The sequence below is a fragment of the Cyprinodon tularosa genome, unplaced genomic scaffold (genome assembly GCF_016077235.1).
Source record: "Cyprinodon tularosa strain WSP-4 unplaced genomic scaffold, ASM1607723v1 ctg260, whole genome shotgun sequence".
NCBI lineage: Eukaryota > Metazoa > Chordata > Actinopteri > Cyprinodontiformes > Cyprinodontidae > Cyprinodon > Cyprinodon tularosa.
The window spans coordinates 158,110-401,902 of record NW_024038962.1 but is presented as its reverse complement, the minus strand read 5'-3'; the positions used below and the strand labels follow the sequence as shown (position 1 = coordinate 401,902).

The following is a 243,793-nucleotide window of genomic DNA, read 5'->3' as shown; positions in this document are numbered from 1 at the left end:
GTCATATTGAACCCTATGGATTAGGAACGGGATGTCACTTAAGCTCATATGTGAGTCAAGGCAGGTGAGCAAATACTTTTGGCAATATAGTGTATCTATCTATCTATCTATCTATCTATCTATCTATCTATCTATCTATCTATCTATCTATCTATCTATCTATCTATCTATCTATCTATCTATCTATCTATCTATCTATCTATCTATCTATCTATCTATCTATCTATCTATCTATCTATCTATCTATCTATCTATCTATCTATCTATCTATCTATCTATCTATCTATCTATCTATCTATCTATCTATCTATCTATCTATCTATCTATCTATCTATCTATCTATCTATCTATCTATCTATCTATCTATCTATCTATCTATCTATCTATCTATCTATCTATCTATCTATCTATCTATCTATCTATCTATCTATCTATCTATCTATCTATCTATCTATCTATCTATCTATCTATCTATCTATCTATCTATCTATCTATCTATCTATCTATCTATCTATCTATCTATCTATCTATCTATCTATCTATCTATCTATCTATCTATCTATCTATCTATCTATCTATCTATCTATCTATCTATCTATCTGGCCTGAAACAGAACAGCTACTTGAAGTAAAATATGAATTTAAAGGAGAAGCATTGAGGTGAGCAACATTGCCTGAAAGAAAAACAAACACTGAAGGGCTTCATAACGCTTTAACTTGGTATGTTCTATCATTTTAGGAGGAAGGGAAGGGTGGAGACCACTATGGCTAATTATAAAAGTTTTCACCGCTGACCATTTCTGCCTAACATAGATGTAGTAGTTGTAGAAGAGTAGGCACTCAGATTCTACATTAATGTGGTGCCATATAGTGTTATTTAAGCCAAGCTGGTGGGATCTGTTGTAACGGTGTAAAAAGTACAAAAAGAAATGGAAATAATGATAGAATAAGGATTCAAACTGTTCAGCTACAACAGATGTAATTGGTTCCTTAAAAGCAAAGCCTTTGTTATTATCTAAGAGTTTTAATATACAGCTAGTTACAGTATAAGAGATTTTTTTAGTAGAATTTCTATCACTATATTTATCCTGTCCCAAACTATGTCAAAATACTAGAAACTGTATTGCTGCTAAGAAGTATAAGTATACAATTAGTTATATTACTTTTTAATTGTCATTTGTAATATACTTTGAAATCATAGTTTGTAGTTATAAGTAATTAAAAATTAGGCTACTTATAACATTAATTCTATTTATTATGAAATTAATTCCAATGCTTTTATTTTGATTTTCTTATTATCTCCACCAAAACTGCTCATATACGATTTGTAAAAAGCTACTATCCTTTTGTTGTTTCAAGTTATCATTTCGTCTAACCATTACTTGTACCAGTAGTACAAATACTACCAAAACTACCACTTATAATGTTAATATTAATAATAATACTGAAAATACTACCACAAATAAAGATAAAAAAGTAAGGATTAAATGACTTTTTGTAAACCAATTATTCTTTGGTCTCAACCAAAACTAGGAAATTTATTGGTTTTGTATAATAAGGTAATGTTAATTTATAATTTAAATGCATTATGTTCTGAAACGGTTGCTCTTCATTTTGATATAGTAATAATATAGCTATAATTGATAAAAAAATGTTTTAATTTGTGTCATAAAAATCAGTAGGACATTTTTGTCCAATACAGTGCATTTTCTCGGCCAAGTTGTCACTCACAATATGGCGACGGAGCTGACGTATAGCCAGCAAGGGACCAATGTGTTGTCTACCTCTCTATCTCTATGATGATAGCCCTTGATGACGGACGGGTAAAAACAACCAATGAAAACGCTTACACGGATATTGCGTCACTAGTTCGTCCAATAGGGCGCTTCGGGGGGGCGGGCCTCTGCTCCTGCATTCTGATTGAATCCGTTCAGTGGTAGTTAGACTGAAACAGTGGAGGAGAGAAATTTTGCACAGCCGTGACTGTGGATGCAGGCGTTTTTATTGCCTCCTGGTGATTTAAGCCCTCCGCATTGAACCCAGTTTATATTGTTGCAGCGTGTGTCGGAACCCCACGGAGATGCCTTAGTCAATATCTGCGCAGATATGAAGACAGCCGAACAGGGCGTCTATTACAATGAAGACGACGGCAGCGGCTCCTTCCTTTCTCGTTGCGGATCGTTGCAGCGCTCGGTATGAACAATCTAGACGTCTCCATCCTCATCATCACCATTACTGTACACCGCCGCTTCTATGAGGAACATTGCGCAGTGCAGTGAACGCCGTGAGTCTGTTTTTTTGGAATTTATATTACCTAATCATCTGGGAGATAGATTCCCAGCGCACACACTACAGAGCGCGCCTTGGTGCATTGTTGTCAATGTAAAGAGCTGGGTCCAGTGGTTGGAGCCACTCTTTCCAGGGGTTACCGATGAGAGGCAAACAATACCATCAACCACTCAAGTTGACTGCGCCTTGGGAGAAGGATGCTGGCTTTGGGAGAAAGCTCAAAACCTACAGGAATCATACCAAGATAATAGCACAGCCTGGAATCGTGATGAAAGTGCTGCGCAGGAAGAGGATTGTGTTGTTCATGGCCTATTTCCTGCTGCTGGTGCTCACTATGCTCAATTTGGCCAATTATAAATGGACCAAGGAGCCCCAGCAGTGCAACCATCAGATGAGGAGCACCACATATCAGAGCAGATCAGACATCCGCTTTCTCTACAGGCCCTCCCTGGCTAAGAAGAGGCAGCTTATCTACGTCCTGACCACCTGGAGGTCGGGGTCTTCTTTCTTTGGGGAGCTTTTCAACCAAAACCCGGAAGTGTTCTTCTTGTACGAGCCTATGTGGCACATCTGGCAGAAGCTGTACCCCGGGGATGCGGTGTCCCTGCAGGGGGCGGCTAGAGACATGTTGAGTTCCTTGTATCGCTGCGACCTGTCTGTTTTCCAACTTTACAACAGCCCTGGAGGCAAGAACTTTACCTCCTTAGGGCTGTTTGGAGCCACCCTGAACAAGGTGGTGTGCTCCTATCCCCTGTGCTCAGCGTACAGGAAGGAGGTGGTGGGGATGGTGGATGATAAGGTCTGCAAAAAGTGCCCCCCTCAGAGCCTTAGACTGTTAGAGGAGGAGTGCCTGAAGTACAGCACTATAGTTATTAAAGGGGTGCGCATTTTGGACGTCAACGTTCTAGCTCCTCTAATGGAAGACCCATCGTTGGATCTGAAAGTGATCCACCTGGTTAGAGACCCTCGGGCAGTGGCAAACTCTAGAATCAAATCCAGACATGGACTGATCAGGGAGAACTTACAGGTTGTCCGCAGCAGGGATCCCAAACTTCGTCGGATACCTTTCGTGGATCCGGGCCACAAGGCCAACAAGAAGGACGGCTCTGATTACCACTCCATCGGAGCCATGGAGGTGATCTGCGACCGCACCTCCAGGACTCTGAGGACAGCCTTAAATCCTCCAGGCTGGCTGAAAGGAAAGTACATGGCGGTGCGGTACGAGGACCTGGTGGAGAACCCCGTCAAAACCCTGAGGAGTATCTACCGCTTCGCCAACCTCACCACCAACCACGACATCGAGTCGTTCGCTCTGAACATGACGAGTGGCTCCAGCTCCTCCTCCAAGCCGTTCATCGTCTCCTCGCGGAACGCCACGCAGGCGGCCAGCGCCTGGAGAACGGTGCTCAGCATCCAGCAGATCAAACAGGTGGAAGACTACTGCCATCACTCCATGTCAGTTCTGGGATACGAGAGGGTGAGAACAGCCGGGGAGGCCAAGGATTTAAGCAAATCGTTGCTGACGCGGTCCATACTGTGAAGGGAAAGAACTGTAAGAGCATCCTCCTCGCCACCAAAGACCTTTTAATTTAACGTTCATTTTTTCCATGCAGTGCCGTTTCCTCTTATTGTGGAAATAAAGCTTTACATGCAAAGGTTTAAGGAGAGCCAGCTGGCCCACATTTGGAATGTATATCTTGTTTTGGGAGCTGCAGTTTGTATCTAAATAAGGTCACTTCTTTTATTCCGGAAAACCCACAGCTGGACAATGACTTATGATACAGGGGGAAGGATCATTTGTGTATCTTGGTATTATAACACTTCAAAGTTGATGTTTTCGAGGTTATTTTTGAATGTTCAAAATTTTCAAAAATATTATTTTTCATGCTCCATACTGTCTGTAAAAGTGAAACGAAATGCTAGATTAAAAAAAAAAATGAAGTAACTGATTTTTGTTATTATTTTTTTAGGCCTGGTGAGACAATCAATAATTTGGTTAACGATGTGCCATAGCTCTAAGTCTCATCAGAACAGCAGTAGTACTCAACCCTTTTTCTATATATATTTTTTGAACTGTTAATTTATTTTGTCACAGAGTCCTTTTAGGATGATGTCATGCACTGTGGACTTGTATTACCATAACTCTGGAGCAGAAGGACATCTTTTTGTGTCAATGTGAGCAGTCTGTTGTTCTGCCATATAAACAAATGTTTACAATTGCTTGCTCTTATGGAACCACTTCATCTAAGATTACTGCATTGAGTAAAGTTCACAGTAAACGAGTTCATGCATCATTTTTGAGCGCAACATGTTCAAACTATGGTTAAAAAATTGACATGGGTTCCCTTTGCTTGCTTCCAGAGACTAGTATGAATTAGCGCTTTAAAATGAGTTTTATTGACCTCGCAAAGTCTCTGTCAATTATGTCTTTGTGACACTTTTGTTTCAGATTGTAAAGATAACCTGTGCAAATACAAACTTCGTTTTTACAAAGTCTACTTTGACTACAAAATTGGGAGAACTAAAGCTATTCAAAGCAACCTAGCCCTGTTCTTTGTTGGCAACAATAACATAAGTCAAATGTAAGTGAGAACTTGCATTTATGTCAAGGCTTTAAACTACGCCGCTTAAAACCTTAATTTTATTGTTTTGAACAACTCAGAGGTTGAATTGGGTGAAGGCTACATCCACCCTTAGGATGTTCTGGCTGAGATAACTCCATCTTATTATTAATCAGCTGTTCATGTCTTGAAGCCCCATACCATCACAACACTACCATCCTGCTTGGATGTTGATATACTAACAGGCTGAAACAATCGGATTAATCACGATTAATCGATTATTTAAATAATCATCACCTTATTTAGTAATCGATCAACCCTTAACTGGAATATAGAGACTTTAAAATACGCCTTTAGCTTTCAGAGCAACCCAATAAGAGCAGCGATTATATGAACATTGTAAAAAAAAAATATCTAAATATTTTTGCATTTAAGATAAAAAAGAAACAAATGAAAAACTTTTTGGTCTGTCAATATGCAAGTAAAAACGTTTTAGTTTCACTGGTTTCATTTAGTAAAAAATCTTTAACTGACCTTTTGCTACAGCATCTGATTATTAATCGATTTGCCAAATTAGCCAAAGTAGCCCAATCCTACGAGATCATCAAGGTGTTTTTTTCCGAAATCTAACATTTTTTTTTAGTTATTGTTGCATTCAGCAGCGGTTTTCTCCTTATAACTCTAATAAAGGGCACTTGTGCCAGTTTGCTTCCTAGCAGAATCCTGCTGAAGCAAGTTAGAGCGACACTGGATGAGACTTTGTTCTAGGCTCTTCTGTGAACTTATGGATGAGTTAAAAATTTGGGTCATTTAGTAGCGACATCTCTGCTAGGTACATTTACTGCTGTTTTATGTTCTTATGTTGGCTCTAATTAGACAATAGAAAACGTTTTTTTAACATTACCAGACTAATAGTTGGCAAGTCTCATGTTTTTCCATCTGTTCATGAATTTCTTTAGAACAAGTTGTGAAATTTTTTCTTTTGAAAAATCTTGTATTCCTGTATATTGTCAGACAGCAATAAAAAAATAGTACACAGTAACAGTAATAAAAGAAAAAAATAGGACTGGATGGGGCTAGTTAAACGTAGGTTTCAAAAGATTAAATCAAAGGTCGTTCCTTTCATAAGATGCAAAATTATGTTTTACCGTAAATAAGGCTGGGTTGGTTTGGATAGCATGTATCTCTAAATAAATAAATTCGTCAGGTTTTAAAATTTTATTTATGCAGATTATATTTCATAATAAAAATTACTTATATTATCTAAAATAAAAGCGTGACAAGAAAGCAAAAGAAACAATCTTTTTACAGTATTATATATTTGTTAGAGGCTTTAATTCTGAGGTCATACATTAGTTGCTGAACATCTTAAAGGTGCCCTGTGCAGTTTGTCTGCTCAACGACACAGTATGTGTTTATAAATTTAGGACTTCATTTCTTAAAAATACCTTTTCGCTTTACAAAACCTCATAACATGTATTTATAAATCCACATTTCTATTTTGGAGAGTTAAGCAGTGCAGGTGCTTTAATATTTAACAAACCCCTATCTTTTTTCTGCATTTTATATTTTGCCAAATCCCACCTATGTTTTACCTAGAAGCTCAGATCTGCTTCATTATGACAAAACGACTCAATACTAACTGTTTTTAACCCAGTTTTGAGTCAAATACACAGTGGCTATTCAAGCACCCTGTTAAAATGCTATATTTTGATGATGTTGAAAATTTGCATAAATTTATTTTTTCTACATGTAGTTCTGACGTTTACCAAGTAATATTAAATTGCAAAACAAATCTGTTGAGGGAATACAGAAGGACCTAACAACCTGGTTGCATATAGGTAAACAAACCGTAGACTAATACTGTATTGAACTAAGTTTTAATTCATTTTAATTAGGGCTGAAACAATTAATCAGATTAATCGATTATTGAAATAAGCGTAAACTAATTTAGTAATCGATAAATCATTAACTGGACTATAGAGACTGTAAAACAATCCTTTAGCTGACAGAGCAACCCATATAGAGCAGTAATTATACCACAGTTGTAAAAAATTTTTTTTTTTTACATTTTGCATTTAAGATAATCTTTTTCGTCTGTCGATATGCTCTATCCAGAACTAATAAAGCGGAAAAGCTTTATTTTTACCTGTTTTAATTTAGCAAAAAGTCTACTTTAAAGGACCTTTTGCTATTCAAGAATTAATATAAAAAGTAATTGACAGATGAATTGATTTGCAAAATAATCATTAGTTGCAGCTCTAATTGTAATCAGTCTCATCTTTAGATAAGTCTGTAATAATCCTGCATTGTTTAATCCCATTATTGTTGTTAAGGGGCTCTAAAGGTGATATGCTATAATGTTTTGCACCAAACTTGCCTTCTCAAATTGTGTAAGATGTTCGGGTCTGGGTTTATTACACTATAAAACATTCCTCTACAAGATTATGAGAGATTTAAACCAATTCTGGATGGCTTTTGGACTTCCAAGGCTTCTGTTATATAATCCTACTATTAGTCCAAACAAATGAAGAAAGGAGATCATCATGTAGAACAAAAGCATTACTAACTAAAAGTGTCTGTGGCTCTTTCTAGTGTGGCTATGGGTTCCCTGGCAACCTCCCATCTTGTATTTAATCTCTTATAGAGAAACATTCAGTTTTGATCATGTCATAGTTTTTTCCATATATTATCCAATTATTAATAACTGTTTTCACTTTGCCATAGAGACACAACACAGCGCCTTTTCTTTCAACCTATGGCTTTAGTTGAGGAATGCAGTTAAGCAAATGTAGAGGAATTAGATGTAGGCAGATCTCTAGTAGGTGTATAACTTGGAGGATTGAAGAAGTTTGAGTTTAAAATGTTAAAAGTTTACATTTTCTGACATATTGGGTTGTTTTTTTAGTTTAATAACAGGATATATATATATATATATATATATATATATATATATATATATATATATATATGTATATGTGTAAAACATTAAAAGTAGAGAAAGGGTTCTGGGGTTATGCCTAAGAATGAGACGTATAATTGGTTTTGGCTTTTCTCCATCTCTCTAAACAAACCCATATGGTCTGATGAGATAAATGACTCGCAAAATATGAAAAGCAGAAAGGGAGTTGATAAAATGTCTTTTATATGATGCGTGCAAAGTTACAAGCCTGCTGCACACATGTAAAAACTGCATCAAGGGGGGGGGGGATTAACTGTCACAAGTGGAGGATTTCGGGCAAGTTTAAGAAGAGTGTTGTTAAGATGTTGAAATGGTACCTCCTATGAGGTGCTTATGAAAAGTGTAAACATCTAAATAACAGGCTTGAAGGCTTATCTTGTTTACTTGTGAATCATGTTCTTTTCCTTCTGTCTGGTGAAACTTGAAACAATTTGAAGGAACACGAGTGATTTAACGTCCATGTCTTGGTGTGAAGATAAAAACAACAACAAAGGGCATTGACGCATAAAACACTCCTTTTCTTGTATTGCATGCAGTTAAAAGGACTGGGAGGGCACAGCTTTAAAAACAAGACTATATAAACGTACTGTAGGTGTATAAAAATCAGATTATTGTAATAATGTTTGTTTGCAGAAATAAAATTTAGGTGAAATTTGGGTATGATCATTTTCAACTCGTAGGGTGCTAAATCACAGGGAAACTGCACTCTTAACAGGATTATGACTCAAGCTATTAAAAAGTTAGCAAGAATTTATAAGACATGATCTGTGCCACAGCTTTTTTTTTTTCTTTTTGCAATGTACCAAGTCTTGCTGGGATATTAAAACTTTTATTAAAGCTTGTCAGCGAAGGCACTTAGACTCTGAAGCTAAAATCACATTGGGCCATGCCCACTGGATATGCTGTTCCACACAGCATCACTCATTGTGGAAACCTTTACAGTGTAGCTTGAGCAAATAAATTCGGCACCTCTCCACTCTTCCTGAAGATGAACCAACTGACTTCAAACCCTAACCTTAACTTTAAAAGGAAATCTTAAAGGGTGACTTTAGACAAGTAAGTAGACATAGCCTCTCTCCTTATCCTGGATAAGACACTTACATGGGATCTTCTAGAGGCATTCAGTGTCGTAACTGTTAAAAACAGACTAATCTTTTATGAACTTAGATTGAAATCTCGTAGTCTGTGTTGGCTATGCATGTTTTTCTACTACAGTTCTTCCTTCCACTTAACTTTCTATTAATGTATTTGCATAGAGTTCCAATTAAACAACTAGCTGATTTAGCAATGACCTGTTGCTATTGGCCCTTCTTGTGGAGGCTGTCCAGCACTATAAAACCAGCAGTCTTTCCAATAATTCTGTGCCACATTATAGCTTGTGCATAAAAACAAAATCATTTATTTTATGGACTCATGTAAAAATACAGTAAAAAAATACAGAAGCAGAATATATTTTTTCTCAACAGCTGTAAGCCATAAACATCTAATGTAGCAGAAATACACACAAGAAAAACAGCACTATGGGTTTAATAAATCAAGATTCTCCTTTTGAACTACATTAAAGTTACTTTTCGGTGATCTTTCAATTTACAAACGAACACCTGATGATAAAAAATAACTTAAATTTCTTCAGTTTCAGGTTAAAAACTTTAGAAAGCTGAAACAAGCCAAGAAATCTGCTGCAGTGAAACAGGAAGTCGTCACTAATTGTGTCTTCCTCCCAGTGTGAGTGGATCTGCAAACACAAATTCGCATGGGGGTTGTGTGACCTTATGCGAGTGGCAGTAACTTCCTCGGTGGCTTTGAAATACTCAGAGTAGAGCGACTGCACTCTGTGGGAGGTGGGGGGGAGCTAGCATTAGGGAAGGAGGGGCAAAAAGGCGGAGTTAGTGGGGAAAATTCACCCCTCTATAACATTAGCTGCTCCTGTACCAAGGCCCAAATCTCCCTCCAGCAGGTCCTCCTCCCGCTCTGAACCAGAGTCGCTGCTTTGCTTGGATGAAACCTCAGATTTCTCCAAATTCATGTTGGAGTCCTCTGGCTCAGTCTCAAAGGGCGTTTCCTCATCCTGAAAAGCAAATTAAATCATAATAAAAAAAATGGGTTGGATTAAAAATGACTCTATAGGTTCCATCTATTCTAACAAAAAAGTATTTCCAATTAAATGGCAAAAGAGGAGTCTTACCTTCTGTTTACGGTGGCAACAGAAGACTCCAGTAAATCTACCACACCACTGCGGCAGCGTGTCCGTCAGCGGGGGGCCACAGTGTGTTAGCAGGGGCTTTAGATATCTGTATCCTCATTAAGGCATTAAGCAAGGCCATTATTACAGATACAAATGCTTATATATATAGTGAGACGTATTATAAAAGAGTAACAGCTCAAAAAGCTTTTAGGAATCAGCAAAATGATGTCAGCTGATTTACACAGATTAATGTCAGTGATCTGACAGATCATTTGTAAACAATGTTAAGCTGGAGGAGGGTTTCCATTTTAGCTGTGGATTTCAATGAAGAACATCAGATCTCAGTTCACTATCTTCAAATAAGAAGGAAAGATTCAATTATTTATGAGCAACAATTTAGGAATGCAGACCCCAAATAAAAAAGTACAGTAGCTTTTATTCTGAACATGTGACACAACCTCATTACAACCCAAATCTTCACTGTATCATACTGAGATTTTAGGAGGTACCTCCATTAGTGTCATGAAAAAAGGATCTGAAAAATATGTTATGTGGTTAAGATTTGCCACAAACCATATCAGGAACACAGAACATGTGAAGAAGAGGATGCTTTGGTGAAGTGAGACCAAAACTTAATGGACCCAAAATCTGGAACGAGCCATCCCCTATGTGAAACACAGAGGTGGCTGCATCATGCCGAAGGGATGTTTTTCCTGGAACAGGGCAGCTTGTCAGAATTTAAGAGAAGATTGTTGGAATTATGTACAGGGCAGTACGAGAGGAAACCTGTAAGAAACTCCAAATGCTCACCTTCCATGAGGCCAAGGTCCCTAAACTTATGGATTTACGCACATATATTACCTGCTGTAAAATAGGCCAACTTGTTGTTTTTCCAATAAATTCAACTGGCAATGCGATTTTTTCTCCATCAGTCTAGGAATCAACTGTCAGCATATGACAGCTGTTATAAGCTTCTAGGCTTTTAATAAGTCAGGTTATATATAAGGGCACCCTACAAAATCCTTTTAATATATTTAGAGACAGTTATATCTAATATCAAAGAAATGTATCAAATATGAATAAGCAATGGCTTTCGATGTTTTTTCTGCAAAATAAACCCATATTTATTGTCTGTAAACCAGTTTAAATCTAAAAGAAGAGAAACATTAGGTGCAAATAAGTAACAATTGTTAGTATTCAAAATGAAAGGTTTTTCTACCTCTGATAAATACAGTACTTGGTGTTTTTCTGGTGGGTAAGGTGAGAGTGAACTGCATGGTTTTAATCACTGGTGGTTCTGCAAAGGGGATTAAAATAGTGTTAAAAGTTACAAATCATACATTCAGTTATCCTCAACATAATGATGAAACTCAGAACAGTCAACAATGAGCTCACGTTTGTTTGTCCAACAAACAAACACGTTTTATGCAAAAGTGAGAGCAGAAAAAGATCAAGGATAATGTTCTCTGGACAGATGAGAGTAAAACTTTGCAGAGGAGGGGCGGGTAACTAAAAATGTAAAATCCAAATATAAAATAATAATAAAATTAATAATAAAAATAAACAATTGCTCAGCTGGATTGAAAGGCACAAGCTCTTTCTGCATCTTCTCCCATTAATGATGGGTTTCCTCCAGCTAGTCCTGCTTCCTTCCATAGTTCAAAAATAGGATCATTTATTAATTCAAGACATCTTTAGGTATGAATGCATGCATGGTTGTATTCTATATGCGTCTTTGACATGTTATGGACCGACCTATCGCTCAAAGACCAATAAACAAGCTAATGCAAAGAAAGGAGACCCTTCCTTCCACTTCAGAACTGTGGGCTAAAACTTGCTGGTATAGCAGCTAATAAAATACTCTGAACTTCATTTAGAACACACTGTGCGCTCTGTCTACTTTGGCTTTAAACCACTATCTTGTCATAACCTCTTGGTTTAAAATAGAAACAGCACATTTTACTGTTATGCTAAAAAGATGAACATCTTTGCAGCTACACGGAGGAGGCCATTTCTTTTATGAAGTCATTAAGAGCCGGTGGCCCTTCTGACAAGGAATAGAGCTTAAAATTAGTCATTCCAGCACCAGGTTCTTTTGTTATGTTTCATTTAGAACTCCAAGGGTTTGAAATATTTAATTTCACACAGATGCAATAACTTCTATAAATTCAGATGTAGAAAAAACATAAATTTAATTTTGTTGCAGGAAATCAAGTTATTATATACTTTGAGTGAAGCAAAAAAAACGAAAAGAAAAACAGGTCACAATTACCGTTGAAGAATGGCTATGAAGCAGTGCAGAGAGTCACCTCACAGACCAGCGAAGAGAATGACTGCAGACAGAAATGATCTATTATGTTGAGGAAGGAAATCAACATGCTTCAGGCAAATGCATAATAAAAATTACACCCTGCGATAAGCCTCTAAAACCTCTCTAATCAGGGCAGTTAGTGACAGCATATTCCATTAAACACTTGATCCAGGATCCCCTTTATTACAGCTCCTTAAATATGACAGCACACTCATTAGCCTTTAGCTGTAAAAGGACTAACAGTTCTAATTAGTAGCTACTTTCCAATAAGAGTTAAGGCTTTGTTCGGGCTGTTTCTTTTGAAAGAGAGACAAAAATCACGCAACAGAATAAACACAGCAGATCTACCTTTGCGTGTGTGATGGATAATGGGGGAAGTAAAAGTGCACAGTGCCCTGACTTAGAACAAAAGCAAATACAAATGTATGAAGGAAATGATCTAATCTGGCTTTGACCTCTGATAAACCTCTGTTAAGGTTATCAGTGATGAGAAAAGGGCTGGGATTATGAGCTTCTTTGTGTTTGCTAACAGGATTCTTTATAAGTGTTTGAAAATAAAGAACAGAAAGAAAACAAAGAGGGTACAGGGAGGAGAAAAGCCTACATGGTGTACTCCTGTATCACACTACAATAATACCGCCCAGCGGATGGTTGTTTTATTGCGGGAGCTGCTCTCCGTTTCATGGCGGTGTCATATTATGTTTACGTATAATGGTGCTGAGAGGTTCTCTGCTGGTAGACGGCTAGCTGCTGTTACAGCCATGTCTCTCCCCCTCCTCCCATCCCATATGTCACCTCTCACCATTTTCAAAACTATTATCTTTTAGTTTTCTTAAACTGTTTCATAAAACCAATTCATGTTAATGTTGATATAAGCTGTTCCACAAATAATCTACGATAAACTAAATGTATTAACTGGGTTATTTCTAAATAAAGACAAAAATTCTGACTCAAAGTGGTGACTAACTGTTGAGCAGAAAGGAGAAAAAATATAATTTTTTTCCCTCATAAAAATGATTTTTCTGTTAGAACTAACTCAGTTTCAGTTAGAATGGGATTGCCAAAGATCCTGCATTTAATGAGATTGTGGACTTTGGGCCATTTTAACAATATGCTTTCTAAACTGGCTGGACAAGAGCTTCAGTTGTTTTACTGCCTATAAACATGTTCTCTGATAGTTTGGCTAATGCCCTTTTAGAACACTTTCTATTTTTTATTTATTACATATGTTACAAACGTTTTGATCATGGTTTCATACTAGAAGCACTATAAAATGTTTAGAAGTTTATGGCTAAAGCATTTTGGGTTTTTTTCTGACTGAGCTCTCTGTGGTAACTGGAGTATAAAGCAGCTGCATTTGGTGACAGCCTTAGAGGGACCAAGTCTGTAAAGGGTTTAAAAATATTTGGGTTGGGTCTGAGTAATATATTCCAGATCTTATCTATAAAAAATGAAAAACAATCCTCCTTCTTTGTTTATAACCTGAATTCCGGACACTGAATAAGAATCATGTCTGGGAAGCAAACAAAATCCAGACAGGCAAACTATCAGTGGTGTCAAAAGTACACACATTTGTTACTTAAGTAAAAGTATAGATACTGCAGTTTATAAACACTCTGGTAAAAGTCGAAGTATCAACTTGTCCTCTTTACTCAAGTAAATGTGTCAAAGTATTAAAAAAGTTTTTAAAATCAGAAGCAGTGTGAGCAATTTGTATCCAACCAGACCTTTGTATGCTGTTCACTAGCTTGGTCACACACTGCGGTGGGTAGCATCCCATGTTCAACCAGTATGTATTGCTAGTCAGCCAAAGAGACCACTTCCATGCTCATTGAATATGACTGTACTCTGATTACAGGGGTTTTCTGAATTCCCAAAAATGCATTACCATTGCTTGATCTCACTTCAGCAATGTGACTACCCCGTACATGTTAACACAGTTATCTGATTTCTTTCACTGTCCAACATTTAAATATGTCCAAAGGAAAACAATGCAGCAAGCAAATGAGCAGCTTTATCTACATATTGCTGGGAATCAATCTATGGGGGCTCTCCTAATCTTTGCCTGATGGGAGGTGCTGTCTTTTCTTATTGGACAAAGAAATTAGAAGCAAATCCAGAGGTACTGGCAGACGGATTGCTGTCTCGTTGGGACTCATTACATTTTTCATTAGCCTAAAAAGTTTTATGGAGTTGTCACTCCACTGTGAGTCCATAAATTAGTACCACTCTATTCCTTACTCCAAACACCCAACCAACAAGTATGAAATGTACGAAGTCAGAATTCTGCCAAAAGAGCACATAGTAAAAACTAATACAAGCAGTTTTATTTAAAACACATGGAAGTGCACTGAATATTTGTCTCGGCAGCATTTCACTTTCCTGGGTTGGTTCCACCCTCAAAATGACAAAAGGTCAAACACAGAAACAGGTTAACACATGAGTAAGAGAGAATCTGCAGCCACATAAATCCCAAGCCATGAGCACAGAGAACAAGTATGCAGCCCTGCCTGTGATATACTTGGGTACCTCATGGAGCCAGTCTGGTAAACCACCATTGACTCTGGCCAATTGCATGACTTTCTGATGTGTCACTGCTAGCAGATAAGCCTTTCTGCTTATCTGCTAGCATAACAGAAAGATGGCGACCACAATGGGGCAATGTTTTAATGATGCTCTTTCTGGTATCAAAAGAGATTTATTTAACGTTAAAACTTCAACAACGGACAGATTTTGGACAATTTCTTCTTAAAGAGGATGTATTTGCTATTTTTCACTTGACATGTTTCACGGACTGTAAAATTACAAAAACAGAGAGCAACGCTTGGAGTTCTAGCGTTACATTTATAGTCATCCAATTGATTCTAACCTGGTTCCGCCAACCCTGTTAATCCCACATTTTAAATCGAGCTGCACCGGGTCTGGCCAGCCTATCATGAAACTAAACCTGCACGTATAAAATGTTCAAAATACGCATGGTGAGTAATTTACATGCAATGTTTTAAATAGAACTTGTATTAGTTTTTATAAGGGCATGACAAGAAAAATAAAGCTGTTCATTTTGGGAGAAAAAAAACATTCAAGCAGATCCCAGAATTTTTCAGTAAGACTGAAGTCAGGACTGAACAAATGTCATCCCATCTAAGGGGAAGTCTCTGAAAACACCCTCCAAGGGGTCGAGCATTGGCTCCGGCCCAGTGGGTGGAGGTAAGTTGCCTTAGCTTCCAGAATATTGTCTTTATATCTCTCTGCATTAAGATTGCCTCCAATCATGTCAAGTCCTGTATTCCCATTCAGACCCAAGCATCACACTACATCTGCCAAAAGATGTTTTGCATTAGAAAAGACGCTTTAGTTTCACCACTACACAGCTCTACCTAGAATTGCATTTTCCTGACAGATGACAAAGAATTGTTTCTCCTCCTTCATTCTAACATGCTTAATTTCAGCTGTCTGGCTAAATCTTTACTAAATGACTGCAATCTATCCATGTCTCATTACTGCTTGGAGTAAAACACAACTTTTGGGCTTGCATTTATCAAACAGCTTTTGGAGAAATTTCAACAGAATTTCAATGAGGTCAAGATGTAGAGATTTTTTATTTTCATATTAAACTCTCAGTCGTTCAGAGACTTTATCTCCTCTGTCTTCTGACACAGTGCATGTATTTTTTTTTAACAAGGTGCTCCTAGAGTTGCTTGATTAGATCTCTTTTCCAAAGTAGAAGAGTCCCATGCTCAAAGGACTGCCTTTTTAAGCATTATTGTGAAAGTGATAATCAATGATTTTGCTTCATCATCTGCAAAGGCGTAAAGTTCGTAAAATATGCCTCAGTTTCCACTGAATTGTTGATGAAAGTTTTTTTTTCCCTTTTCCAACAAGTTATACCAAGGTTTTCAAAAGTCACCGTTGCTAAACTGTTACATTTTTCTGTGTTTCTTTGGACCTCATGCAAGAACCGATCGTACGAACAGATTTGTTCTTAAATCATTTGTGCGAGTAATTTAGGAAAAAATGTCACATTCACCATTTTCTCCTTTTCTAAACTTGTCTCAGGTTTTTTTTTTTTATTTATTTATTTAACATCTAATTGTCCAAGCTGTAATTAAATTCATCATTAGCTTTTCTTGGGAAAATCTGCTTTATCAACAAAAAGTTCTTTATGTCATCTGATATACAGAGTTTGGACTGATTGGATGCTACTATTAGCCTTTAGCTGATTTGTCTAAATTTTCTGAGATTCAGCTTGACTTTCAAGCTAAATGTCTTATTGCTAATACAAATTAATGACATAAAGTGTTGGTTCTATCTACCTTTCCTTCTTTACAGTAGCTGCATGAAAAATACTAAGATTCCCAAAAGGAGATTAGAGATGGCTCAGAGTCATCTATAATACTTTTTGGTGTTAAATTTGAAAGTTATGCCGCTAACCGGTCTGAATGACATAAGGGCTGGAAATCACAATGTTTTTTTGTTGTTGTTATTTTTACAAAAGTACATCTTTTAGATCAGATGAAAATGAAAAAATTAAATCATTGAGAGTTTTTTCATGATATCATTCAAGAAAAAGTTGTGAAAAGATTTATGAGAAACAAAAGATTTATGACATAATCATATGTTTTTCCAGTTTCAATGTACAGCTCTCTAAATGTAGGCAGACATTTGACTCTGACGATAGTAAAGTTCTCTTCCTCATTATGTTAAAAAGAAAAATATCCTTTATACTCATAACAGACCTGAAATAGGAAAGGATTAGTTCTACAGATCTGCAACATGGTGCTGTTTGGACCTTCCACAACAGCTTTTAATAACGCAGGGTAAAAATTATAGAAAAAAAAAAGACTACTCTGTCTAAATAAAGATATAATACAATATGTAATGTAAATCCCTTTATCGTCCCACAATGGGGAAATTCACTCTCAGCATTTGACCCACCCTGCTGGAGAATTTAGCAGTTTTTTTTTCATGGAATAACTGTAATGAATTTTCAAAGCATATTTATACTGAGATTACACTATTCTGATATTTTCAAGAAATTCTAAGTTGCTCTAAATGAGTTTTAACTAGGCAGACCTAAGGAATAACGACTTTTTTAATTGCAAAGGTTGCAGACCTCTAGTTTCAACTTATTTAAAGTCAGTGGAAAACACGATTGTTTGACTATGTATACAGTTTAAATGTTTGGTTCCAATTGTGCTACTGTAAATAAAGGTAATGCCGTCTTCATTCATGGGACTCACGACGTTAACATTTTTTAACCATGGGTGGCCACTGAGTTGCCCAATTCTAAAGGAAACCATCTGTTTTCAGTCTCTAATGATACAGCGTACAAACCAGTTCAGCAGCAGACATCAAAGGGGCTTTGATCTCCAACAAAATGAACGCCTAAGAGTGAAATGTTTGTCCTAATGACTGCTACACCCAGGCCTACACAGTGGATAATACAAGGAGCGACAGGAAGCCTGGAGGTTGGGACACCTCAGAGCCAAGCCCTCAGACTGCAGGGCAGAGGGATTTACTGCTGCACCTGAAAACACCTTCACTGTGTTTTCCCACAGTCATTCTGAAGCACTTCTCTTTCATCCAATTCACAGTTTCTCTAATCTTCTCGCCTAGCTTCTAATTTACATAAATATAATGCGTCAAAAAAGTGCTCACCCACATGTGCAAATTAACCCATTATGTCTGCTTTTAAAACCATAGCCACTGGGTACCGTTTGTGTAGACAAATGTTAGGGATCTGTTTCCAATGAATATGTCTAATATCAGCCTAGATGTCTACAGTCTCAAAGTCCCTTGCCTCTATGAAACTTGGCAGGCAAAGTGCATCTCTTTTTCACACCAATCAGTGTTAAGTGTGGGTGAGACAATATGAAACTGTGAGGGAACATTTTAGTGGCAGGAACATGGAGTTGTTTGAATGCTAAAGGGAACAATGTGGCGTTGAATTTTTATGGAAAATCTGATTCATTTGTTAGGCCGTAAACTCTGTGGACAAAAAAAAAATGTACCACATCGTTTAGTTAGTTTCCCCAGATAAACTGTGCACCAAAACACCATCCATCCTTTAACATCCATCCATCCATCCATCCATCCATCCATCCATCCATCCATCCATCCATCCATCCATCCATCCATCCATCCATCCATCCATCCATCCATCCATCCATTTGACTTTTGCGGTTAAAAGAAAAACAAACACTAGTTTTAGAAAAAATGCAGAATGAACTGCATTGAAAGCTGCAATTGTGATAAGACTAGAATTAGATTTGGGTATGCTTAAAAAGAACACACTGATCACAAGCAGACAATAGATAAAGAAACAAAAGTGGGAAAGACCGAAATTGGCAGAATGTAAGGGCATAATCACAAATAAAAAGATGAACCTAAAGAGGATAACTCAGTGTGAAAACAACTGAGAGATACAAAAAAAAAAAAAAAAAAACAGTCAAGATAGGAATTAGAAAAAGTAAACTTATATCGTCATGCATATCAAGAAAATCTGTCCAACAGTCTGATGCTGCATCCGTTTTGGTTATCTCCATTCATTTCCCGTTTAAATGTACTCTGCTGCATATTCACTTATTTCACAGAAATGACTGCTATACAGTAAAATCATCTCCTCCTCATTAAGCAAGTTAGGGGCTATAAAAGAGGTAAACAAATTAAATTAACTTCAATCTAATGTAGTTTCATGAAATTCAATTGAAAGGTCAAAACTAGTTTATTGGAACTAACTGTTCGTACTGTCTAATTGTCTGCCAGGAATCAGAATTACACTGGAATATTTTCTGATTTTTCCGATTTGAAGATATTTCAGAAACATTGTGAAAATTGTGTAATACCTTCTGCAAATGCTTTGCAAAGAAAAAAAAAGAAAGAAATCTACATGAATTTGACATAATGTTCACTTAATGTTTAGGAAAGAAAAAAAAAGTCTTGTTGAATTAATTATGTCTACTGCTTTTCACTTATGTAAGATTCTATCTTATTGTTCCTGAAGGACAAACTCTATTTTCTTTGCATCTCAGTTTGCATGAAAGCTTTGTAGAAACATTAACACCAGCATGAAAGTCCTGAAGGTATATTGATAAATGAGCTCTACATCTTATAAATGTGATGGCCTTGAGAATGCTGGCTCTTACTGTGTTTTAAAACTGTTCATTTTTACCATGCCATCTTTGAACTCTACTCAAACTTAGGAGAGATTTTAAAAAAAAAAACTTCTAGTGCTTTAGTTAATCGCAATATCTAAGCAAAATCATGATGTACCAATTTTAAAATAGGGTATTTTCTGGATGTAAGGAAAAAAAGACAGCTTTTACTTTAAAACAATTGACTCTAAAAATTTGCAAAATCTAAATGGATTTCATATTTCCTACTGGAAGAGTACACTAGATCCTAAAACATTAGAGAATGTCTTACACATATAAAAAAAATTGGTGACTTTCCCATGTTTTTGCCTCCCAACTAAAGATTAGTAGAAAATATTCGATATCAATGTATTTATTTGGAACATATTTTCATTTGCCTGACCCTCTCCTCTGCATTTGTTTCACTAGCATCAGTTCCATCCATTTTGGGTAATAATTTAGTTAATAATCCTGCTTCAGATTAATTTCCCTTTTATGGCTTCTACACACATTATGCACAACTTATAAGAAATGTAAAAGGTTTAGTAAAGGTAAAGCAGCACTAGCTTGGGTTCAAGGAGATATTAAAACATTGCGGTTATGAACTTCAAAGCTGCTGGTTAACAGATATTTTCAATCAAATCATTTGCATTGGAACTTAAAGCTATGTGGTTGAAAGTCTTAAGTGTGAAGCATTTAAGCTTTGAGATGTGATTTCATCAGACCTCTTATGAATTCTCTTTATATATATGTATAAATATCTACTAGCTAGTTACAGAGCCTAACTAAATCTTTAGTCAAACACATTAGTGTTGAATATATGGTGTCAAATTTTGATGCAAAATTAGAGAACGCATTAAATCATGTAAACATACAAATGTACGAGTTGTTCAGAGGGAAAAAAAGCAAGGAAAGGATACTGGTGATCCAGACGTTGCCATAGGCTCTGTGGTGTCTCTACTCTCTCAGTATCAACCTGTAGACCAAAAAAGAAATAATATTACTCTTGGACGCCTCTTAAAAGTTTTGTATGGCTGATGGAAAATGATGAAACCTGCACTACCTAAATGGCCTGTGGGGCCATATTTAGTGACCCCTATTTGTAAAAGCGAGACCTCTGGGCAATCAGATAAACTCATAAACTGTGCAATCCTTAAAGGTCTGTAGCAGCTACAGTGAGACCAAAGCCTGAACAATTCCGGTGTGGACTCCCACCCTGGGCAAGGTTACACTCATCCATATAAACAGAATATAACTTGGTCTCATCCCTCCAGCAGGATTCATGCAGTCATCTAGCTGCATGCTCACTTTGGTCGCACAGTGCTACAAAGATTCAAAAACCTTCTCTGATTCATAGCATGCAGATAAAAGCATTGTTGCAGAAAAAAAAGAAAAATATGAAAGAGACATGTTCAAGAGCTGCTCCAGTGATGAGGTGAGAGGGGCATGCATGCATGGATGTGTACAAACCACAAAACTAGACTTTAGATGTGCTAGGTAGGATGTGGTAACTTTAGTTGCTTTAAAAGAGGCAAAAGGGCATTTCATCTTGACTCTGCTTTTCTTTCAAGTAAAATGGAGTACAAGAACATGCAATAACAAGAGCCTCTAAAATTTTATTAAATTAAACATTTTATGCACAGATAAATTGTGCATAAATTAAATGCCTCCATAAAAAAGGAGAATTTTTCATCTTTTACCTCAGAGCAGACATCCTGCAAACTGACATCTGTGTCCTCTTCCACTCTGAATCAAGACAGAAAAAGGTAAAATCAAACGGTGAATCAATCACATATTCAGTAGGAGGCAATCTTGGGTCAGTGCTTCTGTCTTTATTTGTGTCTTTTCTTTATTTTTATTTTCATTTATTGCTTACTTAAACACTGTGTACTCTCTTTTTGTGTCATATAGAAAGTAGTCCTTCCCTAGTTCTTAGGAGTTGAGAAATGTCTTTTTCCGATGAAAGAGCTATTGTTGCCATTCACTTTGTGTTCTTATTTTTCTCACTTAGATGTTACCAGAAAGTGTGTCAGGCTAAGAGGGTGTGCATTTTTATGTGTTCTCGGTCTTAGCCAAAACTACTGAAGGAATATGGCTACGATCAATCTTAGAGTTTTTTTTTTCTCCTATAGAACTTATTAGTGGTTTAGCGTCCCACTAATCCATGTGCTGAGGCCTGAACTTGTCAGACTGCAGGAGTAAAATGTCTTTCGAAGCATAAATGGCTGCTGATGCTTGCTCCTACAGGTCAGTAGTTTACTCTAAGAGCCCATCAGTGCTACTGAGAACACTTTGAGATATCCTACTGCTATTTATCACATGTCTGTGAGCCTTTTGAATGTGCTGACACATGAGGCTTTTACCAGCAGTACCCTGCAATAACTGCACTGGAGCTTCTCATCAGAGCAACAACTTGGAGTGACTACTTATAGGTGTACATATTCACTAAGCAATTTTATAGCGTCACTTCTTTCAGATCCCAGACTATTTGGTGCTTTCCATGTTCTCTTGTTTTTTAATATCTGTCCTTTTAAAATATTTACATGTCAAACTTTTTTTTAAGGATTTTGCTGCTTCAAAGTTTTCACCCTATTTCATTGGTATTGGTAAAAGAAAGCATGGGTTTCAAATACCTAATTAAATAAAAAAAAAAATCTAAAACCTGTGGATTGCATTTGTGACCTTCCACTTTTAATCTAATAGATCTTGATTAGATCAAATAAGGCAAAACCCCTTTACCCAACCCTAAAGGGTAAATAGAGTTCACGTTTTGTAATTTAATTATGATTTTTCAGTATAAAATCAGCTATTCTTGAAGGCCTAAGGGATCAAAAAGTAACTTAAAGGCCAATGAACACAACAGACTGGCCAGAGATACAGCACCAGTAAAGTTTCAATTTCTTTGATAAAAAAACATCAGAAGCTTTTGTAGCACTATCTAATCCATCATATTATAATAGAAAAGAGTATTGAACAACTATAGAGCATTAATTAAAGAGGCAGCCAAGAGGCCCACTGGATGAGCTGCAGAGACCCAAAGCTAAGGAGAGAGAATCTGTTGACAGCAAATTTAATTTAATTGTAATTTCTATAGGTGGAGTCTTAGTTGAAAATAAGCACAAAAAAGCCTTTTAACTGCCTCTAGCTGTTTAAATTTTCAAATGCCCCAAAAGTTCTATGCAACGAGGAGTTGGAGCAAACTTTGAGTGATTTATTGATTAGCCCAAAGCTATGAGGTGCCCCCAGGGACATAAATCAGAATTAACTTGCATATACACATATTAAATTACACTCTTCCATATAATATACTGAAAACCTCACACAAACACTAGTAAAAAGCTCTCATAAACTAATGAAAACATTTACCTCTTATATAATCTACTCAAATGCTCTCATACAAAGTAGTGAGAACTGTTCATATAAACTGGTGAAAAGCTTTACCTTTCATACACACTACTAGAAAGCTTTCATATACATTATTAAAAAGCTCTCATATACACTACTAGAACGCTCTCATATACACTACTAGAACGCTCTCATATACACTATTAGAAAGCTCTCATATATACTATTAGAAAGCTCTCATATACACTACTAGAAAGCTCTCATATACACTATTAGAACGCTCTCATATACACTATTAGAAAGCTCTCATATACACTATTAGAACGCTCTCATATACACTATTAGAACGCTCTCATATACACTATTAGAAAGCTCTCATATACACTATTAGAACGCTCTCATATACACTATTAGAAAGCTCTCATATACACTACTAGAATGCTCTCATATACACTATTAGAACGCTCTCATATACACTATTAGAAAGCTCTCATATACACTACTAGAATGCTCTCATATACACTATTAGAACGCTCTCATATACACTACTAGAAAGCTCTCATATACACTACTAGAATGCTCTCATATACACTATTAGAAAGCTCTCATATACACTACTAGAAAGCTCTCATATACACTATTAGAACGCTCTCATATACACTACTAGAAGGCTCTCATATACACTACTAGAACGCTCTCATACACGCTACTAGAAAGCTCTCAAACACACTACTGGAAAGCTTTCATACACACTATTAGAAAGCTAAAATATATGGTCCCCCTCCTTTAATTTAGGCAAACATTGCTCAAATATCACCGAATCCAGATGGTTTGTTGTTGATGAAGAGAGGAATAAACACAGTTTAAGATTTGCAGCTAAATTAATTTGTTTCCATATTATGGAACTGCTATCAGGCACTTCCCATCATCTTATATCAGTAATAAAAACTTGGTGACTTGACTTTTATTTCTGTCAGGCTGAAGTGAAAAAACTTGGAAAGAGACTGATTCTCTTGGCGTTTAAAATAACAACACAAAACAGCATAAGAAAACCGCATTTATTTTTTTTATTTTACAATTTTGTAAACAACAGCGGCTGATTAAACTAAATGTCTCAACCTTGTATAATTTTATGACATTTATTTAACCAAGAAATGATCCGAAAGGCCTGGGAAATGATCAGATCCGCTTATGTGGTTGCAATGCGCGGCGCGCTCCCGACACAGGTGGAACAGATTTTCACATGGGAACAGAATTTCGCACAACACCGGAAAAGGATCTCTGTTGAAGCAAAAACATAAAAAATAAAGTCGAGTAATGCCCATGCTTCTTTGAGTTGTTTAGCGGATAGCTGAGCATGAATCAATAATTTTATTTGATACAATTTCGGCCGGAGATAGCACAAAATGTACGGAGCTAGCCAGAATGACCTCCGTTTAAAACAACTTCCGGTGTAATGACGGTCCTTCCTGTTTCACTGAAACACCTTCCGTTTCAACTGAAATCCGCTAATAGCTTTTCAGTAGTGTGTATGAGAGCTTTCTAGTAGCGTGTATGAGAGCCTTCTAGTAGTGTATATGAGAGCTTTCTAGTAGCGTGTATGAGAGCCTTCTAGTAGTGTATATGAGAGCTTTCTAGTAGCATGTATGAGAGCCTTCTAGTAGCGTGTATGAGAGCCTTCTAGTAGTGTATATGAGAGCTTTCTAGTAGCGTGTATGAGAGCGTTCTAATAGTGTGTATGAGAGCGTTCTAATAGTGTATATGAGAGCTTTCTAGTAGTGTATATGAGAGCTTTCTAATAGTGTATATGAGAGCGTTCTAATAGTGTATATGAGAGCGTTCTAATAGTGTATATGAGAGCGTTCTAATAGTGTATATGAGAGCTTTCTAATAGTGTATATGAGAGCTTTCTAGTAGTGTATATGAGAGCTTTCTAATAGTGTATATGAGAGCTTTCTAATAGTGTATATGAGAGCGTTCTAGTAGTGTATATGAGAGCTTTTTAATAGTGTATATGAAAGCTTTCTAGTAGTGTGTATGAAAGGTAAAGCTTTTCACCAGTTTATATGAACAGTTCTCACTACTTTGTATGAGAGCTTTTGAGTAGATTATATAAAAGGTAAATGTTTTCACTAGTTTATGTGAGAGCTTTTTACTAGTGTTTGTGTGAGGTTTTCAGTATATTATATGGAAGAGTGTAATTTAATATGTGTATATGCAAGTTAATTCTGATTTATGTCCCTGGGGGCACCTCATACAAAGCCATTTCATAGTTACAATTCTTTCTAACATTCAATTCTTAGTTCCCCCATTCAATTTAAAAAGAAGAAAAAAAACACCCTTCTGTTTGTCGATTTGTATCATTCAACAGGCACTTCTATCAAATTCTAGATTTGTTGTCAGCAGGCTTTTAGCTAGGAATATTTCATAGGGTGTACACCTTGGTATCTCACATCTTTAGACTTTGCGCTGCGAAATTTTGAAATTTAGACTGAAATGCTATTTCCTGCATCTTGAGGTTTAATGCAGCTAACTTCTTGTCTTTGTTGTAACACTACTTTTGTCCTCATTATAGGAAGTATGTGTGATTGACTAGAGGTGGAAATTTCATAATGAAGACATGCAATCATTTTTAGTTACAATGTTATGTTTCACAGGTTAATTTAAACAATCAGAAAGTATAATGTTATGTTCCCACTACGATATGAGTAGCAAAAAGCGCCTGCTGCTTCATTTTTGATGCTTGTATACATTAAGGTGATGCTCCTGAGGCACGTCCAGTAAAGTGTTTACAGCTGCGTCTACTGCTTCTGCTCCTCCTGTGTTCAGTGGCAAAGAGTGGCTTTGCTATATTTTCTATGATAAGGGGGTAAAAAGTAGTTTTACTATGTTTAAGTGAGAAAGTCCACTTTAAAAAACATCTGTACAGTCAGTTCACCAAGATTACGATCCTGCCTTTAAATATTATTATCGCTGTCGGAGGTGCTCAGACCCCCACATGGCAGCAGTGCGCTATCACCGGAGTAGATGTTAGCGCTTTTCAGGTATATGGTACAAACTACAAGCACCAGAATAATAAAAGCAAACATATTTTGCCAACATTTTAGGCATCAATAAACAGTTTCAGTGGACTGGTCATATTGCTCTGCATAAGCAGCGCTATCTGTCCCCCTGCCAGCTCCCAGATCAGCTTCTCTGACTGGTTGATATTGCACATGGAGCATCTGCTGCTTGTGAAATATTGAACATTTGAGTTTCCTGGGGAAAAAAGGCAGACAATTTATCATTTTGTTAGTAAAGGCCATACAATGTACGGCCATACACATGGCTAGCTAAAAGCTAGGTTAATAGAATTCCAATCTGATTTAGTGGTAAATACTTTAACATTCATGCAGACATTGAAGGTGATAGCATAAATGCAGCCTTTAATGCTATTTTTAAATTGATTGTCCTTGTATAAAATGTGCAAATCCCACACAATCTCATCGTCATACATTGGACCAGACAGTGGCAGTTGCAAACACACACATTTGGTTGTGAGGCAAGGCAGGAGTTCAATGTCCAGAGTTTAGAAGCCAAAAGGAGTATCCAATGGTCAAGACTGGCCTTAGAAAACAAGAAAGATACCAGGAGATCAAAGAAAGGAATGCTGGGGTCTACACCAATGGCTTTCAAGAATCTAACAATTACCCTCTAGATGATGCAAGTATATATAGTGCTTTGCCCGGGTGCAGCAATTTCCTGTGGAGCTAATACAGGTTTAATCCCTCAGCCCTAAATGCCAGTGCAGCAGTGGGAGCAGGGAGTGACAGCTTCTTAGGAAGAAACAGATAGGAATCCTTACACCAATTTGGTTTAAGTCTTATTTGTCTACATTTTCCTCCTTCCTCCTCCATTTCTTCCTCCGGGGTTTTCAGACAGCATATGATAAATTTTTACTCTTATACTAATGATACTTTGCTATATTTGTCAAAAAACCCTGATGAAACTGACCTGTCACATACACTACAGAAATGTTTTGAAACATAGAGGACTCTAAACCTTCTGCTTTTGAATGTAGACAAAACAGAAGACATTGCCTTTGGACCAGAATCTTTGAAAGAAGCGAATTAGTCACTACTTTATCTGGATGGGCCCAAGCATTTGCTACTTTAAGACTTTTTGCTATTAGGATGTCCACAAACTGTAGTTAAAAGCCATCATCTGATCCAAAAAGCTGCAGCCAGATAACAATTAAAGATAGAGTTCGCATTTATATTATTTTATCTTTCTTTAAATTACTTCCAGTTAAATCCAGAATGTTAAATCCTCCTTCTCATATATAAAGCCCCAAATAACAAAGCTCCATCTTGTATCAGAGATCTGATTATTCCTCATGTTTCTAACAGAGCCCTTTGCTTTGTTTGAAAACTATACTTAAAACTTTCCTGTTTGATAAATCTCATAGTTAAGGTGGCTCAGTTTATCCTGAGCTATCTATGGAAATATGCTGCTAAAGACTTAGGCTGCTGAAGAACATGGGGACTTCTACTTTACTTCTATCATTTTGCCTCATTCTCTATTTTCCGATTCTGCAGTATTTGTAGGTTCAATCCCTATCTTTATGCTCTCTCTGCATTTTCTGGTCATAGTACTTTCATCTGGTTTGTTCCTATTTGGCTTTGAGACCATCCTAGAGCGAAATATCAGCTGGGCTGTTGCCATCACATTAGATCATAGATGATAGAGCAGGAACTGTTTTTCAGAGCTTAGTCATGTTTCTCTGTTAGACAAAGCTATTGGCTGAGCTTTTACTGTGACTATCTGCATGTCTTCCTATTTATCCCTTTTGACTTCAAAACTGACTTGTAGCTCATCTGCTTAATAGTTTTTGTAATAGACAGAGCAACCTATGGAGCTAGTTTACTGTAACTTTATCTAACATAGAAGGTATTTATGGATCAGTGCTTCTATGTTCCTCTTGAATGTCTGCTTCGGTCTCTTTCAACCTCCAGTCTTGGCAAATGGCTGCTTACACTGAGTCTGAGTAGTTTTTTCCTCTTCACTGCTGCTGAATGCATGCTCGGTGTGAGGGACTGCTGTAGAGTCAAAAACATGACAAGCGCATATCTACTATCAATACATGCTCATCCAGCAGGAGCAAATCTTGCACAGTCGATAAAATCAATAACTCAATGCAATCAGTGTTTCCTTAGATAGAAAACGTAAACAATCTGGCTGCATGATTCGATTAAAATATCTCAATTGTAAGTGCCTTGAGAAGAAGTGCTGTGAAATGTAGCTATATAAATAAACTAAATTGACCTGAATGGAGGGGATGCTTTTATTAAGCAGAGACAGAGAAGCTGATGAGTCTTTTTTTTAATTCAGCAAACATTATAAAAACAATAACAGTTTTCCCTTTCACTGCACATCCATCATGCACAAATTCATGTACAGGCTCTATTACTGTACATAAAATCCCAATTAAAATGCACAGATGTCGGGAATTGTGAAGTGATAACATGGAAAAAGTTTGTCCTTTAACGATCAGCACAGTAGCTTTTCTGTCTACAATTTTTTTCTCCTTCCTTAGTTTATTTATATATTTTTTAAAAGCTTTTCTCAGATTTTTTTCTTTCTTTGAGAACTTGTTGTGTGGGATAATTTATCACATTTTTTGTTGTCTTTATGTCTACATCTTCCAGATCACTCTTTCGCTTTTGTTACACCTCCTTTAAATTATCTTTTTTATCTCATCCATTCACCTTAAGTGTATCTCCTGGTTAATCATCAAACACATGATTCCATTCTTCTTTTTAGCTAAAAAGTAAGGAGACTTTAAGTTGCACAAGAATTTTGGCCACACAGGATTTGTGAATTATAAGCAGATTTATTTTGGCTAAATTGTGAGGTTGTTTTTTTCTTCGTACAGTGAAAATTTCTGTGGAATGTGGCAGGCTGTGACATGTCCAAGCAGCCTGTGATGCACATGACTCATCACCTTCGTCTGGTGGGATATTTTCCACGTCGATAGGCTGTGTCATCTGGCAAATGGTTAAAGGAAGAGGAAGGTGAGGTGGTAAGAAGAGAGGAAAAAGGGATCAAAAGTCTCTAGCATGATTGAGGATGATTTGTGATGACTTGACAGTGACAAGATGGGTGGATGTAATGCTTGTTAAGAATGTGTGAGCAAAAGATTAAACAGGAGACATGCTGGGGAACTTTAAGAAAATGACAGAAACAAAAAAAGAATGCTGTGTTCTTTTTCTAATACCAAAATAGGAGCAACAAAGACAAAACAAGGCAGGATGTTTTCTTAGCTGGAGAACGACATACTGCTTTGTGACTTAAAGAAAGCATTTTGCTATATGTCGCTCTCCGACAACCTTTCTTTCCAGAGATGTGCCCATGGAGCTCTGTATTCATTCTCTTGTACTAATTCAGTCCAAGCCATGTGATACTGCTCCAGTTTACAAGGAAAAAAAAATCTCCAAGTGATTCACACAGGGCCGGATTTATCAAGATCCAATTTTGCGTGCAGTAATTTGCGCTCGCAAACTGGAATTTTGCGCGAGGGGCTGAACCATGGTTTGCGGGTGATTTAACAAGAGTGATTGCGTAACTGGTGGAAGGTGCAAAACTGTTGGAGACGCCCTATTTAAATGATGGTTTTGCGCGTTTTGTGGTTTGCGGCAAAGTAGTTTGTAGTCTGTACACTAGTGCATTAAGAAATTTAAATCTTACAGTGACCCCCAACAAAAAAATAAATAAGTAAATGAATATATATATATATATATATATATATATATATATATATATATATATATATATATATATATATATATATATATATATATATATATATATATATATATATATATATAAATAAATTGGCAACCTTTATTCCCTAAGGTGGTATGTGCTGCAGTAAAAAAAACAAAAAAAAAACCAGGTGTTTTGTATAGGCCTGTGACTGTGGATGAGATCCCCGCAGCATTTGGCACGTTGCTCCACAGGCGCAGGGGGAGAACCCCGACCCCGTCGGACAGCACTTCTGAAAAAACGAGATTGGGAGATCCCAGCTCTCGCTGCAACCGTACGCTGGAATGACCCAGATGCAAAAAAGTGCAATGTTGCAAGGAGGTTTGTGATATCTGGTATTGCGTGGGTCCTCCTTGTGGCTGGCTCCAAATCCATTCGGAGTTCCTCCAACAGCTCCAAAATGGCAATGCTGGATAAACGATATGTTTTAAAGATCGTTTCCTCCTTCATTGCAAAAATATTCACACGGAGTGAAAAAATGCGTTCTCTGCGTCTCCTTGCTTTATTTCCATGTCTCCTTCTTGCGACAATAACCGCTGCCATGTGTGCGCAATTACGCATACAGACCATTTGCACCTTCTTTTGAAACGTGTTAAATATAGAGTCAGATACCGTTAGCAAAATTGCGTTCAGGTTTGATAAATCACTTTGCGAGTGCTAAATTAATATATTTACATGTTCTCCTCCCACAAGACGCACTTTAGCGTGTAAACGCCCCATATTGCATATTCATTGCAGAAAAAGTACTAAATGGATAAGAGGCGCTATTTAGCACGTTTTAAAGACCAAATCCTTTTAGCACGCTGTTGATAGATCAGTTTGTACATTTTTTAGCGTGCGCAGTGAAATAGCTCACGTTTTAATACACGCAAACCTTTGATAGATCCGGCCCACAGTGTAGTCTGCAATATCCAAACCACTTTAAAACCGTCTCCTGGTTTTTCACCCTAAAACCACAAATATAGATGCATATTTTTTGGTATGTGATTGAACAAAAATTGCATAAACGAGAACTAAAAATTAAATCTACATTTTACCCAGTTGTAATCAAACTCCCTTAAAAGTCCCCCAACATGAATTCAGCAGCATCATGCTTTTTCATAGTAGAATAAAAAGCTGTAGAAAGAAAAAGAAATGAAGCAAAAGCAGGAAAACAGTATTTAAAAAAACTTCCAGAGCCTGTGACAGCCTCGGGTCTCATCTTCAAGAAGGATGGTTATCCTAAACATACAGTCAGAATAACAAAAGAATGAAGCATAGTAATGTTTTGAAATGGCAGAAACTCTGCAAAAATATGTGGCAAGAACTGTAAATACATTTTCAAAGACCTCCAGAAAAATGTACTACAGCTAAACAGTATCTTAGCTTTTCACACACCAGCCTTCTGAAGACAATTGATTGAATTTAACTCAAAGCTATAGAAGTAAAAAAAGCTGAATACATGCCACATTTTTTGGATTTCTATCTTTTGAAAATGATGTCTGCCTTTCCCTCCACTTTAGGTCTATTATGTACTATTTCAATGGAAGGGAATTTGTAGATGTAACACAATTAAAAAGTTTTACATGCTCAAGGCGTGTGAACATATTTACAAGCCCTGAAATTGATCCGCGATAGAAAAACCCTAAGGTGAATAAAGAAGGTGGAAACACAAAAGATTTTGAATATATTTATGTCTATTTCAGGAAATAGGGAACGATAAAAAAAAAAAAAACAGCAGAGCCACAACATAATGGGATGAAACTCTGAATGTCCCAGTTGGCCCCTAAATTAAGGTCAAGCTCTCAATGTTGGGAAATCACAGCGATTTCAAATAACACCCACTCAAAGAAAACAGCACAAAGGCAGTAACTCTATCTCTAGCAATCTGGCTGGCACTGTGGGATTAAAATATTCCCTCCTGTGGTGATATAACCTCAGAATTCTGCCTCAGAGGTCAGCTATGACTCAAACTCTTCTTGAATCTCTGCGGCACAGTACTTTGCACATAGAATTCACTTCTGTTTCATTGACTTTATTTTTAGAGGAATTTCCAGGAAAACCATAACTGTTAACATATTTTCTCAATAATCCTGCCTCCAAAAAAAAAAAAAAAAAAAAGAAAGAAAAAGAAATCAGGCATAAAGAAACAGCATGCTTCACTTCTACGATGCAGGATTAACCAAAGAGGTAGATGATGAGATTTGCAACCATGTGTGAACATATGAATGTCTGTATCTCTGTGGCGATATCAGTCCACCTTAGTGTGGTTGTACTAAAAGCACCAGTTTGTTTGGATAAGGATGATCGAAGTAAGATTATAGAACACCAAATTGTCCCCTTTAACATTTAAACATGACAATCATGTCCTCCTCCTAAAAACTGTTCTTCCATAAGCTTGTAGCTTCAGTTTTAGCTCCTCTTTATTTTCCTCTGTGTGGGACGACAGATCATAAGGAGGTATGTAACTAGGAGGAGGAGATGTTGAAGTAAAAAAAAAGGGAGGAAGAGTCTCACAGGGAATGTGTGGGGGCTTATTTTTTCCAAGACATAGTCTGGATGAAACGGAAGCTGTAAGTCATTAGAGTTTCTGTTCATGACACCCAGTAGGGTGTTTTCAAAATGGAAGTAAGTAAGTAAGCTACTCTGTAAAAGTAAAAAAAAATTAACTTAGATACCTAAGTTACTTATATGACATTTTAGATAGATAGATAGAGATAGTTAGTAGATAAACAGATACATAGATATTTAGACAGACAGACAGACAGATAAATAGATAGATTTGAGAAGATTTTAACTAATTGAATGTGCAAAGGCTTAGATATATTTAAATAAAATAAATTTGTTTTTGTTTTGAAAAAAAAAACCAACTAAATGTTGTTGGCAAAAGCTGCTTGGCTGAAAGTTTTAAAACTCCACACATTTTCTTTAAACTAGGAAGTACAACCTTGGACTTTAACGTCTTAGTGTAAGAAATGTATTTGAGTGTCTTTTCCATCAGCGAAAGATTCTGGTGAACTCCATTTTTAACCCAAAGAGCCGAAATTTCAACTGAAATTTAAAATGTGTTTTGAAAATTTGATTTTTTTTTTTTTTGGGGGGGGGGGGGTTGATATGGTATATCAATCAAGTTTATGGTAATCGATGTTGCTTGTGCTAAACTTTCCAATATATGTTTGGATAGGTAACCCGGTAAAAATCAACCTTAATCTGTAGGGATTTATCCTTATTGTAGGTGGTGACTTTGCTTGTCTACTGGACAACAGTTAAATCGTTACTGTAGTTACTTTATTAAGCATCTTCATTTTCGGAGAAACTGATATTCGTGTTCTTGTCAGCTACAGTAATCAATCATTTGAAACAATCAGAAATAACTGCTTAATTAAAACACATTATACATCAAAGTAACTTTTTAAGTACCCAAATAAATAACCTTTGAATAATGTTCTACTGTGTTAGGATCCACCAGCAAAGTTCGTAATAATGCACATACTTATTTTACTTATGCTTTTATTGAACCTATTGAACTATGAGATAAATATTCTAATATTATATTGTTGGAAGCTGGAGAAGTACCTCTCTTCTCCAGCAGAGTCCGCTGTGGATCCTCCTGAGCAGAGCCCTCTGCACAGCTGCTGCTCGTTACCATCATCAGGAGGACCCTCTACTTAAGCTGTCTTCAGACCTTGCCTCAACGCCGCAGTGTTGAGCCAGTTGGTTAGCACCTAAGCCCTGAACCTCTGAGAACTTTGCTTGCTCTGAGATCCTGACAGGATCCTAATCTTGTCTCTGTTTTTCCAGGAAAATCTGATCCTCCTTCGTGAAGCTCTGGAAGAACTTAACCCACCGAGCCTGCCCTCAGAGCCAAACCTGAAGACTTCCCCTGGATTCTCTTGCAGCTCTGGACCAAGAGCTGGAGATCCTAAGTCAAGGTCAGCTACCTTTCAGAAGCAAGACGCTGAAGCAGCTAACGGACTCAGCTAATCAGACTCTCTCCAGTTCCAACAACCTTCCTCTCCAAGATCCATTCAAGGACCCACAAGGTACAAACCAGAGACTATCAAAGGACAAACCGCTAAGAGCCCAGCTAACTAACTGTCTTCCTCACAGACTCCGGTGAACCCGTTTGCCCAGGACCATAACCAGAACATACTATCGTTGGATTGTCTTCAATAAACTCTGTTAACTTTTCATCTGTTTCCTGTGTCGTGGTGTTCTGCATAATTGGGTCACATTAGTGTACCGATCATGACAGAACACTGCGGCCAAACACAAGGCCCAGCAGATCACTTCACCCGCCACTTGGAAGAGCAGGCGGCCCAACTAAATGGACATGCCTTGGCCTTACGTGAGCTAAACACCCGCATTGAAATGCAGAACCAGGTAATTCAAGGCTATGCTAATTACTTTAATAGTGCTAACGCCATACCGGCAGCGCAACCATTTCCGGGTCCAGTTCCACCTCCGCGGTCACCAGCAGTGACGTCATCAGAGTTCCGCCCAAGCCTCCCTGAAAAATTCTCCGGAAATATGAAGGATTGCAGAGGATTTTTATTTCAGTGCAGATTATTGTTCCAGAACTCTCCCAACAGTTTTTCGACGGACTTTAAGAAAATAACCTTTATTCTCTCTCAACTAACAGGAAGAGCTTTGGAGTGGGCCCAGGCCAGATTCCCCTCAGATGAAAGTCTCAACTGCCGATACTCTGATTTCATTTCTGAGTTCTCCCAGATTTTTAATCAAGAAACTGATCAAACAATTGACTCTCGTGCTCTTTTCAGTATTAAGCAGGGAAACTCATCTGTGGCTGATTTTTCGATCAACTTCCGGGTTAAGGCAGCGGCTTCCGGATGGAATCAAAGTGCTCTGAAGGGAGCTTATTTCATGGCCTTAAATGAGAATATTAAAGACGAACTGGCAACTCTCGACGAGCCAGCCTCCCTTGAGGATCTAATCAAACTGACAATTAGATTGGACAACAGAATTAGAGCCAGAAGCAGCTCCAAGTTAAGAAATTCTGGGTCTCATGCCTCTACATCTGCTTCAAATATTATGACTGTTTCTTCTCCTCCCACAGGGTGACCTAAAGCCCAGTCCCTCCCTCTGCCTGTTCAGGCTTCACATTCTGATGGTATGGAGGTCGAACCTATGCAGGTGGGACACACTCGGCTTACTCCTGAGGAGAGGCAAAGACGTTTTTTGAGCAGACTTTGCATCTATTGTGGTGAAAGTGGACATTTCATTGCTTCCTGCCCGGCTAAATCAAAAGGCAGGGCCCGCCAGAGGATCTGAGGAGTCTGGCGGGCCAAACCAACTTTAAGAAATCTCCTCGATTGATGCTTCCTGCCACTTTGTTTTGTGATAATCAGAACCTCTCCTTTTCTGCCTTTATTGACTCAGGCTGTGAACGGAACCTCATAGACTCTAACCTTGTTCAACAGTTGATGATTGAAACTGTTCCCCTTTCTCAACCTCTCCGTGTCTCTGCCATTGATGGGAAAAATCTCCACCAAGTTACTCATCAAACTCAACCCCTCGAGCTCCTCCTCTCAGGTAACCATCGTGAAACTATCACATTTTTTGTCATTCCCTCCGCATGTTCCCCGTTGGTGCTCGGATTCGAATGGCTGGAGAAACACAATCCACGCATTAATTGGACCGAACGTCACGTGGAAGCATGGTCTACGTCATGCCATGAGACTTGTCTTCGGTCGGCAGCCCCCGTGGTGGGGCCTCCTAGAGGGGGGGAGGAGATGGACTCCCCTGACCTATCTTCAGTCCCCTTTGAGTACCATGACTTGGCCCCGGTCTTCAGTAAGGTCAGTGCTACGTCCCTTCCACCACATAGACCATATGACTGTGCAATTGAGTTGTTACCTGGAGCACCGTTACCCAGCAGCCGTTTATACAACATCTCCAAACCAGAACGAGAGACAATGGAGAAGTATATTAACGAGTCTTTAGCTGCTGGAATTATTCGTCCGTCCTCTTCTCCTTTGGGTGCTGGTTTCTTTTTTGTTGGCAAGAAGGATGGTTCATTAAGACCATGCATTGACTACAGAGGGTTGAACCAAATCACTATAAAGAATAAGTACCCTCTACCTCTCCTAGCCTCAGCTTTTGAACCAGTTCAGGGGGCAACAGTCTTCACCAAACTGGATCTGAGAAACGCATATCATCTCCTCAGAATCAGAGAAGGTGATGAATGGAAGACTGCTTTCAAGACACCATTAGGTCAGTTCGAGTACCTGGTGATGCCTTTTGGTTTAACTAACGCCCCCGCCTGCTTTCAAGCACTAGTGAATGATGTTCTCAGAGATTTTTTAAATTTGTTTGTCTTTGTCTATATAGACGACATACTCATTTATTCACGGAACTTAACTGATCACAAGAAACATGTCCGCCTGGTGTTACAGAGGCTACTGGAGAACAAGTTATCGTCAAGGCAGAAAAATGTGAATTCCACCAACCATCAGTGACCTTTTTGGGGTTTGTGCTCGAGGGCGGGCAGGTTAAGCCTGCTGAGGACAAGATAAAGGCGGTATTGGACTGGCCGATTCCTGAAACTCGAAAACAGCTTCAAAGGTTTTTGGGGTTCGCCAATTTTTACCGTCGTTTCATTAGAAATTATAGCCAGACGGCTCAACCTCTGACCTCTTTAACTTCGGTTAAGAGGAATTTTCAATGGACTTCCGAAGCTCAGTCTGCTTTTGACAAACTGAAATCTTTGTTTTCCAGAGCACCGGTGTTAATTCAGCCTGACCCTTCTAAACAGTTCATCCTCGAGGTTGATGCTTCGGATTCTGGCGTCGGAGCCGTCCTTTCCCAGAGACTCGACTCAGATCAAAAGATTCATCCATGTGCTTTTTTCTCCCGCAGACTCTCATCAGCAGAACAGAACTACGGTGTTGGAGATCGAGAACTATTAGCCATTAAGTTGGCGTTGGAGGAGTGGAGACACTGGTTAGAGGGAGCTGAGCACCCGGTTCTAGTCTGGACTGACCACAAGAACCTTGCTAGCATCCAGTCTGCCAAACAGGCCAATCCTCGTCAATCCAGGTGGTCCATTTTCTTCTCCAGATTTAATCTCGTTATCTCCTACAGACCCGGATCAAAGAATGTGAAACCAGACTCCCTCTCGCGCCTATACTCCGTCGATCAACCCGAGACTCCAGAGCCAGTCCTCCCGGCCTCTTGTACTGTGGGAGTCGTGAACTGGGAGATCTCCGATCTCATTAACTCCGCCCTGGCCACGGAACCCGACCCAGGTAACGGTCCGGCTAACAGAACTTATGTCCCGTCTTCCGTCAGGTCCAGGCTCATTCAATGGATGCACACTGCCAAATTCTCGGCTCACCCTGGAGTCAGTAGAACCATCGCTCTCATCACCAGACGCTTCTGGTGGCCCACTCTCCACAGGGACGTAAAGGAATATGTGCTGGCCTGCCCCATTTGTGCTAGAAACAAGGCCTCGCATCAGCCACCCTCTGGTCTGCTTCAACCTCTTCCGATCCCTTCACGTCCATGGTCCCACATTGCCATAGATTTCGTCACTGGTCTCCCCGTCTCTCGAGGTATGTCCACAATACTCACCATCGTTGACCGTTTTTCCAAGTCCTGTCATTTAGTCCCTCTCAGGAAGCTCCCCTCGGCGTTCCAGACTGCTCAGCTTCTCGTGAAACACGTCTTCAGATTACATGGCATTCCCCAGGAAATCCTATCAGACCGTGGTCCTCAATTTATCTCACAAGTTTGGAAAGCCTTCTGTTCAGCTCTGGGTTGTAAGTCTGCTTTGACTTCAGGTTATCATCCACAATCCAACGGTCAGACCGAGCGCATGAACCAGCACCTTGAATCCACCCTCCGCTGCCTAACTTCCAACAACCCCACCGACTGGAGCCAGTATCTCCCTTGGATTGAGTACGCCCATAACTCCCAGAGATCCGCTTCCACCGGCCAGTCACCATTTCAGGTCAGTCATGGATACCAACCACCACTTTTTCCCGCAGATGAAAAGGAGATATCAGTCAGGACGATCAACCAACACATCCGCCGCTGTCAAAGGGTTTGGAAGGAAACCATCACCACTCTCAACAGATCATCAGAAACCTCCAAACGTTTTGCCGACTCTAAGAGACGTCCCGCTCCTGAGTACACCATCGGACAGGAGGTATGGCTGTCTACCCGGGACATTCCCCTCAAGGGAATGTCTCGGAAACTGTCTCCCAGATTCATCGGTCCGTTTAAGGTTTCCCAGGTCATCAGTCCCTCCGCAGTCCGTCTCCAGCTACCTCCGAGTCTACGCATCCATCCCACCTTTCATGTGTCTCAGGTCAAGCCCGTAGTCTCTAGCCCTCTGTGCCCGCCATCCGACTCCCCACCACCCGCCCTGGAAGTCGATGGTCACCCTGCATTCACCGTCCGTCGCATCGTGGACTCCCGTCGGCGAGGTCGCGGCTGGCAGTACCTCGTCGACTGGGAGGGCTACGGACCTGAAGACCGTCAGTGGGTTCCCGGCTCTTACATCCTCGATCCTTCCCTGATCGAGGAGTATGAGCGTTCCTGCCCATCTACTTCCTCCGGACCGCCAAGGGGCGGTCGTTGAGGGGGGGTACTGTTGGAAGCTGGAGAAGTACCTCTCTTCTCCAGCAGAGTCCGCTGTGGATCCTCCTGAGCAGAGCCCTCTGCACAGCTGCTGCTCGTTACCATCATCAGGAGGACCCTCTACTTAAGCTGTCTTCAGACCTTGCCTCAACGCCGCAGTGTTGAGCCAGTTGGTTAGCACCTAAGCCCTGAACCTCTGAGAACTTTGCTTGCTCTGAGATCCTGACAGGATCCTAATCTTGTCTCTGTTTTTCCAGGAAAATCTGATCCTCCTTCGTGAAGCTCTGGAAGAACTTAACCCACCGAGCCTGCCCTCAGAGCCAAACCTGAAGACTTCCCCTGGATTCTCTTGCAGCTCTGGACCAAGAGCTGGAGATCCTAAGTCAAGGTCAGCTACCTTTCAGAAGCAAGACGCTGAAGCAGCTAACGGACTCAGCTAATCAGACTCTCTCCAGTTCCAACAACCTTCCTCTCCAAGATCCATTCAAGGACCCACAAGGTACAAACCAGAGACTATCAAAGGACAAACCGCTAAGAGCCCAGCTAACTAACTGTCTTCCTCACAGACTCCGGTGAACCCGTTTGCCCAGGACCATAACCAGAACATACTATCGTTGGATTGTCTTCAATAAACTCTGTTAACTTTTCATCTGTTTCCTGTGTCGTGGTGTTCTGCATAATTGGGTCACATTAGTGTACCGATCATGACATATATTAGTATCCCAGGTCTGAAACTGGTGCATACAGAGAGAAACAACAGCACATATGAAGTAGGGAACTATATTAGATTTTAGGTTTCAATCTATATTTGAAGAAAAAAAGAAAAGAAAAGGAAAATAAGAGTTAATATGTGACCGGAGCGAAGCCAGCTAGATTTGGGTCAGTCAACAGAAACAGCAGATGAGAATCCCACTGCTTCTGAAGCTTTAACCTCAATTCCACATGACTTGAGTTGGTATAAAAATAAAATTGGCAGAGTATGACAGTGTTTCTGTGTGTCTGCAGGTTATCAGATGCATGAATGTGAATGATTTAAGCAAGCTGGAGAACTGATGTAGCTCACAGCATGGATTTTCAATCGTATATCTTTATTTTAATATATAGTGTAAGGCATATTGAGGAAAAAAAAAAACAGCTAATCAACAGAAGTCCAAATATTTGGACAAATTTTTTTGTTAGGACCAAGGTGCAAGGTAATTACAAAGAAAATTTCACTTGTTACACATTCTTGAATACCAAGGGAGTTGATGTTAAGTTACTGGATTTAAACTGGAACTGTTTATCATTTAAGGTGCCTTAAGATGTCTTTGGTGTAAATTGCTGTTATACCTTAAATAAAGTTAAACAAAAACTTTTTATCAGATACCAATTTCATTTGCTGTGCACAATTTTTGTGTCGAATTAAAGTAATTCTTAATCTAATAATGTTGGGCTTAACTGTTTGATTGGATAATTCTATGCTCTGTGCTTCCAAAGCTGCCAAACATTTACCCACCTGACACAAATTGTTACCACAAATCAAAAATTATTGGTTAGAATTCCAAAAAAGTTAAGAAACAATCCACTGGACTTTGAAAATGCTTCCTGGATGTGAAGTGAGATGTCTTCAAACTTGGAAACAAAGTCCAGTGGATTGTTTTTTGTTTTTTTTTTGGAATGACTATGACCTGGATGGCTGAGAATCTTCACCAGCCTATTGGTTGGAATGTTCAAAGGCAACCTGAAAACCACCAATGCTCATCATAAGTTAAAAGATGCATGCACACCAATGTCCCTCTCCACATTTACACAAAGAAGGAGTCTTTCATCTCAGCTGAGTTTGCACCTTCTTCTGTGAACAAGCAAAATATCTTCATGAGAAGAGTTTTATGGTATGATAAGACAAACATTGACTAAACACAAATATTTCAAGAATCTAGGTGAGGCTTCATTACCAAGCAATCTGTCAAGCATGGTGGGGGGGTTGTTTCAAGGGCATTGGTTTGATTTCAACTTTGGAAGGTACACGATTGGTCTGATGTCATTGGTCCTAGGCAAAAATATGCATGCTCATTTTTTGATGCTTGACTTGAAAATCAGTGTGTAATTCATTTAAAGATAAAAGCAGCATTTCTTGCTACATTTATTCAAATTGTATAAACACTACAGACACTAGATGCTGTTTGTCATCACTGGCTCTAATGAATGTGGAATTAGGACTATTTTCCACTTTGAAAAGGTTTGCATTTGAAATTACCAGCAACTAAGACATTAGGTAAATCTGTGCCTCTTTCACCAAATATAGTCTAAATATGTCTGTTATATGTTGATTTATCCTGTTTTTTCTTTTGAAGATATAGAATTGTGCAGAGGTAAAACCCTCTCTTAAATGTTCTCTTTGTATCATTAAACAAAGCAAAATAATAGATTCAATGGATGCCAAATAAATTCTGTTTATTTACATGAGCACTGGAACTGACACTGAGCATTTAGAACATTAACTTCACTATACAAGTTGTACATCCAGGCTGTAGTTACTCTGTTTAACCCATTTCATGTATATTATCTAGGGCTGAAACAATTCATCTGATTATTCTATTATTGAAATAATGTCCACAAATTTAGTAATCGAATAATCGTTAAATGGAGTATAGAGACTCTAAAACATGCCTTTAGCTCACAGGGTGACAAACTTAGAGCAGGAATTATACCAAAATTGCAAAAAAATATGTAAACATTTTGCATTTTAGATAAAAAATGTTTTCGTCTGTCAATATTCTTCATCCAGAACTCCTTTACTGCTGCAACAATGCTGTATTTTAAATTATAAACATAATATTCATATCTAATCGTTGGTAGGGACAAGTAGGTCGGTCCAAAAATTTGGTAGGGACATCTCCCTATGGTCCCTCTGGAAACCTACGCCCATGGGTTGTTTTGCCTGGCCTGGCCAGCCAGACTGATATGATGCATACAAGGATGGATCAGTCTGATAAAGAGCTGGTAGAGCTCGATTTCAAATGCTGTACTAACTGGGTCAGCAACATAAGTTTAGAACTATTCGGATAACTATCCAAGTGACGGAAAAACTCCAAGCGGCTCTCTTTTCTTGTAATTTTGTAATCTGTGAAACATGTCAACTCTCGAGTGACCGATTTCTGTCGATTTTGCCTAAAAACATGAGGGTAAAGGATGTGCTCACTTTTATATTCTTAATTTTTACTGCAACATTGCACCATTGACCAGCTTGTTCTTCTGCTAGCAGAAAAATGCTGCTGCATTATGGATAATTCTGGCGCTGAGAGTCACACATCGTAAAGTCCCTCTTCTCGCGCTGTGATTGGTCAGGCCACATCTGGCTGGAGTCAACAGTGGTTTACAAGACTGATTTACACTGTGTGTAAATTTACACTGTGTGTAAATCAGTCTGTACGGCCAGGCTATGTTTTGCAAGCAGTGGTTCTGAGGATTTACTGTACTAAAACTTACTAAGCTTCAGTTCAGTTCAACAGCTAGACAGCTAAAACCAAGGATCATGTTACCAAGTGCATCTTGAAATATACTTTTGGAATAGCAAAATATTCAGCTTCCAGCCCTGACCTAAATCCGGAAATTCAAAACATATAATCCACATGTAAAAGCTAAGACAATATGACATTCATGGCAATGGTGAGTGCATGAGAACTTCTCAGGTGCTCTGCAGATTGACAACATTTAGAAACTGAAAATGTACCCACCAGTAAAAACAAGGTATAATTTCTATCTAACAATGTGAAATACCCTGGAAATGTTTTTTCTTTTTTTCTGCAGCAGATCAATACTTTTAGTAAATTAAATTTAACAAAAACATTTAACAAAGCCACCAGCAGCAGTCAGGATGCCTTTGTAAAAAGTTTGAACAAATGGAAACATATAGCAATGTTCTGCTCGACAAGCTCATTTTAAGCTAACAAATTACTGTAAATTCATACATTAATAAAAAAAAAAACAAATGAGCGGAGGTTCTCTTGTACTACAATAGTCTTACAATTTTTTTTAGAAATGTAAAAAAATAGATTAAATTAACAGCAATGTGTTTTTTTTTTATAGATTTGTCGCAAGTTTACTTTTTTATGTAAAACATTTTCAAGTAGGATAAAGATAAACAAAAATACAACAAAAGTAATGTAGTATCTGGATTGCTGATTAGTGAAACATTCTATATTTATTTTCAAGAGGATAACCGATGTTTCAGTTTGTACTGTACCTCTGATATGAATACAGAGCCAGTACCTCTGACAAAGGAGCTGACATGCAGCTAGGTTTTGAATATTTTAACTTCAGTAAGAAGGAATTGTTCAGATTTCAGCCAAGGACAGTAAGGGAGGTCATTATTGCCAAATCTGTTACTCTGCCATAGGGTTTATGTACCAGCATGCTGTTTCAGAATGACGAAGGGAAACTTCCTAAATTTAGTACAGCGTTATTATTATGTGAGGCATTATTGATGGGCAAGAGAACAGATGACGCATAGGAGACAAAATCTGTCACTTTAATCATTTTTAGAATGATCTGACTTGTTCTTTAATGATTATTATGCTTTACTATAAATTTGGATGTTTTTAACTGTCATTTGTGTGACCGACCAAACAGCCGGTGGATAAAAGACATAATGGAGACCAATTGAAATTGATGTGGATCTAGATTAAGAGGTTTTAAGCAGGGTTAGATTTGAAAACCTGAGATCTTATGCACCATTGCTTGATGCATCATCCAAAAATAGGAAGTAAGTAAAGTTTATTTATAAAGCACATTATCAAGAAGTCATATGAGCTCTACAACACATGCAGAACTAAAAAATCAGCGTATATATTATATAATATTTATAATAATGTAGTAAATACACAATTGATGGAAAATAGAATGATCTAAACAAATGGAAATGATGGAAGAAAACCTGTTATAGACTCTCAAAGATGAGACTAGGGTAGAGGTTTGCCTTGCTTAATATACAGCATAGATACCAGAGAGCATAAATCATATTTCTTTGTTTGAATAGTCCATTCAAAGCCCAGATGTAAATATAACTGAGAAAGAAATTGACAAAGCTTGAAAGTTGCTATTTGAAAACCTTAATCTATCTGACTGAGCTAAGGCTATTCTGCAAAAATAGGCAGGTCAATATTTCAGTCTAGAGATGTGCTAAGCTGATCAAGACAAACAGAAAGGTGTAACTGAAGTATAAAATAATTAATAAATATTTTTCCAAATAAAATCTAATAAATGTATTATAGGTAGTGTCTGAATATGAAAAAGCACCGTAATGTCATTAGCTTAGCCAAATATTACTTAATCTTAGCAAAACACTGTTAATTAGAATGGAGATTAAACTCCACCGAAAGCATAATGTGGGCTGATTATTTGAACATTCTAGAAAGGTCTGATTACTTCCTTAACATTCACCTATGACTGTGTGCTGTCACCGCTTAGTAAAAGAGTGGAAAAGCAAATATGTCTCTCACTTTGTCTGGCAGACATTTTAAGGACATGCCCTTGATGAAACCACAACATGTTTAGTGATCATTAAAGAGAGCGAGTTTATCCAGAAAACACAAATAACAATTTTCTATTGTATTAATGATTATTATGTGTGTGTTGGCTGTGAGACCTTTGCAAGCTTGGGACACTTTAATGCAGCGTGTTCCATGTCAGTAACAAGCCTCCCCTTAAGCGTTGCACAAAAAGGCCTCTTAGCTGTTGAGTTAATTTCGTGGTATGCTTTTAAACTTTACTGTGGGCCAAAATAAAAGATTTTACATTGTTTTAACTAATCTCTTCATGGAATATACCTTCCATCATCTATTTGCTGCCAACAATGCCACTCTAGGTAAAGTTACACCTATCTAACACAACATTTGAGACAGTTGTACATAAGAGTTCCACTCAGAGATATCAGGTCTTATTTACAGCCTTACAAAGGTGATAATGCACTGGTTTTGATTTATTTATATACATAGGAAGGTAAAGGTAATGCCAAATTCTATTCTTCATTTATTGTCTAACATTGAATGCCCAGCTAAATCCTGATAGTGCTGAGGGATCACAACCAAAAACTGGAAACATCCACTTACAGTGGAACCAGGACCTGTGAGTGACTTTTCCTGGTGGGAAAAGGTATTTTGTTCTAAATACAGTTGCTTTTTCTTATTTCTCACACTCTTCTCTGTTACTGGCATGGGAGACAAACAGCTGGAAGTTTGATTATCAGACAATACGTGGTGAGAGGTTTAAAGCTGCTATTACGGTTCTTCCACAGAATTACAGTTAAGCTGAGGTCTTAACATTGACCGAGCAATTGCAACACCTCATATCTTTTTTTTTAAGCAGTCATGTAATAGCTTTGTTAGGGGGTTTGGGTAAAGATGAATAAAGGGGACAAAATTAAATAAATACATCATGGTACAAATAAATGTACCATAAAATACCCCACCTGTCACAAATAGTCTGCTGTATATAGGCCGCACCATGACCCGTATGGAATAAGCGGGAAAAGATGTATGGATGTACCATAAACTAAATAAAAGTAACATTAAATAACATCCCATTTAATGTACCATCAAATAATTAACTGTACAAATCATTTATTATTAATTACATCATTAAATAACAAAATCTACCATGAAATTATGACATTATAGTTTAGTAATTAAATATGCTATTTAATAATTTAATATCTCCTTTCAATGATAATAAATGGCACATATATTTACATAAACATATGTCAGTCTTCATGTATCTAGTTCAGTGTTCTGTGAAACTGGCTCATCATGAAATTATTTCCACTGTCAACTTCATCCATCGAACTTTACACAGAACAAAAGAAAGACAACTTCTTCCTACTTTCCTTTGACCCTGATATAATTTTTTTCCCCGGAAAGTGAAGAAATACAATTACAATTTCTTAAGCACAATCTCTGAGCTTGCATGCCCCAGCCTCTATATCCCTGATTTGATCTGGATTATCTCTAATAAATTCATCAGAGATTGTCTGTTGATAATAGACAGTGGGCGGGGCCAATGCTGATCCTGTCTGAAGTCTGTGACAGTTTTTTTCAAGCTGAACCCCAGGGTGCTCTTGGTAAAGGGATATAGAGGCTGCAGAATCTCCTCTGGTGTGTAGAAATCAAATGTACACACATTTTTAGCAATAAATAATCCCATTAGTCACACCAAACTAGGAAGACATTGCCTAATCATGCTCCACGTAAAGCAGCCAATCAGATGTCAGGGACTCAGTAGGAGCAAACATACTGTAATCTGCAGCCTGCCGAGTTTGATGGGACAAGTTAAGAGTTTAAATAATTTCCACATGTAGGCTGCATTAAAAAAAGACCTCTAATTGTTTAATGTAATTTGAAATGCATATTCATTTATTTTGCATCCCCATTCAATCATTCATTTGTACATTTCATAGTTGAATGGTACATTTCTTTATTTAATGAGACATTTATTTATCTAAAGTGACAATGTTGAACTTTTAGAAACTAGGGGTGCTACACCTTTAACCTTTAGTTTTAGTGCCCATAAAAGCAATTTGCAACACTGCAGTGTCTCAAAAATTAAACAGTCCTCGTTGTATTTCGGAATCTGTTTACAGACCAGTTTAGACCAGCAGACAGAGAAGTCTCCTCTAAATTAAACCCTACATACTGTAAGAGAACCATGAATATATCTGATCAGGTAAGGAACATATCTGTGCTGTTACCTAACAACAACTTTTAGCCTAGTCAGCTCTCTTGTTTCAGGGGAGCTCAGAAGGCTGTGAAGCTGCGCTGTGGGTTACATGACTCAATCAGTGATGGATTCAACCTTATAGTTACATTAGTTTTTAATAGAATGACATGAAAGGAGCATTGATGCTCCAAAAGTGCTGTATGTAATGATCTGAACCATTATTTTAGTCAACTGAAATGAAGCTAACACTTGAGCAAAATGTAAAAATGTGTTGCTTTAATGTTATAATCATTAATTTATTCATACATTTACTTTAATTTATTTCATAATATGTTTTTGTATTTTGTCCTCTTTGTCTAAGTTCACAGAAAAATTGAATTTCCTGGTTAAATGAATCAAATTCACACATTAGGAAACTGGTATACAAAGGAGTTCAGCGTCGACTCAATGAAAGCAACACTTTCTGGTCCTTAGGGCATGAAATAAGTATAAAAGTTCACCTCTCTGTGTCAGTATTTGAAAATAGGTATGAGGTACTTTTGCTGAGGGTGTATTTAGTTTTTGCTAAACATAAGGTTTAACATATCTGCTTTTGTCACATCTATCTAAACAAAACTGTAACTGTAACTGATTTGTAGTATGTTTAAAAGTCAGTTTTGGAGATCTTAGTTATCCTGGCCTAAGTCTGTTCAACAGAAGAGTATTTTTTATTTATTTTTTTTGGTCTTGCTCTTCAATATTTCTGTCAGGCTTTAATATTTGACTTAATAAAATTGTTTATTTGGCTCCAATCAAATAAAAGCAGTTGGGATAGAAAAGCCTGTGTTGCTCCTTGATTGCTGATTTTGAGTTCTGATAGCAGTATTAAAAATGAATAATCTTCTCTAGCTCACTCCTCTGCTGCCTCATCACCTCCTCCCTTTCCTTTTTTTCCTACCCTGCTGCAGCTGCTGTGGGGGAGATTGTTCTCTATATGTAGGTGCTGATGAAATTTTGAGGGAGAGTGTTGAATTATTTAAGGGGGAGATTATGAAAGCTCTTTTTCTAGTTTGTTGCTAGCGGGTATGAATCGATATAAGCCCTCCCCAAAGCCCTACAGCCAGCATCAGCATCAACTGCCCCCCCCCCCCAAAAGCAAAGACTCTCTGAACAGAAGTCCAGACAAATGGCCACGGGACATGACAGTCAGGGTAGCCGAGGCATGATGAAACACAGGACATGGGAAAACGGACAGAAAGGCGAGGGGATTGTTTATCGGTGTGTACCAGGCTTACGGAGGGGTCTAGGTTCAGGCTGACCACAAAAAGCAGATGGCATAAAAATAAAGAAAAAAAGGAAACTCTGCAAAGTCTCTTCTCCATTTCTGCCAGGGAGGGTCTTACAGTCCAGTGCAGACAGTGAGAAAACAGAATAGAGACCATAGACTAGGATGGAAAGCAAGTATGTGCTGAAAGTTAGATTTCTGTGGGTCTCTGTATCAACCTCAGCAATGTACCAGTTACATAACAGCTGCCTACCATGAAGATTTGATTGCACAGGCTTGAGTTTTGCAGTGCAAAGCTCTGAGGCTTTCGAAGGCTGAATTAATAACCGTGCTGCAGCACTCGCTCTACTGTTTTACTTGATTGTCTCAGTGAATGAGTCTGCATGTATTTTAGAATCTGCTCAAACACTTCCTTATGCACGCTGGGACAGACTTTGCAAAGCAGTGTCGTTTTTTGGTCATTCGGAAACAATATTTTCTTGGTGTTTGTTTAATTGTGGAAACACCAATAAAAAACAGACAGTACATTTTTTTATTCCAAATTCCCGTTGATCAAATAAGGATGAACACTGGACATAAGATAAAACACTAGATTTGGCTAGAACACGGCTACATTCTCCACTTTTTACAAATGTGCTGACTACAGCAGGAGTTTAATCACTAAGCAATATATTGTGCATTGTTAGAAAAAGCTTTCCAAATGCTCAGTTTGATTCTGATTGAAGATTAAAACGTATTACTATTTTATGTAATTTTACCATTAACCCTTAAGTCCTGGAGGTTCCTTCTCCACTCCTCTTCTCCTTGTGAACAGGTGACTGTACCACATCCATCTATAAAATTCCTACAGTTTGCTGATTAGATCAAGAAAGTCTGGCTGCAGACCTGCACTGTCAGGACTGAGACCTGCACTGTCAGGACCCATCATCGCAGACCTGCAAAATGGGGTTTCCTGCAATGTCAGGACTGGACATTTATTCCGGAAGTTGTATTCTAAACCTTTGGGAATAGCGCGCAGCATGGGTTTGCTGCTAGAGATTAGAGTTTATGACAGTGTTAAATAGAGCATAGGAGATATTTAAGTCATACGGTAAGCAAAAATCCTCATAGCACAGCCAACCTCCATTACCATTTAGAAAATGTCTTATAGACCAAATGCTTTTCTACCCAGCGATGCAAATACAGAATTCTTTTATGTATCACATATCTTTTGTTCCAGATAGGAGTTTGGTGGGGAGTAAAATTGTGCGTGTACTTAAGTTTCCAGCGCAACAATACATGTTTGTGAAAGGAAGCTAGCTTCAAAGGGACTTTATCAGCCCTAGCTTTTACTCTAGAAAGTCTTCGAATAAACTTCTCAATCTAACAGCACAAGAGAACTAACAGTGCAGCTCTGCAGCCAGGGTCCTGGCAGTGCAGGTCTAGGTCCTGGCAGTGCAGGTCTGGGTCCTGATAGTGCAGGTCTGGGTCCTTACAGTGCAGCTTTGGGTCTTGACAGTGCATCTCTGGGTCCTGGCAGTGGAGGTCTGGGTCCTGGCAGTGCAGGTCTGGGTCCTGGCAGTGCAGGTCTGGGTCCTGATAGTGCAGGTCTGGGTCCTTACAGTGCAGCTTTGGGTCTTGACAGTGCATCTCTGGGTCCTGGCAGTGCAGGTCTGGGTCCTGGCAGTGCAGGTCTGGGTCCTGATAGTGCAGGTCTGGGTCCTTAAAGTGCAGCTTTGGGTCTTGACAGTGCATCTCTGGGTCCTGGCAGTGGAGGTCTGGGTCCTTACAGTGCAGCTTTGGGTCCTTACAGTGCAGCTTTGGGTCCTGACAGTGCAGCTTTGGGTCCTGGAAGTGCAGGTCTGCATCCAGACCTCTCTTGATTAGACAACTGTCACTGGTTGATCTGGGACAACAATGAATCTGAAGCACTTTGGACCACCTGCAGATGAGATATTTCATAGAACAAAGTCTATCACACTCTTTCACTTCACTGTCCTCATCTACTAGGAGAGGATGGCAGACCCTTCCGATTCCTAGGATCCACTGTTACTAATAACGTGAGGTGGTCTCATACTTTTTGGACGAAGGACGAGAAGAAACCAGACTTCCTGCTCTAACTTAGCAAGTACAACCTTCCAAAGGAGCTGCTGGTCATCTTCTACACTGCTATATTTCACTCAATTTTGTAAACATTCATCGCTTTGCTTTTTGGCTTATCTAAAAAACAGTACAGATCCAAAATCAAACAAGCTATAAAGTCTGTAGAGGATGATCGAGGCTGACCTTCCCTCAGTCCATGACCTGTACAAGTCTAAAGTTAAAAAAGAGCAACTAACCGCTCGCATCCTGGTCACTGGCTGATTAGATTTTTGCTTTCAGCATTTCAGAGCTCTAATGTCAGAAACAAGCAGGCAGGGAGTTAGGGTCTTTACTCGGGCTGTGTCTCTGATGAACGTCATGAACACCTCTCAGCCAGGTTGTATATGGTTGGAAAAAGTAAGCCTTTTGCACAACTACAACCTCCATTTCCTCGTTTATTTATAAAAAGATGGGCTGCAAACACAATTTCACTTGCAGCTATTTTCTTATCTTGTCCTTTTTATTCCTTATAGTGTTTTTTTCTACATGCAATGCCTGCTTTTGACTGTTAATTATTATGTGAAACCAAAGTCTCATTCCTTGTTTGTACAGCTGAACTCTAAATAAAGTTGATTGTGAGACGAGGATCTTATTAATGTAATGGTCATATACATTTTGCTCTTCCTCCAGTCTTAATGTCGGAGTCAAAAAAAAATCTAAAGTTTGATTTTTCTCTAAAAGTGGGATTACGCTACCATAATTTTAAGGTGTTAAAAAATTTAATAATTTCACCATGGGTGGCAGTGTATGTGAATTGTGCTGTATACTGATAGAAAATAATTTTTTTTACCTATGATGTGTTTTTTTTTTTTTATATGTACAGCACATTTGGAAACATTTGTTGTTGTTAAATGGGCTACATACATAAAGACAATTGGATATTATGTCCCAATAAAAAGAATTAAAAATACAAACAAACAGAAATGTATATTGCAAAGAAGCTAAATGACTTTGTAAATCGCTGGCTAATTAGTTTGGGGCCTGTTTTAATTCAGAATCAATCCACAAAATCCCCAAGAGGTTGACAGCTTAAATGAGAGGGCAAAAAATAATAGTGCTATAAATGGGCGACTCCCATTTAGAATGACTGAACAGTGAGGTCGCTTGGTAGCTGGGGAGCCTAGGTAAGCTGAACTCATTACTGGTTTTACCTTTTTTAACCAAAGCCTCAACATAAACAAAAGCTGTACAGTTTGTTTATGCAAAACACACTAATGCAACCCTATCTCTAACTTCTGCATAGATTAAGCACAGTGCTCAATACCTCTGCTCCCATCCCTTTGGAGCATTATGCAGAAGCTGAATTCCTAAAGCACTTCATCTTCCAGCAAAGTAGACAATTGTGCATGCTTGTTAGGTTTGAGTCTGTTTTTGCTCTGGAGTCTGTGTAAAAGAACATGCAGTGGAGACACTACAAGGCTGTTTTATTATTCATACTTGTGTGGATCCTCTTTCAGTCCAGGGACACCTGACTCACAAGCTCTTTGGAGATCTCTCCCTTTCTGTTACCTAAATGCAATATCTTTCAACAATAAACAGAAAGCACTTCTCATCAAATCCATACCGGGGAAAGCATTGCGTTTTCACGCAGGAATAGTTATTTTTTTATGTTTAAATCATCCACATGACCTCCCTCTTCATCCACGCAAATAAATTGACAGAGACACACAAGTGGTCACTTTTATTGCCCTAATGTGCTTTTTAATGGCCTTCCTCCCTCTTCATATTGACGTCATTTCCATTAGGCTGTACCTCTGGGCCTTTTTAGTGGAGGCTGGAGCACCGAACTCCAGGCTAAGAGTCCTTCGCCTACAGTTCATTTTCGGCTGATAAACTCACTGGTTTCTCAAGTCTGTCAGATGCGGTTACCGGGGCAATCAGCTCAGCCTCTCCAAATACAGCCATGACTATCAATCCCTGAGTGAGCGAGTGAACCCTGTGAACTGTGTGTCAGAAGGTAAAAGCTTTCTCTCTCCATAAACCTTACCTGGGTCTTACTTCCAGTCACAGAGATCAACTATCAACACTGGTTATTTGTGTTAATAGCTTAGCTGACCCAGGACTATATCTGGATCTGGTGCCACAGATAATAAGCCTTGCAGGCTAATATGAGGAGATAAGACTTCACATCTGATCAGCATCAGAGTCATAACTCACCAGGTTTCCTCCAGCCTCAGTGTATCTTGTAATGGTGACATCATCAAGTACCCCAGGAGCTGACCTCGTTCTGACCCAGTATTCAACAGTGAAGTATTATCAACACCCTGGAATCTCCACTGACTTTGCCTTTTCGTTTTTGTAAATACAGAATCAGGGTCAAGAATAGCCCAAGAAAAACATAGGGTATCCCAACTTTTCAGGTGAAAACAACTTGCAGTGAATGAGTAGAAATATGGCAAATGAAGATGGAGCTCCTTTTTCCTGCAGGCAAAAGTTCAGACTAAAATTATGACGAAAATATTTCATCAGTTGCCTTAGTAATATATGAAAAATAGATGAAACCTAATTGAGAATGATAAGAAGAAGGACAAAAATAACAGCTTCTTTTGCTTTGTACTCTAAATTTGAATTCTCTGAGTTACTTGTTCGAGGTGCAAAAGGAATACAAGTCAGATTTCCATCTGGGAAAACAGGAGGGTTCGGTATATATCGCTGCCTGCATATATATTAGCTTCAGCTGGAGTCTAACCTTACTGTGGTTATTTCCCCGTCACCCATTTTAACACTTAGGATACACTGAAATATTGTAATATTTGTGAAAATACATTTTTTGTACAGATCAAAGAGAACTGTTGGACTTTGAAAATATGTCAATTTCATTATTTTCAATTACATTTTGAACTAGATTGACATCTTAAATAAGATCTAAATGTAAATTTAGGTAAAAGAAGCAGAGGGGAACACTAACTAAATGTAGGGAAATGGAAAAGGGAGGGGGGAAAGGTAGAGTAACAGAGGAAAAGAGGACAGAAGGTTGTTCTGATAAATACATGAGACGAAGTGTTTCCAGGAATTCTGCAACAGCTCCAATCCATCAGCAGATCATTCACATGCATGAATAATGAATGTGCTTGAAGGTTCATATTTGACAGATGAATTTGGTCAAACAGGTCAAACCAGCAGCGCATGACTGCATTTAATTGATGCTAGAATGAATCCACCAAATATGGGTTACAAACTGAATTTTAAACCGGGCACTGCTGTGTAAGACTGAAAATTATTTTAAGCAATCATGACTAAAAGAATAAGCCAAAATTTAAGACTCATTGTCTACTTGTATTATCAGAATCTTTGCACGCACCATATATCTCTCAAGCATCACCCACACAATCTGGCTGACATATTTTTAGCTTGGCCACTGCATGCCATTGGGTGTGTGAGTGACTTTCCATTCTCCTTCAGCCTGCTTTGCTACATAGATTAAAAAAGCAATGGATGTGTGCCTTTTGCTCATTGGTAGAGTGAATTAAAAAGCCTGTCCACTTAAATCTAAATTGCTGTTTGACACGAAACGTTGCTACAAGCAGATGGATGTCAAAAGATACAGGGAGTGAGAGTGTGAGTGACGCGAGGTCAGCGGGGCATGAAGGAAAGTACTAGACATCAGAGGAATGGGTTTTCAACCAGTCCATCTGTCCATCCAGAACACACAAGCCAGTCATTAGCAAGACTCCAGCTGTTACGTATAAGCCTCCAGGTTATAGAAATGCTCATTTAGAACTTCTCACATAACACATAGAGGCAAGGAAAAACATGCTGCTGCAAGCAGTGGTGCTTTTTTTTTAAGGATGCTTCCCTGGGTGAGCCCCACCTTCTCTACTCGGAGTATAATTTAAAACATTAACTTGAAAACAATTCTTTAAGATGGAAAAACAAAGAGACTTTAACTGTTTTTAGAAAAAAATTAGCATCTACTTGAAGAAGCACTTAGTCATTTGTATTTAGCAATTAGTAATTAGATAATTCAATTATCAAGGCTGCACTTTAAAAAATGAAATAGTCCAGAGAGCTGTACTTAACGAAATTTCCTTCTGTTTACACTTGTGTGTACAAAATAAAATCTATCCAAAGTTTAAGTCTAATTTCTGGGTTGTGCCGTTCGCCCTACAGGACCTTTTGAAAAAAGCACTGTCATAAATATTGCCTGAGGTCTACAGCTACAGCACTGTTGCTCTCAAAGCAGCTACAAGACTTATATGAAGAAGAAACGGCTGGATAGAAGTGGGTCATAGAGTATCTATCAATCCATCCATTCGTCTATAAAAAAAAAAGGAATATGTGGGTTGGCCGACATTTTTGGCATGTATTGTGTTTTTTTTTTCTTGTATTGCGATATGCCTACAAAGCCATGTGTTTGCTAATTCATCGGTGCATTCAGAAGCCATACCTTGGGATGAAGCACGCGCTTAGCTGCTCCCTGCACCTGCTATCCATTGCTATTGTTTTATTTCTATTATTGTTATTTTTTTACTATCAATGAATGTTTTTGTTATCTTTATATCATTTTTTTCATATAAATGGGGGTAGAGAAATGCAAGAATTTGCTTTGAAAATTAGCCCTAAAAATATCAGCATACACTGTAAAGACTTCAAACATACATTATATATATATATGTATATACCATAAAACATCATTGGGACCAAGTGCTCTAGTGGGGACCAATATCTGGTCCCCACTGTATACAAATGGTGATTTAGTTTAGGTGTTTGCCTCGGTTGAGTGGAGGTTTTTGAGGAAACAAATGCAGAGAGCAGGAGGCAGAGGCTTGTCTTTCAGATTTTTAAATTAGTCAACTGAGGCAAAATCCAAAATCCAAAGAACCAAAAGACTGTGAAAACATCAGGGAAAAACTCAGGTTTAGGATTTGGGTTAGGTAAGAAACCGTAATGGTTAGTTTAGATGAGCTTTATTGATCTCACAGAGGAGAAATTCACTGGTCACATATTGGCATAGTAATTTAAGAAGGTGCAAACAAGGAGGAAAAGGTGCACTAGGAAAAAAAAAAATAAAATAAAAAGAAAAAAAATAAAGAAAAAAAAAAAATAGAAGGGACTAACAGGTTTAGGGTAAGGGCCATGGTTAGGCTGTAGAACTGCCCGATGGAAAAGTGAAAACAGACGTGCATGTGTGTCTTTCTTAAAAGCTTTTTTTTTTGGTTATCATGAATTTGCAGTCTAAAATTCAGATATTAGGTTTTCAGCTTCGCTTGAAAATATTCACCTGGGCAACGCTTCATCCCAGCCTGATACAGTATATTAGTTTAAATAAGCCTGTAGTAGCACACATTTAACCAAGCACATCTACGTCTGAGAGCACAAAGCGCTGCTCAGAGAAAGATTACATCCTTTACACAAAGCCAGAAGCATGTGACTTTATTAATAAAATCTAGGACTTATTTCTTCCCAAGTACTGGTTTTTCATCTGCAAGACTAAATCTGAAACATAATTTGTTTAAACATGGGGAAAGCAACCATTCTATGTGTATGGCCATGCATGTAGTGTTTTGAGTAATTATTCATCACTTGTTTAAATGTTCTTACATTTCCACATAAGAATTGCAGAGTATTTAAATTGGATCTCTGCAATTGGTCTTGCATTTCTTTGAGGTGAAAATACACAATTCAATTCCTTAAGAGAAGTGAAAACTGTGGCTTGTAATTGTATTTAGACCCTCTTAGTCAAAATGGCTTAGTCAAAATGGTACACTCTTTTAGTGTATAATATCTAGAGATAATTTTTTACACACTCATCTTTGTAAAAATAACTCCCCATTAGATACTGAGGCAGATATCCAGTGTTGTGAAAGACTCTCAATTGGATTTAGGTCTAGACCTTTAAAAAAAAAAAAAAAAAAAAAAAAGAAAATCAATGCTTTTATCTAAAGCATCACATTATAGCTCTTGCTAAATGTGTAGGATCATAGACATGCTGGTAGGTGAATTTTTGCTCCAGTGTCCAGTGCTCTCATCCTGCTATTCATTGCATATTTCTCCCATGGCTAGGTTTCAAAGCGGGCTTCATGTTTACATTGTTTTAGCTTGCGCCAGAAATAGAATTTGCACCTAGCACCAAACAATTAACTGTATTTATGGTTTCATCTGATCAGAGGACATTTTTCAAAATGCTTGCTGTGGGGGGAAGCTCTTTTTTTTTTAGATGCCCCTTCCAACCAGTTTGGGTGTTGGAAGACAGAGGAACTAAGGGATGGTGCACAAAGGAGCATTTCCAACAATCCTTTCTCCCACAAACTGGTAGTTTCATGATTCTGCCTTTTCTGGTATGTTTGGTTCTGTTTAAGTTTTCTTATTGGGTTTTCAGTTACACTTTGGTTCATGTCATTCTGTGTTTTCTAGGACATTGGTTTAATGTCCATTTTGTTTCATTCCTTTTATTTTCTGGTTTTATTCGAACACTGTTGTGTTTCTTGTTTACTCTCTGTTGCCCCCTTGTGCCAGTCTACTTTCCCCTTGCTCCCTTCTAGATCCTTGAGTCCACACCTTCTTCCAATCAATTGCTTACTCAATCCATTGTTCTGTTTTGCATTTACATTCCTCCTCTGCAGTTATTGTAGGATTATCTCCATTCCATCATTCCTTAGGTTTATTCCTCCCTAGTGTCTCCTAGTTTTTGGTTCTGTTTGGTTTGTCAATTGGTTTCTGATTAAAGCTTGTGTATTTTTACTTTTTGATTAAATTTGGCAAGAAAGTATATTCAGTTCTGCATTTGGGTCCTCAACAAGTTTCCACTAACTGTGACAGGTAGTCACAGGTAGTCGCTGGTCAAAAGAAACTCATCAAGTGTTTTCATCCCTATTAATTGTTGTTTCTACATTACTTGTCAATAGACAGTTTCTTTTATTTTATCAACCATCAGTACGAGTTATACTGTTTCCCACAATTCTTTATCAAGTCATACAGGCAACATCCACCTAACAGATTATAACATGATTATTTTTTTTCTCTAAATATACTCTTTCTAAAACATGCTAATGTAAACTTCTTTATATAAACTTTAGCTGCCTCCGTCTATGCATTTGGCTCCCAAACAAAGGTACAGTCCTGGCAGTACTATCCAGTCAGAATGTACCTTTCAGAGTTTAGCCTGAAAAGTAAGAATTTCTTTGGGCCAGATCTCCACTTTCAACCCGCCTTGGAGACGGATAGTTGCTGCAGACCATTTGAAGGACCTTTATAGAGGGAAAATTGCATTCCTTGCTGCCCTGGGAATTACTGGCCCTTTTGAGGACATTGAGTGGAATCAACAATCTACCCAGGCTCAGCTCCTCAATCAACCTCCTCCACCCCAACTGATTTTCATACCTGCTCCTCCCTATGTAGTTTTGGTCTACACTGTAAAAGCTCCAAACATCTCCAGCTATCCATCTATAAACAAAGTTGTTGATGGTAGCAGCACAGGTGATATTTTGATATTTCTCTACAGGATGGAGTCACAGCAAAACAGGAACAAACCAGATGAAGCTAATATGAAAAAAGCAGAGAGATGATGTTAGAGAATTGAACTAACAAATACTGCTGAATAGGACAATAGAAATAGAATGAAGCAGAATGATGAAAAGGGTCCCTACCATACGTCCTTCAGCAGTCTAAGCATAAAACAGTATAACAATAACAGACAGCTCAGAACAACCTGAGCTTTGTCCAACTCTGCCTCCCATTCTACTTTTAGAAATTGTAAGAACCACTTGTAAACCGGCTGGTTGAGAACAAAGTGCTCTGTTAGGAACATAAGGAACAATCCTATCTCTGATGTAAAATGGTGTTTAGCCATTTATGGCTTTATATGTGAGAAGGAGGATTTAAAATTCTATTCTCGATTTAACAGGAACCCAATAAAGGGAAGCTAGGATAGGAGGATTTACAATGTTGGTATTGTTAGGAAAGTGGATTTCTATACTCCTCCAGATAGCAGGGAAAATAATTCAATCCTCAGACAGGATAGGGAGGAAAAAAGATGACTTCTTTTTGATAATGTCTACAGCTAACTGAGCAAAGAAAAACTGAAACATACACAGAAACATTTGAGGTCTGGTGATATTTCTCTTTACAAATTCTGAAAAGGGGGATCTCACTCACTCAGAATGTCATTAAATTGTTAATTTGTGTCCATAAAAGAATTAAAAAAGGAAGACACTAATATGGACTATGTACAAATACATAGGTTTGTTTTATCAAGAGGGACATATTCCAATAATTCTGTTGAAGAATTATTGAGCATGGCTTACAGCTGATTAAAGTCTAAACTTCCATATCTCAGAATTGTTCTTATAAATAAGATAAAGAAGAAGTATTTCTCAAACATAAATAATTGTGCACTGAAAAGTGTACCCAAAGACTAAATAGTATTTAACCAAATTACTTTTTTAATAAACTCCTTTTCCACAAATGACTGAATAAGTGTAACATGGAGAAAATCAGCTTGTGGTTCTTCTAGTCTTAAGAAAACCCAGGTTGGTATAACAACAACCTTGTGCTTTGCTGTTTTTCATTTTCCTTTAAAAAAACCTCAAAGAATTTTTGTAGCCCATATCCTGGATATGGCTGTATTTGGTGAAACTCTGGACTTTAGCAGCACTTCTTAGACAAAACTCTTGAATTGCATTTGCTTGACCACAGCTCAGCATAATGACAGTCAGTTGTTAAAAACTACACTGTATTGAGCCCATTTCTCTGTCTGTCAAGCAGCAGCATTGCGGCTGAAATTGTGTTTTTTAACATTTTACCTCCTTTTTTGCACAACCTGTCTGCTTGAGCTCTAAGAGTCAGCGGTATAAAAACATCAAATTTTTACAGTTACAGACCTGAGCCCTGGTTTAGGCATGTGTATCTGTGTTTCACGTTTTCCCTACTATTATTCAAGGGGTGCACCCTAGCAATGAGAACCCCCACCTCCACAACAATATGGCATGTAATAATTGCAATGTCATTGAATTTATTAGTCTTCCAAAATAATGGCAGATCACCATTTGAGCTAATTCTGTCCCTCCGATCATCAACTTTCTGCTCACTCTCATGAAACAGCACACTTGAGCAGTGCTGGAATAAAATACTCTTCATACTCTGGCACCAATGCAGACTCACAATGAATGATGTGCACTTGCAAGCAGGTAAACACATACCCTCCCACCAGCAGTAACCTTTGAAGGGATGGCTGCAGTTGCCATAAGGGCTTTCAGAATATATGGCTACGCTGTCAAAGTATTTTTTTTTCTACCTTGTAAAACTCAGGACCGCCTAGTATAGCTGCAGGTGGTTCAGTTCAATGTTAGACTGAATCAGGGATATTTTGCATATCAAGGAGGGGTAAGAACATCCTCTCCCAATATAAAAAAGAAAAAAAAGTAACAAAGGAACAGCTGCAGAACATATTAGCAAAGATGCTAAAATGAAAAAAAAAAAAACAAAGGAATGGTGTAGAGAAGAATAATTTTGAATTGTTTATCTTTAGCCAGCATTCTGTCCTTAGCGGCATCCCCTCCCACTCCAGTTAGGCTATCCAAAAGCCCTGCTTCTCAATAATATGATTTGATTTATTACATTTGAATGCAGCACTGTGTTAACAGCCATCTTCTTTAGCAATTACCGTTTGCTGCTCACCCTGCTGAGTAAATGTTGGTGTGTGTCCATTGGAAGTCAGCTTGATTAAGTTAGAGCCTATCATAACATACTTTTTTATTTAAAAAGAATATATTTTCTCTCTTAAGTCATCTAATATTAAAAGTTTCAGAGACACAGAATTTTGAATTACCTTAGGAATAACTAACATGAAAATACATATATTTTTTCATGTATTATGATTTACTAAGATCTTGCAGTATAAGGGATCTTTAACCTGAAATCTACACAATACAAATACTTTTTCATTATTTTCCCTCAAGCATTGCAGACAGACCCTCCAAATAGAGTCAATTATATCTCTATGATGTGGGCCATGTATTACACTTTAATAATAGGGGTGACTAATTACCTACTTGAATCCCTCCCACCTCTTCTGCAAGCCTCAATCATTATCGCTCACTGACCTCAAATCACAGATTGTGCTCAGAATAAGAGTTTGAAGCGGTTAGGAAAATTAGCAGCCACCCTGTGAATTCTCATTATGTAGCAACAAATGTTATTCTATTATTGCAAGCATGTATATATAAGCAAGCAAAAGCTTTGGACTCCTTATGTTTATGTTTGAGTTTTTTCTCTTAATTATGCTAAAATGCTATTGTAGTATTAATATGATGATCTTATTTATCAATTGGGCCAATATATCCAACCCAACCTGGCTCCTAATGAAAAAAGTAAATGCTCCTAAACGTATCCACTGGTTTTCCCATCTGCCATCAAAGTTTAGTGCCAACAGACAATGGTCTCACCTAGGAGCAGGTTTACATTTCTTTGCGAAACCATTTTAACCTCTAACTTGGTACTTTTATGTCATAGCAGCTCAATCTGGCCTGGCACTTTGTTTAGCTGTAATACCATCCTGGAGGGAGTATAAGCCGGGCTACTGCTGTCCACAACAAATTTGGATAAATTTGGGTCTGTTTTTGAGTGTTTTAACCTGTTTTTCTTCTCAACATAGCTCATGGCCTAAATTTTTACTTTGCATCTCATAATTTCTGACATGAAACTGGCTTAGTGATCATCTGCTTAATTGTTTATATCCTAGACAGAGCCACCTGTGGACCATTTCATTCTCTAACACACAAAGTATTTATGGATCAGTGCTTTTCTGTTTCTTTTCTGCTGCTGTATCCTTGAATTCCCAATTGGCCTTGGAGGCCTCAGAGGGCCACTCACAGTGACCCTGGTTCGCCTGAAAGTTTCTTCCTGCTTAAAGGAAGTTCTTTTTCCATTCCTTTGTAGCTGCAATCTCACTCCATGTGAGGGATTGCTGTGGAGTCTACGTATCACACAATGCAAGTGATTATCCAATGTCCATCTAGGGAGTGGAAAACCCTGCAAAGTGAATGACTTGATGCAATAGCTGTGTTTTCTTGCATAAAAAATTACTTAATCTGACTGTACAATATGATTTAACTTTTCTGTAAAGTGCCTAAAATATTATATCTAGATTTTGTTTTTTGTCATTTAGAGTTTAACCAGAGCACTTTGGATAATTGTTGTGCTATGTAACAACAGGTGCCCTACTACTATACCAGTAGATGTTGCAATTACCACCTACTGCAAAGATAACTTTTTTCTCAGTTTGTGAAAATTGCACTACAAAGAATCTGAGCCAACTAGTTGATAATACAGAATATTATCCATAGTGCACTTCTAAAAGGGCTATGAACCAAAGTCAAAAATAAAATGTAAAAATAATAAAGTTGAGTATGAAAGAAAAAAATATTGATGTCAAAGTTGTCTTTGTTTGCTAAATGATCGCCCAGTCCCACAAAGAATAAACACTGAGAGCATATTGGGGAAAAATAAACTCCTTTGTCCCAATTAAGGGCTAAAAAAAATCAGTAAAATTGCTTTTCACATGTTTACATTTACACATCCTAGACCTATTATGACATGCATATTGATAAAAGCACATATACAAAAAAGTGCACATGCTGTTTCTTTGCACCATTGTGGAAGATCTGCATCATACAAACACATTTACATGCATTTTAAGACATGCATACTGCAGCATTTGAAGATCAAGCCCTAATATTGCAAAAGTACAACTGCTGCTTAAAATTGTGTAAAAAGCAGAAGTTATGAAACTGACCGGATAAGACAAATAACAGATAAATCAATGTTCTGTTTTTAAGCCAAGCCTTTACTACTGCTTTTAAAAACAGCCTGACAAAACATGATCAACGGTAGAAAGTAATAAAGTGCATTTATTTAATTTCTGTACGTACTGTAAGTACTTTTTTGATTATATTTAGATTACTTGAGTATTTCTTTTTTATGGTCGGTACTTATAACTTTGACTCCACTACATTTCAAACTCAAAAAAAAAAAAAAAAAAGATAATCATAATAATGATTGAGCAAATTATATTTCAGATTTTGTTTAAATCTAAATTATTTTCTGATCCTAATACCGTATTTTCACGACCATAAGGCGCACCGGACTAAAAGGCGCACTCTCAGTTATGTGTCCCATTTCTGTATTTAACACACACATAAGGCGCACCGGACTATAGGGCGCGTTTTTTATATACAGGTACATGTCCTCTACTACCTTTAGATACCTCTACTGCGTATTTAAAAATACAGCGGGGGCAAAACTGAGTATGACTGTGCTTTATTAATTTATTTATTACAAAGTATTAATCAAACCTGGCAGCTGGCCGTGAGACAGACACATCGCAGATGACACAGCGCTGTGATCACTCCTAAATTAACTTAAAATCCTGAAACCTGCCGACGGAATATGTTCGCTTTTATTACCGGTATCCTGGTGCCTGCAGCTAAAATTATTTAGATGAAAAACACCTGCCAGCAGCCGCGGTGAACGAAAGGATTTCTCGTGTCGGTGCACCGCTGGTATGTGGGGGTCTGAGCGCCTCCGACAGAAATAGAAAATCTGGATGAACTGACTGCAATTATTAAGTTTTCAGGTGGCCTTTCTCACTTAAAAACATATTAAAACTACTTTATTACAACTGATCACAGCAAATATAGCTGCAAGATTTAGATTATTTAGATGAAAAAACACCTGCCAGCCACCGCGGTGAAGAGGAGGAGACGCGCTCAGAGGCAGCTGTTGAATTAAGTTTTCAGGGAGAAAAATAGAGCGGGAGCAAACCTGAGTATGATTGTGCTTTATTCATGTATTTATTACAAAGTATTAATCAAACCCATCAAAGTCATCATCCTCTGTTTCTGAATTAAACAGCTGCGCTAAATCAGACATGCCAGTTTCCCCTTCTTCGCTGTCAGAGTCACTTTCCGTGCAGCGCAGCTCCTCAGAAATAATGCCTGCTTTTGCAAAAGCTTGAACAACAGAGCCAGCAGACACAGTCCATCTACAATCCATCCGCAAACGGTGGCGTAACTTGCACGGCGCTGCCTTCCATTTATCATGAAACTGTGGTCTCAGTCTGTCATCCATCGCTCCCACGCCGCTCGCAGCCTTACTATGAACGGCCGCTTCACACCGATGTCAAGCGGTGGAAGTTCCTTTGTCAGACCCCCCGGGATAACGGCGAGCACAGCGTTCATTTGATTCATCTTTTTTTCACATCGGCTGTGAGATGGGCACGCAGCGATGGTGATGCGTGGAAAAAAGCACCTGGTCTCCTCACATACACCTGCCTTTCATTATCTCCTCATTCATCCAGCCTTTTTCATTTGCGTTAATATCATGTCATCAGAGCGCTGTCTGTCTCCCAGCCAGCTCCCAGATCAGCTTCTCTGATTGGTTGATGCGGCGCGTCCAGCAGCAAAACTTCAATTTTTCCATCTGAGCAGCAGCAGCGCGTTGGCGGTGCGTCAGATGCTTAAACGCTCCCGACGTGCTGCACCAAAACGCGCTGCAGGACCTATTGCTGCATCTATACGCGCGTCAACCATTGACTTTGCATGTAAACTCGCTGCTTCTGCTGCACCTGCTGGGTACGGTTCACACCGATGTCGAGTGGTTGAACAGCGAGCACAGGGTTAATTTGTTTCCCCATGTTTTTCACATCAGCTGTGAGATGGGCACGCATGGAGTTACATATTAACAGCGATGGTGAGGGGTGGAAAAAAAACACCTGGTCTCCTTACATTCAGCCACTCTTTCATCATCTCCTCAATGAGGTGGTCTCAAAAGTCGCAGTTACAACACACATAAGGCGCACCGCACCATAGGGCGCACCGCACATTTTGAGGAAAAAAAAAGACGTTTAAGTGCGCCTTATAGTCGTGAAAATACGGTAAGTTATACTGATCAAGAAAGGATTTGTATAGACCAGGGGTCTTCAACATTTTCCAGGCCAAGGACCCCCAAACCGATGGCGAGATGGAGCGGGGACCCCCTAATTATATATATTGTATGAAACTGGTCCTATAGTCACTCTATTACAGATGGAGTAATGTTTACGAAAGTAATTTGGCCCTGGGATTATTAAAGTATTTCTGATTCTGATTCCTGGTTGATGGGACAGGTGTTGTGAATGAAACGGTGCCCAGCTTGAAAGAGCTCCTGTGTGTCGCTGAATGTGTTCATTGATGACTGAAAGACATCTTCTGCCTTCATTTATTTGTTTACTACAGTGTGTTGAATTCATGTTAATGTGGATTTAAAGACATTTAGATCAGTGAAAAAAATTGCAGGGGGGAATATAAAAAGAAGTCTAATCAACCAAAACTTTCGCGACCCCCCTGCAGTACCTCCGTGGACCCCCTTGGGGGTCACGGACCCCCTGTTGAAGACCTCTGGTATAGACTAATAAAGATGTAATAGTGAAATCCTAAAGAAATAGTAGTATACTTCAAAATTCTTCTTGATTAATTTATTATTAGTTAACTATTTAAAAGGAGATATAATGTGTTTAACTAAGAATACCCAGGAGTTTTTTTTATTCTAAGGAGTACAAAATAATATTTTGAAGCAAACCACTGCCTCCAAAAAGATTTAGATTATTGATTACTGCTTTGCTGAAGGCCCACACTTTCCAATGTCTTCTAAATGGGTTGATTATAGAATGGTAATGTCGCTGTGAGATATATTTGGTAAGCTGAAGACAAAATCAAAGCAGCAAGTTGAGAATAACCCATCAATCTACTCATCCTGTCATATTTCTTGGTTATTTTTATTCTTTATTGAGTTTTAACCAAGTCTTTATCTGTTATTCCTCCTCTCTTCATCTCTGATTATTTCTTCTCTTGAGAATGGGTTTCCGGAATTAAAGATAAACCAAGGGACTGAGGAATATTCAGTAGTTGAGTCAGATTTTAAATAGGCAGTGCAACCTCAGAAAAAACAGAGGCTGTTGGGCCTCAGATTTCCACATCAACAGAGTTAGAGGATGGAATCAAAACTGCAGTTGTATTATCTATATCTATATTGTCTATAAGTGTATTGGTCTGCACTTTTTCCAAAAACATATATATAATTGTGAACAGGTCTTCAGCTTAGTTCATTGACATTTACATTAGATTTTTTTGATAGACACATCGTCTGCTGTTAGAGCCTGCTGGAACAATTTATGTCTTGAAGACAGGTAAAATATTTCCAAATGAAAGAATTTCTGCTTTAACCTAAACTTTATTCAAAGTAGACAGTTAGATGTACTCCCAATGGAGTTGAACGTTAATACTTTCATTTTACACATTTCTTATTAAATAGGTGCCAATATTATGTTCATGATGTTGTTTCTTTATTTCGAATCAATCTATGAAAACATAAAATAATAAATAATAAATTGTAATAATAGCAATAACATCATGACTCTTTTACGAATGAGCACCAATAAGCATTTTATCTTGAAGGAAGCTTAAATTTTTGCTGTAGGATTTGACTCTGATAAGATATAAGATGAGCTTGATAGTGTTTTTTATATGTAGAAATAATCTTAATTTATTCCTTAACATTGATACCTTAGGGCCCTGTCACACCTTGCCGATTTAGCCAGCGTATGCCTGACATCCTAGAATCTCCTAAAACTCTGGCAGATGATGAACGTTCTATGATTTTTTTTAAATTTTGGGCGTATACATAGCATATTCATAACAAGCCCAGAACTCATGTCCAACGACAGCCTAACTTATGCATAATGCACAGCAGCGTAAAGCCCATAAAATGATGCACAAACATCACTTCATGCGCCCGGTCTGCATAAAAAGATTTATTTGATTGCGGTATTAACCTGGCTGTTGTTTGCCATCCATCAAGAAAAACAATGAATAAAAAAAGAAAGAAAGAAGGTTTGCAGTCGCAGCAGATTCAGCATCATGTCTGCTAGGAAGTTTCTAAGTCATGGCCATGGGCTTGATTGCAGGGAAGATCCATCACACTCACCTTCTCGCTCACACTATGATGTGGATGAAGTCCGGAGGAGAACTGATGGTTTTCCTCCTGTGAACCCCTTTTTATACCAAAATGCTGCCAATATGCTATTAACAACAGCTGTAAGTTAGAAACACGTTCAGCAGTCATCTGTAACACGTCAGATACCTTGATATACGTTGGAAATAAGTTTTTGAAAAGTTAACTATAAGTTATGCACAAGTTAATCATAGGTTTTGGATAAGCTAGACACCACAACCTAATAATAACTTACACTTGATGTGTGTAAACAATCAGATAAGTTACCTGTAACTTATGGCCCGCATACTACAATACGCTGGCATACGTTTGGAAATTTTGAGCATGCTCAAAACTTCCCGACGTACTTGTCGTATGTCGACGTGCTTTAGGATTTTTCGTACGTCAGGCATACACTGGTCTAAATCGTCAAGGTGTGAAAAGAGCTTTGGGGACACATTTGAAAAAAATACCCTTAGAAACCCACCTTGGAAACAACAGCTTTACAAATTAGTTGATTATGCTTTAAAGTCTTGTTCAAGTCTCGCTCCTACATAAGCCTTTTATATGTTTTTCATTAGCAATATTCAAAGAGATTAAAATTTTACAAAAACGGTAGGACAGTTTGTTCAACCTTCATCCTACTTTCCTTTTCTCTCAGCAAACACTGACCTGAGGTCCATATGTTCCAGCAGGGGCCCAGCAGCTGCACCTAGCACCCAGACAGTGAAGCCTATCAGAAGTAGAGTGGTGGTGAGGATTGTGCGCTGTGCTTCTGTCGATGTGTTTCTCACAGCCAGGCTAAAAGAAATAGCGCCTCTTAAACCTGAGAACAGATTGGAAACAAAGCTAATTTCAGAGCAAACAAATTGATTCATGGCATCTGTTAAACAATCATTCTAGGAACAAATTACTTATAAAAGGCTGCAAAAAGACATCTAGATAATAGTGCTATAGAAGGGAGACATTTTAGACCCGGGCCATGAATTACTTTACACTTGTTGGCCAACATATTGTTTATATTGTGTAATAAAATACCTAAAAGCAAAACATTTTCCATTGCATTTCCCTTGGGAAAAAAGAAGGGTAGGTGTTAGTTGCTTTTGTAGGTAAATAATTCCCCAAAAAACTGTATGATAAGGGCTTTAAAGAGAAGCGTTCTTACTTAAGTAGTAAAGTAGGTCAGGCATGCAGACGTACAGGATGGTGCATCACTTAACATCAAACATTTCTTCCCTTTCAGTCTCAAGATTACATGAAGCACTGAAATAGTACTCTCTATGATGCTTATATTAAGCTGTCTATTTATATACATTTATTTTGATCAGACTTAACATGCTATGAGTGAAAAAATAGAAACATTTACAGGTGCTGGTCATAAAATTAGAATATCATGAAAAAGTAGATTGATTTCAGTAATTCCATTTAAAAAGTGAAACTTGTATATTATATTCATACATTACATACAAACTCATATATTTCAGATGTTTATTTTGTTTAATTTTGATGATTACAAATGACAACAAATGAAAATCTCAAATTCATCATATCAGAAAATTAGAATATTGTGAAAAGGTTCAAAATTGATGGCCCCTGGTGCCACACTCTAATCAGCTAATTAACTCAAACCACCTGCAAAAGCCTTTAAATGGTCTTTCAGTCTAGTTCTATAGGCTACACAATCATGGGGAAGACTGCTGACTTGACAGTTGTCCAAAAGACGACCATCGACACCTTGCACAAGGAGGGCAAGACACAAAAGGTCATCGCTAAAGAGGCTGGCTGTTCACAGAGCTCAGTGTCCAAGCACATTAATAGAGAGGCGAAGGGAAGGAAAAGATGTGGTCGAAAAAAGTGTACAAGCAAGAGAGATAACCGCACCCTGGAGAGGATTGTGAAACAAAACCCCTTCAAAAATGTGGGGGAGATTCACAAAGAGTGGACTGCAGCTGGAGTGAGTGCTTCAAGAACCACCACACACAGACGTATGAAAGACATGGGTTTCTGCTGTCGCATTCCTTGTGTCAAGCCACTCTTGAACCACAGACAGCGTCAGAAGCGTCTTGCCTGGGCTAAAGAGAAACAGGACTGGACTGCTGGTGAGTGGTCCAAAGTCATGTTCTCTGATGAAAGTAAATTTTGCATTTCCTTTGGAAATCAAGGTCCCAGAGTCTGGAGGAAAAGAAGAGAGGCACTTCATCCACGTTGCTTGAAGTCCAGTGTAAAGTTTCCACAGTCAGTGATGGTTTGGGGTGCCATGTCATCTGCTGGTGTTGGTCCATTGTGTTTTCTGAGGTCCAGGGTCAACGCAGCCACATACCAGGAAGTTTTAGAGCACTTCATGCTTCCTGCAGCTGACCAACTTTTTGGAGATGCAGATTTCATTTTCCAACAGGACTTGGCACCTGCACACAGTGCCAAAGCTACCAGTACCTGGTTGAAGGACCATGGTATCCCTGTTCTTAATTGGCCAGCAAACTCTCCTGACCTTAACCCAATAGAAAATCTATGGGGTATTGTGAAGAAGAAGATGCAATACACCAGACCCAACAATTCGGAAGAGCTAAAAGCCACTATTAGAGCAACCTGGGCTATCATAACACCTGAGCAGTGCCACAGACTGATCGACTCCATGCCACGCCGCATTGCTGCAGTAATACAGGCCAAAGGAGGCCCAACTAAATACTGAGTGCTGTACATGCTCATACTTTTCATGTTCATACTTTTCAGTTGGCCAACATTTCTATAAATCCTTTGTTTTTATTGGTCTTCAGTAATATTCTAATTTTCTGATATGATGAATTTGAGATTTTCATTTGTTGTCATTTGTAATCATCAAAATTAAACAAAATAAACATCTGAAATATATGAGTTTGTATGTAATGTATGAATATAATATACAAGTTTCACTTTTTAAATGGAATTACTGAAATCAATCTACTTTTTCATGATATTCTAATTTTATGACCAGCACCTGTATGACTCTGAATCTATCCGTTCAACCAGAACCGCACTCAGGAGCAACGGTAATAAAATATTAAAAGCTTAAAGTAGGTGCTGGCGTTTGTGCCTGTCAAACTAACTCTATAAAGACATTGTTTTACACTTATTCCACATGGGACATCTTCCCTCATCCTCATTGCTTAGACTGTTAGCTGCAGGCCCTGAACGATGGGATAAATCAGAGAGGAAGTTTCCTTTTTTTCAAACGTTGTGCAGAAATAAGATCACAAATCCAACCTTTATGCCTCCAGCACTCCCACTTGTAGCTATGCTAGATGCCAAAAACCAGTTAGAAGTCGGAGAAAACAGTACCTGCAAATACCATGAAGTGTTGGATGTTGCGAGATATCTTGTTCGTACGCCCCAAGTTTATAAGGAAAGACAAAGGATAGATGTTGCAGGCTCTTGAAATAAAGATAGATAGCTGTAGGAATTGAATATGGTTAAGGAAAATGTAACAAAATTCACCTGTGAAAAAAAGAACAAATGAGTTACTACATGGTTTAATGCTTCACAAATTTGCAAGGCTTTATAGTGAGTTAGCACTTAGTGGTAAAAAAAAAATTAAAAATTAAAAAAACATTTCAGAATACCTCTACATTAAACATGTATTCTGTTAATATTGTCAAAACGTACCGATATAAGTACAAGTTTCACAATGTTGTGTATTTTGTGTGAAACTGGTCATTTTGGTTCATAACTATTAAACATAGCTCAACTTAAATAGCTTTTAAAATGTAAAAAAAAGTCTACTTTTTGAAGAATAGGTCATTTTTATAAACATCAATATAATCTTACTGTTCATTGTCAGATTTTCCCCCCAGAATTTATTTATTGTTTTTGACATGCTGTACTTGATCTTGACCATAAATTAATATTGAAATCTGATTTTCACAAATGTAAGACGAAAAGCCAGCATAATAAGTAAGGTCGCTCTATGAATCCTTTTTATTTATCTTCTTATTAAACCAAAGGCTTTCTATTCTTCTAATGGTAAATGGCCTATAATTATATAGCGCTTTTTTCAAGTCGGGACACTTGAAAAAAGCGCTTTACACTACATTCAGTCATTCACCCATTCATACACACTCACACACTGATGGTGGCAAGCTACATCGTAGCCACAGCTGCCATGGGGCTCACTGACAGAAGCAGGGCTGCTCTACACTGGCGCCATCGGGCCCTCTGACCACCATCAGTAGACAATGCAGGTAAAGTGTCTTGCCCAAGGACACAACGACACTAAAAGCCGGAGCTGGATCTTCAACCGTCAACCTATCAATTTCAGGGCAAAATTGTACATCCGACGCCACTGTCTTCCCAATAATAGGTACATTTAAAGCAATTTAAGTACATTTTTACAATTTAATCTAAAAAGAATATCCTTTTTTTTACCCTATCAAAAACAGTAATAATAGCCTTTTGGGTAGCTAATATTATCTGTTCATTTAATATGTATAAAATTACAAATTTTAGGGATTTCAGGCCAGTCTGAATCAAAAGACCATGGGAAATTTTTGGCTGACAGTGGAAAGCCAGCGTCATATTACACATGTCTATGAGTCTAATAAGGGCGGAAAGGCTGGTCTATAAAGAGAAAAAAATACTTGGCAACAATGTCCAAGGCAAAAAAGGTGGGAGGTAAAAAATCTGAGAGCACCATCCCAACTGAAACATATAGTAGTGGCAACATCATGTTGTGTTGGTATGCATAAAAAAAAAAGAATACATGTTTCAACGCAAAACAAATAATTTAAAATCATTTCAAAGGTCTAGTCTGATTTAATGAGAGACACTTTTTACACAACGTATGAAAACACTATACAATATAAATATCATATAAAAATACAATATCTAAACATTGTGTGTTTATAATATAAACAACACAGTGTGGCCTCTTACTGAATCATGAAACCAATCAGGTGCTGCCAGCTGTCCCTGCTCTAGACATCCACTTTGATGTTGCACACAGGATGGGAGAGAATGCTAAGTGTCCAGAGTAGTAATACGGAAAATGATAGGTGGGCATTTATTAGTGCTACAGCTGCCATTTTTTGACACATATAATGTGTTCTATCACATTTTTGGTAAAAACTGCAATTGCCATCTCCTGACAGTGATTGAAATTCTGGTTTATACCATCACATCTGCAGTTTTGCCATTAAGAGGACACAGCTAAATGTGTTTTTCAAACAGTTTAATCTTTGATGTATGAGCACCATTTATGCAGACAGGTAACCTTGTTTTAGATTCAGGGGGAATAGAATTTAATCTTTCTCAAGGGAAAGTCAAATGTGATGCAAGAAATAAAAACAGCACCAATATCTACAGCAGGGAAGGCTAATATGACAGAGCTATTACTAAAACAGAGTTCCCTCGCATCCTGCAGTCAATATTAAATCTTATGAACCCTATGGAATTTAAAAAGCAATATCCTGCTCCCAAAAGCAGCCATCTCTTTTCTTCAAAGGCCTTTGAGCTATTTGAATGGAGGTAATTAAGCACTCTTCTCAGCTCCATTTCCAATAAAGTCAATCTCCATTCTCACCGGCTAAGGCTGGAAGCTGCAGCGATTAAAATCTACTAAATAGCCAAAGAGCGATTAACATGGGGTGAATTACTCTGGTTATTTCGATTTTATAGATACGTTTACGGCCCTTCAAGATGACTCTGACTTCCATTTCTTTCTGTTTGTACAACTGGGCCAGTTTTGCGGGGGAAGCGGATTGGGAGATCTTGTGTGGATGTTAATATGCTGGACGGTTAAACTCACTTTGCACGTTTTCCTCCCCACAAGCTGCTGAGGAAAAAAACAGTGCACTGAGAAAGGAATCTGCTCAGTCCATGTTTCTGTGGCCCCTTTGACCCTGACCTGGACGATGAACTATAACAATAATTACTGACAGTCTGAGCAGTGGACTGTGAAAGAACAACTCCTTGGAGAGCAGCCACTTAAGCCTGTTTTCTGGCATAAACTACTCTAATGTCAGCTCCAAAGAAAGGATGGCTTTGCAATGGACAGCCATCCAGGAAAAAAAAAAACTGACAAACTACAACAGCAGTGTGAAGTATGAAACTTATTTTATGATATTTAAAATTTGCCAAACTGGCTTTTGTCATTGTAAACATTCGGTTTTTAAACAGGTGTAAACACTTTAGCAGTTGACCAAATAAAATAGTTAACTGGGTAAGCAAACAGCCTCCCAGGGTTCCCAGTGTTTCCCAGCATCCCAAATGCATGGACTTATTTCAAATTTATTCTAGCTATATCATCTACTGTAGACCAGGGGTGCCCAACCAGTCAATCGCGGTCTACCAGTCGATCGTGGGCGGAGTTTTAGTCGATCGCGAAAGTTTTACAATGTAGACCTATTTATGGCGATGACAAAAAAAAGTTTTAAAAAACACTAATCAAAACATTGATCACGAGAGACCAATGTGTATTTTCATAATAATAAAATGAAAAATAAAAAGTATGCAGGGAACCTTTTTTTATGCATGCTGATTGCTGGGCATGGTTTGCCACAGTTGCTAGGTTGTTACCAGGGACTCTAAAGTGCGAAGAGGAATCTGAAGAGATAATGAGATAATGACATCTATCACAACTGATGGGGCTCCATCTATGGTTGGGCGCACTGCTGGATTCGTTGCTCTGTTCAAGCTGTCTGAAACTTTCCCGGATTTTTGGAGCTACCGCTGCATCATTCATTAACAACAGCTGTGCGGCAATATTTTAAATATGAAGCATGTCATGTACGTTGCGATGAAGATCGCTTGCTCTGTTCGAGCCAGGAGTTTTCAGAGGCGTTTATTCCGTGCCCAGCTCCAGAAGGCAGGTGCAGACCACACTGATCTGCTGCTGCACACCGACGTCAGGTGGCTGAGTCGTGGCAGATTCCTCAAAAGATTGTTGGAACTTTTGCACGAAATTAAAAGAGTTTCTGAAACAGTCAACAACCCATTCTGCTGTATGTTGCATCTTCACATCCACATAGTTTGTACATAGTATATTCCTATTTTTATTTGTTTTCCATCAGCCAGTTTCTCTGCCAATGCCCAGAGAAGTTTATCATTCTGAAATAGTGGACTTCCCTTCTCCTTCTTCCTGCTTTGAAGTGATCTTAGTCTTAGACAGATTTTATTTGGTTTATTTGGTATTTTGTTTACACAAGTGTAAAATAAAAAGACATTTATTTTGGAACAGCTCACTGAACAATTTCATCTTTTTTTCAAGTGCAGCCTTGAAAAGTAGTAAAAAAATTATATATATATATATATATATATATATATATATATAAACAGTGATATAAACATATGAACATAAACATAAATTTACAGTTGTAACGTTTTTTTCTTTTTCCATCTCTACTGAACTGTGTGTGTGTGTATCAATTGGTTTATTTAGATTTTCTGACTGCACAGCCTTTGTCTGGATATCTTGACTGCTCTTTTCTGTAGTTTTGGTGTGTCTGATGAGTGAGTGAGAGTGAGAGAGAGATATGGTGTGAAGTTCTTATGAGATTGTTAAGTTCTGTTTTTGCAACCTATTTTTTTGACACAATTGATAATTTACTGTTTATTCTCCACCTGTGCAAATAAAAAAAACAAATACTGCCCATCCCTTGTGTTTGGCTTGGTAGATCTCGGCATGCCATCAACTTCAAAAGTAGATCTTGGTTTAAAAAGTTGGGCACCCCTGATCTAGACCTATTATTGTAGACCTGTTTTCAAGAGAAGCAAATGGCAGTGACGACTGTAAACACATGCGATATATCCATATTTTAGCCACAGCTCTAGAGTATACTTCAGCTGCTTACGGTCTTCTTCTTTGTCGTCTTTTTTCGTCGAGGCAGTACATTTTCTTTTTCAATTGGAGTGTTTCCATTTAGAGACTTTACTTTCACAATTATAATTTCTGCAGTGTGATGGTAAATGGAAACGCAGCAACTGCCTTCACAGGTCTGCCTAGAAAAATCGATGATACCACCGCAGCTGATCCAGAACGCTGCTGGCCGTGTTCTCACTAAAACTAAGAAAGTGGAGCACATCACCCGAGTTCTTCCACATATGTTCAAGAATAGACTAACAGAATAAATACTTCTGTTAGTCTATAAATTGCTGAATGATTTAGCACCAAAATACATTATAGACAACAATCCAGACCTCTCGGTTCTTCTGCCTCAAATCAACCCTGCATACCCACAACCAAACATGGAGAAGCAACATTTAGTTGCTAACTATGCTCCACTAATTTGGAATAAAATCCCAGAAAACTGTAAAAGTGCTGATATCCTAAACTGCTTTAAATCAAGATTTAAAAACCTTTCTGTTTAGAGAGTTTTGACGGTGTTATCTAAACATTATAAGTTTTCATTTTATTCATGTCATTTTATTATTATTTTTTATAATCATTTTTTCACTTATTTGTATCTATTAATTATTTCATCACCTTAATGCCACTGTAATATTTTCTCTATTGTTTCGTTTTTCATGTACAGGACTTCTTGCTACTGAAATGTGCTTTATAAATGTCTCTTCCCGTCTTGCCAAAAGCATCTCTTTTCTCTAATAAGACGTATTACTTCAAAGAATATTAGAAGTATGGACTTTTTTCCTAACAAATTAATTTCAAAGTACATTTTTTAATTCACTGAGCTATCAAAGGAAAACTAGCAGAAATAATTAAACATGCATAGTTATCTGTGCTTTCTAGTTAAGATGTAATGCAGGGAATACATTTGCAGAATTTAGTGCACACCAACAGCTGAATGCCATCTGTGCTATTAACCAATTCAGTGCCTTGCAATTCGAGATTATGTTTTTTATGGGCTGTTAGGATGCTGAGGATGTCAAACTGATAACAAGAAAGATGACGCAGCCACTGTGTACAAAAAGGGATCGGACTTTAAGTATTGCAGACGGAGTGAGATCAAACAGAGCGAGTTCTGACTGAAATCCAGAGGCTGCACAGCAGGAGGTGAAGAAACTTCATGGCATAGCAGAAAAGGATACAAATGCCCCAGAGATGAAGAGAGCTCTGAAGGCATGGTGACGAAATGTAAACCATATATATCCCATGTAGCCGAAGATGAAAATCTCCCCAAGGAAGTTGAGGACTTCAAAGAGCTGCAAATTATAAAAAAGGATTAAAAGAATCTTTAGAGAGAGGGTCAGAAAAGAGGAGAGGGCATAATTCTGACAGTGAGTGTCGCTGTTTGCTGGAAAAGAATATATATATATATAAATATATCATTGTTTTAAAATTTCCTGGATGCAGAGTTTATTGTCGCTATAATGCACAGTGCATCATTCAGCGGTCTTCTGCAGCTACTGTAAATGTATTAAAGTCAGCCAACATCTTTGTATCAAACAAAGTTGCTGTATAAAGCCCTCCTAAAGTAGTTTCTTTGAACAGTCTTTGCTTCAGTGTTCATTAAGATCAAATATTCAGACACCAAAAGATTTTAGTCAGAATTTTGGTATCAGTGGTTTTCAAGTTGCAGCTTTCCTCCACAGTATGCAAGTCAGTGTGCATCATGCAGTATTCGGGCAAACGGTTGTGAAAAGGAGTGAAGAACTCCTTACAGAATTAGTTTAAATTTGAACAAACAGCACAAATCCACATTTGACGTTATTCCCTTTGAGGAAGCAGCTGCAGAAATCTGCTGCCTGAGGGCACAATGCTTTTTGCATTTTACAGCTGAGTTGTTTAGTCTTTCTTTGTTCTTGGTCAATACCCACACAGTTTGACTTGTAATATGTGGGTCATCCGAAGAAGCAAAAAAATAAAATAAAAAATGGAGCAGATTAGACTAAAGAAACAAGACACATTTCTGGTTGTGCTTCTACACTTCATCTTGTCTTTCATTTACTTCTGTTAAAAACAAATCCAATTTTGAAACTTTCCCTTATGAAACTATTTGTTTCATTAGAGCTGATATCTGGAGTTTCTTACCTAAGAAAACCTTTTTTTTCTTTTTAAATAAAGCCAGTTTTAGTTTAAATCTTTCAGAAATATCTTTCCATCTATATCTACATTATATGCTGCAGGGAAAAGATATGTCTGACTAGCTATTCAAATAGTCTCTTTGTACCATTTTGTTTCAGTTGGAGCCGCATATGTAAAACATGAAATAACAGATACTGGCATTCTGCCAAGTAAACACACTGTTCTGTACAAATGCGAAGCCAATCTACTATGTAGTGAGGTCTTCAAGTGTGTTACCTTTTAGAAAGCTCTTATATAACAAACAGTCCGACCTTGGTACTGATAATGTATAATAAATGCATGGATGAGACAATGAGTACACTTTTGATTTATTTGTTCCACTGTGCAGCTAAGTATATCAGGAGCACAGGCCCTCCATCTGTGCTGAGCTTTTTGAGCAGATAAGGTGGAGGGGTTGTCTCCCACACAGACATCCACGGGTTGACCAGAACACTAATGGCAACAGATAAATGGTTTAATGTCCATAGAGAATAAAGAGAGGACATAAAAGGGCATCTGAATAAGGAACTAAAAAAAAAAGTTGCTTAAAACTATAATTAAGATTTGCTGGAGTTATCAAATCCAAATCTACCTGTTTAGTTCTCGTCCTTCCCTCGTGTGACAAATTTAGAGTTGTGTACTTTGCTTGACTCAGGCCACAAAATAAAACTGCAACAATGCCTGTAACACACAAAAAAAGAAAATGGTACACATTAAGTTTGAAAGCTGAATCGAACTCCTGAGATTTTTTGAGAAAACAGGTGTCAGAGAGCCTCAAGACAGTTTATTTTGTGTTTTATTTTGCACTAGGTTACACATTTGCACAGCATTCTGTGGTTTGACGAAAGTTGCAATAAGAATCAGATGGTTTTCTTGCTAAATTTATAGAATAGGAAAAGTTTTCATTTTAAGCCATTAAATAGAGCCAGTTACAGCTCTGGCATCTCTTATCGGCACAAAAGAAATGAGCAGAAGGCTGCATGACAAATAAAAGACAAAAGACAGACATGATTAATATCCTCACAAGATGTCAGGTTGTAAAAACACGGCGACTTCTATTAATGTCATGCTGTATTAATGTACTAAAGATTAGCTGAGAGTCCTAACTTCACCTAAAATATATACATATATATATATATATATATATATATATATATATATATATATATATATATATATATATATATATATATATATATTAGGGATGCACAATATAATCGGCCCCCTATCGGTATCGGCCTGTATCGGCCTAAAACTGAATATTGGACATCGGCCACCCCACCGATATTTAACCAGATATTTGATCAGATTCTGAGTTTCTGAAGTCTAAAAAAAAAAAAAAAAAAAAAAAAAATACCACTTCTTCTTCCTCAAAAACTTCTTTACAGACTAAAAAACTTCTAAAGACGAGGGAAAAAATATTGATGCATTAAAATATCACAATATCTTCATATGCTGATATATTGCCATTTAAAAACACAATATCAATCTCTTTTACTAGTGAAATATTGCTATATGTCATCGTTATGCTACGAAATCCCCCGAAAATTCACGACATTTTGCCATATTTTTATATGTTGATATATTGACGCGGTATCAATCTATTTTACTAACAAAATCTCACAGGAATTAGCAAAATATCACGAGAGTTTGTAACAGAACGATGAAATTTCATGAGATTCTGAAAGTAAAATAGATCGATACTGCGTTTTTAAAAATCTATTTGAAATCAGCATATGAAAATATATTTGAGTATATTATTTTTGAAAGGTTCAGAAATGGATAACAAAACTGCTATTTTCAATGACTACTTATTTTTGTCCAGCTTTAACATCAGTATCGATATCGGTTATCGGCCACATGAGTTTTAAAATATAGGCATATCGGATGTCAGCCAAAATTAACGGTCTATACTCCTTTGTTTTTGCCAATAAAAACTGGAAAGGTATGCAAATCTTATATATATATATTAGTTTCAACCATCTTTGCATCAACTTTTAAAATCCTCCTGTCTCTGCTGAAGAGCATTCATTCCCCCAGCATAATGCTATCAGCCACATTTTTTTTACTGTAGGGATCTTTGGTGTTATGGAGTCATACATTTTGTAAAAAAAAAAACAAACAAAACAAAAAAACAAACAAAGTTGGTTTGTCAGGTGGGCAGTAGACTGTTTAAGTTCCTCCCTGGTTCATATAAGGCTATTTAATTGGTCTCTAACTAAAACACTCCCGAAATGTCAATTTATTTATAAGGTAGCTTTTTGGAAAGTTTGCAGTTCTACCATAGTCTCTCAACTTAAAAAAATGGACTGAACATTGCTCTCTGTGTTACTCTTTGATGATCTCCTTACATAAACTTGGTTTGAAAGAACAGGACAGGTCTGAACTGTAACAAAATCAGGTGAAACCTTTCCTCCATCTGGGACTTACTCAGCTCAATGGCCTGGAAAAGTTGCTCCTAATACAGTAATTTTCAACCAGTGTGCCGTAAGAGATCGTCAGATGTGCCGTGGGAAATAATCTAATATCACCTAATTAACCATTGTCGTGTGTCTGTGCTGAATACTATTAATTTTTAAATCAGTACAATCAGAGTGAAATCTGGAGTTCATTTGTGCAGACCAATGTTAATAGTCTTTCTCCTCTGGTCTTGTATCTCTTTAAATCTCAGCCGAAGTGGAGTATTTTGACATCTTTCAGCCCACTTTAAAGGAATAGTACACCCAAAACATGATTAGCCTTCATTTTCTACTCACCCCCATGCTGAACAAAACTCTGGAGTACTTTTTTGATATCTCAAATGCATCTGGAGATCTGGGAGGCTTCTTGCTGTCTGCTGACATTCAAATAATGGAGGTCTATGGCGCCCGAGACAGAAAGGTCCATAAAAGTCCACAAAAACGTGTCAATATTCCTCCATACTGCTCGTCCAATGTAATCCAAGTGTCCTGAGTGGGTAGCATCCAGAATTTACTCGAAACGAAGTCATTTAGAACGTTTTAGAGCCTAAACAGTAGTGTATAGGATTTCCTAATAGCGCCCCCATGCGCGCTCACGATTCTACGGAAGCCGGCAGACCAAACCGGAAGGAAGTGCGCATTCAGCGTCTGCTCTGCCGATAATGCAAGCGTAGAAGAAGAAATGTGCTGTTTACCTGTGCAAAGAAAGAAACAACGAAAGAAAAATGTCTGAGGACTTCAGTGTTGAGGAAGAGCATGAGTTCTTTGCCGAGCTGAATGCGCTGGTTTGGTCTGCCGGCTTCCGTAGCGTCGTGATCGCGCATGTGCGCGCTTTCAGGAAATCCTATACACTACTGTTTATGCCCTAAAAACATTCTAAATGACTTCGTTTCGAGTAAATTATGGACGCTACCCACTCAGGACACTTGGAATACATTGGACGAGCAGTATGGTGGAATATTGACACGTTTTTATGGACTTTTATGGACCTTTCTGTCTCGGGCGCCATAGACCTCCATTATTTGAATGTCAGCAGACAGCAAGAAGCCTCCCAGATCTCCAGATGCATTTGAGATATCAAAAAAGTACTCCAGAGTTTTGTTCAGCATGGGGGTGAGTAGAAAATGAAGGCTAATCATGTTTTGGGTGTACTATTCCTTTAAGGTGTTAAACAGGTTCTATTTAGGTCCTTCCTTCTTTCTACAAGTTGGGTTTGAAAAGTAAAATATCTCTTTCCATTTCCACAGTGGGGAATACTTTCCTTTGCATTTAACCCTTCCCTTAGGGAGCAGTGGGCTGCCTCATTGTGACCATTACGTGGTTTAGGGTCTTGCTTGGTGACCTAGAGTGACATACTAATTTTTTGAGCGAGTAGTCAGTCAAGCTATTCAGGATGCAGACATCCTTAACTAATCATTGCCTAGCTAAAGTAGTATCTACAAATGGGTGTAAATTATAAAATTAAGTCCCAGGTAAGATATGGTATAAAGTGAAATAGTATCTGGAGTATTTTCAGAGCTTTTTTATGTTTTGAACTCTGAATTCTTTACTTAATCAGCGTGGCATGGTTAATTTACAGTACTTACTCTGTACTGAATGGTTAATAAAGTATTATTAACCATACAGTATGTAATATCAGTTTTTTTTCAATGCTCAGTTTTATTCTAAATATAAAACATAAAATCATTATGAGAGCCACGGGCTTGGCCTTCATGTTCCTGTGGTGAGTGTAAACACAGTGAGCAGCATGAAGGATGGTCCACTTTTTTAAACAAGACCAAGTAGATAAAGGTCAAGCTTATTCATTAAAAAAACATATTCTCTCCCTCTACAGACCACAGGGACTAATGCCAAGCAAGAGTGAGCTTGTCAGGTGATTGAGTGGAATTCCTGTTATAAAGCCAAAGCAGGAGGAACAACAACACCACAGCTGAACGTGAACAGGGATCACAGTGAGCAGCGCAGAGGAAGATGACATCAAGGAGCAAGGGTGAGACCTATTCTTCCACATTCAACCTACAAAATATTTCAAAGCACCATTTTAAATGAAAGAATTAATGAGTGTTGAAACACGATACCTTAAAAGAAGAATATGATACATTTTACACCTATTTTGTTAGCAAAATGCTCTATTCAAAATTCTTAAAATTACATTTTAAGTTCATCTGGTTCAAATTCTGTAAAATATCCTCTATAAAGCACATTTCTTTGGTTTTTGGTAAATTAAAAACTATTGAAAGATTAATCTGATAATAAAATGTTTTGTTTAAGTAATATAATCTCTTGTTTTTTTTTAGGAGTGCACTAGTGAACAATCAGTGTCCTGAGGAACACAGAAAACAGTAGATTGCTCCGGAGAAAAGGTTAAATGATGAATGAGGTTATAAAGCAACACATTAACTTTAAACAGTGCACAGAGTAATGTTCAGTCAACTATCTTAAAACATAAATCGTATGGGACATCCAAGATATGCATCAAACCAACGAAAATCTGTTTTATGTAAGTATTAGGGATTCATTCAGCATAACCCTATGAGTGTGGTAAGATAAAAAAAAAAAAAACTTTGGCGAAAGAAAGACATAAGCAACCATTCAGCAGAAGATGCTCTGGACACAATAAACCCAAATTAAACAGCATGTAAAATGCTGTTTAATATGGTGGTAGCATTGTGTTGGAGGCATGTTTTCATAAAAAAAAAAAAAAAAAAAAAAAAAAACAATAAAAAAAAAACAAGCTGAATTCAGCTAAATCTGATGAGAAAATCTGTTGGAGGCTCTATTATCATTATAAATCTGGTGGAGAGATACCTTCCAGCCAGGCAACAGTCCTGATCATACAACCAGAGCATCAATGTTTGGATCAACACATCTCTATAACTTAGATTGATCCAGAAACTTAACCGAAAATCACACATATGATGACATTTGAATTTACTAATTACAGATGATGTAGTCTCAAATAATGAAAACTGGCCATAAATTCAGGTTTTATCGATATGCAAAACTGGTAGAGACACATCCCCAGAAGACATGAAGCTGCTGCTATAGAATGACCGGGCTCTGCTGAGCTTCAACTTAGAAAGCCTGGATGCTTAGCAGAAAGCTAAGTATTTGAAAAAAAATGGGTAATTTTTTAATGGGTTCAAACACTTTTCTTCTGGCCTTTGTATTTAAAAGGAGGACTGAATCTGTTTGCAATGTCTAAATCTTGGTCTAGTATCAGCTGTCAGATTTCCCCTGATGCAGCAGCAGAACATGCCAACCAAACAGCTGCCTGTGTGGCTGATACAGAGGGGTGGTATGCAAGTCACTGAGTGCAGCTTAGAAGTGATGCCAGTAGGGAGCTGAGTTAGGGGGGTGAAGACAAATACTCACCAAGAGCAATCATATTCAGGTCCAGCAGTCACACAGTTCTGATATTAATACACAGACACACAATTTAAAGAAGTGTTCGATGTGTTCACCTGAAAGTCCGCAGGCTTCTGCAGAGAGGAAACTGCTCCAGGACAGCAGGAACAAGACTGATGTTTCCAGCAGAGGATTTTCATGCAGTCGTGTAAATTTGGTGAGGTGGACAGAGAGTTAAAGATTTACAATAATATAAATTTACTTTTTTATTTTACATCTTTTCCAATAAACTAAGGTTGGTGGTGAATTTGTTGTAAAAAAAAAAAAACATATTTGATTCCAGTGCAGCAGACTGGAGGCTGAGAAACACTGCAGTGCTGTACCTACAAATAACAAGCTGATGCAGTAGGTGCTCAGTAAGTCTGGAAACCTGCCATATACAATAACCACTGTGCCTGAGTGTTAGTTCTGTTTTTACCTCTCTACATCATTTTCCCACATATCCTCCAGCTAAGCTTCCTGGATTACTCTACTTGTTTGTTGCTGTTTTTTACAAAAAAGGGAAAAGATTAGTAAGTTTGGGTCTTACATAGTTCTCTATTTATATTTGTGCAGTGAGGGGCATAACAAAATCCAGACTGACTCTTTATAAGGCAGCCTGAAAAAGACTAAAAATACTTGCTGATAGCTAGCACAGTCTTTTAAGCCAATAAGTGGCTTGTGTTCTTTCATTATCTTAAAGTTATTACAAGATATGTTTTGTGTTAAGTAGAGTAAAACACTTTTTAAGCATCTATAGCCTTAAATGAAACATAATAGAGCGCTTTGGATGCTGATATCAGATCACTTTTAATACTTAAAAAAAGAAAAATTTGGTTCGATGAGGTAAGATTAATTGGTGCCTGCCATAGCAATGCAAGAAGCATATAATGGTATTCTATGCCCTATGCATTGCATGGACTAACCCATTATTTGATATACCATATCCCTCTTACAAAATAATGAAATTCAGAATTTTCCCTGCAAACAGATCCCCCATCTCCTCATTTACAGAACGTCAATCTGTCCTACAATGCCAAAAAACACTAAATCGTGATTTCAACTGCCTAGACTAGTCTTCATATTGTCTTGTTACTATAAACATTATTAATCCTTCCTAATGAGTTGTGCCTTTCCATCCTCCAGCTCCTCCTCTTTCTAAATCCTTTTTCAACATCAGATTTAAATGTGATATAAGAAATAAAACAGCTTTCTAAGTCCAAAGCAGAGAAAGATCGGTGCTTTCTAAGAACAGCCATAGAGAAGGTAGTGAGCTAAAAATAATGAGGTCTTTGAGTGTATGTGCAGCAATTAATACGCTAATGAGAAAAAAAGGATTGCTATAAAAATGTAATCCAATCTTGCAAAGATAATCTTATGTTTGTTTTTTAAATGCAACCCAGGCTGTTTAGATCTCTGTTATTAAGGCTGTATACACTAAGATGCTGACCACTTATTTCCCTCATGATGCATCCTAGCAATAAAAACAAAACATGGGCATGCTAATGACTTGATGTTTGCCATAAGCAGTCTTTAAGGACTCTCTCTTTGAACACAAAGATAACAGTGTGCTGCTGTGGATGTCAGCGAAATTTAAATAAAAAGCTCAATTTGTGGATTGCCTTTCCACAAAGATCTGTCCCTGTGCATAAGAGCTGAACACCCCACTCCACACCTCCCCAGTTTTCACTTTAAAGTCTAATTAGCTAAAGATCAGAGAAAGACAAGCTGAGCACAATTGCACCAGGCGAAATGCGCACACAGGCATCTGATGTGATTGACAACATCTCCGAGCACATCAAACCTGCTGCAGCACTTTAGACCCCATCCCTCTGCTTGTGATGAAGGGGTGCAGCATGGGTTTGTTGGGGGGGGGCAGTTACAGAACATACGGAAGTAGATTTACTGCAGCGGATGCTGAGGTGATAATTGAGACCGGGGTGGAGGGATGAGAAGGGGATGAAAAGGATATGAGGGCTGTTATTACTGTGAATATGAATCCAAGGAGGAAGGAGCCAATGAGCACTCCAAGGAAAAAACCCACAGAGCGGAGGAAAGCAGGTGGGTCAAAGATGTTTCCTCTTCCCAGCTGGTCATAGGAGGAGATGGCGCTAGAAGAGAGAGACACAAGAAAGCTATTAAGGATCGAAAATAAGCTAAAAGAAGTACTATATGACAAATAAAGTGAAATAAACCTCAAACTCCAGTGCATTTTACTGGGATTTGATGTGTTAGGACAAGACAAATTCGTACATAATTGTTAAATAAAAGGAAAGGGCTAAAAGATTTCTACCAATGAAACTATTTGAAAATATGCAGTGAATTCATATTCATCCTCTTTACTGTGACATCCCTAAATAAAAGAGTCCTACAACCTGCCTTGAGAAGTCACTAAGCAGTGACGGCTGGCAAGTAGAGGGCGCTAGGCCACCACCCCACACACCCATGACCTTGATGAAGACATAAAAAAACAAATTAAAATTAAATTATAAAATTTAAATATTGGAAAATATATTGATATATATTTTTTAGATGTGCAAGATGAATGTTTTATCTTTCATGAAGAGTACAGCTGTTTTGTTTTTATCGCCTTGGTAACGTAATTTGCACTAGCACACAAAAATATTTGCATATTGACTTAAAAGTTGTACATAAGCAGTAGCGCCTCATAAGCAGTAGCGCCTCTATAATAAAGATGTATAGGACAGTGACAGGAACTGTCGTCACAGTTGTAGTGCGGAAAGGAAGCAAAATTACAAAGAGAAGCTGGAGGTGAAATCGTTTGGACCTGATCAGCCGGACATTAAAATGAATCAGCGGTCCAAAGACAGATGGAGACTGTACACTCTGTCTTTTTCATGGACCTGGTTTAGCTACAAGGCTAGGCTAACTGCATGCAGCGAGGCTAATGCTTTATTCTGCTGCCTTGACTGCCTGCATCCTTTTTCAAAGGTCAGGCTCTAACCCAGCATGGATAAAGACAGATGGCACTTTTAGAAAAGGCAAAGAAGAATAAACAATCCGGGATTATAATATATTGCACTTTTTTTAGGTGTTTGTTAATTTGCTTAGTTGCTCTTAAATAAACACATTCTCTGAAAAGAAATTGTTTTTATATATCAATAAAATATAAAGCTGACTAATAGCTTCTCAATTATTAACCCTGGTGCATTATTTTCTTTGCTTTATGACACAATATTGGAGCATGCATTTATTATTATGTTATTTTTTTTTTTTATAAAGTGTTTTTATGTATTTTGTTGTTGGCATTCATATAACTACACTAGTGTGATAACTTAGTATACGTTTGATTGGTTTTTGGTTTGCGTCTATTTCGAATATAGAGTCCCCCCTGGAGAAAAATTCACCAGCCGCCACTGCTAATCAGTAAATCAAGTCCATCTAGATGTAGCCCCTTTTTCCGACTGCATTTGTTGGAAAGGTTCTCTTTTTAGGAGAAATGGGAGTGGCGGTCTTGTGTTTAGGGCATAGGGCTATGAATCCTGAGGTTGTGAGTTCGATCCCCAACTCCCACAGACTGTCACTCTGGCTCCCTGAGCAAGATAATTTTGCAAAGGTTGTGGGCATGCGGGCTATTGGTAAAACTTGTATAAATGAAGATGTGTGTACCAACGTATAAATGTGCATATGCATGTTTATATATGCATAATTTATTTACTTACTTAATGTAGTAGAATGGACTGATTAGCAAAAAAAGGATATTCGGAAGATTATTGGTCTTAATGACTATCGTAAGGAAAAGGAGCATGATTAAATACGTTTCCCTTTTTCATACCCCTATTTATACATTAACACTAAATCATACATATAATGTAATAATACATGTACCATTAATTATACATGCTCACATGAGTTACATTTGTAATTTTACTGGTTTGTCTAAAATAGATGTATTTATTAATTCATTCATTGATTATGCAAGACGTTGGTTTGGCAAATGATGGACGATAAATGGGATTGCATGGAAAGATGTGAGATTTCTAATGGGTGTGTGTTGCATTCCGTCATGTTCACACTGCACACACTATACAGTTCCTGATGCAAGACAACAGATTATTGCAGCTCAAGACTGGAGTACACAAGCTCCCATATTTGAAAAAGAAATAAAACGGCATTTCTGCATTGCCAAGTAATTACAAACTAAGTCCACATTCGAAAGTCTTCCTAAAAATATGAGCATGATGCAAATAGAGCTAAAGGAGAATAACAATGGCCGTGGAAAGACCACCTGTGAATACCCAGATGAAGCCTAAAGAATTACAGTAAATTGCACACTGAAAGCATATCCAAACACTGTGGGTCCCCAAAGCTTTCCCCCTTTATCCCTAAGGCAGCGCACCGACCACCCTCACAGAGAAGCCATCTAGTTCATTCCAGATATTTTCAATACCTCACCGTTGCACCTTAGAGAAGAAGAATATAGACCAGAGAAAAAAATGTGCAAGTGTTTAAAAACTGTGTTGTTCATGGAAAACTGACCAATAGTTTATTGGTACAAAGCACTCTGCAGCAGAGAGCATACATTCCCAGTGTAAATATGCTGAGCTAATTCTAATTTCCTGGAGTCACTCCTAAGAACACATGGGCTTTCCAAGAAAGTATAAACTGCTCCAGAAATATAATGCATTCCAAAATATTTGCCTCACAAACATTTCCGAGCAGAGCAGAGAAAAAGGAGGAAGACACAAGTGCTGTTCATAAAAACAACAGCATAATGTTATGTGAGCTGCTATCATGTTTGCTCTGTGGTGGGGAAGAGGGACTTCGACCTGCCACGTACTGAGAGTAAAATAACCCCTTATTAGGAGGATGAAGAAAACAGAAATTTTCTGATTGACTGTTTATGCATGTGATGGACTGGCGACCGGTGTACCCCGCCTCTTGCCTGTAGACAGCTGGAGATAGGCACCAGCTCCCCTCGCGACCCCGCTTGGGATAAGCGTGACAGAAAATGAATGGATGGATGGATTTTTATGTGTGAGAAAAGAAGGTACTAATAAAAAAAGGCAATATATTTCATTTTCAGCAAAGGTTATGGGTGTACTGCTTTTCTGCAGTAAAAAACTAAATTGGGACCATAAAATGCTTCCAATGCCCAGATTATATTTGAATAATCTGATACAAAATGTGAAAAGATACCAAAAGGAAAGATGAAATGGAATAAATCTGCACATTCAACATCTACCCTGGTTTTTTCATAAACAGCTTCCAAATTATTTAAGAGATCTACAGTAATTTATAGAGAGAAAAGTTTACAAGCATATTTTCCAAATGACTTTCTAAGCCACTGAAAGCCAAGTCCAAATGTGAAACAAATATTTCCCCATTAAATCAAGACAAATGTCACATATGACCCTGTGTCGTTTTAGGTTAGGAATCAAAACCTGTCCTATCTGGACATGGGCATAAGGCTAATCCTTCTGAAATGTATACATTTTCAAAACCAGTTTTTTTTTTTTCTCTTAACATTTAAATCCACAGTTGAGAAAGGGCTGTTTTGTATTTACCACTTTATAAAGACAAAAGCACTGCAATGGAAAGAAATCAAGAGCTGCTATTTAATTTCTGACCAAATCAAACAAAGTTTTCATTGTCTATGTAATGACTTGGTTAGGACCTGTTTGTCCCCCTCTTCATACTCCCCTATGCTATACAGTACATTAAATATGGTTTGGAGGGTTTTCCGAGCCTGTGAATTTTTAACAAAAGTAAGAATTAATTTTCTAAATCAATATTTATAACTTACTAAGTATTTTAAGTAGTAAAAAAATTTTAAAAGAAGAATAAAAATGACAATGTAAATAATGAGGCAAAACATAGTGATAAAAGGATTGTTGAACATTGGAGGTAGTTTGGTTTTGCATTGACACAGCTGGCTTAACAGTAAGGGAATATTTGAGGAAAGTTACATTTAATTTAATCATAAATTATTCAGTCATCTAACAGAGCATTCAGATGGAGAGATATGCTCCTTAATGTGAAGCTACATCTAATATTCGATGCAATGGTTATCAGCCAGTGAAAGTCTATAATCCATCAACAGCAGTTGCAGTCTGAAGCTCATGAGTTGTTTTTTTTTTTTTTTTTTAAGTAGAAACTGCTACTACCTGAGTTTTAGACCAGGAGTCCGAGACCAGTCAATAGGACACCAGTCTCAAGTCAAGCCTTAAGTCTTGAGTTGCAGTTTATTTAGAACCAGCGAATGTAACTGAATTTAAATTTCTCTCTATAAACCAGTGATTTCATCATATATTTCTCTTCAAATCTCACTGCCAACAGCCTTATTTTGTGAAAGAAACCCACTTATAAACATTTTACTTTTGATTTTTGATTTTTTTTTTAACAGTGTCCTGTCTGGCTATGTGGCAATAAGAATAATTGTCTCAATGCTAAAAAGAGCCCAACAGATTTTACTTTCACAAGAGGAGCAGTAGGGCTATCGCCATACTGTTCCGCTTGTTAAATGCATATAAATTGCTCTATTATAATTATGCAGGGAGTTTTACAGATTATATGGACACTGCAATGTAGGTAGAACAGGAAAGGAAAAACAGAAAAAAGGAGAAAAGATTAAAGAAGAGGAGATAAAAGGGAGACAATGATAAAACATTTTCAGTCTGCTTCATCACCTACAAAGAGACGTAAAAAGAACAGCACAACCAACGGACATGGTACGAGACATACAATAAAGTAACGCCTAGATACTATCGCTGAAATATAAGTAGTATTATATAATCTGACATGTATTCTGTGTTACCTACATTTTACTATTGATAAGATGTATGAAACTAAGTCAGGGTGTTTATTATGTTGTGTCGTGATATTTCCGTCACTAAGGTTACAAGAAGGCGAGAGTGAGCAAAGACTTTTAGCTGATGAACTAGACTATACAGAAGTAGAACAATGCTACCCTGTTAACCTCTATCACCTGATATACATGAGTTTTTTGAATGGAGGTAGGACCCTACATTTTCAAAGAACACACACAGAGAAGATAGTTTTAGTAATATTTATGTACTCCATTGTCATTTTCCAGTTGTTTTAATAGTAAAATCCTATTTTAAAGTGACTGTACCCCATCAACTCAGTTTAGGTAGAGTTATTTACTCTGTGACTGTTTAAAATAGAGCAGCATCACCTCTTCTGAGGTCTTCGGGATTGATCATGAGTTCTTGCTCTAAAGGTAACTAGAAATATGACCAAGCTGTTCTTACTCATTCTTGTATTCTACTTTTAAAAGAAAAATCTGAATAATTTCCCCCCAATATTTCCTTAAAACCAATGCACTGTTCTCATATACTTTTACGTAAGTGCAGACACAATGTAATTCAAATTTTTTTTTAGATAAATTGAATCAAAAGATGAAAATCAAAACAAAACAACACAAATCACGTTTTTGTTGCTTTTTGCAACAAAAAATCATCAAAGGCCTTCAAATGTTGCAGCTTGGTTTTTGGAGGATCAAAAATGTACCGTGCAATGTTGGCTTTATATTGAGATGAACCAGTGGATCATATCTCCATGGAAGGAGGGGAAGAATCAATCAAGCTGTTACTAATGAGCTCGGCAAATGAAAAGAGAAAATCTATTACCTCCTCTTTGGAAATAAAGACTCAGATTCTGTTAGCACTCTCAATTTCACTGCAAGTCAATCTCAATAGTGTGTCTTACTAAATTGTTTCTTAATAAGTTTGGTGCTGCTCACTTTCAAATGCAACTTTTAGATTTTAAAGCCCTGTTTGAGAGACAGAATGAGTCTGGGGGTTTTCACGCCTGAGAGAGGGAAAATCAGTTTGTTAGCATTCAAGTACCAGGAATCAACGCGACCTCGTAATAAGACCCAGCTTTGTGCATGGTGGCCTCTGTGAACCAGTCAAATGACGGACGGCGGCATGAGGGCCTGTCACGCCATTTTAGCAATAAGCAGGGCACTATGTGGCTATTTGTCTGGTAAAACGCTCGGGCTCCCTGCTTTACTACCACTGCATAACTTATAAGCTGTATGAATGCATCAGGCTAAATTGATTGCTTTAAGCTTTCACTTTTCCATGTGTGAATTATGAACTCTCTGTCTCAAATTCGCCATCTGTTTGCTAGTCTTCTTGACTGGCCTTATTCAAATAGAGCAGACAATCGGTGCCAAGTATGTGACTGCATATTTGAGAGCAGTGCAAGGGAAAGATGGGACAGCAAACAGAAAGAATGAAGGGATTGTACAGCTTGGACAAGAGACAAGTTTATAATGGCTAATCCATTGAGCTTCCACTGATTTCTTGCCTGAATTTGACAGCACATACAGTTTATAAGCCTGGTTTGTTATCCTGGGGGTGCATAGGAAAAGGAACTCCAGCAGTCGACTTCCTTAATGAGAGTCTGAAACGGCTACACACTACTTGCTTATGCAGTCCAGTATAACATCATGGCAGTCATGCAGCTTTGCCCAATCACACCTTTTCTTTACAGCTTGCAGCTTCCATTCAGTCTTCCTCCACCCCCACGCATCCTCCTCCACGCTGCCAGCTGGAGAATTGCTGGCGCCCACACAATTAAACCAGAAAATCTACTGATTCTGAGGGCACATACAAGCAAGATGAGATACCCACTGTGTCAAAACGATGGCTACGGCGTCATTAAGGACACTCTCTCCAAACAGCAGGGCATGCAGATCAGAATCCACGCCCAGGTCCGACAGCAGGCCAAGAACTGAGACTTAAAAACAAAAAACAAAACTGTTTTAAAGGAGTGCAGGATATTAAAACAATACAGACATAATATTATACTTTATTGACTTTTTAATGCACTTTGATCACCTTAACGGTTCATGTGGACCTACAAAAAAATTATTTGGTGAATGAAAAACTATTGTTAAAGATTAAAAGAGGCTAAAACAATACAGAAATGAACAGATAAAGTAATTAACTGAATTATTTGGCCAAGAAGCAGAGTAATTTGGAAACTGTTACAATAAACAGAGAGCACCAGAGTGTGACAATACAAATATTCATGTTTAAGTATAAAGAAGTTACATTTTTGGATTGATTATTCCCTGTTAATGGATTCTGTATTTTTGTTTGGTAAACAAATATATTTTTGATCTGGTTGACATTTTCTAAAAGTGGCATATCAAAAACTATTCATGATTATGATATAGTGCAGAGGTTCCCAAAATGTTCCTCTTGCCATCAACAAAATAGTACCAGAATGCTGTCATGAACCAAAATACTGATTGTAATATTTCTTAATAATCTTTAAAATTCTTGTAAAATTGTAATAAAAACTGCATCAACAACCTCCGTGTAATGTTGTTTGTATATCCAAGCTGTAAACAGTTTAAAAGGAGCTTATACTTCCTGAGGAGGATGAGGAGAGTCCACCTCCCCCCACCAATCCTCACCACCGTCTACAGAAGCACCATAGAGAGTGTTTGACCAGCTGTTGATGTGGAGGCTGCAGCGCCTCAGACTTGAAGAAGGTGAGGAGAGTAGTGAGAACTGCACAGAGGATCATTTTGGCTCCTCTTCCCTCCATTTAAAACATTTCATCCCAACGCTGCATGTCCACAGCCCGCAACATTATAAATGACCCCTCACACCCCCACCATGGACTGTTGTCCCTGCTGCCCTCTGGGAAGAGACTTCGATGCATCCGATGCAGGTCCAGTAAATTCGAGCTTCTTCCCCACTGCCATTAGACTGCTGAATGTTGTATAAAATGGGGTTTAAAAAAAAAAGCCTGAATGTTGGAAGTGTAAATCACATCTCAGTTTTATGTTACATTTTATCACTGCTGCAATTTGAAATTTCTTAAGAGCTGTACTGAACAAAATTTCTTTTTGTATACACTCTGTGTGTACAAAATGACAAAAAAGTCTATCTAAGTCTAATACATATAAATATGCTTTACCATAATCATTTTTAGTGTTTCATTGCTGTGGAGTTATTTAGATACAATAAATTAATCCTAATTTGTAACAGCATTTATAAAAGCAACTAAATCCTGAAGTAGAGATTTGAAACTCATGAACTATATTTGCCATTATTTCATAGTCTCATTGACTTGAAACTTCTGATATGTTATTACAATCTTATTTTCATAAAATTTCTTAATGAATAAAATACAAATTTTTCATTGCAGCAGTTGGTTTTATATGAAATAGAGTTTTAGATGTAGGAAGAACCCACTTTTAAGAAGAAGATCAAAAGTTTAATGTTGTTGCATTTAGAAAAAGATTTTCTGGGTTTATTTTTTTAGAATGTGAAGCCAATAACTTTTTTTTTTTTTTTTTTTAAAGACCTTTAAACAGATTGTAGGACTGTTTGTAATAAAGTAGTAAGGTTAATCTGTAGATAACTTAAAAACAATAGTAGAGAAAAAATGTTTTTTTCTTAGGCTGTGTTTTCTTACTTCTAGTGTAAAGGATGTCCAAATGAATAGGAATTTAATTTCAGACAATTTGACAAATAACAACAAATCAACTGTAAAGGCTATTTTTCCACTAACTGGATATAATCAACAATTAGCATGGCAGATGGTGAAATATCATTAGTTTTTATTAGACATTATATGCAGCAAAACTACAAAATCAAATTATGTTCAGTCAATAAACACACCAACCTTCAATGTGATTTTCAATAAATATAAGAGATGAATGACACCTTGCTTGATGCATAAATGCAGATCATTTTTTTATTCTTTCTTTCTTAGTAAAATTTTTTGACTAATACTGTTTTCTAATAACCTTCAGCATATTTTCTGTTTTCTATTAATAATAGTCTTTTAAAAAAGGGAAAAATCTCAGATACAGTCATAATCAGAAATGGGACATAAGGTATCAAAGAAAAAGGAAAAAACAGTACTAGTGGATCGGCTGATCTATTTTTTGGCTTTTTGCTATTAATTTATTGTTCTGCTTAATTTTTTTTTAAATTTAGTCCTGTTATTTAAGGATTTATATGTTTAATATTAATATTAATAGATCATTAATAGTCTTTTTTTTTATTTAACCACTGCTTCTTCTTCTGTTTATACTTTATTTTCTGCTCTGGTTTTAATTTTAGTTCCAGAATCTGGACTCCTCCTGTCAGTAATGAAGTTTCTTGATTTTGTTTATTGATAAAAAAAAATAACTCATATTGTTTTGTACAATTAAATGCAGCTTCTCACTCTGTGGGATTTTTAAAGTAACCCTATAAATAAACATGCTTTTAACATCATAGCTTCTTTCTTGAGTTTCAAATGTGTTCAAATGTCAGAATACATTTATTTAAGTATGCAGGGATTAAATATACTGGTGTCCGAACTCCAACAGCAATATAACTTTTTTTTCTATATCATCTTGTTTATTTTCATTTTACAGTGTTTGTCATTTTTCTCCTTATGTGGGCTGCACGTGTTCTTGTCCTATATTGTTCTGCTTCTAGCTCATTAGGAATATATGTGTCCTTTAGCTTGAAGCATTTCATCAGTTAATTTGGAAGCCATATAACAACTGAGACTCTGGAACAGGAGCTGATTAATACATGCAAAATAAGCCAGTTATAGACAAATGTAAATGTACTTCTGGCAAAGAGCTCCCTGCTTTGATGAGATTATTTGATATTCATAGCTACATGTTTTTCAAATCCACAAAGAGGAGTGTCTTCAATAATGATGCTAGCTACCTGTAATGTTCTAGATGTGAATTGAAATAAAATTTTAACTTAATAGTTACACATTACAGCTGTTTTTAAGTTTGCAGAATCTGTAAAGAAGAAGAGATGAAACAGCAATTATTAAAATATACCTTCAGCCTCCCTGAGTCAAAGCTTTGTAAAACCGACTTACTGCAGCTGCACAGCTTCAGAATTTACACAACTGATACTCAAATGTTGCAGCAATAACCCAATCATTTTTTAATCGATGTCACGCAATATTGTCCCCTTTTTGTTGTGAAAATTAAATCACAGCACTGGCCAGTCAGACTGGCTTACATCATGTGCAGTATCAGCTTATCTGAGAGACACATTTTGCAACAATAAAACATAATTGAACTGCGGCCCCAATCTTGACTCTTATGGTCAGAGATAAGCGCAGTGGCATTAAAGATAATTGTATGTCCACCCCCGTAAGGGCAATTTTGGCCCTATTTGCACTAATTTTTTTTCAATTGTTTGAGAATCTTTTGTTTTGAGCCAAGTTTCAGCTTCACTGTGTGTCCTGTTTCATGTAGTATACAGGGAGTAATAAGGGGCAAATAGCCTCTCACGACTAGGATCGTACAGTCTGATGAACATGCTTGAAAGTCAGTCGGCCCTTGTGAGGTGACTGTGCCCATATCCTACTGTTCAAGCAGAGTTATGAGCTGATTTATCTCAATCTCATTCACTGCGCATGTGCGAAACGGGAATTCTTCTTCTCTGACTTTACTTCTGAACAGATGAGCCTGACCAGGGCAATTTTTCTACAAGGCTGGGTCCAATGTGGGCATTTCCGACATACAGTGTTAGCAATCAGATTGCATTAGAGATTGGGTTGTATGATGAAAGGACATATCGGGAGCAGTGAGCTAATAAAGTGTCTGCTGTTTGACTTACAGTTCGAGCTGTAGCTTAGAAAAACAATTGAAAACATTGTACAATATATGCCTGCCTTAAATCAGTCTGACTGCTCAGGTTACACTCATACATATCACATTTATTAGCCAGATGGCCAGTTGATACTGGTGACTGTAAAATCAGAGACAGTGGATGATCTGAGATAATTACATTTATTTTAAGACTTTTTGGAAATTTTTCCCTAGGAGGCTTGCAGATGCTGCACGTTTCTGAGCACCGGAAGATAAAGAAGTGTTGACACTGGGTTGTGCACTGAAAAAAAAAAGCAACCTTTTTTTTGCATTTTCTTCATCATATTTAGTTACTTTAACAGAATTGTTTCATGTTAGCAGGGTAGGACATAAAACAATTGTTTTAAAGTAACTAAATATGATTAAGTCAAATGCCTAAAGCGGTTGTATTTTTTTTTCAGTGTGGGATGAATCCCGATCCTAACAAGATTTACCTATGATCTCCACATAGGCATTTGATTCATCTTCTGATACTTATGGTCTGTAAAATACAGCCTTTACTGGAAGTTTAGGGATAAAAATAATATCATTTTACATTTCAGACAACCATTACATTAGATATGTATGCATGTGATCCAGTATAGCAATATTCTTGTAATCTAAAACATGATATTCAAGAAGAAAAACGCTCTAAGAGGATTTAAATCTCATCTGATGGGGCTGTAATGCAGCAAGTTATCCTTAGAATGAGCTTTAGTGAAGTTTGTGATCTGAATAAAGAGTCACTTGTAGTGGTAATGTTTGGGCTCGTGGGAAGAAACAGGTCAGCGAGGGAGAAGACAGACAGGAAATGAGCAGATTAACAATGGCAAGACAACTGCCTCCAGACATATTTTGACAGATCTGGCTGTTTAGTCTTTAGAGCTCCTCTGAGTTCAGGGCCTGGAGTCAGGATTGTTCCATCTAGCTCCCATAAGGCCTAGCTGGTGCAAGCATGTCATGCACCACTTACGCTTCTGGACGAAAAGAAGAAGAAGATGACGAGAAAAAACAAAAAAAACTATCCTTTCCCCCTGCACAAGAAGGGTGTCAGTGTCGTCATGGTAACTAGGTCTACAGCTGTCAAGTGTTTGTCAGTTTCCACAGCAACATCATGAGGTAGAGAGTAGACAATTATTTTCAACATAACACAGTTGAGGGGGTCGGATAAAAGTCTTATTAGGTCTAATTATCCCCGCTGCCGACATTTACCAGAGATGACTGTGACCATTTGAGGCAGAACGCAGGGGATCGCTTACTTATCTGAGGAAATTAGGCAGACATCATTTTGAGAGTGATCCAAAATAAAAACTGAGGGGGGATACCGATAACATTTTAAGCTCTGACTGGTGAATGGCAGCTTTTAAGGTTGTACAACTCCAGAAAGGTTTACAGAAAATAGCTTTTAAATTCATACTAAATGATAATATACTTTTAAGAAGTCAGTATTATAACTGCATGACAGCTGTCAGTCAAAAACAGATATGATTTGCTAACCGATCATCTCAAAAATGAATCATTTAATTCTGTCCACCAATTCACAACAAGTGCTATAGTGAATTTTACTGTACTGTAAGTCAATTTTTTGTTTTACATCAAAAATAGTCAATTATTCAAAATCTGCATGTTCTGATCATGCATAGTCTGCTTTTTGTGACCAAAGTGAGGTTTTGAAGAACAGTAGAATTCTTCTTTCAGTCTCTTATTAAAAGTTAGTCCAATATTTTCTTATTCAGCTTCAGATTTTTTTTCTGTGAAGGGGGGAGAGTGGGTCAGGCTGGCGTAACTATGCAACAATTGATTGATGCATTTCAAAAAAAGGAAATTGATTTTTGAATTGAAATTGTATACAGCTATTATCCAAACTATGCAGAGTTATGAATGTAAATCATAATAATATACATATATTCCATATTATCTGTCTGTTGCTCACAGTTTTTTTTTTTCTTTATCATGCTGCATAGAAACCAGCTTTGATATGGGTTTCAGATTTTTGTCCTGTTGTAATCCCTGCTGTAGTTTAGCATAATGTCTGAAACCTGGATAGAATTAGGTGCCAATGTAAAAGGCTGATCTCAAGCACAAATGTGACTAAGGTCCTGTTGTTTTGCTTAAATTTTCCGATTGGATTTATGATGACATCTGGAATTCTGGGTAAAGTGATCACACAATAATATATATTTCTAAGAGTAACATTTTTTTCTAGTAACTTACACTACAGTTTTTTTCTCTATAGTAAAAATTTACTTTTCAAACTGTGGTTTGCGGAGTCGCAATAGTCGAACAGGAATTAGAAGTTTGTAATGGCCAGGCAAAAGTGTATGTTTGTACTGTTTATGTGAATAAAATAAAGAAAAAATAAAAACAGATAACAGGAATAATTGTGAAACAGCAAAACACTCAGTTTAAGTGAGACCTTCACTGACCTTTGCTAACCACCCCTGAGGCTATAAATGCAGCACAGCAGGACTCCCACTTTTTGATCTAAATCATTGGTCTTGCATTTAAATCTGGGAAGAACACTTTGACTAAGCACAAAACTGGGGATTTTGTAAGATCAACTGGAGCATCTCAGCACATTCTTCATGATGTCCAAATGAGATTTAAAAATGTGTTTATCCCTACTGCCAACTTAAAGATTACAGGTCTTCTCTCAAGACTAAGAGCCTCTTTTAATATAATTTATATTTTGAATAAAAAAAAAAGGTTTTATCCTGGATGTAGAACACAAGATAATCGATAAGAAAAAAAGGGAAACATTAATTAATTTTTTTATGTAAGAGCTTTGACAAGCTCAGGAAAGCAGTGAGATAGGAACAGTTCAGCTCATCAAAACCTAGAACACATAGGCTTGATGTTTCTGTGCCTTTAATAACATCAAATTTTATATATATAAACTAATTCTGAATGAACCTGAAGCAGTCATATCTTACTTTCTTTTACTTATAGTTTGGTAAAGTCATCTCCCATGAAATCTAACTTCCCCATGCTCACAAAAAAAGCCTTACAGCAGCAAGATGCTGCAACCACATGCCTCTGTGAGGACGATGTATTCAGAATGATGTGATGTTTTAGGCTGCTTTTGAATACTGCAAATTGGTATGGACACTTACCACTCCGCTGAAGAGGAAGTGTGTCAGCAGTCACCATGATATGTTCTATCTGAATAGCGTTGGCAGTGAGGAAGGAGGTAGGAAGAGGATGCAGAATGTTTCCTATCGGTAGTTAATGACAGGACCTATAGGCACATTCCACCTTATGCAATTAGACAAAATTACATTTTTATATGTATTCTGTGTGAAAAAAATGCTTACGTATGCATCTCCATATTCCATGAATTACCTTTTAAAATGCAGAGCTTCAATGATTTGTTACAGTTGTGTAACTTAAAGTCATGTTGTTCTTTTCTAAATGGCAGTATTCCTGATTTGTCCTGCATCATCCATACGTGTGTCTATCAACTAATGATGTCTGTAACAATGAAGCCTGTTCGGATTCAGCACAGCAGTCCAAAATTATTCTCCTGTGCTGGATCGTGTTCTTATTAATGATCCTACGAAAGGTGAAAAAAGGAACTAAGACCAGGATGTAGGAGTTACAAATAGATGTATCTGGAACAGTAGCGGCACCACAGAATTATGTGTGGAGATCTATTAGGGGTTCCTGAGCTTTTAAAGGGGGGGGTCGGATAAAAATGGACACCGAAAATATTAGTAATAAAGATGTGAAGTATTTAATGATCACGGTCTGTAATGCTTAAATGTTGTTAAAGGCATTTAACTAAATTCTTATAATACAAATACACAACATATTAATTTAATGATTTTAATGATTCAACAACTATGAAACAAGAAGCCAAATCTAAACTGAAACAAACCAAAGAAAACCTCTTTTTAAGAGTGGACACTGTAACATAGAGCATCATCCTTGACCTTTCCTGGATCTTCACCTTTTTTCTGTTAGTATTAATAATTCACTTATTAATACTGTGTAGATATAATAGTATATCTGTGCTTTATTGTGAGTAAAACTGTATATGCATGTATCCTTGTTTGCATTATATAAAATGTAACACATGTTCAGTAATTATTGATTGCAATGGTTCCTTTCTTTTTAGAACTCTAAACAACGCACAATTTCATGTTTTGAATCAGCGCATAAAATATTGAAGATAAGATTTACTGGCACCAGTAAATGTGCTATATATTCCCATTTTTGTATGCCAAGCTTTTTTTATTTCAGTCAGCATGTAGAATTGGATGGGCTACAGAAACGAGAAACAATGCAGTGATTTGAAGGACCTTCCAATATGTTCAAACTTATTTTTTTTTTCATATAACAGTCTCTAGTGGAATCTCTTTATTTCATGGTAAATATAAGTGAATAGTTGTATCTTTACCCGAGATACATTCAGGGTCAGCAATCATGTTTTACTGCAAACAGCAGCAGAGGTCATGTTGTTTCCACCAGCTCCTGTGGAAACACCCCCACCAGGCTCTCCTTTCTATTTGGGTCCATGGCTGCAGAAATGGGCTGTATATCCTTTGGTCGCATATAGAGTTGCACGGACACGGTGCTGAGTGTTCCCAAATATTCTTTTCAGTCTCCTTTAATCTTATTGACAGGTGATAGTGGAGCGAGTAAATAAAGTGGTTCATTTTGTCACACTTTGTTGTAGATATTGCTTCTTCAGAAGTCTGAGTATCATATAGCTTGTAATCTCACCAACCAAACTACACATGAAGTATCTGCAGATTAATAGGTATGTACGTATATTCTATAAAACATGTGGCACAGATCCTGTTTGATTGACCAATCTACTCTTAGAGTGCACAGTACTATAAGGAATCCTAAAATCCAATTACATCCCTTATAAAATGCATAGAAATTTTAAGAGGTAAGATATTTCTAAAATGGGCAAAATCTGATTATGTGTAATTTGCCTTAGCTTTATTGAGACTGTGAGTTTTGTTTTTCTCTTCTTTCCTAGGTTGGGGTCTGAACTGCTCCCTCTTCCAAGCACATCTCAAGTCTTCGCTAAGTGCGGAGCCCATTCCCCCTGTCCTGCTCTCCCTCCGCTGGCTGGCGTCGGGGCACTGGTGGAGCTTGGGGTTTGGGGGTGGATGCCCGGGTGGCTGCTGGCTCATCCCGGCCTTGCTGGGGCTCCTGCCGGAGGGTGGGGAGCCCCTTGCGCCTTGGATCCCTGGGGCCCAGGGCAGGATTCACTTTGGGGTGGCTGGCTGCCGGCGGAGCCCGTGGATTCGTCCCCGCTGCTCCAGGGGGCTCCCGCCTTGCGGTGGCTGGGGGACTTCCTCAGAGCTGTCTCTCCTCCTCCCTTGGTGGGGGTCTGATTTCCAGGGCTGGCCCCTCCTTGGTGCCTTCGCTCTTGGGATCCCTTTGGGTGTCTGGGGCTTAGGGTCTCCCGGCACTGGACTCAGTGCTCTGGGGGGGGGCGCCTCTTCGGCTCTCCACAACCACTATTGGGCATTTTTCCTTTGGATAAACTTTACATGCACAAGTGCACTCTCACAAAGAACTACAGGTGCTGGGCTTCAGGTACTTAGAGATTCACTTCCATGCAGAAAGGCCACATTGTTATCTTCAGTACATGTCAGACTAAATAATACTACTTCAGCAATAGTTTCAAGGTGTTACTTTGTTGTATGTCTTGTACTGTACCATGTCTGTTGGTTATGCTGTTCATTTTACATCTCTTTGCAGGTGATGAAGCAGACTGAAAAAGTTTTATCCTCTTTCTTTCATCTTTTCTCCTTTTTTTCTGTTTTTCCTCTTCTGTTCTACTTACAGTGTCCATATGATCTGTAGAACTCCCTGCATTATTATAATAAAGCAATTTATATGCATGAAACAAGTGGAACACTATGGCAATTGCCATACTGCTCCACTTGTGAAAGTAAAATCTGTCGGGCACTTTTTGGCATCAAGACAATTATTCTTATTGCCACATTGCCAGACAGGACACTGTTAAAAAATAAAGAAAGAAATTGCCTTATATGGTAAAATGTAAAACCTTCTTGAATGCAAGAATATAAAATGTATGCAGGATTTTATTAGAGTGCCGATAGGGAGGTGAAATGTTATGCAAAAAGGTCCATGAGTTCGTTTCGTATTTTGAAAGCATGATACAAAGCCTATGGATCTTGCATTTTTAAGGATTCTTTGTAGGTATTTAGTTTGAGTCTCATCACATTGACGAGTGCACTGGGGTCAAATCGAATGTGCACAGCGTGGCATTGCAAAGTACTGGCCCTCATGTGCTACAACTGAACCACAATCTAAATCTTTCCTCTGATGCTCATTGAGATCACATATTGGTATAAATAACCGTTTGTTGTCAAAGTACAGTAATTTCATGATGAACCCTGAGAGAAAAATTCACAAAGCAGTGAATGTAGCAACACTTTCCAGTTTTTACAAAGACAAAAGTGTGGCAGAAAACTCTTACCTCTTACCAGGACACACTGATACAGAGGTTTTGCAGACGTTTACTTCTTCGGTCAGCAAGTTAAAGTGACACCAGTAAAGTCTGTTGCTGCAACGCACAGGCCTTTTATCTAGCAGGGTAATGTCTTCTCAGGTAAGGCAGTAATAAATACTGAATATATTTAAAACAGAGATTCTCAGCTTCTTAGCAAAACATTTACTCTTGTCTCATTTTCCACCACTGATCACTCCAATTTTGCCTCTTTTGCCAAACCAGACAAAAGCTTCATTTTCCTACTCTTGTTTGTAGTCTTAAAGTCTGTTTATCACTAATAGATGTATCTATTTTATTTACTCAGTGTTTGTTTTTTTAGGCTCCAAGAAAAGCTTTTAAAATTATCTGAAAGATAAAAATGTTTGAAATTCAAAATAGTTATTAAAAAAACAAAAACAAAACAAAACAAAAAAACACCCAAACATCCACTTCTTATTTAGTAAACTGAAGCTATATTTAGCAATCTGGATTAAAAATAAAATTCAGGTCCAGAGGTTTGTATTTTAATAAAAACAAAACAGAAATTCTGAAATTAAAACATTTTTTCTGACTAAATGTTTATTTTTATAAAGATTCGGAAAAGATGACTAAATCAATTCATCATTAATCATTTTGGTAATCAAATAATCTGTTGATAATTTCTTCAATTATTAATCTAATTATCATAGCAACAGGTGCCTTAAAGAAGATTTTATACAGAATTTACACTAAGCGAAGCTAAAACTACGCCACTTGAGTAGTTCTTGATAGAGCATACTCACATAAAAAAAAGCTTTATATATTTTTTTCACTTTTAGCATAATTACTGCTCTGAGTAGGTTTCTGTTTCAGCTAGTGGCATGTGTTAGACTCTGTAAGGTCCAGTTATCCGTTATTTAATTACTAAATCAGTTGACAATTATTTCAGTAAGTTAACCACAATAAATCCGATTGTTTCAGCCTGAAATACAACATTTAAATCTGCTGGCACTTCCTGCTACAGATTTACTGTTAATTATTTACTGTTAATTATTTACTAAATTATTTATTAAATTAATAATGTTTTTTTGTTGTTGCTGTTTTATAAAGCCATATCATGGTGTTACGTAGAAAAGAGAAACTTTTTTGTGAAGGTTTTTGGAGGAGGATACCTACCGGGGTCAGTGGCTGACATGATTGCACCAAACAGGAGGCAGTCAGTGAGGGAGAACTCTCCATCTGCTGCTCGTCCCAGAAGCACCATGAGTCTGGTGAAGCCGTAGACGCAGGCCCTGGTATTGGGATCAAACAGACGGCAGAAAAACACACTGTGGTCATCTTTCTGGAAGGGCAGGCAGGTGCAAACCTATCAGTCATCCTGCTAGACGCAGCAGGGCTCCCCCCTCCCCCTCAAGTGGTCAGGCTAATGGGGCCCGACACAAGCAGCAGGTGAGCTGATACCTTTCCAGATAGTAATGCCTAATATGAACAGGGCAGTTTTTTTTTTATTCTGCAGACATAATTTCCAGGTGAATATGAATTAAATCATAACTGAATGCAGACTGAAATCTCTATATGAGAAATGTGCGTTTGCAAAGACTTTGTGAAGGGCAACATGACAGAATAATACAGAGGAAGCATTTTCTTATCATCTCTGCAGCCAGGCTGTAGAATAAATCTCAAACTCCAACTGTCCCCAGCTTTATCTCGTCTATAAAAGCGGTGCACTTTGAAGGCAAAGACAAAACTTTTCTATTCAGTATTCATAACAGCAGGACAGCTCCTGAATCCTAACCAAGGTGTGTTAAGTGCTGATCTAGTTAGCAAAGACACATCCTGTAATAATCAATATGCTACTGACCTCTCTAGGGAGCACTGAGCCACTTCATTACCATGGAGATGGCACACAACCATGTCCCTATGGCCAGGATTTAAAGCACTGTCCTCAGGTTGAACATGATAAGCTGCCTTATTCATGTATCTTAAGGGGAGATTTGAGGTTAGGGTGATCGTGCTTCCTCTAGAGGGTGGTTCGTGTGCATGCACATGCTTAAAGTACATGTGCATGTGCATCCTTCCAAACAGAGAAGGATAGAGTCAGGCCCACAGGCACTGACACGGTGAGGCAGGCAAGCGCATCGAGCAAATCCGCCTGCTAGGTTTGTCTACATGATAAATCACATGCAAACAAGCAATAAGGTTGAACTGCGGTCTGCATTATATAGTCTCAACTTAAGGTTAAAGGAAGCTCAAAAGATGGAGCTGCAACATCATACAGCTGATTCATGGGTGCACATCATGTTGGTTGCATCAACTCTGCAGCAGAGCGACCATCCAAAGCAGAGTGGGCTTGAGTTAAGTTGCTAACCCCCTAATGGTATCTCAGTTTGAAAAGGAAATAACATAACAACAGTGCTATATGATGAGTATGATTTTCATTCTAATTTAATTAATTATTAATACGTCATATTTGACATTACATTAAATTACTATTTTATCAGAGCAAATGTAATATAAAATAAACTCTACATAAAAAAAATATATTTTTTAACCCAAATGTGAATAATTTGGTAATTCAAGTTATCCATTATGATTTCCAAACTAATCCCTGGTAAAAGATTTGATCCACTTTCAGGGCTGTTTTTTGGAAAACTAACCCAGTTTAATGGGCAAAGCCATTAAGCTCGCCCTGTTGTCCTCAATCAAGGACTGGATGGGTCTATATTCGACACAGGACTGGATCAGAAAAAAAATATTCATATATATATATTTTATTTTTAGTCCTATACTGTAACCTTAATTGTTCACTCAATGAGAGCATTTATGTGTGCTGAAATCTGCATTAAGTATTTGTTGTTAACCACAGTAATAATGTACAATGCATACTCATTCGGACAATTACGATAACTACAGAAAATCACATTAAATAAGCTGTGGTGAATGATGGTCCTGCAATATAAAGCTGAGATAAAAATGGCTGCAACGTGCGCAACAGTTACTATGGTCGAGCACAGTGGTACCCAATTTGGGCGTCAGAATGAATGAATGAATGAATGAAGACAATCGAGCAAACAGTAACTGCAGAGGAGGAGTATACATGCCAGAAAGAACAAAGAATGGAGTAATCAACTGATTGGGAGCAGGTGTGGACAGAAGGAAATAGAAGGGAAACTTGCGCTGTGGATGTAATCAATGATCGAATTGAAGCGATAAAACTTGAGTGATAAAATGAAACAAAAGAATCAAAACAGGCAACTTTAAATGTGATTACCTAAATAGTTAAAACATTAATATTATTTTTTATCATTACAGTGACTTCCAAATACAAATTCAAATTTTCCCTGAGGCTATATTAATCACATTAGAATTTTTACAGGACTCAGTTTTACTATGCTTGGTGCTTGGTGTTCAATTCATTTCTTAAACAGCTAGAAAAAAAAAAACTGTTAGAATCATGAAAAGATAACTTTTCTGAGAATAGGTAGAATCAACACTAAAAGTACCAGCGGATTTAATATTAATATTTAATATTTAGGATCAAATGCTTTTACAAAAGGTTCAATATTCTTTTCTTATCAAATTTAATCCAAAATGTAAGCAGAAAAAAATAAGTTAATTAATATCACATGTTCTGTCATAGTAAACACCTTGCTAACAGAGATCTAAATAGCCTAACCAAGACCAGGACTGCCATCTAGTGGTGCTAAACCATAATTGCAGCTCTTAGCACAAGAGCATTAGCTGACTGTAAAACCGGCTCCAAAAGCAAAGTCACATCCTTCCGAGACCTTTTAAAATCATTAGCTCTGCTCAGCACTCTTACGAGTTTATTTATATGTTTTAATTTATAATTGAATGAGCTGCATAGGTGGGATTAATGTAAGTATAGTGCATCTTAAACAAAAAAAAAAAAAAAAAAAAAAAAAAAAAAAAAAAAACAACTGAGAGAGTAAATTTGCCATAACATTGCTCTTATTTAGTTGCCACAAAATATTTGCTTGGGAAATTGTGTAAAAAAGTGTGGCGCCTACTGATATAAGTTTCTGTAAAGGTGCCGTACTGCAAAAATCAAAAGGATATTTTATTATTATTATTATTACTTTCCACCACTAAATGATTTACACATAATAATATAACACAATTAATGTAACTTTTTTGCAATGTCAAGTAAATTCAATTATTAAATAAAATTTAGTACAGTTTGGTCCCTTCCTACTTTCATTTTTTTTTTTTATCCCGACAAAACTATTTTGTATTTTAAATGCCGTAAATTTGTTAATTACAATTTAATTAACACTAAATGACAAGAAAAATGCTAAAATCTCCCAGATTAACTAAAGTTTTTTTTTGTTTTTTTGTAGTGGAAACTATTTTAACAAATTGTTATTCTTAAGGTGGTCCAGGAATATCAGCTGACTCATATAAAAAATAACCTGAAGAAATTATTCTTATAGAATAGCAAACTGAATAGTTAAAGGTGTCCTCCTTGATAAACTATTTTATTAGAATCAAACAGTTGCTCTGTGACCACAACTTAAGCAACAGGGGAATTCAGCAGAATCCTACTTTAAGAACCGAATAGCTAAATTTAAGGCCATGGCCATTGTTGTGAATTCATTTAAGAGCTAATTTTTTTTTGAAAGCTAAAAATATTTCTAAGCGTCCAACTCTAATGTCAAAAGCTAAATTTAGAAATAAATCATCATGCTTTTTAATTTAATTTTGTCTTGATTATTGTAGCACACTTTTTTTTATGTCTTCTAATAAAAAATGATATTGACCACCTCTAGTCAGTTCATAAAGCTGCATAAAGCAAGTATTTTAACCAATGGAAGTTGACTTTAATTTAGTCATTTCTATTAAAGCCTTCTGCGGTCAAACTACAGCTTTTATCTCTAAACATCCATAACCCTGCACCTATTCTGGCCGCTTGACAATCTTCCAATTAAAGTCTATTAATGGTTCCACAAACACATTTAAAATAGATTAAATAAAGAGAGATATATCTCATATAGCTGTATCCACAAGATTGTTGAAAGGATTGCTCAATTCTCTGGGAGTTTATTATTTGTACAATTATGTATATTGCGCAGTTTTTTTTCTACATCATTCTGTCAATAGGCTGCTGCCCTTCTATTAAACTTTGCATTGCATTTTCACCTAAAAATGCCTTATCATCTATTAACTATTGAACAGTTTTTTGGTTCTCTTTTCCTCTAAGTTCCTTCTCTTCTGTTTTGCAGCTTACCTTTAGCTTGTTATTCATATTTATTGCACAGGGTAAGTCGGGTGTCATCTGTCAACGTGTTTTTGCTCCTGTCACATTCTACATTACCTCACTGGAAGGCAATAAAGGCATTTTCTCTATCTTTGTGCTACACTGAATCCGTTAATTCTTTAAAAAGCAGCTGAAGACTATTTTATCTAAACTGCCTTTTACAACACTTTGTGCTGTCGGATGTTAACCATGTACTGATTGAACCTATTATTTTATGTCTGTTTTCTATTCTTATTTGTATTATAAACCACTTTTTGTCTTTCTTTTACTTTGAAGGGGGGGAATATAAAATAATCTGCAATGTCATCTTCACGGTTACAGACAAACCAACGGCAAAAGATATAATTTTTTGAAGCATTAATCTTTCCTTTTATTATTTTAAAGCTAATCTGGTCTTGGACCAGCAGTTAAACAATCCGGTCAGGGACCAACTGCTAATCTTAATGTATTACACAGGGAACACGCCCTAAGGTGTGTGATTGTCTTAAATAGATTTTAAAAACTAGCTAACCTACAAACCAGTTGCTTTAAAAAGCAGCTACCTGACCACAGGTTCCTAATCAATGCAGTGACAACTGAATTCCTGCAGAAACCACATATTTTCACACTTATAAAGACAGACAGAATCTAAGGTACTTTTTGAATCAGTTTTAGAACTGAGATACAGATTTTAGAGTTCTTGTTTTGTGGTGTGTATTAGTCTGAATGAAAAAAAGAAAGAAAAAACTTACCCTATGCAAAAGGAGCTGATCACCGTTCCCAGAAAGGCATAGGTTAAAACAGAGCCCAGATTATCAATGAATCGTCTCTAGAACATGAACAAAAAGCAGCTGTTGTTAGAAAAGCAGCATGTTTTCAAAGTTTAAAAAAAAAAAGTTTTCTAGAGTTGTCACACCTGATTCAGGGTGTAAGCCCCAAAGAAGATGATTGGTGGCAGGAAAAGATTGAAAAGGACCTCTGGATCAAGCATAGCCTGAAAAAAGAGTAACTTTATTTACTGGACAATTGATTCAGTTAGATGTTTTATATATATTTAGACATATATGTATATAGCATAGGTATATATTACAGGGATATCTGCTGCTAACAGAAGCATAAAGAGTGACATGGCAGTACACAGATATATATATTTAAATATATATATATACCAATTATGCATTGAATTGGCATCTGGACTCGTGACGCCATTTAAGATTTGTCCTATTTTTTTCCCCTAAAGGCTTTTATCGGTACATTTTGGGCTGTTGCTCCGCTGGCATGTTTCTCTCCTGGATGCCTTTCTAACCAAACATTCACACTTTAGATGTTAACTACAACATATAGAGAAACTTCCATCCTCTCCGTTTTCCCGCCAGTATTTAAGAATTGTACAATTTTGTGAGTCTTCAAGCTTTATTTGATTTATCTGCCCATATGACTGAAGTGTTTTCACAAAAGTGTTTTTTCATCATATTTTTGTTGACTTAGAAACCAACATTTTGAAATTATTTATAGTTAACCATAAATTCATACACTAATTATTGAGTGGATGAAGAGTGTGAAGGCTTTACTTTTTTGTTTTTCAATAAACTGAATGCATGCGTGGGTTGACAGGTTAATTTTAGATAAATTTATTTTAGGATGAAGCTACTAGAGCTAAAAAATTTGGGACATGACAGAAAGAAAAGAAATCCAAGAAGGTGAAGTGCGCTTTTCCATAGGATTTCCAGGAATTCTTTTAGAGAAGGAGTTTGGTCCTCTGCTGAGGGCATTTAGTAGAGCTGCTGGTCCTTCACAGTGAGAAGAGTCAGCTCAGTCAGGAGATGTTTTAGGTACCAGAGGGAGACCCAGGGGGACAGCCAAGAACACACACTGGACAGACTATTTCTGGCCCCTGGAAAACATGGGTTTTGGAGAGGAATGTATGGGTGTTTCTGCTAATACTGCTACCCTAATAAGATTTTTCTACTTGTCCACATTTGACATTCTGCGTATACTGTGTAAAATTTATTCAAAGTTTCCATAAGATTGCTTTATTGTTTTAAATGTATTCGTAGCTTAACCAACAAATTAGTTTTAAGTTGTTTTTCAATTCATATAAGTGACCAACAGTTTTTTCTAATCCAGAATTGGAACTATTAAGTTTACAAAACCTTTCCAATTAGTAACAACTCTGCCATAAATCCTGGAAACGACTCTTTGGCTGACCAAACATGTTTGTGCAGAGACTCTCCCATCAGTCACGCTAATGACTGGATGGTGCTGCAGATGCATTCTGCCCACAGATCTACACATATATAATTTAGCTTGGACACAGAAGTGGTAAATTTTTGTTGTTTTCAAAAGCCAATGTTGCACTTTGCAATAAGAATTTCTGGTTTATTTGCTTTTAAAAAAAAACCTTTGTGTTTTAAAATGAGAACATTTCAGCGTTGTCGCCATTTCTATATGGAAAGCACTACTTCTTTGCGATTACAGAGGTCAGACATTTCCTGTAGTTTTTCCACCAGGTTTGCACACACTGCAGGAGGGATTTTGTCCCACTCCTCCACACAGATCTTCTCTAGAACAGTTAGATTTCTGGGCTGAGAAACAAGGAGTTTGAGCCACTGATCTCTATTTATTCACTGGATTGCTAATTGCCTGTTGGCAGTACAGGATTAAAGTTAAACCACCGGCCACCATATTGGTACTCCCTAGTTAGACCAGTTGCAATGTAAACAATATGTGCTCTACAGGACATATTGACTTAAGACTTTTAAAATAAAGATAAACTTTGACAAACACTTGCTGTTTCACAGCATAAGTAGATTACTTAAACTTATAATAAAAAAATAGGCACATCACATTGCATAGTCATTATGAAGTCAATTAAGTCTCTAAATCATGTAATATAACATATTATACAAATCCATCACAATAAAATGGATGTGTTAATGGAGTATAATAATACAGATGTGCCAAATGTGCTAAACTGATGATTATTAGATTTTCTTTAGCTTTAGACAGTAGGTAAATATAAGTTGGCTGTTTAATCATTCAATTCATTCTTGATTTGATTCTATTTTTACATTGATTTTAAATAAATCCTGAATCCTAAAAAAATATACAGAGACCGTGTGCTTTTTCAGATGGTAGGGATTTAAAAAAAAGTGAAAGCTGAGTGCTCAGGCTTCAGATTGATTCTTCGTAATAATGGCAAATCATTCTTTTACACTAACAGTAAGGCTTTAGTAAAACTGGGCTGTCTGTATTATTCAATGTGCTGAAGAATTTAAGAAAGGTTGTTATAGGGTTTACTCTATTCTAATAAATAAAAACATATGTGAAATTGATTAAGAGTAAAAAAAAAAAGACTACATACGAAAGATACTTAGAGTAGAGTGCTAGAATGAAACGACTAGTTGCCAAAGCCTGGAATTGATGGTGTAAGCTGCCTCAGAGCTCTCCTGCACTTAGTGATTTTATAACATTGTACTGATTCAGCATGCTGTCAATGAATACTGGGGTTAATTAAAAGCACAATGTGAAATGAAAATTATAGCTGTCCGTATCCATGAAGCTTCTAGAACATAGAGGTATGAGGAAGTACCACCATTATGGCTGAGCTGCGCCATAAATAACAACAAAATCCATGCTGCAAATTACCTGCAACACAAACAGCACAAACAGTGTGAGGCATTTCTGTATTTATATCCCCTTTCTTTGAATGTTTCTCATCCCCGCCAATGAGATGCAATACAAGCCAATCTGTAAGGCAGCATTCCATGTGCAATTTCACCCCTGAATGCCTTTAATTTGTGTTGTGGTTAGCCTTGTATAAAAAAAGGAAAAACAGTGGCAACCTTACGGTTTTATCTATAAAAAGATAAATGATCAAAGAATGCATTTGTGCACTGTCAAACTTTCTGTCCAAATAATGAGATCTGTTAAAAAAAACAACCGAAAGCTGCCTTTAGAAAAACACCAATAGCAGCCTGAAGACCATGAAAAAAATATGGATAAATGAAAGCCTCTGCTAATGTTCTATTTCTAGGACATGCAGGCACTCTAATGAATATTTACCAGAGGTGAATTACTTGCATGTTTATCTGAATTACAGAATAAATCCAAATGTTGGAGACTCCACTACAGAACCCAGTCTTCACTATGAGTAATTCGGCATTTGAGGAGGTAGCTAAATCTACAGATTGCTCTGCGACAATAACCCACCACTGTATAAATGACTTTTTTAATGCAGCTGCAATCAACAACAAAGCACAGCATCTATGCATTTTTAAAAAACAAACAAAAACAAATGAGCATGACGAAAGAAAAAAAAATGAAAACAACAAGGGCTACTGCAACGAGCAAATTATGCATATCCTGGCAGTTTTATTCTAAGGGCCACCTGCACCACAAAGTTGTGGATGGAGGTGCGCTGTATACACTAATTGCCTCTTCAGCTGAGCAGTGCTAAATTTAATCAGACCACAAACTTTAATGCTTTTCTCCCTAGTGGCACATAATGGACTCAGTAATGCAATGAAATCCTTATCTCTCTCTGCTAGCTCCCCCATATGTATCAAGCCTAATGGCTCGAAGGCTACACACGGTCTGACCGATGTAATGGCCTCTGTGGTAGCCTCTGCTGGTTTGCTAATGAGACCTCGGCATTCATAACGGGCAAAGGAGTCGAAGCCATTAGAGAAGAGTTTCACTTGGTCTGGATGATTTGTAAGGTCCGCAACAAGCCCCTTCTGGGTTTAAAATATCCCTCTTAGATTAATCAACGAATGTCCAAATGCACTCCACATGCAGGTCTGGAGTGAATGAGTGAGGTAAGAAAAATATGCACATCTAAGTGGTTTCCATTTAACCTATATTTAAATATATATATATATATATATATATATATATATATATATATATATATATATATATATATATATATATATATATATATATATATAGAGAGAGAGAGAGAGAGAGAGAGAGAGAGAGAGAGAGAGAGAGAGAGAGAATGAGTGATGGAGGGGATGAAAAGGATCTTCTCTGATCATGGTGGATTTCTTGACCATAGAAAATTGCAGTTGTACAATTCGCAAAAAAGAAGTTTGAGGTTAAAGGGTCATTTTGCTGGTCTGGTACGATCATGGACTATCTGGTTCAGTTTCACAGAGATAAAGCTGTTGTGGCAGACTGTAATATTGGAAGAATCTATACATCCCAATTTATCCCAGCTGGGGTCGCAACGAGTGCTGGTGCATATCTCAAGCTGTCAATGGGCAAAAGGTGGGGTACACCCTGGACAGGTAGCCAGTCTATGGCAGGGCATCACAGAGACAAAGAGGACAAATAACCATTTACGCACACACTCACACCTAAGGAGAATTTAGAGAAACCAATTAACCTAACAGTCATGTTTTTGGACTGTGGGAGGAAGCTGGAGTACCCGGAGAGAACCCACGCATGCTCAGGGAGAACATGCAAACTCCATACAGAAAGACCCCAGGCTGGGAAACGAACCAAGAACCTTCTTGCTGCAGGGCAGCAGTGCCACCCACTGCACCATTGTGTGGCATATTGAGAACAGTGACAGATTAATAAAGGCATTCATAAAACAGCATCAAGAATGTCCTTGATTTTTAAAAGGTTGTTGTTTTTCCGACATGTACAGTTATTAATCTTTTTTTAAAGAAATGCATTCTTTTTAGATCCTTTTTTAAAAATTTGATATTTTTGCTGATCTAATAAAATGTTTGTGTTTTTCTCCCTAAGAAAAGACTGAGTATTCCATATTTCAACACAAACAGCAGACTGAAAGGTAAGTATTTCTGAGCCGGCGATTAAACTCTAAGAGCAAATTCGCTAGACTGAAATTTTGCAGCTGCACATTAAACACCACCTCAAAACAATTTTTCCTTCTTGGCAGGCAGTGTCACGATCTCCCCTCACCAAAATAGCTGGAAGGTATAACTAAAGGCAGAAGACGTATGAACGTTAATCACAAGGTTTTAAAAGGAGATGTGAGTGAAACCCACTCCAGAGAAGTAGAATGCTTCTGATGTTTTCTGTGGTTCGGGAGTGGCTGAAAACAAGGTATCTGGATGCGTGCATGTGTGCGTGTGTGGATGGGTGCTGCTGAAGCACTAGTCCAACCACAGTTCAAGCCTTTGAATCTCCCCCACACTCTAAGATGTACATGGCTTCACAATTTTCTTATGCTGCATTTATCCTTGCTGCTTTCATCAATTTTTCTACCACAATTTCCCCCCCCCCATCCATTCAGCTTTCCGTGAATATCCTTTGAAATAGTTTTCGGTGAATTTCTAGCTCATCTGGCAAGGAACTTGTGCAGCTTTCCCTCATCATGTAGGCTGTCAGTTACAGTTTGGTAGACATCTGTAAAACTAGCAGCTCTCCCCATGGTTGAGCAGGCCGTAACATAACATTTCTGCAACAAAAATACATTCCTTAAACTAAATTTAAGGCATTTCATTAGCTGTAAGCCAGAATCTTCTAAATCCCATAAACAGTAACACATTTTGCAAGGATTAGGTTATACAGTGTGGGCCTCCAAGTTTTGGCTTCAGCATAAGCTTTGAGCAAAAACACAGGCTTAAGATATAGCTTACAAAAATGTTTCTGTAAAAGCAAACACGTTATACTCAGCATTTTCAAAGGCCATCTTCTTAATGGAGCCCATAGGAAAACAATGACAGCGCATATTCTTACACAAAATCTTCCATCTCTCTGTAGTCTTTGTAATTTGAAATAATAACCTCCATTTCCACCTCTCTAAATCATCATCAGCTATAAATCTCTTCAAGGCTACAATTACCATAAACTGTACACATCGCTGTAAGCTTTAGTGTCTGCGTTATAATAAAGGCTGTCAGTCTAAAAAAGATGGCAGCAATTCACATTCATTACTGCGCTCTGTGCCACAGGTTGAAGTGCAAGGTAGCTATCCAAGAGGAAAAAGCCTGCAGTGTCTGCTGAGACAACTTCCTCTCTATTTTTCTGCAGTGCAGTGCAATCTGCCACAAACATCCCCTTGCAAAACTATCTCATTATAGGAATAAAGACAACAAATCATCCTTAGTAGGATTTTCAAGGAGGCTAATTGATGCATCTAAAGAGCCTGATGTTTTCGTTCCTGCATGTCTCAATCTAAAAACCTTTTAAAGGAACTGGATTTGTGTAAAATAAGCGGCTTCGCTTGAGTGTCCTTATTAAACATGTGAAAAATGCAATCTTCTATGTTTGTCACCTTCTAATTCTTTATATGGGTTGAATAGCTCTTTCTTCCTTTCTTCAGATGTGCTGCCGTGCCTATTCTAACAAACAGACCATGAAAATGACCCGGAAGACTAATAACGTGGAGCTATTAGAGAATCCTGTTGATGAAAATACTCAGGGTTCATCCAGAATGCTTCAAACATTCTAGCTGCATTTGCTAATTAAAGTCTTTTCAAAGCCATTGAGTTTATAGGACACACTACTTCTAGTTGTACTAATCCCACAACAAACAAAAGCTGGTGTAAAAGCTTTGCTTTGCCTTGCATCTGCGCTGAAGGTCAAAATAAATTGCCATAGTTACCGTGTGAGTACTTGAGAGCTGCGAGCATCTCTGGCCCATCTTTCTGATACGTGCGTAGCAGTGCCCTTGGGATGAGGTGTTGACCATTATGACACGGGGAGTGCTGTTCAGACCATAGCAAGAGCACACGTCGGCCATGTTCTCCAAATGCTCCTCTCCATCCAGCCATAAGTACTTGACGGCTAAACCCAGGAAGACACCTGCAAAGAGATTCCAAATGGATGCTTGCAGAATGCGATCAAGTTCAGTTAAATAAAAAATGCAATAAATGGGAGCATGGATTAATGTTTTATTTCATTTTTTTCTTTACACTGCATGCTAATAAGAGAGACACTATTAAAGGAAAAACATGTTATTAGATTGGCGAGCATAGTTATGATGATCTACCTTAAATAAAGCAAAGAAAGACTTAATTCTACAGTGTTCATGCTTTTCAGCTTTGGGTTTGTTGCCAACGGTGACCTGAAAATAGGAAGTAACTGATGTAGATAATTCAAAAAAGAATAAATAAACTCATTAATACATTACACATTCCAAACATTTGGTTTTATTAGAAAGAAAATTGACAGAAAAACAAATTGTTAATTATATGGTAATACAGCATCCTAACCTCATTATTGAAAAATCTTAATGACCCCTTAAGGTATTTCCTGCTACTTTACACAGCAGCATCAAATGATGTATTAATGCCATACCAAGTACGAATACATTGCACACATGCAGTTAGTATTACTAATAGTATAGTAAATACCTAGTATTTAATGAGGTCTAAACACTTATTTACAATAAAGTTATCCTTATATCACAATATGTAGGAATTAGGCAATTAATTGCAGTTGCACTATAATCGCAATTTAGCAAAAGCCTTTTGCAAATTTTTTTTATCGCAGATGCACTGAATTTTAGTCACGTTATATTTAACAAGATTAAGACACTAAAATTCTCACTCCAGCTTTTTAAATGGCTCTTATACCTTTAAAGCTGGTTTGCTTTCACAAAGAATAGAACAGACAGTTGCAGCTTGCACACAGTTACATGCATGATACCAGACGTAAGAACTTTTTCATGGAAAAGTTTAAAGTCCTGCTTTCAAGGTCATGCAAAACTGAATCCCAAGATTGAAACATTTACATGCTTGCAATCAGTGTAAAAGCAAATCGCAATAAAATCAAAATTACGATATTAGTTGAAAATAATTGCAATTTAGGTTTTTGGCAAAATCGTTTACTTATACTTATGCTTTATGAATAGTCTGACAGCAGGGTTGCAAAATATATAAAAAATACAACGCAATTATTTAATTTAATAACCCAGCATTAATATATAAAGGTATCATAATATGATTTTATGCAATGACTCTGATAAGACTTTTCACATATTTTAATATATATTGATCACAGCATTTGTCACTGACTGACTTTCCAGCTTTTATATTGTTGTTATGTGTGTATTTTTTTTTTTTTTAAGCCAATACTATCACAATGTTATATTAGAGGGTTTTCTAAACATCTCAAAATAATATTCTTATTTTTTAAAGTAATTTATTGTGGGATTTTTAAGTAGTTTTACTGAGACTCGATTTCACTATCAGAATTACATCATATTGACCGAAATTAAAAGATGTATTGTGGGAAGGATTAAAACAACAACCTCAACATAAAAATATGCTGTTGATTAATTTGTAAAAAACCCTGTCTGTGGGGGGGTCTTCTCAATGATTATAGACCATAACATGATCACAGCAAAACACATCTTAATATCTATTAAAAATCTTAATCAAAATTTACATTTTCTAAGAAGAGTTGTATAAATCTTGCTTACTTTAAGCTATAATCACTTGAAACAAAACGGTATACAGACAATAACTCTATTTGCACTAAATCTATGCACCCTTTAAATGTTCGTGCATTATTATTATTTTCTACTTAATTAAGATGCATCTGTAACATCCAAACTATTTCCTGTTAAAACATGGCATATACTGATTGCAAATGAAGTCCAGGAAGTGTTTGTGCAGCAGTTTCCCTGAGGTTACTTACCGTAAAACATTGCACCCCCAGTTTCATTTATCACTCTGTATTTAAATTGTTTTAACCTCCAAACGGTAAGAATTGTAATCAAGGCTAAAGCCACTGCAGACAGAACAAACAGTGCAGAGTTATCTTGTCGTTCCTTAATAGTTTTGGACATCTTCACACTTTTAAAGTCAAACTCTTCTCTTCTAAGAAGCCGCTGCAACATCCGCATCAAGTGCGTCCGTGATGCCTTTCAGGAAACTCGTAAATTCTTATTTCATTTCGAGGTATAACAATGAAGCTGCTAAGTGCTGATTGTCCTAAAATGTCCTTGCATATTTAGTATTTTTTTAACCTGCTTGAACGTATCACTTGTATTTTTAACTAATCTAATTATGCAGAATAACTTTATATTATGGTAAATTTGCCCCCACATTTGTATTTAACTTTGATTTAAAAGTGCAATTAATTTCACTAATGATTCTTTGTTTGTGGTATTTGTATTTCCTTTCGTATTCTTTTTAATTTCTAGCATTTTTTATTATTTTTTTGCATTATGTATGAATATTTTAGACAGTGTGGTTTCTATTTGCAATCTAAGCATTTTAAAGCGCTTCCAACTGTGAGAAAAGGGTTTTGTTTATGTTTTTTTTTCTCCAGCAGAGGGCGAAGTAGACAAACTAATACAGCCACCAGAATCCTGCGCACTGCTCCTTCATAATAAACGCGTTAAAGGCTTTTGCTAAGATAATACATACAAGCAACATAAGTCACAAATATATTTAAAAGATCAAGTGAGTTTGGGTATCGCATTTTCCTTTTCAAAATCAAGAACTATGAATAAAATAATTAATGCAAGTAATGGAAAAAAAAAACAGTGTATTTGTATAGATATAAATAGATTTTAATTGTTTTATTTTAGACATACAGAGAAAATAAAAACTAATTTTAATTTCTTCGTATTCGTTTATGACCTGTTGTTTTTATTTAGTTATTCAGGTCAGGAGGTTAAAGAAAAAAAAAACATAGTAGGAAGCCATGATCAGTTCAACACGTTATAAAGATGAATGATTGTTGCTTAATTTTCCATATACAGGCCCTATGTTATTTCCTTAGTGACTGTCTTTATAAAAGTTTGTGTGAGGGGGTATTTTTCACCCCTTTATTTTCAGAAATAATAAATAATTTTGTACAGAATTCAACATATTTGGATGACCAGTCTAGGTTCTTAAAAGCACATTTTGTTCTTAATTTTTGCTTTTTAAGAGCAAATTACTTAATAAGTTTAAAACCCAAATAGAGGTTAATTTCATTTGATGTTTCAGTTTTCAATAAAATGCTTCTTAAAGAGAGAAACAGAACAAATGATGCACTGAGGGGCTCGAGAAAAATAGATTCAAACCCGTCGCTAAGCAACCACTGTCGCAAAGGGACGTCGGACGTCGTAACGCATAAAGAGGCTTGTGTTGAAAAGAGTCGGCACAGAACCCATTGTGGTGTGTTGAGGGGGAGTGAGCAGCTATCTGAGAGAAGGGGGGAAAAAAGAAGCGAACTGTGGGACCATAGAGCGGACTATTGATAAGCAGGCAGAAATGGGCGTACATATACGACACGTCCGCTTCCGTCCCCTGTGAAGAGAGAGACCTTTCGGTCCAGTCGGGGGGGCGAAAAAAGCTCCGGAAAATGAAGAGTTAAGAGCCCCCACAAAGCCAAGTGTTTATGCCAGCAGCAGCTAGCAGGCTAGCTCTTCGGCTAGATGTGTGTAACGGAGCTGGAAACTGGAAGTCCGTGTGGAGTCGTCGAGCTCAGGAGAAGCGGCTTTTCGGTGAAGAGATAAAGACTGGCTGAGATTATTATTATTTTGTTTAATTTAAAGCACCTTTCTCTCGGCTCGAAAGTAGGCGCAACTTTAAACGACATGATACCAGCTGAGCTCTGACCATTGAACTAACTACTTCTCCATCAGGTGAGTGCTGAAGTCGGGCAGGTTTCTTTCATTGTTTTATCTTTTCTATTCAGCTGAATCACACGTTAGCTGGATTATGTTGAATTTCTGCTCTTAGACTCCCCTTAGTTTCTCAAAGGCAAACTCCTTTGTGTTTCTCTGTGAGACTGAGCGTCAGTGCTGGGACTTTAAAGATCATTAATTCCAAACATAAAAGGCTCTAAACCGCCCGCCTCATTTATTTTAGAAAGTGCAACCTTTTTTATTTTTACTTTTTTCAGATTTATACAAAGTTGTTTAAAAATACAGATTCGCACGCGCACAGTAAACCCATTTGTACCAGAAAGTAACGCACTATCAATAGAAATGTGTTATTGGTGCATCTTATTTTATTCAGTGTGGTATCTGCATTAAAAAATGAATATAAAAGGGCGATGACAAGGAAAAAAATAAATGTTCCGTTAGGGACTACTTTAAACGGACTGCTTTAACCTGATAGACCTGTTTTTTCCCCCCTCAACACTTTCGCAATCTTTTGTTTGCAAAAACAATTAAGAAACCTTATGATAAAAACGGAAATAGCAAATGAATTCCATTTTTTTTGTAATGCTACATATATACAGAACTACACACTTCATCAAACCCTTTCTAATAATTAAGCCTGGCAATTATTAAATACACTCAGTCTACTAGATAATAAAACATGCAGCTTAATTGATAAAAATCTTTACATTTGATCATATATATTTCATCTTGATTATCTCATAGCCATCAATTGTCGAGAAAAAAAACTTGATTATATTGTTAGTTTTAGGAGTATATATGAAATTCACCCCAACTAAAAAGGAAAACTGTAAGTAACCAAGATTAAAAGGCTCTTAAAATGGGCTGTTCTTATATAAAATGATAAATCATTCTTGTTCAGATATAAGGACCCAGACTAGAGGTGCACCGACCAGGCTGATACTGATCAGGAATTTTCTTTCAAAGTCTTACCTGCAGATTGTTTTTTTGCTGCAGGTTCTCTGATTAGGGTTATAAAGCCAAAATAAAATAAACTACAGCTTCAGGGCCTTTTGACTTTATGCTAAACAGCTCATGTCTCCTTCATTTATCAGATTTTTTTATTCAAGCAGAGCGCATGCTTTTGGTTTTAAGATGAAAAATGGTGCAAAGGATTTGTTTTCATGCTTTGAAAGAACAAAATATCAATATTTGACCTGCTAGTGAAGAAGTGGTGTATCTGTAATTCAGAATAGAAATTGTACCCTTATTGTTAAAATAAATTGACAATGAGGTGCAATGCATAATGTGTTGTTGCTCCCGGGCATTAAACTGCCAAAGTATTTAATAAATAAAATCATAAATCCTGGCTTTAGGCTAAAATTTCTGTACAATGTATTAAATTACATATCCAGTCTGATGTCTTAAGTGTCTGCTTGTAAGATTTATTTAGAATAAAAGTCAAAGCCTCCATTATTTGTCTTAAAAAGTGTTTTTTTTTTTGAACTTTATATCAAAAGTTATTATGACTTTATACTGAAAGAAGGCGTTAAAGTTCAGCAACCTACGCACATACATACTAGAGTTGCCCGTTTCATCTGAAAAATAAAGGCCTGAGGTCCTTTTATTTAAAGGTCTTAAGTTGTAAAATTGATCATTAAAAAGTTTTCAATTTAAGCAAGTTATTTTGGTTAAACTTTTTAACATCTTTTAGAAAGATTTTTATTTTCTAACAGGAAAATATATGACTGTAGTTATGTAAAAGGTTCATTTAAGACGTCCTGTTGGTGGTTGATTTGAATGTTTCTGATTGCTCATTGGGGGTTCGTTTTGTAATTGTTGCCTTAAAGCTCCTAAGGAAGCAGTGTTATTTTATTTTTTTTCAGACCAAAGCTAAAGCAACAACTTCAGCAGACGGAGGTTCACGTCTAGGAATGTCAGATAATCAATCAGGTGTTTCCAAATATTTTTATCCATCTTTTAACTTTAAATTGCTGCATCTTTCAACGGCTTGTTCTTAGTCAATGCTGTTGCCACACTTGATGCATTTCTCTTGACTTCTGCATAGATTTAAATCAATGGACTGCTTTTCAAAATCCAGCAGAGGGATGTGGGATGTGAAACATGCTGTTAGCTAAATCAAACAAAACAAACATCTGTTTTTCAATCCAAATCTGTCTGTGCCTTTGATTTGCTGCGTCCTTTTGTTCCAAAAGCATAAACTATTGATATTCCCATAAAACCCTCTGCTCTCTGCTTTGAGGAGGTGATGAATAGATTGATGTTCATTGAAGTGATGCCTTTAATTGGTGCAGGTATTTGCAGGTCTTAATTTTTCCATGAAGCGGGAGAACGATGCACTGACTCGTCCCCAACTGTCCCACATGTTTGCTGTAGCTGAAAACAGTTTTTGTGATACAACATTATCGACTCGCCCCCATTCGATAACCTTGGCTACAGTAGTTTGTTTCCACAGCGAGAGGCGCACCGTGCAGCGGAACTGGAGGTTAGGGGGGGTAGAGAGTAGGTTTTTTTCCCCGAGCTTTGGTTAGAGCTTTGTGATAATACCGGCAGCCTCCCGAGCAGACATTGGTGTGTTTGTGTGTGCCTCCTGTCAGAAAGAGGAAAACAGCTTTTCTGATATCAGTCGCAGGAGGAATAATGCTTGGATTTTAATTAAATATGTATTTTTCTTGAATTCTCTAAATCTTTATAACTTTATGCACCCTTCTTTTGCATTTCCACTTGAATTATTCTAGCTTGTTTTTGTGTCGCTTGGCGTCATGTCTGCGCAATGAAGTTAAAGGTATAGTGCAAGATTTTCATTTTCCGGTTGGATCATCAAAATAAGTCGTCCTCCTAGCTGTCAATCATTCTTGTGATATGTTTACGTAAGGCCATCCTACGTGCTCGCATTTTTACTTACCGGTGGGGAGTCTGACAAAGTTGAAAATTTGCAAATCTTCTTTTGGAAAGTAAGCTTTTATGATCGATGAAAACAGCAACTTTTAAACAGAGCTTGCATGAGGAGATATGGGCTGGTGCATGCTCTCGCACACATTTAATAGGCGTTCCCTTTCCTGAGCGGGTGCAGGGTTGTGCATGTGCATTTATTTTTAAATGGAGAGGGTGGGTCTTTTTAAAATTCACGAAAATTCTCCACTATACCTTAACCCTTTATAAGCCTCAAAAGAAAACCCTCTCTTACCATCAACCTCCCATTATCTAAAACAAGAGCAGGCTGGAAAAAAATGAAGGAATGTTTTCATTTTGAACCTCTCCATCTTATCAGTTATTCTCTCAGAATATAAGTTTAATGCAAAGTGAAATGTTAGATTTTTCTGTCGTCTTCAACTGTGTCGACCTTTGTCATTCTGTTTTAAGCCTCCACGGAGACTGTTGCTTTATCTTGTGCCTTTTTCTGTCCCAGTAATGAGCCATTTTGTGGCTCTTAACATCTGCCAAACTTGGAATCTTCTCCATGCGAGACTCATCTCCAATGCATGAGGAGTCAGGCACCCTTTTGATTTCCCCTCTTTGCTTCCAAACTCCTCACCAATGTACTTTTCAGGGTAAATGTGCCGATAAACATATCTATTTTTTATTTATTCCAACTTAGGTGGATTGTTTTTAACGATGAGAGCTAAATTGATGATAGTGTCCTCCTCCTGATATTTTGCCTCTCTCTTTATCTCAGAGTCTCTATGGGGGAGCAGTAGTGTGGGGTTGACTAATTAGAAGCACAAGTTTTCTGTGGGCACTGTTGGGTTTGTCTGAAAAGAAAACAGGGCTTTAAATGTTATTGCCCCCATATTCTTGTGCATAACATCTGTGCTTGAAATCAAAGCATCTGGCTTTCCTTAGGAGCCTAAAGTGATTTTTATTTCAGGCAAAAACTACAGTTGGTGACCTTGCCCCTTGAGTGCCTCACAGTATGCCTTTAACTCTGCACATGTGGTTCAATGAGTCCCATCCACTGGCTTCCAGCTTAACATTTATTGGTATTCCATGTTCTTAAAGCTCTGATATGAGTCTTTTTTTGTTAGTTAAACAAAGGTACTTGAAAGACTGCAGGATATTAGGAAGTCATGCAGAAGCTTAAAATAACTATCTGGAGGATAGTTGCAACATATGTAAATTTTCTGTCTTTGTCTTGTCTATCTTTGGGTTGTAATATAAACGTTAAAGATTACTCTTTTTTTTTTTTTTCCTGCGTAATCGCCATCCAAACAAAAGAGTGTTATCGGCACAAAAAATATTGGAGTTTAGACTTCCCTACTCGCTGTATCTACTCGACACTGATAAGGCAGTAAGTTAACCGACTCGATCGCTGGTGAATTTTTAAGTGCATCTCTTCTCTTTTGAAAGGGTGCCGTTAAATGTCGAGGGGCTGCCTATAGCTGCAGATGGTAAGTGATATCAATGAATAGGTGCTAGAATTAACTTGCAGGAAAATGAATAAATAAAATATCTGTATTATATTACCACATTATGCTTTCAATTAACTGACTGATTTAATCTTGATTTAAACTTCAGCGACCATATGCTACAGGAAATGTTTATCTATTAGCCACTTGGTTGATATATATTCTCTGCCTGATATCGCCACAAATGTAGGATTTATAGAGGAGCCAAGTGTAAGATTTATAGATGTAAATGACAATATATTAAGGATGTTAACACATCACATCTTTTGCATTAACAGGATGCGGGGAGGATGTAAATTAACCCATCACTCTAATGATTAGTGAACCCAATCAAGTTTGATGTCTAATCTGCTTTTCATTAACCAGGTGGCAACTACTTGTATATCATGTGTGAATTTCCCACACATGATGTTTTTTTTTCCAGGTCGATCTTATGTATCATTTCTTTTACTCTCTGTAATTTAAGCAACATAAAGGTTGTCTCTCTACTAGAGATCTGCATATGTCTCTTAAGTTGCAGCCAATCTGTATTTATATCTCCCATTATCATTATTTCGTTTTTATTGCTTAAAACATATTTTAATGTCAAAATGCAGTGTTTTCATGGAAAAACTGTAATCCTGAACAACTTTGAGCTTTTGAAGGCAGAGTAGCTTCTCATTTGTGTGCAGACAACATCTTGAGGTGAAATGACACATTATGCTTTTAGTAAGCTGACAGCATTGTCACAGTAGTGCCATTAAATGCTAAGAGGAATAAATAACAAGTATAAAGGAATTGTCATTTCCTAGATACTAGAAATGTGTAGTGGAACAAATGTCTTGTCTGGATGCTATCCAAGTAGAGTCCTTGTTGAAATAATTAAAAGATTAAACTTTGCAGAGGAATAGCAGCACCTTTTTTTTTTTTTTTTATCCCTTTACGCTAAGGTATCAATGTGACAAAGTCTGGTCTGGGTTCTGTTAGAGTACCAGTAGCACTACCTTGTGTAACCTGTGGAATGTTATGATTCTCTCACTTTTCACTTTTATCGTTGATTTAACTGTATTAACCAAGGTTGTCAAGATGCCAAAAAATCTAAACTCTATATATCGGTACACAGTAAAATACTCGATACCATTGGGATAAAAAATAAAATAATAATAAAATGTAAGAAAATATTTTTACCAAAATGAAAAACTCTCAACATGGAACATGCTTTCTCAGCGGGATCACAGATGCTAGTTATGCCAGTGTGCAATTATCTGCAAACTAGATAGCCAAAAAAACAACACAATTTGACAATATTCATTAAATATGCAAATAATCTAGAAATCTAAAATGAACAATTGCAGAAATATGGAAACTGTACTACAATTCAGTTTATTTATATAGCGCCAATTCACAACACGTCATCTCAAGGCACTTTACAATTCAACTGGATCATACAGTCAAATTGATTCAAAGTTTTCCTCAAACTAAGCATGCTTGAAGTGACAGTGGAGAGGAAAAAGTCCCTTTTAATGGGAAGAAAACTCCAGCAAAAGCAGAGTCGATGTGAGCAGCAATCTGCTGAGGCCGACTGGGGTTCAAGGAGACAGAGCAGACATAGAAAAAGATGTAGAGATACAAAAGGCAACTGTAAAACAGCTCCACAGGCGGCTCCGTCCAGGAAACACACAGCTAGGAAGACGAACTCCGAGCCAGCCCCGATGTCAGAGGATGAAGACATCACATCCAGCCAGTCCTAGTCAGAGAAACAGGACTACACTTAAAAAAACAGGCTGATCTCAAACATCTATAAACAAGGGTGTTGATGGCACAGCTGATATTTCTCTACAGGATGGTGTTACAGACACAGGAACAGGCCAAATGAAGCTACTGTGAGAAAAAGCAGAGAGAGCAAAGCACTTGTTAATATCATTACTTAAAAAAGTATATTTTTAACAACTGTATTTCACGCCTTCCAAAAAGTTAAACTGTTGCTTTGCAAAATAGTTGTATCCACAAATTTTTTTCCCGAAAATATTTTGGGATCTGAAGATATTTTTTGGAATGAGTCCTTATTGCACTCTTGGTGTAATGTTTGTGGATAATGGTTATTCCTACGCTTCACTGGAGTCTAACAGGGATGGTACGTTCTAATTTTACAGCTTAACATGGATTTATTCAGAGGGGCAATGATTTTAGAAAATAATTTCCTTAACCCCTAGTGAATAGTTATTTAAAAAACTGCTCTTTGTGTCTGTTTGGGTTATCTTTGCCTGAGTAAATGAAATTGTTTGATCTTAAATATCTGACTGAGAAACCAAACGATGACTAAATCTGAAAGGTTTAAAAAAAAAAAAAAAAAAAAAGAAAACGCTGGATATAAAACTACCGTACTTGAGGGCTGTAATAATTTTGCAGCCTCATTCAGTTGTACAGTTTGGTCTTGCTCAAATTACATAAAGCCTTTAAGTAATATGCCAAATAACCGCCTGTATCACTTGTCACCTTCCGCACCTCATTAGTCAGTGATGTTCAGCTCTTGATTTAGCTCGTCCCGACTGTCTCTCTTTCTCTCTAATGAAGAGGGAGGTGAAACAACTTCATGTTTTTTGTGGGCCTTTGGTTCATCCTACTTAAATGTCATATCCGCTCCCCAGATTCTGGAGCTCTGTCAAACACTAAATGGCACTTGAATCGGGCTTTAAGAGCAGCAGGATATACGGTTTTCCTCTCAAGCAATCAGCTTCCTCTCTTATCCCTGCTGCAAAAAAGCAAGCACATCCTTGTGAATTCTGTTGAACGTTTGCAAAAGTATTTGTTAACCTTAAACTTTCCTCACTGTCTCCTTTGACAGCCAAAACACTTCAATGTATTTGAAAGGAAAAGAAATGTTAATGCAATATTTCTGTCATCTTGCAAATGTTTTGCGTAATGCCTTAAACTTCTCTATCATCACATCCTTGCTTTCGAAACTGCAGAGACATTGACTCTGCTTCCCCTTGGGCGTTGTTTAGATGGTAGGTTGAGGAGTTTATAGAGTATTTGTATTTACAAACGGAACCACATGACCTGCTTTCTGCATTCTTGTTGCCATTAAATTGTTAATAATTGTGGTTTGGACTCTGAATCTATTAAAGTTTCTGCTCTTGCAAATGCCACTGAGGCTCCTTAAGAATGAATTTCGTTGAATCTGATGAAGCATAGAATCTGTTTCAGTCAAATTTGCAAAAACTGCCTAGTATGCCTTTTGACCTCGTAAAAGAGCATCTGATCAAAAAGGGTTTGGTTTCTCTTCTAGGACCTATTTCAGAGCCTCAGAGCTTTTTGCCACCAGTGGCACCTAAACAGTAATTCATCTAAAGTGCAGAATAGAGGAAAATCCACTTTCTGAACATTGTGTGATTGAATAATTCTGTGCACTTTTCAGTTTCAGACTTTTTTTGTTACAGGTGCCGCTGCTGAGAATTATTTTTGTTTCTTAACTTGTTTGGCTAGTGTCATTGTTATGTCTGCAAAACATAACCAAGGAAGGAACCCTCAATTTTAATTTTGTAAGATTTTTATCAAGCTTGCTTAATATTGTGCACAGCATCCAACCTCAAAATATTGTTCTTATTGTTTATTGTATTTATTTCTTTATTTATTGCATTTTGTTTATTATGAAAATATTTCTGTTGAATTTTGGAGTCTTTGTTTTTATCCTTGTGGTATCGAGTTTAGTATTGTGACAACCCTAAGTAATAAATATATATATGAACTGCGGAGCAACTTCGTAGCGTGTTTAATAACCACAAAGAGAGATAGGAAATTGGTTTATTTCCAGAAAAGGCATATGATTTACTAGGATTCACATTAAAGGTACACTATGCAACCGGTGTTGATTTTCCAGCGAGGCTCCCCCCAGAGGGCGAAAGTAAAAGTGCACTGTCGTAAATATGCTCAGCTGTTCTCCTGGTTTCTCCGTCAAGCCAGGCGCGGTTGTTTTGAGCTTAGCAGCGAATGACTAATGCTGCGTTCACACTGGACGTAGCTGGCGCGACAGAAGCAGCGAGTTTACATGCAAAGTCAATGGTTGACGCGCGTCAAGGCGCAGCAAAAGGTCCCGTGGTGCGTTTTGAGCAGCAGGCGCAGCACGTCTGAGCATCTGAAGCAGCGCGTCGGGTGCGTTTAACGCAGGGAGAGAGACACAGCGCTGATGATCACTCCTCTTAAACAGTTTATTGACGCCTAAATTAACTTAAAATGCAGAAATCTGCCGGCAGAATATGCAGTTTGGATTATTTAGATGAAAAACACCTACCAGCTGCCGCGGTGAACCGCTGCTGATGAAGGGATCCATACTGTCGGCGCATCCCTGGTATGTGGGGGTCTGACCGGCTCCGACAGAAAAAATATTGAAGGCAGGATAATAATCTGAATGAACTGACTGCACTGATTACGTTTTCAGGTGTATTTTCTCACTTAAACACATATTAAAACTACTTTATTCCCACTGATCACAGCAAATATAGCTGCAAGGCAGAGAAAGGACAGTGAAGCTCCGCCTTATGCGCCTCAGACACACTTTTGCACCGCGCAGCCAGAGCAGCAAAGCTGCTTCAGCCGCGCGTCAGAACTAACTGGTACAAGCAGCAAAAAGGAAGCAGCAGACGCGATTTTGCTGCTTTTGCTGCGTGAACGTAGCATAACTGCACAAAGATTGTCACTGTGCTAGCAACGAGAATGCTTTTAACTGGGGGGTGTAGCAGTTCTCGCCGTAAAGCAAGACTGACTCTCGCGAGACTTCTGAGCCTGTGGGTGCGGGTCGGTGCTCCTGCAGTAAGTGCAATATTTCCCCCACAGACCACCAGGGCGGCAGAGAATACCTTTGTTCAACCTGAAATGACTCATTTAATCATCCAAAACGTTATGGAACACATTAATTAACTGAAAAATGTTGCATAGTGTGCCTTTAAGCTCAGCCAGTGATATAAAACTAGCTACTAACCACCAGAGTTTCCTTCCATGCTGGTCGTAACTTTAGCTTCTGTTCGGAAGCATCAAAAATATGGCATTCGCTAAAATGTATGCCATGTTGTGTGCACAGGTCTGTCTGCATATTGAATGTATTTCCTCTCGCGGATGTAATTGCCTCTTTGCAATGATTTCAAAGCGCCTTGTTGCCATCTTTCTGTTCCTTAAAATAAAGCCAAACTTTCGAGCGCTTTACCTGATGGGATGCCATTTTTTTGTTTTGCTTTTCTAGACTTAAGCCTGGTTACGTCGTACTTGCTTACTGAATGCCGTGTGCGTAACTTGGGTAAAAAAGGTGACGTAAGTTGTGCTGCCCTGCGCTATGCTCTGGTGCTGCCTGGAACCGTTAAGAGAATCCTTAAGCGAGCTGCCAAACGGTGCCATGGAATTGGAACAGGAATCTGAACAGGAACCGGTTTTCGATTCCCATCCCTACATCTGTGACGTTTGCTGCGGATTTAGTACCCATCCCGCCATCCTTCCCAGATGTCATTTACGTCAGCTGCTGCTTTACCCCATTCCACGGACACTATTGTCTCAAAGAACAAAAAAACGTGCTTGTTCCCGCAAATTAAGTTATCAATACGGATATTAGATATTCCACCTTATTCTGAGGGAAATTTAGGGCGAAACAAAGCCATTTATCCCAAAAACAGGGCGTACAATTTCAAATTTTAGTAAAGGGCGCACAATGTACGCCCGCACGCATTGGTAGCTATAGCAGCTGTAAGGGTTAAAAGTAACTATATTTACTAAATCAAAGGCCTGTAAGCGGGGTAAACTTTGCTGTTCGAGAGATTTTAAGCCCATTTTAAATGTATTATAGAAATAGACTGAATAAATCTTCCCCTATAAATTTGGCCCATTTTCGCTGCACCTGATGTATATTTTATTTTATTTTTTTCAGTATCTTGACTGATACAGGTATTAATATTTCATTGGTGCATCTCTACTGTATTATAAGCTGTGTTTAGAGCAGTGTAAAACTAACTACTTCTTTATAAGCTTTGTTGTGCACAGAAATTGTGACATTTAAAAACACCCAAAATACAGGTGCTGGTCATAAAATTAGAATATCATGAAAAAGTAGATTGATTTCAGTAATTCCATTTAAAAAGTGAAACTTGTATATTATATTCATACATTACATACAAACTCATATATTTCAGATGTTTATTTTGTTTAATTTTGATGATTACAAATGACAACAAATGAAAATCTCAAATTCATCATATCAGAAAATTAGAATATTGTGAAAAGGTTCAAAATTGATGGCCCCTGGTGCCACACTCTAATCAGCTAATTAACTCAAACCACCTGCAAAAGCCTTTAAATGGTCTTTCAGTCTAGTTCTATAGGCTACACAATCATGGGGAAGACTGCTGACTTGACAGTTGTCCAAAAGACGACCATCGACACCTTGCACAAGGAGGGCAAGACACAAAAGGTCATCGCTAAAGAGGCTGGCTGTTCACAGAGCTCAGTGTCCAAGCACATTAATAGAGAGGCGAAGGGAAGGAAAAGATGTGGTCGAAAAAAGTGTACAAGCAAGAGAGATAACCGCACCCTGGAGAGGATTGTGAAACAAAACCCATTCAAAAATGTGGGGGAGATTCACAAAGAGTGGACTGCAGCTGGAGTGAGTGCTTCAAGAACCACCACACACAGACGTATGAAAGACATGGGTTTCTGCTGTCGCATTCCTTGTGTCAAGCCACTCTTGAACCACAGACAGCGTCAGAAGCGTCTTGCCTGGGCTAAAGAGAAACAGGACTGGACTGCTGGTGAGTGGTCCAAAGTCATGTTCTCTGATGAAAGTAAATTTTGCATTTCCTTTGGAAATCAAGGTCCCAGAGTCTGGAGGAAAAGAAGAGAGGCACTTCATCCACGTTGCTTGAAGTCCAGTGTAAAGTTTCCACAGTCAGTGATGGTTTGGGGTGCCATGTCATCTGCTGGTGTTGGTCCATTGTGTTTTCTGAGGTCCAGGGTCAACGCAGCCACATACCAGGAAGTTTTAGAGCACTTCATGCTTCCTGCAGCTGACCAACTTTTTGGAGATGCAGATTTCATTTTCCAACAGGACTTGGCACCTGCACACAGTGCCAAAGCTACCAGTACCTGGTTGAAGGACCATGGTATCCCTGTTCTTAATTGGCCAGCAAACTCTCCTGACCTTAACCCCATAGAAAATCTATGGGGTATTGTGAAGAAGAAGATGCAATACACCAGACCCAACAATTCAGAAGAGCTAAAAGCCACTATTAGAGCAACCTGGGCTATCATAACACCTGAGCAGTGCCACAGACTGATCGACTCCATGCCACGCCGCATTGCTGCAGTAATACAGGCCAAAGGAGGCCCAACTAAATACTGAGTGCTGTACATGCTCATACTTTTCATGTTCATACTTTTCAGTTGGCCAACATTTCTATAAATCCTTTGTTTTTATTGGTCTTCAGTAATATTCTAATTTTCTGATATGATGAATTTGAGATTTTCATTTGTTGTCATTTGTAATCATCAAAATTAAACAAAATAAACATCTGAAATATATGAGTTTGTATGTAATGTATGAATATAATATACAAGTTTCACTCTTTAAATGAAATTACTGAAATCAATCTACTTTTTCATGATATTCTAATTTTATGACCAGCACCTGTAGATACACTGGTATAGCACATCTGTGTCAATAAGCATATTTCCGGAATTGTCCATGATGTTTGATAGACCCTTAAATTGCATCTTCTTTGTTTAAAGAGCAGTACGACTAAATTATTTGTTTAAGAAAAACAATATAAGTAACTTGTTTTAGATTTAGGAAAAAAGATGGTGGACCACATTTGATCTTAAACAGAAAATTGAAAAGTGGGCATTGCCCGCTCGGCCTGACACTTTTCATAAAACACACTTTTTCAAACAGAGGAAGTGGATTTCTTTTTCTTGTTTGTATAAAATCACTTTTGTGTATATAATGACTTCAAATTTCTAAACGTTTAGAACCATAGATGTGGAGAACACGGGTTATGTTCAGAAATTGACCCCACTACAAGGTGAACAACCAGGACCCATACTCTGGGTTTTTTGCTGCCTCTAATAGGTTGTACCTATTCCCATTGGCTCTGACCGGTTCAAGAATCCAGTAATGCAGCATGAAATATTTAAAGCTTTAAACAAGTCTTAATAAATTACCTGGAAATCTGATATTAGAAGTACTACAAGTAAGATTGCTTATAAAAACAAAAAGGCTGCACTTTACAGGTTTGAAAAAATTAAAACTCTTCATCAATTTCCTTCAAATAAACACATTGTGAAACTATTTTTTTTTTCAACCCGTTGTTTAAACCCCAATGAAATGTAGTGAAGCTGGTAGTTGCAAAGCATCTAAGCATCATAATTGCTAAAATATTTTCTGAATAGGGTTTTTTCTTTCTTTTAGTTATTGTTGTTTTGTGTTTTATCACACTGGTTCTGTTTTTGTTGACGTAAGACTATTTTTATAACTCTGCTCTATGTTTTAGGTAAGGGGCCCTCTTAAAAAATGGAAAAATGCCCCTTTCTCCATTTTTCCTTTGCAAAAATCATAATAAAAAAACTAAGAAGTTCAGTATTCTGCTTCATTAAATAAAGACCCTGACCTAATTTGTTTTAAAAAATTAGATAACTCAAATGTTTTTCTCTGTTTAAAAGATATAAAAGAAAAATTCCTATTTATGGTCTATAGAAGGATATTTAAACTGCTTGAATCATTTTTTGCCTTTTAAAATAGTGCAGCTTAACTGCCTCTTGCCTCCAAATTTTAAATACTTTATATTTTTACATTATTCATGTTGTCCTGATTTGATCAAGGTGTTTCTCAGACAGATATGAGACGCAAGAGTAAGCACTTTTTGCTCTTATCTGACTCTTAGCAGGCGCAAGTCTCTCAGAACTGCTCCCTATATTCAGACTTCGTCTTTACAAATCTCAGCTGCTTCGATCTTTCAGGAAAATCCAAGGAGCCTGTTGACTTAGCCGTTAATGGCACTAGTGGGCCTCCTCGTTAGCCATGCCTTCTGAAGTCAGTGGTCCTAATAGAGGTCTCCTAATGAGTTCTAATTGAAAACGGCTAATTTGCGTGGCCTGAGTCTTTGTCTTTCTCAAAGCGCCTTATAAGACTCTTTGCTAAAAAGCTGATTGGGGAGTCTAGAACGTCTTCATCAGGGGTATTCTATTAAGAGCTTTCATTCTCCTTCTGTGTTTTCATCTCTGTGGTGCTTTCCTCTTACAGTTTCAGTCCTCTGCTGACATCACTTTGCTTAGGGGAAGTTTTCACAGCCCTCCCACAATATCAGAAACGTTATTCCAGTGACACCAGACTTTTTTTTTTTTTCTTTCCAAGGAACCACTTCAAAGTGTGATTAAATAGGAAGTGGGGCAGCTCTGATCAAAGGTTAGATTTTTTTTTTACAGCATGACTTTCTTCACAATGCATAGCAAGTCCCCCCCCCCCCCAAAAAAATAAATAAAAATTACTGAGCACAGCGTCACTGTGGAGGCAAGCAGGCTGCAAGTTATTTTGCCTTTCCTGAGGAGGACAAGTGATGAGTTTTTGTGAGAGCTCCTGTGAGGAATCCTCCTCCGAGTGTGTTCATTTTTGTTTTTAATGAGAGTTGTAGATTTCCTCCTAATTTGATCTCTGACACTCCATTTTCTGTTTTTCTTTCTTTTATTTGTCTCGCAGTGGGATGTAAGAAGGGGCTTAAAATGTAGAGATCTCCAATGGCTCAGGCAGGTTTATTGCATTGGCTGTGGGCCAACTGATTTTGTCCCAAAAAAATAATGAAATCTCCTAAATAATCCAAGCAATTCACATTTGTGTGACAATTTCATTTGCCAGGGAGCATTTTATTTAATAATTTTTTTTCTTTTTTTTTTTTGTGCTTTACACTTTGGGAAGTTGATTTCAAATAACCACTTTTCAAACTTTTCTCTTTCCTAAATGACAGTGGTGGAATTACACGGTTCCCCCTTATTTTACCATTACTTATAAGTTCTCTCTTTTTTTTCTCTCTGTTTAATTTCAGAACTGCTGGCTCAAGTGGGCTCTCAAACTCCAGGAAGAGAGAAGATGACTCCCTCACCGCAGCCAGAGACCGGCAGTGGGCAGCTATGTCAACCTTGTCCCCTCCTGCAGCTCTACAACTTTCCTCTTTGCACCATGAAACGCATTCATTAAGGGTTATTCCCTGACATTCAATCTGGTACCCTTCCTATTCCCCATCCCTTAGTACCCCACCTTCCCTTCCCATTCCCAACATGCTGCGGTTTCTGCCTCTCAAACTGGGCCGACTGTACCGCTGTTTGAAGCTGCTGTTAGTGCTGGGCTTGTCTGTTATCTTGCTGATGAACACCCACAACCTGTTTGCCTCCTTCCAAAAGAATGAGCTGACTGACAGACGGTTCATTAACCTTAACAAGTGTCCTGCCTGCTTTGGCACCAGCTGGTGCCGCAAGTTCATGAACGGTCAGGTTTCCTTTGAGACCTGGGGTCGTCTGAGGTTTCTTGACGTCTTCAACGTTAAGAACGTTTTCTTTGCGCAGTACGGAGAGCCCAGGGAAGGCACGCGACGTGTGGTGCTCAAGCGGCTCGGCTCCAACCAGGAGCTGGCCGAAATTGACCAGAAAATCTGCAAGAGAGCCACAGGCAGACCTCGTTGTGACCTCATCCAGGCCATGTACAAGACAGAGTTTGCCCGGATCAACGGAGACGTTCGTTTGCTCACTCCAGGTGTGGTGGAGGGCTGGTCGGACCTGGTGCACTGCCCTTCACAGAGATTGCTGGACCGTGTGGTGCGAAGATATGCTGAAACTAAAGACTCAGGCAGCTTCCTTCTAAAGAACTTGAAGGACACAGAGAGAATGCAGCTGTTGATGACTTTGGCATTCAACCCAGAACCTCTTGTACTGCAGGTATTGTATTAACTTTCTTTTTAATTTACTGTATTTAACAAATGATCTTCAAAAGTCTTTAAAACAAAGACTTGCATCTTAACTTGTGTCTCACTCACAGTATTTTGGAGGTTTTAAAACTGTAGCTTTATTTAGCTTTTGTACAGCTTTGTTTTAGTGACTAAACCATTCCAAATTTACACTCGAAGCATTTTCAAAAAGATTAAAATAATTTTATATTAGCTTTTTAATATATTGAATTAGGTTTCCTGGTAATGGTGTTTTCAGAGTCATTTTTGACTGTCTGACAAGAGGATAATAAATAGCATTTACATAAATAGATGTTTGTTTCCTGATCTGTGGCAGCAGGTTTTTTTATTTTGGGACTCAATGAACCCAAGATCCTGGATTACATACGGCAGGATCAGAGGATGTGACCCAGGGTGTTGGCCACAAAATCCCCCGGTAAATTGCAGGGTGGGGATCATCTTTTTCCTTCCTCTTCAACAAATCTAGGAGGAAAAATTACACCCTTTCCTAAACTCTAGACTAGATCACGACTGCTCGCCTCTATGTGGAGCAGAAGTGTTTCTCTGCTCAGATATAGATGAGTAAAGGCTGTGGCCTCGGTTTAAAAAAAAAAGAGAGATTTTAGCTGGCGGCAATACTGCATATTTAACACCAAATGTAGGGCATTCTGAATTATTCACGAGCGCATTTGTAAACGGTCCAAGTTTTTAATTTTAATATATGTCCATGTCGTCTGGATTCCTGTCAGTTGTGGGTGACTGGAGTGGAGGGACCTCCTTAGATTTGTTAAGTAGGATCCAATCCTGCGTTCTTGATCTTTCATTTATCTTTTTTATATTTTCTAAATTTATTGCATTATGAAAATTTTGGTTTTGTTAGAAATGCAATTAACCAAAAAAAAACATAACTAACAATGATTGCGTTAATCATTTTTATGGAGATTTTATAAAAAAAAAATACTGTTAATTTGTATGTTTATTCTGAATCTTTAAAATTGTGCTTATTTAACTTGTATTTGAGAGGATGCTGTTTAGTCATCCTACATGTCAAACCCTGCCGGTCCTTACACCCCATAAACACACTCCACATCCTTTTCGCTCACTGATTTACGTGGCAGCCAATCAATTTCAATTTCAATCTGGCATTGACCGTGTCTCGTAAGAGGACACAACAACAATGGTCTTGGCCCATGTAGGCACTGAATAATGTGTGCTGACCCCTCCTCCCCTTACACATTGGCCCACACACCTCCAGGCATTTTGGAGGACAAAAGGAGACCTTCTTTTTTGTTGTTTGGTCAAATCTATACAATCTGATTAGCCTTGCAGAGTTACTTGCTGTCTCCCTTCATTTCTTTCTCCATATTTTTTTTTCCTTTTGGTCCGTGTCCCTGTCTGCCTCTGTTCTGTGTGTGTTCCCTCCACAGATAATACCATCAGTGTTTTTTTTATCATTTTTTTAATGCTATTACGCATCAGCTGAGAAGCTCGGTGAATCACCATGTCTTGCAAAGAGCTTCAGACGTCTCACACCGACACATCATTCGCACACAATGTCCACAGCTCTCCTTTTCTCTCTCACTATCTGTAGCCCTTGCATGTTTACAGGGACTCATGAATTGTTTATCTCATGGAAAACTTGTTACCCGTGGGGATAAGACACATATAGGGTCGTGTGTTACAATGCGATTCAAAGACACCTCTCGTATATCCTTGGTTCGTCAGCATCACTGAGCTCAAAAGATGAGAAAATTTGCTGAGAGGCCATATATACAAGGTTAGGCAGTAGTGGACCATAAAGAATTAATGGCGTCTATAGAGATTGAACAGGAGATGTCCTGCACTAAAACAATCGGCCTCTTGTTTTTCAAGAAGTTTGGCTGCTGTCTTGTGATCAATATCAGGATATGGACTGGGTTTACTGTTATTCCTTGTGTTTATCAAAACTTTCCTGTTGAGCTGGTAATCACGGTGCCTTTTTGTTATATTAATGGGTTGCATTACAGATATTCTTATCCAAAAACTTTTTATTGTGGGTTGTATTGAGTTTGTTTAGATCTCACTCTTCTGCAGGCAGTTTTTATAAAACTGTAATCATCAAATGGATTTACTATACGAAGAGAATATTACAATTTCTGCAAGGGAAAATTCATATAGATCTCAATCTACCAATTATTACTCAGTACTTTCTTTTTTCAATGCTTTACACTTTTTAATGATTGGGCAAAGGAATCTTTCTAATAAAGATCCAAAATATATAATCATCCTTTTTTGCCTTTAGGGGTAGATTTATTGCATAGAAATATGGTAGACATGCACACTGAATTGAATGACCTTTATCCTGAATTAAAATACAAACCTCGGATTCACTTTGAAAAGGTTTGAAAAAAAACTGTTTTATAACATTGCAAACAGAAATCCACTCAATTGAAATTTATTCAGCAACACCTTGGTACAATTAAATTTTTACTGCCTATTTTGCACCATATTTCTTTATGTAACTCAAATCAATGGGACCGGTTGTTGCTGGTTCTATCTAGCTCTTGGTTGACATTTGAGTTTCAGTCCAGGAAAATGTTTTTTAAGAGAAAAATTGACGTCTTTCATCAATACAGTTTACCAGCTATAAAATGTGTAGCACAACACTTTCACATTACTCATGTTAGTATTGCCCATTACCTTCCAATTCCTTTACTACTACAAAATAGGACAGTTATGACTACAACAACTACAACACCTACACGTATTAATATTTAGGTGTTGTAGTTGTTGGTTCATTATTTTCTTTTTTAATTTCCTTTATTAAAGGGGTCATAGAATGCAAAACTGGGGGGGCTGCTCGGCCATTGAGTGGACAGGACCGGGCATTCAAACCGAGCCGTGAGCTCCGGGGCTGGTCCGGGAACCCCGGCGGCCGGGACGCGGGCGACCGGACCAGAGCCAGTGACGCTATGCTTCTCCGCCTGCCTTACCGTGCTTCCCCCTGCTTGCCTGGTAAGGCAGGCAGGGAAAAGCACGGGGCCGCCGGTGTCCAGGCTACCGTCACCGGGTCGGGTTTGGTCGCCCCGTCCCCAAACCCGACCTGCCCTGGAGCTCACGGCTCGGTTCTGCTGCACAGTAGTCGACCAAAATCCCGGACGAGTTTGATTTTGAAATTCCCCCCGGACATTTTTTTAGGTATGAAAAGTAGGACATGTCCGGGAAAAAGATGATGTCTGGTCACCCTATCATATCAACAACTTGATGTTTCAGTGAGTGAGTGCTTGTTGCTATGATGCGTCTTTGCTCAGCAGCTTCGCTTATTGTGAACCAACCACATCTAAATATTCATGAGCATACCAAAAAAGGAGGAAAACTAGTTTCTTCCTTGCGCTCCTAACCAGACTTGCATTAGGGCTAATAGAACAGCAAATATGCCATTTTCAGCCCAACCAATGTTACACACCCTATTCTGAGACCTTAAGGACCAAATACCCTATATAATCATTCTATGACCCCTTTAACATCACAAGCTTCTGTCTTCTTCAGAAGCTTTAACAAGTTGTAGTGCAACTCAGTTTCCTGCATGTAGCTCAGCATCCATCATTGACTAAAAGCCTCTAAACAATGCTTTTTGACCAAAGATAACGGACTGTTTGCTCCAACCTCGGCTAAAGGTTGTTTTTTCTTTTTAAATCCTACTTGGCACTAAAGGTGCTTTTATTTGCTTTGGTACAGTCACAAACATGCAGCCATCCTTGTAGTGATAAGATGTCTTGCCTAATGTCAGCATCACTCTTAAACACAATGTGTCTGCTTGGAAAGATAGAAAAGCCTTGTCTTATATCAACAGAACTAAAAACTTTTTTTCCTAAACATTGAATTGCATATAAACACTATGTAAAAGCATAACTATTTCCCAAGTTAAATAAAAAAAAAAATGTATATCAGCAAATTGTGCAGTATCAAGAGAACCTACAAAGTGTGGAGAGGATCAAAAGTGTTTTCTGAAGGGTGTGATCTGGAAACCAGCAGGGGATTTGATGGGACTGAAGAAATTCAGTTCTTTAAATTAAACGCCTTACTGACTTAATGGTTTAGAAAGACCGGTAAATCTGCTGGGCAATATTTTTTTTCCCCCTCTTGAATTCACATCAGCCGATTGGTACGGAAGAGGATTAGGGCCACTGTAAAAATAAAAAAAGGTTAACTGATTTTTTAACTTTTATTTTAGTATAATATGACAAAAAAGTCAGCATTCTTACTTTAATCTCAGAATTCTGAGAAAAAGTCAGAATTCTGACTTTTTCCCCATATTAAACTGAAATATTTAAAAAATCTGTAAATTTTTTTTCCCCAATTGCTCTAATCCTCTTTTGTAGATAGTTGCACGTGTTAACCGACTCATTAGTGCATTTAGCAGCAATGTCAGGAGACCATCTAAAGGGCATGCAGTGCCACTCCCTTCATTTGCAAACTATTGTTAATGCTTTGTTTGATTTGTTAATAATTTATTCTTTTTTTGCTTAAATTGACACAGCGCCTTTAACGTGCAACTTTTTCGCTCTTCTTCTGCAATAAAGGTTGATTTAGGATTAATTACTCTGTAACACTCAGAAAATTCAAATCTACATTAGTATCATATTTAACAAAATTGCCCACTCCTAGTAAAAATGTTTTTTGTTGTAAGATTCTACTAGTATGGTAACTGTTAGCTCTGTACAGTTTTTTTTTTGCTTTTTCCTTTTCTGTGTGGAAGTTTCTAATTTTTGTTGTGCTAACTTTAACATCTCTGTGGTATCTAACGGTTGAATAATGTGAAAAACATTTTCTGCTGCCTGCCCAGTGAGCTGCGCTCGCTCTTACAGGGGGCTTCTGTTTCCACTCTTAGGAAGCCACAGGCAGTAAATCGGCTCCAAATCACTATGAGACACCAGACCTCTTTTTTGTCAGTGGAAAAACAATCTGCTGTGTTGTTTTCGGGTTTCAACAATGGGGTTTCTGTGTGCTCTCTGTACCCCCCACCCCCCTTTTACTGTCACGTGGAAGGCATGTTGGCTATAGAGAATAAATATGTCGGGAAAACATTGATAATACAATGACAAGGGAACAAGAAAACCCTTGTGCAATGAGCTATGTTTTCTCTCAGCAGTTCTTTTAAACTGCTTTTAAAATCTTTCTGTAACTTTAATTAATCGACATCTGTCAAGTTCGTGTTTCTTTGCATATCACAGAAATTATGTGATCCTGTTTAATTTTGCTCCTTATTCAAGAATGAGTTGGCTCGCATGAGGAGGGATTAATGTATTCTCCTAATTTCCATGGCTTGAGTCTTATTTGCCATCCTTGGATTCTCTCCTCCAAGCAAGATGACTCACTGAATCATCAGGTGATGGTTGTGTTTGATGAAGTGCATCTGGCCCTACCTTAAATTAGTTCGATTTAGCCCAGCCTGGCCTTCCGAATCATTAAGCTTGGCGAGTTTGCCAGAAGCATGTGACTGCACTTGCACCCTTTTTCCGTCCTCAGCCGTGTCGTGCTCAGCGAAGCCGAGAATAGGATGTGACAGGCCTGTGGGGTTAACTCAGTCAGTGGTACACTCATCTCCTCTAAATCTCAAATCTGTGCAGTCCAGCCTGCCTTCTACGTATTTTTATTACCATCTCGTCTACTTCTTCCTCTCCTTCTGTGCTGCTCAGATTGAAAGGGGAGTAGTGATTGGATAGATTACATTATCTACTCTTCCCTGTTCGTATTGTTCAAAGTATAATATAATATATCCTCAACTAACCAAATAGCTGGCAGAAGCAAAAAATGATGGACTGAAGGTGTGTTTCTGTTCCAGACTGGCAAGGCAACTAAACAGGAAATGCAATCCAGTGGTTGGTATATCAACATGATGCAAGAGCTCCTAAAAGCTCCTAAAAAAATCCTAAACAATTCATTTTAGGATTTTTCCTTTACTTGCCTCTGCCGCTACTCATGGGCAGTACCCTACGTCAGCCTCCTTAACGAACACTTGGTGATATACGATGCGTTGCATTAGTTTTCACACCTTACTTCCTAATTTTTTTTCATGTTGTGTTTTATTGGTGTTTTATTGCTAAACATTAACACATAGTGCGTAATTGTGAAGTTGAATTGAAAATATATTCTTTTGGTTTTTTTTTTTCAGTTTCTTGTCTTTACACACAGAAGAATCTGAAAGGTGTGGCATGCAATTGTCTTCATCAACTTTGCATTAAACCCCTAAGATGAATCCAGTACAGCGATTTCCCATCAGCAGTTCCCCTATTTCAGGGGTGCACAAGTCCAGTCCTCAAAAGCTACCATCCTGTGACTTACAGATGCATCTCTTCTGTTACACACCAAAAGTTTAAAGCAGTGTGAAGTAATAGAAAAAAAAAATTCAAGACCTCATTATCTTATTGCACCGCTCAGCGAATATCTAAAAAAATATTCTGGGTCTACTGCAAACCTGTTGAGGCAAGCCAGCCCACCTAAAGGCCTCATTATGCTTGGCGCATAACGAGCATTGTGACTGACAGAAAATGAGCCGCCCTTCACAATGTCTACTGCATTTATACTATGTTGCCTTTCACCCATTCTGTTCAGCTGGGGGAGGCATGTACGGCACAAAGCCCAAGCTGACAACACCACACCACATGACGAAGTAGAAAACACAGTAGTTTACAACTTAAAAGCCTCTTCATGCAATCCAAGAGCGACAGTCGTTTGTTTCTTAAGAACTTTTCCACGATCCGTTGATAGCTGTGATATTTATTATGGGCTAAATCACTGGATATCTCTAGATGTTTACATTTGAAAATCCTTGCTTGTAGGAGCTGCTACTTATTCTCCATGTTTGCTACACTGATTTGACTGCATAGTTGCAACATTTCCTATGTGCACAGTACAGAAATTCTGTCCGCCTGGACCTTGCAGACACATCAAGCTTAAACCTATAGAGTGGGAAAGAAGAGAATTAATCACTGAAGCAGCGAAAAGACACACTTTAACTTTAGAAGAGCTTTAGAGATCCTCAGCTCGGGTATAGGCAGAACAGTAAATACCAGCTGTACACTGTACAAATGTTTTTCTTATGCAAGAGTGAGAAGTGGAAAGTGATTGGATAGACTCTGTTCACATTAAAATGCACTACTTTGCTATCCTGTCTCATAAAATTAGGCAGGTGAAAGTGCAATAATTAAATTTGTAAGACATGTTTTCTTTTTCTTCTATCTTATGGAAATACAAGCTTTTTTTGGGTGAGTGGGGGGGGGGTCTTTTATTCATAGCCATTGGTTTAATCAAACACAGCCTGATGTTCCAGCGCTATAGAAGAGTAGTAGGGGGTATAATGCCTCTGATGCTGGCTCGGTGGCTGAGGTCCGCCACTAAACAGTCTTTAGGTTGCTAGTCTGTGATTAGTACCTTTTGTTTTAGGTCTGAGGATTATAGCACTCTTGACACATAAAAGAGGAGGTTGTGCATGCTGCTTAACCCTGCTTCAAGTGCTCCCAAACTCCCATTCATTATTCTTGGAGGCCTTTGTGTACAGACTGAATCCTGTTAGGATAAGACACAGTTATCTGGGCTCGACTCCCTTTCTTTTTTGGCTGGTCCTCACTAGATGTGGGCCCTGGAGGAAAGGAGAGGAATGGAGCATTTCTGTAACTGTGTTTTGTTTTAGCCACAGTTCTGTGGCATTTTCTCCCTTTCGTATAAGCCAGACTGCTTGTGTTACTATAATCCCCTCTCTCTCTCCTGCAATATCGAAACGCACACATTCACACATGTCTGACAGCTGTGTTTGGTTAGGTAAATGCCTGTGGCGAGCCCCCCCCCCCAGGAAAAAAAAATCCCACCCTTCAACTCCTTTTTTAGGCTCAGCCTGGGCTTCCTACTGTTACAGAGTGCACCACAACCTACCAGCTGCCCAGCTTGAGGAGGCACAGTTCTGCAGTGAAAGACATGCACGGCTCTCTCAGGGCCCCTTAAGATGGCCAATATGGATCAGTAACGAGCAGCTTTTTACTTCACTTTGTCCTCTGGGGAGATTAGACCCTAATGTTGGAGCTAGAATATGCTTCTTAGCACATCAGCTTTCCTGCAGTAATAAAACTGCCCACTGCATTAAACTATGAAGCACCTGGCTACTGTGAAGAAATTATGAGAGGTCAGCAGTATACCGCAGCGCCTCCATGTTTTATCATTTGCACCCCTTACTAGTGCAAAAACGACTTCCTTTAATCAAATCTCTCTCTGGATGTTAAGGGAAGCGGTCAAACCCTGGCACCTCTTATTGGGTCTGAGGTCTCTGCTGACATTTGAGAGATTTAATTGGGTTTGTATGGGAGGAGAATTCCGTGCATGCTCTGCTTAGCAGACAGGTTGAAGTGTGAGGTCAGTGACGGCGCTCTCCCTGCTCTCCACGCCACCCGAGCTGCCCCCGAGATAATTACCATTGCTCTGAAATGTGCAGCCCTTCATGTCTGCCTCAAACCTGCAGTCGTCAGGTCTGGGGCCAAGTTTTACTCCAGCTCCTTTACTGTTGTGTGGGCAGCAATGCCACCTAGACTGACTCAACAGCGCTGCCTGTGACTTAATACATTCCTCATCTTCCAGCGGGGTGGATTTATGAGGTGCTTCTATGTTCAGCGGTTCAGCTCTGGGTCAGCAAAAGGTTTCGTCTGTCGACTAGCATCGCAATGTGCGCTCGCAACCTCAAGCTGCGCTGTCCCCTGCATTCATTCCTCATCCTTTTCTCATTCCTCGCTACAGAACAAAGGCCCACAAAACTCAAAGACCTATGGGACCTATATCTGTAGGTACGTGACCGAACAGAACCATGTGCGTGGTTTTACTGTGTGCGCAGTAGAGCTTTGCTTTTTCTGGCTCAAGAATGTAAATTCCCAGCACGATCCCAGCTCCTCTAGACGTGTTCTTGTCCCCATCAAATATATCAATAAAGCAAAGTTCAGTTTGAAGTATGAAGATGTAAAAGGTTTTAAAAATTTGATGTTTCATGTTAATGCAGATTAAAGGAGCGCCATCAATCAGTCTTATCTAGTTAACACTGTTTTAGAAGCTATGTCCTGCATGTCTGTAAAGCAGCAGGGTTCATGCTGGCGAAATGATTAGAGGCGGACTAATTAAGAGATTTACTGATTAGGATTTTGAGATGGCTACTGATATGAAGTTTTTGTTTTAAATTCCATTTTCTCATTAAGAAGTATAATGTTTTTGTGGTGATAAGGCATTAATTTCAATAAGAAACCGAGTCATGTCACAGAGGTTTACTAATATTTCCCAAGCAAAAATAATTAGTCTTGACTTTTTAAGCTTTCTGTCTTTCTTCTAGTATAACTACACTCCAGGTTCCTGTTTCCTTTTTAATGTCTCCTTTAGTGGCAGCCGGAAGGGACCCCTGCCATGCTTCAGAAAATATACTTTCCTTCGGATATTTTTCTTACACCTCTGAGCTTTCTGCTACTTAATTGAACACCTCACTGATAGCAAAAATAGCTAACATTTCATTTTGTTCCCTCAGTGGTCAGCGTCACCAGGTTTTTCGTATGGTGAGCAAGAATTTCTCACCAGTTCAGGGCAAATCAAGATGATAGTCGACCACTACCGGGGAATTTCTCAATGTGTTTGTAATGATGAACAAGCTAAAATCAGCTTGGTATATTGCCATTCCCTTTAACTGGGCAGAACAACATAGTTTTATATTATTTTTGTTTGAAAATCGACACAAATATGTGAACCAAATTAAAGAATGGTTAATTTTCTTATTTTGTTTTATTTGTTTGACTCTCATAAATCTATAACCTACTCTCGACCAAAAGAAGAAAACCTGTATTTAAAACAACCACAGTGACTCTACAGGATCTGTTCTGATTAGAGAGCTTCCTCCTTGATGGTTATAGTTGAATCATTGCTGGGTTTGTGGAGAGAACAAAGAGTGAAGGGGAAAAGGTTAGCAGGAAAGGCAGCAACAGCATAAAAAGAGCCACACTGTGGGGGGAGAAAAGCAGTAGTGACCATGTGTGCCTTGGCTGAGGAGTTAACGCTGGCTCCCCTGTGGGGCCTGAGTGCTCGCCTTGGACTAACAGACTGTATTTTAAACTTAAATGGCCAGCAAAATGCCAGACAGGGCTCACCACACTTCCTTCCAGACACACAAGGTCAACAGGAGAGCTACACAGAAAAAAGCAATGTGTTTTTAAGTCCGGCTTGGCAGCCTCGTCCTGCCAGCCTTACAGAGCAGATGTGACTACTTCTTTAGCACTAAGCCCTGTGATAAACAGACAAAACACACGTTCATCTGGCAATTTCAGGTTTAGCAGGCTTTTTTCGCTTAATGCTGCTGTCCGCTACATTTCCTTACTTTAAGATTTGATCCCTGGACTTCAAATAAGACTTGTTCCAGCTTGTTTGCTACTGACAAAATGTTAAGAATTTACACCACACCCCACTCAGGGTTTTATTAGGCTGCTCACATGTAACACTTTGGGGTAAACTACTAATTTCCTTTTTTTGGTGAAAGTAGTTGAAGATGCAGAGGCGATGCTTCTGGTTCCTCATAAATATTGCATTAATAAAGCACTGCTCTGTGCTCACCATATTTATGTGTATGTGTTTGATGGACCAGTGTTTTTTGCAAGGCAGCCAAGGCAATAATCTTGGGAGCCACTCGTGTTTACTCGGCCCCTGAATAGAGGTTGTTATCAGCCCCGGTCACGTTGCATGTTCTCATTCACATTCACTCAGATACACTTGCGTATAGACATGCTCTCACATGCACTCCAAAAGAAAAAAAAACAAAAAACAACAAAACAAGGAGCCTCTTTTCGAACCCTCCTGCACACGCATAGACGCAAGCTTTTCCCAGAGTGGTCCTGGAGAAGGGCACGCCTTTGTCAGCAGATGCCAGGACGCAGGTGTGTGTTCCTGCGCCTCTCGCTTCACTCGTTTCATCCTCTTCTCCAGAGGCGGCCCATTTGTCTGTGGCCCCGTTTCATTTCAATCCGCTCTCGCCTGCCTGCCCCCCCTAGGAGAGGACGCTGGTGTGCCTACGGTGTTACAGGAGATGGGAGTCAGAAATCAACCAATGCACTTGATGCTGCTGCCATGCACCAGCTGAACCTTTAAAAAAAAAGTATATTAAAAGAGCCTGTTGTCTATATGTTGCTGTTAAGCCATCTTTATCAACAAGATTGTATGCTGGTGTAGCTTTTTTTAATCAGATATTTTTTGGGGGAGGGGAAGTTCTGAAAACCAATTTTTGTAAAGTTATCCTCAGTTAGTTATATTGGCACCACAGCTGATGTTACTCTGACTGAGAGAGGGGAGTAAGGAATGCGCAGGTCTATAGTTAAAGAGGATTTGGCTGAATATTTCTAAGCAAAAATTAAATGAAGAGATTATTTTTTTCAGATGTCTTTAAAACCTTACTTATGGTGGTGCTTACACCGTTGTTGGACATTATGCAGATGAAAAGACCAAAGCCTTTTTCCCCCTATAGAATAAGAAAAAAAAAAAATTCTACTTGGGGGGGCATTGCTCAGAGTTATGTTAGTTTTATAAGAGGTCCTTATCCATTATATTTTATAAGGGAGTATCTGGCCCTAAAATAGAGAACAGCCCTAATATATAATTTTCTAGTAAAAGAATGTATTTTAATTTTATCTAAGATTTGCACATTTTTCAGACCATCTGACATGTTAAAACTCTTTACTGCTGAAAACTGGGAAGCAATAATTTAAAATGCTTGGTAGCCTTTGGAATTTAGATGAATGTAAGTAGTTGATACGACCATTTATTTTAAAGCATCTCTATAATTGTTGACCCAATTATTATCTTAATTTGACATATACTACATTTTTTTTCAGTTCAATATTCTGCACTTGTGTATCGATGCCCTGTGTGGGCTGACCTTCTCAAAAAGTCCTTTATGATTTAGGGGGGTTAAATCAATAACTGGATAAGTCATGTTGCCCAGAGCACCGCTTTACAGCAGTCTGAGCATCAACACGAGAGCTAACTGGGCTAACAGCTAGCTCTCTGGGCTAAATAAATATGAAACTTTCCTGATAAGACATATTTTGGTTCTCTGATACAGGATTGAATGCAGAATGGGGTATTGTCTTTACTTGTAACTTGACTTCTCAATCTGCTGGTCCAAAGTGGCCTCTGGGTTTTAAAAAAGACCCTTAATGTTTTGGACACCATGCAGAACAGATTGTGCATAACATTTTATAAGTTAAAATTTCTTGTTCATGTCTTTGAATAAAAAAAAAAAAATCCCCTTAGCTGATAATTTAAGATCTTTTAAACCAGAAGAATGTCATTGGCACTTTAGTTCCCTCAGCAGTTTTCAGAAGCTTAATACCATCAAGAGACGACTAAATTCACAACCACACTTTCCCAGTCTATACTTCCTAGGCCTTCCTATAGATGGATGCAAAAAAGATGTCACATTAAGCTGGGCCTTTTCTATACTACCTCCCTCCCCACCAGTACTTCCCTCAAAATGCCTCATTGCGGCCGTTAATGACTTCTGCAGTATAACCATTTAGGAAGTGCTAAGGGAGAATGAGTGCAGTATTTATCAACCTGCCCAATAGGAGGGCTTGAATCTGGGTGCTCAGGTGCGCTCTTCCATGTGCCTGCATTCACTGTTCAGTAGTTCATTCCTTAAGGCAGCTTTTTTTTTTTTTTTTTTACATTCAAAAGTTTTGATTTATGAAGCTGGTTAAAGCAGCGCAGAGGTACAAGTTTAGACGTAGATCGCTAAGCAACAGGCCTGCCAGCGTGGGTAAATGACCAACAACCATGTTGAGAGCTGAGGATGGCGGCCAGACAGACATGAAGGCCTTCTCATAACAGCCGTTGACAGTGTCTGAAAGTAGCCTCTGGGCATTCATCCCACTCCCACCCCCCACCCAATCTGCTGTCGCTTTACTTTTGCTCCCATTCAGGCCTGCAATCTGACAACAAAGAGAGAGATGTGTTTAGCAGCCAGGTCTTTGCCAGTTTACTCCTCCTGTCTACTGAGGCAGAGATGTGAAAGACGCTCTGTTTGTCTTCTCTGTTAGCCGTTTCTCTTTCTCCTCATCGCACCCCCAAACCACTACCTCCATCCACCTGCCCCTTATTTATCTATCTGCTCTGTGGAGGAAGGCTGGTGTTTAGCTGTAGATGGGCTGAAAATATTTCCAGAGATCACAACAAATACATAATGAAGTGTTTTAATTTGGGTCAGAGTACGACATATTGGCTTAAAAAGGATATACCATATGATCCATCATCAGCTTAATCGTTTTATAGCAACTTTAGAACATAGAAAGCCATTTTAGATGTTTAGCCTCATTTCTAATCCTAAATCGCCTGTGAGAGAAAGCTTACATGATTGTCTCCTCTCCAACCACTATTTGCAACGTCCAAATAATTTTTTTTTTTCTTTTTTAAACTGCAGAATCTTCATCTTGTCACATTTTCTGTCTTAGAAAATCTAGAGGAAGGGTAATAGGGTGAGATGATTTGGAGAAGTTCTGGTGAGTCATAGCCAAGTGACAGGCGCAGACAGACAGGCTGTAGTAAGCAACTACTGCTTTGTGGACAGACTTTTTGTCTTACCCACAATTGATTGGATCACCTTAGGGAAATGGATCCTACCAATACGTCACGCAGTTCATTCCTCGCTTTTCTTTAAACTGTCAGAAGGGGTTATAGATTAATACGCATAAACAGTGATGATCTATAAAAGCTTGATTAGATGTGCGAAGAGTCGTTGCTGCATTAAGCGGCCCCTTGAGGGCCCTTTTATTTGCTTTTCCTTAAGAGTTGCTAGGTTTAGATTTGTGCAATGCACAATCTGAGGGCTGCTTAAGGTGAGATTCTTTTATGCTTGTCTGTGATTCTGAAATGCAACTGCTGATTTTCCTTTTCAAATTATTCATATCCTTGTGAACTTTGTCACCTTTTTTAAGCTGTAATAATAAGCTGCAGTCTTTTTTTATTTGGATTTCATTTTATAGACTAACACAAAGCAGTGGATAAATGTAGTGGAAGTAAGATTCAAAGGAAGCATTTCTCAATAACAGTCAGAACAGCTTGCACAGTCTACCACATTTTACCACAATTACTTCACAAGATTTGCAATTCTGGAGTGACCTTATTGCCCTTTTAGCTTTGGATATTATTTCAAGCTCCATCACATTGAATAGAAGTGAGCTTTTGTGTTTCACTTGGCCATTTCAAGCACATGACCATGCTTTGATCTTATCCAGGGATGTCAGAATCAAGTCCTTGAGGGCCCGTGTTGTGCAGTTTTTGATGCATCTCTGCTTTAACACACCTGTATCAAATAATTAGGTTCTTTGCAGGACTCTGGAGAGCTTGACTTCAACTGAGGAGGTAATTGAGACATTTTATTCAGGTCTGTCTGAGCAGTGAGATATCTTTAAGTTGCAGCATACCAGCCCTCAAGGACTTGGGTTTGAGATCCCTGATCTGAACGATTCATTTGTTACTCTTGCTGTATCTTTAATGTCGTCCTGCTGAAGGGTTGAATATGGAATGTCATTGGAATCTGCCTTTTTCTGTACACCAAATTTTAAACACTGAATATTTTTAACACCGTATTCCTTACACTGAATTTATATCTGGTAAAAAAATTGCCTGCAAAAAATTCAACTGCAAATGTGTCGACCTTTTGGTGAACTCAAGCCAAATCAATCTACACTCAATGCAGCTTTTAGCCAATGAAATTAGCTAATTTGGTCACGTGACACAACAATTGGGCATTGCTTTGTTCCCGGCTGAATGAATCTGAGGAGTTTTTCTGGTTAAATAGATATGATTACAAAACATCAGGTAGCTACTAATACACAGCCATTAGAATTTTTCATCTAATTAGACTGGATGAAATAGCTAAGCCAATCACAGCAAGTGCGGCACCTCTGTCTGCCAAGGCTCTTGATCTGAGCCGGAAGAAGCGAGCGGGACCCCTCGGACCCATAAATAATGAAGTACGACTTGACCTGTGATCACAAAGTGTACACAAAACCATTTATAATAACGGAGACGGTAAAGAACATTGCCTTACACTCACATCCAGTACGCGCTGTGCCCACTGATTAACAGCTGTAAATTTGCATAAAGTAAGGTTTGCCTCGTTGCTTAGAAAAATACTGTAATGACCCTGTGTTATGGTTCTGTTTATTGGTTCATTTTGTTACATGTAATGTTCTTATTGTTCCATATTAGTTTGGATAGCCTGTTTCTCTATGCCTCTGCTGACTTCTGCTCACATGTGGTGGTGTCGTTCATGTGGGCAGGAGACCGGCAGTGCAGCAGGACCAGGATTGGGGGGGGCTCGACAGATACCCTTTGATACCCAACCTGGTGCAGATCTCTGACTTCAACCATAGCTACTTTTAGTTACCAGACAGAATTCTCTAAGCCTAAAACTGCAGTTTGAATACACCTGAGAATTTTTATTCATGCATTTCATATTCATGGCTTGCATGGCTTTAAATAATTCCAAATTGTGAAATATTCTTCCAAAGGGGGTTCACATGGCAATATATTTCTTCTTATTATACCACCAAAGCCATTCTTTTTTTTAAATCTTGCCGAGGGAACCAGTCTTAACAGGGAGGTCTTTACTGCTCGTCCAGACCTAGAATATATTCAGTTTTTCCACACTCAGGTTGTCTACCTTCCAATGTGGGGTTTACTAATTAACGTGTGAAGGCAGTTGGTTACCCTGGGTTAGATTTTTCTTTTTAGTTTTCTTTAAGTACATCATCTAAAATCCCAATAAAAGCATGTAGATTTTATTTTGTAACATGACCAAATGGTTCATAGGGTATGATTACTTTAGGAAGCTACAGTAGTAATCTGTTCTTCAGCCTACTTAGATCTGTAGTTTATATGCGGTACAGGTCTATCTGTTATCCTGGAGATACACCTTCTATGGTCCCAGTGGGGAGCGTTGCAGTGGGTGGTTAACACATCCGCCTGTAAATAATTTGGATTCCATTAAAGTTTAGAAGTAGTTGAAGCAGCCATGCATATTTAACCCTCCCAGCCTCTTGGCAGAAATTGAAAGCTGGTAAAATATTGAATTACTCGGAGAGCTGACAAGGATGCAGAAGTCATAATAGTTCACACCTGCAGTGTCCTAGTGGTTTCCTCTCCTGCTGGGTTTCTGCGTCGGACACATGCCAAAAGAATACTGCAAAAAATACATGGAAATTGTGGGTTGTCATTAGCAAAACATATGGCAGGTGTTTATTATGAAAGATGGAGGCCCCTGGTGGAGAGTTTATGTTATATGATGGGAGCTTATTATCATTTGTGGTGAAAAATCTTGCGTCTGCATAAAAGTTGGATTCCGGCTGTTATTTTCCATCGATTTGTCTGACTGCCTTGACAGCCTGTGACAATGAAATGGATCCAAAGGAGAGAAGGAGAAGGAAGGAAAATTGTAAGATGCCAGAATGGTGGTCTCATAGCAGCAAGATTTTCTTTTCTTTTTTTTTTTCATGAAAATTAGTTTGCCCCATATTCATTTTAGACATCCCTACTTCCATTTAAATCATAAATGACAGGTTAATGTTTGTTGGAGTGCAGGAACCAAGAAAATAAAAAGAAAAGAGGTAAAATTGTGCTGTAGCATCGATGGAACAAAAGCTTCTGAACTGTTTATCTTGGTGTTTTGAACCGGTTTGAACCCTTGATCTGAAGTGATTTCCTGTCAGTATTCCCAAACTGTATTAACCGGGTTAAGCAGCACCACGAAGCCGTTTAAACGCCCCGCAGTCGCATCAGAAAGCATAAGGCTTTCCTGCTAACTGCTGCTGCCACAAATCACCTCCTATCAGCTTTCTGGAAGCACAGAGCAAAGCAGCCAGCATCAGCTTGTGGCTGGAGGGCTTAAACGCAAACTGGCTCTTTGCTTTTATTAAATTTAATCCGTTCTACCCCAAGCTGGCTCTGTTTCACGTGATTCTCTGGCTGATTTTCAGCTATTGTGTTTCAAATAATTTATCAGAAATTACCTAAGGCTGCATCAGCTTCTTGTATTTTTTTTCTTTCCTTCCCTTTCATCTTTTTCTCTGGATTCAGGAACTGATTTCAGAGCAAATTAAAAGTCTGTTCTCTGACACGGTGACTGTCTCCACAATTCATGTGTTAGCCTTTGCCTTTCACAGCCACTAGAGTATTTGTTATTCGATTTTCACCGCCTGACATATTTTATCCTCATTTTCCTTCCCAGAGCTTTCCATCGGATGAAGGGTGGCCGTTCGCCAAGTACCTGGGAGCGTGTGGGCGCATGGTAGCTGTCAACTACGTGGGCGAGGAGCTGTGGAGCTTCTACAATGCACCATGGGAGAAGAGGGTTGACCTGGCGCGGCAGCTGATGGACATTGCAGAGCAGCTCACCAACAATGACTTTGACTTTGCCCTCTACCTGCTGGATGTCAGCTTTGATAACTTTGCAGTCGGCCCCCGGGACGGAAAAGTCATCATTGTTGACGCCGAAAATGTCCTGGTTGCAGACAAAAGACAGATAAAGCAAGGTAAATGTCATTGAATTATCATTTATAATTACTTAGCTACTTTTTTCCATTTCTTTTGTCTGTGACCAGCTTCCAATATGCACCCCTGACAAAGATGTGCAAAACGAAGAAGAAGAAAGAAGCTGCTATTCATTTCACTAGCATTTCCTCAGACAGAAAAAATCCCTTCTGTTATTTCTTCAGGTGAAAAAATGCCATTGGAAGACAAAGGAGTTTAACTCGTGTTGTGGAAAGAGACTCCATTACACTTCTTAAAATTCTCCTGGTACTTAAGAGGTATTTCTGGGTCCATTAAACGAGAAACATGCCCACAGCATCATAGGCCCTCCAACATACTTACCATTATATGGTGCTATTCTACATAGTCTTTCTTTCACACCAGATTCTAATTCTTGTTGCTAAAAAAGCTCAATTTTAGCTTTATCTTAACAAAGTGACATGTTCCTCTCAGTCCGAATAGTTTAGCAAACTACGTATTTGGGTAGATGATGATGACTGAAAGGTGTTTTTCTGGCTTCGCTAAAGAATCTGTGCACGTGCAGATATGATCTATATGGTTTCAGTTCTTTGTTCTTTAACAGTTTTTAATCTTTTGTTTTACCTACCCTGAGAGCCAGGTGATCCTAGGGTCTTACTCCATTCAGGTTTGTCTCAGTTCCAGTTAGATCTCTAACAAAAAGCTTATCAAATGCTTCTCAAACTAAACAAGTATGTCAGATTACAGAAAAGAACTTTAGAGATTAGTTTCATTTGATATACACTGGTCTGCAAAGGTTTGGGCAACCTTGTTAATTTCCATGATTTTCCTTCATAAATCGTTGGTTCTTAGGATAAAAAAAATCAGTATATCATATAGGAGACAAACACAGTGATATTTGAGAAGTGAAACGAAGTTTATACCATTTACAGGAAGTGTGCAATAATTGTTTAAACAAAATTAGGCATGTGCATAAATTTGGGCACCACAATCAAAAAAAATAACTCAATATTTAGTAGATCCCCCTTTTGCAGAAATAACAGCTTCTAAACGCTTCCTATAGCTTCCTATGAGAGTCTGGTTGGAGGTATTTTGGACCATTCCTCTTTACAAAACACCTCTAATTCATTCAGGTTTGATGGTTTCCGAGCATGGACAGCTCTCTTTAAGTCACACCACAGATTTTCAATAATATTCAGGTCTGGGGACTGAGATGGCCATTCCAGAACGTTGTACTTGTTCCTCTGCATGAATGCCTTAGTAGATTTTGAGCAGTGTTTAGGGTCATTGTCCTGTTGAAAGATCCAGCCCCGGCGCAGCTTCAGCCTTGTCAATGATTCCTGGACATTGGTCTCCAGAATCTGTTGATATTTGGTGGAATCCATGCATCCCTCAACTTTAACAAGATTCCCAGTCTCTGCACTGGCCACACAGGCCCACAGCAGGATGGAACCACCACCAAAATTTACTGTAGGCAGCAGGTGTTTTTCTAGGAATGCTGTGTTGTTTTTCCTCCATGCATGACGCCCCTTGTTATGTCCAAATAACTCAATTTTAGTTTCATCAGTCCACAGCACCTTATTCGAAAAGGAACCCGGCATCGGTATCCTTCCCCTAATTCATGATGGTGAACAATTTTTGTTTTCAGGTCATGTGACAGTTGTTTTGAGACTCCCATGTCGCTACTCTTCAGAGAAGATTCACAGAGGAGGGAAACTTACAATTGCCCCCCCTTAAATACTCTCTTATATTTGTGTTCACCTGTGTATGTAGGTCAAGGGTCACTGAGCTTCCCAAACCAATTTTGATTTCCAATAATTGGTTCTAGAGATTTTTAAATTAGTAAAATGACAACAATGCCCACATTTTTGCACATGCCTAATTTTGTTAAAACAATTATTGCACACTTCCTGTAAATGGTATAAACTTCGTTTCACTTCTCAAATATCACTGTGTTTGTCTACCATATGATATATTTAACTGATTTTTTTTTATCCTAAGAACCAACGATTTATGAAGGAAAATCATGGAAATTAACAAGGTTGCCCAAACTTTTGCAGACCACTGTATAACTGTGCCACCTTGATTCTTTTTCAGGCGTTTGTTAGCCTGCAAATCTCTCATAATCACCCCAATTTATCAACGGTTAAATTTTTTCATTGTGACAGAGCTGGACACATCCTCGTACAGATCACATAACACGCACCATCGTAAATTATTGTACTTTTCTGGTAATCTGTAATCTAAAGACATTACACTGGTTTTGACCATCACATCACTCCTCATCCACTTGTTTCATCCATCTCAGCTCCTCAGCGTGAACATGACATGAAGTTGGATGTAGTTTGGATTGGGCGGAGATGAAATGGGGAATGAGGAAGCACTGAATGTTATAGGAACGGCCTCTTGAGAATTTCCATATGCAGGAAGTCTCCCCTCTTCTAAGAATATACTCATCCAGCACCCCTTCTGCCTCTACGCATGCATCCCCATCAAAGCTAAGATTGTTCGGATAACGAGCCATCTCTGCTGCCCTAGATTTTTTCCTCTTTAAAAAAAAAACATAAAAAGGTCCAGGAAAGCTATACATCACAGGCTGAGCACTGCCGCTCGCCTCCCTTCAGTCTTCCTTCCAGGGGCCACTTCAGAGAGAGCAACGGCCACCTCCTCCAGTACTTGCATTTGTCCCCCTTGTGCTGAAATCCTATTAGATTGATAAACTATTGTGTTGCTAGGTGTTGAGGTTTCAGCATTGTTCACTTTGACAGATATGAGATATGGCTTGTAAGCAAAAGGAGCATGTTTCCATTTTTATACACATAATGGAAGCAGTCTGATACATTTATCTTGGGATAAAGTGCCGTTTTGCCAAATTACAAGCTTCAACTCCAGGGAACCACAAAGTGTAAAGCAGAACCTGTGAAGGAATTCAAACATCACTGCAGTCGTTCGCTTGATTTTTCTGCTTAATTTCTATGCTATAATGCTTATGTGTGTTTGTGTATTTGCTTTCCTCAGAAGTGTGTATTTATCTTAATGCCAAGAGCTGCAATTTTCCAGCCTGTCACCGAAGCCCTTTGCCAGTCCTGGAGCACAATCCAGGTTGATACTCCCTTTGTCTGGCCCGACACATTTAGAGTCTGACAACTCAAGCTGCTTACCCCTGGCCTTTCAGAGCTTAAGCCTTGAGTTTATTTGCTTCCTGCATGTTTGTGCGCCTGGATCTGTTTGTGTGCGTGTGCCAAAAAGCTGCGGCGCAGCAGGAGGAAGAAGAAGAAGGGGGGGGATCATGGCAGTAATAAGCATTACTAGGTCACGGCCCTGTGACGAAGATCAGTAGGAAACAGGCGCAGCAACTTCCCTGGCTGTGGTAATAGAGGATCCAATCCCTACAATTAAAGCCTGAGCTGGGAAAGTTAGCTAAAACATGTGACGATAGAATCACCGTTCCAAACTGAAACCCATCGATTTGTAAATCAGACGTGCGGAAAGCAACACGTCGTTCCGCCCTCTTATTAGAACCATCCATATTGATGCATGTGGGATTCTGAAGACGGAGTGCTGTGCCCTTTTGTCTGCACAGCCCAGCCGTGCGAAACGAGTGATTTCCTCATGGCTGAGCTCATAGCGTCTCTGGATGGTTGGGCAACACTCATGTCACTCATTGTCCTCGGCACATATGCACTTTTCTCTTCCTCTTGCTTCCAAAATATGCGACCTTTCTCTCTTAGCTCAATGGTAAGGCTTTGCTAACGAGGTCTCAGTACATGCCTCCCAACTCTGTGCAACCTTGTGAAGCTAAAGGAAGTGAGAGGAATGCAATAAAGGCCTGACTGAGCTCTTTAACATGGAAGGTACAAAAAACGCAAGGACACGATGCTAGATGGTCATACTACGTCTGATGCTGCCGCTGATTTGAATTGAAAATGATTTCATTTGTTTTGTAAATCTACACATACCAGCAGGTAGAAAAAAAAAACAGGTTCAGGTACCTTCCAAGAAGCATTCATGGCTTGGAAATATACATTTTTCAAGGTAAAACATCAAGCTTTATTTTATTGGTATCTCTTTACCAGATTTTTGCAAATTAGCTTTTAGTCGATACTTTTTAACAAAAAAAAACAAAACATGGTTTCATTCTTAAAATAAGAAAGTCTGACCTGGATTTGTGTTAATCTTCCTTGCTAATCTAAAGCATTTGCACAACATACTTCTACCATCATCTTTCACAAAGAGGATGTTACCTTTCTTCTTGCTTCCATAGAAACCAACATGTTTATGTAAACCAGTTATAGTTTACCTGTCAGCAGTTTACCCCAGCTTAGATATGGATCTCTGCAGCTCCTCCAGAGTCACCATAGAACTACCATGGCAACTTCCCCAAGTGACTCTGTCCTTGACATTTCTCTTTAAACCTTTCTGCTTTATTTCTTGATTTTTGTAGATTATCTGTCCACTGAAGCTTTCACAGGACAGCAGTATTTTGTACTGAAATTGAATGTAACACAAGAGACCTCCAATTAAAAAAATATGTATATATTGAATTTAATTTTTTATTTTTTTTTATTTTTTGCTTTTTGGAATCCCTTTTGGATTTAAGTGATTAATACTTAAAAGCTAAATTCACTGTAAATACAAATTAAAAAATAATACTTTTTATGATTTTTGAATTGATTTTTCATTCCCCCCCATTCACCTTACACATTAGGTATGCACTACACCGCATATAATCCAAAATCCCAGTGCAATGCATTTAAGTTGGTGATTGCAAGCTAACAAAATGTAAAAATACTTTATTCCTTATGTGTCCTTGAGTATATCCTGTTTTTCCTTCTGAGGATTCTTTCTCTATCTGTGGGGGTGTGTGTGTGTCTGAAGAGCGGGACACTCTCCAGATGCCATCTGTCAATCAGTGCTGATGTGTGACGCATGACTGCTTCGAAGGCAAATAATTGCTTTTCACCTCACCTTGCTGCGTTTTTCGTGTACGTCTTTATATGCGTTGGTGCACAGATATATCCATCTTCATCACCCACACAAATTGAGGTTGATGTGCCTCTCCTCTTCGGGGGTGGGGGCCCACAGTGGGTTCCCCTCTTCTCACTAACGGCCCAGCGTTGGACGTTTGATTGAGTTGTTCTGATGAGCCAGAGGAGAAGTGCATTACAGTGCCTGATGCACTGATTATATGTTTGCATCCTCTGGGTCCCCTCCAGTCTACCAACAGTGTTATTGATCTGCTTTTAATGCGCAAACCAATAGCTCTCTCATCATTCCAGGGTTTTTTTTTATTGCCTCCCTTCTTTCCTAACTCAATTCTCTAAAGAGAATGAAAAAGGAAAATAAAATGAGCAGGGGAAAGAATTTTATTTGCTCTGTAAATCAAGTAAAAGGGTTCATTTCTGTCAAATGAAACTGTAGACGGCTGTTCGGTGGTGAGCTTTTTAAAAAAAGGGGGTTTCTCACAGTGGCTGCAGGCTTTTAGAGTTTTTTCGATCCTCTCAGCGCCTGGTATGGTTAACTCCTTGGGTTATTTAAATAAACTCAGTATGATTTGCATACCTGAAAAAAATGAACCATGAAGAATAAAGGCTCCAACTACACAAAGACGCTGAAACATTTTTGTTAATATAATTTATTTTTTTAATGAATGCACAAAACCTCAAACAGCCATGAAACTGGGAACCTAGAGGTCCATTCCTCAAACCCACTTGGCGTTTTAAAAGGTCAGATTCTTATAATTGTTTTTTTTTTTTTTTTTTTTTTTTTTTTGCAACTGATTATCAATTTAAGATAATTTGGATTTAAATTGAAATGTTTTCCTTGACTTTGTACCTCGAGTAATCAGTTTAATTTTATTTTGGAGGTGGGGGAAACATGATGATCTGCTTTCTTATTTCATTAGATTATTTTCTGTTATCTTAACTAAATATTTATTTGATCTTTTTTTTGGGTAGCTTATATTAGTCATTTACAAATTTAAAGTAAATATAAATGCATGTGTGCACTTAGGGAAGTGAACACATTCATAACCAAATTTAAAAGGATAAAATAGAGCAATTTTGCCATCAGCTAAAGTCTCACCCTTTTAATGTAGCACCCTGAAGAAAAGGCCAACATATTAGTTTTAAAGTCTCAATTGAAGGGTGTTTTACTTTCACTCAGTGCATTCACTGGGTTAACTTTTTCTTTCCATGTATTTTCCAACTTTTTCCCTAATTTGAGTCAAGCTGAGACTATTTGTTTCAGAGCGAAATCAAGATGGTGAGTAGATTCACAAAGTGTCCAGTTTAATTCGCTATTACTGCTAACTAGTTGATTAAAGTAGAGTTGAAACAATCGGATTAATCCATTATTGAAATAATCATCAACTAATTTAGTAATTGATTAATCGTTTACTGGAGTATACAGACCCTAAAAACATGCCTTTAGCTCACAGAAAAATCCACTTAGAGCAGGAATGGTAAAAATATATATAAACCTTTTGCATTTAGGGTAAAAAGTTGTTCGTTCATAAATATGTTCCTCAAGTGGAAACGTTTTAGTTTTCACCTGGTTTGATATCATAAAAAGTCTTCTTTGAGGAACCTTTGGCTATCGGATTATCAATCAAAAAAATAATCAACAGATTAATCGATTTGCAAAATAATCATTAGTTGCAGCCCTAGATTAAAGCTTAAATAAAAAGTGCCTGTTATGTGCCTATCCCAACAATCTTAGCCTTTGATCTGTTGTCTGAAACTGTTTTTCTGTGATTTAAATCCCATTCCAAGGATATTTGTTTCATTTTTTACCTCTGCTTTCTTCCTACTTGACATACAGTAAATACCACAATAGCCACAGAACTTTTTTTTCTTTTTAGGAGGAAAAAATCAAATACTTTTCTGATCAGCTAGTACCCATAAGCAGCATCAAATCATGCTAACAGCAGCGCACTTGGATGATTTAGTTTGGTTGCAGTTACTGAACCAGCTAACCGTTTTAAGTAATCCTTGTGGAAACATAGGTTTAACATATTTTAAATTAATCTATGTTTGACATTGAAAATTAGATGATTTTTTTCCCTTCCACTTATCCAGCAAGAGAGAACAAAGCTTTCACCAGACAGCAGGAGTACAGAAAAGTAGGCTTCTGGTAATTTTAGGCTTTCAGTCTCTTTCATAAAATATGCTTTTTTTTATCTTAGCATGAGGATTTTATGGAATAAAAAACAGTGAGTTCTGTTTATGTAGTGGTAGTGATGTTAATAAATAATATGACGCTAATCTCATTTAAAATGTTTAAGGCAATGCAAGTTTATTTGTATTGCACAATTCACTACAATGACATTTGCTATTATAATAGTTCTTGGAATGAAATCAGAATAGACTCTAAGCATAATTAACTACTTAAGACAGCTTGTTTGTTTCCTGTCTTTTATTACTGGATGTACTGATCAAACCAGGTGTGTCTGGCCATTGTCGCCATGGTTACTAACGCCAGGAGGAGAGGAACCTCAGCAGATGAAAACTAAACAAAAATCAACCAAAAGCTCTCCTTTGTGCTGTACCTTTAAAAAAAAAAAAGATAAAATAAAAATGTCAATATTATACAGCCAGCACATTTGAAGAAAGAAAAACATGTGCAGGGGGCCTAAGTTGAAAAGCAGCATGTCTTTTAGCTGCTGCTAAAATGCATTTTAATCAGGTATTACATAGCATTGTGAAATAAATTCATCTCAAAGGGTGAAGTATAAGTTTTGACCTTTAATTTAGTTGTTCCTGGAGAAACCTAGTGAAATGGAGGTTGCACACATTGGAAAACTCTGCTCCTTTTCCATTTGTTTTCATTTAAAACCACTGGTTCACGTTTCAGTTTTAAAAAGACCATTTAAAACTCCTGAAATAGAAATCTGCTCAAGTCTATGTTAAAAAAAGAAGGGGGGGAGGGGATTAAAGATTGTTTTACCTCTGTGTAATTGAGATTCTGTTTCCCCCTACAGACAAGCCGGAGAACTACGACGTGTGGTATGAGAGCCGCTTCGAGGAGTGCGACAGGGAGGCCTGCCTTTCTTTCTCCAAGGAGGCCCTCTGTTCCCGGGTCACTGTGGACCACAACTACTATGCCGTGTGTCAGAACCTGCTGTCGCAGTACGCCACGTGGCGGGGAACCACCGGAGGCCTCCTTCACAACCCGCCTGCTCACATAGCCAAAGATGGACAACTCGAGGCTTTGTTGGACGAGTGCACCAAACCCAAAAAGCGATACGGCCGCTTCCAGGCGGCAAAGGAATTGCGCGAATACCTCACACGGTTAGCTGCTGCCTCCTCCTCTGCCATGGCAAGGTAATGCATGGGGTCGGCGTTAGCCTGATGATTTGAGACATAATTTTGTACTCTCTATCTGGACTCTTGACCTGTTGTTCCTTGTTCATGATGTCATTTGCTCCTTTGCGCTTTGGAGCAGGAAGAAAGTGTTGAAATCAAACCCTGTTAAAGCCCCAGCTTTTACCTTGACTTTTCTCCTTTGTATGAAAGGAGTGTGGCGCTGCAAAAAAAAAAAAAAAAAGTCCTGCCTGAGCCAGGACAGCGAGGTTACAAGGTTGACCTCTCGGGCTCTCAGGGTGGGCTACCACCTCCGGAGCGGAGATAAGGAAGGGCTCCGGTAAACACATCTGTCATTGGAGCCAGGCTAACGGCAGCAGTCGCATCACACAGCCCAGATGATCATTTTCCTCTTTATTGCCTCAGTTTCTTCGCTTTATGCCGTTAGAAATGTTAACATCTGTTTCAGTTATAGTACTGAGTTTTATTTAATTTCTGGAAGGGTTGATCTGCTTTGGACTGAATTGTAGTCATTTGAGCCATGTTTATGTTTTGCTGTGTTTCTGGCTCTTAATTTTCTGTAGCATTGCTGCCTGAAAGGTGGAAGTAGCATCACCTGCTGCGGGGTAGCAGGCAAGGCCAAGGGAGAGAATAAGCAGGTTGGAAGTTTATGGATATCAGAGGAATTAGAATAACTTGACAGCTACTCATTTCATGTAGAAATGCATCTCGATAATCATTAAAAATCATCAAAAAGGGTTTTTTTTTTTTTCTGTTATACAGTTCAAAAAAACACGCACATATTTGGTATTGTAACTTTAGATTTGATTTTAATTTTTATAGAATATGAAATTAGACTAAATGTATCTGTATATGATGTATACTTCTGCATTTAGTACTTAAATACACAACTAAATATGAATTGCTACATCAACTCTGTGCGTCATGGAGATGATCCGCTAGAAGTCTGATTGCTTTATGAAACCCTTCAGCTTATCAGCTTTCTGACTCTCCTGTGCAAAATATTCTTCCATCCAAAGCTGAGATCACAACACAAAACCCAGTCCCTTTTTCCTTTAGTAAGTAGCTAAATACAGGGAATTATTAAATCCCTTACCCAGGACACGTATGTGCGTGTCTTTTCTAAAAGAAGCGTTTCCAGCTGTTGTCTGTCTGTAAAATTCCCTAAAACTCTTGACGACCCTTTTTCCATCCATTAACTTTCCATTGTGTTTGGTTACAGAACTTTGGAAATAGGCTTTTGCAATTACCTTTGTAGCTCACCCTATAAATTAATTAGCTATTATGCTTCTGTATTTTCGTCTAAATTTGGCAGAAATTTCGTACTTGCTCAATGAATTTACCACTTTTTCCTCCCCCCTCTTAGATCTCATCTTTCTCATAAGCTCTAAGCTATAATTGTCCAAATTTATGAAAACAAAAGCTCTAAATCTGTAATTTTGCTATGAATCCTTGTTTTGAACAGTATTACTGAAAAAAAAATAACTTTCTGATGATGTAAAACTTATTGAGATGCAAACTTTTATGTTTTCCAATCACTGTTTTCAGGTTTCAGAAATGTGGCAATCATTTTTTTTTCTTTTTTCTTGTGTGTGGATCTTTTTTTTTCTTTCTTTTTTTATAGGAATCAGAAAGGGTGAGACAGCTGCTCATAGAAAACTGCGATAATTGGACTGCTGAAGTCCCTTAATGCAGATGTGAGACCAAAGAGGCTATTTGTAATAAGAGACCACTGTTTTTCATTCGGTTGGTCTGCACTCTGAAGAACAGACTGAATATAGATATTTTTTGTTCCACTAAAAATCATCCGCCAGGACTGTTTTGAATGATTCCCTTTACTTTGTAGGCCTCTAGCAGGATTGATAAATGATCTGTTAAACACTTTTTTCTCCATCAGTGTCATAAAAAACACTTAATTTAAAAGAGAAAATGAAGTGAGTCTAAAAGAACCAGAGGACATGATTAATCCTCATTCTTTTCTTTCCCTTTTTTATCTTGATTTGATGAATGAATCCTATTGTCAGACTTCTCCAAGTGTGCTCAACACTATAACCTCTGTCAGGTCAATGGGAATAATAAAAAAAAAGGGAACAGAGAAATCTATGAAATGACTTTCCTGTAACGGAAGCAGCTTCCAGACCTGCAGTTTTTGAATTTTGCAGTTCAGAAATCTCCCTGTTAAATATTTAAATGCTCTGTACCACTTAGAGGTTGGAGATGATTTTACACTCAGTGGACCAACAAATTAAAAGCATATTCACAAATAGTGGGTCATTTTGCTCTTGGTTTATGGGACACGTTCATCACAACAACTCGGTTTAAAAAAAAAAAAAGGCCTCTAAATCCTTTTTTTCTCTTTTTCATTCTTTTAAAGTCATAAGTAGGATATTGAATACCTAGTGGGGGTTTAACAAAGACTAAAGTAAGTAGAGAAATAAAGTGGATCTTTTGTTTGATGGAAAAGCTGACATGTTAGACTGATGTGTTTTTGCCAGCTAGGAAAAGCAATAAAGACCAGTTTGGATTTTTTTTTTCTTCCTTTTGTTTCTACTGCATTCATTGTGACAGCTATGTTTTTGTTTCCCCATGACTCCATATATTTAACTATGGAAATGCTGAATTTTGAGGGATTTGTTCATGTGTAACTAACTGTCCACTTTTGTACTGTATTTTTCTTTGAGTGTTATATCAGCATTGTCTGATTTTTTCCTGTGCCTTTCATTGAAAAGTTGTATTTACAACTTTTAGTGGATTTAAATATTAAAATAAATGAAGATATATATATATATATATAGATATAAATATACTCATGCTCTGTGTTGACTATTCTTGATTCTGCTTTTCTTTTCTGTGAATGGTTTGATTTAGCTGTAGTTTGGTTTGGGTTTTTAAAAATTGATTCTCTACTGCACAGCTGGATGTCAATGTTTGCCAAGTTCTCTTTTTTTTCTTTTTTTTTCATCTTTTTAATCTTCATCTTCTCTCAAAAACCCAGGCTCCCTTTTGTTGTGCACACCACACAACTGAGATGTGTGTCCTTCCCTTTTTATCCAGTTCTGTGTTTATTTATGCAAGATCTTTACACCAACATTAGTTTAAAATTTGTAGGTAACCTTGCAGAGAAGCTTTCCTGTAAAACACTTCAATAGGCTCACACAGATGGCAAAATAATCTTTTTTGTGTGTGCAGGTATTCAGTTTCCACAGCAAAATCATTACACATATAATGATGACCAAGAATGTTCATACTGTCTTCACATTACCGAGTTAATCTTTTCAAATAAACCTGTATTTTTTTCACCACAATCAACATAAGGGAGTATTGATCCTGGATATAAGATGCGTTAATACCATTCTTGGTTTTTTGGGGGTGTGGGGAGGGTTAAAGACTCAGGTTGAATTGAATTCTTGCCAAATGCCGATGCACTAATGCTGAGCTACCTCCACCGGTCCCCTATCTGTTCAAGTTGAAACTCTGGATGTGCATCTTTAAAAACGTTAATAATTTCAGTAAGAGGAAATTGACCAGTATCACTTTAAGTCCAAAGGGGTCTTAGGAGCAAATTGCTCCTTAATTTACATATGTGAATTAAAGCAAATACAGCTCCCAAACTATAAATTGGAAATACAGTAGTTTGTATTTGTATGACAGAAAGACATTGAGGAATATTTTTCAGGTGGAAACACTATTTTAAATGTCACCATGTCTGATTTATAAGTAATTAAACAATGAAAAAATAAAAAATATTTAGCCTCGCCAAATTATTTCCCAAAATAAACACTACAAAACTTTATAGATCCACATCTTGACTTATAACTCAAGCAAATTTAGACTCAATAAGTTGAAGCATGTTTGTTTCACAAAGGTTTTAGTGGACAGTGTGCTAGGCAAAAATGTGATTTTGACACATTCCCAAAGTGCAAAAATGCATTTTTCCTCTCATAGAGGGAAATCTCGCAAGACAATTATGTTAATTTATATTATTGAAGACCTTCTGAAAAAGACAAAGCCTTTTGTTCCAAAGATTTAAGCGTTGTTTCAATGAAATTTTAATTTTCAGGTTACATCACCTGAAATGACCGCACAATTACAAAAGGCTCAGACCTTTCCAAGGAGGGGTCATCAGGGACCCGTTTCCAATGATGCTGGCCAGTAGGGGCTAAAAATAAATACCTTCTGTTGTATTACTCATGCAGAGTCATACATGTCAGGTAGAATTTTAAATCTCATTTGATTTGTTTTCACAGGAATAAAACAAAAAGTACTTTGTGAAAAATTTTGAAACCTGTTTTAGAAATTTTAAAGCCTCATTTGAAAGGCGTGTGGATTAAACTCCATGTGCTTTTGTTTTGGCTATTTCTATAATTAAATAAACATGAGCAGGCGTCAGTTGGGCCTTGTACCGGGCCCGCCAGGCTTAAGGGGTTGAACCTAATTTTGCCAGGAGAAAGGGATCTTTTTATTTTATTTTTTGGAGGAGGGGAAACTTTTGAATATTTCATGCAGAAAAAGCTGCAGCATTTCCCCTCCAGGTGAGCAATTCTGATTACCCAGTGTCTGTGCGTGCATGAATCATTCTAAGCTGTTGCAGACATGCAAGCTGTTTTCTTTTCCTTTGTGAGGACCTAATACTGCCTGTGTCTCTCTAAGCAAGGCTAAGGCACCGATTGCTCTGTGCATAAGAATTTTACCTGGAGGTTCATGTTGCCATCCCTGAAAACTGACGGATTAAGCTAAGGTTTCCAGCTGCTTAATATTTTTTTATGAGTGCAATATGTTACATTTATGGGTAAAATAAGCTGTGGTGGCATTCCGAGTGTTTTTTTTTCTGTTTTATATAATTTCAGACTAACTTCTTGAAAACAGAATTATGAAAATGAGAGGAGCCATCTTAAGGATGAAGCCATAAACAAAAAGGGAAGGAGTTTGTGTTTGGACTTCAAAATCAGACTGTTTAGTTTGCGTACTATGAACATGAACGGATTCATCTCCACTTCACTGAGCTTGTTTTGAAGGTTGATTTGGCACATTTGGTACTACATTTTCCAGACGTCCTGATTTCGTCTTCTGTCCTGCTGTCCCACTAATTGAAATGTCCTGTGAAGAAAAGTCAACAGTATTCACAGGAGCGTTTCCCAAAAAAAAAAATGAAATAAAAAATAAAACAGCTGCATCAAAAAAGAACATCCAAAGGATCTTAATGCCTCATATTATAGAAATATATTTAAAGACAAAGCAAAGCCACAACAAAGGCTGCAGACAGTTTATAACTGAATGAGGAGTGAGTGAGGTTTTTGTGAACATTTAGATTATAAAACTGCGTTTATCCCTTATAAGCATCCTAAATCCACAATTATCAGATATACAATATTTGCTGTTATTACATGTAAATTAATAAAAAATAATAAAATTACTGTATAAACTATATGCAAACAAGGAGGGGAGAGATTTTGTTATTAGCTCTTCTCTAAGCTCCAGTTTGGCTCCCATTTAATGCTCTATTACCTAACCCAGGACCAGAATTAGAAACTGCATCACTGATGCATCTTTTTTTCTTCCTCTCTATGGTAATTTCTCCAACTCTTTCCATCTCCTCCTCTGTAATTGCGCGTCTCTTTGATACACCCGCCGGTTTGTATACAGAGCTGATGTCACAGTCGTTGTGGTGAAATGCAGCTAAAGACCTCCGTGCTGCAGCTACTCTAGGCCCTTACTGATGGATGACTCCGGGGTCGGTCGGCTGTAAGAAAACACCACAGAAAAATGAATGAGGAGGAGGAGGAGGAAGCAGGCGTTAGAGTTTAATAAACAGGCTTAAATAAACATGAGGCCATTTCCGGGGCAAATCCACCAGGGATTTTTCTACATTAGGCAGGGAGAGGGAAGAACTTGGTTCTGTTATATTAGGGGGAAATGAGACAAACGGCCTGGCAGCAAAGTAAAAGCATCTGAAAATTACTGCAAATAGAAATAGAAATTTCCTCAGCGCCCTGTCCAATTTACAACGAGCAAGTTTACTTTCACAAATTGCATTCTAAAGTTATCAGAGTTGAAAACAAGCGAGAGCAGCTTTGCTCACCGTTGTTTGCAGCTTTGCAGAATGTACCCTATGGGAGGAGGAAATCATGTTATAATTTATAGAAATCCGCCAGCAGACGGGTGGCTGGAAATAATAAATATGGTGCCTGTAATGTGACTATCTTGTCTCCCATCAGTACACAGCTTTTTAAAAATACACCCCTGGATTCCTGTTTATCAGCTCGGGGGAGAAGTCTGAAGCGCAGAGGTGCAACATATTATTTAGTGTTCAGCAGGCCGCGTTATCTAAATCTCTACATAACTTTAGCCTTGCCTGTCATTTTATAAACCCCGGGAAACTGCTGATATCTTATTCAGGTCATCAGCTGAAAGAAAGAATGGCAGTCAAAGGCAGTGCCAAATGTTTGATTGCCTTTATGAAAAAGATAAAAAATGAGGCAAAAGCAGAAAGTTTCCTGGTTTTTGTGGCTTGGCCGAAGTGATGTAAAGTCTATTTCATGCTCCGGCGAGCCTCAGGGACAGCAAGCCATTTTTAGACCCAGAATGACCTATATATTTTTCTGAGGATAGAAGGGGGGGTAGGTTGTTTAGTGTTGGGAGTGGGTCAGGAATAACATTGTGCGAAGCCGTGTTTTTCTGGAGCACTCACCCGTGTGAGCCTGGTCTGTTGTGTTGGGGTCTTTTCTGGGTTTGAAAGCTATGAAGATTCTTTGTGAGCCTCCGCTGGAAAAATCTTCACTAATGCAACACGGGACCTGCTAGAAGTGATGTTCCTGTCAGGCCACTTACATCGCTTCAACATGTTTACGTCGCTCGCACATATATTATGCTTCATTTAAAAGGTGTTTGCATGCTTTTTTCCCCCTCCTTTTTATACAGGGGCATACGTTGGTCAAACATAAAAGTCCACCATGTTGGCTTTCTGTATGCTTCACATGCAGGAGAAAGGATTGACAGAGAGAGGAGTTGTTTTGACTTTCTAATAGCTCATTTTGGTTTCAGTTTGATGACCTCTTTCAGCTGAACTTGACTCCAGATGCACTTTATGATCGCTTCCTGCAAAAGAGCTGCGCTTCAGAAGCCTTGATTTTGAGAGCATACTTACAGAGTGCCTCAAAAGTGGAGGATACATGGCGAAGTAGAAATCCCATCAGCCAAACAAAGAAATACAAAGTATTGCAAAGTAAAACATCCCATGACCAGTTTCAACTGCTAACGAAACAAAAGAAAAATGCAACTTTTTCATTGTTTTTCAAACCAGGTAAGTGATTTATAACATCTGAAACTACATAATCCCATTAAAGCAGACTGACTTGAAAAAGAAAGAGTATTCTTTAAATGGACAACCGATGACTGAAGCCACAGATTTACATTTTTAACTGGCTGATGATAATGGTACAGCCCAAAACAAATTGGGTAAGCACTACCATGTCCCCCAAAGATCCATGAAACTGTGAATGTGGAGGTGAAGCATTCAAGTTCCCTTAATTTCTTTATTTGAGACACTTGCTCATTTGGAGGCTGTTTCTGAATGTTGCTATCATGCAGATTATTGGGTTCAAGGGAAAGGCACAATGGGAAGACATTTGAAGACATTTAATTGTCCTCAGCTATTACAAAAATCTACTGATGCACAAAGAGAATTACAAAAAAATCCTAGAAAAGAATTACTCCCTTCAAATATTCCACCCGTGTGACTTCATTCATTATAATGAACTATTTCCTCCATTGTCTGAGCCGAAATACCCATTGCATATGGGTATTTAGGTTTCTCTCTCTGTCCCTCACTTATGAAGCATTAAGCTGAAGTGACTTTAATGGGAAAACAACATTGGAGCTCTAATCAGAGTAATGTGAAGGATGATGTTCTTAGAATGAGATGTTGTCCATGCAAAAATATGCAGTACACCTTGGACAGGTCGCCAGTATGTCGCAGGGCAACACAGAGACACACATTTATGACTAAAAAGAATTTACAGAAGCCAATAAACCTAACAATCATGTTTTTGGACTGGGAGAAAGCTTGAATACTTGCAGAGAAACCATGCACATGGAGAACTCCATGCAGGAAGACCATGGGCTGGGAATCCTACCCAGAACCTTCTTGCTGCAAGGCAGCAGTGCTACACTGCTCCACCATTCAGCCAACTAACAAATTATTCCAGCAATGTGAATATTTAGAGAAAGGAAATTGCTAAATGTTAAATAGTCTGTTTTTCTATAGCTATTATCAAGTCCAGGGTCTAATATGTGTGTGCATCATATCATAAACAACAAGTCCATCACCAACTTCAAAATTACACAATAATTGAAGTGAAGAACTCGATAATTAACTGTCACTGTGATATCTTTAAGAGTATTTGCAGCTGCTTGGTTTCTTCAGGCTTTTATTTTTGTATATTTTATAAGTTCAGCTGATAGAATGAATATTGTGCTAGTCATAAACTGGAACAAAGAAAAATAAAAAATACAGTGAACTTCAGAAAAGTTTATCTTATGAATAAATGTTGTTTTGCATTTACTGCTTCCAGATGGCTATTGGTTTAGGAAAAGGTTCCTCCATTGCTGTGCTTGTTTTCCATTCCATTATTTTCAGTTGTGAACTAATCACCACAGTGACCCCTGTTTTAAGCTCATCTCCAAACCTAATCACCAGTTGTCCCCTCACATATGGTGCCATATAAATAAGACTTGTTTAGGTATTTCAGGAAATACACAAAATATATCCAAACTTTAAGTTGCATTGTACTAATGGAGCCGTTTAATCAGTTATTTTTAATGAAAGAACAAGAACAATCTAACAGAGCTTCAGTCATCTCCAAAGCAACCTGAAACCTAAAGAACTATCTGGAAAGTCCATACAACACATGCTGACTTTACACAACTACTTTTAGAAAGAGGTCAAAAGAACAAACTGCTAACTGCATGCAGTCTGAAAGCAGTAAATATTTAAACCCAGCAGGTGTATTTTCAAAGTAACCCAAACATCAAATAAGAATTAAAAACTTTTCATTTCTTCAAGTAACTGAAAACTATTCATATAGATTGAGAATGTTCTGGTAACTTTAATCTGAAAAAACATAGACATTTTCAACACTCGTTTATTTTTCTAAAACTTCGCCTCTTTTATTCTCCTTATCCTTTCATTTTACCCTATAGCTTTCTACCTATCATTATCTCTGTTTCCCTAGACAAACAAATGGGAGCTCTATGTGGCTCTATGTCCTCTCCACTGGGGGAGAGGTCACAGCCTATCTTAGGGGACTGATCTACCAGGGGATCAACTTGCCCACAATCCTGCTACCCTCCCAGGCAGCAGTTTAGATGCACAGAATCATGTCCCATTGGTGGGACCTGCTTGGGTGGATGAGTAGCTTCACAGCCCATTCCCAGTCACCATAGGCAGAATAGTCAACATAGAGGGCAGTAATTAAAATCATCATTCACTCAGCAAACTCCTTTATTTAGGCATGTGCTCTTTCCCACTAAAGATAAAAGGCTGTGGCTTGCAAGAGAATTCCCATCCATTCAAATGGTTCACATTTGGATGTGTTAGAAGAAGCATAAACATCAATGTCTTATTTTATTGGGAATTTTTTCTAATTATCTAATTTTATCTAATAATTATAGTGCCCATTTGTATTCAGCCCCCATTTATAGGATACTCCTGTTTGATGAACGCCTCAGAGGTTTGTCAGAGAATAAAGAGCATCTAAAGTCCAGAAATAATAGAGTTAAGAATTAGTTTCAAACTTTAGAACTGCTGTTCAGATTCTGCAAATGCAGTGTGATCGAGCTTCCCTTATATTGAAATAAGTATGAATAAATATCTCAGTGCATAATGTTTTATCCCAACAGATTTGCAGATATAAGTGCAGCAAAATACGGCTCAACAAAGTATTGATTCAGGGAGACTAAAAACAAATTATGCCTTCCAGACATTTATGATTTTAATATGAAAAATGGGAGAAAAAGCTCTACTTTGTCTATAATATGAAATCCCAATAAAACACATTGATTTCCAACACGAGGAGAACGTGAAAAAGCTTAAGGGGTTTGAATATTTTGGAAGGCGCAGCATCAGCAGCCCCAATAGTGGTCCAGATGAAATGCAGCATCAATAGCAAGTACTTGCTCCATAAATCAAACTCTGACGTTCACGCATCTGTTAAAACTCCCTGTTTTTATTTCAGTGATTTTTTTTTTTCAGGCCATCCACAGGGAAGCTGAGATAAAATTCATTTTTGTAAATCTTATCACTTGCCATATGGTGCGCTGTGATTCAGGCAAGATGCAATAAGCATTTAGCAAGTCGGCGATGACACTAGGTGGCATTTCCACTGATTGTGATAACCGTTCACAGCTCCACTGGAGAGGCAGGGTGCAAAATGTCGCCAGAATGGAGGGATGTCGCCGCAGACGCAATAACAGAAACAAAGATAAGACACTTCAGACATCTTTATATTGCAAGGGCAGAAAAATCCTATAATCCATTAGAGCATTAGGCGGCCATTTCTTGCCCTTCACCGCTCTAAATTGAGGTGCCCTCCGGAGGATGAGGAGAACGGTACATCTGATGTGAGGTCCTCACTCCCCTCTGGGATAAATTTACTCCTTTGTGACCTCACATGCTATGTGCTCTGTGCCTGTGAAAAGTAGTGCTAAAATCCTTGGAGCTTTGCACATTTTCCCACCACAGGCAGTTGCACAACTTCAGCCCGACACACTCCAGAGATCCCCATCACTTTGTGACACTTGAGTGGACTAAATGAAACATTTTCTCTGCTGTCTGTCCAGCTCACTGAGTGACAGTGGGCCAAAGCTGATAACCGCATGGGGGTACGGGTGGGGATTTTCCTCTCTAGATTGTGTTTTGTTTGTTGAATTTTCTCCACCATGTACAGGTAGAAAAAGTTTATATCTAACAGACCAATTTCTGTTGTTTTTTTTTTTAAACCAAACCAAAAAAAAAAAAAAAAAGATTTCTTATTTTTATAACAGATTTCCGGGGGAAAGAAAAATATGACATTCAAACCATCGATCCATCTGTCTGTCTATTCATCTATCAACCCATCATATGTCAGTATGTATTTACTATTGTGAGCCTTAGTAGTACCTGTTTAGCAATGTCTAACTATGGACTGACAGCAAGAGCAATGAAAAAGTATGAAATTTTGACATGAAAATGTGAAGGAACCTTAGTTATAATCTTGCCCAATTTTCTCCCTGACAAGTGCAAAACTTGTGAAACGTTGATTACAGTTATTCAAAGGTTTCCATCGTGCAGCTTTTCCCGGAAGCACCTCCAGAGTAAATATTTCACATATAACACCCAAGTAAACAGTAGACAATGTCATCCATCATCAGGGTCAATAGTGAGCTATGGGGCGATTTTATTTACTTTAGTTTTAGTTTCATATTCCGACTAACACATCAGAAATCTAAGGGGAAATTTGTCTCAATGCTATTACTTTCATGTTTCAAAATAAGCTAAACTATACATCCCATCCCCTCGCTGCTCTTACATTGGTTGAAAACGTCTTTGGTTTGTAGAAAAAAACCTCAAAACAAACAAACATGAATTCAGAAGCTGTCATGTTTATCGCCTGGTGTCTCACCAGCAGCTATTAAATGCAACCATCTCATCCCTCCAGCTCTCATCTGCCCACGAGCCAGTCTGTGCTGATAGCTAGATGCAACGCAGATGTGAACTAGCATGTAGTGCACGTTTGTGCAGTGCCACTATGCTGACAGAGACTTCAAACAGCTCTGTTAGTGGCCCTCAGAGGGATTCGCTAGACGTCAAAGCAGCCAACAAGGAAAGACAGACAATTATTTCCACAGTTTCCTTACTCAGCCGCTGCTGCACTGAGACTGTAGCTTGCATGTGCAAGCAGATCACTCCAGAGAAACTGCCTCATAAGCGATTCCAAGCTGTCGTTCCTATACTAAGACATAATGCTCACGGCCTACAGTGGGCCGGACGGCAATTTGTTGAGTAGTTATGGTGTTCGACTGCCAAGAAGCAGGTGGCAAGTGAGCGTGAGAGGCCGACAAAAGGAGGGGGTCTGTAAGCGTGGGTAAGAACACTGAGACAAAACATAAGCCCAGTTTTCTTGCCTGCCAACAGTCCACACAAGCAGTATGCTAAGGTTGTGAAGCAATATAATCTCACTAGATAGAACCAGATTGAATAAAGAGATGATTTAATAAATAAAATAAATTACAACAAAAAAAATGTATCATAACAAAATATAAAGCATTACTGATGGATCAAAGCATACTTCCACCTAACATAAGAACTGTCAGCGAAATACAATATATATGCCACACAGAACACAATATCGTAGAGAAAAAAAAATTAGAAATTGGAGTTAAAAACAAAACCAGAATCAATTTAGCAATGTCTCTACACAGCAAAGTAAAAATATCTTAAATTAAGTGTATCTATCCTTAATTTGAGTAGGTAAATAAGATGATTTTGCCAACTGAATGAGTATTTTTACTCTTAGAATAAGATAATTAGATCAAATGTACTTGGCATAACACAATGCAATTGTTTTTTCTTATTTTAAGAGTAAATTGTCCTGTTCTATCGGCAAAATGTCTCACTTACTGTACCTCCTCAAGTGAAGAAAAAATTGACTTATTTTAGAAGAAGATAAAAAATTCTTTGCAGTGTAGGTTAGTCTTCCTCCCCAAATGGCTTCATGATGTTAGTGTTTCGTCGCAGTGCACGGTCCAGTCAAACAGTCCGCTATCTGTTAATTTTTCAATACGTTTTCAATTAAATTCAATAATACTTTATTAATCCCAAATGGAAATTCAGTAAGCGCCCTGACTACTTTGATGACTCCAGGGCCCGATCCCAAACCAGCCACTAAGCACTAACCCTCCGTTTGTGCGCTCCACCAGATGGTTCCCCACATTGAGGGCAGTTCCAAACCACATAGTGAGTAGGGTAAATGGACCGTTCAATCCCTAAATAGTGATCATCAAACATTTGCCCCCTTCTTAAAAATACATTTCTACAGTCAAAACAACTTGATAGAATCTTAATAAAGTCTTCTTTTATATTGTCCTACATTTCGATTTTCTGTCAATGTGACGAAGCTGCATTAAACCAGCAGAACTTATATTTGAATGCCAGTGTTTCATCTGTAACTAGTTTGCCATTACACCCTTTGTTAAATTCCAGCAAGCCTGCACTTATGCAAACTGGCTATTTATGAACTGAATGATCCACCCACCCTACACACTACATGGTTTGGGACGGTTGTTAATATGACCTCAAGGCGAACGCGCAGACGGAGTGTTAGTGCTTAGGTTAAGTGTTTAGGGGCGGGTTTGGGATTGGGCTGCTGCAGTGGGTGTAACTGTGAACTAATAATGCAGGAAACAATTGCATTCAAAAGTAAGTTCCTTTGGTTTGCTTCATCTTTCTTGCACTTAGAGAGAATCACAAGTTAGGAAAAAGAAACAAAGGTGTGATTAATTCCAAACAGGAAAGTTCTATTATATGTATATTTATAAGAAATGTATTTTTAAGTAAGTGGCAAAATTTTGACAGAGCTGCAGCCATGTACATGGGTAGTCACTGTGTTACCATAGCAACAAATGTTTTTCTTAGGGTTAGTGTGGGATTGAGCCACTTTTGATTGTCTGCCCTATCAGCGTACCCAATGACCACGGGTACCACTGATGCCCTGACCTTTTATATATATATATATATATATATATATATATATATATATATATATATATATATATATATATATATATATATATATATATATATATATATATATATATATATATATATATATATATATATATATATTATAAGTTATATATAAGTTATCATATATATGATAACTGAGTTATATATATATATGACAGTTAAAATAAATAGGAAAAAAGATAGGAAAATAAAAAGTCACAATGTCACTTTATGTTAATGTAGTCACACAATCCAAGTCCACAAATAAGGCAACATCCAATTAGGAGGACTCCACAAACGCTTGGTAAAACAAAAAATATATATTTATTTTAAATGGCCCCAACCTAGTTTTTTTGTTATTAAGTAACATATTCCCCCAATGGAGAATAATCTGTCCAATTTAAAAAAAAAATCTTGCAATTCATCTATTGCCAGCAGTGACTGCTGCTGGTGTCTGTCGGGAAGATAACTCTGCAGTGTCTATAATTACAAATTTTAAATATTTAGGATTGTAGAACCTAAATTGCATTGTTTGAAACTAGGTGGTGTTTTTTTTCTTTTCTTTTCTTTCTTTATTTCCTTTATTTTAACCTCATTATTAGGTGTGGAAGCTCCCTTCTGTAGAATCCATGCCAGATGATGGCACCAAGTTATAGAGGGAAGAGATTAAAATATTTTTCCGAAATTATATTTTCTTAGTTGCTTTATTTTTTTGTATTACATATTGCATTTGTTTCGTGGTTTTATTTTATTTGGTAATTTTCTCTGATGCAACTTTTTTTTTCTTTCTAAAGCTGTTATGCAATCATTCTTCCTTATATTCTGGGTTTTATCATATTTTGTGCATTTGCAAAACAAACTGTGGTGTCGTTATTAATCCTCTGTGTATATTCTGGGTTGTTAACCACTTATCTCTAGGATAATCTGGGCTTGCATAAGATTAAATTGGTTCAATCTCCAGAGAGTGGATCAGGTTAGCGTTAAGGGAAAATGAGATTGGTGCCCAGAAGAGCAAAGTGGAAAAGAACAACCTTGAAAGGGACACACTGTCTAAATTGGATCTCCAGTAGGGGTGGGTATTGGCAAAGAAGTCACGATTCGATTCGAATCACGATTCACATGCCACGATGCGATTCTATCACGATGCATCACGATACTTGAAATATTGCGATGCATTGGGATATTTTCACTGAACACTGTAAGAAAAAGATACAGCCCTTACCAGTGGCTGACTGGCTGTGTATGATCTGGATAGTGTCTTCAATTGATACATAACTGAAAGCAACTGAATTCATACATAGCTGTATTTATTGAAATTACTTTTGGAGGTGTTGTCATGAAAACAAATACTGGACAGAAATATTACTATTACTGGTGTGGACACACTAACAAAAAGATCTTAGGATTCATCAAACTTAAAATAACAAAATGAGGATAATCAGTGCCATTTACATGGCCTCAGTGGTCTTTTAAACCAATTAAATGAAAACATTCAAATGTAAGACATTTCCCCTTTTGGAAATTACGTGCGTCATATCAATTTCGTTTTTACCTTCTTTGTTTTTAAAGCCAAAATGCATCCAAGCATCTGACTTGAAATGTGATGGAGCTGGGGGGCGAATTTTCTCAGTCTCCTCCATATTTTGTTTACGAATGACTCTTCTCAGTATCCCAAGGCCGGACATGCTTGCAACACAAAGCAGCAGGCGTCAACACATCCGCAGCGACATCTGCTGGACTGGAAGTGGTATTCCACTTGGTTTGATTGATGTGCGCCAACCATTAATGTATTTTATTTGTTCATTTTTTTTTTTTATATAATCGATTCTTGCCTTCAAGAATCGATTCAGTAGATCACAAAAATTAGAATCACGATGCATCGATTTGACGATTATTTTGCACACCCTTAATCTCCAGTAGCCGATCAGAGATTTTTCACTGGCAGGAGTACTAAGACAGGTGCTAAAAGTGACTGTAGACGTTACTAAGATGGATAACAAGGACCTTATAGGAGGATACTCTGTGGGTTTTTTATGATATAACCCAACTTCTGGTTATGAATCTGACCCAATAGGATTTTACAATTTCTAACTATGGTAAATTCTCTTTATTTATGAAATCCAGCAGTTTCTGACTTATTTATGTGGTTGAAACATTGGTTTTCAACCTTCATGCAGCCATTTCCCACAATAAATCACAAGCTGAAACTGCCTTCGTGTTACATGAATGATTAAATGATCTTTCCGCTCAGCTGAAGCAATTGTTCTCACATGGGAGAGAGAAAATCTTAACATCTGAAAATAATGTATTGAGCCACACAGTATATAAAATTACACTGGCTTAAGACACCACTTTTGATGTATTATTTTTAATATAACTTAACCAAAATAAAACTATAAGCAATGAAATCAACGGTTACATTTCATTGGCATTTACGGTCTGCTCTGTGAAAACAGGGAACAAGAATGACATTAAAGCAAAATAAATATCAGTAATAAAATGGTTAAATATAACATACATATACAGAAGTTTGTAGTTATGTATTTTCTCCAAGTAAAATAACAGGAATAGTGTGCTGCATGCTGACAGGTTGCTGAGTTTCTTAAAAAAACAACAAAAAAAACCCTACAAAACAATCAGAACACTGGGATTATAAACATTACAAACATAAACATTTTTCCAGATGGGCAAAATCCAAAACCATGTGTTTATGTCCTCTGAAGAGAACTCAAAACCATTGACATACCCTCTGGGAGCCCGTGGCACGATTGTTTCATCATGTTTATACATATCAACTACCTGACATAGTGTCCAATAAAAGGCTAAAATACAAAACAGAGAATGCAACAAAATATCCCCCTAAAAACTCCAGTTTTAGATGTTTTTTTTCTTATTTTTATTTACTTTTCAATAATCCTTACAGTTGTTTAGAACAATATCAACTATCATGTTTTCAACCCTGTATTATATTTCCAACAGAAACAAACTTTGATGATAAGAACAAAAGCATGGAAATCAGGTCTCTTGCAAGTGTGCATGTAGTGGGAGAGCTGGGCTTTTGCCTGTCAGATGCGGGCCATTGTCCATGTCTGGGCATGCTCTATGTTTTGTTTTGAGTACCTTTAAAGTTGCGAAGTCAGACTCTAACAAGTAGATTGCATTTCAGTGGCCTATCAGCCGAGGGGTCATAGTCACTTCTATCGTATTTAGATAGGGTAAGAGCTTCACAGTTCCATTTTAAATCCCCTGGGTTTGTCATCTCAATATATTTATATACAATTTCAATTAGGTTATTTTATTAAAATGGTGCCTAATTTTCTGAGGCCTACACCATTGCCCCTGGTTGTGCCCACTTCAGAAGAGTCTTGCTTTAAGAATTGAATAATATCTCTTATATGTATGTAAATTCCAAGTATGAAGAACTCCATTTCTTTTTTGTGGCTTTATCATAGAAAACAAGGATGTGCATTTTGCTTGATGTACTTTTGCCATATTTAAGGATCGAGTAACTATCTAAAAATAGAAATATAATTGCTTTATGGGAAACACAAACTCCCCAGTCTGCCTCAGCAGATGGCCGCTCACACTGAGCCTGGTTCTGCTGCGGTTTCTTCCTGTTAAAAGGGAGTTTTTCCTCTCCACTGTTACTTCAAGCATGCTTAGTGTAATGGATTGCATCCAAGTCAATGATTCGATGCAATCAACTGGTTTTCCTTAGATAGAAAACTTTGAATGAATTTGACTGTATGATCTGGTGAACTGTAAAGTGCCTTAAGATGAAAAGTTGTGAATTGGCGCTATATAAATAAACTGAATTGAATTGAAACTGTCTGAATTATGAAAGAATTAATCTGAAGCTATTGCAACCTGCAATTTTAAAGGGACACTATGCAACATTTTTCAGTTAATTAATGTGTTCCATAACGTTATGGATGATTAAATGAGTCATTTCAGGTTGAACAAAGGTATTCTCGGCCGCCCTGGTGTTCTGTGTGGGAAATACTGCACTTGCAACTGCAGGAGCACCGACCCGCACCCACAGGCTCAGAAGTCTCGTGAGAGTCAGTCTTGCTTTACGGCGATAACTGCTACACCCCCCAGTTAAAAGCATTCTCGTTGCTAGCACAGTGGCAATCTTTGTGCAGTTATGCTACGTTCACGCAGCAAAAGCAGCAAAATCGCATCTGCTGCTTCATTTTTGCTGCTTGTACCAGTTAGTTCTGACGCGCGGCTGAAGCAGCTTTGCTGCTCTGGCTGCAAAAGTGTGTCTGAGGCGCGTTGGGCGGAGCTTCACTATCCTTTCTCTGCCTTGCAGCTATATTTGCTGTGATCAGTGGGAATAAAGTAGTTTTAATATGTTTTTAAGTGAGAAAATACACCTGAAAACGTAATCAGTGCAGTCAGTTCATTCAGATTATTATCCTGCCTTCAATATTTTTTCTGCCGGAGCCGCTCAGACCCCCACATACCAGCGGTGCGCCGACAGTATGGATCCCTTCATCAGCAGCGGTTCACCGCGGCAGCTGGTAGGTGTTTTTCATCTAAATAATCCAAACTGCATATTCTGCCGGCAGATTTCTGCATTTTAAGTTAATTTAGGCGTCAATAAACTGTTTAAGAGCAGTGATCATCAGCGCTGTGTCTCTCTCCCTGCGTTAAACGCGCCCGACGCGCTGCTTCAGCTGCTCAGACGTGCTGCGCCTGCAGCTCAAAACGCGCCGCGGGACCTTTTGCTGCGCCTTGACGCGCGTCAACCATTGACTTTGCATGTAAACTCGCTGCTTCTGTCGCGCCAGCTACGTCCAGTGTGAACGCAGCGTTAGTCATTCGCTGCTAAGCTCAAAACAACCGCGTCTGGCTTGACGGAGAAACCAGGAGAACAGCTGAGCATATTTACGACAGTGCACTTTTACTTTCGCCCTCTGGAGGGAGCCTCACTGGAAAATCAACACCGGTTGCATAGTGTACCTTTAAGCACCCGGAATGGCAATGGTAGCATAAGATTAGGTTGCATCATTTCATCTCTTTTTGTTGCTGTTGAATTGATTCTTTCGTGGTGCGGCACATGTGTGGTATAAGTGGTCTGTGAGCCCTACAGATCACATGCTGTCACATTTTTCAGCCCAGTTGATGTTGATCAGGCTTAAATATAATTTCTTTTTTTAGATAAGTTAAAAGGGGATGCTGAAGTAGAATATTTCTAAGCTTTTAAAACTAAAGGCAGGGTAAAGCTACAGAGCAACAACAACACAACCAAGATTAGGTCTCTTGCCTAAAACATTTTTTTTTCTTTTTAGCTAAATTCAAATTCTTTGGATGCTTTCAAATAACAGAGCTGATAGCTTTTACTCAGAATCCGATTAGGTAAGAGTACATTAACAATGTAACACTGCTTTTCCCTATAGAAAACGGACGGAGCATCGGATTCTGAGCTTGTCCAGCTCTGATTCAAACGCCCTTTGAGAGAATAATTATTTTTTATGATTAGATTTGAATTTTAAAAATAATAAGAATTGTTATCGCTTTTTCAAGGCATTATCTGTGATTAAGCATTACTCTTTTATATACTGACCTTTAAGCCGGGCGTACACTGTACGGTTTTTTCAATCTTTGCACGCAGCTACAGCACACACTGTACAAAAAAAACCGCAGGGTTTCATCGTACAGTGTGAGTCCACAGCTCTCGATGTATGTTCTCACGCTGTGCAGCCCGACACTCTGATGTAATCTACCTGCTCACACTGTATGTCTAAAAACCACGTCGGACTTAGCCCTGCAGTGAGATGGCGCTACTTAGATTCGTCTGTCTGGAAGCCAAATGAGTAGAAAGAGGAATATGAAGCTCACTAGAGAGACATGTGCAGCTTTGGCAATTTGTGCAATTTTGTGTGCAGAAATTCCCAAAAGGTAAAGGCGGCAAAATATTTGGACAAGGATAAGGCTGAGCAAACGTGGCTACTACGGTCTGTCAATATTACAGAAAAAACTCTATTTCACTCGCACCCCCGCCATGCATCTGTGTTTTTGTCTGAGAGGAAGAAGAAGAATCCTTGTTTGTGCATGCCCACTGAATGATTTGCCCACGACTACCTTAGGACGGCTGACTGGATTTCAAACATGTTTGATTTTCTCCAGACCTTACGATCCCTGATTGGGAGGTGGTCGTGAGAGGCTGATCGCCCCTTGTTACCCCCTGTACACTACGCGACGCACAACGCATAATCAGGCTGAAAGTGGGCCTGATCGGAAATTTCTCACAACTGTAGAATCGGCCGAAAAGGGAAAAAAATCGGACACTGTATCCCTGGCTTCAGGGCTACCTATAGCTTTTTTGATGGAGAGAAGAGACACTTCCCTCAAATGTAGGCGCTTGCAAACGACTATGTGTGTTTGTGCTTACGCACAGGGCTGATACAGCATGATTATGCTTCATTCCCTCCTCTCTTCACTGCAAAAACAATCTAGAAAAAATAAGTAAAAATTCCTTAAATCAAGTGTATTTTACCTAAATTTTAGTAGGTAAATAGGATGATTTGCCAATGGAATGAATATTTTTACTCTTAAAATAAGATAATTAGATAATATGCACTTGTAATAAGACAATACAGTTGCTTTTTCTTATTTTAAATGTAAATTGTCCTGTTCCATTGGCAAAGTGTCTCACTTACCTCCTCAATTCAAGAACAAGTGCACTTAGTTTAGGAAAAAGATTACTTATTTAGATTTCAATTTTTTGCAGTTTTTAAACTAGATATTCAGTGAACTCTCAGGATCTTATCTTCAAAGAAGATAAGACTATGCTGTTGTTTCTGAACTCAGGATTCTATCGCTGTGCGGGAGCCTGATGAAGGCAGGGAAAGAGTCCAGCTGTGCTTTGCAGCAGAGAAAAGCAGACAAATGTAGCTGCATTGTGTTTCCAACTCTTATCTGACCATATTGCTGAAGCAGTTACAGCTGTAATAACAGAAAACATCTTTGAGTAAATGTAATGAAGAGGAACTCCCATCTCATAGCACAATAAAGGTAGCGATAAAGGACTTAATAGACTGTTTTACATACAAAGGTTTAGACCCGTTTCATTTTCTGACAGTTGAAATAAGAAGCCCGATATTTTAAAATATAAGGCAAAAAGAAAACAGCTGGCAAACTCTGTGTCTCAAATGCTACATGATGAAATTGTCATGCAAATTAGAGTATTCCATGATCTGCATATTTTTAGTGTATTTTTTAAAAATGAAAACACTGTAAAGCAAGAATTAAAGATACTGGAATAGTGCATTTATAAATTGTGCATGAAAGCATGAATTGATTTAGTTTTAATGCTGTAAACTAAATGTAAACACTATTTTCTGTTAAGTATTCATTTTAAGAAGCCATTATGAATTAAGGTGGTTAGGGTTTTATCAAAATATGAGGAAAAAGTACAATACTAGACTATTACTAATAGTCCTACCATTGCCAAACCCAGAGTTTGTCCATTATTGCTGTAAGTTGTTTTCTTATTATTGACTTATGACTATTGATTGGTTTTTCCTTTTTCTTGCAGAGGATTGACTGATACTCTGATTAAGAATGTTTTGAAATAATTTTGTAGATGATTGTTTATCTATCCCTTTGAGTGGATTATCTTAAAGCGAAGCTTACAGTTTTTTTTTTAACATATCAATGGTACATCCAGCATAGCTGACATGTTCTTGTTGTAATTTAACATGAGAATTAATCATTAATTTGTTTTGATTCTGCAATTTTTGTTTTTACTTTCCAAACAAAATTTTCCAAATCAAATTTTCTTTTACACATCTTTTATTTTTAAATGCAAATAGCTTTGTAAGAAAATGTTGTTGAAAAGAAAATTAGTTGAGTTCTATTTTATCAATCTAGGATGGCTGCCGTTCAGTCTGTCCGTGAGCTGCCAGCTAGTACCCGCCTTCCATAATATGCTTTCAGCCAATCGTAGCAGCAAATCCTGACGTTTCGTTAGCTGATAAATCAAAGTTTTTCTAAATCCTGTTGGAAGAAAAGCACAGACATCTTTTCCATCTACATATTCATTAAGTGCTTCTCTTTGCTCCTTTTTTAAATGGCAAATTGTCGCTATTTTAGTAAAACCGAGTTCAACCAATTGTGGCATTGACAGGTGAGTCCTCCGGCGTAGCCATGTTTGCAATGCCACAGCAATGTTCTTCTGACTGACGTCATTCCTACATGTCTCGCCCCAAAATGCACTGCTGGTATATCACTGGTCCGACTTGCTGGTTGTTACGAGACGGACGTATTAGCCAGAGTCTTTGAAAATGGATTTGTGGTGAGACTTAAAACTCAGGTCTAGTGACAATGCAGCTTACAGCACAATGTTAGGGTATTAGCTCCATTTTTGCAAGTATTTTGTTCCCGTTCTCAGTAACACCCAGTTTGTTTTCACTTTACTCATACTGAGAGTTGCAAACCACACTTATCTTTGTGGTTTGCATTTTTTTTTTCATATGTTTTGCATATGCAAAAACTTTGCTGAATCAGTGCAAGCGTTTCTGGCATCTGCCCTGTATATGACTATTATGAAACTTAAGACTCACTTTAAGTTTTTAATTAACGGACAGGATTTAAGTAAAAAAAAGAAAGTTTAAGTATTTCTTTTTTTGGTCATTTATTTAAATGTAGCAGGACAGAAAAAGTTCAAAAAGAAAGTAAAGACATGAAGCAAATTCTTTTTTTAAATTTGAGATGATTTTTAAAAGTCCTTCAAGTGATATTTTAATAGTTCCATCTGGCCATGTTGCTAATAGTGGCAGGGGAAGCAGCTGTTCATCTCTGTTAATTCATTATGTCTTAAAATTTAAATGTGATGTTCAATGCCTAAAAAAAAGGAAGCCACAAACCAAAGGGTGGCATTAAGATTAGTTTTATTGCATCGTCTTTGTGACACTGCGACTGACAGCACACGTTGTTAATCATATTTCACGTAAAAGTTATTTAGCTTTTTATGAAAAGTGCAAGACTGACGGTTTTATGCTCATTTAGAGTCAACAGTCATGGACTAATTAACATTTAATTTATAAAACCTTTATCTGCTAAAAAATTGCGAAATATTTAGCATACAAATACCACTTAATTACTGAGCGGTCTCATTTTTAAAGTTTGTTTCTTTTCCCATTGAATAAAACAAACAACAATTGAATAAATAACATATCCAAATAACGGTTAGGTTAAATAAACTGTACAGCTTTATGTTTAAAGGATTTTGGCTCTTGCAGAAAATGTGGACATATTTATGTGTGTACTCAAGTTATTCATAGACTACTTCCCCTAGGACTGAGAATATGCAAAAAACATAAAAATACTTTATACTCTTGCTTCTGTTTTCACAACAAACAGGTGTATGGCTGGAATAATACAATGCCTAGGGGATGCTTTCAGTAAAATATGGCCATAAGGTTGGCAAACAGGGGAATGGCAGGAACTACGACTAATAAAGAAATAACAGCCTTTTGAACAATAGTGTTACATAAAAAGTTGAAAAATCTATAGATATCCTTACAAATACCTGATCTTGTAGAGGAAGACAGAAATAAAAATATCACACCCAAGACATTTTCTCTATTTTCAATTCACTTCAATGCAATTAATGTATGTATTGTCAATTTTCAATGCCTCCATCTCAAGGCACTTTACAGAGACATTCAATCAGATTATACAATAGGACTGAAAAAAAAGTTTTCCATCTAAGAAAAATCAGCTCATTGTATTAAACCACTGACTTTGGAGGACACCCTCCTCCAGGATGAACATGCAGTGACAGTTCTAGCATCTGTTTATGTTTTAAGTCTGAGCTAACTGTATTGCATAGAAGTCACTGTTTGGCATGCTATTTTAAAAAAGTGACTAGTTATAGCCTAGTTACAAATGACCTCTTTCATCCAGTAAATTAGTTAACAGCCTGATGACAGCTCTATCTAAAGCATTATTAATTTGAGTGACTTCATAAATATTCAACCTACAGAGACTCACACAGAAAAAAAGCAAAATTTAGGAAGCTCTATTGACATGAAAAAATTGGTGCTCAGACCTTGGCAAAAGACGTTGATGCTAAATGCTGTTCTGCTTAAACAGCAGCGTCTAGTTTCAAGACGTCTGACCCCGGTGGTGGAATGGAGGCTGCAGAATGAAGGGAGCTGTGGGGATTCTAGTGAGATGAAGGTGGAGAAGAGGCACAGGAGGCATGCTGCTATGCTGAAAGCGAGGAAGTCCCGGATGGTGACTTTTATTGCGAAATTATTCTTATTTGATTATGAATATGTTTTAATTATTATGATTTAATATTTTGAGAATCATTATTTTTCTGACCAAAAACATTCACAGCCAATAGGTATTTTAGATAATTGTCATTTTTAACTACCAACCTTAAACGAATTTACCAGCAAATTTGATAAATGTAAACAAGCTGTAGAGCTGGGTTTGTTGAACCACCGCTAAATGTTAACAATTTTATTCTATAACTGTACCTAGTAATGATCGCTAACTTAACCACTATAAATGACTTAATATAATCAAGTGTTAACTCAAAAGAATGTTGCTGTCATGATCTTAGCCCCTGAAGGCTTGGTTTTTCTCCTTGTTGCTCTCATCTGCTTTGCTCCGCTCTGTGCTTATTATCGCTCATCAGATTGACCAGTTCCTGCTGCTATTTATGCCTGTCTATCCCAGCCACTAGTGAGGATATATGCATCTCCAAGATCCTGCTTCTCTTCTCTTCTGGATCTCTGGTACTGACTCAGTACAAGCAACAGAGTTCCGCTCCTCTGGACAACACTCCTTCTTCTGGGCCCCATGCAGCTCCCCCGATTGCGGCTCACTGGAGCTTTTTCAAAAATGTATGAAAATTGATTTTTTGTTTTTGTTTATTTTAATATGGTGTGCAGGAAATCAAACCAACATTCATTATGTTTTTTCCAATGCTGTAAACATTTGTATGATAAATAAATGTAGAAAAATAAATGTGAACATTTCTTGCAACGAAAATTTGCGTCATAGACATAGAGATCATTGGTCATAGCCTGCAGCACATGTTTCAGCGGGGTGCGATGCCAGGCAAACAAAGCGGTGGGTGTGTCTTGGACCTTGTATCCCAAAGGGAAAAAAGGAAGATACCTGATAAGAACAGAAGATTCAAAGAAGAATGGACGGACTCATTTGCTTTCATTATCAGTGCGGAAGCATTGCCTGCATTTTTGCTTTGTAATGACAGGTTGTCAATAAGAGTAAATTGCAAAGGCATTTCAAGGGAAGGCAAGCTCAATATGCAGCCGATCACAAAGTTAGTTAGATTTAAGAAGTGGATTGCACCTCAAAACTCCACTACTGCTGCTAGTGTTGTTGCAAGGATGGAAAACCGTCCACAGATTGAACAGGTAGGTAGGTAGCGCTCTGATGCAGGTATGTGATGTGATGTTTCTTCCATTTCCCCACCCCCAAATCCTCAAATTAAAAATAACACCAAGGAACAGTGGTGACAGAGGATGTGGGATTTCAGGGTAAGGGAGAGCTCTGCTCTGATGGATGTCAGTTCCTATGTTCTTCATAACTCAATCAACCCCTCCCAACAGAAACACATCCACCATAGAAAGATTCCTTTATGGTGTTTCTCTAATTTCATCAATGCACCAAATCCTAAACCGCGAGGTTAAGGGGGGTGAAGCGGCGAGCAGTGAAGCAACGTGTGATGAATTCCACACGGTGAGAGCATTCACTGCTCCATCCTCACCTCATGCTACTATGTGACATGTGCTCCAGGATAAACATTTAATCATGAATGCTTATTATATATTTAAACTCACGTAGTCCTTATTTTTTATAGTGGGCTAATACACTTAGAGCCCATGTTGCCATACAAGACATATATAAGACTTCTAAAAACAGACAGATTTGTTTATTGTTTTTCATCCAATATGGCCCTTTGAGCAGTTTGGGTTGACGACCCCTGCCCTAAATGCATCAGGGAGGTCACACAGATCACTGCTGTAAAACTCTATAACCATCACTGTTCCCACCACCTCAATAAGTTGTTAAAATTCATGCCGATTTTTGAACAGTTTCCGTCTCAGTCACTTAAATAACATGCTGCTGTCAATTTTGCACATCTCTGGGTTTGCTGCTATTTTTCACATATCCATTACCGTAAAAATGTCCACAGCTGTTTATTGTTAATGTATCTATTCTTCAGATACAGAGTATTTATACTTTAAAAATGCTGGATTGCAAAGTACTTTATTTGTTTATTTTCTTAACTTTGTCACTTATTCTGCTATTTTTATATGGTCCACATTATAACACTATACTGTTTCCTGCTGCTGTAACACCACAAGTTCCCCATTTTGGAACAATAAAGGGATTTTCTAGCTATAGTTTGTGCATGCCTGATCTGGCACCACAGTGTGACACGTAACATAATATAAAAACAAAGTAGACTTAAGATGGACTTAAGATGGACAACACTAAGGTAGTCTGTATTTTTGTTTATGTAAAAGTTAACAGTAACAGTATACGTGAAAGTGCATGCAAGTGATTTCAGCTTTACACTGAAAAAGTGCAATGTATTGTGAAACTAAAGCATTCAGCTGTCAGTCAGTGTTGTGGAAAGGTGAGATGATATTAGGTGTTTTATTAGATCAGTGCTGCCTGGAACTGACGTGGATGAAGTTCCTGTTCCTGGAAATAATGGGAAAATCACAATCAGATGTAGCATATCAATGCTATGTGAGTAAATAGTGTCTATTCTTCTATTTTAGGGGGTACCTGTAATTTGTCTGTATACACCATAGAAAGTAATTACTTGCGCCCCTCTCTGGAAACTACAAAAATTACTTCAATAACTTGTTACAATTTATTTCCCATAAACATAAAAATACTTGTTTGTGCATTTTTGTTCTGTTTACATTTTTATTGTTGGATTTTATTTTTATATTGAGATTAATAGCCTCTGTGATAAAGGTCTTCCAGCAATAAATCGTATACTGTCATTCTTTCCAGAATGGCAATGATGTGCAGGCTAAAGTGGGCCAAATATACAATGTCACTCTGTGCTGCAGGTTTTAACCATTATGCATACGGTACAGTCACAACTGACAGTCGTTTGGTATGATACAGAAAAAAAAAATTGTGGAATTGTTAGGAAATGAAATGTAATGTAGTGCACAAACTATCAAATAGATAAGTTGTAAACTCACTCATTTCTTTCATCTTTAAAGTTGGAACAGGAGCTTAGACTAAAAAAATACAATTTAAATCTTTTTTTAAAGATTTACTTATTAATATGTTAAGTGACAAGTTTTACTCAGTGTTATTTTCTTTTTTCGTACACTGTAGCAGAATTTTACTAAAGAAGGTTGTTTTTCCTTGCATAAAGATTTAAAATACAAATTGTAAGTAATAGTAAATAAGATAAACACTTTTACCTTCGGTTGCTGATACTGTAAGTTTTATATGCAGGATGGTCAAAATTCCATGTCAGAAGACACACATACTTAAGATTTCAAAGAGCTTCAATAATTTCCAGTTCTGTGCAAAACTGAAATGCAACAATAAAAGAATAACTCATTCTAATGAATCATGCACTGTCAGTAGATGCAATGTAGGAAATGTATGCATAATTTTTTATTTTTTTTTTTGCATGTATTTCACGTAGCAGTTCCTATTCTTAATTCAATTCAGTTTGATGCATTTCAGAAATATTTTATCAATTCCAAAGGGAAATTGTATGGTGCAGTAACTCATTCAAGTGTTGCTTGGAAAACTTGGTTACAACTACTGTAGGTTGGTAGTTGTAACATATTTCAGGAAACCACTGGTTGTTAAAGCTGATTTTGCCTTTCTATCTCCTCTTTCTTTCATCTTTTGTCCTTTTTTTTTCTTTTTCTTTTTCCTTTTTCTTCTTCTGTTTTTCTGCTCTACTTACATTGCAGTGTCCATATAAACTGTAAAACTCCCTGCATAATTATAATAAAGCAATTTATATGCATGAAACAAGTGGAGCAGTATGGCAATTGCCATACCGCTACACTTGTGAAAGTAAAATCTGTTGGGCTCCTTTTGGCATCAAGACAATTATTCTTATTGCCACCTTGCCAGACAGGACACTGTAGAAAAAAAAAAAAAAAAAAAAAGATGATTTTGCCCACAGTCCAAGTTGTCGTTCACTGTGGCATATTGCATTCTTTATTTAATATTTGAAAAATCTGATAGCTCTGGTCCTAAATTATACTAAATTATGTTTTCTGTTAGAAAATGTTAGAATAGGAAAAGGTAGAAAGATTTTTCTTTCTATTTTTAAAAAGATATGTGATTGACTTGCTTTTCCAGTATCTCTGTTTAATCTACAGTAGCAACCATTCAAAATGGCCCTTCCTAGTCAACCGTCAGCCGAATGGCAGCCTTCTCCCCTGCAACTCCCAGCCAAATCCCCTCCAACTTCCAGCCACTGGCCTTCTCCTGGGCGTGGATTCTTTCTTCTCTTTCTTTTTAGATCTTAATGTCCAAAAATCATGACAGAAAGAATATTTTAGTACAAAGATTGATGTTTAAAAAGGAATTATAGAGGACCTGCCAAGGGCTCATCAAGGAAAGTGTGGAAATTTTGAATGGCTTCTACTGTAGAGGCTTGACCATGCATGCTTGATGATATAATGGCAAATTGTTGGACTTTTCAGGAATAATGACCAGAAAGAAAAATGTATCTATAATCGGTCTTTCTTTCCTGATACCTGCAAACATAGTTTTGGTTATTAAGGGGATTATTACACATACTGTCATGACTATTTGATCTGTTATGTCCCATCCTAGAATACCATACATTTTATATACAGTTGAAATTTCTCAGTTATGCATATATTTTTTAACCAAGTCACAAATCCATTTACAAGAGCTTTTAGCTTTTGGTTATATTTTTTATAATTGATTATTTGTCCTCTGTTTATCAATTCATGCATAATATTTATTAAATGCATTACATATTCAATTCCACTGGGCTCCAGATATCTATTTACATCACCCGAAAACAATTTAGAATATACCTTTCAATTAGAATGTTCCGATTCAATCTTTTCATTCTTGGAAGCAAAAGTACCAACTTCGCAGGACTGTAATACTTTAATAGTTTATTAAATGTAAGTTTTTGTTGCTATGATATAGTTTTTCAATAACTATTTTGCCACACTATATTTGACAAGTTAGGCTTTAAGAATGTATAAAAAAAACAAGTTATGGCAAAGGATGAATGGATGGATGTTTGGATGGATGGTTGGAGGGATATTTGGATGGATAGATGAGGAATGATGAGGATGGAGTGATGGATGGATGGATGTTTGGATGGATGGTTGGATGGATAAATGAGGATGGATGAGGATGGAGATATGGATGGATGGATGGATGGATGGATGGATGGATGGATGGATGAGGATGGAGTGATGGATGGATGGATGTTTGGATGGATAGATGAGGATGGAGTGATGGATGGATGGATGATGGATACATGGATGGATGGATGGATGCGGATGGAGTGATGGATGGATGGATGGATGATGGATGGATGGTTGGATGGATGGATGAGGGTGGAGTGATGGATGGATGGTTGGATGGATGGATGTTTGGATGGGTGGTTGGATGGATAAATGAGGATGGATGAGGATGGAGTGATGGATGGATGGATGGATGGATGTTTGGATGGATGGTTGGATGGATAGATGAGGATGGAGTGATGGATGGATGATGATGGATTCAAGGATGGATGGATGGATGTTTGGAGGGATGGTTGGATGGATAAATGAGGATGGATGAGGATGGAGTGATGGATGGATGGATGATGGATGGATGGATGGATGGATGTTTGGATGGATAGATGAGGATGGATGAGGATGGAGTGATGGATGGATGTGGATGGAGTGATGGATGGATGAGGATGGATGGATGGATGAGGATGAATGGGTGGATGGAGCTATCAATGGGGGTGCATTTAAGATGAAATCTTACACTGAAAACAAAGCAGGAACAGGATTAGACGTGAGTAGGTACTCAGAGATTGCAGGGACAAAAGGATTAGCCAGAGAGCAGGATGTGGGTCACGCCTGGCAAAGAGTGAAACCAGCCAGTCAGCCTCCCCCAGGGTGTTCTCTGAATCTGCTGCACTTTGCAAAGGCTGTAGAAGCCTCATGCCAGGAGGTGTGGTATAGAGGGTCAGTGGGTGCGGGTTTAGTTAGGGCAAGTCAGGTTTGTGAGGTATTTAAGGAGAAAACATCTGTCTATGAAATCTAACTCATTTACATTTGTAAATGTCAGTAATCAATAAATTAAAGTTTTCTTGGATCTTGAAAAGAATGTTGTTTTTTTATTGTGCACTCTGACCAACTGCCAAGACAATAAGCCACTAAGAGGACAATCTGCCAGATTGGCAGCTGAAGAGATTACACCATTAAGCTTCTTGTTAACTCTGTTGCATGAAGCAAATCATCAAAGATACTTAGAGAGAATTGTGTTTAGGATTTTTCTGGAACCCTTTAAATGAGGAAAAAAAGCATAATAAGCATATTATTAGGGCCTGGCAAACACCACTTCAACTAGTGATCCCTTGCTGATCGCTTGAAGAGATAATACCTTATTTCCCAAAACATGTCAAATTCATGGATTAGGAACATAAATGGCTGGGGTTTCCACAATGTAAGGATTTAGCTTTTGTCACAATTAGAGAATCAGAGGAGGGTAGATTATATCATGGCGCAGTAATTACTCAGACATGTCTTCTCCAGCACTCTCGAAAGACATAGATTTTCCTCAAGCACAGGAAGAGGGATGGGGCAATAGATCAGATACGTCGTCGTGGCGGAGAGCGGCCTCAGAAACAGCCGCTTCTTTATCCAACGGGATCAGTCGGAGGATCATATGCAGGAAACTCTGTGACCTACATCTCTGTCAGACAGACATCTGTTACCTTCCATTCCTCACCCTGTGCCGAAGTGGAAAATCACCAATTACCAGCATAAACCACTCTCTCAGCAGCCCTCCTTGCAGATATACTTGGGCTATTAATATTCAGGAGGTGTTGCAGAGAATAACCTCAAGAAATTGTGCATCCTCATTTTATTCCTTGGAATATTAACATGTGTGGCACAGGGATAATTACAGAGATCCATGGCAGCGTGTGGTGCAAGCAGGGGCACAGCTCAGAAGAAGTAGAGATCATTATTATTATTATTATATCATCTGAACAGAATGGTGTATTCACTCTTGTGTTCTAGACCCCTCGAGGTCAGAGTCTAAGAAGGAGGATTACAACCTAGGAGCCAAGAAGATTAAACAGCAGCTGACTCTCCTCTGCTAAACTCATTCCTCCAACACGCACAGTTATCACAAGAAGGGTAACACTGATTATAAAAGGGTCACATCCTGACAAAACTGCAGAAGACAAGGACAACATCTGTGACAGCATGCAGCTACGACTTATTTCTCTACAGCAGTCATCTGCAATAATCATAGGAAAACTACTGGCTAAATGAGAACAAACAGTCAATGCTGGTTGGTTACATTGCATTGTGAGAACTGATTGTGACCTGGAGGTCATGCAATCACTAGTTATAAATAAAAAAATGTCAGTTGCTTATAAATCTTATAAACCAAGAAGATGTGAAACTATTGAGGTGTTAAGATCCGTTATTGCTGTAGATGTTTTAAGATTTTTGTAGTGATTTAGGCCCCGTCCACACGAAGTCAAAACGAACACGAAACGCTGATATTTTCCAAAACGTTTGCCGTAAAGACGGAGACGTAAAATAAATGTGAGCATCCACACGAATGCATGAAAACGCTGCAAAATTTATGCCAGGCCTGTAAGTGGCGCTGTGGTGCCAAAGCAAAAATAAGCGACGAAATGTTGGGCATGCGAACTAATATTTATACACTGCGGGTCCATTTTCGTGGTTAAGTCAAATTCAGGTGCTGAACTATGTCGTCGATATTGCTCTGTTCTTCCTGGAGATATTCCAGAAGAAGAAGATTCTGTTGTAAGCCCGACAGCAGGGTGAGTAGCATTAGCAGCAACGGCGCCATTGTTGTTGTGATACTGGTCGCGCATGCGTGTTTAGAGGCGACGCTATGACGCATGCGTGTAAAAAAAAATATGCGGTTAGAGCGTAAATATGGAAACGCGAAAACGGCGTTTCGAAATCTTCCCACTCTGAAGGCTGAATAAAAAAAAGATCGTTTACAGACCCCCGAAACGCCGGCTTCGTGTGGATGAGAGGCTGGTTTGGTGAAAAATTTGTGCGTTTAGGCCAGGGTTCGTCTTCGTGTGGACGGGGCCTTAGTCAGTTCCTTTAAAGGAGAATTCCGGTTTTTAACACTTTTAGCCCATTTTCTGTAGTGTCCAGGATGAAATCGAATGATCGACACCAAAATTTTGACAATTGGTCCTGTCTCTGCTTTTTGGCTCATGCAGAATCCCCCCCTGGCTGCTTTAGAATGGCTTCCATTGTGCATGTCCGATAATGTCCTTAAAACAACCTTAAACGTTCTTTTTTTAAAATATGCTACTCACCGGGTCGTCAGCGCTGTTCAATGACGTTCCAAAAAAAGTTTCGTAAAGAAAAAACGTTCCTGTAGTGTTTTATTTAGCATTTTGTAAATCCCATTGAGTTCTGTTGGAATAGTCAATATTCCCCTGCCACCGGAAACGGAAATGGGGCCTGTTTACACAGTTGTAGTCTTTTCGCTTCACTCTGTGTACTCCGACGTCGAGGTGCTAACGTCTCTGTTAAACACTTTAAAAAACTCTGAAAATGGAATACGAAAGGTGGATTCTTGATTCTCGACTGTAGTTAGTTCGTCCTGGTCCACACCCCTTACTGTTCGGTTGTTAGTTTTTTGGTGAAAGCCTCTTTAAAAACAGTAATGTTCATTAGATAAAAGCAGATAAACCTGAGTTACCCCTGAACCATTCTCCATCATCAGTGATAAAGTGTAGTGAAATCACCTTTATTTTGCTTGTAAATTATTTTGACACAACGCACTTAATTTTTTTTTCTCCTAACACAGAGTGGAAACATCACATGACATTTTTACAGAAAGTATTAGATTTCTCACATAAAACAGCACAGGTGTGGATACATGATATTCTACGAGATGACTTCTGTATCATTTTAGGTTTTATGAACAATACTGTTTGAATACCATGTTTTTTAGAGCTAAAACAGGTCTTCAAGAAGTTGTACCTCCATTAAAATAACAGAAATGAAGTTAGCAGACCAACAAAAAACAGTTTGTCTTCCCTCTTTTTTTTTTTTTTTTTTTTTTTTTTTTACAAATATACTTTTTTTTTCTCTCCCAATTACTGTGGACAGTTTTCTGACACTTATTTATGTATTTTTCTCAACAATGATTTTTCCAAAGGTGTATTTAATTTATTTTTGGGTACTTTATAAACCATTAGATCATAGACATTGAGGAATTAGTTATTAATAAGCCTTGTCTCTTCCATTACTTATGTGTTATGCATTATTAGTACTTATAGCAACACATCCAATAGTATAATGCTACCAATAGTAGCATCATAGTATTGGATTAGTTGCTATAAGTACAATAGTATCATGTTGACAATTGGCATAGTTTTCCCAGTTGTGGTCTAGAAAAACTTACCCCCAGTATTTCAAAACCTTGACCTCCTGACCATTTGTCGACTGTGCTTAAAAATCCAATTCAAACCAGTAGGACAAATCATTGTAGAGTGGCTTGGGCGCTCCAAGATCATTGGTCAAATATCTACAGTAGACAAAAACTTTTTCATAATCTCATTCGTGGCTTCAGAAAGGTTCAACTTACCAAATGGACATTTGACCAAATAATCAAGGGAGTTTATGAAAATATTTGAACCTGTATCTAAAGCTTTAGGCCTATTTAATGAAAAAGCCCTAACACGTTGACAGAACACAAATAAATATAATGTTAATAATCATTAAATTAAATTTGATGCCAGAAGTGAGAATTTTCATTTTCTTGAATAGCAGTTTTTTTGTATTTATTTGCTCATTTTATTAAAGAGACTACTCTGTTTTGGCTGTTCAGTTTAACCAAGAGGGAATGTATGTGAAAACAATCACACTGGGTTCATGTTTGCAAACCTTTTCCAGCTCACTTGAAAGACTAATCTCATTAATGAACAGAGATCACTCTGCATTTTGCTCCAGCGCTTTATTGCAGCCCCCTCATAGCAGCTTAAATGCCAGCCAACACGTGGTAACTTATGCACACGCGTGGGTGTTTGAGGCCGTGGGTAAGCTGATGCATCGGCAACAGGAGGTAGATCATAGAAGACACTGGAGTTATGCTTCATGGTGACATTATCAGGCTGTGAAAAACTGATTCATTTTGTCCATGACTCTTGTGTAGCTTTGCAGTTTACTTTACCTTAAGCACTTATGATTTTTGATTTTTTATTATTTTTACATGTAACAAGCACAAATGTCCACAGAACATTAAGGAAAATGCTAGACAGGTCAGGGATAGAAGAAATATAGTTAATGGATATAGTTTGGCACAGCTGCTAAACTCTGCTAACACATGGCTGCCAAAGAAACCCAGGGTAACTCTGGAGAGGCAGCAGAGATCTACAAGGCAAGAAGGATTTGAAAATGATCATTTGATTTATTAAAGTGTCATATACCATTACATGGCACTTATCTCACATACATTGACAAAAAAATTAACCCATATTTTACATTTTATGTAATGGCATTTCATAACAAATTCCCATTTGCTATTTTTTAAAGGATGATGGATATTCTTTAATCTATTGCAGCTTATTTATTTAAGATACATAACATGTTTATTTAGGATACATAATATTTGAAGTTATGAATAAAGTTACCGGTTAGGTAACATAACTTCAAATGTATAAAGTTTGATAATAATAGAGTTACCTTTATGCAATTCGAATTTCATCATACATATGAATATGCACCATGTTAATTTATTTATTAGATTTGTAATTATTTGTATTAATTATCTAATAATTATTAGTTATCATTTTTTTAAAAAAACTACGAATATTAATTTCTTATTTATTAAAATTATGTAAGTCTTAAATTTGGTTGAAATAGCTACATATGTGAGTGTAGGAAAACAAAACACTATACAACTACTGTCCAAAAAAAAAAGAGCACCAATATGACCCTGAAAGAAATAATCACATCAAATTACAAACATTAACCAAAACTGAATTCAATTTGTGCATTAGGAAGAAGGAAAAAGTCTGTCAGTCTTGCCAAGCGTTTCTCATAAGTTTAGCTAAATCAACTTTCTTAAATAGCTACCTGAACATATTTGATTCGGCCTGACCCAAAACAAATCAGGATATTTCATTGCAACTTCTTCAACAATATAATAATTAAATCATAATACAATAAAAACATAAAACAAAATTAAATTCATCCTCTAGCTAATTAGGTTCACAAAACCCACAAACATTGGTCTTACAGAACGCCTTTAAATCTGCCCACTTCAATTACAAGAGAAAAAGTACTAGTGGCATTGTGCAAATGGTTATCTTTGTCATCTTTTCATATGTAACTTTACACATACCGTATTTTCACGACTATAAGGCGCACCTAAACGTCTTTTTTCCCCCTCAAAATGTGGGGTGCGCCCTATGGTGCGGTGCGCCCTATCTGCGGACGTTGTTGAGACCACCATGAGTATGTGAGAACCTTAAAGGGGGAAGTGTGGGCGTGGCTTGTGTATAAAAGAACAGGTATGTGCTTTATGCAGAACATTGTTGTGTTAACAACCCTGGAAATGGCAAAGAGACACGCCTATGAAGCCCAGTTTAAACTGAAGGCTATCAGCTACGCAGAGGAACATGGAAATCGAGCAGCTGCGAGAGAATTCAATATAAACTAGAAAAAGCTGTTTCGAAGAAACAGCAAAGTGGGAATGCTTTTTTTGCTGAATTAAAAGAGAAAAATTAGCTAAAGACACTGTGAGAAGGAAAAGAAGCACAAATTAGCCGAGGAACATATGAAAATGTGAAAGGAAGTCATCAGAAGCTTCAAACTGCAGAAAACAATTGAATCATCTGAAGATTCTGTAGGGTAGAATCATTTGGCTGCACAGCCAAACCATACATAATATAAAAAAATGTCTTGAATGTGGGCGCCAGAAAGGTCTTAATATAATGTCTCCCAAGTTTCTGGAAAAATGTTTAAAGAAATTTTGAAGGGGGGCCACCTACTTTCCAGAAACATATCAGGCGTGTTATGAATTAGCAGCAAACAGAAAAGCTTAATTCCTGTCCAGAAAGAGAGCAGAATGAAGCCAAAGTTCACAACATAGGCTGAAAAGTATTAAATTAGCTGAATCAGAAAAGAAATTACAATGAAAAACTTTAATCTTCTCTGGTTGAAGGAAAAAGTAGTAGCTGAAGGATGGGAAATAAAATGTTGAGGAAGATGGTATTGAATACGTATCAAAATTGTCAAATCATATTTGGAAATGTCAAGACTTGGCAAAAGAATTTAAAATAATTTAAAATGTGTCAGTTGATCAGTATAAAGAAAACAGTGTCATCATTTGAGGATTAAAAATCTACAAACCTACCTGCAAGACTGACCATTAGAAGCAGAGGAAGGACAGAGAGAGAAGCTTATAGAAAGAGCTAATACCACTTAAGGAGCTGAATTTATAAAAAAAAAAACTAACCTGCATGATACGAGCCGCTGTGGTGATGAAAGCACCGTTGGCAGGCTTAGGCCTTATTAAGAAATGTAAACTGAGGTGTGTGGTCAACAGGCCTTGGTAGTGTAATTTGAAGAAATTGGTTGACTTTGGGTAATAGCTACGAGCCATACGGCACAATGAATGAGTGAGTGTAAGGAAGAGGCTTTTATTTTGTAGAGTCCCTTTAGTCTCATTTTGAAAGTCTATCATGGATGTGTTTCAAGGGAAGGGTCATGCCCAGCAGTGATATAGAATCCATTTCTAAATATGAAATCACTGGTTTTCCATGTTATTGGGTGAATAGATAATGTATTGGAGCATAAATGGGAGACTTTTATTGTGAAATTCGCTCTGGGGTATGTTGTGAAAAGGTCCCTAGAGTCTAATAAAATCAAGCTGGTAGAGTTTGGGTCATAATGCTGAGCCATTTGCATCAATTAATAGGCGAGTATAACATGGAGGCTTTTATTTTGTAGGGTCACTGGAGTCTTATTTTGAAAGTCTAGCAGGGTTGTGTGTTGAGAAAAGGGTCAGACCCAGCAATGATACTTGATGACTTCCAATCGTTAAATCACTCTTTTCCCCAGTTATTAGGGCAGTAGATGAAGTGGCAATGGGTGGCTTTTAATCTGAAATTTGCTGTGGGGTGTGTTTTGAAAAGCCCCCTAGAGTCTAATTTTTAAAAAGTGGTTGAGTTTGGGTTATAATGTTCAGCCATATGCTGGGAAAAAAATATGAGTTTAATATAGGGGCTTTTATTTTGTAGGGTCCCCGGCATCTTATTTTGAAAGTCTCTCAGGGTTGGGTGTAAAGGGAAGGGACATGGCCAGTAGTCATATTGTATCCATTTCCAAATGTTAAATCAGTGTTGTCTCCCTCCATTAGATTAAAATGTGCTGTTTAAAGTGGTGGAGGTAAAATCCTTTGAAGCACGGTTACCTTGAAAACGTTAACGAGCCTGTCAGTGACAGAGAGACATGCGCATCACTTTCGTTCCTTTCCTCTCATGCTTTTTTGAATGGGAAAATCAACTCCGAACAAACGAGTGCTGAAGACAAACCGTAAATGGTATCTAGAAAATTCTTTCAGTCTAAGTGACAGCTATTATTTGTCTCCAATTGGGATAACGTTCATGGCTATAGCTCATTCATAATCTTAATGGGAAGGAGAAATAAAAAGGTTTGTCACACCTGCTCGTCTCATTAAGTAACATGGAGTTCCATGGTAGAGCTGAGCTGTCAAAAGCAAAACTTTCCCTCCGAACAAACGAGTGTTGAGCCAAAACTGTAAAAGGTATTCAAAAGATTCTTTCACTGTTGGCGTCAGCCATCCTTCGGCTTCGACTGTGCCAGCTTTCATGTTTCTACTAAAAACTATTTGGCCATGGTGACGATGTAAAAATTTGCATTTTCTGAGTTTGAGGATTTTTCTCAGAATCAGCGTTTTCCTATGCCCGAACAAGTCAGCTAAACAGCTAAACCATAAATGATATTGAAGAAATTCCTTCAATGTGAGTGCTAGATGGTTCTGAAGTTGTTGTATACCAAGTTTCATGTTAGTACATCAAATAGTTAATAAATGGGAGCGATACGAAAATATGTATCGTTTTGGATTTTGTCTGTGATTTTTGGAATATCTCTCATTGGATTTCTATTGGGGAAGTGTGGACTTCTTCATGGTCTGGGTTAGGAAATTTCCTGTGCCCTTTTAGTTAAAGGGACCTGCCAATAACCTTTTAACAGGTCTATCTTACTAATGAATTTAGCATTACCAATCTGGTCAATGCAATCATCCATACGAGGTAGAGGATACGAATCAGGTTTGGTTATGCTATTGACTTTCCTAAAATCGGAACAAAATCTATAGGTTTTGTCCGATTTTGGAACCAGCAAGCAAGGTGAAGACCAGCTTGAACATGATGCTTGAGCGATGCCATTTTTTAACATGTAGTCAACCTCAGCATCCAGATGTTTACGTTTCTCTGGGTTAACCCTGTAAAACTGCTGTTTTATGGGTTGTACATCACCCACCTCAATATCATGTTCGATCAGGTGCGTGCAGGATGGGACGTCTGCAAATAAACCAGAATGGGATTTTATCAACTGAATCAACTCAAAGCGTTGAGATTCTGACAAATAACTTAGTACAGTATCTATGCTGTCCAATACTTCGGAATTCTTGAGTCGACCAGTTAACATGGCTGAATCTGGAACAGACAGAGGAATATTAGACAAACATAAAGAGGGAATCCATTTATCTTTTCCCAAGTCTACATCCTGATGTACATCAGTGGATGCTGTCATTGCCCGTGTCACAGCACATGCTTGGAAAATGTCAGGGTGTGACTTTTCACTGTCATCAGGACCACTGCTGATCAAAGGTACTGAAACAACAACTGGAGACTCTGGTTGATCAGGCCAGACTTTCCCTCCAGCTATATTGTTCCCCAGTATAACTGTAACACCCATCACAGGCAGCGCAGGTCTCACACCCATCCTTACTTCTCCTTCAAACAACTCTGAATGGAGCATGAGTTTATGTACTGGAACACAAAACACAGACATGCCCATACCCAACACGGGTATAGATAATCCAGTGTCAGAATCATCCGAAAAAGGTAAAACAGATGCCAAAATGAACGAATCATATGCACCAGTATCTCTTAAGACAGTAACTGGCACCTTAACATCACTCCCGACCAAAGAAACTTGTCCTTCCAACAGAAATGGTTTGTACGAACTCAAATCAGATTTTACAGGAGATTTTACTTCAGCCACTTCGTGAGGAACACTCACAGAAACTGATGCAGCAAACGCTGCTGGTTTAGCCTGAGTTCCATTTTTATTTCTGGATTTCAACAAAGCACAGTCTTTCTTCCAATGACCTTTTCTGTGACAATAATTACAAATTTTGTCCAGATCATGGTTACTGCGATCAAGAAAAGAACCTCCAGAATGTGTCGAATGCCAGTTTGGAACTCTCCTTCCATCTGAATGCTCTCCACTTGTATCTTTATGCGTCAAGACAAAATCATCAGCCAACACTGCAGCTTCTGACACCGTTTTAACCTTCTGTTCACTAATGTACACTGCAATATTATGAGAAACAGAGTTTTTAAATTGTTCCAAAACCATTAAATTACAGAGGTCACCAAGTGTTAAAACCTCAGAGGAAGTGCACCATCGATTGAAATGAATTTCCAAATCCCTTGCAAATTCCACATAAGTTTTGTCACCTTTTTTCCAGTTTCTAAACTTTTGTCTGTATGCTTCAGGGACTAATTCATATGCTTTCAATATTGCAGCTTTAAAGGTACACTATGCAACCGGTGTTGATTTTCCAGTGAGGCTCCCTCCAGAGGGCGAAAGTAAAAGTGCACTGTCGTAAATATGCTCAGCTGTTCTCCTGGTTTCTCCGTCAAGCCAGGCGCGGTTGTTTTGAGCTTAGCAGCGAATGACTAACGCTGCGTTCACACTGGATGTAGCTGGCGCGACAGAAGCAGCGAGTTTACATGCAAAGGTCCCGCGGCGCGTTTTGAGCTGCAGGCGCAGCACGTCTGAGCGGCTGCAGCAGCGCGTCGGGTGCGTTTAACGCAGGGAGAGAGACACAGCGCTGATGATCACTGCTCTTCAACAGTTTATTGACGCCTAAATTAACTTAAAATGCAGAAATCTGCCGGCAGAATATGCAGTTTGGATTATTTAGATGAAAAACACCTACCAGCTGCCGCGGTGAACCGCGAGGAGGCGACCTGGTCAGAGGCTGCTGATGAAGGGATTCCTAGGCGCACCGCTGGTATGTGGGGGTCTGAGCGGCTCCGACAGAAAAAATATTGAAGGCAGGATAATAATCTGAATGAACTGACTGCACTGATTACGTTTTCAGGTGTATTTTCTCACTTAAAAACATATTAAAACTACTTTATTCCCACTGATCACAGCAAATATAGCTGCAAGGCAGAGAAAGGATAGTGAAGCTCCGCCCAACGCGCCTCAGACACACTTTTGCAGCCAAAGCAGCAAAGCTGCTTCAGCCGCGCGTCAGTACTAACTGGTACAAGCAGCAAAAATGAAGCAGCAGATGCGATTTTGCTGCTTTTGCTGCGTGAACGTAGCATAACTGCACAAAGATTGCCACTGTGCTAGCAACGAGAATGCTTTTAACTGGGGGGTGTAGCAGTTCTCGCCGTAAAGCAAGACTGACTCTCACGAGACTTCTGAGCCTGTGGGTGCGGGTCGGTGCTCCTGCAGTTGCAAGTGCAGTATTTCCCCCACAGACCACCAGGGCGGCCGAGAATACCTTTGTTCAACCTGAAATGACTCATTTAGTCATCCATAACGTTATGGAACACATTAATTAACTGAAAAATGTTGCATAGTGTCCCTTTAACCCTAGCATAATCTTGGCTATCATTCAAACTCAACATAGAGAAAGCTTCCTGAGCACGACCAACCAAAACACACTGAAGCAAAATTATGCGGTCTGAATCAGACCAATCTCTTGTGTCTGCAACCCTTTCAAACAAAGTGAAAAAAGTGTCAACATCCTTTTCACTGAACTTGGGCACCAAACGCAAGTCATTTAAAATATCAGAGGGTTTGCATTTTGAGTCCCCACCACAAGATTCCACAGATAATTTGCCATCTTTCACCAGATTTAATTTTTCACTTTCCAAATTTATTCTCGCCAATTCAGTTTCCTGTCTCATCTTTTCCAAAGCAAGAGCCTTATCCAAATCTGCCTGCTGTCGTAACCTCTCTAAAGCCAACTCCTTTTCCTTCTCCAGTTGCATTCTCAACCTTAACATCTCTTTTTGTTGCTCAAAATCCAAAAGGTCAGGCTTTACAACCCGAGCCCCCAAATCTTCAGGTCTGGAAGGTGAAAACAAAACACCCATCTCAATTAGGTTCTCCCTTAAAACTGCTTTGACATTGTCTTTCAACCTTTTGTCACCAACACTTATTTAATAGTGTTCAGCAATTTTTACCAATTGTTCTCTAGAACATTGCTCCAAAAATTCTACTGATGGGGATTTATTAAAGTCCTCCACAGACATGACTAAAGTCTTAATCAAAAAAACAGTGATTCAAAAGTTTAATTGCTGACAATCCGTGCAACACAAAACAACCAACCCGAACCTCCCCTCTAACTGCCTATCAAAACTTTCTAGCTCAACCCTAGTCTTCAGAGATCAGAGACGGTGGGTATTTACGCACTTAATACCAGTAGAGTGGAAGAGGCGACCAGAAAATCGGCAACCCCCCCAACACTATGGCTGTGCCCCCGAGACAACTGCTCCAACCATATGATCTCACACTATTGTTTTTGAGCACATGAATCCCAAAGGGGAGACACGCTGAGGCCTACAGGGGAATCAGTTCAGATCAGACACAATGAACTGCACAAATCAGACAACAATCAAGACTTACCAGTGAGCTCATCAGATGAGATAAAAGCAAGCCACTTACCCCAAACCAGAGAAAAAAGAAACAAAAAAACAGTTCCCCAAAACTAAACTCAAGATTTCCACACTAGCTTCCCAATTAAATTAACAAACAATGTTTACTAATTAACTAACGTAACAAACCTAACATAAATTTGAACAAGCCCCCAATTTGTTATGGTCCGGCTCTTAAACCATAACAAATGAAAGGGAAGCAACGCTAGGGATAACTTAAAGAGGGAATTTATTTAACAAAAATCATAACTGGTTGGGGAAGAAAGAGAGAAGGGGGAGAGAGTGGCAGGGAGACAGAAAGAAAATAAGGGACTTAGTCAAAGAAAGTGGTACATCTTAAAGTGGATCTGACGTCATCTGGAGACACTGGCCAGCTGCCTCCACTTCCAATCAGCACCAATTAAGGAGTCCAAAACATGGAGGTTAGAGACCCAGAGGAAAAGGCCTTGGGCCGTAACACATGTTATTGGGTGAATAGATGCTGTATTAGAGCGTAAATGGGAGACTTTTATTGTGAAATTTGCTCTGGTGTATGTTTTGAAAAGGTCCCTAGAGTCTAATAGAAACAAGCTGGTAGAGTTTGGGTCATAATGCTGAGCCATTTGCATCAATTAATAGGCGAGTATAATATAGAGGCTTTTATTTTGTAGGGTCACTGGAGTCTTATTTTGAAAGTCTAGCAGGGTTGTGTGTTGAGAAAAGGGTCAAACCCAGCAATGATACTTGATGACTTTCCAATCGTTAAATTACTCTTTTCCCTTGTTATTAGGGCAGTAGATAAAGTGGCAATGGGAGGCTTTTATTTTGAAATTTTCCATGGGGTGTGTTTTCAAAACCCCCTAGAGTCTCATTTTTAAAAAAGTGGTTGAGTTTGGGTCATAATATTGAGCCATATGCTGGGAAAAAAATATGAGTTTAATTTAGGGGCTTTTATTTTGAAGGGTCCCCGGAGTCTTATTTTGAAAGTCTATCAGGGTTGCATGTGAAGGGAAGGGTCATGGCCAGTAGTCATATTGTATCCACTTCCTAATGTTAAATCAGTGTTGTCTCCCTCCATTAGATTAAAATGTGCTGTTTAAAGTGGTGGAGGTAAAATCTCTTAGGTAGTCAAAAAATTCTTTCACCGTTGGCGTCAGCCATCCTTCGGCTTTGACTGTGCCAACTTTCATGTTTCTACTAAAAACTATTTGGCCACGGTGACGATGTAAAAATGTGCATTTTCTGAGTTTGAGGATTTTTCTCAGAATCAGCGTTTTCCTATGCCCGAACAAGTCAGCTAAAAAGTTAAACCATAAATGATATTGAAGAAATTCCTTCAATGTGAGTGCTAGAAGGTTCCGAAGATGTTGTATACCAAGTTTCATGTTAGTACATCAAATAGTTGATAAATGGGAGCGATACGAAAATATGTATCGTTTTGGATTTTGTCTGTGATTTTTGGAAAATCTCTCATTGGATTTCTATTGGGGAAGTGTGGACTTCTTCATGGTCTGGGCCAAACTGTCGGAAAACCGTAAATGCCACACAAATGAGGGTTATATTTCCTGAATCCTGACAAAAATCCCTACGTTTTGATGTATAATTTATTTCAATTGAGTTAAAAATGAGGGACTGAGAAGAATTTGTTCGGAAAAACCAGAACAGCTCAAAAGCTAGAGCACGCACTCTAGCAGTTGAAGAATTCCGTCCATAGACTTCCATTATAAATCTGAAAATCTTAAAAATTTCTTTTAAAGTTTGAAGCTTCAATGAAGCAAAACTGTAAAAGTTAGCAGAAAGCCGAGTTAAACAGTAATAGCAGAAAGATATGGAAACCTTTTAAAAGTTGAATGGTGTTTCTAGCTGAAAGTATGCTGAAGTAGTTAAAGGTCAAAGATGATGAAGGTTTAGCTGAATTTTGCTGAAATCTAAGAATTCTACATGCATTTCAATGGGACAAAAAAAACGCAGAAAAAGCTGAATAACGCGAAAACTACCAAAAATATCTTTACCAAAAGACATAGCAGGATTCTCCTGAACGAGCTGAACGTTTTGATACCAAAATTGTTGAAATCGGTTGAAAACTGCGGGACTAGTTAGAGTCAGAAAAATTTAAAGTGAACAACAATCAATGGTTCGCAAGTGGAGGAAGCTGGAAAACGAACTCCGACTGGTGAAGAAGACGCAGCTGAGTTTCCGCGGACATAAGGCGAGGTGGCCCGAGTTGGAGGAAAGACTCGAGCGGTGGATCGTGGAGCAAAGAACGAATGGGGCCAGCGTTTCAACTCCAGCTGGAGTTGTTATTAAGGCGAATGAAAAAGGCTGGATGGACGAGGAGATGATGAAAGCTTGGCTGAGGGAGGTGTATGTAAGGAGACCAGGTGGTTTTTTCCACGCATCACCATCTCTGTTAATTTGTGACTCCATGCGTGCCCATCTCACAGCCGATGTGAAAAAAAAGGTCAAAGAAATGAACGCTGTGCTTGCTGTTATTCCGGGAGGTCTGACAAAGGAACTTCAATCGCTCGACATCGGTGTGAACCGGCCGTTCAAAGTAAGGCTGCGAGCGGCGTGGGAGCAATGGATGACAGACGGAGAGCACAGTTTCACTAAAAGTGGAAGGCAGCGCCGGGCAAGTTACGCCACCGTTTGCGGATGGATTGTAGATGCTTGGACTAACGTTTCTGCTGGGACTGTTGTTCGAGCTTTCGCAAAAGCCGGCATCATTTCCAAGGAGCCGCCCGGCACGGAAAGTGACTCTGACAGCGAAGAAGAAGGGGAAACTGGCATGTCGGATTTAGCGCAGCTGTTTAATTCAGAAACAGAGGATGAGGACTTTGAGGGGTTTGATTAATACTCTGTAATAAATACTTGAATAAAGCACAATCATACTCAGTTTTGCTCCCGCTCTATTTTTCTACCTGAAAACTTAATTCAACAGCAGCCTCTGGGCCGCGGCGCATCCGGGCTCACCTCCGCAGGTGTTTTTTCATCTAAATAATCTAAATCTTTTTAAGTGAGAAAGTCCACCTGAAAATTTTATCATTGCAGTCAGTTCATCCAGATTATTATCCTGCCTATGTTTTAAGTTAATTTATGCGTCAATAAACGAAGAAGAAGGGGAAACTGGCATGTCGGATTTAGCACAGCTGTTTAATTCAGAAACAGAGGATGAGGACTTTGAGGGGTTTGATTAATACTCTGTAATAAATACTTGAATAAAGCACATCATACTCAGTTTTGCTCCCGCTCTATTTTTCTACCTGAAAACTTAATTCAACAGCAGCCTCTGGGCTGAACTTTTAGTCCGGTGCGCCTTATGGTCGTGAAAATACGGTAATTCAATGTGAAATACATCCTTATTTTAAGTATATGTTCTAAGTTTAGGTTTCCTAAAAAATCTAACACCCACTGATGTTTATACTTCTTAAACAAGAACACTAGTTTAGCTTAGATTTAGATCACAGCATAGACCAAGTTACCCTTTAAACCAATGGTAACTGAGACCTTGATCCAAAATAAAATTCTTCCTGATCAGTCTTTTCTTTACCATGAGAACAAGGTATTTCCATAACACCCAAAATTCTCATTCTTGTTTTATATCATAAGGCACCAAAAATATATTATCTGCAACAGTAAGTTTAGAAGCAAACTAATGCAGCCCACGTAAACAGAGCAGAAGAAAGTTGGACATACCACATTCAATTGGCCAAGGTATAAAAGATAACTAAATTAAAGGTATAGTATAGGATTTTCTTTTTCGGGGTGGATCATCAAAATAAGTGGCCCTCCTAATTGTCAATCATTCTGGTGATATGTTTACGTAAGGCCGTCCTACTCACTCGTAGACATTTTCATTTACCAGTGGTGAGTATGACAGTAGAAAAATTGCAAATCTTCTTTTGGGAAGTAAGCTTGTATTAGCAATGCAACCAGCAACTTTTAAACAGAGCATGCTCAAGGAGACATGAGGTTGTGCATGCTCTTGCACGTGTTCAATAGGTGCTACCTCTCAGGAGGGGGTGTATGGTTGTGCATATGCATATTTTTTTAAAATGTGGAAAGGGAGGGTCTTGTCTGAACTTGTGCTCCAGTAAAAAAGCTTTCAATTTAAAAGAAAACCAAGATATTTGTAGAATTTACTGAGACTCAGTTTTCACCATTCTTTTTTAAATAGAAGAAGTTTTCTGAACCTGCAGGTTGCTCGGTCTTTAAGAACAGTTATTTTGGACAAAAGTATCACAGTATCAGATACATTTCTGATAACCATGTGTAGTGTTGTGCATGAATGCGTTCAATGAACGGCGTTCACTGAATACCTTCATATTTTTAGTGAACTGTGAACTAAACGGACCAGTTTTGAGGGGATGAACGTAACACAAATCGACATTCACTCTTAGAATAATGAGCGACACTCACAGCTCACATTCAAATACAATTGATAGCGACACTTTTCACTGGATAATGTCAGGTTTTATGGCACTTATTAGGGCAAACAGCATGACAGACCAGCATGTTTACTGCTTTTCTGCACAATTCAGACTCATCTACTGGTATTTCTGATGCTTGTTTTGTAAAGCACTTGGCAGAGTTTTATGAACTACAAAATGGTAGACACTGTCAGAAAAAGCAAACGTTTGTGCCCACTGGGACTCAACAAACAAGTCCTTACGTCAGCCACGTCCACTTCACATTTAAAGCGACACATCGAGTTACAGCATCTGAGTAATCGTGTAAAATATCTGTTACTGAATGTGGAATGTAAGAAATAATTTTTGATACAGATTTTTTTTCAGCATGTACCTGTATGTTTCTGAGGTTCTGTGTAGTTTGGCTAAATAAAGACTTCACTGCACATACAGTATACCTTGACTTATCACACATTTAAAAGGGGAAATATGAGGTTCTAGTGTGTAGGATTCTGGCTTGATTTATGGCTTTTGGCTTTTATGGCTTTCTGGCTTTTGATTTGAACTAGTTAATTTATAGGTTTGTAAACTTAGTTCATATTTGAAAAAGGGAACTATGAACGTGAGTTAATTTTCATCTGTGTGAACAGATTTTTGGGCTCCTTCTTTTAAACCATGAACTGGCACAACATTGGTCACATGACATACTTAAACCAGCTTTCACTTATCTTGACAAAGCATTTGCATGTGGATAAACCTTGGAGTCTATCTTTTTGAACATTCATATAGATTAATGGTATTGATGACTCTCCAGCACAAGCAAAACGCGTGAGTATGTATGTATTGCTCTTAAAGGCTGTGTCCTTGCTGTTCTATATGAAACTGTTGTGACCCTTATTCTGGGCACATTAAAATTTACGCTCGGCTTACTTCCTCCCCTTTTCTCCAAAATCTGGGTTTCATCACAATTAATTGTCAATCACTATGTACTGCACCATAAACTCAAAATGTCTGCAAATTAATCTCAATGTCTGCAAATTAGATCAATGTCCTTACAGAAAATACGAAAAACCATGAGACCATGAGAGATAAAATAAGATAATATACACCAAGCATTTATACTGAAATTTATTTGATCGCTGTTGTAGAATCTTTGACTCCAATTTGTGTGCTTTGTTCCAGTGTTAGTCTGATTCGGTGGAGGGCGGAACAGGGTTTACCCAAAACACGGTCGGTTGTAGGTGAACGGAGAAACTAACTGCCACTCAGATTTCCTGCGGTACTTGAATGGATCGTAGTGGAGATGATTCCCTTGCTCAGTGTGTAAACTCAGCATCATCTCTGGGATGGTTGAGGCTGCAGCTCAGTTTGAGGCTCAGAGAATCTTTCCAGGGTGGAGAAGGTCCAAAACATCCAGTTTGCAGGATGATTTCCTGCCGAGAGGCAAAGACAAAAAAACAACAAGGTTAAGACTCAGATGACAAAAACTCAGTTTGGCTAGAGTACCCAAAACTGGCAAACACTCTGGCGTCGAGGTAGTGGCAATCAGCAGCTTAAGAGCACTCCGTTAACGAGGTAACCATCAGCAGGTGTGTGAGGAGGTGGACCAGAACCAGGCGCCTCCTGTTGGAGGAAGGGAGACAAACACAAAAAACAAACACACAGACTGGAGCCCTGACAAGAACAAACAAAAGCACAACCCACACAAACTGGATTCCTAACAATTACTGTAAATGTAAACACAGGACCTTTATTTACGAACAAATTGAGCACAAAAAAGTTTGAAATACAAAAAATAACAAATAACATCCTAGTATGATGATATAATCATTTAGGAAATCTTTAAATGTAACCAGAGTTAGCTACTGGCATAAAAATGAGAAAAGTCAAATAAGAAGACTATGCCCCTTTAAATTCTAACCATCGATATACAGTAAATGGCTAAATTAGGTGGGATCATTTCTTTATCTTCATCATTAATATCTTTTGCAAACAATAATGGTGAAAGTACATCTTCCTGTTTGACTGGGACTCATTAATATGAAGAAGGTCCTCTTGTCAAATAACTAGTCTAAACCCAGTTATTTTCTGATCTACATCCAAAGTGCTATGTGGTAGAAATGCAAACACTGCCTATCACACTGAATCTGACATCCATCGTTTAAAAATTTGTGATGAAGGCTGTAAGACAACCGAGCCTGGGTATAAGCCCACCTTTAAGCAAGACAATGATCCTAAGTATACAACCAGAGCACTATGAAAATACTTTTTATCAAAGGATAATTATGTTTTATTAATTTTGAAATTGTCAAAAAACAAAGCTTGCATACAATCCATATCTATTTTTTCTGACATTGAGCTTATATAAGCTACAATATTAAGAAATGGCATATAAAATTATGTAAAAAGAAATACAAGTGGTCTGCCCAGAGGATCAGAAATAATACCAGCAGGCTAAGGAACAAAAACTGATTAGATTTTCCAAGGTCTCGAAGGTCCTTCCACAACTAAAGCACTATTACATTTTTTCAACTAATAATCAGCCCAAACATTGGTAAGGACATGAAATCCACTTTCTCCATTATGTGAAGAATGACCAATATAATTAAAGAAAAATATGAATATTTAATAGAATGCAATGAATTACTAATGCTGACTTGTTCTGGAAGCACCTCTGAGGAAATGACACGGTTAAGATACACTTTCAAGGATGCATGGGGGTTCATATCATGAATCAAACCCAGCTCTAAGGTCTGGTAAACACTTGAACAGACTAAAGCAACTTCATCTTTAAGTGTGGTAAGTGTGAGGATTCATCTTATTAAACTTTCAGAAAAAAAGTGAATTTCTACCCCTCATTTAGAGAGATCGGCTGTGTAGTCAGAGAAGTGATTTCAGCTCTGCATAGAATTGAATTGCTGGGGGGGCTGTTGGTTAAGCTAGGTGCTTAATTTGCTCTCGAGTTTGCATTCTCACACTTATATGCCAAAATGTAATTGGAATCTGTACGAGTCACTTGTTTCTGTTGGATATCTGAGTATTCATTTGAGATGCATTTTTTTTCTTCTAATGGAATCATATCACCGAAACAGAACACTTTACCCTACCCACACCTCAATCAGTGTGCATAGGGAAAATTACTGTCTTATCTGAAAGGGAAGGGAGCGTAAATGAACTGTGTCCAGGTAGTTGCAATCTTATCTAGTGCAGTAATAAACATTATACACAGCCACTAGTGTTAACTGTCAAATCCAAACAAATAAACGATATCTTATTGGCCAGGGTTGTGACATATGGAGATGAATGTCAGTAAACACTTGTGCATACACTGAGTCACAGCCACTTCCCACACACCTCTCCCAGTGTGATTCCTGTGTAATGATCTGGGGAGTCTGGACAGCCGTCTGCTCGGCTTCACCGCACTGTGGGGTGCTGAGCCGAGTGAGAACGGGAGAAATCACAGACAAGACAAGAGGAGGTTTCCTATTTTTTCCATTCTGGCAACTCTCACTTTCCTGAGCAGAGATGTGAGAAATTAACAAACACAGCCTCCTGCTGAGACCAAAGAAGTTTAAAGGAAAAGAAACAGAAACTAATAAATGATGGCGGATCACTGAGCTCACTTAGTAAATCATCTTTTACTGCTAAGACTGCTGTCTTTCTGGGCCTTCATTGTGTGCTTTCATTTGTTGGATCAGTAAGAATAAAAAATGTGGCGCCTAGGTTTTCAACCAATTACTTGAATGATACCAATCCCATTATTTTCAATAAAAGAGCAAATGCCTCATGTTTATTGGTGCATAAACTAAAATATACCCCGTGGCTTCCAGTTCCTGCAGAAATATTACTCATAACATTGTCAACAGTCTGGAATCCTAAGACTAGCGGCTGTTTTAACCCTTGATAGGGCACTCATTCAAGCCAATAGTGTTATTGGAATCCAAGACCTTATTACCTTTGTACAATAAAAAAATATGGATATTTTGATGGCAAAAATTTATGTCAAAGAAATGCCAACTTGCCCGAATATATTAAGAAAAATAACAAAAGTGCTTCCATAAGAAATTCATAAAAAACACTCTGAGAATGAAAGAAACACATTTTTAGTTTATAAACCTACATATAATTGTTAAGTACGCTTATCAACTTTTTAACTTTACTTTTTAACTTTTCAGTACATGTTAGATTTTGTTACCTTTTTTTCTTGACTTGTTAACTTTTTTTAAATTGGTAATACATCATTCAAGGGCTCATCTAATTGTTTAAACACTGAAATAAAATGTACAGACATGTAGCAGTATCTTTGCTGAATGGCTGGATATAGATCTTGTGCTTCTAGACCTCACTCAAGGACAGGGGGACTCCATTTGTTAGGGGTAAGCAAGTGATCAAAAATGGTAACTTGCCCTATTAAGCGTTAAGCTAAAGCAACATCTGAAATAATACTTTTACCAAATACCACCATTGTTTGTAATACTTTTTGTTTTTACACATTTATGTAGTGTTATTTTTTCAGATTGCTGTTTTATTCTGTTTTATATTTTACCAAAACAAGAAAGAAGATTATTATTATTATTTGGTGCTGCATATTTGGTTTAAGTGCATATTTATGTTCCTATGTTGACCCAGAAGTTAAAATGTCCAAGTTTGAAATAAGAACAAGATTTTTTTATTTCAACCTTAAGAAAAAGTTGAAATAATATTTCTCTGTGCTAAAAGTCTTGATCTACTTTAATGATAAATCACCTAAAATTACAATTAATTGCAATGAATTTAGGAGCATAACAAAATGTTTAAGGTTATAGCTATACATTTTTCAACACAACAATTATCTAAAAATATACTTATATTATATCAAAGATTGTCTAGAGTGTTGCAGAATAAAAGTATTCCTTTGATGAAAAATAAAAATATAATATATGATATATTATATAATATAGGATATATAAATATTTACTGCTGGTTATGATGCCAGTGTATCATAAAATGATTCTGCAGCAATAAGCGTGGTACGTGAAAGTAAAGTGAGTTGCAGTTCAGGCGTGTCCAGATAGAAGTAGCTCTCTGATAGCTCTGAGAAATGGCTTCTACTTCATATTACATTCAAGCCGACTATAGATACAAAAAAATGGTGGGTGGGTGGGGAGTGGTTGGGGTGGGGTGGGTAGGTGTCGGGTGGCAGTGATCAAGCTTTTTTTTGTGTTGGTACCAATTTAAGGAAGCAAAGGTGCTCAGAAGCCATGCAGTTGTCACTTTTCTTCTCAGAAGACAAATGTGAGACAACAAGGATGCTTATGAGGGAAAATCCAGGACAGACTGGGCTTTTTTCACCTCTGAGAATCATCGCTTTGCAGTCTTTGTTGTGGCTATGCTTTATTTTGTACATAACACGTTTTGTATTCAAAAAGTATTTTACTTAAGTTTTCAGAGCGTTGTGCACAGCTTGGCAATGATGTTGGGCAGTGGCGCAGCTCTGTGAGCATAACTGCAGCTCTGCTTTCTTTGCATTTAGCAAAGACAGCTGTAAATATTTTGTGGACCTTTTTGTTAATGTGGGAAATTGGGACGATGGAGCAGAGGTAAAAAATGCGGGACTGTCAAACATAACAATTGAAGTTTAGAAAGAGAGGCAGGCAAACAAGGGGATCAGGAAGAGTTAAACTTTAAGGCGGACAAGGTATTAGAAAGACTTTAATTATATTCTGAACATTACAAACCATATAGTCTAATGGTGATAAGGAATCTCGATTGCAATTGATACACACATTATTATAGTAAACCTTAAGGGAAAAGGCTTTAGCTGAACTTTCTCTGAAGATTCTGAAGACTTTTCAGAAAAGTTTAAAACTCTCCACTGAACTTAAATTTGGGACAATAATCAAAAGGAAGCACATAGCTGCTGCTGGTCTAAGTAGGTCATCCCTGCTGTGTTTGTTTGTATTTTTGTGCCTTAACCTCACACACATAAAGCTATTTGTGAAGCTCTTGGATAAGAAGAAGGACATTTAACACACAGATGTTCACTGAAAGTTTGACCTCTTAATGTGAATTCTCAACAAGATGGAAACATGTGCTTTGTCCTTTACAAAAAACAGATAAAGGTGACCTGGTATTAACTTTTTCTTCTTCTGCCCCCCAGAGAAGGTGCCAAAGAAGTGCCAGAGAAGGTGAGGGTTTGGGGTAAGAGAATTACTGGCAATATGGCTGTAGTATCTAAACACAAAGTATGAAATGTGAAAGGAAGATGTAAAATAATATCTACAAGAAAAAATAGAGTGGAGGCAGAGTTTTGGATAAAACAACGTGAAAGACTCCCCTTTGGTCTCTGTAATTCAAAAATGAAGGAATTGCAACTCTGAGATATCCAATCTGACAACATGCATTAAAACAATAGAAAAAATGGAAGAGGCGAAGCCTGATAAGGGAGCTGCTTACAGTCGGGTGGGGGAAAAAAGACAGACACAGAAGGATCGGATGATGAGCTGGAAATATGACAAAATCGTCAGTGCTGGAAACCAGCCATCAAAAGATCCATAAAACAATAGCACCATGCTTGGCAAAGTACACAGTCACCAGGATTTGGCTGAGTGATACACGTTCATTCACTTTATCTCATCCCTTTGTACCTTAAAAGAACACGATGTGTTTCTGCATCTCGGCCAAAACCCAATTTAACTCATTCTATAAATAATGTTCTCTTTTATACATTTGTTAATTTGAAATTCTCTCTGCACTTAAAACGAAACAGTATGCTAATCCGCAATCTAACTTTATGGGGGCGGATAAGAATGGATGATGGATGATATTTATTTCAGACATTGTGTGGTCAGCTGTATTTTTTTTTTATCACTTTCTTTGTAAAGTAAGCCAGTTGGTATTAATAGAGCTTGAAGAATAATCTAAAAAAACCGGCATTTTAAGTAAAGAAAACAAACAAAACAAAATCAACAATAGCATTTAATTTGCTTGAATGTCCATTCCTATAATTAAAACTTGCAACACAGTGGTGATAGCTTAGGACAGCAAGGCTTTTCACATTTTGCAATGTTACTTGTTACTCTTACTTAAACTGATGATTCTGCATTGATGACAAACAGAAGAATGTAGGTATTTTCTGGTCTTTTGTTCGACTTTTCCAAAAAAACAGACGAGAGTCTTTTTATGGATAAAAACAAAAACAAACTATGTCACTTTTTTATAGCATGGAATATCTCTATCTGTGTAAAGGCAAAGCTGCTAGGGGCACTAAAACAAATTGTCACCGCCATAGGGCAAAAAAAAAAAAAAACAGGATTGCTGCCACAATGTTAAAATCATGACCATTATTTGCATACATTTTTTACATTTTGTTAATATAACTTGTTAGTGTTCACTTTTGGTTACTGCACACTAAAACCCTTCACTTCTGCATTCGACCCATCCCTTTGGGGAGCAGTGGGCTGCCATTTTATGGCGCCCCGGGGAGCAGCGAGAGGTTAAGGGTCTTGCTCAGGCATCCAGAGTGCAGGCTGAGGGGTTCGAACCGGGTACTTGCAACCTTCTCAGAGCACAAGCACACTGCTCAAACCACTAGACCATCGCAACACCATAATGGACCAGGATATAGATTTCACAATGCAAACCCACAACATTTTTTTTCAACTTGATGAAAGCATACTAGCATCCAGCACCTCTAAAACACATTGGATTCATATATTTTGATACTGAGATGGTAAAATCTAATCATCTAGAAGTTTCTTACCTTAAATATCACATGATAAATCAATGTTAGCTTTAAATAACCCATTCTTCAAGAGGCAAACATTAGCATGAGAGAGCAGTGCTATAGTTGTTTCATGCAGGCCAGTTATAAGACATGCTCGGCTGACAACTCTGTCTCCAAGCACAAAACATTTTCTGTGTTTATAAATGCTCAGCATGGTCATCTGGCAGCCTCCTTAGTCATGTGCCATGCAGCAGGCATTGTAAACAAAATTGTTCCTGCATAGAAAACTTTCCTTGAGCAAAAGAGGCTGCTGTGACTATACAACCTTCACAGAAAATTAATTTTTCTTTTTATGGAACCTTGAAATTTTTTTTTTAGAATTAAGCACCATGACTCATACCCTTTCATTGTCAAAGGACCAATAAATTAGCACTGTAAAGTGAAGCTGCATTAATACATTTCATGTGAGTAAAAAGGACAAGTAGATGCGTATTATGTTGTAATAATCAACCCACACCTCTGATCTGGTTGGAAGTCCATCTCAAACAGAAAAGAACAAAATAGAATGGAAATAACCTCTTTTTTCACTCAGTGGGGGAATTCATTTGAAAGAATACAGAAAAGAAGTCACAAAAGACAAAATAAAAAAAGACAAAAACAACGCATTTACAGAAAAAAAACATGAATAACAACATAGATGTAAGTAAGTAAATACACCAATTGAGCAGATCGAAAAACTGCAGTGAAAATTTATAAGCCTAACAGCAGCTTGAAGTAAGGATCTGGGATAGTGCTGTTTTGTGCACCCAGGGTGGGGCAGACTGTCACTAGAAAAAATCTTTGGTTCTGTTGCAGCTTTTAGGATTGGGTGGGAGACCTTGCCCAAATTTAACCTTTTTACAAACCTTCTGCCCTCTACTACCTGTACAGTTTACAGGGTGCATACTACTTGGCTTTCTGATGAGCTTATCAAACTGCTTCCTCTCAGCTGCAAAATAAGCCAAACAACACTGCAGTACAGAAGATGTTTGATAACCATTATGCCTGTATCAAAAATGCGTCATTTCCAAGGAAGATTGTTGTTATTTTGATCCACGCATCTTCTGCTGCTTATGGTTACCGGGGGGTTGTGCTGTTACCAGTAGCTTCTGGGCAATATGCACCAGCAAGTCACCAGTTCATCACAGAGCAATATACTGTAAGGGATTGGCACATCAGGTTTCACTATTCCGGTGCGGACCCTTCATTGACTTCTATTCATTTGGAGATGATTTCTACGACCAAACCCTGACCCTTACCCAAAACCTAGCCATTAAAAAGTACATACCTGATCCTAACCAAAACTCAAATAACACTTTAGTCCTAAACCTAACACCTAAAACAGAAAATTGTCTGCACCATGAAGGAAAAAAAAAACCCTACGGATGTGTCTATTGGTGCAATAAACAGTCATGTTTTTAGAATGTAGGAGGGAAAAAGTCCCTGCAGAGAACCCACACATGTGCGGGGAGAACATGCAAACTCCATTGATAAAGAACCAAGGCAAGGATTTAAACCCCAGACCTTGTTGCTCCAAAGCAACAGTGATACAAACTGTGCCACCATGCAGCCCAAAGAATGGCTTTCTTTGTAGAATTAAGCACACAACATTTCATTTGCCTTAAAATGCATAGTTTTCTGTGCCATTACACATCACTGCTGATGTACATGTAGAATGCTTTTGCAGGTCATCCTTTCTCTGTTTATAGTCTTCACTCATTGGTCTTCAAGTCTTACATGTTTTGGTAACTGCTAGTATTACTGATTGACCTAATTAATAGTTCTAATTAATAGTAAATTAATCATTTACAAGGTATACAGTACCTTTTGTTGTTCTGCATGTGTACTCAGTTGCATCAATTCTGGATCGTGCTGTCATTAAAAAAGAGAGGATAGGAGTGCATTTTAATAGTAAAATGTAATGGAAGAGAGCAAGTTTCACATTTATGCTAAAAATAGACTGGGACTGAGAAACGAGACGTATCATTCTGAAGGTAGTATGGACTGACTAATACTTCACTAGAGCTTTTCTTACTATGAATCGCCAAAGGACTTTTGAACATTGAACTACATTGATAATCACTTGAAGTTGAGAAAGTCAAATGTTCCATGAGAGACAAGATATACTATAGCTTGTTGCTATTACTTGTACAAAATTATGGTTTTTGAAAGGTTTTGCATGTCCTTAAATCTGGAGAGTTTAGTTCCTTTTATTAAATCTGCTAATATCAAATCCAATACAAATATGGACTTTTGGCTAAATAATTCTGTCAGGTGTATGGAGCTTTTGTGTTCCAATAAGGAGTTTCTGCACTGCTAAATATAACATTTCAGGCAAGAAAGTTCATTTTGTTGTAATGTGAATGCAGAACAAAGCACTTACCAGAGGATTCCAATAAACCAAACCCACGCACATGTTGGCAGGAAAGAGAAACAAACATGTCGGGGTTGTGGGTCGGGCTAGAAAAGCAGTATCATTCTGTCAATATGTTTTATTTACTGTGCCTACATGGCTGCAGCCGATGATGCTTTAAGTGAGAGCAAATAGATTTTTATTCCCTGTGAACAGATGACAGGAGAAGCTCAATACCCAGAGAGCATAGTCTGTTTGTTCCAGATAAATCTTGGCCAGCCTCTGGCATTACGTTTTTTTTATGTTAAGTGAACAGTGGAAGAAAAACAAAAATCAGGATCCAAGTCTAAATTTACCATCAATATTATTATTAGTATTTCAGTTTATTGTGAATTTATTTGGTATCTAGATTGTATTAAGATACATTTTAACAGAATATTACTAAAAAAACTAGTGCACTACTTAAATGGAAGAAAAAGAATACAAGGCTTTTAAATGGTTTTACATTTTAGGAATCTAATAGTAGTGATGGTCATTTAATTAAGCCCATTTTATTCTGATGCCCCCCCAAAAATCCACGAGTTATCCAAGTGGTAAATAGGGTACCACTGGATGTATTGCAGAGAGCTGTGTTTAAGGTAGGAGAGCCTGTTGAGGAATCTGACCTTTTTGGAAGAGTAACATTAAGGAAGATATTAAATGTTTATGGTCTTCCACAAGCCATGTAGGGGACACAGAACTGAACACTGAACTTCAGACCTAAAAGTGTTATGGAAGATTAATCCTCATAGGAAAAATCCCATCCTTTAATGGAGCATGGTGCAGCAGCATCATGATGTGAGTTTTTTTCTTTTCAGCAGTGACGAGGAAGCTGGTCAAGACGATGAAAAGGTGGATGGCGCTAAATCCCAGAATACAACCTAACGCAGTTTGCAGACCAACTATTCACTATATATGTATATATATATATATATATATATATATATATATATATATATATATATATATATATATATATATATATATATATATATATATATATATATATATATATATATATATAGTAGAAAAAGTATTAGCTTATGGACTCATGACTGTGTGTTACAATGCATTATATCAACCTTTCACATGTACCATTGTTTGAAGAACTGTGAACTTGTGAACCTTAAGTCTGCACAAAGTTTGCTAGCAGTGATAGTTTTGGCTTTAAAAATAACTGTTCATACAGACTCAGCTACTGCTATTGGCAAGTGCAGACTGAGAACAATAAGATTCTCCCACTGGCTCTGGGATACTTGTGATGATAAAGAAATGTTCTGATCCAGAGGGAGGATCTGGGTTGGTCAGAGTGTGTATTGTGAGAAACAGACCAGGGAGTATACACTGTGTATCTTTAAAAAGATGAGGTGACTTGAATGATTCAGACTGTTCTGAAGGTTGAGAAAAACAGGTAGGCACTGCAGTCTGCATTTGATATCCATTGATAAATAAACAGTATTGTTGTTGGCTATTGATCTTCGTTTTAGAAGATTAAGCCTTTTCAAACCTTCTACAGTAGAAAATAAGTAATAAAAGGATAACGCTTTTAATACTGATATCGAATCGGATCAAATCGAATCAATATCATTATCGGTTAGTTATCCCATTGGAAATGAAAAAGAATTTTAGGACCCCCCTAATGTATATCTATCTATCTATCTATCTATCTATCTATCTATCTATCTATCTATCTATCTATCTATCTATCTATCTATCTATCTATCTATCTATCTATCTATCTATCTATCTATCTATCTATCTATCTATCTATCTATCTATCTATCTATCTATCTATGTATATAGATCTATCTATCTATGTATATAGATCTATCTATCTATCTATCTATCTATCTATCTATCTATCTATCTATCTATCTATCTATCTATCTATCTATCTATCTATCTATCTATCTATCTATCTATCTATGTATATAGATCTATCTATCTATGTATATAGATCTATCTATCTATCTATCTATCTATCTATCTATCTATCTATCTATCTATCTATCTATCTATCTATCTATCTATCTATCTATCTATATATATATATACGTATATATATATATATATATCTATATATATATATCTATATATATATCTATATATATATATATATATAGATATATATATATACAGCTCAACATTCAGTTCACACAGATGAAAATGAACTAGCTCACGTTCATAGTTCACTTAAAAAAATTTTTTATAAGTTCACAAACCTATAAATGAGCTAGTTCCAAATTCATTTGGTAAACTAACTGACAATCCTACGCAACAGTACCAACAGTACCCCTTTAAATGTGTGATCAGTCAAGGTCTACTGTATGTGCAGTAAAACCTTTATTTAGCTAAATCACACAAAACTTCAGAAACACATAGGTACATTCAGGTTCTGCTGAAAAGATCTCTATCAAAAATTATTTCTTACGTTCCTCATTTAGTAGTATATATTTCCCGTGATAGCTTAGATGCTTTTACTCGATGTGTAACTTTAAATTTGGTGTGCATGTAGCTGACATCCAAATGATTTTATTTCCTGTCCAGGTTTTCCATTGTTAGTTCATAAACCTCTGCCAAGCGCTCTGCAACACTGGCATTAGAAATACCAGCAGAAGAGCCTGAATTGTGCAGACTAGTACTAGCAGTAGACATCCCGGTTTGTCATGCTTTTTGCCGTAATAAGTGTCTTTATTAAATTGAACGCGAACTTGAGCTTTGTGTGTCGCTCATTATTCCATGAGTGAGCGTCGCTCTCGTAGAGTTCACCACTTCAAACCTGGTCCGTTCAGTTCACAGTTCACTAAAAATAGAAACGTATACAGTGAACACCGTTGATTGAATAGGTTTATGCACAACACTGTATATATAGGCAATTTTTACTTTCTATATGTGCATAGCAAGCAGAAACATTAACATCCTAAAAATGCTCTAAACTCAGCAGTAGTTGATGATAATCAGAGGAAGACTTTACTTGTAAATACAGCTTTGACATATCTGTTGTCTTCCCTCTGGTTCACTATACTGTGCTTCTTTGTGTCGGTTTACAGTTTTTGCCCTTATTGTGAAAAAACGTGAAGGGGAAATTTTACACACCATTGCATTTCATATCTAGACTGTTTTACAGTAAGTAACAATTAAAACAAAATAATTTTTCCATTAGGTGACATTCATGAAGAAGTTTTACTTCTTGTTCTTTTATTCACTTACAACAGTAAAAATAAATACGAAAAATTAAATCTGTGAAAGTGAGGAGGTCAGAAGGAAAGAAATTCTTTTACGGTTTTACTATTTTCCTAAGGGCAGCTTTAAAAAGCCATGGATGTATGTTTTTTTTCCCCTCTACATTCTTGTTCAAACAGATGGAACAGGAACAGTTGTGGAGAAATGAGGCCAGACAACTCAGTGCTGTACATCAAGAGGAAAAAAAAGTAACAAAGTGCTTGGATGACTAAACCTACTGAGCACTCTCATCATAAGCGTATTCTTCTTTTTTTTCCGCAGCACAATTTTGTTGATGCAGATTTGGCTGCTGGCGACAAACACAGACTGTTTTACATTCATTCCCATGTGAATTGGTGTCAAAAAGCCTCGTAGGCATCTTAATCCTTCCACATCAAAATGGGACACGTTTTCCATAAATTACAATAGCACACTCGCATAATTACTGCGGCTCGCATGTATCATAAACAAATGGAAGAGACTTGAGTAAAGTGAATGTGAGAAAGGTGTGACTTTATGGTGAATTGTGAAGAGGGATGTAGAAGGCTCTCCAATAATAATTCACTTAAATACACTTGCACAAGGGACATCTGTGTAATGAAAACAATTTATTAAAGTAGATTTAATCTGTTTTTGCTTCCTATTAACAACAACACCAGACTATGTGGGTAAAAAACAGATGTTGCGTTTGTTATGAATCTAAATTCTCACTGGTTTTTACAATATTCCTAACACCAAGGTTGAGTGTAAATAAAGCTGAAACTTTAACCATTGTTTTTCCCTTGACACATTGTACAATGAATTAGGTCACCTTTAAAATGCTTATTTTTTAGACTAGGCCTGTATGCTATTTTAAAAAATATATCACTATCTGAATGGTAATCTATGCAACATACATTTCAAAAAAGAGTAGTGTGAATTCAATAAACGTTTGCATGCGTATAAGATATTCCACAAGTTGATTTAAGTCTCAGACCAGGGGGTTTCCAAAACTTCCACAGATTTGAGTGTCCAAGATTAATTAAAAAATTACATTGTTATCACAATTCTTACTAATAATAATTCATATTTCATGAGTTTCTACTATCATGCAGCTCTTGTTCATTTCTTAGATTTTGTTTCATTTCTCTGGTCCAGTTTTGGAAGTGGTTTACACCATTGTGATTAGGTTGTTTTTTCCCTCATGATTTAAGAAAACAGCTTAGTAACAGTGGAGCTTACAGCTAAAGTCCAGTGCGTGCGTGTGTGTGTTTACTAAACGGCTTTACTCAGTAGCAAATAGGGTTTGATAGGATGCAGTAACGGAGTGGAAAAGCTGCACTGCATTGTGGGCTCTACAAGAATTTGAACGTTTTGTTTACACTGACTGCCCACTGCATTTCTTCAGTTTGAACAGGTTAAAATCATGGTAAAAAAATGTGATCTTGTTTATTCTCTCTTACAAGACTGCTTCAGGAGAAAATTATCTGCTTAGATTTTTCTCTTTTCCTAAGTTGAAGCAAAGCCAAAGACCTTGGATCTCTCAGCAAAGAAGGAAACCATTAATGGTTTGAATGCTAGCAATGTTTTAGTTAATAACCAAGTAACATCTACTACAGTGACTTATAAATGATTTACAATGATATCTCCCATTGGAGAAATTTACCTCTGCATTTAACCCATCGCCTTGGGAAACAGTGGGCTGCCATTGTATGGTGCCTGGGGAGCAGTGGGGGGCAAAGGGTCTTGCTCAGGGACCCAGAGTGGAGGCTGTGGGGATCGAATCGGGTACTTGCAACCTTCTCAGAGCATAATCACACTGCTCTAAACGACTAGGCCATCACTTCCCCCAAACTGTTGTTGCGTTCACACAGCAGGCGGTGGGGGCGGGGATTTTCGTGAGCCCCGTTGGTAGTTCACATCTCTGTATTTCAGATACACAGTGTTTACATCCTGGACAGTATCATCAAATAGAAGGAGCTTCAGCTGTATAAAACAGACATCCCACTGATCTGACAAAAAAAATCACCTTATAGACTCAATGGTCATCGCTTTGTTAGTTCAGGTTTGTGCTTTTAAAATGGTAAATTGTGAAAATTAAAATAAATAAAGATCATATGTGCTCCTGTTGTTTCAGAGATATTAAAGACATAGGTCAACTATCCCCCCATTAAACACAGAATTGAATAAAAAATATCTATCATACTTTGTTTGTGCAGGTTAACCTATCATTTGTGCCTTTTTTATGATAGAATCCTTTTTAATTTTGTCTGATGATGTCACCTTCCAAGTAGACATTAGTACTATACTCGTTTTCTGATATAAATTATTGCGTAACATGACATGTCATTCCTGTGATGGTAATGAATATAACAGTGGACATGTTTACCTTTTTTAGTGGCTGGAATGATTGTTTAATATTTAGTTAAAGCTACAGTGTGTAACTTTTAGCGACATCTAGCGGTCAGACTGCAGACCGCAGCAACATGAACATCTCCCCCCCACCGCTTCTCCCCCCCAACAGTACGGCGAGCGTTACGGGACAAAATGTCTTCCATGACGCCTGCATCACCTACCTTGTCAAGTGATGAGGTTTGTTTACATAGATAATTTTACAGATAGTATAATCATTAGTCTGTGTAGGATATAGATTTCATGTAGACTTAAGATAATAAATATACCCGTTTTTTTTTTCTTTTTTCGAGCGTAATGGGCGATCTCGCAATCACTAGTTTGTTGGCTCTGCGCTGCCGTAGCGCAAAGATGTCTGCCTCCATGGCTGCGAGACCCGCTCCTATGTAATTATAAATAACGAATTCTAAGGCAACGCAAATATTAAGGTTAAGAGGCTGAGCTCGTAGATGATGATAAATAACATAGTTATGTATAATATATTACATTTCTGACTGTATATCCCTGTAATTATTACACACTGTAGCTTTAAATCAAGTCTCCCAGACCATTTGCTTTGGCCCCACCATTTCCTCTTGCAACCCTATCTCGTATCCTGTCAAGGTCTCAATGTCTGTCACCATTTCACAATAAAAGCACAGGTGAAACTTAACATCATATACTAATGGTAAATTGTTCTGCATGAACAACTTTTGGATTGGCTTGAGACCATAATTTTTTGGAGTCCACTTTGGTTTATCCAGATGCAGCTCTGATTTGGTCAAATTCGCGGGGACTTCCTTGTCGAGAGCTGTACTGTATCAGATGCCACAAAAAAGAATGATAAAAAAGCAAAAGCTTCTTCCCCACTGTCATCAGACAGCTGAACTTTTGAGAAAACTCTAAATCATGTAACAGACTCTGCATCACATGATAACGCCAAACCAAAATACTGCATATTTGCACCTTACATATTTAATGCTCTGAACTTCAATGCCTTTTTGCACCATGTCTCTCCTCCCACGCTGTTTACATATGATCACTGCAGCACTTTACGAAATGAAAATGTTTTAAAAGCTTTAGAAAATCAAATTTCACTTTATATACACTCTGTGTATACAAAACGACAATATAAGTTGCCTAAGTCTAAGATGTAAATATACCCCTCAGAAAGCACAGATGGTTGATAGTATGCAGTGCTGGACGACAGTCCTTCTAGGATTATATTAGAATAGCTTATTTTTTTAAAGCCCCCTAAAGACCTCTTGAGAGGATTCCTTATAACGTTTGTTAACATTACTTATCGCTGTACGCAATTTTAGTAAAAAAAAAAATTAAAAATTCACCTAAAACCAGTCCCTGATTGGCTGTCATTTCTCAGTTTCATAGAAAAGCTCAGCTCATTTCAACTTCAGTGGTCACTGCTCCTCTCTCTCTGGGTGGTGCTGCTGTTTGACAACACATCAGCTCTAGCTCGTAGCATGAGGTGAGGAGGGAGCAGTAAACGCTCTCACCGCATAGAGTTCACTGTTGGCTGCTTCACCACACTTCCCCTTGCTGTTCGTATAGGGATTCTATGTGAATCCATTGCACTCGCTGCGGACAACGCCTCCTGTGTGAAGGTGCCATTTGGGTCGCTGGGGTTTTGCTGTTTTTTTTGGTGAGAGTGAGCTTCCTGTTACAGAGAGGATCTTCGCTGGTGTCTGGGCTGACCGGTGTTGCCACAGCACACCTGAGAACATTTCTTAATCATGAGGACTACCCTATATACAGTATATGGAGGTGAAGGATAATTTCTGTACTCCGGATAATTATCCCTGATGATATTCCAGCCAAATATCTAAACCAGGAATATTGCTCTTGTTGAAATTTGTGTTCTTGTGAATATCTTTAAATGTGAAATCTGTTTTGTTCTAGAACATCAGGGAACCTCAGTTCATCTCTGATCTACATGTAAAAGGTCTCAGCTGTGTGCAGCAGTTCCAACTCGTCATCACCCGATTGCCCATTCTCCATGACATCTCTTGAAAGTACCAACGCTCTCGGATCTCACTCACCTGCTGGACCTCTGGGGTACAGTTTGCAAAGCCCGCTGAATAAACCACTACACATCCATGCTACCAAGTAGGTTGCATGGATCTGTAACCATGCTCTCAAGTAAGGAAATCAATCAGTCATCAGTTGTTATCAATAACTCCTTCCTGATCAGTGTGCTTTCTCCCCTCAGAGCAACCAGAAAGTTCAACTGACTTCCTGCACTTTCTCCTTCCAGTTTCTAGTTTCTTTTTGGAAATAAAATGTTAAAATTAACAGGTTCTGAGATTTTGCATGTAGGTCAATATACTACAAACCTGACAGAAGGCTTCATTCATCTGGAAAAGGTCTGCTGGATGAAAAATGATCTTCCTCAGCCAGTGGGAATATAGAACATGGACATGAGCACATATGCAATTAGCTCAATATAATAAAGAGAAGAGGGCAATAACCAACAATATATTTAATGTTAGATCCCTCTGTTTAATTATGTTCAGTCAAAATGAGTACTGAATTAAACTAACATTAACGGCCATGTAAAGCCCTCCACATTAAAATACAAAGGCAGTTTTGTAACGTGAGTTTATAGCAAATATATCTGGAAAAAAAAGACCATATTCCTTCAAAATTAAAGAGGCTGTTTTCTGAAAGCTCATTTCCCTTTTGGATGGCTTTGTAAAATTTAATGCTTTTATTTCTTACAACACTAATCACAAAGTGAATTCCACTAACACCAAAGATAGCTTGTACTCCAGTTATGCAGGAAAAGATGCATCATATGGCTTTCTCCCCTGTTTACTTAGGATGCAGGAGCTTTATGCCCGTAGATTTATAAATTACATCTTGGTGAATTCCAAGGATGAAGCCAAGTTCAAAGCAGCCTGTGGATGATTCTAATTTGAATAATTTGTGCCCGTACATGCCTTCCATAATCCATTGACTTAAAAACTGTATGTTCTCCCTCATCAACTGATGATATTATCTAGTCTAAAATCCACATCAGGGAGACAAGAACACATAGCATTTCGTTCACAGTTTGACGTCCCTTTAAGACTGATAATGGAATAAAGGACCTTTGGAAAGGTCTGTTTCTCATCCTTACTTTCAAAGAAGATCATTTACTGAGGGCAAGAAGAACTACGCAATGAAATTACTTTTTGTATGAGCTCACAACAAGCTTGTCCAAGTGTTTCCTATCCTCCATGTTACACTGTATGGTAATTTTCTGTAAAAAACTTTGCAAAGAAAAATACTTTTAGTAATTGATTTTCATTTGAAATTACCAGATATTCATATCATTGGCTTTTACTAAATGGGGCTGATTTTTAGTTCGGGATTCAAAAGAAAATACCTTATTCCAATAGCCATGCTACACATTAAAATATATTGAGTTTCTCTAAGATGTCACTATTTGTGTTGTAGTGGGAGATACAGCAGAAATGGTAACAAAGTGGCAATTTCAAAAATAAATTTTCCTGTAACTGCTTGTTCAGGTAAATAACTTCATTTAAATAGGTGAAGAATCCTGAACAAAGGCCATTAGAAGTTGTTATCCATTGGGAAAAGTGAAGCATAATCTATATATTTGTATGTGTTGAAGATACATACAAATATATAGTTATTGCTCATGCATGTATATGGTAACAAGTCAGCCAAAGGGATTTTAATACTTGACCCATTATGACCTAAGAGGTTCTACCATCACTTTATTTGGTAATGCATTGGTATATGGGAGAAGACAGGATGCTGCCGCTTGAGACTTTGAGAAATGAGGGGCTGTTCCGACTGTAAGGCCATCACAACCGCAAGCTGCAAGTAGGATTCTATCGCTAAGCTGTTGATAGCAATGCTAGCATATCTATGATGACCAGATTTGGGTTTCTGAAAAGGAGGACACTTTTTAGGGAGGGGGGGACTGCTGGGCTGCTGACTGGAATGGACTGGGCATTCGAACAGAGCCGTGCGCTCCAGGGCTGGTCTGGGAACCCCGGCGGCAAGGGACGGGGCGACCGAACCCAACCCGGTAACGGTATGCTTCCCCCGCCTGTCTTACTGGGCAAGCATGGGGGCGCCCTTGTCCAGGCTACCGTAACTGGGTTAGGTTTGGTCGCTCCGACCAGCCCGGAGCACACGGCTCATTTACGACTTTGAAATTCTCCCCAGGCATTTTTTTAGGTATGAAAAGTAGGACATGTCCATATCAACAATTTCGGGGTTTCAGTGAGTGAGTGAGTGAGTGCTTGTTGCTATGATGAATCTTTGCTCAGCAGCTTTCCTTGTTGTAAACCAACCAATCAGGGCACAGCTCATCTAAATATTCATGAGCATACCATAAAAGGAAGAAAACCATTTCATTCTGGGGCTCAACAACAACAACATCGAGGAACCATCACTGAGTGACAGCCGAGGTGGAGTATATAAGAGGAACAGAACAAATGTAGGGCTAATGAGCTGAATATGGAGCAGGTGTGAATGGAACTAACTAGAAGGAAACCAAGAGGAAAGGAAACAAGCACATGGGGGCAACAGAGTGTAACTAAAGACTGCTTAAATATATTGAAAAATAAACCAATGAACAAAAACAGAAAAACTGATAACTGAAAACTAAAAATGGGAGTGTTGTGTTGTTGTGTTTGTAGTTCCTTCCTCGTCTCTGGCTTCCCACGTGAGTGTTCCCTGATGCTTTCACCAACAATCGGAGACCCAAAAGGGGAGAACCATAACAACCCAAGTAAGGAACCAAGCTACTACCAAGACCTCTACAGTTTACTTATCACCATTGAGTTGGAGATGCCCTCATGCACCTGCTTCAACAAACTAAATAAATAAATGAAAAATAAATGACAGTGCCATGGAGAATGGCAACTTTTGGGTTACACTCTTTTTGGATTAAGCAGCAAGAGGGTGCAATGCTGAAAACCTTGAAAGCAGCTTTAGCCCAGGGAACTTGCGTCATGGGGCTTCTACGAGGGAATATATAACTAGACTGAACATATGGAGGTTAGAGTCCTGACTAAGCGTAGTGATTGTTTATTTAGTGCTAATGTTATATTATAATGTATATTCTAAAAATACAGGAGGCAGTATAGTACTGGAAACACCAACAATGGCTTTGTCCTTAGGCTGGTCAATAGATTAATAGCAATGCTTGAAATGAAAGCATTTGCAAACAGTCATTAATAGCTGTGCACTGTTTTTTGTTACCTTTCTTCTTTTATGATGGGGTCATGATTCTTTCAGCTCCCATTGATCAAGAGTTTAATGATAAAACAGAGAAAATAATATTACATTTTATTCAAGTCATATTTTTTCATTGAAGCTTTATTGAACATTTCTAGTGACAGTTTCAGATTCATCATTATTTCCATAAACAGAGCATTGGTATGTAACGTCTACATTCTTATTCTGTGCCTGCCATCTTTCTGAAGTCCTGAACCACTCAGACTGTACTCGATAATGTTTCAATTTAATAAATATGAAAGACTATGCCAAAAAGATTCAATTTCTGAAAAATAATCTGATTTGAGGATCAAGACCTGCTATGTAAACATAGCCTCTGAGTCAGTGTTGGGAACAACTCCTGTGCAATTACACAGTATAAAGTGAAGAAAATAAGTATTTGAACACCCTGCTATATTGTAGGTTCTCCCACTTAGAAATCATGGAGGGGTCTTAAATTTTCATCATAGGTGCATGTGAGAGACATAACCTAAAAAAAAGAAAAACAGAAAATCCAGAAATCACAATATATGATTTTTTAACTATTTGTTTGTATGATACAACTCCTAATAAGTATTTGAACACCTATCAGCTATAATTCTGACCATTAAAGACATGTTAGTCTGACTTCAAAATGTCCACCTCCACTACATTTATAATCCAAAATTAGATGCACCTGTTTAAGGTTGTTAGCTGCATATTTATTTATTTATTGATTTATTTCAGACATACAAGTATATAATAAAGACATAAAAAGGCATAAAAACATATGTCCACCCCATACGATCAGTAGGGATCCACCTACTAACATGGCCAAGACTAAAAAGCTGTCCAAAGACACTAGAGACAAAATTGTACACCTCCACAAGGTTGGAAAGGGCGTCAGGGAAATTACCAAGCAGCTTGGTGAAAAAAGGTTGACTGTTGGAGTAATCATTAGAAAATGGAAGAATTAAACATGACATGGACAGGGGCTACATGCAAGACCTCACCTCGTAAGATCTCAATGATCCTAAGAGAGGTGAGAAATCAGCACAGAAGGAGCTATTCAAAGATCTGAAAAGAGCTGGGACAACCTTTTCCAAGCTTACTGTTGGTAATATATTAAGACGTCACGGTTTGAAATTATGCATGGCAAGGAATTTTCCCTTGCTTATACCCAGCACTTGTCAAGGCCCGCCTTAAGTTTGCCAATGACCATTTGTATGAACCACAGGATGAGAGGGAGAAAGTCATGTGGTCAGATGAGACCAAAATTGAACATTTTGGTCATAATTCCACTAACCAGGTATGGAGGAAGAAAAAGAATAATAAGTACCATCCCAACAACACCTGGTGGTAACATCATCCTTTTTTTTTTTCTGCACATGGGACAGGGAAAACGCACTGTATTAAGGAGAGGAGGACTTGGGCCATGTAGTACGAGAGTTTGGGAAACAACCTGCTTCCCTCATTTAGAGCATTGAAGATGAGTCAAGGCTGGGTCTTCCAACATGACAATGACCCGAAGCACACAGCCAGACTAATGAAGGAGTGGCTCTGTAAGAAGCATGTCAAGGTTCTGTCTAGACCAGAGGTCTTCAACAGGGGGTCCGCGACCCCTAGGGGGTCCGCGGAGGTACTGCATGGGGGTCGCAACACTCTTGGTTGATTACTTTTTTTATATTCCCTCCTGCAATTTTTTGCACTAATTAAAATGTCTTTAAATCCACATTAACATGAATTCAACACACTGTAGTAAACAGATAAATGAAAGCAGAAGATGTCTTTCAGTCATCAATGCACACATTCAGCGACACACAGGAGCTCTTTCAAACCTGGGCACCGTTTCATTCACAACACCTGTCCCATCAACCAGGCATCAGATTCAGAAATACTTTAATAATCCCAGGGAGGAATTACTTTCGTTACATGACTCCATATGTAATAGAGTGTGTGGCACCCAAGAGGTGCGATCATCTAAAAAAAAAAAAAACATAAAACAAAACAGACTGCGGCGATTGTGAGCAGAGCCTTAAACATTTTTTAGATTTAAAAGTTCAATAATTTATTTAAAAGAGGAGCTCGCTAAAAAGGTTTGCTAAATAAAATAAGTTAAAAGGAAGGGATTAAAAAATAGAAAGATAAAAATGCAGGGCATCAGGAGCAGCAGAGTCAATGGAATAGTCTGTCATAAGATGCGCTCTAGCTGGCACGATGGAGGGCGCAGTCCTCTCTCCAACGCAAGCTCCTCCCCAGCGTGTGGGCCTCGCCAGCATAGCTGGCACCAGTGAAGTCACCTCCAACACGCGGTCCTCTCACCAGCGTGCCTCTGCGCCGCTCCCCAATGCGCCGCTCTCCATTGCGCCGCTCTCCAGGGCGGATCAGCGCCTCGTTCCAGTACGCCCCGCCCCAGGGCGCCTCGTTCCAGTACGCCCCGCTCCAGGACGCCTCAGCGCCTCGCTCCAGTACGCCCCGCTCCAGTGCGCCTGCGGCAACCTGTCTCTAAAAATCTCCTGCTTCTCCCTCACCCACTCTGTTTGGCTCTTCTCCATGTCCGGCTTCGGCTTTCCATGTCCGGTCTCTGTCTTCCCATGTCCAGTGACTCCCTCCCCCAACCAAACTGCTGCTTTTTTATCAGTGTCCCAGTCTGCACGCTGCTTGGCTGATAGGGAACACCTGTGCCGCTGCTGTGGGCGTGTCCAGGTGTGAGTGGTAATGTGACCTCCAAACAAAATCAGAAAAAAAAACACATGCAACACACAAAAATAAAACAAGTAAATAAGCTCAAAAATAAAGAAAATCCAAAAATTAGAAAATAGCATGCAATAAACTTGACAAAAAGGCCACATTACCACAGAGTGACTATAGGACCAGTTTGATATAACAGAATTTCTTACAATATATATAATTAGGGGTCCCCGCTCCATCTCGCAATCAGTTTGGGGGTCCTTGGCTTTGAAAACATTGAAGACCCCTGGTCTAGACCCAAAAGGTTTGGAGACTCTCTTGGAGGGAGCTCAAACTCTGTGTTTCTCAGCATAGAAACCTGACTGATTTAGAGAAGATCTGTGGAGGAGTGGGCCAACATCCCTCCTGTGGTCCGTGCAAACCTGGTGAAAAACTACAGCAAACTTTAGACCTCTGTAACTGCAAACAAATGCTACTGTACCAAATATTAGCATTTATTTTCTCAGGTGTTCATATACTTATTTGCAGCTGTATCCTACAAATAGATAGTTAAAATTCCTATATTGTGATTTCTGGATTTTGGTTTTGATGTCTCTCACAACAAGCATGCACCTATGATGACAATTTCAGACCCCTCCATGATTAGTAAGTGGGAGAAAAATAGTAGGATATTCAAATACTTATTTTCCTCACTTTATCTACCTCTAAAGCCAATGCTACTGGCCTGTTTCATTAATAAGTCACTCCTTTGTACCCTCCTCATTGCCCTATTGTCTCAATCTTTGTGTTGTTTATTACTTGTGTGTATATATATATATATATATATATATATATATATATATATATATATATATATATATATATATATATATGTTCCCAGCTTATGTGGAAAATATGTGTATGTTTTTCCTATTCTGCATCCAATTTATTTTTTTTTGTTAAACACCTTGTTTTATCGAACAGGGCAAGGGTTTTCCTTTGAGGTTCTAAACATTTACCTTGAATAAATAAAGAAGATTTTTAAGAATTAAGTGTCTTTTCCTATAGCTTTAGCCAATTGTAATTGGGTTTTATGGCTTAAAAATAAACAGAAGCCCAAAGGACGAGTAATTGAACTGTCAGATCCTAGAAAGAAACTGTCAGATCCTATTTGATTTACATTTTTATTTATTTTTCTATTTCTAAAGTGGTAGCCTGGGGCAGTAACCTTGTGTAGCACCAAAGATTGCTAGGAAAATGTCTGAAAATTCAAAGTCAGGTTATAACATACTGGTCAGTGTGATTTAAAATATGCTGGAGTCGAAGTAGATACTGGTTTGTGTTCCATGGAATTCCTAATGTTTTATGTGTACCAGATTACACATTATGCATCCATGCCTTTAGTCTAAATAAAAAAAAAAAATGTATTTAAGTCCTTTCAAAAACACATCAATAACACAATGTCAGTGTCAGAGTTTTATTTTGTAACAGCTGCTCCTACATGGTACTGTCACTCACAAAACAGTAATTTATGCAGCCTTCAAATGTCTTGCAGAGCAAAGTCAGCCCACAGACTTTTAATGTGACCTGAAAGCTATTTCTGTCTCAACAACATTACAATAACCCAAACCATAAGGATTTTTCTAGTTTACTGGTAGCATTTCTTGAAATGCTGGTTTGAATGAAGGACTTGAATGAACTTGGCAACAATTTCAGGGACAAAACTTGCAGAGATAGTACCAATCGGTCTTTTATTATGCCTCTTTCATAATAAAAACATTATCCATGTACAATATTGTTCCATTAAACAAATTTACTTGCTTTTAATGGGCTGTTTAATTTGCTAAGATTTTATAGTACTTTGCTAAGATATTTCAACCATGTTTTTATGTATTGCCTTCTCAGAACCGCATACTTCAAAATAGGGACTTCCTGCAGTAAACCAGCATAAAAAGTGCATAACTGGAAAGCATAACAAAAATGATAAATGGTTTTTAGGATTTTAAAGATACAGAACTATGGATATCATGTATTTTCTTTGACCCTTTTATTGAAAGCACAATGGAATTGCTAAATGTGCAGTTACCTTACTATGGATTCTTTTTTTACTTTGGGTATATGTTTATATTTTATCTAATCATTTAGTGTGGGCCTTTTAGTCCTTGTTTTATATTTAATATGATTATGACGTATCAACCTTTTTTGGTTTGTTTGTTTCTTTTGTTTGATCTTAACCTGCTGCTGTTGCACCTATGTAATTTCCCAACTTTGGGCCAAATTTTTTTGATCTGATGTGATCAGAACAACACAATGTCCTCAATAATAACCTAAAAACAATTAAGAACCAACACCACTGGTCTGCTGAGACTTCAAATGTTGGTTAGAGATCATGCATGATCTTATGAGCACTAACAAACACAACAGAGAGCTCAAGGAGAAAGCTGTGAATACATTTTATGAAATCCTTTTAAGCATTTGAAATATCAAACAAAGACATGACTATCTTACCAAATTAATATGAACTTTATCGTAGAAGCAGTCAAGAGGCTCATAGAAACTCTGGAACATTAGCATAGACCAACAGCCTAAATAGGGTAATCTGTTAACGTGAAAATATTTCATAATTGCTAATATTTTGCACATCATCCTAAACATAGAAACAATGTTGTAAAAAAATGTGACATCATGTTACAAGAAAAGCTAGTCAGAGTTGAAAGAAGGATACATGGTGGGAGTGTCTAAACACAGTACCAGGGCACCCCTAATAAATGGAGCTACAATGTAATGGTTTGGTATTGTTGAGGACCAGAAAATTAGCAACCTGGCTAAAGCAAATATGAGATATGAGTCATTATCATTTGGCTAATAATCATTAATTGGTTTAACCCTTGATTTGAATGGCCTATTAATTAAACATAACCCAGTTTCTAATTACCTAATGTATTCATAATCTTCTGGTAAAAAAAAAAAAAGCAAAACACAGGTCTGGGGAATGGACGGACCAGTCCATAGCTTTAAAGCCTTCATCATACAGGAACTGCAGACACACTCCAGCCACATAAGGTCTAGTGTTGTCCTGCATTATGAGGAACTCTGGGCCAATCACACCAGCATATGGTCTCACAAGGGGTCTGGGGATCTCATCTTAGTACCTAATAGCAGTCATGCTACACCTGGTGAGCAAATGGAGGGCTGTGGGGCCCTACAAAAAATGCTGAAGGATCGGATAGATGAAAGATGTTGTATGCAGCAGGTTGTTCTCCACAGTGTCTCCAGACTCTGTCACATCTGTCACATGTGCTCACTGTGAACCTACTTTCATCTATAAAGAGCACAGAGTGCCAGTGGCTAATTTGCCAATCTTGGTGTCATCTGGTAAATGTCAAGCGTCCTGCACAGTGTTGGGCTGTGAGCACAACCCCCATCTGTGGACGTCAGGCCCTCATACCATCCTGATGGAGTAATCCCTCTGTAGTTTTTACAGGGCCTCTAGGCAAGGCATGCCCAAAGTTGGTCCTCGAAAGCCTCTGTCCTGCAGGTTTTCGAAGTTTCTCTGCTCTGATTTCCATTGATAGCTCATCAACAGTATTTTGCTTTACTGCAATCATCAGAATCAGCATTTATGAGAAACATTGAAAACTTGTGGGACAGAAGCCCACGTGGACCGCCTTTTGACATGTCTGCTGAAGGCCCATAAAGAATACTTAAAATGTATCTATCTGATCCTGGAAAGTGGGACCAAACTGACAACAGGATGCATGAGTACTTTGCAACTAACCATGCCAGTCAAAATATTGGAGTTATCTCTGCATCAAAAAGAAAATGTGGAGACATTAACAGAGGCTTAGCGAAGGAACATTGCTTTAGAAAAAAGCTAAATGGAGAAACCATGTCAAGAAACTGGTTAGAGTACTCACCCTCTACTGGCCATGTTTTCTGTTATTGTTGCAAGTTGTTTAGTTTAAAAGACAATACATTTTTCATTAAATTAAATGACCGGAAACACTGCTAAATGCTTTCATGAACATGAGAATACTAAAGATCATTGCACTGCTGTGTTTAGTTGATCATTACTTAGAAATAAAAATCACGCATAGATTCTAACATAATACAGCAACAGGATTCTAAGAACAACCACAGAGAAATACTATTTACCTGTCCTTTCGTGATGACGAGAAGGATCCCCATGCCACTCTTAAAGAATATATAAATGGCAAGTATTTTTCCATCATTCTGGAATCAACACCTGACATCACACATTTTGATCATCTCACTTTGATAATTTGCTACAAGTTGGGAGCCTGTTGAGAGATTTTTGGATTTAATACTACTACATGGTCATACTGCAAAACACATGGAGAAAACACATCTGAGTTAAAAAAAAACTGAACAGTGATTTGATGGATTGTCGTGGGCAGAGCTATAGAAATGCAAGTAAAATGGCAGGGAAATATTCTGGACTGCAGGCAAGAGTAGAAAATAGAAATTCTAATGCTGATTTCATAACATGTTCTGCATATTCTCTTAATTTTGCCTTGAAGCAGTTTCATTTTTTTTGCTTTATTCAAAATCTCTACATGTTTTTCTCAGCTTTAACTCAGTGGTGGGAGATTTAAAACAGCCAACCTTACAAAATGTGATGACGCTGAAGAGCCTTTCCAGGACAAGGTGGTCTGCAAAAGCTGATGCAACAAAAGCCCTGAGATATTGCTACAAAGCTATTCATGATGCTTTGGATGAAATCAAAGCTGACCATGGAGCCCACAGAGCTGCTCAGTATGAGGCATGCCAGTTAATAAAAATGATGGAAAACCTTGAAACTACAGTTATGACAGTACTGTGGGATGACCTGATGAAGAGAATCAATTTAACCAGCAAAGCATTGCAGCAGGTACAAACTGACATGTACTGTTCCTATTCTGTACAGTTCACTCATAGAGTTCATAGGACAGGCCAGAAAGGATTTTGATGTTTATGAAGCAGAGGCCAAAACTCTAAAAGCAACAGACATATATAAAGCAAACAGAAGAAGCCAAAGAAGATGAGTGAAGAAGAACATGTTCAGTGAATCTGCAGGTCCAGAGGTGTAGCGCTCGGTCTGTGAAAAATTAATGATTGACAAAATAATGTCATCTGTGACTGCTTGTCACAATAATTGCAATAAGACAAAAAGTCATGCAAAAATGTGGAGGAGAAATGTCCTTACTAAAATAAAATCATTGGATATTAAGAAATATGTGCAGCCACAGAAAACCTGATACACTGTATACCCCCAGGATATTGAGGAGGACTTTAAAGCAGAGTTTTTTCCAGTTCATCTCAATGTTAAAAGAGGAAACATCTGTCATTGCCATGTACAAGAAACTCCTAGAGTTAGGCTTGAGGGATGCCTTCCCTAATATGGACATTTGCTTTTGCATGACACTACTGATTGCAAACTGTTCAAGAGAATGAACATTTTAATTGATGAAACATGTGAAAACATTCTGGAGAGCAACAGTAATGACGGTAAACGGAATGCATTATCCCTGTTGGCAATTGAATATTGACTTAAAACCTCTCTGTATTTTGTTGACATTATTGAGGACTTTGCGTCATCAAACCTCAGGAGAAAGCATCTGAATAAGAAAAGTTAATATTAAAATAAAATTAAAGATGCATTTAAATGAAATGTACAATATAAGGCTATTTTCTTTCTACTATTATGGCATTACATCTCAGGAACAAATGTAGTTCACACCAGGTCATACAAGGAGCTGAGGTGCCAACAACTGAAGCAAGGTGATACTTGTCCATTAAAATGAACATCTTCACTTTACTATTACAGTACAGTTTTGTGAATTTTAATGGTCTTTGTACATTTTCTGTTTTATTAGACTACATAATTGTATCAAAACATTTTCAGTAAAATGCCATTGGTTACAACATTTGTCTTATGTGCTGTGTTTACATTGCAATGCTGATACTTATCGGTGATTTACTGGTATAACAACTTATGACATTCAGAAGTGATAAGATGAGAATAATTAAGTAGTATCTAGTAGAGCCTTGTAGTAACGTATAAATACAGTAATAAAAAATAGTTTGATAGACTGTTTAATGTATGACCTATGACTTATTTTGATACACAAAAAATCACCTCATTTTAACTAAAGACTACACTGTGAAAAATGTAAATTAACCTTTATAAGTAAGTATGGTATGTTTCAGATTTCAATTCATAAATAACATTGATGGAGGGGAGGCCAACCCCCCCCAAAAACAAATATCATCCAGAAAGCAGAGGAACTGAGAAGTGGTTTGTGGTACCCACCTGCAGAACTATTCCTTTATGGAGTGTGTCTTGAATGTCTAATTTTTTGTCAATTAGTGTTACTTTCTAGGTGGACAGTTACAATTCACAGAAGTTTGAAGTTATATTTTGTGTGTGTGCTCTTGTTTTTGATACATTATGGGGGGACCGACTGCTCATTGTGGGGCCGAATTCCTGGACCCAAGGTAATTGCTGTTTGAGTCAGCGGTCATGTTTAGGACTAAGTTGTGAATTGAGTTTGAATGTGTTTGTGCGTGCCTGTGTGTGGGCATGAATTTCTGATATCGTGGGCACGGAATGCTCTCATAAGGACCAATGCCTGCTCCCCATGGTTACAAATGCTATTTTAGGGTTGAATATAAGGTTTAGGCACAGGCGTAACTTTCTGAAGGACTGGTGTGGACATGTCCCCACAAATAATTTCAATAGACTTTGGCTCTCAGCAATAGGTGGGACAAATTTCTAAATTTGATTTAGCTGCTTTTGAAGGAGGATAATCACTGACATAGCTGAAAAGGAAAACATCCAATCAATCAATCCACATTTTTCATGATGGATTGATGGATGGATGAATGAGACTGAAATTGTGTGCATACTAGGGAGGCATGATATATTGCTGTTGGCATCGGAATCGGCTGTTATTCATCCTTTTTTTTTATACATTAATGTCTTACATTAATGAGGTCAATTTTGGAAAATACAAACCTTATTGAAAGTGTTTGTGTTGAGTACCTGTAGGTCCATCAGCCACCACCCTTAGAGTTTCCCCACCAACTTTCATAACAAAGTTACACCCTTGGGTTTAGGACTAAAATACTTTCAGATTTGATGTTATGTTTTGGTAAAAGAAATGTATACAGTTCAAGGAGTGTGAATACTATATCAGTGTATCAGTTATTCATTGTTTTCCTGTGATTTTCCCTGTGATAGAGGAACAGAGTTCATATAATTTATAATATTTTTGTCAAATGTGTCCTATGAAATATCATACTTTGGTCATTTTTCTTTTAACATTAAGAGCTTTGAAATGTTCAAAGGATTTTCTGGTGTCTGTGAGAAATCCAAATACCAGCTGCAATGAATAACAAGATAATGTAAGTAGGTAGGTGTTGTTTAGAAATGCGTATCAAGCTGTATCCGCATTAGTCCACACTTCATGCACAGACATCAGTGTAAGGCACACACATCAGCGCTGTTGCATAAAATTTCTAAGCACTTTATTTATATCCATCAGGCTAATTAGCCTGCACAGAATCCAAATACTGAGAGGTTCTACAATGTTTGGACAATTATAAGAACATAAAGTGCCATCTGCTTGCAAATGCCTGGCTGCCCGTGGCAGCAGAGATGGAGATAAAAAAAAAGCCAACTGCCTACACATATTATCATGTATAGGTTGCTGCTAAATACATTGATTTATGTCAGTTCAGTCGTAGGAGTTACAACCTCTGATAGCTTAAAATGTCCACGCATTTTGCTTCATTAAAACTGATGTTAGACCAAAGGCTGACCTGTATATTGAAAATGAAAAGGGATTTCAAGTAGGTGTATAATCCCCTTTATTCTTAACGACTATTTCTATCATACCTCAATGTATGTTGAAACGAAAAATTGAACACTTAAAAGCCTGTTGCAAAAGGAAAATATCAGGAAATTCTATGATTAAAACACTGGATTGTTTATTGGATAATTTTAACAAAAAAAAATAGAAAGCAGCTTGTTTTCCGGTTTTATATATACACTCACCGGCCACTTTATTAGATACACCTATCCAACTGCTCGTTAACACTTAATTTCTAAGCAGCCAATCACATGGTGGCAACTCAGTGCCTTTAGGCATGTAGACATGGTCAAGACAATCTCCTGCAGTTCAAACCGAGCATCAGTATGGGGAAGAAAGGTGATCTGAGTGACTTTGAACGTGGCATGATTGTTGGTGCCAGAAGGGCTGGTCTGAGTATTTCAGAAACTGCTGATCTACTGGGATTTTCACGCACAACCATCTCTAGGGTTTACAGAGAATGGTCCGAAAAAGAAAAAACATCCAGTGAGCAGCAGTTCTGTGGGCGGAAATGCCTTGTTGATGCCAGAGGTCAGAGAAGAATGGCCAGACTGGTTCGAGCTGATAGAAGGGCAACAGTGACTCAAATAACCACCCGTTACAACCAAGGTGGGCAGAAGAGCATCTCTGAACGCACAGTACGTCGAACTTTGAGGCAGATGGGCTACAGCAGCAGAAGACTACACCGGGTGCCACTCCTTTCAGCTAAGAACAGGAAACTGAGGCTATAATTTGCACAAGCTCATCGAAATTGGACAATAGAAGATTGGAAAAACGTTGCGTGGTCTGATGAGTCTCGATTTCTGCTGCAACATTCGGATGGAAGGGTCAGAATTTGGCGTCTACAACATGAAAGCATGGATCCATCCTGCCTTATATCAACGGTTCAGGCTGGTGGTGGTGGTGTCATGGTGTGGGGAATATTTTCTTGACACTCTTTGGGCCCCTTGGTACCAATTGAGCATCGTTGCAACGTCACAGCCTACCTGAGTATTGTTGCTGACCATGTGCATCCCTTTATGACCACAATGTACCTGACTTCTGATGGCTACTTTCAGCAGGATAATGCACCATGTCATAAAGCTGGAATCATTTCAGACTGGTTTCTTGAACATGACAATGAGTTCACTGTACTCAAATGGCCTCCACAGTCACCAGATCTCAATCCAATAGAGCATCTTTGGGGTCCAACCCGTTACTAGCATGGGGGTACCTAATAAAGTGGCCGGTGAGTGTATATATATATACACTGCTCAAAATAATTAAAGGAACACTTTGAAAACATATCAGATCTAAATGGGGGAAAAAAATCATGTTGTTTATTTATATTAATATGGACTGGGTGATGTTAGAAACAAGAGGATGCCACATCATTTGATGGAAATGAAAATTATAAACCTAACCCTTTATCTGAAATTTCATTGCAGCAACTCAAAATGGTATTCAGTAATTTGTATAGCCCCCACGTGCGTGTATGCATGCCTGACAATGTCAGGGCATGCTCCTGATGAGACAAGGGATGGCGTCCTGGGGTATCTCCCCCCAGATCTGGACCAGGGCCCCACTGAGCTCCTGGACAGTCTGAGGTGCAACCAGGCAGCGTCGGATGGATTGAAACATAATGTCCCAGGGGTGTTCTATTGGATTTAGGTCAGGCAAGCATGGGGGTCAATAAATGGTATCAATTCCTTCATCCTCCAGGAACTGCCAGCATACTCTCGCCACATGAGGCCGGGCATTGTCGTGCACCAGGAGGAACCCAGGACCCACTGCACCAGCATAGGGTCTGACAATGGGTCCTAAGATTTCATCCCGATACCTAATGGCAGTCAGGGTGCTGTTGTCTAGCATGTATAGGTCTGTGAATCCCTCCATGGATATGCCTTCCCAGACCATCACTGACCCACCACCAAACCGGTCATGCTGAACAATGTTGCAGGCAGCATAATGTTCTCCACGGCTTCTCCAGACCCTTTCACGTCTGTCACATGTGCTCAGGGTGAACCTGCCGTCATCTGTGAAAAGCACAGGGCGCCAGTAGCAGACATACCAATTCCGGTGTTCTGTGGCAAATGCCAGTCTAGCTCCACAGTGCCGGGCAGTGAGCACGGGGCCCACTAGAGGATGTCTGGCCCTCAGGCCACCCTTGTGAAGTCTGTTTCTGATTGTTTTGTCAGAGACATTCACAAAAGTGGCCTGCTGGAGGTCATTTTGTAGGGCTCTGGCAGTGCTCCTCCTGCTCCTCCTTGCACAAAGGAGCAGATACCGGTTCTGCTGATTGGTTGTAGACCTTCTACGGCCCTGTCCAGCTCTCCTGGGGTAACTGCCTGTCTCCTGGAATCCCCTCCATGCTCTTGAGATTGTGGTGGGAAACACCTTCTGGCAATGACACGTATTGATGTGCCATCCTGGAGGAGTTGGACTGCCTGTGTGCAACCTCTGTAGGGTCCAGGTTGCGCCTCATGCGGCTCAACAGTAGTGACATTGACCCTAGCCAAATGCAAAACTGGTGTAAAAGAGTCAGAAAAGATGAGGAGGGGAAAAATGTGAGTGGCCTCCACCTATAAAACCGTTTCTGTTGATGATGGTCATCTCGTTGTTGCCCCTCTAGTGCATCTGTTGTTAATTTCATTAACAACAGATGCACTATGCATTAGATGCAGATGCACTATGCATTCTACCTATGCATTAAATTGAGGAGCAATCTTTTCCTCCTGTAAGAACTAAGATTTCATTAACAACAAAGCAGCTGAAACTGATTAACAACCACCTCTGCTACTTACCTGACCAAATAAATATCCCAGAAGTTTAATTAACTTGATGGTATACTCCAGTGACGTGCGGTGAGGTTCATAGCTGGTGAGGCACTGACGTCATCAGAATCAGATTTGCAAATAGATGCATAGATTGACAGCAGTTTACAGGTTATGTTTCACTTCTGCATCCTTACACATACAAACTGTAGCTCACAAAACACACATTTCCTTAAAAAACAAAACAAAATAAATGTTATTACTGTCTTACCTTTACTTATAAATGAATAGAAGTCCTCCTTATCTTCCTTCAGTTTTAAAAGTCTCTCTGTCTCAATGGAGATCACTGCCAGGGAAGAAAGCCTTCCTTGATCCGTCCTGTTCCTGCCTTATGTTTTCAGTCTCTTGAGCACCCCCTGCCATGAGGCAAGAGAACTGCCTGCCTCACCTCGAACTTGTTCTCTGCCGTTTATAATCGCTCATTACACGAAACACGTTACACAAACACAGTTGGTGACAAAAAGCTCTGTACATTATATACATAAGCCAAATTATTAGAAATAAGTTCACATATTACATTTGTTTAAACCATTTTATTGACGCCGTACAGCAACATGCTCTCTCCGCTTTGCAGCCAGCGCAGAGCCAGGGGTTGCGCAATCCAAGGTGAGGCAGAGCTCGCTGCTGCCTCACCGGCATCGCTTCCAAGCATTTGAATGGGAAAATAAGAAAATTCAGCGATTTTGAACAAATAAAAATCGAAATTGGTGAAGCTACATGAAAAATGAATATTTTTTAGTACAAACCACCGGATGAATATAACAATTTAAATTACTTTATGATTATATATTTTCTTTCTTTCCATGATGGCTGGTGAGGCACTGCCTCACCTGCCTCCCCTGACCGCACGTCACTGGTATACTCTGATTACAAAGTGTTCCTTTAATTTTTTTGAGTAGTGTATAATATCTTATGTTAATTTTCCTTGTATAACATAATTAATATGTGTTAATATTAACACATTTTTTAAATGTACGACATTGTTTAAACATTTCAAGCATCCTTTCTATAGCTTCTCACACCAGCCTGTGGAATTTTGTATTTCACAGGTGTAACTGGGGCCAGTTTCAAGAAGCAGGTTTACTGAAAACTCTATGTTTTCTAAAACTAAAATATAGGAAACTATTTTCCATTTCACAAAAAGAGTTTGCTCAACCTCTGTTTCAGTCACTGTAGGAACAGTCCCTCCAGAGATAGCCTGGATTGGGAGCAGGTTTTGTTCCGTGAACTCGTAGTGTCTTCGCTTTTCTTAGAGCCAGTCATGTTTATTTTCTGATTTAGTCAGGAGATTTTTATTGTTATTTTGTGCATTAAAAAAAATCACTAAGTCCATGAGACAAATTAGATTTTAAAAACAAACAATCATTATTTGCTTGCCCTCTGTTGCCCTCTGGTGTTGGCATCGTTTTCCCTAGCTCCTTCGAGAAGCCTCTGTTCTCTCTGCTCCCAATCAGCTCATTAGTCCTGTCTTTGTTCAGTCTTCCATAAATACTCCTCCTGTGCAGTACCTCAGTGCTGGTTCCTTGTCTTTTCCTGGCTCTTCATGCTTTTTTCCCCCTGATGTCTCCAAAGTTCTTGTTTTTTTGTGTTCTTTATGTTGGATTTTTGGATTCCTGCCTCAGTCTCTTGTAAATACTCCATTAAAACTACAAGAACTCACCTCTGCCTCCCCGCCTCTGCATTTGGTTCCTCAAAACCTCAACCAAACCCTGACACATTGTAGTTACGGCTGCCCTGTGGCTCACCGAAACCTGAGCCAGGGCTTGAACCGTCAACCCATCATTTTCAGGTCAAAGTCCTACCTCTGACGCCACAGTCGCCACATCAATTTAGTTTGTGTTAACTCTGAAATTCCATTTCTGCTACAGAAAAAAATTATTTAGAAACTCTATTATTACAGTTCCGACTAGGAACAGGATTTTGACCAGGAAGAATCCTATTTAAATGATAGACAAATGGAACAACACAGAGGAGAGTGCTTTTAATAAATGTAAAAATGGCCCGCCACAGTCCACTTCATATAAACCTATGCATTAAATTGAGGAGCAATCTTTTCCTCCTGTCAGAACTAAGAATGTTTGACCCAGAATTCAGTCAGACAGCCTGAACTGATTTAAAAAAAGTGTTTAATGACTGGTTGGATAGTCAGTGGGTCAGTAGCTCGGACTACATGGCTGGAACCTCTATAGAGGGGAAAACACAGGTTAGTGACCGCGTAACTCTGATGAAGGATGATAACGAGGGTGTGAGTCACTAACGTGGTTATAAAGTTCAGTCCAAGCCCAGAGGAAGAAGTGGAATCCACCCGTATGATTTTCAAAAACATGAGGTTGATGCTGCCCAGGGAGTTCCAGGAGCCGAAGCCAAGAGGGCCATAGAAACCAGCAGAAGAGGAAGAGCAGGATTTTCTGAAAGGACACACTAAAACCAGTGTCGATGAGGTAGCCAAAGACCATACCACAAGATCAATGATCCAAAGAGGTACCATAGTAAAATCCAAGTTTGTAAGCCAGCAGAATCCAGCAGAAGTCTGAAGACAGGTCAGGCAAACATATCAGAACAGGGGCCGGCAGGCTCAGAGGTCCGGGAGCAGAAACTAGTGAGGATTTGGCAATCAGAGCAACAAAATGGGTCATGAGAGAGCTCTCACCCATGGCTCGAATAATCTGGCACTGATGGCTGGACAGGTGGATTTGATGAAAGGTAATGAAAACTGGGCAGAGCTTGGCAAGTGGATAGAATTAACCAATAATCCAGTCACCGATGCCAAGATCATGACATCTTCAACATCTTCCTCACGTTCTCCATTTTTCCATTTCACATCTGCTTTAAAAACTCTATTTACTGTGGGGTTAAATAGGCACTTCCTGTTGCCTGTCATCAAGGTGACTTTTCGAATTTGGGCCTCAGTGATAATGGCTTTTTATACAAGTTAGGCACATTTTCAACTCTGAGTGGACCTACTTAGAGCTCATTGAACAAACTGAGTGACGCTACACACAACATTTTTGTGGAACTAAGTCCAGGCCTTTGCAACTACCAACCTAAAGCACTGACTTTGCAACTATAAACCACTTTTTTAACTATTTAGTTGTATACTTAGTAGGGATGGGACGATTTATGAAAACCGTACGAACTGTTCGGTTCGACTGTCTCGGTTCGGTTTGCGTGTGTTTCGTTCAGTTCATGCGCTGCTCCTTTTTCTCATAGGCGAAGCGTTTACACTCACGAGCAGAAGGTGGCGGTACTGCGACCAAAGCCAACCACCAGTAGTAAACAAGAAGAAGAAGAAGCGAAGCAGCGTAGCCGGGTGTAGCAGGGAAAAAAAACAGTTGTTGTGGAGAATTGTGTCGGAATGGCGAGTGGGAAAGAACAGGAGTTGGAAGACGCGCCAGCAGCACTTTATAGGTCTGCTGTATGGGACCGCTTTGCATTTAGAGTGACCTACGATGACGGCGGAAAGAAAGTTGTGGATAAAAGTGCAACAGTGTGCAAGCATTGTGCAACACGTTTTGTTTATGCTAACAGCAACATGACCAACATGTCATGCTAACCCCGAAATCCCTCATACTCCGTCAGCAACCCCCGCTGCGCTCCAGACCGGCTGCACAAAGCAAAGCATACAGCCTGCACTGTGGCTCCCGTCCGCTCCCCTCTGACTTCCTTGGAGATGGTAGAGGGCATGCGGGAGATGATTAAATTCAAAGCAGCAAAACATACGGAAATTATTAAGGGTTTCCGCGGATCATTTAAAATAATTACAATACATTATTTTTGGGGGGATTTTTTCATTAATTTCATTAATTTTTATGAGATTTCGGTGTAACAATCAACATATATCTAACCGAACCAAAAACCATGACAACGAAACCGTGAATCGAACCGAACCGTGGATTTTGTGAACCGTTCCACCCCTAATACTTAGGCATTGTAAGTTTACTAGATGCATTTGTACTCAAGCTCAAATATTCAGGTGGATGTCTTGAGTTCCCTCTTCAATATACCCACAAGTGTTTTTTTCCTCTGTTTAGTGACAAGCACCAGGACTTATACAGCAAAACACTTACACAAAAACAAGTCTGGGGCATAGGATTTGTCACCTACCAAACCAAATGCAGTACAATACTAGCCTATCCTAACCACAAATGTTTTGTGGCAGAATTCTTAGTTATCAGACAGATAACATTCCCTCTGTAAAAAAAAAAAGACAAAAAAAAAAAAAATCAAACATATTAAGCATTTTTTCCAAGCATGTTGTTGCCTGAACTTGGTGTGTTCTTAAGTTGGCACACCAAGTCTCTGTCTAAATAGACATTTTTATTCCATATGTGTCAGGAATCTCTGAGAAATCAAAAGGATATTTTTCTTGCATATTTGTGCAATTTAAACCAAACAAAACTCTCAAATTAAAACTAGTTCATACCAAAGATGGAGTCCCCAAACTAAGCAGAATTGCATATCCTGTCCAGAACAGCCACAATATTTGAGACTCCTGCATCAGAGAAACTAAACAAATACATAAATGCATGGGTCAGCACAGGAGAGCCAGTGGCAGAAGGCAAGATTCAGACGTACACTTGCACCTAAAGAGCAAAGGACACATCTTTGAAAATCATGTTTAGATTTTGGATCTATTAGACAAATGCTTTGAAAGAGGAGTGAAGGATGCCATCTTTGTTAAAAGCAAAAACCCAACCACTAAACAGAGACAGAATAGCAGTTACATCTTCCAAACATATACAATCCAGCCTTGAAACATATTTCAAAGAAATTAGTCAAATGAAGCTTAAAATGGCCAAGTACAAAACTCCCACCAAACAGACTCTGCTGACCCTGTTTGTCATCAGGGCAGGAATCAGGGCAGCACACGCATAGCTTGTTCTAGTGTGAGCTGCCAGAATTGACAAAAATGGAGCAAAAGTCCTGTTGTCTTAGATTTTACCCTTTTTATGGTTTTCCATGA

The 243,793-nt window shown here is 38.1% G+C and overlaps 3 protein-coding genes across 4 annotated transcripts; 2 read left to right on the top strand and 1 right to left on the bottom strand.

Annotated features, from left to right (window-relative positions):
• Positions 1 to 1,915: 1,915 nt before the first annotated feature.
• On the top strand, positions 1,916 to 4,570 carry LOC119785990 (carbohydrate sulfotransferase 2-like). The gene has a single exon (XM_038289016.1). The coding sequence runs from the start codon at positions 2,431 to 2,433 to the stop codon at positions 3,826 to 3,828; it is 1,398 nt and encodes a 465-aa protein (XP_038144944.1). The 5' UTR covers positions 1,916 to 2,430; the 3' UTR covers positions 3,829 to 4,570.
• A 4,606-nt stretch (positions 4,571 to 9,176) lies between these two features.
• LOC119785983 (sodium/hydrogen exchanger 9-like) lies at positions 9,177 to 115,194 on the bottom strand. Its single transcript, XM_038288980.1, has 16 exons — positions 114,992 to 115,194; positions 112,953 to 113,152; positions 106,284 to 106,361; positions 106,120 to 106,196; positions 101,287 to 101,402; positions 89,674 to 89,779; positions 83,022 to 83,160; positions 81,127 to 81,232; positions 75,796 to 75,884; positions 74,228 to 74,341; positions 68,528 to 68,639; positions 65,885 to 66,038; positions 21,141 to 21,186; positions 20,361 to 20,416; positions 9,997 to 10,102; positions 9,177 to 9,879 (listed from the first exon to the last, which is right to left on the bottom strand). Exons 1-16 carry the CDS (start codon positions 115,191 to 115,193, stop codon positions 9,712 to 9,714), a joined length of 1,869 nt encoding a protein of 622 aa, XP_038144908.1. The 5' UTR covers position 115,194; the 3' UTR covers positions 9,177 to 9,711.
• A 1,252-nt stretch (positions 115,195 to 116,446) lies between these two features.
• On the top strand, positions 116,447 to 158,385 carry dipk2ab (divergent protein kinase domain 2Ab). 2 transcript variants are annotated; one of them, XM_038288983.1, is made up of 5 exons: positions 116,447 to 116,933; positions 130,707 to 130,757; positions 131,392 to 132,277; positions 149,558 to 149,861; positions 157,820 to 158,385. In XM_038288983.1, the coding sequence occupies exons 3-5, from the start codon at positions 131,624 to 131,626 to the stop codon at positions 158,164 to 158,166; spliced, it is 1,305 nt and encodes a 434-aa protein (XP_038144911.1). In that variant the 5' UTR covers positions 116,447 to 116,933; positions 130,707 to 130,757; positions 131,392 to 131,623; the 3' UTR covers positions 158,167 to 158,385. The 2 variants fall into 2 exon arrangements, with proteins under 2 accessions (XP_038144911.1, XP_038144909.1); XM_038288981.1 differs by lacking the exon at positions 130,707 to 130,757.
• The last annotated feature ends 85,408 nt before the right edge of the window (positions 158,386 to 243,793 follow it).

Coding starts and splice junctions, on each gene's coding strand:
- LOC119785990 (XM_038289016.1), top strand. CDS start 2,431: ATGAGAGGCAAACAATACCATCAACCACTCAAGTTGACTGCGCCTTGG.
- LOC119785983 (XM_038288980.1), bottom strand. CDS start 115,193: ATGTTGCAGCGGCTTCTTAGAAGAGAAGAGTTTGACTTTAAAAGTGTG. Junction 83,161..89,673: donor GTAGCCATCGTTTTGACACA/GTGGGTATCTCA, acceptor TCTCTCTTCTAG/CGCCATCTCCTCCTATGACC. Junction 75,885..81,126: donor AGAAGCCTGCGGACTTTCAG/GTGAACACATCG, acceptor TGTGTGTTACAG/GCATTGTTGCAGTTTTATTT.
- dipk2ab (XM_038288981.1), top strand. CDS start 131,624: ATGCTGCGGTTTCTGCCTCTCAAACTGGGCCGACTGTACCGCTGTTTG. Junction 132,278..149,557: donor CAGAACCTCTTGTACTGCAG/GTATTGTATTAA, acceptor TTTCCTTCCCAG/AGCTTTCCATCGGATGAAGG. Junction 149,862..157,819: donor CAAAAGACAGATAAAGCAAG/GTAAATGTCATT, acceptor TTCCCCCTACAG/ACAAGCCGGAGAACTACGAC.